This window comes from Ptychodera flava, chromosome 1 (genome assembly GCF_041260155.1).
Source record: "Ptychodera flava strain L36383 chromosome 1, AS_Pfla_20210202, whole genome shotgun sequence".
Classification (NCBI taxonomy): Eukaryota; Metazoa; Hemichordata; class Enteropneusta; family Ptychoderidae; genus Ptychodera; species Ptychodera flava.
The window spans coordinates 51,922,142-52,210,499 of NC_091928.1; the positions used below are offsets into that span (position 1 = coordinate 51,922,142).

A 288,358-nucleotide genomic window follows, 5' to 3' on the forward strand; every position below is an offset into this window, starting at 1 on the left:
TGAGCTAGCAATAAACCTAGTGTTCTGATTTTTTGTTGACAGATGTAACATGAGGAAAGAAAGTTTTGTTGCAAAAAAGACATGTAACGGTAATGACCTTTGCCCTCTCTGATTACATTTGCCTTCTTTTTCCCACTTAAGATTGCTTTGGCCCCGGCATTGCTGCTTGCAGCTATATTTAGGGGACAAAGCCCTATGGGGCTTGTCCCCTATTGTATTTACTCTGGATCACTTCTTCTTCTTCTTCTTCTTCTTCTTCTTTTTCCTCTTCTTCCGACAATTCTTTGCAAAGCTAGATCTCCAAAACCGTTGCGCGCAGCCTTTTCAAATTTGCAGGGCATATTAAGCATACTGAGTACTGGTGCACCTGACCCTTCATATTTTGATTGGATACATGACCTGGCTGTTATTAATTATTAAAAATTTTAATTTCACCTAATTTGCATAAAAATTGAAAAATCGAAAATCTGTTAAGAAACTTTTTAGACCATACTACCTAGATGCTACATACCAAATTTCAGGAATTTTCACCTTGCCGTTTATGAGAAGAAGATTTTTAAAGTATTATTTTTCTGATTTTTCAATAACCTTTGACCTCCCCTATACCTCTGCAGCTAAGCTATACCAATGGCTTATTCTGGCCTATGTGAGAGTCGTGGGGGGCCGGGGGCTAGTGACTACTGAACAATGACCTACAGGGGATCAAACTGCAAATCAATATTTTGAGGATGAACTTGACCTATGACCCTGGCATGCTTCTCTACCACATTGATTATGCACATATGTAATTCCAGCCTTCAAACTAGAGCTAGAGTTCTGATTTTTGGTACACAAGGACATGTATCAGTGTTATGGTTTTTTAACAAAATGTCACATGACCAGCTCATCCTATACCTCATTGATTATGCACATATCTAATTCTGGGCAAGCCAATAGAGCTGGAGGTCTGATTTTTGGTATATAGTGATAACCATTGAAAATAATTTTTTTCACAAAATGTCACATGACCTTGATGACCTTTGAACTCAAATATACATATCTGTCCATAACTCAGTAACCACAAGGGCTACACCATTCATATTTGGTATGATGGGACACCTTATGGTACCATAGGTCATGCCTCATTAAATATGCGCACATCTAATTTTGGGCAAGCCAACAGAGCTAGAGGTCTGATTTTTGGTATATAAGGATAACTATGGGATACAATTTTTTGACACAATGTCACGTGACCTAGATGACCTTTGACCTCAAATATACATATATGTCCATAACTCAGTAACCACAAGGGCTACACCCTTCATATTTGGTAAGATGGGACACCTTATGTACCATAGGTCTTGCCTTTTTAAATATGCACATGTCTAATTTTGGGCAAGCCAACAGAGCTGTAGGTTTGATTTCTGGTATAACTATGGGATACAACTTTTTTGACACAATGTCACGTGACCTAGATGACCTTTGTCCACAAATATACATATTTCTCTATAACACAGTAACCACAAGGGCTACACCCTTCATATTTGGTTGATGGGAGACCTTATGGTGCCATATCCTGTACCTTAATATTTATGCACATATCTAATTCTGGGCAAGCCAATGGAGCAAGAGGTCTGATTTTTGGTATATAAGGATAACTATGGGATACAATTTTTTTGACAAAAGTCACGTGACCTCGATGACCTTTGACCTCAAATACACATATCTGTCCATAACTCAGTAACCACAAGGGCTACACCATTCATATTTGGTAAGATGGGACACCTTATGGTACCATAGGTCATGCCTCATTAAATATGCGCACATCTAATTTTGGGCAAGCCAACAGAGCTAGAGGTCTGATTTTTGGTATATAAGGATAACTATGGGATACAATTTTTTTGACAAAATGTCACGTGACCCCCATGACCTTTGACCTCAAATATACATATCTGTCCATAACTCAGTAACCACGAGGGCTACACCATTCATATTTGGTAAGATGGGACACCTTATGTACCATAGGTCATGCCTTTTTAAATATGCACATGTCTAATTTTGGGCAAGCCAACAGAGCAAGAGGTCTGATTTTTGGTATAAAGGATAACCATGGGATACAATTTTTTTGACAAAATGTCACGTGACCTCGATGACCTTTGACCTCAATATACATATCTGTCCATAACTCAGTAACCAAGAGGGCTACTCCCTTCATATTTGGTATGATGGGACACATTATGATACCATAGGTCATGCCTCATTAAATATGCACATATCTAATTTTGGGCAAGCCAACAGAGCTGGAGGTCTGATTTTCGGTATATAAGGATAACTATGGGATACAATTTTTTTGACAAAAAGTCACGTGACCTCGATGACCTTTGACCTCAATTATACATATCTGTCCATAACTCAGTAACCACAAGGGCTACACCCTTCATATTTAGTATGATGGGAGACCTTATGGCACCATAGGTCATGCCTCATTAAATATGCACATATCTAATTTTGGGCAAGCCAACAGAGCTAGAGGTCTGATTTTCGGTATATAAGGATAACTATGGGATACATTTTTTTGACAAAATGTCACGTGACCTCGATGACCTTTGACCTCAAATACACATATCTGTCCATAACTCAGTAACCACAAGGGCTACACCCTTCATATTTGGTATGATGGGAGACCTTATGGTACCATAGGTCATGCCTCATTAAATATGCACATATCTAATTTTGGGCAAGCCAATAGAGCTAGAGGTCTGATTTTGGTATATAGGGATAACTATGAGATACAATTTTTTTGACAAAATGTCACGTGACCTCGATGACCTTTGACCTCAAATATGCATATCTGTCCATAACTCAGTAACCACGAGGGCTACACCATTCATATTTGGTAAGATGGGATACCTTATGGTACCATAGGTCATGCCTCATTAAATATGCACATATCTAATTCTGGGCAAGCCAATAGAGCTGGAGGTCTGATTTTTGGTATATAGTGATAACCATTGAAAACAATTTTTTTCACAAAATGTCACATGACCTTGATGACCTTTGAACTCAAATATACATATCTGTCCATAACTCAGTAACCACAAGGGCTACACCATTCATATTTGGTATGATGGGACACCTTATGGTACCATAGGTCATGCCTCATTAAATATGCGCACATCTAATTTTGGGCAAGCCAACAGAGCTAGAGGTCTGATTTTTGGTATATAAGGATAACTATGGGATACAATTTTTTTGACAAAATGTCATGTGAATCCCATGACCTTTGACCTCAAATATACATATCTATCCATAACTCAGTAACCACAGGTTTACACCCTTCATATTTGGTAAGATGGGACACCTTATGTACCATAGGTCATGCCTTTTTAAATATGCACATGTCTAATTTTGGGCAAGCCAACAGAGCAAGAGGTCTGATTTTGGTATAAAGGGATAACTATGGGATACAATTTTTTTGACAAAATGTCACGTGACCTCGATGACCTTTGACCTCAAATACACATATCTGTCCATAACTCAGTAAGCAAGAGGGCTACACCCTTCATATTTGGTATGATGGGACACACTTATGATACCATAGGTCATGCCTCATTAAATATGCACATATCTAATTTTGGGCAAGCCAACAGAGCTGGAGGTCTGATTTTCGGTATATAAGGATAACTATGGGATACAATTTTTTTGACAAAAAGTCACGTGACCTCGATGACCTTTGACCTCATTATACATATCTGTCAATAACTCAGTAACCACAAGGGCTACACCTTCCTATTTAGTATGATGGGATACCTTATGGCACCATAGGTCATGCCTCATTAAATATCACTGGGCAAAATGCTTGATAGACAACAATATATACACATATACTGATTCTGTACATGTGTCAAATACATTCAGTATACAGTACGTATGCTAATAAAATGCAAAACTACAGTGTACACTTAGTGTGCAAACATCTGCATTACGTATACTCATGATCTGCATAGAAATACGCTACGCATATCAACGTATTGGAATGTTCCATATACAAAGATATACGCTGCATATGCAATTAGTATTCTGTTCCATATACATCAATATACGTAAATATGCTAAGCGCATATCAAGCATTTTGTCTAGTGTATGCACATATCTAATTTTGGGCAAGCCAACAGAGCTAGAGGTCTGATTTTTGGTATATAAGGATAACTATGGGATACAATTTTTTGACAAAAATGTCACGTGACCTCGATGACCTTTGACCTCAAATACACATATCTGTCCATAACTCAGTAACCACAAGGGCTACACCCTTCATATTTGGTATGATGGGAGACCTTATGGTACCATAGGTCATGCCTCATTAAATATCACATATCTAATTTTGGGCAAGCCAATTGAGCAAGAGGTCTGATTTTTGGTATATAGGGATAACTATGGGATACAATTTTTTTTGACAAAATGTCACGTGACCTCGATGACCTTTGACCTCAAATATACATATCTGTCCATAACTCAGTAACCACGAGGGCTACACCATTCATATTTGGTAAGATGGGATACCTTATGGTACCATAGGTCATGCCTCATTAAATATGCACATATCTAATTTTGGGCAAGCCAACAGAGCAAGAGGTCTGATTTTTGGTATATAGGATAACTATGGGATACAATTTTTTTGTACAAAATGTCACGTGACCTCAATGACCTTTGACCTCAAATATGCATATCTGTTCATAACTCAGTAACCACGAGGGCTACACCATTCATATTTGGTAAGATGGGATACCTTATGGTACCATAGGTCATGCCTCATTAAATATGCACATATCTAATTTTGGTCAAGCCAACAGAGCTAGAGGTCTATTTATGGTATATAGGGATAACTATGGGATACAATTTTTTGACAAAATGTCACATGACCTCGATGACCTTTGACCTCAAATATACATATCTGTCCATAACTCAGTAACCACAAGGAGTACACCCTTCATATTCGGTAAGATGGGATACCTTATGGTACCATAGGTCATGCCTCATTAAATATGCACATATCTAATTTTGGCAAGCCAACAGAGCTAGAGGTCTGATTTTTTGGTATATAGGGATAACTACTAGATACAATTTTTTTGACAAAATGTCACATGACCTCGATGACCTTTGACCTCAAATATACATATCTGTCCATAACTCAGAAACAACGAGGGCTACACCTTCATATTTGGTATGATGGGAGACCTTATGGTACCATATAGGTCATGCCTCATTAAATATGCACATATCTAATTTTGGGCAACTCAACAGAGCTAGAGGTCTGATTTTTGGTATATAGGGATAACTATGGGATACAATTTTTTTGACAAAATGTCACATGACCTCGATGACCTTTGACCTCAAATATACATATCTGTCCATAACTCAGTAACCACAAGGGCTACACCCTTCATATTTGGTATGATGGGAGACCTTATGGTACCATATAGGTCATGCCATATTAAATATGCACATATCTAATTTTGGGCAAGCCAACAGAGCTAGAGGTCTGATTTTTGGTATATAGGAATAACTATTGGATACAATGTTTTTGACAAAATGTCACGTGACCTCGATGACCTTTTTTTCCATAAATATACATATTTGTCCATAACTCAGTAACCAAGAGTCCTATACCCTTCATATTTGGTACGATCTTAGACCTTATGATGCCACATGCAGTACCTCATAATTGTGCACATTTCTAATTTTGAGCTAGCAATAAACCTAGTGTTCTGATTTTTTGTTGGCAGATGTAACATAAGGAAAGAAAGTTTTGTTGCAAAAAAGACGTGTAACGGTAATGACCTTTGCCCTCTCTGGTTACATTTGCCTTCTTTTTCCCACTTAAGATTGCTTTGGCCCCGGCATTGCTGCTTGCAGCTATATTTAGGGGACAAAGCCCTATGGGGCTTGTCCCCTATTGTATTTACTCTGGATCACTTCTTCTTCTTCTTTAGGGGACAAAGCCCTATGGGGCTTGTCCCCTATTGTATTTACTCTGGATCACTTCTTCTTCTTCTTCTTCTTTTTCCTCTTCTTCCGACAATTCTTTGCAAAGCTAGATCTCCAAAACCGTTGCGCGCAGCCTTTTCAAATTTGCAGGGCATATTAAGCATACTGAGTACTGGTGCACCTGACCCTTCATATTTTGATTGGATACATGACCTGGCTGTTATTAATTATTAAAAATTTTAATTTCACCTAATTTGCATAAAAATTGAAAAATCGAAAATCTGTTAAGAAACTTTTTAGACCATACTACCTAGATGCTACATGCCAAATTTCAGGAATTTTCACCTTGCCGTTTATGAGAAGAAGATTTTTAAAGTATTATTTTTCTGATTTTTCAATAACCTTTGACCTCCCCTATACCTCTGCAGCTAAGCTATACAATGGCTTATTCTGGCCTATGTGAGAGTCGTGGGGGCCGGGGGCTAGTGACTACTGAACAATGACCTACCGGGATCAAACTGCAAATCAATATTTTGAGGATGAACTTGACCTATGACCCTGGCATGTTTCTCTACCACATTGATTATGCACATTTGTAATTCCAGCCTTCAAACTAGTGCTAGAGTTCTGATTTTGGTAAACAAGGACATGTATCAGTGTTACGGTTTTTAACAAAATGTCACATGACCAGCTCATCCTATACCTCATTGATTATGCACATATCTAATTCTGGGCAAGCCAATAGAGCTGGAGGTCTGATTTTTGGTATATAGTGATAACCATTGAAAACAATGTTTTTCACAAAATGTCATATGACCTTGATGACCCTTGACCCCAAATATACATATCTGTCCATAACTCAGTAACCACAAGGGCTACAGCCTTCATATTTGGTATGATGGGAGACCTTACGGTACCATAGGTCATGCCTCATTAAATATGCACATATCTAATTTTGGGCAAGCCAACAGAGCTTGAGGTCTGATTTTCGGTATATAAGGATAACTATGGGATAAAATTTTTCTGACAAAATGTCACGTGACCTCGATGACCTTTGACCTCAATTACACATTTCTTTCCATAACTCAGTAACCACAAGGCCTACCCTTCATATTGGTATGATGGGACACCTTATGGTACCATAGGTCATGCCTCATTAAATATGCACATATCTAATTTTGGGCAAGCCAACAGAGCAAGAGGTCTGATTTTTGGTATATAGGGATAACTATGGGATACAATTTTTTTGACAAAATGTCACGTGACCTCGATGACCTTTGACCTCATTTACACATTTCTGTCCATAACTCAGTAACCACAAGGGCTACACCCTTCATATTTGGTATGATGGGACACCTTATGGTACCATAGGTCATGCCTCATTAAATATGCACATATCTAATTTTGGGCAAGGCAACAGAGCAAGGGGTCTGATTTTTGGTATATAGGGATATTTATGGGATACAATTTTTTTGACAAAATATCACATGACCTCAATGTCCTTTGACCTCAAATATACATATCTGTCCATAACTCAGTAACCACACGGACTACACTCTTCATATTTGGTAAGATGGGATACCTTATGGTACCATAGGTCATGCCTCATTAAATATGCACATATCTAATTTTAGGTAAGCCAATAGAGCTAAAGGTCTGATTTTTGGTATATAGGAATAACTAAGGGATACAATTTTTTTGACAAAATGTCACGTGACCTCGATGACCTTTGACCTCAAATATACATATCTGTCCATAACTCAGTAACCACAAGGACTACACCATTCATATTTGGTATGATGGGAGACCTTATGGTACCATAGGTCATGCCTCATTAAATATGCACATATCTAATTTTGGGCAAGCCAAGAGCTAGATGTCTGATTTTTGGTATGTAGGGATAACTATGGGATACAATTTTTTGACAAAATGTCACATGACCTCGATGACCTTTGACCTCAAATATACATATCTGTCCATAACTTAGTAACCACAAGGACTACACCATTCATATTTGGTATGATGGGAGACCTTATGGTACCATAGGTCATGCCTCATTAAATATGCACATATCTAATTCTGGGCAAGCCAACAGAGCTTGAGGTCTGATTTTCGGTATATAGGGATAACTATGAGATACAATTTTTTGACAAAATGTCACATGACCTCGATGACCTTTGACCTCAAATATACATACCTGTCCATAACTCAGTAACCACAAGGACTACACCCTTCATATTTGGTAAGATGGGATACCTTATGGTAAGATATGCTGTACCTCATTAAATATGCACATATCTAATTTTGGGCAAGCCAACAGAGCTAGAGGTCTGATTTTTGGTATATAGGGATAACTATGGGATACAATTTTTTTCACAAATGTCACGTGACCTCGATGACCTTTGACCTCAGATATACATATCTGTCCATAACTCAGTCACAACAAGGACTACACCCTTCATATTTGGTAAGATGGGATACCTTATGGTAAGATATGCTGTACCTCATTAAATATGCACATATCTAATTTTGGGCAAGCCAACAGAGCTAGAGGTCTGATTTTTGGTATATAGGGATAACTATGGGTTACAATTTTTTTGACAAAATGTCACATGACCTCGATGACCTTTGACCTCAAATATACATATCTGTCCATAACTCAGTAACCACAAGGACTACACCCTTCATATTTGGTAAGATTGGATACCTTATGGTACCATAGGTCATGCCTCATTAAATATGCACATATCTAATTTTGGGCAAGCCAACAGAGCTAGAGGTCTGATTTTTGGTATATAGGGATAACTATGGGATACAATTTTTTTGACAAAATGTCACATGACCTCGATGACCTTTGACCTCAAATATACATATCTGTCCATAACTCAGTAACCACAAGGACTACACCCTTCATATTTGGTATGATGGGAGACCTTATGGTACCATAGGTCATGCCTCATTAAATATGCACATATCTAATTTTGGGCAAGCCAACAGAGCTAGAGGTCTGATTTTTGGTATATAGGGATAACTATGGGATACAATTTTTTTAACAAAATGTCACATACCCCGATGACCTTTGACCTCAAATATACATATCTGCCCATAACTCAGTCACACAAGGACTACACCCTTCATATTTGGTAAGATGGGATACCTTATGGTACCATAGGTCATGCCTCATTAAATATGCACATATCTAATTTTGGGCAAGCCAACAGAGCTAGAGGTCTGATTTTTGGTATATAGGGATAACTATGGGATACATTTTTTTGACAAAATGTCACATGACCTCGATGACCTTTGACCTCAAATATACATATCTGTCCATAACTCAGTAACCACAAGGACTACACCCTTCATATTTGGTATGATGGGAGACCTTATGGTACCATAGGTCATGCCTCATTAAATATGCACATATCTAATTTTGGGCAAGCCAACAGAGCTAGAGGTCTGATTTTTGGTATATAGGGATAACTATGGGATACAATTTTTTTGACAAAATGTCACATAACCCCGATGACCTTTGACCTCAAATATACATATCTGTCCATAACTCAGTCAAACAATTACTACACCCTTCATATTTGGTAAGATGGGAGACCTTATGGTACCATAGTCATGCCTCATTAAATATGCACATATCTAATTTTGGGCAAGCCAACAGAGCTAGAGGTCTGATTTTTGGTATATAGGGATAACTATGGGATACAATTTTTGACAAAATGTCACATGACCTCGATGACCTTTGACCTCAAATATACATATCTGTCCATAACTCAGTAACCACAAGGACTACACCCTTCATATTTGGTATGATGGGAGACCTTATGGTACCATAGGTCATGCCTCATTAAATATGCACATATCTAATTTTGGGCAAGCCAACAGAGCTAGAGGTCTGATTTTTGGTATATTGGGATAACTATGAGATACAATTTTTTTGACAAAATGTCACATGACCTCGATGACCTTTGACCTCAAATATACATACCTGTCCATAACTCAGTAACCACAAGGACTACATCCTTCATATTTGGTAAGATGGGATACCTTATGGTAAGATATGCTGTACCTCATTAAATATGCACATATCTAATTTTGGGCAAGCCAACAGAGCTAGAGGTCTGATTTTTGGTATATAGGGATAACTATGGGATACAATTTTTTTGACAAAATGTCACATGACCTCGATGACCTTTGACCTCAAATATACATATCTGTCCATAACTCAGTAACAACAAGGACTACACCCTTCATATTTGGTAAGATGGGATACCTTATGGTAAGATATGCTGTACCTCATTAAATATGCACATATCTAATTTTGGGCGAGCCAACAGAGCTAGAGGTCTGATTTTTGGTATATAGGGATAACTATGGGTCACATTTTTTTGACAAAATGTCACATGACCTCGATGACCTTTGATCTCAAATATACATATCTGTCCATAACTCAGTAACCACAAGGGCAACACCCTTCATATTTGGTATGATGGGAGACCTTATGGTACCATATAGGTGATGCCTCATTTAATATGCACATATCTAATTTTACGTAAGCCAATAGAGCTAAAGGTCTGATTTTTGGGGTATAGGGATAACTAAGGGATACAATTTTTTTGACACAAATGTCATGTGACCTCGATGACCCTTGACCTCAAATATAAATATGTGTCCATAACTCAGTAACCACAAGGGCTACACCATTCATATTTGGTATGATGGGAGACCTTATGGTACCATAGGTCATGCCTCATTAAATATGCACATATCTAATTTTGGGCAAGCCAACAGAGCTAGAGGTCGGATTTTTGGTATATAGGGATATTTATGGGATACAATTTTTTTGACAAAATGTCACATGACCTCGATGACCTTTGACCTCAAATATACATACCTGTCCATAACTCAGTAACCACAAGGACTACACCCTTCATATTTGGTATGATGGGAGACCTTATGGTACCATAGGTCATGCCTCATTTAATATGCACATATCTAATTTTGGGCAAGCCAACAGAGCTAGAGGTCTGATTTTTAGTATATAGGGATAACTATGGGATACAATTTTTTTGACAAAATATCACTTGACCTCGATGACCTTTGACCTCAAATATACATACCTGTCAATAACTCAGTAACCACACGGACTACATCCTACATATTTGGTGAGATGGGATATCTTATGGTAAGATATGCTGTACCTCATTAAATATGCACATATCTAATTTTGATGACCTTTTTTCCATAAATATACATATTTGTCCATAACTCAGTAACCAAGAGTCCTATACCCTTCATATTTGGTACGATCTTAGACCTTATGATGCCACATGCAGTACCTCATAATTGTGCACATTTCTAATTTTGAGCTAGCAATAAACCTAGTGTTCAGATTTTTTGTTGACAGATGTAACATAAGGAAAGAAAGTTTAGTTGGAAAAAAGACATGTAACGGTAATGACCTTTGCCCTCTCTGATTACATTTGCCTTCTTTTTCCCACTTAAGATTGCTTTGGCCCCGGCATTGCTGCTTGCAGCTATATTTCTTCTTCTTTTTCCTCTTCTTCCGACAATTCTTTGCAAAGCTAGATCTCCAAAACCGTTGCGCGCAGCCTTTTCAAATTTGCAGGGCATATTAAGCATACTGAGTACTGGTGCACCTGACCCTTCATATTTTGATTGGATACATGACCTAGCTGTTATTAATTATTAAAAATTTTAATTTCACCTAATTTGCATAAAAATTGAAAAATCGAAAATCTGTTAAGAAACTTTTTAGACCATACTACCTAGATGCTACATACCAAATTTCAGGAATTTTCACCTTGCCGTTTATGAGAAGAAGTTTTTAAAGTATTATTTTTCTGATTTTTCAATAACCTTTGACCTCCCCTATATCTCTGCAGCTAAGCTATACCAATGGCTTATTCTGGCCTATGTGAGAGTCGTAGGGGGCCGGGGGCTAGTGACTACTGAACAATGACCTACAGGGGATCAAACTGCAAATCAATATTTTGAGGATGAACTTGACCTATGACCCTGGCATGTTTCTCTACCACATTGATTATGCACATATGTAATTCCAGCCTTCAAACTAGAGCTAGAGTTCTGATTTTTGGTACACAAGGACACTTCCGTGTTGCGGTTTTTTAACAAAATGTCACATGACCAGCTCATCCTATACCTCATTGATTATGCACATATCTAATTCTGGGCAAGCCAATAGAGCTGGAGGTCTGATTTAACTCAGTAACCACAAGTTCTACACCATTCATATTTGGTATGATGGGAGACCTTATGGTACCATAGGTCATGCCTCATTAAATATGCACATATCTAATTTTGGGCAAGCCAACAGAGCTAGAGGTCTGATTTTTGGTATATAGGAATAACTATTGGATACAATTTTTTTGACAAAATGTCACGTGACCTCGATGACCTTTGACCTCAAATATACATACCTGTCCATAACTCAGTAACAACAAGGACTACACCCTTCATATTTGGTATGATGGGAGACCTTATGGTACCATAGGTCATGCCTAATTAAATATGCACATATCTAATTTTGGGCAAGCTAACAGAGCTGGAGGTCTGATTTTCAGTATATAAGGATAACTATGGGATACAATTTTTTTGACAAAAAGTCACGTGACCTCGATGACCTTTGACCTCAATTATACATATCTGTCCATAACTCAGTAACCACAAGGGCTACACCCTTCATATTTGGTATGATGGGAGACCTTATGGTACCATAGGTCATGCCTCATTAAATATGCACATATCTAATTTTGGGCAAGCCAACAGAGCTAGAGGTCTGATTTTTGGTATATAAGGATAACTATGGGATACAATTTTTTTGACAAAATGTCACGTGACCTCGATGACCTTTGACCTCAATTATACATATCTGTCCATAACTCAGTAACCACAAGTTCTACACCATTCATATTTAGTATGATGGGAGACCTTATGGTACCATAGGTCATGCCTAATTAAATATGCACATATCTAATTTTGGGCAAGCCAACAGAGCTAGAGGTCTGATTTTTGGTATATAGGGATACTAAGGGATACAATTTTTTTTGACAAAATGTCACGTGACCTCGATGACCTTTGACCTCAAATATGCATATCTGTCCATAACTCAGTAACCACAAGGGATACACCCTTCATATTTGGTATGATGGGAGACCTTATGGTACCATAGGTCATGCCTCATTAAATATGCACATATCTAATTTTGGGCAAGCCAACAGAGCTAGAGGTCTGATTTTTGGTATATAGGGATAACTATGGGATACAATTTTTTTGACAAAATGTCACGTGACCTCGATGACCTTTGACCTCAATTATACATATCTGTCCATAACTCAGTAACCACAAGTTCTACACCATTCATATTTTGTATGATGGGAGACCTTATGGTACCATAGGTCATGCCTCATTAAATATGCACATATCTAATTTTGGGCAAGCCAACAGAGCTAGAGGTCTGATTTTTGGTATATAGGGATAACTATTGGATACAATTTTTTTGACAAAATGTCACGTGACCTCGATGACCTTTGACCTCAAATATACATACCTGTCCATAACTCAGTAACAACAAGGACTACACCCTTCATATTTGGTAAGATGGGATACCTTATGGTAAGATATGCTGTACCTCATTAAATATGCACATATCTAATTTTTGGCAAGCCAATAGAGCTAGAGGTCTGATTTTTGGTATATAGGAATAACTAAGGGATACAATTTTTTTGACAAATGTCACGTGACCTCGATGACCTTTGATCTCAATTATACATATCTGTCCATAACTCAGTAACCACAAGGGCTACACCCTTCATATTTAGTATGATGGGAGACCTTATGGTACCATATGTCATGCCTCATTAAATATGCACATATCTAATTTTGGGCAAGCCAACAGAGCTAGAGGTCTGATTTTTGGTACATAGGGATAACTATGGGATACAAATTTTTTGACAAAATATCACGTGACCTCGATGACATTTTTCCCATAAATATACATATTTGTCCATAACTCAGTAACCAAGAGTCCTATACCCTTCATATTTGGTACGATCTTAGACCTAATGATGCCACATGCAATACCTCATAATTGTGCACATTTCTAATTTTGAGCTAGCAATAAACCTAGTGTTCTGATTTTTTGTTGAACAGAAGGAAAGAAGTTTTGTTGCAAAAAAGACATGTAACGGTAAGACCTTTGCTCTCTCTGAATACATTAGCCTTCTTTTTCCCACTTAAGATTGCTTTGCCCCGGCATTGCTGCTTGCAGCTATATTTATAAGTTTGGATTATGTTGACAACACGCGAACACACTATCCTACGATAATGTACGCATTACGTTCATCAAACTTTCATTAATATTTACATGCAACACCAACTGCTTCAGACACAGAAATGGGTCAAGAGTTCAAAGCAAAAGAAAAAGTAACAATTTTTTCGTAAATTTACATAAAAATAATAGCGCTGACTTTTTTTGGCGTAGTACACTAAAAATAGATTTGTCTCATTCACTGTCAGTCCGGTGTGCGCCAACTGTCGTAACATTCAGACAGAGGAGGTGGTGCAGTGGGGTTACAGGTTCTATTTTTGATGGATATTTTGGATGCAAAACGTGTAGTTTTGAAATAATCCAGACATGGATTACGGCGACTGTATGAACAGTTGTCATATGCGAGCAGAGTGTGTTGCCCGATTCAGCGAGAGCTGGACGCTGACACAGCGATTTTCGTCGCAGTCGCCAGGAATGATCGCATTGTTATTTTGAACTTCTTCAAGTTCTTTTCAAAAATGCTGGTTTAGGGGCCCGTTTTACCACCGCTATCAGTGCTAAAACAATATTTTGGCATCGCTCTCGTCCAATCAGAATGGCGCATGGTAGCATGATATAATATAATAGTTTATATACCAATTATACACATTTTGGAGGTTTCGGTGATAGTCTGACAGTGCATATTATTGATTCGACGCTATACAGTACAATTTGAAAAACATGATCTTCAAAATTGAAGTTGTTTTTTGGAAATGTTTTATTGGTTTTAAAGCATCATTTAATAATTGAATTCATGAGAAATAGTCTTAAAGGACCCAAGCATATTTCCATTTTTACATGAACAATGTTTTCCTAACAAAGAAGAAAAATATGCGTCAGATACGTTAAAAGTCGTAGATGATTGGCCATCTACAAACCAATATACATTAAATAAATGAATAAATTTGTTACAACAAGATCAAAAATCCAAGACGGGTTCACTTCAATCGTATTGAGATGTAGATAAAGCTGAAAATTGAGAAGGTGTGGTCACGAAACCCGACGGAATAGGTAATTTTCTAAAACAGAAAAGAACGATTGTGTTCATATAATCATTGTAAAATCCAGACATCGAGAAGGTGGCAGCATTACTTCATACAATCTATTCATAGGTACAAAATAGGTATATATTTAATATTGATCAAAACTGCCATATAAAGGCGCAGTAACATATAATTTAATTGTAACCATTTGTTAACGTATCTGATGATCCATATGTTTCCATTCGATGTCACTGTTCTTTTATCAGTCCATGAGTTTAACACGAATAAAACTAATTTGTAAACAATTTCAATGCCCTAGAACATTTATACCTTATGTGAAGCTCCATTCTACACGAAAAGGAAGAAGTCAGTTTTCTCTTAGTTCACATGTTGGACTCTCTAATGCATATGTCGGAATTACATTTTTTGAACTCCTAAAAACCGATTTTGAACGCAACTTGATTTCAACGTCAATTCAATGTCATGGAAGAAGCGGTGTCGAAATCGTTATTTTTTTCAGAAAATATGTACTTAACTTGTCTGATGCAAACTAATGTTCATAAACTGCTCTCTACACAAAATGATTTTACATCTACTCGGGTATATATCAACAGAGCCATCTGTCAGAGCCATTCTTAAGGGCAGGAAGTGTCAATACTGAAATTCGTAAGTTCAAAGAGCCGATGCGTAACACCTTACACTTTTCATAGTGAGGTTTTAAACTGGAGATAGAGGGAAAAATCGTTTCAAATATCTAGCAAAGCAGTAAAGGATATTAGAGTGGATTAGATTGGAATTTTATTATCATCAGCATATTGTGAGATTCTGCTTTCGATCAAACCAGTAGTTGAACCTTTTATAGTCTTACAATCTCTCACTCGAATTGACAACATATAAATAAAGCAGTAATGAACAACCTTGTTGAACACCACGAAAAAGATAAAACTTTTCAGAAATGTAACCATGACTCATACTGGGACTACAAATATTATTGTACATGACTTTAACCCAGACAACATAAGAAGGATCGAAATTAAAAACCTCCGAAATTTTTATAATCAAGTTCCATCTCTATTTATCAAACGCTTTCTCGAAATCAGCTATGAAAACCAAACCAGGTTTGTTTTCTTGCTTATAACATTCTATAATCTCCAAAAGTTTACGGATGTTGTCTGCAATAAAACAACAATGAACAAAAACTGTCTGGTCTTCATTAAAGGCACAATAGCTGCATCTTTTAGCATTATTTTTGTGATGTGATTTTGCTTCAAACAAAAACAAGTTAATGGGAATGTACTCATTGAGGGGTGTTTATACAAGTATAATCAACTGTCCACTGGGACTGCACGTGCAATTTTGAGCAAGATAAATAATAAACGTTTGCCCAGAGGAAAAATGGCGCCCTCATGCAAATAAAGCAAAACACTGTACGTCGTGCATATATACATTGAAATCTTCACAGGAACAACAGAGTAGTCCAATATAATGCATATACTGCTGAATATTTTCCACTGGGTCACCATTGGCTTTGTTTTGTTTGTGATATTACCAGTTTTTAAAAATGGCGGGAAATCAAATAACGGTTAAAATTTCAATTTACGTGTCAATTTTTTTAGTAGTATATCCTTTAAATTTTTAGAATTAAAAGAAAATAGAATATAGAAAGCCTTTTTTCAGGTCAACGAATTTCAAAAGTTACAGCTTCATGGACTTTAATGATATGTAAGACACACCTTTGACTCTAAGTGCAAGACACTTCGCTAACATATTATATTTATCCGTAACCATCCAAATCAAACGATACCGCATGGTTGAATACTGGTTATAGAGGGAGCTTTTATATGTATATTTTGTTGTGACTTTTAATTTCATTTTGTTGGTTTCACCTTTTTCAACCCTCATGAGATAAACGATGATACTCTAGCGGGGTACACCAGGATTTGAATGGTCTTTACTATTGCTGTATCAGTAAATTATACAAACACATGGTTCCAAGTTTTGGGGTGGATGCTTCAGTCAAATGTGTATGTAAGTAAGGGTTGGGGTAACCCAAATATATTATGGTTGGCCGCGGTACTCGAAATTTCAAAGTTTTTAGTGTAATTAATTCCTCCTACCCCAAGCCGTAAAAAGTGGTGACTCCTTTAGTGTGTGTGGAATAATACATGGCGAGACACCAGTGAATCGAAAGTGCTTTGATTTTGGTCGTGTGACCTGGGTCCCGGAAAAACGATATAATTTTTGTGTTTCATCCTAAAGGTGTTTTGAGAAAAGAGTGGGGTCCCTTCATCAGTTGCCTTACTGTTGTGTATTCCCTCCTTTTCGTTTGATGATAGTCCTCTTCCCTCTGAGGGGAGATATCAGATTCGTTATCGACAGAGTTAATCATTGTTGACTGAATCAATATTTTGGATGTGTGATGTCATTATTGACCTATCATCGACAAGATTTCCGGACGCTTTGAGTTCATTTCAAGCTTAAATAACGCCACGGTTCCATCTTTGGAACGTGGAGATTCCACAAGACCCGGGACGTGACCAATTAGCAAAATCACGTGGCAGAAAATTAGCAACGTTAGAGCAAGACACTGTATATGTATATACAGGTGTGATAGCTTTTGTGCAGATGTTATTAACATTGATTGTTGTTGTTGTTGTTGTTGTTGTTGTTGTTGTTTTTCATTAATTCAAAGCCTGTATCTTTCTGATGTAATTACGCGATTACGCGAGGTATAAATAGTGGTATCACACAGACGCACGCTCACACTCATGCAAGCATGAATACACTCAAACTAAGGTAAACTGTTCCAAGGCCATAGAACTATACCTAACCTAACTCATTCTTTTTGTACGTCTCATAAATATGAAAACAGTGTTTATCTCCGAGAAAATGCGACCATGCTATTTATTTGACCACTTTTTTGAAAATAAATTGTACCTAAGGAGCCAATCGGAATAGAAAGTATGATAGCACACCACTCAGAAAAATAAATGTATTATTTGACATCTTACGACGAACGCAATGATTCTCGTCCTAGGCTTGCTGTTTTATCTCCCCCTGGTGAGGTGGCTCCCGCAAACATGAAAGTTTGTAGTTTTCCCTCCCGGTGTTGCACTTCGATCTCAAGAGAAATGATCGAATGTCCGCCTTGCTATGGAATCTGTATTTAATCGCATTGATCTGGTAGTGAAACAACATCTTTGCCATTTCTTTATGTCTCTCTTTCTCTCTTTCCTTCCTTTTCCTTTCTTCAATTCGTTTTCTTTTTTCTTCCTTACTAACCAGACTAGCCATCGTGGCAAATAAGCTCGGTCCGATTCCACCTTCTGTAAGTTCATCGGTAAGCTCTCGTAATTTTTCGGCACGGATTTTCCGTGCGTGTTGCAGAATAGCCCTTCGTATTCGCCGCCTGCGAGCTCTGGAAATCAACTTCGGCTTCCCATCTTTCCCAACATCGGCATCACCTTCGCCAGTATCTTCTGATAAATTTGATGACGTGTCACTGTGATCTACTGACAGTCCCCTTTGTTGGCGTCGCGCCGACATAGCAACGGCCAGCATGGAAAAGACGTCAACTTTTTCCGTCTTGACTTCTTGATTTGAAGTCGTAGGCGAGGTTGAGCCTCCTTTCGAGAATATGTTCGCAACTTTACTCCTTATTCCTTTGAAAACCGTCTTTCTGTCCCCTTTTGCAGCATCCTTGCAAGCGCCTTCAACATCAACTCTCGCCGCTTCTCCAACTTCGGCGTCTTTGTCGCCATCCTCATTCTCGATATCAAGTTTCATCTTCCTGGTGTCCATTGAAATCAAATTCACAGATTCTGTTGCTATGAGAGACCGAAGAAATATTCCGAAGAAAGGCATGCATGGCGGCGATTTCATAGCCTCGTCCACGGCTTCATGGTAGCAGGCAAAATTGCGCTCGTCGCTCATCAAATGTGATAGCTCCAGGAATGTCCTGCAAGAATTGTTTGTCAGGAATTATGTTAGATTAGAAAACTCGATCGTCGATTGCGGGCGCTCTTTCTCAGAAAGAAGGCAATGCCAGAAAACTGCGCACTCAACCAATCAACGTTAATTCTGTGGTAATATGAACAAAAAACGAATAATGTATCCGCAAACCAGTATGCTATGATCAGTTCGTGTTCTCTCTTAATTTAGAGATGTATTATGCGCACTCGCAGTAACGTTTTGACCCGTTGACCCTTTGTTGCGCGTGCGTAGAGCAGGAAGTTGATCGTACCTAAATGTCAGAGGTCAGAGCTCGCTCCGATCGCGCGGATCGCGCTAAGTTTTCTGCCTGACTGTCTACACCGTGTGTACTCCTTCGGAAGCTTCTGCTGTATATGGTAAACTTGCCGAATCAGGTCCACATTTACAATAGATCAGCAATCAATGGTAAATATACCTCTTTACAGTGATCCCATGATAAATTTGTGGAACCAGCGCTTCATTCTTAACTTTCCTGGGAGCACTATGCAAGGCCTGCGTGGCAGGGCTGTGTGTGTTACCGGCGTTGAGGCCACACACAGTACTAGAGATTTCCCACAATACATCATGATTTGTACCAACGTAGATTACCCTGTGAAGTCTACCATGTCTCCGATGTGTAGACAAATTCCTGGACCACTTGGAGAAATTCTGAGAACGTACTTTTAAAAACACCTTTCTTCTCAATTCCCATTTTAAAGGATTAAGAAAATTGTGCTTGATTGAGAGAGGAGATAGGATTTTTGTAAATTTTCCACTGATTGTGTCCTCAGCCATACAGAATAAAGTGATGGAAAGTAGGGAGACTAGTTGCACCTGTTTTATGAAACAAAAGGATATTGATTTTTTCCAAATAGAAAAGACAAAAGAAATTTACATGCTAACTTTTTTCAGAGAATGACCCCTTCAGTTGGTCATAACTTGCTTCCCTAAACTGTGACATTTGTAGTACCTGCAGAATGTGACTTTTATGGTTATTTAATGGTTTCTTTGAAATTTATACTACAATATTTCAACGTACTTTTAATAAATATAATTAATCAATTATATTGAGACTTCACATTATTGCTTTTATACAGAACTGAAAAAGTTATAAGAAAACTAACGTCGTTGGTACAAATCGAGCAGCATTGTGGGTAATTTATTGTACTGTGCCACATAACGCCGGTACCCTGCGACGCAGAGCCCGCTGCCCGGACTTGTATTTCATGTTTGCATGCACGGCAGTTGTATTTCTTTTGGTGTTAAACTTCGCCATTGTACCGTCGACTGTTTGTCCCTCCCTGCCTGTCGTTGTTGATCATTTCGAATATATTGCCATGGGGCTGTGTATCGCTTATAATTATAAATATGATGCTGCATGGAGGTAGAAACTTCTTCCGCCATCGCCTACGGTGAACGTACGTTGATGCTCCGATGGACGACTGTACTCTAGTCTGTAGAGGTACGTCAAAGGTGATCGTTAAAAACCTAAGCTTCCGCAATGACCCTCGGGGGCTAGGCTTCCATAACTGGCGTAGGTTTCTAAAACTATATTTAATTTCCCTTCCCCTCAGTCATTTGCTACACGCCAACGACGCCAAAGGAGTCTCGCCATGAAGAGGTTGCAATTGAAGAGGAATTTTAGTGAGACGTACGACACCAGGATGATAAAATTTGCCTAAATAAATTTGCTTCATGTGCATTATAACGTTTGTCTAGTCAAGCTTATAGGCTGATTTTCAGGTTGTTTTGATTTTGCTCTTGTTTTGGGGAAAACTATTTCCTCCAAAAACCTAGTTTGAGGGTTTTCTTTCGGTTTTGTTCTTATTTTTTTATCATCATTATATTTTTTGCACGGTGCAATGAAAGCATTTGTTCTTAGGTTAATATAAAAGACACATGTCAGCAGCATATCACTCATAGTTAGTTACTCAACAGGACTGTCCATGCAGCTCTATAAAGTACTACAAAAACAAGACAGAGAAACATTTATTTACTGCAAGAGTATTTATTTGAAAATTATAATACTTATATTGTTATACATGTTCATGGTGTTGTGAAATATAATAAAGATACTGCAATATGACTTAGTAGTGTCTTTTTAGTGTCTTTTTTAATTCAGATCCTCAGTCATGAAAGCAATACAGAATTACTGGAATAACAATACTGACTAAATTCAAGGTATCTCTTGTAGAAATACCCAAACTGCAGACCTGTAAGATGCATCACCAAATTGACTAATCACAGGGCCAGATTACTTATCCATGTGACCCCATACATATGTCATCTCAAAAGCAAAAAACTTATTATAAATGCTGGGCAACCCTAACATCAAAATTCTTTGACTCTCTAGAACACAATTTGTTATTGTACTCTACAATATCTGATACATGCAACATTGATTTTAAAATGGGATCAAAATCTTAATATTTATAATGGTGTATTTCCCCTCTTATCACTTAACATCGAACTCAGTTTAAGTTTGAACCCATCTAAAGTGCGGTACGTACCCACTGACTTGATTCAATTCGTATACTGCCACTTGACGTAGCCGCCCTGCGTACAACCACGGACCGTGGTACAACGCTGTATGTTCCTGGCATTACACGGATGGTAGGCCGTATAGCGCCGGGAACACACACCATTGTGCGCTGGGCTACCACTTGACGCAGCTGAACACTGGGATGAAATTGTGGACAATTGAAGGCTGTATTTTTTTCACTAAAAGAATTCCTTCGCGGGCTGTTCTACAAGTCGCCATGCATAAGGGACGATTCAGAATTTACTTCCAGGGGGAGGGTGGAGGATTTTCTATTTTCTCGGTGATTTTTTTCCATGGCCCCCCCCTAGTAAATTATAGAAAAAATCTATGGCCCCCCCCCCTCATCTTTCCTGGTTTTTTTCCATGGCCCCCCCTAATATATACATGCATGCTTATACGGTACATTATAGACATATCTAGTCTAACAAGTTGCAGGAACTGTAGGGCCTAGTGGACATTAATCGATGATATAACAAATCATTTCAGGGTTATGTGACTATAAAAAGAATGATTTGCAGGGACTGCAAGTGGCACACTTTTGGAAAGGGTAGCAATAAACATATCTGGTTGTAAATTTCTGAAGAAAAGTTAATTACTGAATATGATACTTTTTTCGTTATGTCTCACTGATACATATGATGCACACAAAGACAAGCAAAGATGTCAGTTAGAAATGGTGAACAGAAAATCAGAGGAGCAGATAATTGGCAAAGTGATATATATCTTGAAGTTTAATGGTATATCTCATTTGCAGATATCCAGATATTTCTGGAAAGTGAGATGTACATGTACATGCACACGTTCAGCATACATTTTCATTTGATGATGCTGAATATTTGCAGACTCACGGTGAAAGTTTTAAACATTAGGAATTAAAATTGGTGAAAGCCAACTTGTTTTTAATTTTCTCTTTTTTTCTAATTTGGTTGTCATAAAACCAAGTTGCTGCCACTGAAAGCAACAATGCTGAGGAATATTTTAGAACATTTCTTGAACAAAACACCTTATCCAAAACATGAATTCACATATTATTCTGCTCATTCCATTCACAATCCAATGTTCATATTAAAATGCAGATAACCCTGTGTAAGTCAAAATTCACATTTTGTCAGCAGTATTTTTCAAAATTGACAGAGCATTCATATTTCAAATTTTTTTAACAAACTTTAATTTTGAATAGTCATGATATGCATGTTTTCAGATGACACGTAACAATACATGTTAATTTGTTTTTTTGCCTTTTCTGCCAGCCGCCACTGTGAAATCTTTGATCACACATATCAGAATGAATGGGACACAAAAGTATTAGCATCAATACACAATGTGTAAGCCTATCCACATTTCTCCTAGCCTCATACACACTGAGATCACTTCTTGGACTACAGCAAATTTCTTGTGTACACAATATTTCAACAATCCGACACCATAGCATTGGTGCAGTGCCACATGATCTTCTGGATGCACATACAGGATTATTGGAAAATCAACCCTTTTGTAAATTTTTCACCATATATTTTTGACAGTAATACATAATATTTTTATTTTCAACATTAAAACCTATTCGTTGAAAAGCACCTTGAAGATGAGACGGCCATAAATTTATTTTCAAAAAAGTTTATAGTAGATGTAAGCACTGTAAAAAGTTATGTAGAACATTTAAAAAATTTAGAAAGGGTAAAATTGATGAGAATGAAACATAGAAAAAAGGAGCAGAAAAGAAGAGTAGCAGTAGCAGTAGTTTACTCAAAGGATGAAGTGGGTGTATATTTGGGGTACAATTTTGGTATTAATGATAAAAATTAATTTAAGTCGAAAACTAGACAGTATTTTCTGAAATGTAATATTTCACTTGAAAGGATAGTATTCATGTAGAAAAAAACAACTATTTTACTTGGCATTATCCATCTTCATTTTAAAATTGTAGGGGTTTAAAGACTGACACTCTAATAATTGATTAAAATCATGATCAGCAAAATTAAAATGCCTCTTATTCAAAATGCCTCTTATTAAAAATGTAAGAGCTTTATTGCCAAACAAAACCAATTGATAGTTGTTGTGTTATATAGCATTTAAAAAACATAATGTGAAATTTCAGAAATTTGACCCAGCTTGAGTGGAGTTAAATTCGTTGGAAATTTTGAAATTGGGAGGCAAAAGAAGCCAAGAAATCAGGTGATTTGCATACATTTGCATAAATTAACACTTCTTTATCATGCAACTTTCAACTGCTTTACAAGCTACAAGGTAAACCCAACCTTAAAAACACATTTGCTGTAATTTTTAGCATTTGTTCAATGTTCATCTCTGTGTATCTGCATTTGTTTGTTATTCTAACACTACATAGAACACCCAATGCTGTATTTAGCAACATACCAGTGTGAACATAAATGACCATTGTTATTGTTGATAAATGAATTCTAGTCTGGACTTGATCTGAGATCTCTTTTCAACAAAAACAACCCTGACTGTTCACTGTATGGTTTGTATTGACACGCTAAATACTGGACATTTCATAACGCTTCAGGGAGGAGAACAAGATACTGCAGTAGATGCATAAAACAAACCACTGTGAATATTACCGAATTTGGCAGCTAAAGGAGTTTAACTAAACATGTTGAGTTTATGTGTCACCCAGGTAGCGTCTACGGTGCTCTTTTGTAGAGATCAGAAATTCTGGGCAAATATTGAATTGATGTTTTTTTTCCTTGGCCCCCCCCCCTAAAAGATTGTGGTATTTTTGTCTGCCCCCCCTAAATTTTCTTGGGAAAAATGGGTGGCCCCCCCTGAAAATCCTCCACCCCCCCCCCCGGAAGTAAATTCTGAATCGTCCCTAAGATCGTTTAATATATTCTTGGTATGTATACAAAGCTTAAAACGTCGGAATTTCCCGAAATAGAAGTAGGCCGCGATGCATGTAAGGAAATGTCGAGTGTCCCCCGATGTCCCCCATGGCGCAACGGCCATAAAATGCTGGCCTTTGTGTCCACAAATTGTTCATCGACAGTTTTGTTCACGTGGGATGAAAAAATCGGCCAAAAAAGACACTGTACGATGGATTTGAATATAGCTGAATGAAATCATGGATATTCTGACAGAAACAACATGGCGGAAACCCTGAGAGGACCGCTGAAAGTATTGCATAAAATCTACCGGAAATCCGAACTTTCCACCCTCGCTGGTAGCCATGACGTTAACTGAAAGTCCAAACTGTTTCTGCTTCCAAGCTTGACCCGAATATGTCTCTCCATCGCCTTTACACAAGAGCCGAAAGCACCCGGTGCGGGACGCGTGTCCTGAGAAAAATCCATTTTCGTGTTGAACGGGTCGCTTATGCAAATATGAATCTGCGCATGCGCAGTGCTCCAAAATACATCTCTAAATTAAGAGAGAACACGAACTGATGATATGAAATGGATTTTTGAAAATATCAATTGCCAAGCAGACATCCATCAAATATCAAGTATTCGAGAAAACTCAAAGGCGTCCCCTTCTGTGATGAAGGTTTGCGATGTTCGCTTCTTGATTTTGACAGTTTCTGACTACATCCTATCGTCCATGTGTAATTTTAATTGCTCATTGTGGTCAAGTATGGGAAAAATACGAATTTACACTTTTTAGGTTTCCGGGCATTTTCCTTTAGTCACAAAACTTCCAAACATACTGAAACACATTTCTCAAGGTATTTCTGAAATCACAAAAGATATAAGTAAGTGATTACAGTACTCACTGGTTCGGATATCATTGACGAGTGTACGGTGGTAACGATATATTTACAAGTTTAAGTTGCCTAAAAACATATTCAAAACAAGAAAATGCGTAGCCATTACTTACTTGTACTGCTGTTTATACATGTTTTTTAAATAATTCCATGTATCATGAAGTCGATAGATCGGTGTGACCTGAAGACCCGCCATCACTGACCTCAATGAATTAAAATTTTGTAAATGGTAACATTTTCCAGCGACCTACAGGAATGAAAAACATATTGGAAAAGCATACGGTGAGTGGTTATAGTTCTTCATTCACACATGTCAAGCAAAGCTCTCCGCTGGACGTTTATTTGCAAAATACTTCTAAATATGTCCTCTTTCAATTGGCCCCTTCTCTGCAAAATTGATATTTGGATTTCGCAAAGCAGTATTGCGCATGCATATTGAAATTACAAACACGTTTTAAATAATACGTACATCGATGAATTTGGCCAGAGTCTGAGTTCGCTTCACCAATGACTCGTGAGCTAGAATCTCCGTGGCAACAAGGTTAACAAGACGCTCAAAGAATTCGATGAGTTCCATTATGTTGGGGGCGCTATAGTGCTGTTGAAGCAGAAAATTAAAAGACGTTACTTTGGTTGAGATACATAAATTACTATTAGCACGTAGAATATTCCTCAAAACGGGGTATTTTAACTCGACAGTAATGAATAGACGCAACGTATAGACACAATTTAAACCTCCCATTCCTCGTTGCATCATACAAGGCGATATAACGTGTGCGCTTTTTTGACTTTTTGAAAGCTAGCAATCAAAAATTTCTGTTTATTTTAACAATCAGATTCCTTATATTATTAAATGATGTGGTAACTTCACTCAACTTCTCACATACGGGACCAAACGTTGTGTCACTGGAAAGTATCGACTATCAAGTTTTCTGTGCAAGTCACCATATATACAGTGGTCACACATGGCTGTCCTTTGTTGTCTGGGTAATTCCTTCCTCCGAGTCGAATGTCTGCTTCGAAAATTTAGATTTATTTGCTGCCGTAATGATTTTTAATGTGAACATAACCTCGGATACCAAACGTCGATATACTCCAACAAACTAGAGCTGATTTTTTGCAATCACAGAATTGTTTTCACTCTAAGGTACCAGGACAAATCTGTCTGGGTATAACGCTAATTTTGCATTGCTTGTTGGGTAACTTCTTTGATATGCTCGTATCTCGAAATGTGCGAGTTCCAGTAATGCCTAATCTCGCAAGCAAAAATGTGTAACTTTTCGCGATCCTTGAATTCATCCTATGATTTTAGACATTCTATTGTTACAAACCTTGTCTTTCTTGGTCCATTTACAGTCAATGAGCTCAGTATCGCGTACTCTGATTAACAGATCCCTGTCAATCAAAGTAAGTTCTTTGGCCAGGGAATCTGAATCGATTTCGTCTACATGCTTTATGATTGGTCCGTGCTCTTCAACCGCGTTCTCCTGTGCTGCACTCATACCGTTGTCATCGGGCGTAGAACGCTTCTTTTTATCCAGTTTTGTATTTTTAGATGGTTTTGACTTGTCTTTCTTCTTCCCTATGTTACGGAATGCTTTTGTGGCTTTTCCCTTGAAGAGTTTGCTCCCAAATCGCTTCTTTGACGTGGGCTTATTTTCTTTTAAAAGAATAAGAAATGATTAATTGGTTATATATCTTAAATATGCAAACTGAACAATATTTTTTACACATGTCAGTCAAAGAAGTTGTACATCCTTCTTGGGTTCCGATTAACATTTACGTAATATGCTGATTGTCCCTCACGGTGCGATACCATATTCTATCTTGTTGCCGAGGCTTCACATTTACAAGGCACTTAAATTGCCCGTTCGTCTATACAGATTAACAAATTAATTACCATCGTCCTTTTTCAAGGAAACTTTACCAGGAAGTTGAATTGTCACGTGACCAAACTCGTCCGTCGTCTGTATTGTGGGTAACCTAGGCAGGAAAGAGCAGTTAAACGATACATCATAGACTACCTTAGCTTATCAGAGATACTGTACTGGATCGGCGGTAACTTTATTTTTCGCACTTCTCACAGAAGATATTCAACGTACAGGAGGATCATTTTTACAGTATCAGATAATGGTAATTGGCAAAATCTTGTATCCGATCATGTAAGAAAACGTTTATAAATACATACTTGATTTTTCTTTCCATTATTCTCCTATACTTTCCTTTCTTCCTGACAGTGCTGAAACTAAGATCCACGTGCTGCTGTCTAGCTTGTTCTACCTCTTTCTCAAGAGCTACCTCTTCATTGGTCAACAACATCACGTGACCGTTGACGTAGTGGGGTGTCACACTGGGATCATCATTCTCCAGTTCGGCAGAGAGGAGGGAAGCCCGGTGCGTCATTTTTGCAAGATGTGGCACATCCTCGATAAACGTGGCCTCTCCCTCTAGAATGTCCGGTCGTGACGTGGTGTGTGTTATTTTCTCGCGATTTATGTTGAAAGGGTCGTTTTCAGCTAGGCTACACGAAGGAGAGACAAATTTAGTAATAAAAGTAACGTTATATGACTTTTTCTTAAGTGATGCTGAAGCAAATTAATGATAAAATGTTCAAGGAAGGTACCAATTAAAGTTCATGTCAATATTAAACGCACACATATGTACACCTTTGTGCCGTAATTCACACATAGGTTAAAGCCATTGGACAGAGTCGCTTCGAAGTAAACGCTACTGAACGCTATTCTTCAATTATGACACATTATTCTAGCGATAATTGGTGAAAACATGTACTTTCACGTGGCTTAAAATAAAGTATTACCAGCCGGAATAAAAATAGAAAATATGTCCTTTGGCAGAGGAACCAATATATGTTCTGAACCAAATCTAATGTAGGGCGCATCCGTTTTCTTGATTTCACGTTTGTCGGACTGTCGGTTCATTTCTCTGTCTGTCCCTGACGCGGTCTCTCCGCCTGTTTTTGCTATCGGGTCATTTTTCTGTCTGTCCCTGTTCCAGTTTTGCCACAGTTAAAAAGGTTAACTATCGCGTGATATCCGTCACATTCCTGATTGGTTGTTGTCTTAGGCTGTTTTGAGGTCAGCAAAGCTTTGCACTTACGTTTTAATTTGACTTTCTTCCGCCCTCTTAATTTCCTGCAAGGCCGTCAGGGACGCTGTGCGTCTCAGCACAAACGGACCGTGAATATGTGGTTCTGCATTCGCGACTCCGAAGAACTCTCCAACGCTCAGAACCAGACGGCGAAGACGTTGTGATTTTAAGGTTTCATCTTTTTCCTCTTCCCCACTGTCTTCAACCTCTGACACCTCGTCACTGCCTTCCGTTTGTCCGGAATCACTTGATTGGACAGAGGAATCGTCATTTTTGTCTTCATTCATCATAGCACTCCTGCTTCTGATGGACTTGCGCACTGACATTGAACTTCTACCAGCTTCATGCAGGATAGGAAGCCCGAGCGTGAAAACTTCACTCACCTCATCCTCAATGTCATCGTTATGCGTTTCAGACACCGTCATTGTGAAGTGCTTCATCCATTTGAATGCAGGTGATCGACCTCTCTCTTTCGGTTTGAATACATCCGCGCTTACATGCACGATGGAATGGTGACTGCCCTCATTAGTGTGGAGAATGTGGCCCGCTTTACCCGGATCTCCAAGGTAATCAACGTGAACTTCATGTATTCTAGCAACCCAGTGATGCCATTTCTCTTCCCTGTCAACATTGTCCGCGAACTCAAAAAACTGCGTTTCCCCGTTCATCATTCGCATTTTCAGTTCATGTTCTTTACTGTGCCTCACAGTTAGTTTGACCACGCTCAACGGATAAAGGTGCGCCAATTCCAAATCCTCAAGGTCGTAGTCGTCATCAGTCGGTAAGTCTTCCGGGTCAATGTCCTTGCTTTGGTCCATGTTGTCCTCTGCTATCAAAAGCAGTTTCGGAGTCAGGCCAAGAATAACGTACCGTAATGCATCTCCACTATCAAGAATCTGAATGAACTCTCCCTCGATGAGGATGACGTCATCAAAATTGTATTCCTCGCTCCATAGCAACCGCTGTAATCTAGCCATACTGAGACACAAACAAGGGTAAAGTAGATGAGAGGTTTAACGTTTTAATTGTTCAAGTCGAAATTTTCATTCAAAATTATATATTTTCATGCAAAGATGTGCCTGATAACATAATTTTCAGATATGCAAGAACCTCTCTCCCTCCCCTCCCCTCCCCCCCTCTCTCTCTCTCTCTCTCTCTCTCTCTCTCTCTCTCTCTCTCTCTCTCTCTCTCTCTCTCTCTCTCTCTCTCTCTCTCTCTCTCTCTCTCTCTCAGGCCATACATGTTTTATAAACTCGTGAAACACTGAGAAAGTGGCCGTTCTTTTAATTGATTTGTTGATTGATTTTGGTAAAGCAACACGAAGGATAAACTAAGCAACGACATTCACAAAAAAGATCATTAAATCTTGTTGAGAAGATAATGCAAATGAATTTTATCATTATTTATTTACTGCCAATGAGACCGAGATCACTGCAATACTCAAGGTGACTCATATGGCTAATATAGGCCTACAGAGACTAAAAAGCTGAAATCTTATAAATATTAATTTTGGTAGACATCCGCTTCATAAATTCTAACATTTCGAAAGCCCGTCTGACAGTGTTATTCTAATGTTAGAAGTGAGTACAATACCAAGATCATTTACACTATTCCTCCGAGCAAGAGAATTCCAATTGATAAAAAAGTCGAAGTGAATAAAAGTCCTTTTGTTGGTAAGATAATAACAGAACTCCAAGGTGATTGACATTAACTTCATGTATCCTTGTATATATAAAACAAAAGATACAAGAACTTCAAGTATCGTAGCAGCCAAATGATGCAATCATCGATCAAACTGCTTGATGTAGTCTTGAACAGTTGTAGCATGACTTTCAGAAAATTTTGAATACGAAGTACACGGTTCATCAAGCCCCCTTATGTACACACTAACATTTTGTAGCTTATATACATGTACATCGATTTGGAAAGTTTTAAGACTTACGTTTGTCGTTGATCCTATAAGTCTTTCGACAATCACAAATCAAGTGTTCGACGATTAAAACATTTCATCGTGTTTTTTTTTCTTTTTTGGTCCGTGCATATGGAACACTGAACAGCGTTGTGAAAGGAGATAGTTCGAAAAATGGAACGCGCTCACTGTACAGCGCCATCACGCTCCTAGGTTTGGCGAGGAGAACGTTCTATATTTTATTTTGGCGCTGGAACGCGCATCTCTCTACAAATCTTCTGCACATGGGTGATTACGCCACCATTCTGCAGAGTTCGTATACGCCGATCAATGCTTACCGAAGCAGTTAAATAGATAAAATTATGACATGGCACCATGGCATTTATGTAATTTCCAATAACACTCACCGTAAATTTTAGAAAAAAGGCCTTGATGTCATATACCTGCGATTGTTGCCGTTAGTCGTGAACTGAAGCTGCCGCGGAATGATATCCCAGCAAAGATATAGTTTCATAAATTAAATTACGTACGTATAAAACATATGAATTCGTCCACCAATTCTGACGTGACTTGTCTAGCTATACATGACGGTTATATTTTTACAACAGCTGCCTTTATGCAATTATCAACAACATAGAACTGGCGATTAATATATATTTTATCGGACGAACGCAATTCTCTCGTTTTGTGTTTTATTAACAAAAAACGGTTGATATCGTCTTTGAGTGAAATATGCCAGTCATTATTTATCGTGAATTTCTCATTCCCCATCAGGAAACCTCTGCGTTCTAGGCGTTTTGCGATAGAGGTATGCTTTCTAGGCAAATAAAAATTACATGCATTGTAATGACAGGAGGCAAATTCTGAAATTGCCATCATGTGATGTACAGATTTCTCAACGTATGATATCAGCATAAAAACAATTTTGTTATTGCACAACTTGAGGTCAATAGCCTGTTGTCATTTAGTGATGACGTTTCTGACGTCACATCCACTGAATCGCTTCGTGTCAACACTGCTGTCAGTGTACGCCGTGTCCGGCTATCATTCGTGTCTACAACACCGCAGGCTTAACGTCAGTTTCGCTCACAATTCGACTCCCGTGATTCCATCAGCAAAAGGGGCTGTTAATCTCGCACTATTCAGCTCTCCAAGGTAAGTGACCAATATGTTTACTTATAATATTCCTCGCTGATCTGCCTGTATGTCTTCCACGCAAAGCGAAAATGTTGTATTTGCGGGAGACAGTTTCTGTTGTAGTTGATATCACCAGTGATGGTCGCAAAAGTTTCAGAAAAATGATATGGGAAGGCTAAAAACGAATCTCCACAATTTCGCAGCTGCCTTGAAGTTTCGTCAAGTCTAATTTCTAACCTTCAGAATTGTGAGAGGAACACGGTTTACCGCTAAAAATCGCAGAAGAAATTAACACCAGTCAAAAAGTGTGTATTGATGATCGAACTTGACGATGATTCGAAAAAGTAGATTCGTTTCAGAACCACGACACAGTTGTTAGTCTTTAATACCAATAATTTTAATGCAACCACTCCCAAAAAATATGGTATCGGCTGCGTAAATTATACGGTCACTCTACCACATTCTTGCACTATTATAGATAAGTCGTGTTAAAAAATATAATAATTTATCATTCGAAAAAAAAAAACTTAAAAATATTATGTACCATTTTGCGTGAATCAGTGTAAACATGTACACTGTCTTTTCTATGTGCGCTCTAACTCTGTCTTGTCATATGTCTATAAATTAAAATGGAAAACGGTTATTTTTCTCCAGGCTGCGCTTTATATGTCGTATATCTTTCTCACAAATACGGTGAAGAAAATTTCATACAGCTCGCTACCATCTTTCAACGTTGACGAATTCTGTAAAAATTATTTTTAATTACGTCCCTAGATGGAAAGCGAAAGTGCGGCCTTGAACTCACGTTTGAAAGCAGTTCCAAAGTTCGCGCTTTCCGGGTTAAATGGCGACACGGAAGATTGATTACGCTAAAGCTACTGCCAATTAATTAGGTTCGGCGTTCATTCACCCAGATAAGCTGGTTGTTCTAATAGGTTTCAGTTATGGGTCGTCATGCACGTCAATGAAATGATTAAATTTGGATGGCATAATAGGTAAAAGTAGATTAGCAATGCGGACACAGATGAAACCATTGACACAAATCTCATCTTACGTAAATCCCCTCATTTTATGAGATATCTCCCTCCGTGCCGATTGTCAGAGTAGATTGTGTGTATTGAACTGGCGATGCTACAAAATTCCTTATACGTTATCTGCACAATAATTCTTTATTGTTCATTTTTAACATGTCTTTGTTCTTTGCAAGATGGGTAATACCATGATTTTCCTCAAGGATGTACCGAATCCAATGTTCAAGGCGGCCTTTTATTGAATCAAATATAATTGTCTATTATATCTTTACCATTGGTAATAATTTTTAATCAACGGGTAAGGTCAATACTTCATTAATCATTTAAATGTTTGCATCATTGTTAAGTTGACAATTGAAATTGATAGTGCTTCCCTAAATCACAGCATCACAGAAAGAACTCTTTAATAATTATAGAATACTGTAGCACTTAGAAGTTTTTGCGGGTTTTTTGGGGTTTTTTTATTTACTCTTAACTTAGGTGGTGAAAATATGAGAGAGAGAGAGAGAGAGAGAGAGAGAGAGAGAGAGAGAGAGAGAGAGAGAGAGAGAGAGAGAGAGAGAGAGAGAGAGAGAGAGAGGGGAGGCGGGGAGGGAAGGCGTCTGAAACTTTCATCCTGGGTGCAAATTGAGGAAACTACGATCACGATATAGATGCACATACATGAAATATTTATCTGGTGTCTGGGCGAAGCTTAACTCGATTGATATGCTAATCGTCGACAGACATAATCGATGTGAATTGGAGACTGGGAATTGCATGGCACGATGAATCTTACGCATATTTATATGGAATTGTAGCGTTGTGTACGTACGACTACTGTTAGCAAATACCTTGTCCGCTGACGATATTTCTACCAGTCCCTGCTGTGTATATCGACATAGCGTTGACTCATCAATAAGTATTACAATATCTATTCATTTTATGTTCCTCAGGGCTATACAGTGAAGCTTGATTGGCTATTAAGCTCTCGCGGCGTAATTTTAACAAAACAATACATTTTGTTTTTCTTTTCAATACAGTTAGTGTATCAAGGTCGAAGATGGTACTAATTTGCGAATAGCTCATACTAGACTTTTGATTTTATCAACAATATTGGACATAGACAGGCAATAAGTACGTGTTTTGGTGGATATGTACATGAAGTTAGCCACTCGTGGGACGAACAGACATAACAGAACGCACATGATAACTTATGTAAAATGAAATTCATTGTCTTCAAGCCAAGGCCTTGTGTTTTGCGCAGCTGTCAAAATGTTCGATGAACTAAACTAATTTATAACAAGCACATCAACATCACAATATCTTGAAAATTATTTCTCATATGCAGTCACAACATTTCAAAGGGACAGTAATTGAACTGAAAGATAATTTTGTATTGCCATGCCGACAGGTTTTCATTGAGTTGCCGAGAATTAGTACTTCCAATTCATTTATGTGGAGCCATCAGTTTGTCTCATCACAATATATTAAGTATATCTATTATACTGCCACCAGGCTGTTTTAATAATTGACATGTTGTAGCGGTTGTTAATAAATGTCCCCAAAAGATTGCCAATCAGTGTCACAACGTTTTACTCACAGTATGCATGCAGTTGTGCGTATATTTTTCCGATGAGGCCCAAGTAATTTTTTGCCTACGGCCTAGGTCTTTGGAGTTTTTCTAAAAAAATACTACAGGGTATTGAAATAGGACTTTATTGGGTAGCTTGAATGTCTGCCCACAGATATTTTTTACAAACTTTGTGGAATTTTTTAAAAGAGAACGTCACATAAAGGTTAGAAGATACTTTCTGCTTTGGAATGGACACTCGTTTTACATTAAAACAATCGAGTGAATATAAAATGTTTGTGTAAAATTTTCTGTGTGTCTTTTCGAACCGCTTATGCGATAACTTTACAACATTTTGAATGGACGCAAAGTAAAAATCGCTGACCGTGTGCAAAATCACGTGATTCTTGAATCGGCCTGTGCCCTTCAATAAGAAACAATCAAACAAACTTAGACATCTTGTATACCGGAATCACCTGGAGCATCATCATCACATAATACCTTCAGAGCCTTGTATGATAAATCTCTTAACAAGATAATTTGTATCTCGAAAATTGACGATTTCACATTTTGCTCATACACTTCTCACAGAAAGATTAAACCATCCCCTTCCCTGATTGATACGATACAAGTCAGTAATTCACCTTGAAATATTCCGATAACAAAAGAGTTTACTTGGCATTAAAGAATTAATAACATTCAAAACGGATGTCATTGTGTGTTTAATTTCAACCGGAAAATTAAATTTTCCATTTGAACAAAAGGGAAATAATATAGTGTCCTTCATTAAAGTTATAACAAGAGTCCATTCTTTTGAGCCGCAGGGACATTACGATTTTTGCTACGTAAAGCAGCTAGGGAACCGTTAATTAATCCAGTTTTAAAATGAGGTCACAAAATGCAAATTGGAGGTGACAAAAATGCGTTCTCATGAGGGAATGTCCTTCACGACTATTATTTAAAACTAACAAAAATAGCATCGTGACGATATAATTCGATCGATGCCACACTCAGGTTGTCAACTAAAGCGGCTGTTTTCCCTCTAAAGAAACGTTGACCTGAAAGTTGCAAGTATGTTAGTCTTTTCAAGTCACAAACACTCGCCTTCCAGTGTTTGCTTGTCATTTGTTATATAAAGGCTTTTGTGTTTGACTGCATTTCCAACGTAAAAGGAACTCAAATTATGCTGCATGTGCATAATTTCTCACATGCTGTCATTCCGAGTCTAAAAGGTTTGAATCTGGTGAAATCTAAATTGAGTTGAAGTGTGGATTATCAGCGGTGGAGCGATACATAACTCTTTCAGCGAAGATTAAAGCTGTATAGACTTCCTATCCCTGACAATCCACTAAATGCACAAGAGCGGTATCACTTGTAATCTGTTAATGTCAAATTATCTTACCAATGTTCTCACAGTTAAGCTGAATTCTATGCATTGAACGAAAATGCCTTTAATGCATTATATCAATGTCGGGGGTGACACCGTGCTTGATGCAAATTTGATAATTTTCACTTCACTTCAAATTTCCTGCAATGGAAAAAAAAACGGTCTTATGACAAAGAATGCGACCTGCAATCGAAAACATTCAGAGTTAAGTGCCCGAACGGATATCGATGACACGATTTGTTTCTATGATGATTTCAATACGCATGTGCACTTTTTCCACGGCGTTTTGTATATTTACTTGGCGGCACGATATGAAACTTATGCACGGATTTCCAATATTGTTAACAAAGACTGTTTAGCTGATTGACGTTCCCATGATGTTAAAAGAAGGAAAACGAATATGCGTTGGTTTTCAATAACGAAACAATAAAAGCATCTAAGGTTACTGCTATTGTCCCTTTAAAATCGGACTTCAATGACGACAAATATTAACAACACTTTAAAACCATTTCTGTTGTCAACACCCAGCATATAGGAAGAAACCGTACTACTAATAATGGCGACAGTCCTGTTTCCGGAGGCTGAAGGCATTCTCATTGGTCGAGATATCATCGGCGTTCTTCTGAGATTGCGCAGTAGATACGAGATTCCACCAACGGAGGACTTGGCTACTTTTCAGGAAGACAGGATGCTCTTACACTTCTCGGCCGAAGAAATCCACACTCACGTCAAAGCGCTGACTGGTCAAGACGCCAAAGATCTTCTCACACTGACGGGGCGATCCGAAGACATTGAAAATTTGCGTGCGCTAGCTCATCTATTGATTATCAAAGCGAACCAGGAATATTCTTCAAAGTATCCATGTGGAGCTGTAAGTCAAGAGTCAGAAGACAGTGATTAGATAGGTAAACACATTTCTCGTTAATATTTGGAAAGTATTTCTGCTCTTCGATAAAGTTATGATCGTTCGATCATCTGTAGTGTCTGTGCAAGTACTCCCTACATTATCATAAATAGAGTGAGCTATGTCATCCTATGTTTTGTTATTTTCATATGTTATTACCAAGCGACGAGTTCGTTAAGTTTTTGATAGCGAACCCTTCCAAATTACCGTCAGTTATGATCTTTTTCTAAAATAGCGCACTTGCTAGATTTTGCTTTTATCTCACTTTAATCATTGTGTTGAGAATCACGACATTTGCACGTCCTTTTTTGCCTCCGTTTAAGGGCTTCCGTATTTCTTTATCAGCATACGTTATGATATTTGCATTTTATTCATCTTTTATCGACCTGTCAACCATGATGCACCTCGTTCTCCCTACAAACAGTCCAGCAGACTATGACCTGTTTCTGTATTCATCCAGTATGTTTCACGCCGAGTATGTTTATTCCTTTCTGTCTTGAAGAAAACTTGTCTGTCATTCTACATGCCGTCATGCCGAACATATGCATACCTAATAAGGGGAAATGTCAATATCTTTAACATTTGCGCCAATTTTAAAAGAATGAATACGGAATTAGTTTTAACTGGGTCTAGTTATAACTGAGGTGCACCTATAGGGATCGATTAATGCTCCTCGGGAGAGATATTTGGACTTTCAAATTTTTCAATATAATTTCCTAACTACTGATTTATGGTGCCTATTTTAAGCTCTTGGACTACGTACAGGTTTCACTGTCTTAATTTTGTGAAAGTCGGACATTTAAAATGAAAGCATTCCTGACAGAAAACTGTTTGTAGCAAAAATGAATGTGTACTAATCAACAAGTAAAGCAATGTTTTGTAAACTTGTATTGCTTGTTTCTTTGCAATTTTATATTTTTATGGATTACAGCTGTGAAACGGTTAACAGTTAATTATGACAGAGTGCTCTTTATGATGTTAAAGATTCCAAAATACAACTAAATCACAATATACTTCAATCATGACAACCTTGTACCACAAAAGAGTAAGGTTCTTCACAAAAGGCCTATACATCTGTGTCTTTGTGGTATCAAATGAACGTTTCCATTTTGACGTTTCCTGGAATCATGAAATGGAACAAATGAAATGGCCAGTGGACCATTGGAACCTTGTTTGTAGATCTTGTACATAATTTGATACACGTCACATTATTTCCAGGGCTCGAAAGTGTTCGGATTGCTGTTCCGGGATACTTGTCTGATTTTGATTTGACTTGATTTGATTTAATTTGCTTTATTTAGCACAATAGACACAAACAACACTCACAAAAAGGCAAGGATAATTCGTAATAGGATAATACAGAAAAGTAAAAGATTCCATAGTGGTCCAAAAAGAGGCAATTAACTAAAACACACATAGGCGATAACATGATTAAGAGCCCCCACTCAATTATCAGATTTATCTAATATAAATGTTATTTCCTTGATGAAATATTCAATGGAAAACAAAAGAATGACAAACTGTTAATGGGCTGTTGACACATTCGCTAATGCGAGAACCAGGGATTTAGAAGGTAAAATTATTCATAGACATTTATTCGTTTGGTTTCTTTCTTTTTTATTGACAGATTTCAGGATGTGCCGACTATCGTGGACGAAAGATTGGAAGGAGAAATCGTGTTTGTATCGAGAGATAAAAACCAATTATGTGATGAAGTTTTGCAGGCATTTGAACCAAAAGCGTGACATTTTTATAAATCATGGTTCACAAGCTCATTTCACCGCTAACCGCAAAAGAGATTTACTACATAAATGCTTCACAAAATTGACTAAATTTTCATTGCACCGCCATTAACAATTTCATTCTGGGTCATAGCCAACTCTTCGTACGTGATTGACAGCATCACATTGAATACATTTTCACTGTTGTCCGCTTGGTTTGCGTTGGGTGCAATGTAGTATACGCAATAACTGTTGTCACAATGTCGCAACATGGTCTCCAGGTGATTTTTTCAGTAAGAAGTGATAAACCAAAAGATCAAGGCGAGTTCAAATTCATATTTCACAAGGGAAAAATTCAAATTATGTCTGCAGAAGAACACACGGTGGAGTACTGGATACAGTGTTTCCGTACTTAGCGGATTTGACTAAAGGTCTCCATCAAACTAATTTGCTAAGTAGAAAACATGTTTTGTTAGTGGGTTAAATTGCATAAGGTTTTGTTGACAGCGACATGGGAAAACAGAAGATGTGCAGTATTATTAATATTCTTGTTATTCATATTTCATATAGCATTTACTCCGAGGGAAACCGTATCGAGATAGAATTTCGGGATTATGTTTCATAATTGTATGTCGGTTATTAGCCGCGTTGAATTGTTTGCTTGCTTATTGTCACAATGTGTTATGTCATTGACAAGATTGTGTGTAACAATTCTTTTTTTCTTTAATGTTGTCAATTTTTTGACATTATTTGGCAATTTGAATCTTAGAGATGTGTTGTTTGCTTCAAATATATAAAATAGGTCGGGTCATCGACGAAGCTGTCATTGGATAATAACAGACGTATTTCATGGATTGATTGTATTGAATTTCAAGAGCTGATCGGGTTACCTTACACTCACAAAACAACTTTCTATAGAACCATGAAAAGATGTTTTCCGACCAATCAATTTACCATTCTATTTCCTTGAGCCTAAAATTTGACTTCTGTATATCACAGCCATCATAAGTAGTAACTCCTATTCCACACACAAACTGTTCTTAGTTGCTCATAAAATACAAATTTTCGATGAAGTAAAATGAAATCCGAAATTTCAGTACACTGTCCGTACTTAATGGTAGTATACTATATATGCACATGGAAAGTGAAGATTCAAATTTTTACTCACAAACTTTCCTCAATGAAACTTTCAACAATCCTTTTACCAATTCACGAATAAAATCAGGGGTCACAGTGCAAATGTCGGGAGTAGAGAAATAATTTACTGCCATCCCAGTGTTAACTACATGGAGAAAACTAAAATTTTCGACATTTTAAAAGCTAAGCCGATTATTTTTTCTTACGCTGAGAGCTTTAAAATGAACTCCACACTTGGTAAACCAGAAAAGTATAGAAAAAAAATTGAGACTCCGAACATCTGTCCCGAGGCCGCACTCTATCATGTCGATGTTTCAGTAGCAAGAATTGATACACGAATTAAGGTATTGACAGTACAATGTTTTAAGTTCAACAACAGTGTTGGTTCAGTCGATGTTTGTACAATTTCCAACTGTTTCCGTTGGCATGGCGCATTATTCGAAAAAAAGCGCGATTCCTAATTAGACGTGGTGAGCTCAACATAAATGAAAGGTTAAATACGTCAAATTAGTATTATTTAATCAAAACTCTATTCGTTCAGTAGGAGCAATATTTACGGCATATTTCTCTCTGTGGTCAAAGAATCCCAACTTTTTCTGGAGACAGGCGTAAAAAAATTGTTGCCAAACAGAGCTCGGGTGTTGTACGTATTGATATCCAGTGTGGAAACTAATTGCCCTATTATGCGTTACACGTGTTAGCCTAATATTGATATTGTATAACATATCACCGTTGAGTGACTGACGAACAAAACATGGTTGACAGATAGGCATAGTATCGCTGACGGTAATCTCGGTAAGATTTTACGTAAATATTGTTTTCCCGCGGTGAAGGACGACATATTGCTGATTGAAGATGTATGGCAGCGCTCTGGACGGGCAGAACGTGACTGCGGTCTAGTCTGAGTGCGTTCTCTTCAAAGTGACCGACAAGCGCGTCGAGGTATATTACTATGGACCAGAATTCAAAGAAAATACAGGTCTTTTATGTTAAAGAGACAAAACACCAAATGTCGACAAAGGAAAAGCGTGCATCTAATGTGAAGCGGCACCTTCAATTGAAAGACCCTTTAACGCGAACTTTGGAAAATTACACATCAGAAATTACCAACAACGGTTGTGACTTTTCATTTTTCTGCGCAGTGTGCTGAATATTAATCGTTATTAAGTTGGTGTGCGCATCGAAAGTGAAAGACTCAATTTTTTGCCCAAACTTTCCTGAATGAAACTTTCAACCAATCTCTTACCAAATCAACAATAAATATCAGGGCTCATCGTGCAAAGTTTAGAACTGGCGAAACAAATTATCCAACATTTTGCGATATTTGAAATTCAAAATGGCCACCATTCTTGTGCTAACTCTTTTGGGAAAAATTAAATGTTGGATTTTGAAAAATAAGACGGTAAGTGTTTTTCTTTCTCCAACAGCTTTAAAATGAGCCCACACAAGTGGTAAATCAGATTGTAGAAATTTGAGAGTCCGACTATCTGTCCCCGAGGCGCGTTCTACCTTAATACGATCAACGTATAATGTAAATGTAAATTTTAAAACCCAGCATACCCGCAGCAACTTTCTACATGTCTCATCTCAGTTCTACAGTCAACTAGAGCGTCACTACTAGTTGAAGACAGTGCAATGGGAGACAGACAGACAGACAGACAGACAGACAGACAGACAGACAGACAGACAGAGCGCTTCTCATACACTACGAAAAGCTTGCGTTTATAGTGGTTAAACACGGTCTCCCATAATTTGTACGGAAGATTTCTATACTTGTTCTCAAAATTACCTTTCAAAGGGTACTTATAGTACAAATACGAGGAGGTTAACGGGAAACAAAGGCAACCTTTGGGTCTCAGTCTGGTGCTAGTCCGAGGCGCGGATATGAGTTTACCTGGCTGAAACCCCAAAAGTGTTTACCGTGAACCTTCGGTTACTCGTACTGTAACGATTTATACTGCGAATTTTGCGAGTTATGGACGACATTTCCACAAAAAAAACTGATTTTCTCGATTAGGCTCGACGTATTACAGAATTTACGTAACTCTTTTGTAATGAATAATGCAGATTCACAAGCGAAACTGAAAATCAATACAGCTGTTCACATGGTATTCATTTATTCACGAATAAACTAATAAACAATTGCTGATTGGACCATAGACATGCTACTTAGTGCTTGATTGGTCGATTATAATTATTCACATTTGCAGGTGCAACTGAATCTCATGCAGTCGTAGCCTAATATTTCAGTGGAGGCAAAACGTAGACATTGATCATTCAATATTCAAAAAGTATCGATTTGAACCAAAAGGAAAAACTCTGAAACTACGTATCCAGATAAGCTATAGTCAAAAAAGAGAAAAGCAAAAATGAGGAATCAGAAACAATGGACGAAAGGCACGTTCTGCCTCAATGTTGCACACGAAAGACGAGGGAACGTTTCTTTGTGTGGCTGACACAATGCGGACGTGTAAAGGAATATCATATTCTGCTGCAACTGAATACGATATGATAATCCATCTCTCACGTGCGTGTCCGTTTTCTCTGAATGGGGTCGGCTATTTCTGATGAAAAGCTAGCCTTTCAATCGATTCTAGGGGATAAAATTAATCCCCGTGAGTATGCATTTATCGTTAAGAGCGGATGGTTCAGGAGTAGGGTGAACGAGTATTCGCGTTCACCCGCACACACTGTTCTTGTATTTTCAAAGCAAACAACGAGTGCTCTTGACTGCAGATTGATGTCGCCGGGAAGCGCTCTGTTACTGTTGACACAGTGAAGTAAAACAGTCCCCCGGCTATCTCGAGTGGTGGATTTATCGCTCTTCATCAAATGGAGAGGGACTGCATACTTCTGAATGTCATCTCTTTTGTTGATTTGTTCATGCCTAGCCACTTAAAAACAGACTGCACAGTCGCGTAAATCACGGTGACACAATTTCTCCCGAGATTTAAGAAACATGGACCGGGGGGATTTATTCCAGTGTTGTGGATTTGAAATTTGTCGCTTGAAATGGAAGTCAGCGATACCAAATGCGCTGTTCTCGATAAATCAACTGCCTTAAGATCTCACAAAAATTGATAGAATACCGTCCTACTTAAAATAAATAACAAGGCAATTTGTGACTGGGTACTTGATCGTTTTATATTTGCATTCAGTCTCAGGCTGTGATTTATAAGAGGCATATAGGATGTCGCAATAAGTATACCTGGAGGACATCATGTGAACTAGTAGTGTTTGTCACCGCCATTATTGCGCAGAAAATCATTGACTGTCGATATGAGAAACTGGGAATACCATTTATTTGGTGGACAATGTACAAAACTGTTCCTCTGCCGTCAGCGTCAACGTCCACGAAAATTTCGCTGTTATTTATTGTGTTTTAAGAAGGATAAATGAGGCCGCGATTTATTGGGACCAAAAATTTTGTAAAATGCGTCTACCAAAATCTGGCCGTATAACGGAATTAATGAGAGTCGTTTCTTTGGTCCGCTTTCATGAATCTTGTTTGACAAGTAAGACGTGCCATCAAAAGGAACAAACCATTGTTCTTCATAAAGTGATGTTTCCATGTGAATAATATCAGCGATTTAATTACAGTTTCAATCATGTCCCGCGAAGTTATGTCCCATCAATATTCAAGTTACGCAGGATATCGAGAAGTCTATAATAGTACAAAGCTGATCTATTTCGGCAAACACTGGATGTGACTCTCCATAAGCGACCGCAGGTTCACGATGGAAATTCAGTTTAAAGCTTTACACACATCAAATTGTTTAAAGGAACCTTCGATATTCATTTCCGTTGGTGAAACCATGTCATTTGACAGGGCATGAAAATAAAGCCTGCACTGGGATATCTGCAGGAGTAATGGTCGATTGGATTCATACACATTGAGTGCTTGGTACAAGTCATACAAATCTGTTGATAAAGTATTTGTGAATGCGATGTTGCAGAGTTGTCGGCAATGATTTTGTGAATGCAATGTAGTTGAACTGGATGTCGCGATATGGTGGAATTATTGCGAGATTCATACTAGTACGTGATTCCAGCTGAAACTTACCAACTGCGTTCACCTACACACCTGAGCAGATGCTATCAGTGCATTTGAATTCGCTATAGAAGACGATAGTATTGTAGCCATCCAAATCAAAGCGTTTCACATAGAAGGTGACACTGATGCGTGATAACTTGCTGAAATTGCTTTATTTTACAAAATCGCCGACTTGAACGAAGTCTAAGACGCCTTCGGTCCAAAGCAGATTTCTGCAGTTAGTAATTTCCTTTAGGCCGGACTACTGAAGACCTGGCCTAAAAAGTCGGACCAAGGCTTAAACAATATGGTCACTTAAGAAGTTTATGTAGATGTCAACTAAAGTAAATACAAAAACCGAACAAGAAAATGAATTGTTTTACAAGGACAAATAGTGATAAAATAGAGCAAACTACTTACGTCATATAAATTCTCTCACAGTGTGGGCGCTGTCTCATTTGCTACGAAGTTCACATAAGGGTTCATGCGTGGCGTCTCTGAAGATAGTACCTTGTTAGTTTGCTGAATACGAGTCATTTCAAAAAAGTATACATGTATTTATGTAATAAGGTACAACTTTCCGTGCCTCTTGACATTGGTCCAGTCTTTTGTCATCAACAGTCGAGCCAAGACAAGTGAAGGCAATGCCGCGTGGGCAACGTTGGGCTTCGAAGGTCTGAGTAAAGAATTTGGCGATCACCTAAATATTTAAAAAGCTGTAACTTTATAATATTTTACTCTACTCCTCAAAGCATGTTCAAATACCGACTGTCCAATGATTTCGTTCCTTCCTGTGTTTTTGCAAAATTGACAGTGTCAAAAGTAATAATTGCATTGAATAAAGACACGTTCCCTTTCACGTTTTGCTTCATCTACACGATTGCCTATAAATTTATATTGCCAGTGTTCGCATAGAACAGGCAATGTGTTAAGACTGTAACATCAATAAGGCAGTCTTCACGTTTTTGATATGGTAGACTACGGTTGTAATAACATACCCAGTGTTTTGATGATCAATACATGTTGTCTGCAATCCTCTTGGTGTTTAGAAACTTTTTCCGATTATACACGCTAGATCACTGAAGATGCATAATCGGCATAGTGTAAGTATGAAGAAGTATGACCAAGCACTCTAGATCCAGCGTGGTCGTATTGGCAGACCTAGCTGACTTTGCCAGATTTTCTGAAACCAAGTCTGTGTGTCCCTCGTCAGAACTTGACAAATGTCGTCATCACGTCGTCTGCTTCCATACTCAAATGTTTTCCCGTTATTGGACACCACTTTCCTTGAATTAACGCATTGCCTCGTCACTGACCTTTGCATTTCCCGAAATCTGTTCAGGTCATCGTAAAAAGATGGTCCATATTGTTCAATCTCAGAAAACAGCTTTCGTTTGAAATGGTCGTATAACATGGTGTCAGCTTTGTTCCATTTTCTGATTTCTTCGGCCACCTCGTTCGTGACTTTAGTTTTCTTGATTCGTTGATTCTTCTTGACATAGAGAATATCTAAATATGTCCAGCACATCTTCTTCTTCAATAGGATCAGGGATTCGTCGAAATATTCCAAAATCATCACTAAATCGAGCTCCGCGTCGAGTCTCTTTATTGTTGTCTTTATGAAATTGTCGTCTTCGTAAAAACGCCATGATAAACGCAAATGATAAAACTGATTGTTCCGTAGGTCCCTGCGGCGAACTTTTGACGCCTGCGCCATGAAAAAGTTCGGGTTTGTGAAAAAGAAGGCAAGCGGGTCACTCTTGCCTTTAAGAGGTTTTATCTCCTGGTCCATGTGAAAGAAGTCGAACGCTGACTCAAACTGAGAAACAGGGTCTCGCAACAAGATTACAAAGAACGTGTCGTTTTCCATCACGGAGTCCATCACTGGTCGGTCGTAGAGGGCGTGAATATTGCAGATGTTGTACTTGAATCGCCTTCGCTTCTCTCGATCACGTGGAGGCAGCAAAGTTTTCCCTGGATTTTCCTTGTCAATCGACAAAGTTCTGAGATGGCCGTTCCAGTCCTTTCGCCTGTTGATGACGAAAGAGAGGTCCCTCTGGTAGCCGTATCGGTACAAGATGGTCGCCAGCGTCGTCCCGCCAACTTTGTGAGTTTTGATGAAAACAATGTTCTGCCTTTCTGTGCAGTTCCCTCTTGTATCTCCGTTATCAAGAAACGAATATCCTCCGGGGCTGAAAATGTGATATTTGAATATTATATCGTAAATACCTTTTTGTTGTTTTTTACAACATTAAGTTAATAATCCAGCATAAATCTATTATTATTCGCAACGATGCAACATCAAGTTCACATGGACGAACTATATGTCCCATCAGTGTCCTCAAAGTGGAAGAATATATTTGCATATTTTTAGTAATATGTACATATATTGAACTTACTTAAACATTGCAAAACGTTTCCAAGGGGCCTCCAAGTCCCACGGCCATACAACCACAGCGAACACTACAAAAATACTCGGTAAAACGACCATGAACACCGCCCTCAACGCCTGAAATATCGTAACGAAGAAAGACGACAAATATTTAATTGAGGCAAATATATTTGAATGACCACGTCTGGCATTTGACTTTGTACCCAGTATTAGTATTTGGTGTTATCATCGAAGGTACAAATATGAGAGTCATTTATTAACGAATATTAGTGACTGTTTAGATGTAGCTATACGAGACATGTATAATTTGAACTGTGTACATGGTGCAGGGCTGCTATTTTTATTTGCATTTTAGAATCACGGAGTCGACTTTTCCTTTAAAAAATAATGTTTTCAGTCGATACCGTTACTTCCTGAAAAAGTAACAGAAACAAATATATTCCGCGTCTATAAACACAATTAGGCTATTCAACGTGAAAATGTAATCTGTCTCTTGACCAAGACGGGGTTAGATAAATTGAAATGGGACCAAAATGACAAAATTTGGGGAATAATAAGCACAACCATCTTTACCTTGACCATGACTGCGGTGACCTTGATCCTGGACCTTTACTGTCCAAGTGTCACATTAAACCAGCTTCCTCAATGTCCTTTGAAGTGTAGTTTTCCACGATGGAATTCGTCTCCCAGTCTCTGACTTCAAGCGAGACAATGAGAAGCGGTCAACAGGGATGACGAAGACACGGTGAAGGGGTACATGGAAACGATCATATTGACAAACACGCTACACGAACACCATAGTCGCAAGAGTGGTGTTTACAACAATTTCACATGTATATTGATTCTTACGCATCAACCTCATAAATCAATAAGGGTTACGTTGGTACATTACAGGTAAAAGAGACGACTGGCATCAATTTACGGCGAGCAGAATCAAAGGCATTTCCTCGGCAAGTTTCCTCCGATGAATCTATAGCATAGCGTGCATGCAGCAAGATAAGCATGCGCACTAGTATCCACTCACCGATGAACTCATGTTGACTGCACCCTTATGAGTACAGTTTGCAACGTCTTATAAATCATAAGATTCGGAGATAAAAGTGTGCTGATGTTGTGATGGATAAATATCTACTAGTGAGTAAACGTCATCGTAGAACAAGAAGGCAAGGCAGTGCTGTACAAATGACAATATTGCCACCCATGTGAAATCTTTAACTGTTGATCTGTTCAGAGAATACGTGAACTGGCTTAATTTATAAACGTGTGACCATGCTCACTCGACCTCATTGACTGCCATAACCTTTATGCATAGATTACTCGGATAATAGAACAGGCGCGTGTTCACGTTGTCCACTTTGCAAGCTTTGTAAAGTACATCGCACGGGTTTACAACAACGTGCGAGATGGAAACCGAGAAGGCACTGTCGAAAACCAGGACTGGACTCCTGGAACAGTCTCACATGTTGCAATAGCAAATAGAATTTTCGATGTAGTTTAGTTGTTGACAAGCTCGTTATTTCTTGCCGATTTGTGTAATATGACATTGTTTAGGGACCGTTCAGTTTTTACAGCGGGGGGGGCGGCAAAATCCAGGGGGTCATCGTAATTTTGGAATCCGCGAAGGGGGGTCATTGTTTTTTCACTGGTAGGAAAGGGGGGGTCACCACATTTTCAAAAACATAATACCAACAATAAAGTTCACTTTATGCCATGGCCATGACCGATCCTCTTTACCGGCGGGCCGCCTTCGGCGGCCCACTACAATAACTATACTTTATGTATTACCCATGACCCTCTTAATGGGCAGACGCCTTTGGCAGCCCACTCCAATTAGGTTTACTTCATGCAATGGCCATGATCGACCCTCTTTACCGGCGGGCCGCCTGTGGCGGCCTACTACAATAAATTGACTTTATGTAATACCCCATGACCATCTTAAAGGCCGGACGCCTTCAGCGGCCCTGTCCAGTAGAGTTTACTTTATGCAAATGACCATGATCGACTCTCTTTACCGGCGGGCCATCTTTGGTGTCCCTCTAGAATAAAGTTGACTTTACGTAATGGCCCATGACCCTCTTAACCGGAGGGCTGCCTTTGGCGAACCACTCCAATAAAGTTTACTTTATACAATGTCCATGGACATAAGTTGTCTATGGAAATGAAGTTAAAAATTGCCTTACAGTCGTCCTAATTATACAGACATTTCAATGGATGTGGCTGAGAAGTTTGTGCACTGGCATCTGTGCTACACGAATAAAGTACTGCGCCGCGTACCGGAGTTCAAATCCAAACCGTGCGGGTAAATTTGACATATGGGTTTTGGTTATTTTTCAGCGGGGGGGGGGGGGGTCATCAAATTTTTTCGTCTGACAAAGGGGGGGGTCATCTTTTTTTCACGAAAAATGCAGGGGGGTCTATATTTTTTGAACACCGGCGACAAGATTTTGAGGCCGTAAAAAACTGAAACGGTCCCTTAGTCTCTTTCTTTTTCAAGAGGGTAGAAAGGTTGAGGGAGAGACTAGGCTGATATCGGATTTGTTTTCCTTAAAAACTGAATATAGAACAGTGACTTTATATAATAACAGGACAGGCTCTTAACTGTGAGGAGGGAGGCCAAATCATGCGTTATAACGGTGCAATATCAAGGTCCCTGGTCTAAAACCTTCCTGTCATCCAACTCCGCCGCCCCCCCCCCTCTCTCTCTCTCTCTCTCTCTCTCTCTCTCTCTCTCTCTCTCTCTCTCTCTCTCTCTCTCTCTCTCTCTCTCTCTCTCTCTCTCTCGTAGCCATAAGTTCTGGATTTATATTCAACAATAAATGTTTAAAATTGTATTTATTCATCTTATACCAGCATATAACTCAAGTACAGAACTAAAACGCCGTAATTAGCACTTTGTTCTATCAACAACTTTGAAAAATTGTGAAAGACTGTCATCTTGGTAATAGCATGCTAATTGTGCATTTCACAGAGGCATTACAGTGGCGTCTATGCCAAGAGGAAGATTATTTTGGACAGTCTAACACCATAGATATGAACTTAAAATTTAAGTTATTCTATGTGTGTGACGACCATTATTTTCTTTGAGCATCCGATTATGTGAAACGACTAGAGACAAAACACTTGTAAATACACACGCACTTACGTGCATGTATCAATCCGTTCGTTCGTCAGTCCCACAGAGCAAAAAATTACCCACAATCCTGTTTGCTTTGTACCAACGACGTTAGTTTTCTTATAACTTTTTCAGTTCTGTATAAAAGCAATAATGTGAAGTCTCAGGATAATTGATTAATTATATTTATTAAAAGTACGTTGAAATATTGTACTATAAATTTCAAAGAAACTGTTAAATAACAATAAAAGTCACATTCTGCAAGTACTACATATGCCACAGTTTTGGGAAGCAAGTTATGACCAACTGAAGGAGTCATTCTCTGTGAAAAGTTAGGCTGTATATTTCTTTTGTCTTTTCTATTTGGAAAAAATCAATATCCTTTTGTTTCATAAAACAGGTGCAACTAGTCCCCCTACTTTCCATCACTTTATTCTGTGTGGCTGAGGACACAATCAGTGGAAAATTTACAAAAATGCTATCTCCTCTCTCAATCAGGCACAACTTTCTAAATCCTTTAAAATGGGAATTGAGAAGGAAAGGTGTCCTTAAAAGTAAGATTTCAGAATTTTTACAACTAGTCCAGAAAGTTGTCTACACATGGGAGACATGGTGGACTTCACAGGGGAATCTACGTTGGTACAAATCATGATGTGATATGGGAAATAGTCCATCCATCCATCAAGCCATCCTTCCTTACGCACGCGCACAAAGGCATACATACACACACACACACACACACACACACACACACACACACACACACACACACACACAACATACATACATACATGCATGCATGCATGCATGCATGCATACATACATACATACATACATACATACATACATACACACACACACACACACACACACACACACACACACACACACACACACACACACACACACATACATACATACATACATACATACATACATACATACATACATACATACATACATACATACATACATACATACATACATACATACATACATACATACATACATACATACATACATACATACATACATACATACATACATACATACATACATACATACATACATACATGTTTCAATGTTTCCAACACAGAATCACATAAATGTGTCTGATTGGACGAAGAAATCTCTTAGATGGTCAGCAACTTTATTTCACAGCTCCCTCTGAGTGAATTTCAGACGTAAGGGCTCGTTCGGTGTTACCAATGTCGTGAAGACTGGCTCCACGTCATTCAAACTTTCCAATCGAAACGTCTGTATGATCTGAAAAAAATGAGAGAAAGTAATGATGAAATCGAAATACAAAGAGTTAATGTATGGATGGATATATGGGTGGGTGGGTGGTAGTTGATGGGTAGATGGGTGGATGGATGGATGGGCTGATGGATGGATGGATTGATGGATGGATATCCCGCTATCCGATACATGTGTGTATGGATAAGATTTATGTATGCATAGTAAATATATACTTGCATAGTATTATATTATATAATTTTTGTTACATTATATTGATATACATAATATTACATATAATATTTGTTATAAACATTTATATATAGTTATATATGTAGTTATATAACAAATATACATATAACAAATATTACATATAATATTTGTTATAAACATATATATATATATATATATATATATATATATATGTATAGTTATATATAGGTATATAGGTATATATATATAGTTATATATAGGTTTTTTGTTAATTGAATTAAAAACAAGAGCGAGATGTCTTCATAAGGGTATATGATAAGAACCACAAGATCGAAAAAAGAGAACAAAGAAGAAATAGAGGAGAGAATGCAAAGTTTATTCTTCTAATATTATTATGTGTATCATTAACAGTTACTTACACGAATTAACAATAGATGCAGCTCAAGTTCTGCAAGCCGACGACCTGAGCACAAAGCAAACGCAATAAGTTGTCACACATACGGCAAAGGGAATGGTTTGAAGCTATGGATAGTATATTGATCCCAGTCTTCAAGTTCAACTACATATGTATTTTAATATTTCGAATTTGAATCCTGCTCTCAGACCACCCGCTTGGGTTGTTTCCCGAAGGGCGCAATGCTGAAAAGGATATTTTCGGTGCCCAACGACGGGAAGAAAATCCGTCCTAAGGAACAGCCGTTTGACATTACAATTCATGAATGGTCGTGCTGGCTGTCTGTCTGTCTATTTGTCTGTCTGTCTGTCTGTCTGTCTGTCTGTCTGTCAGTATGTCGGCCTGCTTTCTCTTCCACAGATCTTACCAAGACACATCCTCGGTCCAAATCCAAACGGCAGAGAAGCAAAGACATTTATGTCGCTTTTTCCTGTTCTCAACCATCGTTCCGGCTTGAACTTCAAAGGATCTTCAAATATTTTCGGATCACGACATATGATGAATGTTTGACAGCTAATTGGTTGCTAAAAACATAATAAATTCAGTTTTTTATTATTATGTAGTTACATAATCGGGCGGAAAAAGTCTTCAGTGTTTTTTTTCTTGCGTTATAAATTAAATCTATTGTCAATACAATTACACTATTGCATACATTCGTGGTGTTAATTTTAATCATTTTATAATTTGTACTTCGCTTTTTGTACCTGGATTAGGAAATTATACTGTCTATTTGCGTGTATAACCGGTAAAGTTCGGAATATATATGTGCTTTCCATATCAGTTCTTATCTCGTCAACCACTATAAGTCGAACTAGCTTTAAATATAACAGGAGATCACATACTATGTCCATTGATAACGAAATACTGCAATTTAAGATATAACGCGCCTCTGGCGAATACAATTCAGGGTTCATGCCAGATTTAACCATCGCACAACGACAACAGCAGCTTGAACAGTAATATGAGGCTGCGCAGCGATACATACACAGTAGTTCCTACCTTGGCAGGTATTCTGTATCCTCGAATAACGATATCGTGGTCCAGAATTCTTGTGAAACTGAGGCATGCTGGGTACAATCTGAAGAAATAAACCAAGTCAATTAAAATCCACAGCTTCTACAAAGTATGAAAAACGCCAAGATCGGGTCAGAGTCACATTTGCGCCAAGAGACATACCGCAAAATAAGAAACATTTGTTATGTTCAACACGAGGCACAGAAAAATTAGCTTTTCAGTATACAATTATTTGATCGTTTCGACCAAAAGAAAAGTGAATACAGTTTGGAAAATTTACGCGTCAGTTTTGAAAACACGAGAGTAGGTCTGATTGCCGGAAGTCTTCTGTTTCTTGGCCTTATCTCATGATACTAGTTTTCGATCGATCGATCAGTAGCCGAACTTTCGACGAATTTTTTTACTAGTTTTGCATTCAATGTCAACTACACTTTCTTGCTGTACTCCACAAGGCATATCGAGATGCACGGTATTCGGCTTGTCAGCTCAGTGTTTGTACTTGTGTAGACTGCACTGTCATTGTTAGAAAAGTAAAAGTCTTAGAATTGTTGTCCGGATTAGAACTCAAATGTACACAATAACAGTGTATTTTACGTAGTGTAGACGAGCTTGCTTGCACCTTTCCATAAACATTTCCGTCCAGGTAAAATTCTGCGAGACATTGAAGTATAACTAGAGGGTTAATCTAACCAGAGATGATTGAGGAAAACGTTTTGGATGCTGGAGGCAACAAATGGAACCTAAGAAATGGCATAACAATGTCAGCAACACATAGAAGTGTGTATAGATACATGTACGCAGGATAATTCATCAACGTTCCTGTTTATCAGCCCTGGTTATCAGCCTCTCAACGGACCAGTAATGCTAACTTATGATGATTTTGTCACTATTTTTTATTTATTCTTGTTCTCTCCCCACCCACCAAAAGCATGGCAAGATACACAGTATTCAGCTTGTCAGACGAGAATTCAAATATAAACAAGAACAATGCATTTTACACATATAGACGTTATGTTGACAAGCTAAATAGTGGGTGTTTGAACATTCTGCATGGAGTAGAATAAGAACTTGCAATTGGCATAAAAGTAAAAACAATGAAGACTCATCAAAAGTAAGCATTACTGGCCCGTTAATCTTCGCACGCCTTTTCATCAAAAATTTCCTTGCCACTACTTTAGAGTTAGCTTGCCTTAGTGTTTCCTTGACAACGCCCTTCAGATAAGGCATTTTTGCGATGTCATCCGCAGTTGGCACCTCTCGTCCCGACAGAACACTTTTGATTTCCTCATAGAACCGTTCTTGAACTTCTGGTTGTCGTGCTACTTCATACAGACTCCATTTCAATGCATTGGAGGTCTACATGTGCATTGTAACAAACAAACAAACTGACAAACAAGCACGTTAAGCAAATAACAAGCATAATATTAATTAATTTATGGAAATTGCATACTGGCCGAAAATTTTGAATCACGATTTCGTTCCCATATTGATATATATCAACTTAACACAGGTGAATTACGGGGCCACACAAAAATGCGTGCCTTTGTTTGCGCAACGTACCCTATCGGGTTGTCGTCTTACCGCTAAATCCATTGAGTGATCGCAATTTCAGGTTTGTTACTAAATATAGCTGCGCGCGTGCGACATCGGACACCGCTGCCTGAAATTAGGACAAATTTTGTTGTTTCTGCTTGTAGTCTGACCCGTAAATTCATGTGAATTAGTGTGACTTTAAGTATCAATTGTAACACGAGCAGATTTTATTTTCATCGTTGTTGCAGAAAATAAGAACAAATTTGTATTTTTGCATATTAATGTATGGAAAAAATGACGTCATTTGCGACCGGCGCTATTGGTTACTGAGAGTGTTGTAGTAGGTCTGGACGAGTCAAACTAAAAAAAAAACAGACCTAAACATTTTTATATTTTCGAATTTACAAATGTGATACGATTATTTTATATTCATAATGTAGTCAGTTGAATTTAAAAAGATAATTCCAGCTGACCTATTCCCTAACGACGTGTTGCAGAAATCATGTATTGTCCCGTTTTGGCAAAATTTGTAAATTATCATACCGTGTCAATGGCCGCAGATAGCATCTCCGTTATATTTGCATATATTTCTTCTGTACTTATCTTCCCCTGTGATACCAAGTACGTGATGAAATCTGCCTCTCCTTCCTCGAAATCTTCTTTCTCCAGCGTTTTGGTGACTTTCTCCATTTTTGCTTCGACCAGTTTCTTCGCTGAAAAGTGTTATTCAAACATACAAGTATGAGCCACACTATGCAGGCATTCAAAACAGAACATACTCTACGGTGGAGAAACGTACGCTGCGGTAGAGTTTCAATCGTTTTAATTTTTTCCCCAAATGTATGAATGATAGCATTTTCGAAAAATTAGATTGTCCCCAGAGTTCAGGAAATCGTGACCGTCTGTCTGTCACAAATTAAAGAAACAAGTTACACAATTATTTCCGAAAAAATATGTAGAACAAGTAATTATTTGATTCTTTTTCTATCATTTTTTGAATTATTAAAGTTGTAACTAGCTCCAATCTTCTTTTTTAAAGGGCTATGATGTAATTTACAAATTGCATCCGATGGTCTAACGGTCATTGCAAATCATTACGTGTACTGATCACCGAGAACCCAGAACGAAACGTCGAGTCCCGCATTTGACAGTGCACTAAAAGTAACTGTGATTTTACAATTGTATTCCCCACACTTTAAAAGAAAGCTTTATCCTGTGTTCACACAGATTATATGTCTGGCTGGTATACGTTAAAGAGGACGGTTTTAAGGTTGGATGTGCCTCGGGGTAAGTGATGCATTCAGACTCAAACTTTTTACAAATCTCTCCTGGTCTATCACTTGTAGGGGCCCATTTTAGAGCTCTTGGTGCAACAAAAATACCGTATCAGATTTTTCAAATTCGAAAGTTACATTTTTCCCAGAGAGTTTACACAGGGATGGCTGTCATTTTGAATTTCAAATATCGATAAATGCCAGATAATTTGTTTCTCTATAGTGCCAATATGTGTGATGGTACCTGATTTTTATTGTCAGTTTGGTAAGAGATTGGTTGAAAGATTCAGGAAAGTTTGAGTCTGTCACTTTCGAGGCGCATATGTCCTTAATTGGTTTATCCCTAAATTGATTTACTAGACAATCAATGATAGATAAAGTATGAATTTGAAAAATCGGATACGGTATTTTTGTTGCAACAAGCAGCGATGTGCGGACAATGGATCCATTAAATGCCGGTTCAAGTTCAACCATTAGATCTAACCTACCATGACTAAATATAAAGTCCCAGGCTTCAGTGTGTTTCCTCCAAGATTTGGTGTTCAACATTTTCTGCAACTTTGGCGGGACTATCACCAAGCTGACGAACTCCTTGAAGACAGTGTGGACGGAATTAATGAAGGTTTCTGCGTCCGGATGTAATTTGTCGTCAAGGAGACGAAGTCTTTGGTCGAAGAGAACGCTGCCCGCCCCTGTAAATGATGCACAGAGGATGAAAGAATTCATACTTAACATTCTTTTGTCATTTTTAATAATCTGCACTCAATTTTAATGTTGTTGTTCCTGTTTGCACACATCATGACAGCATCTACTGCTCCCTTCTAATCTTGTGCATTTCCATGTTTCTATGGATAAACTTACCGTCTAACGCGTACTTGAAGAGATCACTCTCAAGATCGTTCACAACGAGGTCGCTACCCTGACTGCTTTTCAGTTTCAGTCTCCTTATCATGTCGTCGACAACTTCGTTGATAGTGCCGGCATGCCCAGATATAACCTTGGGTCTGAGCATGCGCTGATTCAGGGCTGATCGATTACGGAGCCACTCTGGACCATGGCTGAAAATTTGAAAAAGTACGAGAGAGAGAGAGAGAGAGAGAGAGAGAGAGAGAGAGAGAGAGAGAGAGAGAGAGAGAGAGTCAAACAGTTTATTGGACACGAAAGGAACGTTTTATATTTTGAGGTAGAAGAATGGCGCCTGATGATGCCTCAAGCAAACATTTTTTCTGTTTTTGCATTGGCAAAATTTCAAGTTTGAATACCAGCCAAACACACAGATACATTGGTACCCAGATGTATGCATAGATAGATCCAGCCAGCCAGCCAACCACCCATTGATGCTTACATACACACACGCGCGCGCGCATGCATCCATCCATCCATCCATCCATCCATCCATCCATCCATCCATCCATCCATCCATCCATCCATCCATCCATCCATACATACATACATACATACATACATACATACATACATACATACATACATACATACATACATACATACATACATACATACATACATACATACATACATACATACATACATACATACATACATACATACATACATACATACATACATACATACATACATACATACATACATACATACATACATACATACATACATACATACATACATACATAGAATGTCTGATGGACGAGCATCAGCTGCACGCTATAGAAACCTATCTCTGTGTTACCAAACGAGAAGATGAGGGACCATTGGAAACGTTCAATGCATACATGTCTGTAGACTCACAGGTATACTGTCGAACACGAACTTTAACGTTAACCAAGACTTACAGCAGTAAAACACCCTTAGGGTACCCACGGTATTCCCTATAGGCTAGCCAAGGTACCAAGTCTGGGCGATATGGATGTTTCCCTTCGTGTCGGAGAAGAGTTTCAATGTCCTTTGGATCGAATACGCTGACGACTTTATACACTCCAAACCCGGATTTGTATATTGGTCCAAAAAGTGCCCTGTCCTCTTCGACTATCTCCCACGGTTTGCGGAGTGCTCCTTGCTTCAATTTTATAAACATCCTAATGAACTCTCGCAAGCCTTGGGGACGACCCGGTATAGCATCGAACGGTTTTATCGCTTCCTCTGTGTCTATCTCTGCGTTGTCCTTTGTCGTCCCTTCCACCTGCGGCGCGTTGGACAACCGTCGAAGCCCTTGTTGCCGGAGTATGGGCCGACGCAAAACCCTCACTGTCGACCACATGTTTATTACCAAGGAGAGAGTTTTAATCTTTAAAATACAAATAAAATGACGACTTCACGGAGAACAAAACATTCAATAAGATACAAAATAAATGAACGAAACTTCTGCATAAGAGCATAGACGTAGAACTTGATCGTACCATTGACTGTAAGTAAGAAATACCGTTAAATAGGATTTAACATAATTTATATTTCGTCTTGACGGTTTGGGCGTTTTCCAAGATTTCTTGAAATCGCAACGATTATCAGTAATTGCCAGCCCAGCATAGCACTGTCAAAGAAAAGCAATATTTCCCAATAAGTTCATACATTGTGTGTCACTAAGTATTGCACCCAGAGATAAGATTTGGCTCATCAGGTCAAGAGCAAGTATCGATGAATGAATGACATTTACATCACAAACATTTCATTAGGAATCGAAAGGAGAGACTTTGTCCATCCTGTGCACAGTAAAAGGGTATTTCAGGCGGATTGTAGGATTAGCTTTCAATCACGACATTATTTGCGTTTTCAGTTTCTTTCAAGTTCTCTGAACATTTATCTATTGAGGACATCATATTCCCTGTATTAGGCCTACTCTTCAATTTTAACCCCTCCCCGATTTTTCCTTTTTCAGAAAAGTAAAAGCCTTAGAAATCGGTTTTGTACATGTAGGTGTCCAGACCAAAAGAAGACACGATAAAATAGATCATGTCACAAGAGTGAGGACAAAAATCAAGAGCAAACACATCGGGCCTTAAAAAAGGAATGTTGTAGAACTGCATGAGTATTTCTCAGAAGGTTGGTTTGTATGACCTAGTTTTGCGTTATTTGCATATTGACCTCTAAGGGCCACTCTGAGGACACGTCAATGTTTAAGGTCATACAGGCAATTTAATTGCTTGGCATTATTGCGTACAAGGCAACAGAAATGAAAGTAGTTTACCTCTACTTCAAATGTATAGTAGTATTGCAGTATGTGACGTAGAGCATGGGTAAGTTCAGGTTTACGTTTACCAGGCTGAGCGCACTACTGTTGTCATGTTATTATGATAATTGGATATATGACGATTCACAGATCTGCAACAAGCAGGGCTTCCGACATTTGCACACAAGTCAGTATCTGACCCCAGTTTTTAGCGCACGAATGTCAGCCGATATTCACATTTGTGAGGAAATAAAAATAAAATATAGAATGCAAGAATAACTGCTAAACAGTTGAAAGAAATTGTCGACATAATGGAGATTGACTGCTCCTCATCGCGGCGTCGACGCGACGACGTCAAACGTTAACTAAACAGACCTGCTCTGAGATAGGTTTTGCTGTGTTGAATCTCAAATTTCATACGCACACTAGAACCATGACTTTTGGATTTTACCTACCTGTAAATTCAGGCGAACAAAGCGCTGCCAACAGCTGCCAATGACGGAACACAACAAAGCGTTTTAATTCATATCGTCAATTCCTGTCAAGGTGGTTGTGGGTCACAGCGATTTTAAGCAACTCGACAGGCGCCACCAACGACGGATATACTAAGCCACGGGGGTCAAGAAAGTCCAATGAAAGGATGATAAAGAATAAATGCTATTATATTAAAACCTAGTTTTGTGTACAAACCTTTGTTCCTTGTTCTCTTCTCTCGCCCCATTCACTGTCAGAGTGATTGTGGCCAACGTTGCGCTGCTCTATGTATTTGCATCCTCCATTGGTTGAGAGTTCGAACCCGATCGAAAATTCACCGTATTTATATAGGCTATAGGATCCAATTTCTGCCTTGATCTCAATACTGTGACCATCCTAGACCGTCATGGTCCACAGGGCGTCAAATATGACCTTTTTCGAGTTTCCATCACCTTGGCTGAAACAAGCAGTGGTAGCTCAAAACAGTAAAGTAGATTTTGTCTCAATGCCTGGTCACGATACCGTGTGATGTAAGGTTTTGAATCGTATTGGTCCAAGTTCATAAAAATACCGATACTGGGAGTTATCAACACAGCTGGTGAGCCTGCATTCATCACATTGCAGATTCTGGAAAGCATAAGGGAGCCGTCATTATTTACGGCCGGGGGGTTCGGAGGATTTTCATTGGAAACTCTGAAATTTCGAGTACCCCCTCTACCAACCGCAATGAATTTAAGTGACCCCCTCTCTAACACATAAATTTTGACGGACCCCTGCCCCTACTTAGAAAAGGTAAATATCAGTACATATATTTGTAGAATTTACAAAATACAGCAATGGTAATGACCTTTCAAGTCCCGGTGTACCCTGCTTTACTATAAATGGTTATCTCATGACGTTTTAAAAGGTGGAAACAACTAAATGAAATTCACATGCTAAGGTGACATGATGTGAGACAATTATAGTCACTTGTAAATATATGTTCATATCACATGGTACCATCACGTGACAAGTCCTTGATTTAGTTAACATGACTCATCCTCATTGTTCTCACAAGTCGAAGGTAATACGGGGTCGAGGGTCAGGCTAGATAATAAATGTGTTTACAGGGAAATGGCGCCGAAAATAGACTAGAAAGAACTCTTTGTTGTATTTTGTGCTCGCTTTGACCCATGAAAATGAGAAAAAGCGGTAATTCACGCCGTAGATTTGAAAATTATGGAAGAATTATCTCGGCCCGGGATATCATAGCCAGAGGGTATGGGAGGCAGGGATATAGAACATCACATTACAGACATTAGAAATAGAAATCACATTTAATTTTGGCATTTTCTTTGTCTTTAACTTGCCTTTCTTTCTGAACGACTGAACGGTTAAACTGACATACCCGGCTTTGAACTTTGTACAATTTTAGACTGTCGCAGATCCCAAAAGGGCCGAACATAACTGACTGTATAATTGGTCAATAAAGATCGAGACACTAAAATGGCGCAAGCAAACATTCATTTTGTGAAACGGATTGTGCATGATACGTCTATCAAATTCTCGCAGTGGAAGAGTAAGCTTACATGGATTACACGTTATATTAACATTCTAAAAATTAAAGAATCAACATCATTTGTTAGAAATACGATTGGAACTAATTTGGGATAATTGGATGGTGAAGTAATGTCGATTTAATCTACTAATGTAATCTCATCTGCTTTTCTTTTAAAATTACACACTTGTTTCTATGAGTAATTTGTAATATCGCAACATTCAGCTATAGGGCACCTAAAACTTTTGAGAAATTTGAAAAATATAAAGATCCAATTATCCCAAATTAGTCCCAATTGTGTTTATAAGTTGTTCTATCATCTATATATAAATAATATATTTCCTTATTCAGCCTGAAGACTATAGGTTGAAATACAGAGTACTAGTCTTGAAAATTCAAGCAAACACGAATAGCAGTCCATCTTTCAAAGAGCATTACCTAATCTATGTCTGGTACTCATATCCCTACTGATGTGTCCGAAAATGTACGACAGAGTGTAGACAAAGAGACATGCATCGTGTAGCGGAACAAGGCGCTCTCAAAACCTGCTCACTGCACCGAGTGGAGTTAATCTCGGCTTGCTAACCACACGGAGTGATAGCTGTATTACAGACTGAAGGAACGAGAGTTCATCATTTGTTTTTATTTTATTTTTATTGCATTTTATTTGACTAGGAACAACGAGCTTGCGCCCAATTACAGTTCCAGCAAAAAAAAAGAATAAGAAAATAGAGTACAAAACATACAACTAGGAAACAAATAAATAACAAACAAGTGAAATAAGAAGGAACAAAAGTTGCAAAGTTAAGACGAATAGATCTAATTAAACATACCAATTTACCATAGCTACAATAACAAATATCAAAAGTCTGATTCGGTAAAATTGTATTTAAAATGTATGTAAAAATTCCATAGGTTGTAGGAATGCAAACGAGTGCACATTATTCTTAGATACTGTGAGTTTGAAAAGCTGAACGGTGCATAAAGAATGGAAGGTGCATTAAAAGATATATTGTCTAAAATTTCAGGACAATTGTATTAAGCAAACATACACCTATAAAAGAAAGTCATATCTCAAAAATGTGTTCGCTCCTGTAAACGCGGAAGTTTGAAAAATGTACAAAGTGACTTGTAGTTATTTGATGAGTAAACTATGCCAACTCTGCCACACAAGTACTTTACAAAGGTAATGTTGGTGTGGAGAACAAACCTGACTGGCGTACTCAAGTTGGCTCCTTCACATTGTAAAACTTGCAAGAAGTACGTTTAATAAAATCCAATAATTTAAAAGCTTTGACAGTGATCGCATTTATGTGAGTGGAGAAATTGAGATTGTGAGTGATATACACCGAGATCTTTAACTGTATCTTTAACTTTGACCTTACGCTTTGCGCATGACTGCTTTTAGACTTAAGATTTATTCAACAGTTACTTTATTAGCTTTCAGGCCACTGGCCCATTGCTTGGAACATATGACAGAAAATATTACATATCTTGATTAGACTAATGTATTACAATATAAGGAAAAGGGGAAAAGAAAATAAATATTGGTCTTACACTTTCATAGCTTCTTTCCTTAGTTCAAATGCTTTATAAATAAGCTTCGCTAAATTACAAAGATTCTTGTTGCCAGCTAGCTTTCACTCTTTGTGTAAAAGTCAAAATAAAAGTACGCTCATTTCCAACACCTTGGTTGATCCATGCATGGCCAAAACCATATCTGTTCAATAATTGTCTGATATGCGTTACCCAGTTCGTTTTACCTCTCTCATCTTCTCTTAGTAACATCAAGTATGAATGTTTTGCAATTCGACTATCTGGCATGGTCAGAAGTTTTAGCCACCATTTTATACATCGAGTAAGTGTAAAAATAAAGACTGGCATACTCCCAAGCTCTGCAATCACAGCATCATGGGGAGTATTCCTTTTTACGCTCAAAAAACATTTGCAATAATTATAGTGAATTCTCTCTATACATACATGGGTATACATTTGATATCCATAAAGTTGAGGGGGGAGCTCTCCGAATTTTCTAGTGAAACGGTTAACAGTAAAAATGGCCTTTTTTGCTTGGTCTGCAAGTGTTTGTGTAGCTTTATACCAAACATTACAACTCGAAAATACAATTCCCAAATATTTATAGTAAGATACAACTTCAACTTACACTCCCTTGTAGAACTACTGTTCTATTTTCTTAAGTTTACCACCATTTCTGAAAACCATGATTTTTGTTTTGGAGGGATTCACAGTCATTTTACATTATATCGGCAAACAGACTGAGAACATTCAGAAGACTCTCCAAGCCTAGTACTGAGTCTGCAAATAGTGTAATGTCATCTGCATACAATAAAAGAAAAATATTTTTCAATTCTTGTGTTATCTGAATTCCCATATACCCTGCGTTTTCAACCATAGTCTGCAGTTCATTTATAAATATAGCAAATAAAAACGGACTTAGAATGCAATTCTGTCTTACTCCCATTTTACAATCAAAGTTGCCTATAAGATGACGGCCTACTCTAACACAAGACTTTACATCTTTGTACATGCTTTTAAGAATGGTAGCATCTTGCCCTGTACACCACTCTGCAAAAGTGACACGAATAAAAATGTATGGTTGATAGTATCAGACGCTTTAGCAAAATCGACAAAACACAATAGAATCTTCCCCTACGCCTGCTTAAGTATTTCTGTATAATAGAGTACAAGGCAAAAATGTTATGGATAGTGGAGAGCCCTTTCTTAAATCCAGTTTGACATTCAGATAGTTTTCCTTCAATCTCACCTTTGTGAGTCTTTCATTCAGGACAATGGCGAAAAGTTTATTAAAATTACTTAACAGCGGGACACATGGTGAACTAAATGTGATTATACAGCTCCAATGCAGCAGTACTATCTCCTTGGTCGTAAAAACAAATTAAAAGCGACACAAATTGCGACACCAACAGCCTTAAATACGAAAAAGACATAATTTGAAGTCTGATAGAAGAATATAGACCATTTACAACGCTGAAAAGGTGTAAACGTAAAGTTTGTTTATCTATATTCATGTGTATGTTCATAGACGTACCTTGAAGACACGTTGGTATCCTCCATACAAAGTAAACAACACAGTTTTACTGAAACAAATTTCGCATTGAGAAGTTTCTATTTGAGGGGGAAATCTTGACGCAATGGTTCATGGGATTTATTTACAGGGTAACCTGCTATACGCTTATATCCTTTTATGATCCTTAAAAATCCTTCTATTTCATATTATTATATTTTAATTTTTCACCTTGTGCTTACGAAGACCGGGCAGCGTGGTGAAAGGTCCAAGGTTGAAAATTGATCTGTTTTATCTGTTTTTTGATCTTCAGTGAGTCGGCAAAAGTCAGGGTTATCGGTCGTCCGTTGTTCAACCATCATCAACCTGGAATGTCGTTCGTACATGACTGTGATGTCCATAGTTATGAAGTATTGTGTCCCAACGTATTGCAGACTCCCTCTTGCGTTACTCTGCTAGTATACCATCGATTGGAACATATGACAACTGTATCAGTTGGTGGCGATGAAGTATATCGTCAATATAATTCTGTCTTTTCCATCATCAAACCAACTCAAACTACCAAATCTAATAGATTCTGCTAGCAGGTCGAGTAACGATGATAAATTTCCCACTCCCAGATACGAGAATAATCTTCAACTTCTTATTTGTGAAAACTGCCTAGGAACTGACTAACCATTTCTTGGCGACCATCTTTGCTAGCTGCTTATGTTTTATTCCACATTGAACGTTTACGTTTTGGTAGAGGTAGCATGGTAGTACACAACTCGACAGTGAAAGACTTAAATTTATACTCAAACTTTCCTCGATAAACTTTCAACCATCCTCTTATCAAATAATCAATAAAAATCTGGGGGTCACCGTGCGAAGTTTAGTAATAGAGAAAGAAATTACCTCAAATTTATCGATATTTGGAATTCAAAATGGCCACCATCCCTGTGTTAGCTTTATAGGTGAAAATAAAAATTTCGATTTTGAAAAACTAAGACGGTGAAACTTCCTCTTACAGCAAGAGCTTTCAAATGAGCACCCCCCCCCCCCAATACAATGGCCCACAGATGATAGACCAGGCAAGTATTGAAATTTGAGTACCCGAATATCTGTCCCAGACGGGCATTTTACTTCTATTGGCCGATACCTGAGCAACGTAGAACTTAAAATGGACCATATGAGTAACTTATATAAAGGCTGTCACGAGAATAAAGTAACGCTGACAATATTTCTGATAACAGACCCAACTGGACCCAGACGCTCCTAGTTCAACGATCTAACCTTCAGAATGTTATCTAGGGCATTGGCACCGTGACATAAGTAGGACTAAAAAAAAACTTTTATTGGAGTACATGTGATCTACTCCGATCTTTTGTAGGGCAATGTCGACAAGTACAGTGTATGACCTTTTTCGAGTCTGATCACCTCGGCTGGAACAAAGAGAAGTATAGTTGAAAACACTTTACTTATTTGAACGACAATGAGCAGCGGAGTATATAAATGTGACATTTTGGATCGTTAATTTGGATTTGCATTCGTCACAGCTCGTAAAAATAAACCCGATGCTGCGAATTATCAACACATCTGGTGACCCTGCATTGCAGAGAGCATAAAACCGCTTCACTCTAAAGGCAAAATACACCATAAAGTACATAAAAATTGGGTAAAAGTACAAATCTCTCCTATGAAATAGCATGTTGACGACATGGTCGTAAATTCCATATGATATGCAAATAAACAACCATCGGGTTCACCTGAGTGGGTTGTCAGGTAATATACAGCCTAGACTCTCTCACAGCCCCTCGCCTGCTTCACTTCAGACCAGGGATGTGAGAGAGCCTACATACAGCCCAACTGAACCAAAGAAAGTTAAGAACCAGTCCCTTCAGGTGCCGCCAACTAAGCTGTTCGTGCAAAAAGGTGTTCCTGCGCAGTTTTTCAGCGGGCGGGCAAATTTCAAAACTAATCAGCGGGCGGGGAGAAAAAAAATCGATATTTACTTTGGGCCGGGAGGAAATTTCATTATTTTCAGTGGGCGGGGAGAAAATTTTTGACAGTGGGTACCGGAAAATACGTAGAGGGGGGGAAAGCCTCGGTTGACAGAACTTGAGGGGAGATTAAGTGTCCAACTTAGAGGGGAGCGTACTGCTAGCTTCTCACAAGGTTTTGCATTGATCTAGGTTACCTAGTTGGCATGTAGTTGGCAATGGGGAATTTCAGTAGTGGGGAGCGCGGGCAGTGCAGTGGGGAGCTTGAATTCTTGTGGGGAGCGGGGAGTGGGCAGTGCACAGATACTAGAGGCTGTAGAGGGCAGTGGGCATCAAATTTCAGTGGGAGGGCATATTTTACGTACATGCCAATGGGATGGCAGTTACGAACAGCTCTACTTTCCCCTCCAAATCTTAGGTCAGGGTCAAAAAAAGTAAAATCGGCATATCAGCCTTCAAAACGTGCTTTGTAATGATTTTGCGAAATTGATGAAATTTACCAGTTGGCGGCATCTGTCCCTTCACCACAGTGCTATGCGTAATCGTAGAGTAAGGCACAACAGCAAAGGAAACAAGTGTCCTTGAAATCTTACACAATATATCTGTCAAAAAGATTAGCTTGCTTTCTTTTTCCGTTTCATACGTATCTCGTACACAGAGGCCGGCCATTCTAAGGGAGAACCATTTGATTTCGGGGGGGTCTGGAGGAATGGTCATGGCAGCAATTTTTTCCCGTCACTGTGGCAGCAATTTTTTTCCATTATCTGCCCCGCATCCTTTTTTTCATAGTGTGGAAGCAATGCAATTTTTTCGTGATTACTAGTTTTTTAACATGCGGTTCTTGAGTTAATTACATGTCACTTGTTATCAACTGCACATCTTAAAATAACGAGTAGTATTCTATGTAAGCACAGGACAGAAGACATTAAATTAGAGGACAGCGGTTGTATAATGAATTATTTCTTTAAATTACACAGTAAAAAACTGAAAAGAAAACTACCAGAGCATTGTGTGGAGGTGCAAGAGGCCGAGGGGAGAGTGCAAGATGTCTCCCCTCTCATGTCGAAAATTTTTAAAAATTGAAGTGTGCAATGGTGCAATCTGGTGCTGTTTGAAAGGCGTTTTCAATTTGTTTGCACTAGATAAGAGTATTTGAAAATGACATAGGACAACCAAGGTGAGAGCGCGAGAGGGGATTATCCCCTCCCGCGCAGAAATTTTTGAGAAATTGATGTGTACGGTGATGCAATCTGAGGTGTTTCAATTTGTTTTGCACTGAGTAAGACTGTTTGAAAATGACATTGGCCACTGATATTTTTATTATATTTTTTGCATGATAAGTGTTTGAGGAAAAATTGTCAACATTCCAACATTGAAGACATTGGACTTCCTCATGTATTTTGAAAATCACTGCCCCACCTAAGGCGGCGCACCTCCAGAGAATGAGAGAGTCAAGTTTCCCAAATTTTGTGACAGTTTTTTTATTTGGTCTGGTACAGTAATTTTATTCTAAAGACATTACTTGAGCAATTGTTTTCTTCTTCTTCTTCACCTGTCAACATTTTTTCCCAAAAAATTCTCTAGCCACACCAAAGAAATCAAATGGTTCTCCCCTAATACGAAAGAAAAACTGCAGCAATTCTTGCAGAAAGTCTTGTATTTTAGATCATTTTTCACGTACAACCCTGCAACTCATCAGTGTAGTATAGCGTATTGCCTCGCCGATGTCTGTGTACCACTTGATTTGTGTGACTTTTATATTCAAAACGTTTTAGCATTGAAACGTATACTAGTATATACAATAAAGTTATATCATAAATCGTTTATTGCCAACGATATGTGTAACGTAAACTTTCCGCAATGTTGACACTTTGTCTGACTCTGTTGCACAACAATACATTTCAGATCGTGTGCGAAGGTGTACATGATATATATATATATATATATATATATATATATATATATATATATATATATATATATATATATATATATACGTATACTTGAGATGTACAGATAGCTCCCAGTGTTGTTCGTAGCGTGGTTAGGTAATAACGGATGAATAAAATTGCACACGTCTACTGATCTGCTTGTATATTTTCTGTTTATTCTGTTGGTAATTTTGATACAACGTTTCGTCCTAAAAGTAGGACTTCATCAGGTTGAAGATGTCTACAAGGGAGAATACAGACAAATACAGAACAGTGTAAGGATAGTGTTGATCCTAATTAAATGCTAAACGGACTTTATAGGCGGGGTAAATTAGAAAGTTACAAAGGATATAGAATATGACAATTCTTACCGTTTATGTGTGGCGCAGATGGAAAGTGGCGATTCAAAATTGGCGGTAATGGTTATTTATAGTGCCTGTCCGAGGGCGCTGTGAGCAATTGTTATTTAAATTGCTTTTAGCTAAGAATGTTGAGGCCGTTTGGTGACAATGTATCCAGTTTTGAAATCCAGATGGATTCTATTTTCTTGCGAAGCGTGTCATCTTGTTTATTTATTTTGATAATCCCTATTATTGAAACGTCGTTAATGGTGTGTTGATTTTCGTTGAAATGAATCGCGACGGGAGTGTTAGCTTAACAATCTCAAGAGATCTGCAGAACGACTCATATCCTTTACATCACATAGTGGAACTTTACGCCTCTATAAACGTAAAAGTATGGTTCCAAAGGGACTACAAATCAAGCTGAAACCGAATCTGCCAAGAAGCTCGACAGTTTTCCACGAGAAATGGCATAATGAAATACACAGGACAACAATTACTCTACAAAATGTATTTATCAAGGAATGTAGGCGTCTAGCAGCCGAATACTACAAAAATGTCAACGACATCATCTCAACACTGAAAGAACAATGTCAACCGGATGCTTTGTCCACTATCTCCGATGAACTCAAACAATGGAAAACCGACATGGTACGAAGAATTACTGACACTAAACAACGAAACCTTCACCGAGATGGTATCAACAGCAAACTCTCCGATCATCGATTCCACCAGCATATTTATAAACGATTTGAAAGCCCGCCAACAACCGAGAATTAAAACAAGAACTCACAACTTCTGAACCCAGTACTGACAACACTCAATTGTACCCATCCACTGTTGTAAACTTATCAAGTGTTCCTCTCAGCCAAGCCGAGGTAAGTCTCCTGGAAAAAGGACTCACGTTCTGTCCCACCCCCACTAAAGCAAACAAAATCCAGCTAGATACAGATATGACTTCTTTCTATCGTCGTCTGCGCCTCACAGAATTTTTTCATACTGACGATGACGCTCAACTGACCAAGGATCTAAATCCGTTTCGCCAAAAAGTTATTTCACGCCACTTCCTAATAGTGACCCTATTTTGGAGACTTATATCCCTTTGTCAACGATGATATCAATAATCAACCCTATATTAATAAGTTCAGGGACAACCTAAATAAACTAGAGAGAGATGCATTGACAAATTTAAGACAAAGACCAGATTTAGTAATCAAACCAGCGGACAAAGGTTCATCCACTGTGGTCATGAATAAGACCGATTACATCGCAGAAGCTGACAAAATCCTGAACAACCCCAAACATTATCAACGACTTCGATCAGACCCCACTAACAAAATCAACAAAATCATAACAAACGCAATAGAAGAAGAATACAAAGAGGGGAATTTAACCAAAGAAACCAAAGATTATTTAATCTGCACCAACCCAACCCCTGGCAAATTTTACATTTTACCCAAAATACACAAACCTGGTATACCTTTCCGTCCGATAATCTCCACTATAAATCACCCTACTCAAAAGATTTCAGAGTTTGTAGATCACTTTCTTCAACCACTTGTTTCCGAGCTTCCATCCCACATCAAAGATACAACTCACTTTCTACAGAGACTCAAAAACTAGGGAAAGTTCCAAAGGGTAGTACCTTGGCCACATTTGATGTAACATCCCTCTACTCTAACATTCTATCGATGAAGGAATCAAAGCATGTGAAATTGCCCTGGAAAACCGCAAAGAAAAGAACCCGCCAACAAAAACCATAATCAAATTCCTCACACTCATTTTGCATAACAATAATTTCAGCTTCAATGGTCAACATTATTTACAAATATTCGGCACAGCGATGGGTCAAAAGATGGCCCCAAGTTATGCAAATATTTTCATGGGCCAACTGGAATCAAAAATCTTAGCACAAACACCTCACAAACCACTTGACTGGGCTAGATTTATTGATGATGTCAATTCCATCTGGTCATGTGACCGATCAATAATTACCGCGTTCTTTACATTTATCAACGACATTCACCCTACAATCAAATTCACTATGACCGTCTCTAACACTTCTGTCCCCTTTCTTGATGTTACACAGCACGTGGACCAAGATGGAAACATAGAAACAGACCTTTACAAAAAGCCGACCGACACCAATCAATATTTGCTATTTACCTCTTCTCACCCTAGGCATACAAAAACAGGCATTCCATACGGCCTGGCGTTGCGTATCTGCCGCATCTGCTCCAAAAATGACTGGCGGGATGTTCGTTTAAATGAACTGAAAGCATCACTCGTTCAACGTGGCTATCCAGAAAATCTCGTAGATGATCAAATACATCGCGCCAAACAAATATCCCGAGACGCCCTACTACAATATAAATCAAAACAAGACCAGTCACGTATACCATTAGTAACAACGTTTAACCAACACTACCCCAACATTAAACATCAAATTGTCATTTCCCACTTCGCCATCTTACACGATCAACTCGCTGCAAAACTGCCATTCCAAATCCACCAATAATCGCTCAAAGACGAAGTCATTATCTACGAGACCTCTTGGTCCATAGCGACATACAACAGTCAAAACTTCCAGCAGGTTTCTACAAATGCGGTTCAAACAGAGGTTGCAACATCTGCAAGTACTCCACTAATGCCACGCAATTTCAAAGTCACGTAACAAACTCCGTTTACACCATCAAACATAACATTACTTGCAAATCCAAAAACCTGGTTTATCTAATCACATGTAACAGATGCAATAAACAGTATGTTGGAGAAACTAAAACAGAATTTCGCCTCAGGTTCAATAACCATCTATCAACCATAAGACTCAAAGCTAACACTCCCGTCGCGATTCATTTCAACGAAAATCAACACACCATTAACGACGTTTCAATAATAGGGATTATCAAAATAAATAAACAAGATGACACGCTTCGCAAGAAAATAGAATCCATCTGGATTTCAAAACTGGATACATTGTCACCAAACGGCCTCAACATTCTTAGCTAAAGCAATTTAAATAACAATTGCTCACAGCGCCCTCGGACAGGCACTATAAATAACCATTACCGCCAATTTTGAATCGCCACTTCCATCTGCGCCACACATAAACGGTAAGAATTGTCATATTCTATATCCTTTGTAACTTTCTAATTTACTCCGCCTATAAAGTCCGTTTAGCATTTAATTAGGATCAACACTATCCTTACACTGGTTCTGTATTTGTCTGTATTCTCCCTTGTAGACATCTTCAACCTGATGAAGTCCTACTTTTAGGACGAAACGTTGTATCAAAATTACCAACAGAATAAACAGAAGAAAATATACAAGCAGATCAGTAGACGTGTGCAATTTTATTCATCCGTTATATATATATATATATATATATATATATATATATATATATATATATATATATATATATATATATATTATATATATATACATAAACATAACGACCATTGTGTATTTGGATTGATGTGTAGTCGCTTGCGGTAATGTCAATTACGTAGATTTTAGTTTTTTTCGATGACAGAGGGGCATCTTACTATACCAAACCACAAGCGAAACCCTTATGACAAATTACTTTGCACAGGTCGGTACGTAACAAATATAGTAATTTATTTAAAATTATCATTCTCTTCCACCTTAACCTTTGTCATGTGTACAGAGATAGCCTTATTAATAAGCTTAAAAAATCAAAAAAATCTCTGAAAATTAAATGCTGACGTGACATGATGTGATACAATTGCAGTCACTTGTAAACATATATTTATATCACCTGATACCATCACGTGACAAGTGCTTTATTTATTTACCATGACTCATCGTCCTCATTGTTCTCACAAGTCTAAGGAAATACGGGTGTCGAGGTTCAGGCTAAGTATAAAATGTGTTTACAGATATCATGACGTAGAAAAGAGGCTAGGACGGACACTCGTTGTATTTTTTATGCTCACATTGACCAATGAAAATGAGAAAAAGCGGTAATTCACACCAGTTTTGAGAACTGTAAGACACCACAATGGCGCAAGCAAACATTCATTCATTTTGTGAAACGAATTGTGCATACTAAGATCAAATTCCCGATTACAATTTATAAACCGTCAAAATTAAAGGGTCAACAGCTTTTGTTCTTATCTGTCTTGTTCTATTAAGTGCATTGCCTTTTTATTCAGTTTAAAGACTGAAGGTTGAAATATGGAGTACTTGTCTCGCAAATTCAAGCACAATTCATTGTGTACGGTAAGCAAACACGGATAACAGCCTCTCGTTCAAAGAGCACCGTCTAATCTATGCCTATTACCGGTAAGCCGGAAAATGTACGCCAGAGTGTCGACAAACAGACACCGTGTAGCGGAACAAGGCGCTCTCAACACCTGCTCACTGCACCTAGTGGAGTTAATCTCTCAGCCTGCTAATCACACTACAGAAGGAGCTAGAGTTTATCATTAGACCTAACACTTTGCAAACGAGTGTTTCTAAATTGAATATTTGTTGTTGAATATTGGTGACCTGCCATAATCATAAAGATATACAGATATGGTGAACTTTGTACAGACATAGTTCACGAATATGGTCAATAATGGCGGTTGCCAAGTACATAGTACCAAGGGTTGGCTTTTCTTCAGTATCATTTGTCCAGGTCCCTGGGAATGAATCTCAGACGGGTAGGTTCGCTTGGAGTAATCAGTGACGTCATAACCGGTTCCACTTCTTTCAAGTTTTCGAGTCGGAAATTTTTGATGATCTGGAAAGAGAAAAATAACCAATCCTGCTATTTTGTTCCTAAAATCTAATAATTAAATCCACCGTTGTTTCCAGAACATCGGGTGAAGACTGTAGCACTGCTATGACGTTTTGCGACGGGAAAATGGTTTTTTTTCAGTACTGTGAATTTTCCTCTTGCAATAAATTGTTAAGAATTGCATGTATTAACTCTGTTCCTCTGAAAATCAACCGAACGCTTAAAAAGTACATGCAAACTGGAATTTATAAATAATGCAAGATCATATACTTTGATAATGATACTTTGCCATTATCGTCAGATTTGCATACCTAAATAATTCATCCTGATACGTCATGTACAGATAAATCAATCAATAATCAATAAATAGAGGGTATTCGAGGAAAGAATATCAGGTTGAAGAAAATTGTTAATTTCTTCTGAGATCTCGCTAAACCCTTCACAAATGCAACATTTATCCATAAACATTCTGTTCTCCGTATGTCAGAAATGTGTCTGAAAATGTTACTGACAAAAGTACAGCAATTCAAAAACAGTTCATCTAGAAATTCAAGGGCATCGATTTTCACCCGGAAGAAGATTGTTGTAAATCTTCTTCTCTAATCCACTGATAAAACTTTACCGAAAATGAATTTGATATCTCGAGAAGACTGTCGTTTGATCTTGCGGAGCATCAAAGAACTGCATTGTTTATAGGATCTACGCTCTATCCCGCCTCTAAACCCAGTAGAACTTTAAGGAGAATGCGCTTCAGGGGACCGGACAAATATTCTGACTCTCAACATTGTGCAGTGCTTCTCTGAACTACGGCTGGCGGGCACTCCTATTGCGGCTCTTCAAATCAGGACAATTTTCACACTGTTTTGTGAAAATCGTACATTTAATTTTCCCGTATAGAGTTGACCCTTTTGAATTTAAAATATCGGTCAATGTTGGCCAATTTGTTTCCCTAGTACCAAAGTTTGCAAGATGACCCCTAATTTCAAGGTGAGCTTGTACACAGTTACAACTGAATGCTAGAAATACACCTTGGAAAGCGTCAAATCGAAATGCATTTTGCTTCTTGAATTAACTCACCCGTGCAACCAATAAATGCATTTCCAGTTCTGCAAGTCGACGGCCTAGAATAGAAATAGGAAAATAGCTGTCAGTAAACGTTTGTGCTTTGCGACCGTAACAGACACCTGTATTCGTGACATACATGATCAGTTTTAAGTTTCAACCTATGAAAATTGAAGGTCGTTCATTTGTAGACTGTTTGTAGGTTTATTGTTATTAAGCGACCAACATGCATATGGCGTCATTTATTGTACACTACGTCACAGATGTGATGTACTGGTATACTCTAACTAGATGGTAAGAATTGTAGTCGTGCATCCAAGTAAGCATGGCGTAGCGCAAATGAAAAAATATTATTTCGAATGTATATCTGTTAATAAAAATACACAGGATGGAGGTAGTTGACCTAACACTGACGAATGCACATCTAACAGGATGAAATACAATAACTTATTTCCACTCGACAAATGACGACTACTAAAACGTAATTCTAATATACCTGAAGATTACTAGCTGTATAACTTTTTGATTTTTTTGTTAATTATACCATTATCTTCTCTGAAAGCTTTAATTGCGATATACCTTGCACTCGGGTGTCAATACATGCAGCCTCTCTCACAGGCGTACGCCTTATCACGGATAAACTGTCTTTCAAATCCGTACTCGTAAAGACTATTGTCACGTTCCACGCGAGATCTCATGAAATTCCGATCTTAAACTTGCCAGTAGGTTACCAACCATTGACAAAGGTCACGGTTTTACATGAAAATTTTATTCAGAAAACAATGACTTTGGTAGATTTGAACTTGGTTGATGATGCGCCATCTGGCCTTTGTCAAGGGTCGATATGTTTCAACACCATAACCATGAAAGCTATCACACAAAAAAATCGTCCGCCGTGATAATACTCCATTCCCGTCAACAAGCATTCGATCTAATGTGTATTTTGCTATGACCATTCAATTAGCCACCATGTAACCATTATAACCACGCGAACAACATAAGGTTTGTGTTTGTCACGTGAGAATACCGGAGGGTTTTCAAATATTAAAAGTTGGAAAACGTAAAACAAGAGAATTTCATTTTACTCATAGAACTCTTACCGAGACACATCCTCGGCCCGAATCCGAAGGGCAACGCTGCGAAGGCGTGCACATCATTTTCTTGTCGTGACCAACGCTCCGGCATGAACTTCATGGGCTCGGTGAAGATACTTGGATCTCGACACATATGCATGACTTGAAGGTTAATGAGCTCCTTCAAAAACAACCAAAAATACGCCATCAAAACTTACTTAATCGGTAAATAACAAGATCGACCACACAATTTCCATTTTTAAGGGCAACAGGCTTAAGATTTGTTTGCCCGCATCTTTTTCAAGCTAAGATGACCTTTACAAGAAAAGCCGAATATTTATACGGAAATTCCAGGAAAATGTTCAAGGCTTTTTCTGACTTCAGATAGAATGCACCTTTGGGACTCGATATCTGGACTCTCAAATTTGTCCATACTTCTCTACTGGTAATCTTAGTTTTTCGAAAATTATAAATTATAGTTTGCCCATAGAGTTTGCAGAGGGATGGCGGCCATTTTGAATTTCAAATATCAGTAATTGTTGGGTAATTTGTTCTCTTACCACGCTTTGCACTGTGACCTCTGATTGTTATTTCCTGAGTAGACAAGATTATGGTCGGAAAAATTCTTCCATTGAGGAAAGTTTGAGCAAAAGTTTAACCTTCTCATTTTCTAGGTGCATGATATTAACTTACGTAAGGGAAAAATTCCACACTGAGACACACACTTTATAACAAACACAGGTATTCAATGTTTACTTTCAAGAATGTAATTATGATATCTGTCCTTCATATAGCTAAATGATGTCAGATTGATTAACCCTTTGAGTGCTGTAATTTTTTCCCACCAAATTTTTGGTGCAAATTTTACCAATTTTTATGAATTTTTCTCTAATTTTTTTATAATTTTGGACTAAATGGACAACACTTTCTATTAGCTACAGTTTTTTATCAAAATTTGGGCAAAAATCCTGAAACAAACTGACTGGGGTAGATTTTCTAAAGTTGACAAAAATGACTTTGGCGTTCAAAGGGTAAAGAAGTGTGTGACATCTAGCATGGCAGTGTCATGATTGATGTTGATGGTGGTGATGGTGGCGGCAGCGGTAGTGATTATGATGATGATGATGATGATGATGATGATGATGATGATGATGATGATAAACCATAATATGAAGAGAGTGTTGAGTTCATTCATACCTCAGCTGGTATATTGTAACCCCTAACGACGACATCATGGTCTAGGCGCCTACTGACTGAAATCGCTGGTGGGTAAATCCTGTATAAATTTAAAACAAATAAAAAATTAAGTAGCACTGTACATATTTCTTTTTCGAAGACATATTACAGATATTGCAAAGAACAAAACTCGATGTTCCGCTGTCCATTTTACCAAAATATTGGTCATTTTGGTACATAGAATCTGAGCAAAACGCTACCATCAAGAGATTCCTAACAAAACTACCATTAAATTCTTAAACATTGTGTAAATATCAAATGTCTAGTTTGTGCAAACACGGTGTGCGGATATTCAGTCAATGAGTTGACAGGAGTTGCTTTCCTATAATCTGGAACCTATTCTTTGTTTTCTTAATTTGCAAGCTCGCAGAAATTATTTTAATCTTGTACAAACTTGACATGAGCCTCGATTTCGTTTGAGCGGATATTGAATCAGAAGGACAGTAGCGACAAAGGGGCGGGACAATAGCTTGAACTTTTGATAACATTTTCATCATTTTTGTTATGTGAAACAGGAACACAGTTTTCTCCCCATAATATCCTGTATTCGAGCCAAAATAATTCATTCTTTAAAATGTTTCTATGTTATGTTGCGAATGAGTTCGACGCCAAAATAAAATATCTTTGTCAAGAAACTCTATACTTTGTTCCATAGGAACGGGAAAACTATGTTTTCACAGCCAGCCAGACAGACAGACAGAGACTGACAAACAGAAGGACAGACCTACCTACCTACCCCCCCTCTCTCTCTCTCTCTCTCTCTCTCTCTCTATCTATCTCTCTCTCTCTCCCCCTCCCACCCTCCCTCCCTGAGATATGCATTGTTTTCACAAGTTCTAAACTACGATTCGGTCGTAGACCCACAAAATGCATTTACCATACAAAACACAACAGCTGAGAGAATATCACATCAAAAGTTACAGCTAATGGTACGTAAATAAGACTACCATAACCTTAAAGTTTCTTTGATAGACGCCTTCAAGTATGGCATCTTGTTGATGTGTGTTGTGTTCGGCACCTCTCCCTCTGGTATCACTCTTTCTATTTCTTCGAAAAGTTTTTCTTGTACCTCAGGGTGTCTTGCCAATTCGTACAAGCACCACAGTGTTGAATTGGACGTCTGTAAGGGCAATGGGAGCCACATTTTGAGTTCTAGACATGATAGAAATTACTTTTGCGTATATAAATTGTCATGTGGGCCTACATACACACGTATATGTCATAAACAAACATTAATATGCATAAAAGGGTAACCTGTATAGGATTCATGTGCATACGAATTACATATATATATATATATATATATATATATATATATATATATATATATATATATATATATATATATATATATATATAATACAGTTTAATTCATGACAAGTACAAAGTAAAAATGTGTTACTTAAGCTTCATGCATCCTGCAATCTGAAGATATATATGCAACTTAAAAGTCCATACCGTATCAACAGCTGCAGCTAAAAGTTCAGTCATATTTGCATATATCTCCCCTGTGTCAATCTTTCCCTGTAACACCAGGTAAGTGATAAAATCGGCTTCTTCTTCAGTGACAGCGTCGCTCTCCAGCATCGCCTTGACCTTCTCAAGTTTTGCGTCGATCAACTTCTTGGCTGTTTGCAAACATTCAAAATAAGATTGCACGACGGAATATCTAAGCCTGAGATGCGATTTCGCAGAGAAATTTATACTCAATCTTTACCGTCACTATCACACAACAACTCACTGTCATTACCAGTTGGACGTCAATCAACGACATGGTCACAAGTGGTCAGACGGAGTGTGACAAAAGTCACGGATGAAGATCAATGGCCCTGAACCCTTTCGAACTAAAAAGACGTTCCCCAGGGGTGACTCTTGCAATGCATTCGTATCTCTATCGACTAACTAGGTTTATACTGATTAATGCTTGACGTCGTGTTTGGCCAATTAATCTATGCAATATTCTCACAAATCTGAACTCCGGTCAAGACAGTTGTAATACTCACCGTGACTGAAAATACAATCCCAAGCTTCAGTATGGTTCCTCCAGCTTTTAGTGTTAAACATTTTATGATATTTGATTGGGACTATTATAAGGTAGATGAATTCTTCGAAGATCACGTGAACGGATCGAATGAAAGCCTCTGCCTCGGGATGCAGATTGTCGTCCAGAAGACTAAGTCTGCTATCGAAGAGAACACTCCCAGCAGCTGAGGGGGAGGGGAGAGAGAGAGGCAGAGAGATACAGAGACAGAGACAGACACACAGAAAGTGCTTTTAACTATGTTTGTTCACGAAAAGACAACTATGAATGTTGTATGTACATTTTTTGATCTGCATATGTGTAAATGTAATACTTAAATAAATGCATGTACATTTATGTACATGTTTGTTTTTTCTGTGTAGACATAATGTTATGCCATTGCACGTTTGTATCTTTGACTGCAAGATAGATGCTTGATTTTGAGAGATGTTTTGAGTTTTGTCAAAGCCATCAATTTGATTTCGTCTTTCATAGACTTGAGAGACAACTTGTATTTGATTTAGCATTATCGTTTCAACTGATTGGTGTTGGAATAAGGAACGACTTTGTGTACGTTTGCTGACTCACCATCCATTGCATACTTGAAAAGATCATTTTCGATGTCACTGATGACGTAGTTGTTCGCCTCGTTTCCCTTCCGTCGGAATCTTGTCACCAGGTCAGTCACCACTTCATTGACGGTGTCTGTGTACGCCGAAACAGCCTTGGGTCTGAGCATGCGCTTACTCAGAGCTGAACGGTGACGGTGCCAATCGGCGCCATCACTGTAGTAAAAAATGAGAACGTGGGAGAGACATCCATCTAAAACCTTACTCACATGGGTTGTATTGACAAGCTGAGATCACGATTGGAACTATTTTGGGATAATTGGATCTTCATATTTTTCAAATTTCTCAAAAATCTTAGGTGCCCTATAGCTGAATGTCTCAATATTACAAATTACTCACAAAAACAAGTGTGTTATGTAAAAAGAAAAGCAGATTAGCTTACATTTGCAGATTTTAAAGACATTACTTCAGCATCCGATTATCCCAAATTAGTTCGTGTTTGAGGTGTTTTAAAACTGAATGTCATTTGTAGAGTAGAGCCGGACAAAATGAATCCTGGAACATACACCATACGTCACAGCTGGGAAACTTTTATGACCGTTTGAGAGAAATAAAACCGACATACCCGTCAAAGAAATTCGATTAACTATACTCCGCGCTATTCTGTAACAGAATTGTAAGAGTTTTACTGGGTGAAGAGGAGCTGAATCCAACATTACATGTAGTCGGATGAAGTCAGATAGCATTAAGTATTGTATTTGTCCGGGTCCATCAATCTTATCTGAGAATAGTTTATCTAGAAGTTGTGTTTTTTTCCACTTTGAGTATTAATCTTCATTGATAAGTTATCTGTTTACTTATTTGTGTATCCCAGGCTCTTGAATGCTTTGAGTTTAATGCGTGATAGCTGTTTCATCTTCTTTGATGTCAATTTCTTTTGTGATTCCCTTTCGCATGCAATAAAATTTCCATACGTTGGCAAACTGTAATCACTATGTGAATTAATCCAAGATAAGCAAGTTACCATCAGGAATTAATGAACGGTTTTAAAAAATACCGAGTCACATGTACGGATATGAACAGGTGGTCATGTTAATCCATGACTGTGGTCGAAGCACCTGTCCAGCTATTATCAAGGACATTCATGTGTAACATGGAGGCACGCTTAAAGGCCCGTGAGCTGTAACTTTTAACATTTTATTTACCCTAAAATAACCCTCAAATGTCTCGAATGTTGATTGAATTCTTGCAATTAAGCGATATACCCTTCAACTAACATACTAGGACAGTCACAAACGACACAGAACGCAAGGAAATTCTCGCGATATCGCCTCATTTTAAATGTACCGCCATTTCGCAAAAGCAGTCACGTGACAAAGAACACAGCAAATGCAACGTCACACGGAGGACGAGAGCGGGATCTTACTGTGTGATACTGCGCGATGTGGGAGCGTGACCCCATTCGCAACTCGACAACAATGGAGTCTACACACATGAGGTAATGTAACTTTGCTTATGTCTATTTTGTAAACAAACTCACGTGTTTTCTGCCCCCTCAAACCTAGTATTTAATGCTGATTGTTCTCCAGTTCGATGTTTCATTTGAACAAAGAGGGTGTTACAACAGTTGTAGGCATAAACGATGCGATTGAAATGACAAGGAACTAGAGCTTGTTTGTGAATTTGGCCCGGCCAGGCGGCCGCTGGTCGCAGTCCGGTAAAGCGTACGGGTAGCTGCCCATCGCGTACGCTGGAGTCTCGTTGTGGTTCGTTGTTTCGCACGGATTTCCAGAACTAGTAATTTGAATCTGGATTTACCCAGAATGGTTTTTAGTTAGCGATACGCCGTTCGGGTTTTGTAATTACGAACGTATTCGATTATATTTGGCTTGAGTGAGCCATGCGCATGATGCGTGAACCATGAGCGGCATTGACCAAATGCAGTCGAACACTGTCAATTTCCGAGTCATTTTGCAAACGGATTACTTACTTCACATAGATTCGGAATTATTGTGTGAATAACCTTGAGTTTAACAATGCCTTTCGTGTGTTTTTAGTAAGCTCTAATCGAACTGTTGAGACATACGGCCCCGATCCTACTTCTATGTTTGAGAGGACGAGTTTAGCAAGCTTCGTGATGATTACGGTAGCATTACAACCATGGAGGTAGAAAGAAAGGTACAAGGCGGCTGTGTGATGTGTAGTACAGCTGTAAACTTATGCCAACTCGTTTTAGAAATTTTCTTTTCAAAGCGATGAACTTTGAGCATGGAGAAAACGGCGTTGTTCGCACTTGTGACTATAACGTTGCTATGGTGATACAAAAACAAGGACAAACAGCTGTTTTATTGTGATTTGTATTTTCGCCATGGCTTTTGATTGAAGTACAATTTGCTGGGAAATTTGAAGGGTAAACAACACATTTTCAGTGGATTTCTCTAGGGTCTATGATACAACATAAATGACAAAGGTGGTCCTTTTATGCAGTGGCTTTGAAAATTTCAAATATATATGTTATGCATCAAAAGCATATTTCCTTCCAAATTTTTAGTCTGACTTTACACATCTTAATTTCCACAAAGAGTTAACCCACAGTTTACTTGCCATGTTATGGTCAAGAATTAAAGTAAAGTGTCGACTACTTACTTGGCTTTGTTTAGAAGAGAAGATGGTAACAAAGAAAAACACAACACTGATCAGTGACCGGCAGAGTGCAGTATATCTACATTTGAATCTCCTTTGTAATTTTTCTGATTCTTTCATTTTGCAGACATCACCGACCGATTCTACTGATAGTTCTGTAATAACTGAATCCCAAGCAAGAAGAGGGAGACAGGGGTAGAGGGAGAGGCACAGGGAGAGGGTGAGGACAGGGATGCAGAGGTTGGGGCAGAGGAAGAGGGGCTAGATGGGGAAGGCTTGTGACAAGAGCAGATGAGGCATTGCGAGATGTGCAGCAACGGAAAAATACTCTTCATGTAAGTAAAATTTTTGCTTTGTATACACACCGTGATAATGGGGCATACAGATTGACATCAGCATATAGCCATCGCAATAATATCATCTTCTTTTCAGGAGATGCTGCAGAAAATGACACCAGAACAGAAGCATGATCTTCTGTTGCAGGTGGTTGAGAGGGACATAAGTTTAATATTTGACTTTGCAGTCCTATCTGAACAGGCTGGAGGATCCCATCCTGGACCTTCACAAAGCAGTCAAGATTGATGTGTCCGTCAAAACTGTCGGCAGATGCCAACCCTTGCTGAGAGAAAATGTTGTGGGGAGGTGCCTGGGCTCAGTATCTCCAGATTGCTAGTCAGCATGTTTATGAACTGAATGCAAACAAGCAGACAGTTTGCCATGAAATTTTTCTAAGAAAATCATCATACAAGTTATTAGGGAATTCCTACTTTAACCATATTGTCCCTACCCATGATCATTTATGGGCTGAATTGTCAATTTAATGCAATAAATCCAATCAACTGCAAGTCATCCTTTGCGTTTAGATCAGATCTGGTAAACAGTCTTGATGCATATGTAATAATTGTTCTAAATGTGATGAATACCAACTGACTGAGATGGAAAGCCATGTGTGCTGGGCAAATTATTTATGTAATGACTTTTGGATACGTAATGCTCTTGAGTGTTGAGAATGCACTGGCATGGTCACAGAGGAATTCTAAAATGTAAGACGAGACTGTTACATGTGTACATAAAAATCCTCATTTTGGTATTTCAAAGGAAGAACACCTCTCAGAAGATCAGCATAGCTACTGTAACAGTGTTACTGTTCTTCCAAAAATATTTTTGAGACAAGCAAACTAGTACCAAACTCAGAACTTTGGGAAAGGAAGTAGAGATCAATGAGAATTTATCCAATAATGGCAAATATACTCAAAAGCAATACATATTGAAACAAATATCATATTTTTCATGATTTCAGAGTTATCTGCCTTGACGAAGGAGTCCTTGCAGTTGTTAGAGCCTATCGGATGGATATGATGGCCACCAATGACTTTGATGACTACCACAAGTGCAACAGGCATGCTGCATACCAGCAATTTATTTTGTGGGAGCATGGGAAACCTGGCGCAGGAAACTAGAGTGATACCAGGTTGCTGTGTTTGGGAAATAAGAGATAAATATCCTGATCAGTTTGGTCAATATACAGGGTTCATTCCAACACATTTTGCATAAAGGGAATTGCAGGCATCATTTTACAAATGATATAGCCACTAACTAATGACGTCAAAACTGCCATACACGATACACAGTGCCAAAACTTTCAGGACGTCTGTGTCTTGTGTACAGTGATTTGATGTAATCAGTTTGTGGCTATACCATTTGTAAAATGGTGCTGAATTGCATAATTGTGACAAAACGATAACAAGATATATAGCTCATTTAACCCAAACACAGCAGCTTGGTTACCTCCCATTTGGCACAGTACTTGATATTTCCTATACATGTTAATCATGATTTATACACTCAGAGACTCTTCAGTGAAATCTACAAAGTCTCCCCTGTGTACACAAATTCACAGACTGGTTTCTTTAATTCTGAAAATGTACTTTTAAGGACACCATTCTTCTAAATTGCCATTTTAAATGACTCAGAAAATTATGCTTGATTGAGAGAGGAGATAGTATTTTCATAAATTTCCACTGATTGTGTCCTCAGCCATACAGAATGTGATTGAAAGTGGGGAGACTAGTTGCACCTGTTTCATGATACAAAAGGATATTGTTTCCCCATCCACCAGAAAGACAAAAGAAATTTACATGCTGACTTTTCTATCTAAGAGAATGACCTCTTCAGTTTGTCATAAATTGCTCACCAAAAGTATGGCATTTGTCTGGAGGGTTTGCCTTATTGCTTTCAGGCAGAACTGAAAAAGTTACAAAAATTCTAATGTCGTGTGTAGAAATCAAACCAAATTGTGGGAATTTATTGTGTGGTGTATGTATATGTACCAGGGGGAAGTCTCATGAACTGACTGTTTTAATTTGTTGACCTCAACATATCATGTTTACCGTACCATCCATTGTACCGGTAACTGTTGTGTGTCAAGTAGTTGTGGAGTACAGTTGGCTTTGGCCAAACAACTGTATCACCCTTTCATGGTGATGTGTATTGGTGTGCCACATTTCTCATTTCATGTACAAATTTGAATATCTGCTTCCATCAAATTCATCAATGGCTATCTTCATGTCTACGGAGCAACTGATGTGAATTTTTCACGCAAAGTTTATATGTACACTTATTGTTGTACACGTTTATTTGCATACATGTCATGTATTTACAGAGACACTCGTCCAATAACCAGGATTTTGCCAGTCCTGGGGACAGACATTCCTCAATGTGACAAGACATTCAGTGCAATCATTGTCCTAATTTTTTTATTTATTTCCTGCCTGAGTTCCCAGTAAAGTACCCGAATTCAGCCTATAAATAGGGGTTAGACCTGAAAGGGATTTACCCTAATTGTACATGAATTTTTTTCTTATTTTGAATGTTTTATCTTGCATGCTTACTGTCTCATTTACTGTAAAAAAGGTGAAAGCTTTTTTTAAGATTGAAAACAGTGACGATGTGTTGAATAAAAGGTAACGTTTTAAAATGTATACAATTGTCATGCTTTTTAAGAAAGTTTACATCTCTACTAAAAGGGAAGATGGTAAATGTATCCATATAGAGTACTTTCTGTACATCACAACTTGGGCAGCTACAGCATACTGAAGACACCATTCGATTCACAACATTGCACGGTAGTTTGCGAAACCTGAAACTGAAAGGAATAAAATGTTAGCAGACTTGTGTGATGAAAATTGAAGAAAAAGGCTGAACAATCTAAACATCTGGCATTATCAGTTTTTTGCTTGTCACCATGACCGAATGGCTGAAGTAAGTCTACAATCATGAGGTTTGAGTGTCCATGGATAAACAGAAACACAGTAAGTGAGGCTACCCACAATTCTCCATGATCTGTACACACGGAGATCACTAACTGAACTGAAGCAAATTTCTTCTGTACAGAGAACAACTCAGTCCATATTTTAAAATTCTGGCAACATAGTTCTGATAATCATAATTTTCTGATTTCTCCCTGTGAATAATGAGAAGATCAACCCCTTTTCCGCGGAGGAGATAGCAATTTTGTAATTTTGTCGACATAGATTTTTGACAGTCATACACAATATATTCAAGGAAACTAAGGGAATAAGTTGCATCTGTGTTGGTAAAAGAAAGGATATTGATTTTTTTTTAATGTTCGTAACAAAGGAAATTTGCATGTCTGACAGGTGGTATGATGAGACCATCTTAGTTGCTGATAACTTTATCTTGACAAGCGTGCAATTTTTAGCACCTCCAAACATCGACTTCTCATTCAATTTATTCTTGAATTTTAAACATAATCAATAATTTTGGAACATAGTTTTAACAAATAATCCTGATCTTAAATTGCAAGTTAAAAATTGTTAAGAAACTGATAAAATTGAAAAAGCCTTTAGCAAAAAAATATCTGAGTGAACAAATCAAGGGGAATTGTGGGTAGCCTCACTTACTGTGAGAAAGTGGTTACTTTACAAATATGTTTACATTATATTTTGGCTCAAGACAGATACACTTGTAAAGCAAATGGAATTTTTTACTTTGCTTGAAAGGATCGATAGTTACACCTTAATTGAATCATGTTGAATACAAATCTTCAATCGTCACTTCCTACTACCATAGACCCTCTTTTTTAGTGTCTGTGCTACTACTAACAAGTATTTTCTGACTCATTAAGCAAAGATGTATCCATAGTTCGGACAATTTATACAGAAAGGTTACACAACAGGATAATTTATTTCCCATGACCAGATGAAACTGATGATGTGCACGAAATTTCTTGCTGTACTGGCTCAACACAGGTGCAGCCAATTAACAATGCACTTTTAAAGGGGTCATTACTATGACAAGATATATTGTGCATTACAAGTAATGTGACCTGACTAATTTTAAGTCATGAGAGTAATTAATTAGTTGTTCATAATTTGCCCTGTCACTGAAAATTTTTCGACTTGCTCTCCTGCACTCAAACTTCATTTTTACCCTCTCCCCACTTACTTTTGCCTGTTTCCCCTCCCACTGTCAATTTTTGAAGCTCCCCTGCCCTGTGGCGGAAAAACTTGCCTATTTCCCCTGCCCTGCAAAAAATTCCCCCCTAAATTTCGTCATTCCATTTCCCCTGCAGACATGGAGCTACCCTACCCTGTGATGAAAAACCTGTTGATTTTCCCCAGCCCTGTGAAAAAATTTCCCCTTAAAACATAATGGCTCAACTTCCCGTCCCCGTTTTAAAAGTAGCTCCCCCTCTCCTCGTTTTTCGCAAAGCCCTGTCCCCGGGACAACCAACCGATATCTGCCCTGCCCGACAATAAAAATAAAATTTGCTCCCCTGCCAGCTAAAAATATGTCCCCTACCCAAGCAAAATTAATAGTTCCCCTGCCCTCAAATATTGCTGTAGCTCCGTTAGCTGCACCTGTCACCACATGTTACGAGAGCCGATGTTTGCCAACTCGTAACATGCGCTTAGAACTGGCGGTATTAAAAACAGTAGCAATAGCAGTCGCTTGGTCCGGGGAGGACAGTGACTGTTTACTTCGATTCTTGTTGTAACTGGCAAACTGCGACAAGATGTGTGAAACGATTCAGTACGTAACTCACTGTGTTGTAAAAGCTTACCGTACGCGAGTATGAGATTTTGTTGGATTTCTATTCAAGCTATGGTGTTTCCTAGCATTTGGAGAGTCAAAAGTTGATCTTTCAAAGGCTAAAACGTGACCTTCTTTGAATATTAATACATGTATAGTGAATTTATCAAGGCATCGTTGCACAACCCATGGTGCGTCAAGCACGCACTATTCGACACGGTATATTGTGTACAGTCACTCGCTGTCCGGTCCTATACTTACCAATCAATTAACTCCTCCGCCAAACCGGGATTTGCAAGCCCTGTTTTTTTCCTCTAACTGAAGCCATCTCCCGATCTGGTTTTCGATGTCTAGTTTGCTAAGGCGTTTAGACGCATTACTGCGCTGTTGTCTCCATTCCTTGTCAGAATCCGATATGACCGGGCGTACGTTTCCCACTGTGAGACGCCATTTTCTTGTGAGGAATCTAATGCGCATGCGCAACACTCACACTTTATGTGTACTCTTGCGAACTCAAGCCATGGGCGCCGCCATAATCGGGTGCGGCACCGTTTTATTATTTGACTCGTTCAAAGTTACACGTGCGATTGAGTACATGGCCGATAACACGTCTTTGCACACCCTTCAGTAAGTTAATACACATGAACTAATTCTAATTTGAATGTAAAATCATGGAAATAATGCAAAAAGTTACAGCTCATGTGCCTTTAACACGATTGGAACTAATTTGGGATAATTGGATCTTCAAACTTTTCAAATAAAGTCTAAGTATGTGATAATACACTTACTAGTATACTTCATGCACTTATAACATTCTGACTACGTCCTAGCAGGAACTAGGTCAAGCATTGTCAAGTGTCCTATATATCGAGTGAACATCAGACAACGATCCCTTGGAATGTATAGCAACCTGAATATTCGCTCCTCCAATGATAAAACGTCATTTTTAAGAAACGCCTTACACTTGGCCCAAATCTCTGAATAAAAATAATTTGGCGAGTGCGATATAGTAGAGAAATCGTGACTGTTTTTCTGACCGCAAAGTGGTGGAGTTTAGTGGAGGCTGATTCCGGGAGAAACTGACAACTTGGCAGATCGCTTTCACTTCACGCATGCGTAGACAGCGTAATTCTGATCGTACTGCGATCATTTCCTCAAAATCTTTCACACCAGTTGAAATGACTTTATTTCACAAAATCACCGACATGAACAAAGTCTAGAGAGACAGTAGTGTCTAAGCCTAAAGCCTACAATAGAATATTCACGATTAACCTGGGGTCAACGACCTTTCTTGCTCCAAGGTCACCTTCAACAAGTTCGATGACTTTATCTAAAAAAGGATCCCGTCCTTCTGCCTCACGCTGTCGCCTGAAGCATAAACAGTCACCATAGAGGGACCCTCTACTTTTCATGTCTGAACAATGTGTTTCTATCGAATTACTAAATTTTGTAATGCAGTTTCAACAGCCGAACACTGTGATTAGACTGTCTAACGCTGTAATCAGATTTAAAAAATAAAATGGCACGGCAAGGCTGTGAAGTTCACCTTTTGTGTGTACTACCTCCATGCAGGAAGATTCCACAAGTCAGATAACTTCAAGTCTGTATTTTTCTCCTCCTAAACGAAGTTTGTGTTCAATACTACTTGGCCTATGCATCAACCGTTTACATGTATATTTCTTGTCAAATGGTTAGTTTGAGCTGCAATATGACATGCGGTTTGGAAGGACTGTGCATGAAGTTAAGAAGTGGTATGTCGGTGAAACTAGTTCGCAAAACATTATATGTTTCTGGCGACACTGTTCTGTATCTGGTCGTATGGGTGACGGTATTCTGAACATCGGGATGGACTGGGTAAGCTGTTTGGTGGATCGATTCTCTTCTCGATCTATCGGAGTGCAGATCGAGTACGCGATCGATAGATCGAGCTGAGAATATATTAACCAAGCAGTATTGGTATTAACATCTAAATATAACCACTTACAATAAAAGGACTCCTCTTGAGTGACCTCGGTGTTCTCTGTAAGCGACCCACGGTGTAAATTCTAAACGACGCGGGTACTTCCCTTCCTGGCGTAGAACTTTCTCCACGTCTCTCGGGTCAAAAAGGTTAACCGCTTTGAAAACCCCAAGTCCCGATTTGAAAATCGGTCCATACAGGTCCCGCCCAGCCGCTATACCCTGCCATGGCCTCCGAAATCCGTCTACCTTCCAATTATTATAGAAGCCCAGAATGAAGCCGAGAACACCCGAAGGTGGGCCCGGTATGGCGTCGAATGGTTTGATGTTGTCATGACTTTGAGCGGTGCCATCAGCATCACTTCGGTCGAGCTGAGCTTGAGCAAGACTTGAACTACGGGCACCATGTAATCTGTTCGTTGAGAGCACCGCCCGACGAATGATGTCTCCCGAAGACCGCATTATTTAATTCTATCGCACTGAAAGATAGTAAAACAAAATGTCAGATGTTTATTTCCTTAGTAAGAGTAGTTAATAACCGCACATCTGATTATGTCGTCTATAGTTATGGGTCGGAGTTACCAGACGATGCAAAAAAGATCGTCTCTAGTCACCGTGTGCGTCATTTCAGAAGACCTGTGCGTCATGGCTTTTTTGGTTACATACTCATCACTACAGCTATCCTTGATATCCCTGTTTGCATGTCCAAATATGCTAAACAGAAAACGAAAGTATTATGCAGCCAGTGATAAAAGACAATCACTGTTGCATCAATAGTGCCAAACCAGCATTGTTAGGAATAAAAAACAGAAAGGTAAATAAAACAAAAACAAAACAAAACAAAAAGATGGAAATTGCGTCGCCCTTTAGTTGAATGTCAAGGACCAGAAACAATCTTTCTTTTTTGCCAAAGAAAACTTTTAGTGCAAATACCAAAACTAATGAGAGGTTCATGACTGAACAGTTCTGTGAATTTTTTTCTGACGAAATAGCTGCACAATTATGTGAAATTGCTGGGGGAGGGGGCGTAGCCTGAACACTGCCAACCACTACACCACAGTGAGAAGCACAAAATCCACACACTCTTTTGATGATATTTTTAGGGCCTGTCAATCAAAGAAAGCTGATGCACTAGAAACGTAACTTATTACATGTATTTTCGGCGTCGACCCCCCTAGGCCTCCCCAATGCAAAATTGGTTTCAGGAAAAAATGTGTTGTTTATTATATATGGAGAACAACAACTTGTCTTTCAAGGACATTGTGCAAAGTCTACACATGGATATAAACAAAATTTACATTTACACTTTGTCAGCGTTCCAAGTAATCTCTATTCTTCTATCAGAGTTCAAATTACTTAGGTTGTCGTTATTTATGTCCCATTTTCCCTGGATGAACGTGAAGCTAGAACTGTGTTGGAGCTTTATAATCACATTTAGCAGAGTCCACACTTTTAAACACGCACACAAATACGTGTTCTGTGTCTGTATTTTCATAATTCCTTTTTTATTTTTTGTTACAGCAGAATCCTTATTGCAATTGTTACGTACGCAAAACGAATTGGGATCTTACTCCTCCCCCTAAACTTAGGAATTATGTCAGCTTTTATGATCGAAGGCTCCTTGTGGGATATATATGAAATTTCCAATAAAGACATGTATTTTCTATCTCTGTCCTCTATTTGTTTCTATCATCGGTCTCCACTCCCTATACTTGAACCCCGGCAAGAAAGGGCCCCGAATCGGGATTAACTAAGGTGTTACGAAGACTATGAGGCATTCGTGTCTTTTGCTTTCCTTTGAAATTGCAATCGTTATACAAATATGTTGCTAGATTTCCAAACGGGGTTACAAGCACCAAAAGCAACCTCTGGTCATGTGACCAAACACTGCTGTTAGTCCACAACATTGCCTTCTCGGCCACCGCCTTGACCTTATCAGTCCACATTTCGGTCAACATGTCATGTATCGGAAATGTCACAGATATCATGAAGATATCATCAAAATGGTTAGGTCCGGATTTCGAGCTTCTCGCTGTGGAGCTCATGGACAATTGCTTCCCTCTATTCATTGAATCAAAGTGACCGGCAGGGTCATTTCTAACTTTACTGTGGTCAATATCTCTTTGATACTATGTCAGCTGTTTGGGTTTGCTAATTGTCGCTCACACCACGGTCACTACAGGGGCCGTGTTCACACCATTGCCGTGTTTCAATGCGATCCCGCAACTCCACAGCACTACACCGACGCTTTCGTTCTGTTATTACTAATCCCTCTTAGAAGACACAACCACAGTCACCTGTGGGGTCGGTCTATTCCGCTCGGCGTCTATGCCCCCATAGACATGTGTACATAAGCTTATGCCTGAGAACTTACTTCTCTGGCATATGTAGGCCTACACACGTCTATGGGGGGCATAGACGCCGAGCGAATAGACCGACCACAGGTGACTGTGACACAATGACACCAAGATGCATGCTATGGATCGCAGCAAAGCTGATGATCATGCAGGTTTTTACCTCTATTGAATGACCACAGTCCCTCCACCTACTGTGGATTTTACAACCACGGGTAGTAAACCACGGGTATTGCAGACACTACTCGTATTCAAGTTCTGATCGTTTTCCTCCCTAATCCCCTTCATCGCACTGGTTTCCGTGTTTTACCATCTGGTATGAGCAACTATAAAGGCGATAAGGCCCCCCCTCCAATTGGTGATGGGTAGAGCAAATTAATACAGGGGATTGCGGGGGCAATTAACAGATATTGGACAGTGATTATACAGAGAGAGCGAGGGTAAGGTAATAGGCTAGGCACGCACGCGACACAGGTAGGGCTAGGAGACGCCCATACTTGTACACGGGCCCTAGAGGGACCGTGCTTGTATAATGAAAAAAGTTTAATTCCTGGCCGTGATTGATCATAATTCATGGACATATGGTGCCTGCATTGCTCCGTGATACAACGAAGAAGACACAAGCAAGCGTTCAAGTCCCTCACTTTAAAGGTTCCATGCTGTACTTGTTTCCGAGAAAATAAAAGGAGTTACCTGCTACAAACTCCTACTATACTCGTTGAGAAGAATTTAAAATTATCGTTATTTTTGAAAGAGAAACAAAACATCGGTAAAGGTTCTCACAACTATGTTTTTATGGCTGTCCAAAGTGTAAGTCTCGCAGATCTCGGACACTGTGGTCTAGATATAGCGGACACTCGAGAACAATGCAATGTAAACAATACATGTGTTCACCCAAACACAATAATGAGGTGCATTTCGTGGTTTGAAATATTAAAAAATAAACATGATGAAATCGAGACAAATTTTACTTTTATTTTTTGCCTAACTTATGTACTTTAAAAATCCAGTTCGGTTCAAAGTTAACTGTCATATTTAGTTAGTTACTGATTTAATGCGCAGCACAAGCAAGAGTGTCAAAATTGCCATAAAAATGTACGTTACAAAACACGTGTTGAGAAGTTATCTGTTATGGAAAGTTTAATGTTTTACATGCAAGAACAGTAACTATGAAAAAATCAGAGGAAGACATTGTAGTTTAACAAAATGTGATCAACTGGCATATTGTCTCAAGTATTTCACAGAGCCGGTTTTCAAGAGCTCCACTTCTATGGCGCCCGACCAACAATTTCAGTTCGATGTCAAAAGTATGTTACGATCGTTCAGTATAAATTAACAAATAGACAGCCCAGAACAATTTAGTTGGTCTCACACAACAGTCCACTGAATACTTAAACAAAACAGCAAAACGTTGAAGATGTTTATCGATTTGAGCTTTGAGTGTCAATGCAAATGTAGCAGCCATACACAGGTAACGAACATTTCAAGACGATGACCTTTTTCCGCCTGATGTGTAATCTTTATCCAATCGCAAGTTACACACTGAATGGGGTTGCTTTGTATATGTGCAAGTTTAGAAAAGTACAACGTTCTCCAAAAAACGTATTTCCCTAAGCCTGTTTTGGACATGTTTTTCATCCAAATGCAGACTCCATAGCTGGATAGATAATGATAAGATTAAATAATAGGGATGAAAAACCAGCCAATGCCGGTAACACAAACATGTAGTCATCAATACTTCATTATCTTGTTCTGTTAAGTTGTAGTTCATGGAACCATGATCTAACCCTAACTATATTACAAGTTAATGTTCGTCAAATTTTTAAAACAAAGGCAACAACTAACATTTTAAAACAGTAACGAATGTTTCATGGAAAGTAAATGTTTCTGCAAAGTTATACAGACAGTCAGTAAATGTGCTTGCCAGTAGTGCGTTTGTATAGTTCGGCGTGACACGCGAAAATATGGTTTTTAGAGGCATGAAAAGTCAACAAACCATAAGTATGAACAATGTTGAACAGTTATTATCTTAGCCGGTAACGAACATTTCAAGGCAACTGCGTGAACTTTTCGAGGATACACTCGCGATCCTCCGCGTCCAATTTCACCATTCTCTTTGATTTCCCGACTGGCAATGGTTCTTTCACTTTGCATATTATGTCTTTTCTATCACACCAGATGACGTCTTGTCTTGATGGCCACTGGAAAAGTTGTTTTTTTTCTTTTCCATGAAAGTTATTTCAACAGTGTTATCACTTCCGTCAACGGTTAACACTTTTCCGATGTACCAGTTTCCATCATAAATAGCTGCTACATAATGACCGACTGAAACATCGATTTCTAAACAGCAACTGGTCGATGGTTGGGTATCCTGTGTGCCAGCATCATTTTCACCTTCAACGGCAATACTATCAGCATCACCTGCACCACTGTACGCTGTATGCTTGTCAGATATTTCCGTGGTTTCATCTTTCCATTTTCCACACATTTCCCCCGAAACACAGATTTGGCAATAGCAGCTGACTTCACTGACTGCAACGACTGAATTGCCTTTTCCAACAACTGCATGCAACTTCATGGTTCCTCTCACTGCTTGCAACTTTTTTCCCTTGACCTGATCGGAAATTTCCTGACACTCTGCCGCTGAAACAAAGACAAACTTTACAGCTTTCAAGCTAGATTCTGTTGCCCACTTGAAGAAATCAGTTGCATCCTGAATGGCACATTTACCACTACGAACAGCTTCATCAGCCATGCGCTTGCAGGTGCCTCCTAGACCGTCGCATGGTCCTTTACCATGCCCTGCTTCGAAGTAATTCCAACGTGCTTTCATTCCAAATACAGTTTCATGGTTTGCAACAGTATTGAATATGACTTTGTTGCGATACTGACTGGTGGGACTGTCTGTCCAGTAGTGTACAACATCAATGTCTTTGACCAATGACTTAATGTCGGGCATGACCTTTCCCAGAATGGCAAGAACTGTTGGTGATGAATGGGACATTTCGTCGGATACTGCGATGAAACTCTGATGCTCAAGCTTGTTGTCTTGTCCTCTGAAATACACCACAATCGGGTGCAGTGTAACACCTACTTGGTTCCAGTATGCACTTTGGACCTCATCAACTGTCTTGCAGGAGTAATTTTCTGCAAAGTCCATATGGACAATGACGTCATGCTGCGGGAGTTGTTCCTTTAATCTTCTGATTTCAGCATACTGAGTTTTAACGCGTTCTACGTGATCCTTGAAATCACAGGTTTGCTTCTTAAACGCTTCAATGAAGTCACCTACTTTCATCTGCGAATCAACAATTCTTGTAACACTTTTGCTTTTCTCTTTCTCTTTGATGATGACTCTTTTCCACTGACTTACAACAATAGTTGACGGGAGTTGCTTCACTAAGTCATTGATGTCGTGTTCTTCTTTCAGAAATGTTTCCGGATTTGATGGTACAACCACCCCCTCCCGCCTTAGAGTTTTCATCTGAAGTGCCATGTTTTGATGTTTCGTGCAAAGACAGCTATGTCGGCTGATGAGCGATGTCAATAAGATATATCTTGGTCGCATACGGCGAAACGTTTCTATGGACATTTTGATGTCTGGGTTCTCAGCCTGAAACTTGGCAAACAAATTTGATATATAGTCTGTCAAGACCCGTGTTTGCATTTTCTCACCATTTTCCACTTTCTTCGCATCAGCTTTGCCGGGTTGTGATCTGCTGTTGTCATCCCTGGTAAGAAATTCTAACACAGTGGCTTTATTTTTCTCCATGATACGACATCGTCTACTTTTCGACCAGGTCATATTTTTGCTAGTTACGTTTGATAGTCGATTGCGACAAAATCCGGTAGACATGCTTAACGATTTTATACATCGGTATTTCTTTACGATTTTGCCGGCGACTGTCTGGTGTAAAACCCGAATCTTTGACTTTTGAGTACCCTTTTTAGCTTTGTTGACTTCAGCTAAAACTGCATTACCAAGAAGAAGTTGCTTCCTCACACTACTTGCTTGCTGTCTATTCAAACGTGCAGCGCGAATAAGTGACTCTGTTTTACTTCTGGGAGAGTTCGCGGTCATGGCAGTTTTCTTTTTCAGCCTTTCCAGGCGCTTTTTAACTGCTTCGTGGTTCCTCTGGAGTTGTGTATATTTACCCTCTAACTTTGAGATTTTTCTATATGCGCTTGCTAATGCCCTCTGTGTTCTTCGTTTAGGACCTAATCTGCGACCACTTAGTCTTGGAAATGGTAGTTTAACAACGAGCGGGGTGGTTTGCGAAGAACTGCCTTCCCCACGAGTTTCATACCCACTGCTTTCAACTGGTGAATCTGACTGTCTCTCTTCGGCTAACGCTTCAAGCATTTGTCTTTTTTTATCTCTGTGTTTTCTCAGGTGCATTCTATTTTGCTCGTTTCTTCGAATTCGTTGCACACGATTTAGCTGAGAAGATGGAATGTAGTTTCGTCTTCGTCTCTCGCGTTCTTTTGCCAAGTAGGCATCTCCCTCCTTTTCTTTCTTTCTTTCCCTGTAGGCCCGCTGTATTTCTGCCCTAGACTTTGGCATTCTATCTGCAATCAATTACGTTTTCGTTATGCTACACAAGATTACTTGGTATCCAATGGCAATGGTAAAATCACGTGGTAATTAAGTTTGTAATGTACGTGATTAATTTATGAAATGTCTGTTACCGTAATAGCATTTGTATTGCCAAGAGATGATATATATATTTCAACAAACTAGCATAAATCGGTGATATGATTTTACTTTAGTTACACAAATAGTTATATTTCATTGAGTAGAACGTTAGATACACACTAAGACGCTGTCTCAAATACAAGGGAACTTTTATCTCTAGTCACAGTAAGTTTTTGAATAGCAAGGAACTTCTACTATCGTGTTATTTGAGAGTGAATCGAGAAAATTAAATCATTGCGAATTTTACCATGTCTATTGAAGAATTTAACTTAAATCAATACGTAGAGTTTTAGTTCATTTTGAACAAAGAAGTAGCTTATGAAGACAAAGACAATTCTTCTGAAATGTACGTTACCTCCTGTAACGAACATTTCAGCAACAATAACAGCATCAATATATGCGAGGCGCGAGTTTTGAGTGATTCACATAAATGCGCTAGAATTATTGTTTCATCAGCATCTTAAAAACCAATTATCATTGCCAGGAAGTACTAATTGAACTGTCCTCAAATACAGTGTATGCATCATACCTTATTGACTGAGGAAACTCCCGTTTCTTACGTAGCCGAAATGGCAGCTGGCTCAGATCAAAGAGATTCTTTTGAAAATGGCAGGCGAAAGGAAACACGTGATGGTCCTAAAATGAGTTGGTTTATTGTTTTTTTGCTCCAATTTTGAAAATTGGTATCGTACATTTCATTAACGTACATTTTTTTCATATACATTTTCGACTGCCTCCTGAATATTGTGTAACGAATTTTAGTCCTGCTATGCAACATTGCAACAGTTTTACCCCCTTAGGTGTTTCAATGAGTTGTTATTAAATTTGTACTGTATTTATATAATATCCAAGTCGTAACGCACATTTCACACTAAAAATTACGCACCCAATCATTTACCTTCACGAGTTACTGGTTTCCACGGATAAAATAATAAAGACTTTTGACTATGTTCTGCACTGATTCCAATATAAACCACATATTCTGCAGACTTATTTACCAGGAACAGAAGAAATATTAATAGTATTTTATCGACGGAAATTATGTGTAACGTACATTTTGCTTGACCTAGGGACAGCCCATTTTTTGCTGATTGCAAACCCATATTGTGATATCATGTGCCATTAATCTAGGAAACTTTGAGTACAAGGACTGGTGATAGCAGATATATGACAGATTTGGCTTTATGAATGGTTTTATATACAATGCCACTGTAAAGTGTGTCACACTTTCCTCATCGGGACAGTAACGTACATGTCTTTCAAGGGGGTTATTCTGAATTTTAGACTAAGTTAATGAAATGCTAGAGAAATGAAACTTTTGTTTTCAGTAGACCAGGGTATGGCCTTCACTATGAACACATAAAATATTTCACTTCATGGGTCCTATTCAAGCAGGTTGCGCAGGACAGCATTTGCACCTCATTATTGTGTGTGGGTACTGTATACAGCTCTGTGTGGTATTTACTGCACGGGCTCCACATTATGTAATTCCTTCGAGTCCTTGTGACCACAGTGTGACTTCTAAGGAGGTAAGTAACAAAATGCCGCTAAAGTTTCAAACAAGATCTATCACAGTATGGACGGTGGATGTACGTACCTTTCACAAAATAGAACGACGCGACGTTGCGGTCGGTGTCAGTCCGCGACAGGTGCTATACGCGCAGCGCCGGCGGTGATAGCGTCCAGCAGTGTAGGTGGATATGCGTGTGATGGCCTTGTCGCTGACCGTTTGCTTCGCAAGCAGGACGACGCATAGGAATGAACCATTTTATTTCGGGTAGGAGTAGGATAACTTTCACGGAAGAGCCCTAGTGCTGTGCATTGTGCCGTGTATCTTGTACCGTTATGAGGAAGGATCCATTCAGGACCAAAATTCTTCCTTTCGTACGCTTACCTAAAACCATGCTCTGATCTTTCAGATGGTTGAGACATTAAGATAGCCTACTGAGCCTACCTCCATATGGGTGAGGGTGCGTGTAAGGCCTATGTTACATTAAAAAATAATCGCAATCATACCAACCTATAATCCGATAACACTAGGTTAGTTATGAACACAAAACAGCACAAAACAGACAGTAAATCACTGGCACACACAACAAAGTCAAATTCATAAAAGAAAGATATATGGACCTCTGGCCAAAAGACCAAGAAGTGATGTCAAGTGTTTCGATAATAGCAAACGCATTCTGCTCCACACGTGGCATCCGCCATATCAATATATGTAGTGGTCACCAACTAAGACCCAATGTCACTGATGCCATCGGTGATCATTTGTCGAACAGAGATATTGTATTTATCTACCAGCTTGCGATACCTGCCAAAAAAGCGTTTGAATGTAGAGACAAGTCTTGCTCTGGTGTAACCTTGATTTAACAGTTTGTAAGAGAGATGGCCATGTCTCTCTACAAAATCACCATATGAACTGCATGCTCTTGCATATCGAATAAGCTGGGAAATGTATACCCCATAAGCTGGTGAGAGTGGAATATTACTGATGAGGTGTGGAAAATTGATGATACTAAAGTTGAAATCATCTCTCTTGTCACATAGCCTAGTAGAAAGGTGACCATTAGAGTCAAATTCAAGTAAAATGTCCAGATATGAAGCAGAAGAGGCCGTTTCTGTAGTTTCTTTAATCTCCAATTCTGGAGGATAAATCATAGCGAGATAGTCACTGAATTCAGAGTTATTCATTGAAATAACATCGTCTATGTATCTAAATGTTAGGTTGAAAGTTCTAGCGACAGAGACCTTTTTCTGTTTGATTAGGTTCTGGATAAATTCTGCGTGCCTCGTGAGATTCACTGTTTCCCAAGGAGGATTTATTATTCAGTTACAAGATGCTTCGCTGAACCCTGCTGAATGATATAGTTCCCGATTATGTTGTGTGAGACCTTTCTGCGCTACCAAAATGATTTAGAAGCGTCAGATCTTAAATTGCTGAAGTGCCTTGACATGATGGGTTAAAAGATGAAATTCATCGCCAACATGCATAGATATTCTAAAATGCATAGACTTTCAGAGTTTTCTTTGTAAATTGTAAAGTTGGTTCACGGGTCATTTTTATCAGCAAGATATCTCATAAATGATTATCCCGTCTGAAATATAAAGCAAGTTGACAACAAATTTGCACATTCTCAGAACAGCAATTTAAGCGTAAACCGCTTTACGGATTTAATTAGCTTATTTTAATGTTTAATTAATGTCAGGGCGAAATGCACCCAAGGTCTTCGTCAGGAGGGCCAATCGGACATTGATCGGAGTTTGGACCGATCTTGCACGAACATCTATTAACTATCGGGACTAGACTTGGTCGGGAGGGACGATCGGACCTCATTGGGAGTTTAAGTGGGCCTCGCATGAAATACAGTGTTTACAATTTAATACATTTTGTCGTAAAAATGTCCGCACGAAATACACGTTATACACAGGGCCATGGTTGCAATATCTGGATTTCGACGTGAGTGCCGGGGGTGCTTTATAATAATAATTAACACCTCGTCGCGTCAAACTTGTTCCAAGCATCGCTCAGCGGCAATATACGCTTAGTTAGGACAATTTTGGCCTATTTAAAACTTTTACAAGTGCCCCTGAACCCAGCCTCGGTCTTACAATGTGATTTTCGCAGACCTTCCATGTAATCAATGTAAAACATGTAAACATGTAATAAATGTAAAGTTAAATGTAAAGAATGTGTTTCGTGCAAGCCCATCTAGACCCGGCCCCGATCTTGTATTTCGTGCAGACCTTTCATGTATAAAACATATTAAATGTATAATGTATTTCGTGTAAGCCCATCTAGATCTAGCTTAGACCTTAGAATGTATTTCGTGCAGAGCTTTGGTGTAACAAATGTATTAAATGTATTAAATATAAAATGTATTTCCTGATTTTTTCCAAGAATATTTTATTTTTAAATATACACTTTTCAGGGGTTCAGGGCAATCAACTGGCCAAAACATAAGGATTTTTCCGTGACAAAAAATAGAATAAAATAATCTGACGTGAGAATCAATGACCGTCCAATACCTGGCAGTCACGTGACACGAATTTCGTGTTTTGGTTCAAAGGTATGGACTCTCTACTAAATGTGATTATACGGCTCCGACGCAGTACTCTCTCCATGTTCATCGGTAAAAGATGGTGACACAAATTACGAGAACGTGTCTAAACACAACCACAAAAATAATTTGAACTCTGACAGAAGAATACAGACTACTTGGAATATTGAAAAATTGTCATTGTAAAGTTTAAGTTATCTATCTACATTCAATTGTAGATTTTGCACAAAATGTGCCTGCAAGACTGGTTGGTATTCTCCATACACAATAAACAACACTGTTTTCCTGAAATATTTCGCAATAAGGAGTTCCGTTTTGAGACGGGGGGGGGGGGGGGGGGAGTTTGACACCAAACTATAGAAATACGTTCTAGTGCGTGAGTTTTTATGATCGAAGACCCGTGTTATTCGATCAAAGTGCGCAGATTCATGCCAAATCACAGGGAACTCTGATTGATAAACAGTAAAAAGTAAATAAAAAAAAAAATAGAAAAAAATAGAATCAATGAAAATGAATTCGTAAACAAAAACAAGTAAACAAGCAAATAAACAAACGACAGACGGATATTTGTGAGATTAAATGGTCAAAAGAAAAACACAATAAACAAAAACAAACAAATGAACAATAACAGATAAGTAAACAAACAACAAACGACTAACGGATCAATTGTGAGACTTCCACAAAGCAGACTAGATTTACCTTGCTATGGCATGCATGAGGAGAATCTAGTCCGGTTTATTTCTTTGTTTGTTTACTTTTTTATGTTTACTTTATATTTGTGTTTATACTATTTTTTCCTTTTTGATTAGTTTTTCTATTCTTTTTAAAATGTTTCTATTGTTTTGCTTACTTGTTTACAGTTTTCTTTCTTTTTAAAATATTTCTATTGTTTTACTTACTTGTTTACTGTTATTCAGTCAGAGTTCCCTTTGACCACCGTCCCAACGGGGACGGTGCTTTGACGTAAGTCAATCTAGTTGTCCCGATGCTTTGGTCTACCGTTGAGGGCGCGGATCATGGTTTCTGACGTGTTTGCAAACATGTTGTCAGTTACGATTTCATAACAAAAGTGAAGTTTTCGAGGAGAAATAAGTACGGGAAACTCTTTTCACCGCTCACTGCACAGAAATACATGATACAACAGAAAACAACATTTACGGTCGAGTTCTTCATGATGTGAAATGATGAGTGAAAAATTGCGAAAAATGGCAAAGCAGCAGGCTATAAAAGTGTATAGTGAAGGTTGCAGTCCCGGTGCGGACTTTGAAAAATCTAGTAACATATTTACATAACGAGTGCAATTTCAAAGGAGAGCAAAAGACAGTCTTCTAAACACCATAGTTAAAGATCCATCAGCTGTAAATTTGGTCATTTTTCATTTTGTTTGTTTCTGTGTACCATCTGCAGTTTCTGGTGTGAATCCCTGAACCATGGAGAAATTTCCAATATATAGCTCATAAATATACATTATATGCGTATAATCTGCATCGTTATTGTTTAAATTTTGTATTCAGGTCCGAATAGAATACATTTATCAACAATAACAACGGCCATTTCACATAAGCAGGGTGTGTTGGCAAGCAAGACACCAGGCATTGGTCATGATGATCGGATTATAGTCAAATTCTGTAGTTGATACATTGAAACAGAGTAGTGAAAAATTGGTCAACAGTTACAGCTAATGTCCCTTTAATTTCGATCCCGGGCGTTTTCGAGCTGGGGTTTAACTCGGTGACGGTTTCGGTGACTGTAGGAGACATGAGAGACTGGCTCTACCTTGAAGTGTCTGTGTACCAGTGAGTCGTCGCTTGAGTTTTATAACTTGAATCATCGGAGTACCTGACATTTCCTCTCAATGTATTTTTAATAGTTCCTTCTTCATGATGATTTTGACTGCTTAATAATATAACGATACCGCGAGGGAAGTGTCACATCATATCAAAAGTGTGGTTATTTGTATTGACTATTTTCTTTGTAAATTACCTCAAGTTTACATCACCTCGCATATTTTAAATGTTGTAAACACGTTGAAAAAATTATGCTATAATTTGTTTAAACTAGGGTAATTTTTTTTCAAGTTTTTATGAAGTGATACATCTATTACATGACTCATCGTCTATACACTACACTCAAGGTTTCCATATAATTCAGACACTTGATGATTTTAAAGATATCTGCATTCGAGTTGGGAGTTTTCCTTACCAAACTTAAAGGATCAGTAGCTGTAATTTTGAACGTTTTTCCGCCATTTTTGTTAAACGTCAACCAGTGTTTTTTGTTCTACTCCCCAAAAGCATGTTGAGATACATAGTGTTGCTGCTGCTGTAATTCTGGTGCGCACAAGGATGGTACGCGTTTGGCACATGTAGACGTTGTGTTGATGAGCGATATTTCGACATGCTTGGGGAGTAGATCAAGAAACTGTTACTGACATTTAAAATATTAAAAATCAATAGTTACAGCTAATGGCATGTTAAAAGTTTTGACTTCAATTCCTGCGTATTCATGTTTCGATGGATCATGTTCCAGTTTGGATCACTTAGCTTTCAGTGTTACATCAGATGAAAATAGGCATTTTGGCTAGTTAACGATCCCGTGATGGTTTACTTTCCAAGCATGTTTTTTTGTCAACTGTTTCCGTCATATACCTACCTGCTGCAATCGAATGCATAAGCTTACTAAACCTGCAAACTACTGCACGTGCACGTAGGTCCATTGAAATACCACACTATTCACTTGGTCAGCTAACAAAGTTGCTGGCGGAAAAAAAATGTGCACAGGCAGGTTTCTTTTTTCGACGAATGAATCCTTTTCATCAGCGTACAGGGAAATTTCAGTTTTTAGTTTGCTCAGCGGGCAACGTGAAAAAAAGTCAAATGGACGAAGAGAAAAAGGTGTTCGGTCGTTTGTCTGGTTTGCCGATAGGGAATTCAATGTAACACGCGTGTTGGGCGAGAAGACAACCTTTACTCATGAACCTTCCAACCTTTCTCTCACCATAGAAACAAAAATCAATGGTCACCGCTTAAATTACACTACAAGAGCAAATTTACCGATTTGATCTTGTTCAAAATACCAAGGAATGGTATATTCAAGCCGGTGAGTAAATGTGATCTGTGACCACTAGCTTTGCACGATGAGTGTCCCTGTTTCGCGCCCTCAACATCATGTATTAGTAAATCTCTTTTTTAGCATCTCAAGTGTGGGTAACCTGAGGACAACCAAACTGAGACAACTTCGGAATATACACTCAGTGAATAAATTGAAGTATATACTTACGTGTACGCATGGACACAAAGAAATGTATTTTCCGAAATGAAAGAAAAGCTTGTAAAGTCCTCGCGTAGACATATAGAGTCTTGTCGAATTTCTGAATCTTTGAGCGTTTCTGCCCAGAGAGAAGTAACAATGAACTTCAAGTCTCTAAACTTTATGTGGTGTTTTGTTTCAGTCCACAGAAATGTTTTGAAGTGATCAACCTGTCGAGTATTTCAATCTCCAATTCCTGTTATTCTTATGGAATTTTCCGTATTTATCTGTGGTATGAATTACATGTACTTTTTACTCCGTCCTTTTTGTTTTGACATTGTTGTGTAGTTGGTCTATAAATCATAACTATGTATTTTCCAACTTCTCTTTTCTGTTTTCGAAGGCAGTTTGAAAAAAAAAGATTTCTGTGCGCTTTTCCCCTGAGTAAGTAAATGTTTTATTCGTTCTTTAAACTTTTCCAGTATATTTTCATCTAGAAGTTTAGATTGGGCTGTCAACTTAATGAAAGTTCAAAACTTGTGGCCAACAATACAATACATGCAAACACAGGCATTTAAAAATAGGAAACAAAATTATCAAGCTGTTTGACATACGATTTCCTCAAAAGATTTTAGGTTTCCCGTACACTCCAAGAGTTGCTGTTCCGCTGTCTGCCCCAAGGCTAGAACATTTAAAGTTGTTTAGCCCCCGCATCCGGGTACCAGGACCAGACCCGCAGACTCACAAAATGGCGGTCGCAGGGAACAGACCAACGTCAACTTCCGCGCGTTGAACTTTGGAGTTTGACATATTTTAATCGCCCGGTCATTTTTAAAATGGTTCTCTAAAATGGGGAGGGAACAAGACCTGTTAGAAGCCGCTCGGAAGGGGAACATAGCTGTCGTCGAGAAGATTTTAGCCCCCAAGAAAAGACCTGGGCTGCTCGAAAGGTAAGACGCTAGATGAAGGTTGGGGTTACGAATGTGTGGTAGCAATCCGTATGTATGGTCCATGGATCTTTAATTCAAGCTGAACTAAAAGTGAATGGGGGTACGGGTGTGGGTCGATATGGCGGGTTTCATCAAGGAAACGTTTATATTTGATCTGAGGAAAAGTATTTTACTCTTGTACTGCACTTTGTTAAATAGAGAACATACGAAGCGATTCTGTTGGTGTTTATAAACTTTCGCAAACTGATTCATCGAGCTCTGCCGTGCAATGCAATGCATGGCAAACCCTGATCGCTTCATAAATATTGATCGTGTCATTCGTGAAGTCTGCAAACTTTCATTGAATTCGTGAGCAATGGAGTGCAGCCTCAAGTCTAGCGTGAGTGAGTTGCTGCATATTTCGGTGACTGGTCTTTGTCGTATTGGTCAAACAGCTTGGAGACAACATTACGTGTGCAGTGTGAGATAGGCGTATTGTACGGTCCAGTCAGCTGGTAAACAAACCAGAACCCAGCGTAGCCAAGTCTGCGGAAATGACACCTCTTTCATGGTGCTGACCCGAGACGTGCTCGCTGTGTAGTCTAGAAAAGCTGAGAACTCACACTCTCTCTATCTGAGTGATTCTCTTATTTCTGCAAGCAAGCCCGTGTACATACATGGGCGTCACGAGCTAGGTAACTCGTTTTGACTGGGAAGTTTTTAGGGAGCAGTGGTCTGCTGCCGTTCGGCGTGGTGGGGTTTATTGTTGCCGGTTTGAAGTTCAGACTGACCCGTCAAAATACAGACAGTGTGAATCGCGGCATCGATTGGCATGTCGGTGACGATAAAATCCACAATAAGGGCTATTTGACAGAGGTCTCTTCACTGCGCTGCCGTTTACTTTTCGACTGTCAAGCGCATCCTGTGTGAAACCCTAACCGCATTCCTCTGTAATTGAGACCGACGGCCGCGTGAAATTGCCGAGAAGTTAGCGAGATCGTTTACTACCTGCGGTTTTTGAACATGAAAACATTGAAAAGCAAAGCAAAGTATTGAACCGCGTCTAAGGGTTAAAATAATATTTTTCTATGATCCGTACACGAGGAGTTGTCAGTTGAAAATGAAATGTACCATAGGGAGAGATAGGGAGAGACTGAAAAACACAAGAAACCACTGACTATGGTGAGAGGCGATGTCCAATGCCTTTTTCAAAGTGGTGTACAGCCATGTATTTTTATTCCTGATCATTGAAAGTCATGGAAGGTCGAAATATTGAATTAATAATTACTGTAAAATTTATGAATGAATATTGTAGTTTTGTTCAAGCTGTTGACTTAATTCACTGTTTTAGGAATTGCCTGAACTGATCCCTGGTTGTTTGGTCCTGCAAATTTTGTTGACATTTTTCGCAGCACACATAAACAAAATATGAACAAAACTTTGAATTGTGATTAACGATAGCAGTTTGTTCAGGGGGATACACTAAAATACATATTTTATGTTTGAAACAAGTTAATTAACATTGACCTTGGTCAGTGTAATATTGATATGAAGTAAAAAGTAGATGCAAAAAAAAAAGGATGAAAATGGAGGAATCAATAAATCTCTATCTCTCGAAACAAAAGTATATGCAAGTGATACCTTTCAGTCCAGATGTTATCGTTTTGTGAAGGTGTGAAATATGCTGGTGTCTGCACGAATTTTTTTTTCCCATTGCAACACAACACTATGTTCTTTATGCAGACTGCTTACTGATGGAAATTGTCACCTTCTCCTGAGCTGAAAGTTTTCACCGTTTGACTGTTTCTGAATTTTTCATTGCTGCTCAAAATTTCCTGCAAAAGAGAATTTTAAACCAGTGCCAGTTGTCTACAAAAACAGGAATTGTGTACAATATTATTTCAAATTTTTTTATGCATAATCATGTGGTTGTTATCAGGTTAGGACAACATGTGATAGACAAAGTTTAATGTAACCCTTTTCCTGCCAAGTCCATATTTCACCACCAGGTCAAGATGGTTAAAATTAATGAAACACAACCTATTCCATATGATGTATTTTAACATAATACTGTACATTTGAAGGCTGTTGAAAACATAATACTGTAAAGTTGATTTTTTTTGGACAAAGATGCTATAACATACCAAGCCAAGTGGGTGAAAATACGTCATGTTTTGGCTCAATACCGCTTTTTACTGACTTGGCTGATGGGGAAGTGATACAGTTATTACTGTCTGGCAGGAAAAGGGTTAATCTGTGCGGTCATTTAAAATATTATCATATTTTTTGTCAGCAAAATAAATTCAAATTAATATTGCTGGCAATATTGCGGACATCTTTTGTATAAGCCTGGCAGACCAGTGGTGCAAATGAAAAGATGGAACAAACTTTCTTACTTAAGGTTTACAGAAAAGTTGTAAAACAGTAGACTCTAGAGTATTACTCAAGGATCTATGGTAAAACTATTAGTTTGTAGATCTTTGTTGGAATGAGTAAATCCCATTCAAAGGACAGATGTATACTTTTCAAAAGATCTGACCCTTCAGGAAATTATCTATGACCTCCCAATTGCCATTTTCCTGCGGGTAGGTCAGACCCCATTATGATGGGACGTGTATACGAGGTCAGAGAGCCAATACTATAGTGAATGAACCAAAACATAGTGGGGACGATTGCTTTAAGAAATTCCGAGACTATTCTTGAGTCAAGGCAGGAAACAGGAAGACTATTGTGTTTTCAGGAAAGATGTTTGAATGTCTCTGCCAAATTAGGGTGGTACCATTTTTGCACTTTTATTTGGTATATTATGTAGCAGACGTAAAATCTGTAATTTTTAAAAGTTTGCTAAGAATATGAAAGATTTGAATTCAAGGATAATAGGCTATAACATGTGCAACCTAAGTATTCATGTGAAAAGAATAAGATTTTTAAACGTGATAAAAAATACATCAACTTGTTTAACACTTTACATACATATTTACTATAATCTGTTTTTACTCAGACCTGTGCAACACGAAGCACTTTATTTCAACCCCTAAATTGTTTCCAAGTCACAACTTTTGCCCATTCTCAGCTCATGGGATGAACTTCCATTCTGGTTCAGCCCAATTTTGAAAATTTAACATGTTCCACACCCGGGGTTCCATGTCCACAACTGAACCTGACTGAGCTGTGCTAGTTAATCATCCTAATGTCTAATTTTAGTGTAATTGTAATATGGTAGGCATTCAGAGTGTGATTACGTTTATTGTTGAAAGACCTAAGCTGAGATTTTACCAGTGTATTTGTGTGTTGTGTGTGTGTAAGTACGGCATTCTTTGCATGGAGGATTACCGGTACTCAACTCAAACCCAGACAGGATATATGAAAGTCTTTTTGTTTCCTGAAATCAAGTGTGTACTTTGCATACAATGCATCCACTTTTTCTGTTTCACATACATAACAGCTAAGCTGTACTATGAACCTGTAAAAGAAAAAATGTTGATACATGCGACAAAACAGAAATATTTACAGCAAATACAAAATCAATCCAACGTGGGTGTTCGAAAAGTGTCATTGTGTATGCATACTTGATAAAATTTTTGGAGAAGCAAGTTGTGTAAATTGTCTGTCAAAAACTACCGGTATACTAACGGTAATATATGTTAATCACATGAATTTGTATAAAACACTTTTAAAACCAGACACATTTATCAATATGGCACAGCATGACTCAGCAATGATGATTGGTTAAGTCAGGCTTGAGTCTTTTGATCTAGTCTCAGGGTTGAACTAATAGCAATATTAAAATGGTGTAAATTTGAATTGCCCTGTATTAGCTCCTTTTCAAGGGGGTAATCACTCATTATTGGTTGATCATGGAACCCTTTGACTGCTGTAATTTTTCCCGTCAACATTTTTGCACATTTTACCAATTTTAATGAATTTTTTGTACATTATTTGATAATTTTAGATCAGATGGACGTCACATTAGATTGGCTACAGTTTTTGTCCAAATTTTGGCAAAAATCACCGACTAAGCTATAGATTCCAAAAGTGACAAAAGATTACTTTTGCACTCCAAGCTTTTCTTTTTTTGTATCAAAACAAGATTAGTTTAAATACTGTCATTGTCAGTCTTGTTTGAATGCTAGTGCCATTATTTACATGTCTTTCGCAGTTACATACTTGTGTATATGTATACTAAGTTTTCTGGGTCACGGACTAGACTAGTTCTGATCGAACTATTTCCGTGACCTCACCAGATTTTTGATAAGTTACTCACTTGACATGTATATATTTTCATCTGGTGAAATAAATTCAATTCAATTCAATTCAATTTGTTCCTCAATGTTACATGTATATTTAGGCAGATAGATGAATAGATCTAAATCTACAGATTAAAAAAAGTTTTTGTGGCCTTCACTGTTGACTGTAGGCCTTCTGAAAATGGTTCAAAATAATCGATGCTGACAGGGAAGTAACTTTCTCAGCTCCAGACAATGACTATCCATTGCAATGAAAAGATTGGTATCCCGAGAGATTTCAAGGATCTCAATTAAAGCTGTTATGAGAGTTTTGAAGGCACCCCCACATTGTGGTGAGCCCAATTTAATGGAAGTGAGAGGTTTGTACATAGTGCATTAACCTTTGACCTTCCATGACCTCCATGAAAACAATGACATAATAGGGTGGTGTAAAAAGGGAATGTGACATTGAAATTCTCTCTGACAGGATGTGTGAGTCACAACTTAAATCTCACCTTGTTTTAAATCATCGACATTTATAAACTGTTCTGGAGTGTAATTTTTAAGTATCATTTTTGAAGGAACTTAACGGCTATAATTATTGTTGTGAAAGTTTTAGTGTTTGTTGTTTCACAAGTTTAAGCATCATTGATGAAAGTAATGTGGTCTATATTTAGTTATATAATTCAAAAGAAATACAAAACTTGTGAAACTCTTTTGGACTGAGTGCGTTAAATATATTTACGGATGTCTGTGGGAATTTGCTCAGGTTTCATGTTTTGAGAGAATGCCATTGCGAGAGAGACATTGTGAAACAGTAGTTAACATGTGACATTGACAATATAGTTGTATCCTCTCCATCCCACAGTAAGTGAGGCTACCCACAATTCCCCTTGATTTGTTCACTCAGACATTTTTTGCTAAAGGCTTTTTCAATTTTATCAGTTTCTTAACAATTTTTAACTTACAATTCAAGTTCAGGATTATTTGATAAGACTATGTTCGAAAATTATTGATTATGTTTAAAATTCAAGAGAAAATTGAGTGAGAAGTTGATGTTTGGAGGTGCTAAAAATTGCACACTTGTCAAGATAAAGTTATCAGCAACTAAGATGGTCTCATCATACCACCTGTCAGACATGCAAATTTCCTTTGTTACGAACAGTAAAAAAAATCAATACCCTTTCTTTCGCCAACACAGATGCAACTTATTCCCTTAGTTTCCTTGAAAATATTGTGTATGGCTGTCAAAAATTTATGTCGACAAAATTACAAAATTGCTATCTCCTCCGCGGAAAAAGGGTTGATCTTCTCATTATTCACAGTGAGAAATCAGAAAATTATGATGATCAGAACTATGTTGCCAGAATTTTGAAATATGGACCGAGTTGTTCTGTGTACAGAAGAAATTTGCTTCAGTTCAGTGAGTGATCTCCGTGTGTACAGATCATGGAGGATTGTGGGTAGCCTCACTTACTGTGCATCCCTGTTGGATAATATTTACAGCTGATACCCAGAAAACCATGGGAACTTTACCAAACAACTTGGCGGATAGTTTTTCAATAATTAAGTACGACGAACACATTTTAAAGTTATTTCTGGATTACTGACTGTGTTCTGATACTTAACTAGTATGTTTTTAATGGCATAGTTTGTTCTTTGAAATTTGTTTGATATTCTTGTTTGAAACCATGTACTGCAGGTAAGATAAGATGAGCGAACCCTCTTCTCAGCTATGGTATTGCCCAAACCTATTGTTGTCAATGGAGAGTTTGGACCTGTTCACAAGGAATTGGGTTGAACAGGTTAAAATTCAATGAAAAAGAACACTGAGTGATTTGAACAGTGTTGTAAATCAATCAGGTGTACTGTTTCAAAAAATATGGCGTTCTTGATGCTAGGCTGTCAAAAACTGGATTATTTGCCTGACAGTGTTTTGTGTAAACTTTGCCGTACAATGCTGCAGTTTGTTGATCACCCAGTGGGTGTATTGCTGCACTGTCCTCAATGCCCAGGAGATCAGTTCAAGGTTGTATTGATCTATAGAAATCTATAGAGTTGTATTGATTGTCGAGGTATTCCTGCTTTCAACAATGAATACAGGTAGCTGTATACATCACTACAGAGATAGCAGGCCTCATATCTACACAGTAGTCAGTAAACATACAAAGTTCACGGTTACTGTACTTTTTCAAAGATTCATGTATTCATTCAGATATATGTAGTTTCAGAACAGATCTCTAAAGCAATTTTTGTACACTGTATCTCATATGGACAAGAACGGTCATAGGTTATTTCTTTTCTACACATTCTGAGGATGTTTGTGTCATTTTGTATGTCATCAAATTCAAGGGTCAAAATATTACGTGCAGTATTGGGTTTGCCAAGGCTGTAGAAGACTGGGTCCATATGAAACGCTTTGTGTTGAATTATAAGAATCCCTGCCTGTATATTGTACAATGTATGCCCTATTCTGTGGTATGATCATTAAGACATTAGTGTTGTCAGTGTTAGCACATACAGCATAGGATCCGTACAGGTACATGTATTTTGATATATACTACATGTAAGTTACATCAGTGAAAACTATAGTAAAAGGGATGTAGCTGCAACTTTTGATAGTTGTTTTAATAGTACTTTTTTGTTTTGTAAAACAAGTATTGTATTTTTATTTGTCTCAATAAAGTGTGTTGAAATATCAAGTTACAGTTAAAGGACCTGTAACTATAACAAGTTTTGTTTGTTTTTAATGTTAACTACAGTTTCTTGTTCTACTCCCCAAAGCATGTTGATATACTCAGTATTCAGCTTGTCAACTCAGCCTGTACATGTGTAGACTGCATTGTTACATGTATTGTTGATAAGTGAATTGTGATCTGGACTAGATTTCAAATATAAACAATAACAGAGGATTTACACATGTAAGGAGTACATTTTACATTCTAGACTCAAAATGAGTTTTGGTTTAAAATTTGATGCATACTTACTGAATGTAAGTATTGACTACATGTACATGGTTCTAGCAAATGAATTACATATAAATTTGTAAAGAAGTACACTGTACATATACATGTACATGTATGTAGGTATTTACGGCAACATTAAATATAAAACCCATGATATTGCAATGTGATTCTACATATTTTCCACTGCAGTTGATATGATGCAGCAATGCCCATTAAAACTCAACTGTGATTACATGTACATGTAGATATATGTCAGTACCAATGAAATGGCCCTCAAATGAGCATCAGATAGATGGTAGTGACAAAAGTTTGTGTCAACATAATTTGTCATATTAGCCAGCTGTTCATTATGCGTGTAAGTGTAACTTTAAACACACATCTACACCTACATGCACATGTTTGGAGTATATCTTCATTGAATGGACATTTGAAAAGAGAAGTTTGTACAAAATTGAATGCAAATTTGTGTTTGGGGAATTTATTGAACTGCATGGTTCTTGCTAAGGAATGGAAATATTGAGGAAGTACTGTTACTTTAAACAGATACTATTTGCATCATTGAAAACAAGGAAAACTGATATATACTATAGATAAGTTGAAAAAGGATGTCGCCACGCAAATTTGTTACTGTCGAAATAGAGTACCTGAAATTTCCAGATATTTGAAATTCAAAATGGCTGCCATCCCTGTTCTGCGTGTAACTCTATGTGAAAAAATTAAGTTTTTCACTTTCCCAAAAATAAAATGGTGAAAACTTTATTTCAAGAGCTTCAAAATAAGTGCCCTTACAGGGCCGTCAAAATGCCCTGACATGAATCCTCATCATAAAGCCTTTATCCATTGAAGTCAGGTAACTCAACAGTGTAATGCTACATATGAAATTGCACCAAGGTATTAAATGTGAGTGAAAAAAGTTTGTGCCATCATCATCTATCACTTGACAACCAGCTGTTCCATAAGCTACATCTGTCCTTTGTCATGGCTTTATGATTTATGGCAGATTTGCTGTACAGTAATCCATTTTGAGCATATTGCATGTCACCAGTAATAAAACTATTTACTCTTCATTGATCCAGGATGGATTTTTAGAAATTGAACAAAAAAAAAGAGATGTACACCATGTGATACCATAGTGTTTTTAGCTCCCATAGCCATATGTATATATGGCAATGGAAGCTATTCTTATAGGCTAGGGAACTGTCTGTATGTCTGTATGTCTGTATGTCTGTACGTCTGTATGTCTGTATGTCTGTATGTCTGTCCGTCAACATCAAAAACTCCAAAACCGCTGTACATTTCATCTTGATATTTGGTGTGTACATGGATGATGGGCTGTAGATGGGATTTTGTTCAAATGAAGTTGTCATTGCCAAAATATGCAAATTAAGTGAAAAAATGTAAAAACAGTCAAAATTGAAAAAACTCAATAACCACTGAGCAGATTACATGAAAATTAGCATGTTTATCACATGAACTGGCCCGAATTTCCACCTGTGTGACGTAGAACAGGACGGATAAGAAATCCGAATTACCCCTGTTGTACGTCATCAACCGGAACTTTTTTCTGCATGAGTATACCATTCGTCTCACCGCGGCCGGCTCCGAGGGCCGGCTCAGAGCTTGCGAAGTATTTACCTGACCAGCTTAGCGTGATTTCCGTAAACAATATTTAGAAAAAATAAAGTGATACTTGTTTGTGATAAGCTGTATTCAGAATGGCCTGAAAGTTTGACATGCTTGGTTAAATATTAAGGTGTTGAACTGTACTAAAAATACTATATCCTATAAACCTGACGGGCTGCAGACGGTAACTGCTGACGACTAACGATGGGGCCGGAAAATAGCGGGAACATTAGGACAAATTTTTTGTCGTCTGCGCCTTTCTCAGTATTTTGCCAGTCGGTAAGGTGCGTCTAACGTTCGCTGCTACGAAAACTCGGCAGAAAAACGGCAAAATGACCAAGAACGTCCAGAAGATCTCGACGAAGAAATTCGCGAGCTATTCCGTCTAGCGGAGGAATTGGGAGCTACTGGAACAGATGATTTTTTTGGTATGGAGGAAAATACGCGGCCCGTTTCCTCTAACGTTCAGCCATCGCGATCGCGCTACGTCGAGTTCTCGGAGACCGACAAGCAAGAGCTGATCACCGAACAGAGGAAGAAAAATACGATGCAGTCCACAAATTGTGCCGTAAACCAGTTCAACAAGTGGATGCGTACTATGCGACCTTCAGAAACAAGACCGATATCCGAAATTCCACCAGATGTCCTTGACTGCTATCTCGGCAGCTTTTACGCTGGCGTCCGTCAAAAAGATGGTTCTGAGTACGAACCAGACTCGCTTACGACCTACCAGCGTGGGATAGATCGCTTCCTCGGTGAGAATGGTTACAAATTCTCGATCAGCCGCGATAAAGAATTTAGCAATTCGCAGGCAACTTTGAGAGCAAAACGTGCCCAATTGAAGACCCAGGGCAAAGGCAATAAACCAAATGCAGCCGAAGAGTTAACGGAACGCGAGGAGGAGCTCCTTTTTGAAAAAGGTGTGATCGGCACACACAACCCCGAAGCGCTACTATTTCTCGTTTGGCTAAACAACCAGAAACACTTCGGGTTCAGAGGCTGTCAAGAGAGCAGACAGATGCTGTGGGGAGACATCGCCTTGAAGCATACTGCTGACAACACCGAATTCTTAGAATTCAACGAGAGGGAAAATAAGACAAGATCTTCCGGGAAAGTGAACGAACAACCTAGGGCCTATCCACCGAAGGCTTTCGCTATTCCTGACGACCCCTCTCGCTGTCCCGTGTACGCGTATAAACAGTATGCGCTCCGTCGACCGCCAAGTCATCAAGCGAACGACGCGCCCTTCTATCTGGCGATAAATTACAAACCAGAAACATCTATTTGGTTCAAACGTCAACCGATGGGAGCGAACAAGTTAGATACCATCTTGAGTACGATCTGTAAGAAAGCCGGTATCGATGGTAAAAAACCAACCACAGCGTGAGACGAACAACCATCAGACGTCTGCATGACAGCGGAGTTCCCCCAACAAAACTCATGCAGCTCTCCGGTCACCGAAACGTGCAAAGCGTGAACCATTACGCGGTGAATTCGCTCGACGATCAGCAGCGGATGTCGGAGATTCTCTCGCGATCATCACGTTTAAAACCAACCTGCACTGCGTCAGAAATAACACCAAATGACAGACCGGAAGACGCCAACAACCCAGAACCGCGACCGGTTATTTCTGGGGCAACGTTAACATCGAACGTCAGCAGCAACGTCGTCTCCTCCGCGACCGCGTTTCAACATCCTGCGGCAACAGCGGCAGTCGGTGGAATATTTGGTACTGCAACTTATAATAATTGCACGATCAACGTTGCAGTAAATATCGGAGGAGCAACATCACCTCAGTCTCCGAAACGCAAACGTCGTCGTGTAGCAGTGATATACGACAGCAGTTAGGACAGCCAAAGTCAGTAAGCCGGTCGGCCATCTCTATGATCTAACCCAAACCATAAACGGCCCTTTTGAGGGCCACCACATTTTCCAAAAAGAGAACTACCGTTACTTTGTCATGATGTTCAATAATCAAATTACCTTTTAAAAACGTAAAGTTTTTATTGTTCTAACAATAATTTCTAGCGATAAGGTGCCGAATAAAAAAATATTCACGCGATAATCGTACAGACAAAAACAAACAGAGACGGTCGAAGCTGTCATCAAATTGCAAATCGACCGGCCCACCCCGGCAGTAAATGATTGACAGACGTTTCCTTTGCTCTGTATCAAAATGTAAGCCCACGTGACTAACACCGGCTCCCTGATTGGTAGCCTTCAAACCTGACTCACATTTATGAATGAAAGTAATCTGCATATCACCAGGAGTAACCGACCGTTCACAGCTAGCTATGCGCAAACTGGAAAGAAAGTAATCCGGCCCACAAAAATTCAAATCGATGGAATATCTCTGCTATCCTACGAAATAATTTTGTCACATTTAACTAACGTAGAGTTCGGAGACTGTTCATGTGATAAATATAATCCCATGAAATTTTTCTTTGTTTGACGTCATCGTACACTCGTGTTTTTCGCGGAGCCGCACAACTTCTCGCCTTCGGCTCGAAGTTGTACGGCTCCGCGAAAAACACTCGTGTACGATGACGTCAAACAAAGAAAAATTTCATGGGATTATATATAAAAGTACTTTGGGCTGACATGAAATGATTGTGCACATCTTGGGTCAGTATCTTGGACTTGCTATTTTTCATGAATTTTTTGTAATTTTCTCCCATTTTTGGTCAAAAAATCTCCTGCTCTGAAACCACAAGTCCGATTGATTTGAAACTTGGTATGGAAGTGCATAGGAGTGACCTTTCCCAAATTTGGGCAAATAGGGGTGAAATTTGCATATTTTTAGTTTACACGTCCATAGACTCCCATGTATAAGGCAGATCTCCATAGACTCCCATGTATAAGGCCACGAAAAATAAAAATTTAGTTTCTCATCGTATTCATATTGCAAAAAGGATGCAGTGACACAATTTTTAGTCCCCACAGATGAAGTCCAGTGAGCTTATAGATTGGGTAATGTCCGTCTGTTCGTCCATCCGTAAGTCCATCCGTTCACAGCATATATCTCGGATATTTTGACAAAATGTCATGTGACCTTGATGACCTTTGATCTCAAATATACATATTTGTCCATAACTCAGTAACCACAAGTGCTACAGCCTTCATGTATGGTATGATGGGACACCTTATGACGCAACATATTGTACCTCATTAATTATGCGCATATCTAATTTGGAGCGAGCCAATAGAGCTAGAGGTCTGATTTTTGGTATATAGGGATAACTTAGCAATACAATTTTTTTGACAAAATGTCACGTGACCTCGGTGACCTTTGACCTCAAATATACATATTTGTCCATAACTCAGTAACCACAAGTGCTACAGCCTTCATGTATGGTATGATGGGACACCTTATGACGCCACATATTGTACCTCATTAATTATGCGCATATCTAATTTTGAGCGAGCCAATAGAGCTAGAGGTCTGATTTTTGGTATATAGGGATAACTTAGCAATACAATTTTTTTGACAAAATGTCACGTGACCTGGATGACCTTTGACCTCAAATATACATATTTGTCCATAACTCAGTAACCACAAGTGCTACACCCTTCATGTATGGTATGATGGGACAGCTTATGACGCCACATATTGTACCTCATAATTATGCACATATCTAATTTTGAGCGAGCCAATAGAGCTAGAGGTCTGATTTTTGGTATGTAGGGATAACTTAGCAAAACAATTTTTTTGACAAAATGTCACGTGACCTCGGTGACCTTTGATCTCAAATATACATATTTGTCCATAACTCAGTAACCACAAGTGCTACACCCTTCATGTTTGGTATGATTGGACACCTTATGACGCAACATACTGTACCTTAATAATTATGCGCATATCTCATTCTGAACGAGCCAATAGAGCTGGATGTCTGATTTTTGGTATATAGGGATAACTATAGGAGAGAAATTATTTGACCAAATGTCATGTGACCTCGATGACCTTTTACCTAAAATATATGTTTATGTCAATAAATAAGTAACCACAAGTGCTATGTCCTTTGTATTTAGTAGGATGGGAGACCTTATGACAACACACGCTTTACCTCATTAATTATGTACACATCTAATTCTGGGCAAGCGAATAGAGCTAGAGATCTGATTTTTGGCATATAGGGATAAATTAGCAATATAATTTTTTTTTCAAAATGTCATGTGATGTCGATGACCTTTGACCTTGATTATACATATATATGCATATTTCAGTAACCACATGTTCTATACCCTCCAATTTTGATAGGATATTAGACCTTAAGATGTCACATCTTGTACCTCATTTATAATGCGCATATGTATTTCTTAGCTGGCCAATACTGCTAGAGGTCTGATCTTTTTTCCCGATTTAGAACCATAACTTAGACATGCCTCATGTGTTTCAAATTGGGAACAACGACATAGACCTATGTGCCCATAGATCTCAACATATACACTCCAGTGATACTTCTTAATGACCATATTTTCCTGCCCCATCAAGACTAATACTCCTATTACAAGTGGGGACTATGTCATTGTAAATGACTTGTTGAGTTAATGGTTGTATCACAGTATTCGATATATCTCATTCTGTATTTTTTCCATTTTATATTCTGAATAATTACATTAAACATATTGCACTGTCTCCAGTACATTTCATTTAAGTATTTCACTTCATGCACTTTATCCCTTCACACATGTTCAAATATCTGACCAGAGAACAAACACTAAATAGTCCAGGATGGGAGCTACAGTGTCATTGACGCTATTTTTATGATACATGCATTGATGGTGAACACTGTTTGGATATACTGGTCAGTTGAACAATACAGGAACACACAAGTCCACACATGTACCAGGTACAGTGCATGTACACTTTACAGGAAGTGTTTAGGGTATTAGCTGTATCGAAACTTACATTAACCATGGTTTTGTGGAGTGACCGTGCACTATTTGAGAAAATTTAAGTACTGTATCACCATGACATAGAATTTCTTTTGTCTCTGAGCGCTAACACAGAGAATGGCTGCTCTTCAGGATTTCACATTTTTGAATTGTAGATTATTTGCTTCTCTATTACTCTAATTAAAACTTTGCAGAAATCCCCATTCCCACCTCAATTTTCACTTTTGATTATGAAAAAGATAGAAAAATATTGCTTTAAAATAATAGCAAATGCATTATACATTGCTGTTTGTGCAGTAGTATTTTAGGAGAATAACCAACACCACTGGGAGACTTGTTTCCAACTTTACACATGTTACAATAAATGGTCATTTCTGAGTATTGCATGTTTGTCTGAGACCGCAACTAAATATTTTGGACTTCGTTCATACTCCTATGAAGGCCAAAATAGGTAGTTGAGATCTTGGACAAGTTGCTTGTGTGCCATCTTACAAAAAAACAAACGATCTCATCTATTGCCTGCCTATTATTGCAAATAACCTGCAAACTTTTACAACATACAATAGAGACTATGAATTGTCCACCACATGATTTTGGGCCAAAATTGGGCAGATCGTCCATGTAGCCGACACGAACACGAAGTGTCTGTTACCGGCTACCAAAAACTATGAAAAATAGTAACGAATGAGCTACAAAATCACTATCATTTTAAGTTGCAGGTAGAATAAGTCTGTGCCTTTGTAAAAAATATTATAAAAATAGTAGAAAGTGAAGAACCAGCTGAAAGTTAGTTGAGGAGACCTTGACCGCATATCATTTGCATCTCATTGTCGGCTACATGGACTCTGTGCCGTATAAATTTTGGATACTGTTTGATGTACATCTTACTCTGTTAATCCTACCAGATCAAAGGTCAATCTATATTAGGTACCAAGAGGAAGTTCAACACCTATTTAAAATCTGAAGTGTACTAACCTTTATCCTGGAAGTTAGATGTACTGTACATGTGGATCTGTAAATTATCTGAAAATATGGGAACAAAACAGGAATAATATTCCCAAAACCATTAACTATTGATTTGTGTCAATTGTTCTGACAGTAGATTTCAATTGTTTAAGATTTCAATTGTTTATCAAAGAGTTATAAATGTCTTTGTAGTCCAGCAACTCTGGTACCTGCAATCATAAAATTGACCCAAATAAAAGAATATTTATTACAATTATTATTATTTCCACATTGAGACTGGAACTGCTTTGTCTAACCTTTGTTAAAACATGTACATTGTATGTAGGTCATTTAAAATTTTTTCCACCCACTGTGACCCAGTTTGAATCCAGTTTGAACCCATGACTTAAACAATGGAATGATTTGAGGGGCATACTAAAATTTAGCAGGGACAAAGGATCAATAAGGTCCTTTTCATTGTACTTTGGTCATTTCAAATGCTCTCTCAGTTCCAAACTAATATGCAGAAATGAATACATGTACTTTTGGAAATGTCGCTTTTGGAATAACAAGTTTGGTATTTACACGTAGTAGCGCCAATCTTCTTATTGAAACTAAAAATCTTGTTTCAAATGATCTAAATGGCAGTAACAGAAGATGTAAAATAACAAAATCTGTCCAAATTTTTGTCATGAATGCAACCACAGTGCTATATTTAGTATTATATCATACCAGTATATTGATGGCACTAATACAACGATCTGATTGGTTGAGGCGTGAAAAGAACCATGGTATATTCGCAATATACCACGGGTGGCACACGCGTGAATTCTCGGCAAGTGCCAAAATCCTTTTTTGACGTTTCATCCCAGAATTTCAATATACATGTGTACTGTTATGATATACTGTATAGCGATAAATCACACCCAGGGACAGTATACCACGAGATTTTGACCAGTCCACTTTATATATGCACTCGCTATTGCTTGTGCATATATGTCGTGAACTGGTCAAAATCTCGTGGTGTATACCATCGCTGGGTGTGCTTTATCGCTTAAACAAATATATGATTGTGATCAGCACTATCATTAGAATGTATGTGGATTTTATGATGCAGTATCATCTGGAATCAGTGATTTGAAATACAAGTACATGTATGCTGATATGTGATAACACCTTCAAAGTCTCGGCACAGACTGATTTGCAATTGAGAGAAATACAAAAAACACCCATGGATATTACTCAATGTCAGAAAGAGGATGTGGAAATAGAGAAGATAATTTTATCTCTGATTATGTATACACATGTATCATTGTTTGAAGATAGTAAACTAAAAATAGATGATACCACAAACAGAACATCAACCCTGTAAAATTTATGAATGTTACAACAGAAATGCACCAGCACAGATTTCATATTTAAACCTTTCAATAAATATGCTAAATGTGAATTGTAAATATCACATGATATTTAATTTATTGACCATAGAAAAATGGTCAAACTCTTCTTAGCAATAATAACTACAGTACATTCAAGCCTGATTTGATGTGTGCATGTACATGTATACAGTGTACATACATTGTACATGTACATGTATACTATGTATATACATTGTACATGTACATATGTATACTATGTATATACATTGTACATGTATACTATGTATATACATTGTACATGTATACAGTGTATATACATTGTACTACATGTATGTAAAACATTTACATTTGAATAATGTACATGTATACCATGTATATACATTGTACTACATGTATGTAAAACATTTACATTTGAATAATGTACATGTATACCATGTAGATACATTGTATATGTATTTAAATGTTTAACATTACATTTGAATAATGTAGCATCAAAAGTTTTGAAAATGATTTTTTGATTGTGGTCAACTGTTTTGTCTTAGTACACACCGTGTTCAGATACGTTTGTAATTTCAATTTGCCTGATCTAAGATAATTAAATGATTTAATTTCCTGGACAATCATATTGCAATGATTACAGACTCATGGTAATTATTATACATGTAATTATTGAAATTGTATACATGTACCTAAAGCCTATTATTATTATTATTCAAATGCTGATTCAGTGGTACAAGATAATATGAATCCATATGTACAGTACATGTATATACAAAATGAAAAGCCATATTAACTTTATATTTTTTGCATTTTTTTTGATAAGATGGTTTGAAAAAAGTTGTGTAGAAATGCTTACTGAAGTGTGACCAAAGAACATTTTGCAATAATTAGCGACGAAAGCGCAAGTTAGATTTTAACAACTAAATAACTCTTGAGTTGCAACTCAAATACAGCAATTGCAAATCTGCGTAAATGCCTGAATTTAACCACCAAGTCCATCATCAAAGTTTTCAAGACAGTGACATCTTCAAAGACAACATTTCTTAGTGATGGAAATCCAAACCATCTCTCAAAAGATTGGATGGTATTGTTTGGTAAGGTAAAATGTAAAAAGATGAAACCTAATTTAATTGGCACCATTTTACAAGTGGTATAGCCAAAAACCGATGACATCAAATCACCATACACAATACACAGTGCCGTAATTACAAGGCATCTGTGTTTTGTGTATGGCGATTTGACGTCATCAGTTTGTGGCTATACCACTTGTAAAATGGTGCTGGTTAACTTATCATCTGTATGTATTCATGCGAATTTTTGTAATGTGAATTGAACATTTTATATTCTGTGAAATTAGTAAAGTTTTAAATTGGCAAGCTACCATTATCCAGCGCGTAAAGTATATTTCTGTTCAGTTGGCTTACAATCACACAATTTGTGATCATGTAGAAGTCTCATTCTCTAAAACCAAATATTCATGCTCCAGTGAGTGTGTGATGTTCAGTTGTTCAATTACAGTGATGAGTGGATTGTATGTGTCATATCTGTTCATTCAGTGATGGGGCGGGAAAATAACTCACCATCACGCTACTGTCATGTACACTTGTACACTATGCAGTACTTTGTACACGCAGTGCTGTACTTTGTATCAAAACTGTCATTAATTAATACAGGCATGAATCAGCAGCCACTGGTTTTGGTTTCATATTGCCCTGTGCAAACCACAGCTACGACAGTATATTGGTGATTTGTCACGGGCTGTACCAGGAAGAAATTTACCATGGTTCTATTTAGTGTCACAGCAGTCATACATGTATTGTATGAAGATACAGGAATGGTAAAAGGTTTCAGAAACTGTGAAATTATACAACACCCATTTTACCAAAACCTTTGCAAAATCACAGACCAGGAACAAGAGTAAACTTTTCAGGGCAAAACAAAACATACTGACCAGCTTGTGTTCATCTAGCCGTGGTGAAAAATTATCCTTTGGTGCTCATTTGTGTTCTGCTTTGTACAATCATGAACCGTTCAGAAACACAAGTCATATGGAATATCTTACTGGTATTACTATTAGGCGCTACAGTACTTTTCTGATAATTACGCCCGTATAATTACATGTATTGACAAGAGAAAAATATAACAGGTTCATTGACTTCTTTCAAAAGGGATAATAGCCGTAACTTTTGATAATTTCAAATGTATTTTTGAACCTTGGCTCTTTTGATTTCCTTTCTACAATACATGTATGTCGTAAATTTGCAATACAGTGGTGGTTGGGGGGGATGGTGGAGGGTGGTGTCCGGTGGTGTCCTATACAGTATATCTTCAGGCTCTCTGTAATTTTCTGGCTCATGTAATTCTCTTGAATTTTTGTATCAGTTATTTGGTTTCATTCCTGTCTGGTCAGTGATAATGATCCTTCAAAACAAGTCTGACTGCTGCTGTGAGTGGGGTCATTGACCTCTGCCAGAGCAGTTCCCAAGGTATACAAGTGTAGCAATAGTGAAATTGCTCATTTCCGTCATAAAACTAGATAATAATATCGGCTTTCTTTTCTTGAAGGCTTGTGACACTGGTTGAAATTTCTACTGTATTATAATTATCATATGTTGTGTAATAGTTATTTTTTAAATTCTTTCCTCGATTTCCTAGTTTGACAGGTCACATCCTGTAGTCAACACATCCAGTTCTGTTTCCTGTGATCATACTAGTCTCCAATAATCATAACTCTCACATGGGAATATGACTGTTTCCAGTTTGCAAGATGCCTTTGTGACATCAGTTTAATATTAATTGTTACAGTGTTTATAGCTATACACATACACGTCATAGTCACACCATGGTGGTGGAAATTTACCAATATTATAGTATAGCTCTCACTTTGTCTAGAATCTGACTTCGTCGTTTGGCCTTCATCCATACTCCAGGCGAGATCCTAGATACGCTCTCACTCTAAGGCAGTATCATGTTCTGAAACCTGGAATGGAACATTTGAATGGAATGAGTCTAAATTTAAATGTTTGATTTCTGAATGGCTCCAAATTGGACATTCCACAGTGGAATTTACTGATGAATTCCCAGTCCGGATTTCATACTTCAGCTAAGCCATCATTCTGAAGTGGTAGACCCTACTCAAGTTCTTATCCTTGTAGTTCTCCTTGTCTGAAGATTTTATCTACTTCATCTTTCACACCTATTGTACTGCAAGTTGCAACAATTATTGTTTATTCAACAAAGTTCCTAAAGTTTGCACATTGAAGACTCTGTCAGTAACTGTACATGTACAGACAAACAATCAAAAGTTGTGTCCTTGTGTTCGGTCAATTTGAGCGTCTGTTTTGAGTTTGTGTAGTCAAGCATTACACCGAGTAATTGACTGCAGCTCTGCCTAACCATGCCCTGAGAACTCAAATGACATAATTTTTCTGGCATTTTCTCGGCATTTTCTACACAGATGGTGCCCATGTATTGACTATGCGTTCACAAATATTTCACGTGTTGTAGCAGATCGTTTACACATCATGGTATCATGCTATCCAGACCTATATACAGTACTGTATATAAAACATTGGAGGAACTCCTAAAACACGATTCACAGACCAAGTGTAAACTTATTTGGCCAATCTCTGTAGTGTAGGTTGTACAGTATATGTGAGCCATTGCCTGCAGGTAGAATACCTTTGAACTGTCGGCTTTGTTTGTGTCTTTTAAACACATCCATTCATGTGTACATGAAATCATTGAGTATATGCAATCCTATTGTTGATATTAAAATTTATGATCTTGGGGAAAATTGGGGTCGGCGATGTGAATGCTGGAAACTCTTGCCTGGAGCAAATGCCTTCAACATATTGTACTAATAGTTTGTACATTATACTCTTACATTTGTAATGAATGCATACAAACTATGCAGAACTTTGTTTTATCAATTTCAATAATTCACCACATGTCACAGACTACACTAGTCTTACATCTGCCATTCATACAGTCATTGTTCAAGTGACATCCATTTCAGTCCAGTGTCTGCATGGTTTATATGTCCCATACAGGTCATTTATTTTTGAGTCTGAGTAGTTCATTGTAGATGGGCAAAGTATTTAACTTTGATAATTTTTAGCTCACATTTGGTATATGTATATACCAAAGAGCGCTTATATGGTTGTGCAATGAAAAAGATATTGATTATCTTCCAATGAATATGACGAAAGAAATTTGCATGTTTTTCTTTAACAGGACCAAGAATGACCACTTCAGTTTGTCATAACTTGCAGACTGCAACTTCTGTGGGTGTTGGATGATGATAATACTTAGATCAAATCATTAGAATAGCAACATTCAAGGGTCAAAAATCAAAGAGAATTGTGGGTAATTTATACCGCGTGTCCTGAAAGTGAAAAATTTGTTTGCTGTCAGTATCACATGGCGTCTGTGAAAGAAATAAAGGTCAGACATGTATTTGTATGGCTTCTTTCACAACTCTCATAGTTTGATTACAATAAAGTGATTTTAAAGCAAAGTGATTTTCACGACTCTTGCAACATATTTTATAGTGTCTTCTTTGAGATGGTTACTCTAGTTCACAGAAACATGCATGAACTAAAATATTAGTGGTGTATTAAATTAGAATTAAAAGTTATTACGTTTGCAATGAATAAAATGCATATTGTTACATTTGTGAGTCAGTATAGAATTCAGTTAATAGCATTTATATTTATTGATTGAAAATGGTGCAGTCACATCTGTCAAGACAAAATAAGGTTTTGTATCAAGGTGAAGGCAAAAATCCATCCATATGTTGCCTTCCTTCAAAATTTTGGATTGAAGATACATGTATATTGCAGGTATTGAGTATTTTGTAAATACATGTAGCTCATGGTACTTTCATAGCATATTTCAAGAAGGTCTTTTGATCAAAAGTAAGAATGGAGTGAATTGACGATTTGAAAAGAGCCTTCATATACAGCTAGCCAGTGTAAATAGACATAAGAATAGTGTACCATATGGATACTTGGCAAGGGTATGGTACTTTTATGATCACAGGATGGTGAGTTTGAAAGCCAATTAGCCATACAAGATGATATACCTTTAAGTAAAATACATGTATGTATTTACCACGCATTGCTTTTTGATATTTCTCTCAAATCCAGTTGTAATACGTACCTTAGCGTACAATAATTTAATTTTATAGTGTCTTTTTGAGATGGTTACTCTAGTTCACAGAAACATTTATTGTAATTTTAATTAATCCAGATCCCAAAGAGATAAGATTTCAATAAAGAATTACATTTTACATTACACTATATTACATTACGTTACGTTACGTTATGTTACCTTATGTTACGTTAGGTTACGTTATTAGGTTACATTACATTCATTACATTACGTTACATTACATTCATTACATTACGTTACATTACATTCATTACATTACGTTACATTACATTCATTACATTACATTACGTTACATTACATTACTTTGCATTGCATTACATTCTATGACATAGACCATGCTTTCAGTAACATGCACATTTACTATCCACATAAACACGCTATTGCAAGTTTCAATTATAATACCACTGCATACATGATCTAATGGGAAGGCTTTTTACCCTGCGGTGTAATCCTTTAGTTTACATTTTCTTGGCTGGATGGATCAGTGGATTTTCCGGTATTTAGCATGGCATGCCATGGAATTCAAATTCCAATACAGGAGTGTTGACACTGGAAATCCACTGTGCAATTCCTGGGGGCCAATGACTTCGTCTGAGACTGAGTAATGTACTTTATTATACACAGTCTATCAACAATAACAGTGATTACTTTTGTCAGTATGATTGTACGTATTTCTTGTCAGGTGTTGAGTTTTGATGATATTTTTTTATGAATTTTGTTCTGTAAAACAAATACTTCTTCTTGTTTGTCCCCTCAATCGGGTTGAATTACAAAAAATAGCCTTCAAAAGTAATATGAAATAGTGTCTTTTAGGATATATTAATTATCCAAACTAAAATTTATTTGTCAATAGTATTAATAATACTTGACACCACACATGTGTACATGCACATATACAATGGACAGGTTGTCTCGCCAAGTTGTACACATGGCAAGTTGACATGACATTTTCAGTAGTAAAGAAACTGCACCTTAGCAAACAGAACGAAAAGTACTGAAAAACTCATGAAAAGTTAAACTAAATGGGGCTGAAATATCATTGGCTTGTCATATCTACAAACTGAAAGTCTTTGTTCTTTGAAATGCAGTTTGATGGATTTTAATAAGACTTGTTCATTAAAACTCAGGGGCATTATCAGTGAATAATGTTCTATTAATATGGTACATATGTATCTATGATGTAACACAAGGACATCCAGTGGATATATAATTTATGAAGTCTGCCTTTTTGAATACAGTAATTATTGTGGTCTGTTTTCATTGCAATTTTACGGCATCATCAATTGTACAAAATACGTGTTGAAGGTTACATCATCACACCTAATGAAAATTGCAAAAATTAAGAAATTTGGGAAAATTGTCCATGGAGGAAATGAGGAACTGTAAATTACTAGGATTATTATTGCAAGTATTGATGTACAGAAATTTTGCAATTAAGATGACAGCTAGTTTGAAATATTGTATTTTATACTCCCATATCTTTTTGCTCAGCCACTATTGGCTTTATATACAAGAAAGCAGCATTACACAGTGTAGTGGGGGGGGGGGGGAGTCATTGATACCATAGAGTGGTACCTACTTGTCATTTGTACATGCAGCACAACTGTACAACTACATATTACAACTACATACAACTATACATACATACATACCTACATACATACATACATACATACATACATACATACATACCTACATACATATATACATACATACATACATACATACATACAGACAGACAGACAGACAGACAGACATACATACATACATACATACGTACATACATACATACCAGTCAGATATATGTACATACATTATATACATACATATAAACACACACACACACACACACACACACACACACACACACACATCTGGAATCAGTTGTTGGGGGATGGATCAAGTACACTGTACTCAGATAAAAATCTTGCAATACCGGTACTTACATGTAGCTGTTATCGACCATTGTAAAATTTGAAGGGAGATTTCGTTTTCTACATCACGCTTTTTGTGAAATGAAAAATTGAAAGCAAACTGGATAAACTCTACTTTACTTATACCGTACTATTAAGTTAAGTGTGCACTGTACTGTATCTGTAGGCCTAGTAACTCACATATCAACTTCCTTAATTTCAGATATGGCTTATCATAACAAGTGTTTTTTGATAATTTTAGATATGGCTTATCATATTTAGTGTTTCTTGATAATTTTTTCTTCTTTACATAAAATTTCCTGTTTCCTAGAAAATCTGATGTAAAACTTCCCTTGTGAACATTTGACCTACAGTAACCTTAACTCTGTCATATCTTAGAAACTGATTCAGTCACACTGGGCAGGCAAATTTCTATCCTTTCCAGTCCCATTTGGATTGTTATTAGGCTTGCATGGTATGCTATCAGGGACTGTAATTCCCTCAAGTGCTTTGACATGCAGACACACGCTGCGGGTCAGCTGGCCGAGGATATGACTTCTGACATTCCGGCCATATCTTTGCCATTTCTCGCATGTCAGGAAATGAACATATCTTCCCTGGTATTTATTTTGAGATGCAAACCGCAACACTATGTGGTCAGTAGTCAATGTGAGGTACATGTACATGTACATGCACAGTATGATGTACATGCACTGTGTAGCATTATAAAACTTCTTCTTTTGCTGTGAATTTCTGGCTGACAGATGTGATATCAAAAGAATGTGAGCTACATGTAGCTGTGGAAGCTTCAGTGGTTCTAGCGGATACAGACATTTATATTTAGAACGAAATTGGTTTTACGAGACACCTATAGCCATGTAATCTGTCTCTATGCTGATAACCCAAGCGCTAATTAAATTAATTCATAAGCTACTGGTGATTGCTTTAAAACACTTTCTGTATCCACAACTCTTTTGCTGTCATCCTAATGATGTCCATTGACGAGGAATATACAGTTGTTCAATGTATTATTTACACCACAGTTATGCACCAATAACACACTGTCAATTTTATTGTGAATTGTGAATCAATACACGCATCTTATACAGTAATTGCAGTATTCTGACAGCTTATGTGTGGAAGCTGGAACAGCCAGGTGGAACAGTTGTAAAATGGAAATTTTATCAACTTCATCCTAATTTCAGTGCCCTGCCTCATAATTTGCACATCTTCAGACTTCACTGCATACAGTATGTGGTTAGATTACATTGTAACTTGCCCACTCCTAATTCCCCGTAAAATGGTCCACAATCACCATTGATAATGATTGGTTTGGGCTGAACCATGATAGTGAAAGGGCGGTACATGTATTTTTATGCCATGGTACATGTATTTTCAAAGCCAGAGTTATTTGTTGGCATTCCACAGCATGTGTTGAAATCTGTATGTTTATGCTGTATCCTTGGACATGCCAACAAAACAGCTGCAGTTTAGTCCTCATTAAAATAACAAACTGGTACTCTGTGATATAAATACCAAACTTGTCATTATCAATGTGTTTTTACCTTACAACTGCAATGCTTCACAGATTAAAGCTTCACAAAAAGACCTTTTCTGTGTTGAAATGAACACTTTTACTTGAATGTGTGAAAATGTTTGAAGGCTTAGAGGCATGTTAAAGAACTTCTATTTGAAATATGACCCTGTTCTTCTTAATATCGTACATGTAGTAATTTTAATTTGCATATAAATGTAAGTGTAGTAATCCTCAGGCAAGTACAAGTACACAATTAGTTGCAGTTGTCTGGCAATCTGCATTGTAGTTCTGGCAATCATATGGCAGTGTTATGTGTTATGCATTCTTTGGTTGACCTGTCACTAGTAGGAGCTTTTATGCTGTCAAAAGTGAAATGAGTGAATGAATAAATGAATGAATGAATGAATGAGTCCAGTAAGTTTCTAAATAATACTAGATGAGAAAACAAACAAACAAAGAAGAAAGAAAGAAAGAAAGTGTCATCAAATTAACTTTGTTGTCCCCAAATTTAGACTGACTTACTTAGAATTTTACAGGTTTACCATGTGATTGGATTCTTCCTTGAAAACTATTTTATTCAACACTTACACTTTTACGGTCCTCTTGTTATATGTAGACAATTCTCTTTAGTGAAATGAAACAAAATATTACTATTCAACCTACACAATGATTATGCAAGCATCCTAGGAAAAGAAATGTTGGCAAAACCCAGTATACTGGTAGATGGACCCACAGTAAACTAAGATAAGAGACCATACCAGTTTAAATTGTCTGTATACAAAACTGGTCAGTGTGTGATTATTCAAGTACTAAATGCAGCTCATGTACTAGTAATATCCACCCACACAGTGTAGTATTGATGTAATAACCCACCCTGCTCTTCAAAATCATTGTAAGATTTACAAACACAAAATCTAAGAGCTGCTATTCACACTGTTTTTCTTTCCTTTTCTGTCTCCAGTTTAAGAAGACCCAATGTGAACTGTCAGGATAGTTCAGGCTACACTCCGCTGCACCATGCTGTGTTGCATGGACACAAGTAAGTGAAAAACTCACATCCACCTCCATTTACATGTACATCTACAGTAAACTTTCACTTTTAACAATTTTTCAATTTTTTTTTTGTTTCTAATACAGATTCTTAGTCTGCTGTTCACAGCATTTTGAAATGCCCAGTATTAGATTTGCATATGCAAATCAATTATAAAATGAACATGAATTTGCCTATCAACACTATTGACAACTGTGCAGAACACATAAATACACTCAGTGTTGACAAGTAAAGTACTGGGTATTTCAACATGCTATGGGGAAGTACATATAGACCAAAAAACTTACTGAAACATGCATCAAAATCTTGAAAACATTTGTCGAAAGTTAGATACTGGACCTTCAATCTTTCAACTGTGATTTTATTGATAGTTTCCTTATGTAGAATTGCGCTAGATGTTCATACCACGTGACATTCTGATTAGTAAAGTCCATAGTGGAGACTTCACAAGCTAAGCACTATATGTTAAAGTGCTGTTGTAGACATCTGTAATTGGTCCCTTATCAGCACACTACTTTCTGTGTCACCCATTGTCAGTTGAGGTCTGTGATAACAAACATGTTCTTGAGTAGTGGTGAAACATGAAAGGCCCAGGGTTCTCTGCAGGGTGATATTGAGGGATAGGCTATCGATCTAATTTTTTAACAATCAATTCATATGTTAACAACTACAGAAAAAAAAAGGATTAAATTTTCACAACAATATAATGTGTAAATTATGCATTTTTACGTAAATTTGTAACCCTCTGATTTCCTAGCTATTGAGGACACTTCAGCCCTGTTGTCAATCCCAGGGTCGAAGGTAATGCATAAAGCAATGTAAACATGTAGTGTTCTGTACTATGCGCTGAAAATTCTTTTAGAAGCCTATATGTGTATACAGTAGGCCAGTATAATGAGAACAACATGTGGTAGAGTATCATCACGGGCACTGGTGTTATGGTACACACAGATCTCAGACCATCACTGTGAGAGATTGAACTCACAGATGAACTGTGAAAACAGTACAATGTGATATCGGCATTGAACCGCAATGTGGTACCCAGTAGACACACCAAGCCATATGCCCACATCACTCAATCATCAATTCCAACCAGACAACCACTGCCACGGGGAATGAGATCAGAGTGGCTCAGGAAATGGGAAACGATAAATTACAATCAAATAATAAAAGTAGTAAAACGACAGGAGACCATCGCCTCTTGATTGATTGCTATCTTTCATGGGTCTTTAAAATCTGACACTACAAGCAGGTTGCTATGCCCTGTGCAATAATAGATTAGATTGAACAGTTAATTGGTACATGTACTTTAACCTGCTCACCCCTATTTCCCGGTAAATCGGTCCAAACTCACCATTAACGATAATGGGTCTTGGCTAATCCACGTTGGTGAAAAGTGTTAATAAATGTGTCCAGTTTTATTTTATTTTGTATTGAATTTATCACAGCTGGCTATTGATACAAGTAATGGATACAGAACCTGACACAGTAAACTTCAATCTGCCACTTTCCTTGTCAGTATTAGAACATAGTATACGAGTACTGTATCCGCTGAAAGCAAAGATAATAAATCTTGATATTTATTGGAAGCTTTGGGTATCCAGGGCTGATCCGGTGTACAACTGACGATTTTGAGTTTACAAGTTCTAACAAATTGTTTTAAACTCTGCTGTTCATATTTTTGGCTTTTTATGCAGTACACAATCGTAGCTTCTACATTGTTGCTTCATACAGTGTTATTTATTTAGTACAAATATTACATGTGTGAAGTCTTAGGAGAGTGTCCGTTGGCAGAACCAAATTTATTCTGGCAGAACACTACAAGTAGTTTCAGTTTGAGTGAGGTACTTTCTGCCTGCACTATCCACTGTTCCCATAGTTGCTATATGCATTACTGTGATAGTTGACTGGTACTTTTCCATAACTGAAAACTGCAGGAAGTCAATTTTCCTACCAGGAAATCAATTTTGAACGCGACAAATGTGGTAATTTATATGGCTTCTTACACTTAACTCTCGTATAAGAAGCTCAATATGGTTGAGTCATGGATAAATTGATGTAAATTTAAACTGCAGTCACAGCTACAAATTTCACACTGCAAATGTCCTCATTACGTTTATTATTTATTCACTTTTTTATGCCTGCAAATTATGAATTATCATTAACATAATAAAGCACTTCTTAATTATATCACTTATAGTGTAATTTAGAATTTAAAGGCATAAAAAAATAAAAAAATATGGTGTAGGAAAATGTCCTTTTTAAGAATGACTCCTTACGCCATACTATGCAATGTAATTTTGAACAACTTCGCTGCTTATAGACACCAAGATCTTTCTCTTCTATACTCATGTCATCTTCCAGTCTTTCTGCAACTACATGTATGCTTGGCCTGTGTATTGCTTTTGATATGGTAGGTGATTGACATTTTTTGTCGCGAAAAATCAGTCAAAAAACATGGTAGCAAAGGGCGGGATGAGAAGAACGTGATAAATGGGGTTGTCAGTGGACCATTAGACTGTGAATGGGGAACACGCTGCTTGCACCTTACGGCTAATTTATGATCTGATTGTTGGGAAAATTGATCTGGAAATATCGCCCGGCATAAGTGGTCTGCCAGAAACCATGGTGCCCATTAAGACATGGCACCCTGATGTGATTTCACAAGACTGAAAGCAGGAAGCCATAAAAATGTATAATGTGTGCTGTATTGGCTTGGTAGACATTACTTTGTGATGAACTAAGTGTAGCTCTATAGCATTTAGTAGTGTTTTGTAACATTTTACTAGGCGTTGAGACAGTTCACTCATGGACACATCAAACTTTCATAATATTGATGTCAGGATGCTTGGTGTCCCATTTAAAGAGAAAATGTGTTTGCTATCATAACCTGCAGGCTTGAAAGTTTTTCTGGTCTTTGTCTTTTAGTACTAGAAAATTCATGTTGATATAGTTTGGTTCCTGGCCTTTCATATCATTACTTTTCCCTTTGTTCAGAGAGGGCCATAGTCAGTGATTGTGCAGATAATGGGATATGATTTTAAATGCATTGATTTGCATAGAGATTTAATTTTATTGATGTTTTGTGCACTAGAATTTAAATCCCTTATTTTCTGCTGAATGAATTGAATGTATTGTTATTCAAAATTCCAGAAATATTTGATGTAGCAGATTTAGCACTCAGCCAAAAAAGCAAATTGGTGCTAAGTGGAAAAAAATGCTTTAACAGTATTCTAAGCATTTCATTGTTTTCTGCAGAAAAATTAAAGGGCAGTGACCTCTACCCTGATCATTCATGGAAAACAATACAGTAGAACATTGATATAACAATTGTCGACATGCAAATTACTCATTGTACCAACAGAGAAAAACACCAGCTTTATTGTTCACTGACTTGCCAGTGGCTGGGAAAAGCGGTAGCCATCTTTGACTGAATTTTGAAATTTTGAATTTGAAACACCAACAATGCTACTCAGTATTACTGCAGACAGTGTCACAATATTGTACTCATGTCAGCATCATTCAAATTTGTTGAGTTTAGGTAAGCGTAATTTGTTAGGTTTTGGTGTTCCTGGATTTTGCTGTAACAATGAAGACATTTTGGAGTTTGTAAAAATCTGTGATACAGGTATAATGCTTGTTTTGTTAAATTGGTATGAGGAGAACCCATTGATTCTATAAACAACATGTACACCTGAACGCCTCATACACCTGGTATGAATAGATTGGTAAACTGAAATGGAAGGTATTTACATTCAGTAAGCAGTATCATGTTTAACTGTTTTCGTGCAAGGGCTGTTACCCTGTCAAGCTCAGTGCAGTCAGTAAACACTGTTAATGAGCCTCAGTCTGCAAAGCCAAGCATTTATTAGAGGTAACATTCTTGTAAGACATACCAGGTTAGAGAGAAGTAGGTGTATATTACAGGACTTTAGCATATAAATTCACATTACTGAATATCTCAGACTTTGCTGGATAATAGCCATGGATACAGGGCTACCTGAAAACCATGGCGATTTCAAACCATTTTGGCAGGTTTTGGCATCAAAAGCTTTACTTGATAACATTAATTTAAAATTCAACAATTTGACCTCAATACAATGGTATTGCAGCCATCCAGCTATTTTGCAAGTCAATTGCCCTACCTGTTGTCAGACAAACAGACTTTAAGACTTTATATTTGAGAAAATGTGAAACTTGACCTGACTTAACCTGACCCGACCCCAATAAGGACATTTTGCCCCTTCCTTATCTTTAGATCTGATAAAAATCAAACGACCATTTGTGACCAAATTATTATGGCAAGGTATAGTGAAAAAAATAGCACTATTTTTATGTCATTTCCTGTGATTGACACTTAGCTATACTAGGTTACATGTATGTTCAACAAAAGAATGCGTAAAGTTTTGATCAAACATCAGACATCGATGATCAAATACAAACACATTTTCTTTCACAAATCACTCAAGCTCAAACATTTTTGTCTCAGAATTTTAAATTCACATTTACATTGTACCTTTTGTTTTATGATTTGTTTGGAAAAATAAGCCCACGCCAAATAATTTTATGTGGCAAAGGTTATGTGCACAGAAGTTTCCTCATAATGTGTCTATGTATGTAACCAACTTGTTTGTTTGCACAAATTTAGAAATTTTAACCAATTGCTTGTCAAATGTGTACAATTGAAAATGCGTGTACCCAGGCATTCACATTGCATGGATACATGACACATATTTCAAATAAAGGCTTGCACAGAACAAGACCTGAAACCAAAACCTGGCATGAGATCACAAGACATGAATATGAACAAAGAATGTGTGATATCATAAAACAATAGGTTGCTACTGTACAAAGTTATTTAAGTTTCACAGCTATTTCTGGAATTTTGTTGAGCTTCACCTGTGATAGCGAGGCTTACAAGTATATGCAATGGAAAATACACTGAAGAAGACGCAGAGATATGACTTAATATTCTGTTAAACTGGAAGTGACTGTACAGTTTAGGCAGTGGGACTTGAAAGAAAAAACTTGGCCACCTTCTAAAAAAATATTATGTCACCTTCTGAAAGGTAAAAATAGATGTCTTTATCCTGGCCTTTTACATACATGTAGCTCATTTGACTCAAATATGTTTTAGATCCCTGCTTTCAATATTGACCATTTCACTGCATTGCAAGTACTTGGTATGTGACGTTACATTTTCCAGTTATTTAGCATTTCATAGATATCATGGATATCAGCTAAAGTTTGATATTTTAAATCTTCAACAGATTGTTTGCATTTTTTAGGAATTGCGCAATGCATGATACTGGCATTTAATTTTGATATTTTCGCTGACAGGTTACATCCACTGAAATCCCAATGAAAATGTTCAGAAGTACATGTAGTTCTAGATTTGATTTTCTTTGACTGGCAAACCAATGAATTAAAATGCCAGGAATATGCCTAAAAGATCAAAATAGTGAAATTAAATTCCAGTATACTGTAAAAATTAATACCTTTGCAGTACAGTTCAATTCATATAAACTAATATTTTGTGAATGGGAAATGTAGTTTGGTAAAAGGTTAATGAGAAGTCAGTAGGTCACATGTCAGGACTGCTGATAAATTGTTTTTTAAGTCCTTACTTCATAGAATGAGTGGTTATTTTTATCTCTACAGAGGTGATTAGAAGATCTCTTTGAACGATTTTTGTCATGTCCAAAAATCTTATTAAAATTTTTGAATTCAGCTATATATAGCGTCAGTATGTTAAATGTAACTTCCTGATACAATGATGCAATACTGTGCAGTATGGTCATGACTGCATAGCATTGTATCGAAATATTGTGCATGGTTGGTTTTGAAAACATTCTGAGGGAGGTGTGACTTATGACAGATGTCGGAACAGACTTCAATGGTGAAAGGATTGTGATCAAAAGAGATTTTTGACAGTGTATGGAAAACAGGGAAGTGATGTATTGTCAGGTTACACAGCAAATCAGACATGTATGACAAGTGGGAGGGATTAGTGATTCAGAGAATGAAAAGACAGATTTGAATTGGTTTGTCAAACAGACTGTGTGTACACATCACTCCCAATATCTGATTGATTCCTCGATAAAAAGTGGATTTGAACACTGACTGTGATAGCAAGTTAAACAGACCCTAGTTTACACACGAATATCACTTATTGACTGTGTATTGATTGTTATTGATTGTCTGTCCAGTGTCCTGGTCATGGTGTGTTGGTCAATGCTATGCGGTCATTGAGAAAATAGCTTTTATTGTCCACATCACACAGCTGTTTTAAATGTCCTTTCAAACCAACAGATGTGAGGGTACGCTTGTGTTTTAAGCTCCAATATGTGGTTTTTTTGAATATCTTTGGTGGGTCAGCTGGTTTTATGATGTTTGTGACTGTATGTGTATAAATGTACATCCACAGTACAGCCTCCACTGTTCGAATGTACAAGCTGTAATCTAGCCAGAAAATTCATCTAGATGAAAACACATACAAAAACATACACACATACAAAGACGTGTGTGTACATGTACATGTATGTAACTATATATATATATATATATATATATATAATATATATATATATATATATATATATATATATATATATATATATAATATATATATATATATATATATGTATAAAACTAGAAAGTTCAGAGCAATTTATGGTAAAAATTGATGCGATGTACATGTAACTTGCTTACAAAATTACTTTATGTGCATGGCCTTGACTAGTTCCACAGAAATCCAGTCAAATTTTGTCAGTTTCTGTACATACTAATGCTGTATATTACAGTTGGAGACCCCATAATCATAATTTTTATGGTTTTCTCCATAAGGTTGAGACAAGCATACCACTTTCCAAGTTTTGTAATTCTTGTATCTTATTCAGTATTGTAGGTGCTGTTTGACAGAATAATGAAAAATGTCTGTCTGATATTTGTTTTTGTACACTGATCATAAAAGTATGACATATGAAATATGCGATGTGTAATGAAACCTGATATTTTGTTTCTTTATACCATTAATTTATTATAAAGACATCAGAAACTTTCATAAATATCATTGCATTTATCGTGGTGATTTATAGAACTAAATTTTGGCCTATCCTTGTTGATTCAACATTTGACTACACCTTTGTTTTGCTGAGTTCCTTATCATTGTCTCAAAGTTAGTTCTCAGTTCTTGGTGGAATTGAAGTTCCGTGTTGATTGTTGAAAAGTGATTATTGTTTGTTGATATTAAATGTATAAAACCATAAACCCCTGTTTTTCTCGAGGGCCTATGATAAAACTGAGTGTTTCATTTTGACAATAAAGGACTGAAAATCTCAGTTAGTACATACTGGAGGCCAACACCAAAGAGAATGCAACACAGAGATCAAAGCCACAACAAGTGATGTAGAAAGGGAAAAATGACTACAGACACATGTAGAACACAGTCAGTTGTCAGGATTTAGAATCAGTATACATGTTCATTGTCAGCAATGCATATAAGTATGAATGAAACAGAGTTTATATAATGGGTGCAACATGTTTGGTGTGACAGTTTTTGGTAGTACATATTTCAGTTAACTGTAAGTAAATTGTAAAATAGAGAAGTGTACACTGACAAAGTAATAAATCGTAATGCCTGGTTAACAATCAGTTTTATTCTTTTAAACTGTTATAAAACATGACAAACACAAATGAGAGGAAGGATTCTTTTTTGCTCATTTTTGATCCAGCAGCCATTTTTTTTTGTTCACTGAAAAACTCCTACAGAATAGTTTCTAATCATACACGTAACGTCACATTTATTAGGTCTTGTTTAACTGCATTTTTACAGTAAAATGCAAATGTACCACAAATGTGTAGGTTTAAACCATTGTTATTTGTCAGTGACTGGGCAGAAATTTCTTGTCACCTGTTAAATGGAGCACAAAAGAGTCAACAACAATTGTTCTTTGAACGTGTATGATGACAGCTTGTTCAGACAAAAGATTTTAGTCGCCGATGTCAATTTTGGTGAACAGCGCCCTCTACAGGTCAATCCAGGATCTCGTGTTTCATGTGTACTGTAGTACCTGGAGTGAACTTGTGTACTGTGTACTGTAGTACCTGGAGTGAACTGCAGTGAAGAGTTGGTTAGAAAATAATAATTGCTCGGTTTCATTGAAATTATATTTTTGCAGTATACTGGAGGTTATGAATTTGTTTGATTAGAAAGGAGATTTGCAATTTGTATGTCATAAAATATTGCATAGCAACCACTAACTCATTGTTGAACAACCAGTTTTATTGCTGTTAAAATCAACAGCTACTGATATCAGTGGAAATTAAAAAAAACTAATATATTTGAACAACTCTCTTGTGTTTGAACTTCAATTTCATCACTCTACCACATGTAATTGGAAAGTTTACCCAATAATATCTGCTCATGATATTCCAGACAAATGAGTTTGTTGTTGGCAGAATCTGTCAACATGAAAACAGTACAATTAGTTTTATGATGATAGTCATCAATCACTCTCCAGTGCCAACACAGTGATGTCAATATACTCTGTGTCATATTTTTTACATAATTTTAACCCATGCCCTTTCGTTAAATAATATGTAATCTGTTGATGAATGACACCCATTTTCGTGGTTAGTGTCTTTATAGGTGAATTCTGTGGGGACATGTTTCACTGTTTAAAGGCCAGTACAGCTGTAAATTTTGAGGGTTTTTTCATTATTTTTGGTTTCAACAGTTTCTTGCTTTACTCCCCAAAGCATGTTGAAACACCATCTTTTTAGCTTTTCAACACAGCATCTATCCATGTAGAGGGCTCTCTTACCATTTAAGTTTGAATTCTAGTCTGGACCAGAATTCACTTTTCAATGGTACAAAATAATACATTCTGCACATGTACAGATTGAGTTAAAACATTGAATGCATGCGTCTCATTTTGCTTTGGGGAGTAGAACCCTTAAATAACTGTAGTTGACATTGAAACTTAAAATAGAGACAAAAACAATCATCCAAAGTTACAGCTGCTTATCTGCAGCTAGTCTTTTCAGCATAAAAATGCTTAACACTGTTTCTGAATCCCACCAGTCCACTTTGCTCTGTGGATTGAATTATTACAGGGGAAAAAAATACAGACAGCTGATTGTCAACTACAGCTATACATAGAGGTACACGGTAGATTTACAGAAACTACAAAATTTATGTCAAGCCATGCTTATTGCCATATGCACATTCAATTGCAGCATTTGTGACCTGGTAACTGTCACAAGAGCCAATTAATTGCTAACATTTTGTCTAACTTTGGTCTGTCTTACAGAGACATAGTTGATTTTTTTGTAAGACATGATGCTAATCCTGGCATAGCTGACAACAAAGGTTTGTATCCACTTCACTTGGCTTCGTGGACCGGCAATGCTGAAATCGTTCAGATTCTATTGAGTACACAGAAAATAAAAGTCAATGAACAGGTGAGTATTGATATGTCATCTAATTTTGCTCCTTGGCAATTTAGATCTCTAAGCTACCATGCTCATATTACCGTAACCAATTTTGTAACTGACAAAATTGATAATTTGCATTTTCCAGTGATAACTACACAGCAGCACCAGACCAACTAAAACTGTCTTTACTTCTGTGAATTAGGGGAGTTGTCAAGAGTGACTCCCATATATCGTATTATTTTTTAAAGAGCAGTACAGTATAATCTTCTGCACAAAAAAAGAGACTGAGTTATTTAATCTTGGCAACACTCAGATATATGAATTTAGGATTATACTTTCTATCCGTTTGTCTTTGCTTTCCCAGGAAAGTAGTTGGTCCAAATCTTTTCAATATAATTTTGTTCTGGTCATAAAGTGCCTTCCTGAAATTGATGTAGAAATAGAAATGTAGAAAAAATGTACCCTGTCAATGTTTAATCTTCATTCCGCTTCTCAGTGTGAACCAGTTACATGTATTTGTTGAGTCTTTTTACTTTGCTGGTTAAAATCCAATCATAGCTGAGAAATCGATGTATGTAGTCTTATCACCTTTTTTCTATGTTGAACAGAATTCGGATGGTGACACTGCCTTACACTTTGCTGCCCAGTATGGCCACACAGAGGTTGTCAAGCTACTTCTCAAGGTATACTACTTCTAAACTAACTGAAAGCATTGATAACCTTGTCACGTGTTTCTGTCGTTATCAATATAACTTGTCTGTTCTGCTTCTAAACTGTACCATACATCCATTATTCAGATCATCAACGCATGGCTTATCATGTAGTTTCACTGTAAAAATGTAACTTTACTTTGTATCTTAAACAAGCTGTCATGATAAAAATGTTGCTTGGGAGCTTGACATAACAAATTCATGGCGCATTGAATGCACATAACAAATATGCTGACAAAAGTACCGAGACTGAGGATTCAGGGATTTTTATGGTAATCCCTGATCATTGCCTGTGATGGCAGTAAAGTTACCAGTTCTAAACCATTCATCGGTTCTTGATATCATGCAAATATTTACTGAAAGTAAGCAATATCAAACATCGGGTGATGATATTTTTATTTTGCACTTACAGAAACATGGAAGAGCAGCCAATAGGAATAAAAATTTACAGTCTCCGCTGGACTTGGGGGCCATGTACGGAAAACTTGAAACAGTGCAACTCTTACTGCAGCAGTACCCTGCCTTACTGGAGAACTCACCTCCAACACACACACCACTTCACCTGGCTGCAAGGAACGGGCACACACATGTCGTGAAGGCTTTGCTGGACGCTGGGGCAGATATCAACGGCAAGGTAAGGACCAGACTAGAAATTTATTTTTGAAAAACAGAAAAGTGTTGCATGTTGAATTCACATGTTTCTGTTCTTCATAACCAGCAACCAATAGTGTTGTATGAGAAGAGTGAAACATAATGTATATATTTAACACTGATCACCTTGGGGTTGATCTTAATAATGACTTGAAAACCACAGTCAGAAAAGTGGTTGAATGTGTGCACCTCAGATAAACAAAGGCAAGTTCATTCTGGTCGTTGGGGGCGCTACTCACCTTGCAAACTCAAATAGAATGCAAGGAATCTTAAATAACACTGTATTGGCAGACACAAGGGACAGCATATGTCTGTACTGATTCAGTTTTAATATTTATGACTGTTGTACATGCCCTGTACAATATTTGAAAAGTACCAAGATTAAAACAGGAATTGAGCCACTATCACCAGAGGACATATACAGGTTTGGAAGATTGTATGATCAGTACGGGTTATGTCCATATAGAGGATAGTAGGGAAGAGCCAATGGCGTACCGTATATGTAATGAAATTAAGGCAAGAACCAATCACGTACTGTATATGTAAAAGGGTCAAAGGTTACGTTGGTTCACTTCGTTCAGATCGCGATATGACCTGACAGATCCACCGATCGAGTAAGACTGTTGGCTACCCAGAAGTATCTTAGCTCCAGTCGATTGGCGACGTTCTACCGTGTTAAAAATTGTAAGATTTCTTCAGGAATAGTTTTCTGATTTTCTTAACCCTTGACCATATTCGACAAAGAGTTATTCGACGTTTTTCGTTCTCTTTTCCAGCTTTCGGTTAACTTCTCGGCGATTGATCCGGCGCGCGTTTTTCTGAGCGAAGGGTCAATCGTACCGGGCAACGCATGGTGATCGAAAAATCGTGCTCCATCGTGCTCCGATGACCGACTAAAACAGTTGACCCATCTTTGCAAAGCTTGAAAAATTCTCCATACTGCAGATGGCAAGGTTAAATTGAAATTTGACCAAAAATAGGCGATATTTGGTGACAAATAACTTACTGTAGATTTACAAGGGTCAAATGCTGATTTCTAGGAGCCGTACCCGGCCAGGAAATTCATCCAAATAAGTAATTTTCAATGTACTAACCACTTGTGTCGGTCACCATCTCGGCCGCACTGAACATTGTGCGTAACGTCTACATCTAGAAACTACCCAGTGCTAAAAATAAAGGGCGAAATCAGGCCGAAAAGTTCCAACTCGTTGCAATGTACGAGCTAAGGTTTGCAAGGTTAATTATTCATGACGTTGCCGGCGGCAGGTTCGCTGATTGGTCAATCGTAATATCCTCTCTATGGACATAACCCGGACTGATGATTCACAGTCAGTCTCCAGTGTCTTCCATGTTTGTGTGTCTTCCATGGGTGTGTACACAGTGTACAGTGCAAAGCAGTCATGCCATGCAGTGGACCAGAACGATATGTACATGCAACTGATTGAATACATTTCCTTTTTTTTATGAACAATATTTACAAACCTTGAGGTCTAAAACAGCATTGTTTTGTGACATGAGAACATTTCATACAAAGATGATATTAAAGGTAGTACAGCAGCTGCAACTTTTTATGATTATTTTTACAAGATGACAATCGTGCAACCGTAAAAGATTTTACTATATAGGAGTAACTATTTTTGTTTTAGATGTCGACCAAAGTTCATCATTCTACTATCCAAAGCATGTTGAAATACACAGTATTCAGCCAGTCAATAGGCTGCATTGTTTGTGCTGATGGGCAAATTTTAGTCTGGACTAAAATTCAAATGTAAACAATTGCACACAGACATGTACATGCTGTCTTGATAAGCTGAGTAATGGATGTGAACAAGAACTTACAATTGACATTGAAAACAAAAAATGGTATAAAAAGAATCATCACAAGTTACAGCTGCTGTTCGTTTAGCAATTCTGGCGTGGTACTTTTAAAACCAGTTAAATGCACCCTGTTGAAAGCTTTAATTTCTCTTGTCACAAAGTTGTAGAATTAATGGTTGAGCAATTAACAGAGTAGACTCACTGACTATCCGTCTTCATCAAGTGATGCCTTATCTACTTGCATCTCAAGTGATGGGTCATGACCTGAATTCTGCATGATTTCCTTACAGATCTACCTTTGCCAGTGTTTGGTTAAAAAAAGTGTCAATACAGATGAGCTGTTTGTTGTGTGGAGTCCATGAGGATAAAGTAACATAATTTAACACAGAAATTCAGAAGTTAAATCAATGACAAGCCAAAATAAAAATGAAGGAAATTTTCAAAACAATTCAAAATGTAGAAATATAGATTTTCCCATGTTACTTTAATAGTGATACACTTCAATCTAACATGTGTATATGGAATCTTGACTATCATTGCAGTCTGAGGAAAATTGTAAGTTGCCTAAGTATTTGATCTGAATGCATTATAGCTGAAATTATGGATGTAATAATGTATTAAAGGCAGCTAAATATATATTTTTTTAGAATGTTTTTGTTATGAAAATTAATTTAATTGAACTGAGATGTTCACTCATGTGAATGTCAAAACACCCATGACAGTACAAAAACATCATATATATGGTGTTGTTATTGGAAATTTTGGACAAGATCAGTGTATTAGCTCATGATTAGGATATAACCGAATGCTACATGTTAGTTTTTGTGCAGATGTACCAATCTCAGTGGCATATGTGTATGTATGTATGAGAGAGAGAGAGAGAGAGAGAGAGAGAGAGAGAGAGAGAGAATTGACATCATGGTTGGCCTAGCTATGAAGAAAGATGTTCCAACAAATAATTAATACACAAGGCACATACTCTGTGCTCATTTAAGGTGGTTGGAAAGGATATTTTTACACCAATTCTTTTCTCAGAGTTAATGTCAAGTTTCAAGTGTTAGAATCAAGATATTTAGTTCAAATTTTCAGGATAACTCCCTTAGTTAATATTTTCTGCAAAGTATATAAAAATTGTATATTTGCAGCCATGATTTTGAAATATGACACCAGTAAATATTAAAATTTAATTTTTCGTATTTTTTTTACATATTTGAATTTAATAATAATTGGATAGTATTAATATTACCAAATTAGTTATAAATATGTTGACACTATTTATTGTAAGATTTGTACAGCAGGATTTGTAAATAAAATTTGTGTTTATGATTTTACATGGGTTTATATATCAAAAAATTATTAAAAATTCTTTCAAATTTCAAAATGTGATTTTTCAAAAAGTACTTCGAATACAGGAAATTGTGCCGCACAAATCTTATCTGTAACCTTGTTAATAAGCTGTAAAAATTCCATGTCCATATCTCATTTCAAAGTTGGATTAAATTGGTATACAATTATGTAGGAAAACTGTTATTCTGTCAAAAATGTTGAAAGCAAGCCATATTTGCACCCCTCTTATGAAGTCATAGAGCAGTTTTTTTGGTCAATCTCACTTTTGACTCCTCTTTGACACTCAAAGAATCTAAAAATGCATTTACAATAGCAGTCACTCACTCTGAATGCCAGCACCGCCTTGTCAAACTTTCCTGAAAAACAGCAAATAATGACTTTCCCTTTTCAAACATTTTATTAAAAGCTAGGGGACCTCTACCATAGTTAATACACTAAGGACTCCCCAACTTCTTCTTATTTGGTCAGTTTTTCAGAAGTTTTAACAGGCTATAACTCTGCAATGCCTTTGTGCCCAAATGTCTAGTTTTTTTTATTCCACAGAGAATGTTGACTACTTTTATATTTTATTAGTTTTGTTGAAATTTATAACTGACGCTCTAGCCTTTCCAACCACCTTAATACGTTTATCACTGTCACCATCATTGGTGTTCAACTCTCAGAGAGAAAGATAGCACTGAAATGGTGACACATTGACTCCATCGTAAAAGTAATTACTCCATGTATACAAGAAAGTGTCCTATGCAGCATTTTGCCGTGTACAGAGCATGACTCTCACATCGTAAAATTTGATATTTGCCGACTTTTGATGACACCAGACATTGTATGAGAGATGTAGTTGTCATCAGTTTGGCAATGTCGATAATTAAACACAGAATTGTTCAAGTTTATAGGAATCACGTGGTTGGTTCTGAAATGATAATGTGTGTGCTGTTTATGTGGAGGTCAGATTCAGATCATTGTGAAAGTGTTGTGAAAAGATGAACCGTAATTCAGTCACTTGTAAATTGTTAAAAAATCCATAGCTGAACTGTGACTCTCTCAAGATATTAAATTTAAGAAAATTGACTGCAATTATTGAATATTGGTTTGGTAATCTGTGGCAGCAAATTGTCACTCACACAGTGCAAATACAATAGTGTTAGTGTTAGCTTGTTTCTGCACATAGAGTAACGATGTTAATCTAAAAACATTGCTCCTTACAAATCTCCTGGGTTGGAAGATGCATAACCATTTGCTGATTACACAAGTAAGAAATGTAAGTCAAGGTACTATTCAATTTAAATGTTAGGTTTTTTTTCTGTCTCTCTGTCCATGCTGCACTCTTTCTAATCTAAGAAAATTTCTACAATCTAAACCTGTTATATGTCAGTAGAATTATCACTGCGTATGATTTCTTCCACAAAACTTAGTTTTTTGGAAGATAGGTAAATGGTGTGCACACCTTGGTACCATGGCAATTCTGTTGTCCTCTTGATGTCATTGATATTCTAAGGGGAACCCTGGTAAAATGACTGGGAACCCCATTTTACTGGGTTACGTACTAACCTTTACAAAAGCACTGACTATGGTACAATCCCATTGTTTAATATAGGTTAGCTGGACCTCAGTACTGAGATATAGGGGTGTAAGGGGTGAACTGGACATTAATTCACCACCTGCCCCTCCCAACATTTAGTAACATAAGTTTGTCCATAGACCCTCTCTCTCTCTCTCTCTCTCTCTCTCTCTCGGTTCTATTGTTTGTTGTGCTGCACTACTCTTGATCCAAAGCACCGCCGTGAATACAAAAATTTAGGTTTTGCCAATCAGAATAGCTGTGGCTCTGTCAATCATGCCAGAAACTTAACGCCATGAATGAAGGGAAGTCAATCAATTATTCTTTTCACTTGAAAATGCATTTCATTTTGCTCTGTTCAAAGTGAAGTTGTAATCAACTCATTTACATATGAATGGATGTACATCTTCTCAACCTGATGTCATACATTTGATGAGACCGCTACGTGACATTGTGGAATTCTTTTTTCATTGCCTCGTTAACTGTTCAAATTTGTCATGAAATTCTCAACCATTCTTGTTCTGTCTTGATAGACTGTCTTTTGATAACATTCAGGAGATTTGAAGTGTCGTTGGTATCACATCTCATCAGTTGTTGTGTGTCTGCTTTGTGGAAGAGAAAGCTGTGTAAATTTTCCTGGACAGAATTTTTTTCTTGGCAACGCGTCAAACTGGTTTAAAGGCACACATAGCTCTGAAGGATACGCTTATCCAGGCACGGAATAAACATGATTGTGATAAGAGCTTCCAGGGCAGGGAATATCATCAAGGATCTGTGAGAAACACTGTTTGCTCTGTGTCTTAGAGTTGAGTGCCTTTTGAAAATATGACTCTACAGAAAACGCATCCAGTGTGAAAAGTTCATGTGTGTTGTGGTGATGCATAAATTAACTGTCAATGAGTAAGAGAAAAGCTATGTAGCGTGATATCTCAACCGCTGTGGGGAAGGGTAAATATGTAAGAATGTATTTAATGAGTGTACAATGTTCTCCATTGCTGTGGTGGTTTTTTTGTCGGTAGGAAACCAGATAGGTTTGTGATCTGCCGACTTTGTCTGGAATAATTGCTTTGATCGTAGATTATGTCATATTGTCAACAGAACTGTCATTATTCTAGTGCCGTCCTGAAAAGGTGACGTCAGAAAATCTCTGAGCAGGATGAGTTTTGTAGTGAACTTCTGTGTCAGGGCAGTGGGTCCCTTCACAAAGCATCTTGGTTGTGGCAATACTACCATTGTTGGTTCTTCATGTAGATTGAATTGATTGTGTAGAATTGAATTTGTATGGTTTGTAAGTGTGGTGTGTCTGTTTTGTAATCATACATACTGAAGGAACTGTAACTTTTGGTAATTATTTTTTCATCATCATTTTTCTAGAAACAAAACTACATACACATCTCCCCTTGCAGTGTGTTGAAAACAGAAAAGCATTCCAAGCAAACTGCATTGTGGGCAATATGTAATATTATATTATTGACAAATGAATTCTAGTCTGGATTTCAATTCAGATGTCGACAATATCATTTGAATAAAGGGCATTTGGCATTTGTTTGTTGTGGGAAAAAGTATGTTGTAAGAACAGAAAAGAATGGAAATACATCAATAGTTATAGCAAATGGAGCTGTATTAAAAGTTTGGTCCTAGTGAGACAGACAGGTGAAGTCTGCTTGTTTGATTGACATTATTTGCAACAATAGATTTTCAAAATCCAGTCGAGAATAATCATATCGCATTATTTGCTTTGAAACGTTTCACAAGGAAATCCACACTGATAATCTTCATCCAAAAAACTGGCATCGAAGAAATTACAAGCCCATTCAGTGTTGGTAACTATGGCAACAGAATGAAATGTGATAAAAATTGTGTGATAAAATTACACAGTAGAACTAAGAGCATAATGGGAGCTGTTGGTTACTTATTAATAACATAATATGGCTGCTTTATCAACACTAGTTCTTTTCTTTTTACGAGAATTTATTTCTAAAATTATTTGCGCATTTTAAAGCTCCATAAACTGTATCTTTTGGCTATTTTTTCAGAACTTTCGTTTTGTTGTTTCCCTACACTTTCTGCATTGAATCCCTAAACTGCAATTTAATGCCAAGTATTTAGCATATCAACACAACCTATATGAGTATAATCTACATTGTTATTGTTGAAAATTGTATTCAAGTCCGGACTAGAATTCATTTGTAAACACAATAAACAATGATCACTACACACATACAAGCTGTGTTGACAAAACGAATACTCGTAATTTCAGCATGACAAACGGATTAGGGTCAGACATGGTAGTTGATATACAGAAGTAGAATACTGAAAAACTTGGCACAAGTTACAGCTTATGTCCCTTTAATACTTACACGTTGTTTTTGATTCAGAAAAAACTACTTTGTATTTTTCTGTTGTATTGATTCTATCCTTAAGTTAATATTTTTTATAAATAGATTGAAAAAATTTGTGCAAAGATTGATGCTTCCTGTAGCCTTAGCTGAGCCAGTTTGAGTGTCTGAGATGAGAATTGAAACTTACATGTACTTCTCAGGAACTGACAGAGATTATACTGAAATGACCTCAGGAAATTCCCAGTGATGAAATCAATGTCAAAATATGGAGTCATATTTCAAAATCCATGAAATCGGAGTTCGTTATATATTATTTTAACCACATAACACCACTGTTTGTGCAGTCGATTTTTTCAAAAGGATAATCGAAATTGATAAGTTTTCCTATATTATTTTCTGATTTGCATTCTTTAAGTAGCTGAGGATAATTTTTTTTAAATCAGGTGACAGCTTCCTGGTTTTAATTACCTATACACGAGTGTTGTAACGTCAATCCTGCTAACCTGTACGCCTACCTTGTAAAGTCTTTCAACCGAAAAAAATTGGATTTCTAAATTTAATAAGTGCCCCGCTAATGAGAGTGGAAGTGGTGGACTCGAAAACAGACTTCTACTTTTCATCCGAAGGGGTGTCTGTCATGTGATACACCCCTTCAGAAAGAGTGGGACGATCCAATAATACACTGCCTTATGTTAGATAGTGATAACAATATTGCTGAACATTAAATGTCAGCAATTTTCATTCTTCAGTTGACCTTCCCTTTTCTGTTTGCTCTTCATTCTGCATTCAAAAGTTAATTAAATTTGTTGGCTTTGCACACCAGTGATATCCATCAATCTCTCCAGAGTGGGTCCACCCCTATGCAAAGTGGTTGAGTCCAAGTAATCGACCCAATGAAATACACCTCCCCATTGTTATAAGTACGAAATGTAACATCTCTGCTCTCAATGTAAGGACAGTGCTCCGATGGGAAATATGTCAGCAAGTCAGAATCTGCAATTTGAAAGCAATGACTAAGAGTGTAGATTGAACACGACCACATCTACTGTACAGCCCTGATCACCGCATACAGTTTGCCAGGATTGTCTGATTGAAGGGATCTCTGCAAAAGGCAGCTGGGTGTGGATCGGATTTTGTGATGACAGCTGACTCAAAGTGACAGGTAACTAGAACACCTGAGAATTTTTCTGTATTTTCCATCGTAAGGTGTGGAGGAGATTAGCTTTGCGTTGAGAAAGCCATGTGTGCTGCCAGGGTGTGTTCAATGTTTTATGGCATAATTCAATGCCCCAAGTAATACTGACACACTCTGAGAGCGTCCCATTTCTTTTACACTTTCACAGCCTAAGATTTGTCTAGGATCTCAACAAACTCTATATCATCATCAACTTCTTTCTGGTTCTCCGTCAGCTGAGTGAGATTTTTTCCCTCACAGGATACTTATCATTTCTGTCAATGAAACAGATTTCCTTTCTTGTAAACTTGTGACCGAGATTTGAATTAAAGTTTGCAAAAATGTTAGGTGGTAAATCAGGCTACAAAAAATTGGTATCAAAAGTGAATGCATGAACTTGCATCCAGGGTCTTTATTAAGTGGTTCAAGCAGAACGAATATTCATGGTATGTGTGTTTATAAATGTGTGTATATCATATTGCAAATACTTGGATTTCACCTAATGATCGTGTGAAAGTTTAAAACATTTACTTCAAACCATCTTAAAAACTATAGGGTCGTCAATGGCAACCAAAGTGGGTAAAATGTCAATTAAATCATTCATAGGCACAAATTATGCAAATTTAAGGTATACAATTTTTAACGAAGTTTAAAAAAGTTTAATAAGGTCTCCTGTGAAGTGCCTTTTGGCAGTGATACCTTATAGTGTTTTACTTCTGTTTTCAATTGTCATGAAATTTGTTTACTTTGAAAAAATGGATAGTGTTTCATTCAGTGCTGTCTGTTCTCCATTAGACCCCTGGACTTGTGTCAAAAACCATGCCTATCTTTTTGTCCCACCCTTCTTAATTTCCTGTTTCAGTCCATCTCAAAACTGTCCAAGAGATAGTTTGATATAGATCAATCAGTCGTGATGGATCATATGTTAACTACCATTGTATGTGATTTCTCTGAAGAAATTTGCAAGGTCTCTGCCAAGTTTTTATTTCCTAAATTGTCATAAACCATAGGCCTCTTGCTATATACCATTTGATTTGATTTTGTGCAGGTTTTTGGAGCTGAAAAAAGATATGGCTTGCAATAGTGGTTACCAAGACAATGTTTCAAAGTCAGGGTGCGGCTTCAATTAGAGGTGCAGCCTCAATTGGGAATTTTACGGTATCTTTTAAAATTTTAATATAATTTTGCAATTTATGTTGTGTGGCTGTTTTCATCAAGGGAAATGAGAAGCACTTTCACCAAAATACAACATGGTCTATCCACCCTGATTGTTGTATGTTTGTGGTTGGACCTATACAAAGACAAATGAGTGATGGGTTGTAGCTTATTATCTCCCATCCACACTTTTGAAGTACCGACACGCATCGTCCACAGTTTAAAGAGTTGGATCTCAGATAATGAAGATGCAGGTCTTAGTGCTGTGTGTGATAAGGTAGATAATACCAAACACACATACCGTAGAACTTTAATACTGATGAGCATATTTTCCAAGCATGGTGTAATTGTTCATTTTCATCGTAAAATGGGCTTTGAGATGTAGTTACCAAGTCAGAGTGTATCTGTTATCATGTAAAATTTGAAATAAACCCACATCTAGAACATTTTAATGAAAATTCCATAAAAGGGAAGTTAATAATGTGTCCCTCCCTAGGGAATGCTCTATGATAGTTGAATACAACAGAAATTAATAGTCTTATTTTGTAGTAAATTTCTTTTCATTTGGAAAGAAAAAAAACTTCATGAAATTGTAATTGTGTTTTAGTTTTTTCCATGTTAGCGAGTAAAATTTAATGGTGAGGAACAGGTTGTAGCAATGACAATACCGTTTAACTATAGTTTGGTAATGGTAACCTTTTCTTAGGAGACAGAAACTCTGAAGTGAGAGTAAAAATGCTTGCAGGCTTTCTTCCTTCATCCATTCATTCATCCGTTTCTGTATAATCTGATAAGACCATCATTTCAGAGTAGATGGCCTATCCCCCACATAGCAATTCTACATCCCTGTGTAAATTGCCTGTCATCACCAGCACTGTGTACACCGTACAGGCCTCTCTTTCTCTCTGTTTGTATATCATATAAAAATCAACACACATGTCTGTATTACAACCTCATATTGTAATCCATTGTCAAAAGCCTTAGTAGTGTCAACAGAGCAAAACCCATTAGTCTCAGCATTGGTGTCATGTGATCAGTTTCCACGGTAATCTGAGGTGTACCCAGTCATTTTACTGCCGGGTATCGAATTTCAATCCAGGGGCACACTGTGTTTGGTGGTAGGTAGTATTAGTGTACAGGTAGGACGTGACATCCCCAATATTCACATTGGCAGTTAGCAGTTTATCTGCGATGGAGACTGGATGCAGGAATAGGGAATTGGTTTCAGGTATCTGTACCTGTCTTTTGTCTGCTGTAGACTGCTGTTTCCTGTAGATTAGCAGCGTCCAGTATTGTGTGATCTCACTCTGTCATTGAAAACTCCAAGCATGATTACTATTCTCAGTACGTGTACATGGACATCTCAGTGAACTGTAATTTGTGATATTTCTGGATTCTCTGAGTCTACGTGAGATATTTCTTGAAAGTTTTCAGTCAGCCCCTGTCTTTTTCAAGTGATGCAAAGGATTTCTCTCTCGTACTGGAATCAATGGTTTGTCAATGATGACTTAGAGAAGGTTGATTGACGTACTGTTATGACAGAGGGAGATTCTTTTTAACAACTTCCTCACTGTCACTGATCATCAGCGTGAACTGTCATGAACCATTATCATTCATATTGTGTACAACAGCACAGAACTTGTGTACATTTGCCATGTGACTGTATTTTCACTCTCAGAACCTCCTCCTACCACTATTTATTGCAGTTGATGTTTACTGGTACACAGTTACTTGATGGTAAATTCCTGGCCAATCCTGAAGTCTGTCAATAATGGGTGTTTTATTCAAGGTTTAAGTCAGACGCTTGTCTGCATACTAGTGAAACCTGGAGTTATGTTCTTCTTTGCATGACTTTCACATCATAACAGTTGGGATTTGTGCTCAATTGGTGTGCGTGCAATTCAAGCATTCCAGGGAGAATTTATATTCATTATACACAAGTATGGCACACCAGACATGTATTAATTAGGAGCAATCCAGATCTGAATGTTATTATGACAGTTGTACCGGTAATTCTGAGAAAATTATGATTGGGCTACTCACATGGTACGTGTTCTGCATGCCACCTTGTGCTAATCTAAGTAACGAATGGATGAGATATGCACATATTGGATGGTCATCTGAGAGAGAGAGAGAGAGAGAGAGAGAGAGAGAGAGAGAGAGAGAGAGAGAGAGAGAGGGTGTGATAGAACAAATTGAACATAGGCTGACGTCCATATATATATAAAATAATATTCAAAAATTTGTGAGCTATTCTTAGAAATATACTGATCAATATATTCACTAGCATTTTGAGAATAGAGAGTAAACAAACCAATATTACCAAATACTGCACAAAGAAAAGAACAAAAGGGAATACATAAGAGTAATGTGATCCTGACAGTGCTTGAAGTAGGACAGGTTTCATGGCATAAATGACAGGAGAGCTCCCTTGAGTTTTAACTATCGCATGTATTTCAATTCCTGTCTGTACAAACTTCCATGTATAAATATATCAATGAAATGGTTTTGTCATGTCATAGAAGGCAATGATACAGCGATTGAAGAGATATTGATCCTCTTTGAAAGAAAAACTATCCGATATGTTTTCTTTTCACTTGCGCTATCCTTCAGATTTTCTTTGTTATCGCAGTGTAGTGGTGAAGATTTATCTGAGAAAATGTGTTCTTTATATCAGAAATTTATAAAAATTGAGATTTTAGAACTGAATAACCCTGATCTTTGTACTTCAAAAACCTTAGTCTATTATTTTTTTCAGTAGATATCTAGATTATCCTCTCTGTATTGAAAAGCGTTGGAGTAACAATTTCTGTACTAAAAATTGTTAAGATGATTGATATGTTATAACAATCACCCCTATAAAAAATTTGTACTTTCCTGCAAGTCTGTATTGAGCATGGAAGGCAGTGCATCCTGTGCAAGTACCAAGGAAGAGATAAAATTACTTGCAATAAAATTTGATGAGGCAGCGCAAAGATAATTGATCACTAAAAGGAGCATGATGATTACATTTGGTGGCAGTCGTAGCATCCTCCACTCCGCAGACAGCTGCAGTGTAACTTAAAGACCTCAATATCGGTGAGTGGAGTTTCCACTCGGTAAATTACATTACTAAAGCAGGAAAGTAGGTCATCCCTCATCCGACAGATGGTGGACGATTTACGCATTTGACTCATTCTACACAAGTTCGTTCAAGGTTTATTTCATCTAGATGTACACCACATGCTGTAGAGGCATGTGTGCAGTGACTCTGAATTTATGATAAGTGATATTTTGATGCGAAAACTTTTCAACATACATCTCTCATATGAAAAGTTCTTCATTTCTGATGATAGAGGTTCAGTCAGTAGACGGCATTGTAAGTCTGTCAGTGTTGAATGCAGTCCACATCACAAGAAGACTGTACCCTATCTCAGACAATATTGCAGATACTGCCACCTTGAACAGTATACCTTCTATTCTGTGAAATATCTATTAATACACCGTATATCTATTAAATTTGGGTATTTTCAGTGGTTAAATAAGAAACAGCAACAATATACATGGCACATGTGCACCACAATCACACACAGAAGTGTATGTTATTCCAATATGCCTAACAGTTAAAGATGTTCAGTGCACAATTGGGATTGCTTCACCTTGTCGTCCTGCCATCCAGGGTTCCATCCTGCCATCCAGGGTTCCATCCTGCCATCCAGGGTTCCATCCTGCCATTTTGAGGGTTGGCCACCCCCTCAGCTTTTCCAGCAATTTATTCATGAATACAGTTTCAAACCCAACAAAAAATATAGTTTCACAAGAATATGGAAATGTTAATAAAAATTGGCCGCCCTCAGTTTTTCAAAGCGATAGAGAACACTATTGCAATCCCTACAATATTTGCATGTTGTTTGATCCATACATTAAGGGGATCAAACCAAACATACCATAGTCCAAAGGCAGAGCAGACTTGACCAACATGTGTCTTTTAAATAAAGAAACTCTCACCCAAGAATGCTACAAAAATTCTTTTTGAAGATACAGTTCAGACACCTGCATTCAAATAATTGCTCTGCATCCCTCTCGTTTCCCTTTGTGAAAACATAATATAGGGTTATTCACAAAATACGGCCCTGTATGGACGAGGGCTCAGTGAGTGACGTATTGGACGAGCCGAAGGCGAGTCCAATACGTCACTCACTGAGCCCGAGTCCATACAGGGCCGTATTTTGTGTATAACCCTATTATTATACATCTCCCTCCATTAATCGTCCGTATAAACTAATTCTATGGTAAATTTTGAGGGATGCGGCACGCGCGATATGAGTAGAACGCGCGCGATCTATTGCTCCGTAGTACAAGTCCCTTGCATTGGCATGAAGCCAATTAATTTTCAGTGCAGTACAAGCAAACTTCGCTGTATGTTTTCGATTTAATTAGTTTTTTAAAATAAAAATCAATTGCATTTAGACTCAGTTTTGTTTTTAGCGTGTTTTAAAACGTTATACTACGAATACATTTTGGTGGAAGTTGTTATTATGCAGGGCTCGAAATTAACTTTTTTCCATGGTAGTCCCAATGGGCTACCATTTTCTAAAGTTGGTAGCCCAGTGACAAGGTCTGGTAGCCCATGCATGAGTGAAGCGTTTTTTTAGTCCCCACGGACACCGTCCGGGGGGACTTATAGGTTTGGTCATGTCCGTGCGTGTGTGCGTGCGTGCGTGCGTGCGTGCGTGCGTCCGTCCGTCCGTTCACGCAGATATCTCAGAGATGCCTGAAGCAATTTCATTCAAACTTGGTACAAGGATTACTTCATATGTCATACAGATGCACGTCGATTTGTTTTGTGATACGATCCAATATGGCTGCCAGGCGGCCATTTTATTAGGATTTTTTCATGTACAGAGCCATAATTCAGGCATGTTTCAACTGATTTTATTCAAAGTTGGTACAAGGACATTGACCAATGTCATAGATATGCACATCAATTTGTTTTGTGATACGATCCAATATGGCCGCCGTGCGGCCATTTTGTTACGATTTTTTCATGTACAGAGCCATAACTCAGGCATATCTCAACCGATTTTATTCAAAATTGGTACAAGGACATTGACCAATGTCATAGATGTGCACTCAATTTGTTTTGTGATATGATCCAATATGGCCGCCAGGTGGCCATTTTATTACGATTTTTCATGTACAGAGCCATTACTCAGGCTTGTTTCTACAGATTTTATTCAAAGTTGGTACAAGGACATTGACCAATGTCATAGCTATGCACATCAATTTGTTTTGTGATATGATCCAATATGGCCGCCGTGCGGCCATTTTGTTACGATTTTTTCATGTACAGAGCCATAACTCAGGCATATCTCAACCAATTTTATTCAAACTTGGTACAAGGACATCGATCAATGTCATACATATGCACATTGACTTGTTTTGTGATACGATCCAATATGGCTGCCGTGTGGCCAGTTTATTACGTTTTTTCATGTCCAGAACCATAACTCAGACATGTATCAAGCAAATTTATTCAAAGTTGGTACAAGGAGATTGACCAATGTCATACATATGCATGTTAATTTGTTTTGTGTCAATACGATCCAATATGGCTGCTCTGCGGCCATTTTGTTATGATTTTTCATGTACAAAGCCATAACTCAGGCATATTTCAACCGATTTTAATCAAAGTTGGTACAAGGACATTGACCTGTGTCATACATATGCACATTGATTTGTTTTGTGATTCGATCCAATATGGCCACCATGTGGCCATTTTATTACGATTTTTTCATGTCCTGAACTACAACTCAGACATGTATCAAGCGAATTTATTCAAAACTATTTTTATCACAGACCTAATGAAGAGGACTCTATCCTCTCTGAGGACCTGTAATCAAAGCACCCATTAACAAGTGGGGACTGTGTCATCAACGATGACTTGTTTGTAAAGGATATTTTTATTTATATCTTGACAATGAAAGATTTATTTTGCATGATTCTATCTATAAGTGAATTTTCCAGTCATGTGACATCAATACCTGCATTTCATAGCCTTGGAGAACGGTATAGCATGTGTAGTGGACAACGGTGACGCCTCAAAGTTGACGACCTATTCACATATACGCAGTACTTATACGTAAGTTTTAATGTTCGCCAAGACAACGATTTTTCATTCAGCACGTGTAAACATAACATGGCTAAAATAGATTTACTATTAATTTCAGGATGACAACTTGGTACAGTCATGTTCTTAATACTTTCGTGGCAATTTCGGCCATATTTCTCCATCATGATCTCGTTCACTTCGGAAACCGTAATTTGTGGATAGCTCGACAGCTTTTTCTTTGCAGTTTGAATAATTTTTGTGTTTTAATTGTGAGTGATACATTATGATTAAATAACTATGAAAATGAATTTCCGTTGGCCATCATTTCCCGAGCCTGTCATCCAAGTAAATCAGTTCAGATAATGATATTTTAGTTTGGTTGACTGTATGAGCGTCGGTCATCTCACAGCGATCAACCTCAAGTTGCCCACCAAGTACTGTCGTGTCCCAGGCTTTGGTAGTCCGTGTGGGCTACCATTTCATGGGTTTTGGTAGCCCCAGGGAAAAGTTGGTAGTCTGTGGACGCGGGACTACCGCTAATTTCGAGCCCTGTTATGTCTAGTATAACTCACCGTAAAATAGTTTGTTTACATCTGATAATCGTTAGGTCAAAGGTCAAACAGGCGCGTCGCGCGTCTCCCGTATTCGGGACTCCGCGTACTATACAAAATACGGAAAGTTATTGGACGGTCAGACTCCCATAGGTTACGGCAATAGGTGTATAATAATAATTATTATTTGACACACATAGTAAATTATACCAAAGAAGCTGGAATGCCTTACCAAATATTGCAGAGGCCAAGGGGAATTTCCAGCCAAGACTAGACTATATAAAGTGTTGTTCATTTCATGGTCACATACATAATGCATGATGTATTGGTAATATGGCTGTTCTCTAAGTGTTTAAACTGAAGGTATTGCTTCAGGGATTATAAAAAGGTCTTCTTTCACATCCAAATTGATCCCCCTCAGGCGACATTTTATTTAATATCCAGGGATACAGTCCAAATAGTATTCTAAATTTTGTCTAAGTAGTGCATGTAGACGTATTTAATTGGAAGAATGGACACGTGCATTGGTTAATGTACTTTAATACCGAACATTTCTACTATACAGGAAAAATTGTATTATTATCTTGGTATATTTATAAATAATAAGTGTGCATTACGTAGGCCTGGCATTATCCGTTCTCCAAGAGATGCACTTTGTTGTGTGTTCTGTCATCACCCAGGAGGTAAATGTAAAATTTATGACAGTCAGTGATGTAAAAGACAGTCTTTTCCTTCTATTTTCAATTTTCTTTATTTGATGTGCGTAAAATTCACTCCTCAAAATAGGCACATTTATATAAAATGAGGAAAATGCTTATTAAATAAATAGTGGATGGTAAAGTTAGAATTTTGAACAATTTGGAAATATTTGATAAATGGCGTTTCTTTTAAAATGAACCAAAATATCATATTTTCTGATGATATGTATATGGTTGACACTAAACCCATCCCTGCATTCTCTTCGTAGTTTTCAATGGCATTATTGGTGTGCCAAAGATAAATTCAAAGAATCTGAATTAAGACAGAGCTGTTATACATACAATACAACAGAGTTTCCTTCAAGTCACACTAGAGTCATGAAATTATTCATGGCCATCTTACCGTGACAAGTTCATTGACATACACGTAATACACATAAGGCTCACCAAGGTTAGAATATTTTTCTCAATATACAGAGTTGCACAGAAATCGGAATAGACGAAATTATGGACCAGGTATGTGGCATATATAAAAGGTGACACAGTCAAAGTAATAGATAGGCAGAGCCATTGTTCTTCAAGAAGCAAGTTTCCATGGTAATCAGTAAAGAAAAAAAATATATCTTGCATAATTTACTGTAATTTATTTGCACTATACTGGAAAGTACATTTCAAGAGTAATGTAAATTTCATCAGTAATGTAGATTGAGTCATATTTACCCCAATAGGCAGTCTTCATATCAAAAAGTTTGCAATTAAAGCAGTGACTAAAATCCAAGATTGATTGCCTTTGTTTTAATTTGATGTAGTCAGTGTTTGATCGCACAGTATTTATCTGTTGTTGAAGTGTTTGGCGCAGTGATAGATGAGTCAATTTCCTGCTATTATTGTATTGTTCATGGTAAATCCACTTGCATTTGTGTACACACCGTGGTCTCACTGTCATTCCCAGTTCATTCCCAGTTATTGATCAGTTGCCTGGAGCTAAGCTCTGGAAAACTATAATCCAATATTAGCATAACTAGATAGCCACGATAAAGAGATGCATTACCAGGCACGGTGCTTCCAGTGAGTCTAACACACGCTGAGTCATTATAATTTGTGAGCTAGAGACAAAGTTGTTGTAAAATATTTTGTGCAGAGATTAGTATTACAGATGTATTTGTTTTAACCTTGGTCAATGAACCTAGGTACTTTAGTTCAAAAGGGCCAGTAACTGTTATGTTTGATGATTTTTCTGATATTTTTGTTCGTAATTTCAACTACAGTTTCTTGTTCTACTGCCCAAAGCATGTTGAGATACACAGTATTCAGCTTGTCAACTCAGCCTGTACATGTGTAGACTGCATTGTTATTGTTGACAAGTGAATTCCGGTCCGGACTAGAATTCAAATGTAAACAATAAAGTGCATTTTACATGTATAGATACTGTATTCAGCTAAATAGCAGGTGTTTCAACATGCTTAGGATTAGAACAACAACTGCAATTGACCAAAAAACAAAAATAGTGAAAAAATCATCAAAAGTTACAATACTGGCCTTTAAATAAGGCATTCAATATTCCCCAGTATCAAAACACTGGATGAGAGATGTCATCCTTTGTGGAACTGGTATCAACGGAAAAATGTAATTGTCATATGCAATAGGATGAAACCAAATATCAATTTTCACATCAGTTTCATAGGAGAACAACATCTTTTAAAGGTTTTTTCCATCACACAAAAATTTGACTCAACATCACTGATCAATCATGTGCAAAGTTTTAAGTGGCCTTAATGTCAGGCTTTCATTCAATTTCCCAATCCTGCCTCTGGCAGTAAGGAAGTAAAACTAGCATACACAAGCAGTGAATACAGGTGAAATGCCAAATTGCTGTAATCTATACGGATATAGCCGTACAGGGATACAGTTTCACTTGCAATGAATATCGATCCCACTATGTTCTTGTTTTAGTTTCCACATGCAATTTCATCAGACATATCCGCTGACAAATTTCAGTTGTTGTAACCAGTCACCCTTCAATGCAGCATGACTGTTTGATCATAAAAACAGTGCAATTTTCTCCAGGGACTTTCCTTATCTATCCATACTAAAATGTAGCAATCCTTTAAAAACAAGAGTATAGCTAGACATTGTTGAAGGTATCAGAACGACTTGGATTTTAATATTTCATTGATTATTCTATGCTACTATTGTGCTTTTATATGGCCTACCAGTACGTGTGTGTTTTGATTCAATATTGGTGCCAAGCAGATACAGTTAATACAATTGTACGACTGCAATTCAACCGTCAATATTCAACCTATGAACTGAATAATTAATTAGTGAATGCCTGTGTTGTTGGGTACAGTGTACTTTTTGTCTGGATTTTTCATTAGCCAGTGTCATTTCACCATTTTCTCTGTTATCACCAATATTGACATGTGCACAGGATGATGTGAGATATACGTGCATCTTTCTCTAATATACCATGTAATCTTATTTTGCTGATACGGTACATAAATTTTTATTATTTTAATGTCATAAATTTTGGGTCATATTGGGTCAATCTGCATATAGTCTGCGGTGTATATTTAAGGATGAAGATAACCAACATGAGTTGTCTCTCTTTCCTACCTTTCTCCGCATAAATCTGCCTCTGTCTGTCTGTCTGTCTGTCTGTCTGTCTCACGATCTCTTTTACTCTCCCCACCCCCATTTCAACTAGTTTTGTCTATTCCATTCAGAATCTACGATGTGTGCAGCATGAGCATTATGCAGCATCATACCCCCAGGCATTACAACTAAGATGGTTATTTTACCAACGCCTTGCCTTGCAGCATTCTTTAATAGTCAAATTAGCCTGGATAAAAAACTTATGACAGGGAGGCTTGGGAACAGAAAATTTGAATCCAAATGAAGTTAATAAGTTTCTAGAATGAAACCAAGATTGCAATGCTTTTCACGATGTGATTAAACTTTTTAAAAGAACTAAAGAAAAATTAATGATGCTATTAACTGACAAATTTCAGCTTCTAAAGTGTTCTACTCACAAGCTACCGGTAGTACCATGAAAGCATGTTATGATGTAAAATCTGTAATTGTGTATGTACTTGCGTGACCAGCTATTTCAAAATTAAAAGTTGATATTAATTCCTCAGTGTGGTCTACTGATATTAATATGTCTGGTTTTAAGGAGTTTTCCTCAACCATTGTCTACAGCAACAGCATGATATCTGTTAATAATTGATAGTTGTTCGTGTACTTGTAGCCATGGTTACCTGTTTCACAATTTGAGATGGGCACAATTAATGCCAATTGGATAAAGACAAATTGTACTGCCAGCTTCTATAAGTGTTTGAATTTCAATGGGACTTTCTGTACTGGATGCACATTGTGTTGATCCTAAGACTGTATGATATGAATGTATGTGTTTTGTATGCTTTCAAGGAGTGCATGGAAGATGGGACTTGAATTATATAGTCTTGCCTTTTCTTAAATTGGCCAGAGGTGATACCAGCTTGATTTGTGCTTAAATCAACTTACTTTCTGAATGTTTTGTACAGCATGTGTGAATCTAGGCGAATGTTCATAACAGCTGACATATTTGTGTTGAAGGTAAAAATCAGTCGCACATGTCTGGTGAAGCAATGTACCACTGTTATGTGTTCTTCACCAACACTTGCCAATTGAGTTCTTTGCCTGTCCCAGCATTTGCCTATAAGACTACCATTGCAGAGCCCATCACATGTAGGATGAATGTAGTCACGCACTTTGAGGCATATTTCTCATTGAGATTAACCAAAACACAAATGTTTCCAGGAATTCATAATTCAACTTACAAAAAAAAAAGACTGTCAGGGTGTGAATTTGTTAAGCACACATGTAGAACAAGAGTTTTATACTAAGTGTCAAAAAGTGCTCCTTTTAATGATTTCAATTTGAAAGAGCTCACCAGTACACGTGCCTAGGTACATATATGTAATGATTATACAATTAAAGTAAAAGTGTGAGCCTTATCAGTTACAATAATTCATCAGAGAAAAAGGTCAGACCATATTGTGTGTCTAACACCTCTTAATGGTAAAATACATTTCTATGTGGAACAGAGCAGATTGGAAATTGAAAGGCAGCCCGGTAGAAGCGGAGACTCATACTAAATTGCAAAGTACATTGACACAAATTTTCTTTGTAACAGCGCTGAATAACTCGGCTTCCCAATTCATTGTGTGCAGACGTCTTAACAAGAAACTAATTTGCCTAGGTTATGGTGTTCCATTTACAGCATGCTCATTACTCACAACTGACAGGGAAGTTGCGGTCTTTTTATTTCTTTCATATTTGACGAGGTCTATGTAAATTGAAGATGGTGGTAATGAGTATAGGTTGGTTCAATTTAACCTCAATCCATTTCACGATGTAATTGCAAGACTAACAAGATGATTCTCTTGATCACCTTGTTCTCCTCCTCATGAATTCGTTGATTGTCACTGGTTTGCTCTTTCTTCTGCATTTGATGGTCGAAGTGTGAAGGGTATTCATTTATGCAAATGTTATTGATGAATATTCATCAGGCATGCAAATTTGATGATAATGACTTATCCAATTGAAAATATTGATGTATCTTAGACATTGCTCTGTGTGTTCTTCCTCGTTTGCCTGTACATCAGTCCAACTGTTTTTCAAGAAATTACAGAATTGAACCAAAATTTGGCAATGAAACAGTTTAAAATGCAATACTTTTAGCCTCCATCTGCTTATATTACACTTTATTGTTGCAAATCTGTAATGCTAATAGTCATCGTTGTCGTTATGTCCTTTCTAAAATATCTTAAAGGGCCTATGACATCATTTCCAAAGTTCTATTTTTTCCCGTCAAAAACTCAGCTAGGGGACCTGTCTATGGATTGCATAATGTGTCAATTCCGAAAGATGTGCGCGAATGGTGAAATTGACTCCTTTTTCATGCCTGGTAATCAAGGAGCCACTTCGCACCGGAGCCAGGCAGTGGTATTTGCATATTGACCAACAGGTAAAATTGACGTCATTTGTTCCTCGCTATCGACATGAAAGTGTACTTATTGGTCCTTGCATAAATTTGACCACAAACAAAGTCAGTATAAACAGTGCTCACAGACGCCCAATAAACACTGGCAAGGAATCCACACCGATTTCTCACCTCTCCGTTTAAATTCACAAAGTCCAGATACTTTAGAGAGTACATGACATAACTAGGTCTATTGAACAGAGTGTCTGCTGTAATCACTGACAGAAACCAAACTGTCCATTATGTACGCTAGTTATAACTTGAAAAACACCACTCTATCACCCATCAGGATCGTTGCCGTGGATACAAGTCATGATGGAAATAAGTGGCTATCTAAGCAACCGTCTGCAATATCACAGAGTATCAAGTGTTACCACTCGGCTGATTCCCATTTGTGTTTGATTTATATCCTGATATGGATATTACTTAATGGCGAATCGTGACTAAATGCAACACAAAATATGCTCCAAAATTTGCGTTTTCCGTGTGAAATGAGCAGAGAATTTACTTCAATATTTGTTTCCGTGTGCATACACACCCCTTATTCTTATGCACACGTAGCGGGATTATTCTTCCAATTTTCCAGAAATAGCTTTAGAAAGAACTGTGGTTAGACCACAGCACTGATGTAGAATTATCGACAAAAACACCATTTTCAGTATTGAGTGCACAGGTTGACCATACATTTCTATCAGTTTTGATACTCAAATATTGCCTCATAAATAATGCGTGTGTCAGCTGCAGGCAAAACTATTACGTTAAATTGGCTTTGTCGATTTTTCGTGAGCCGCATTGATGTGAAATTTTAGTCAGGGGAATTTTAAGCTTGACAGAGCAAAGGAAATGCTCAATTTGTCATTTTTTGAAAGAAAAAGGGCATTTAGTGTCGCTGTATTACTGCTGTGTGGTACAGCTTTGATGAGTTTAGATTTTGTCATTGGTGTTGATGTCACAAAATAACTTGCAGACATACTTTTGAATGTGACAGACAAGGGCAGTGTTAAGGAGTAGGGCCAAGAAAAGTGTTTTGGGGTAACTCAACCCATGCTATAAATTGAATCCCAGCCCCCAAGACCCTAGAATATACAGTACATTTTAATTGCTTTGAGTTTTATTTAAAAAGTAATAAAATTTCACACTTTTATGCTTTGCTTAATTTAATATTGTACAGAGAAGGATGATGGCTCTAGTTGCCATGGTTTCATCATCTCTTACTATTAAATACTAACTTATTTGCTTCTGCGTATTTTATGAAACAGAAAAAAGTCTGACTTATCAGCAAAACTAGACACTTTGTATATCTGAAGTATCAGATGTATCCGACTGAATAAGCACCGGCTGTAGATAATGATCAGTTTTCCATGTTGAAACGTCCATATATGCATGTCATTCCATAGAAATTGTTAGAGTTTCTTGTAACATGAAACATCCAGGAAGTGAGTTTGGATAAAGATTAATGCAAAACAATGCAGCCATTTCTGGTATCAACAGGGACAGGTAGACACTTTTGAAATGCTCTGGGCCATTATACTACCGGTATATACACCAAAAATATTTCTAAGCCAGGATTTCTCTTGTTCAAATTTTGTGAATCGTGATATAGATATATGTAAATTCAAGCAGACTAAGATCTATCCGCTGTTTGGTTTACTTTAACATCGGGCAACAAATGATAGATAGATAGTAAACTAGAGTACAATCTGTCAAGTTGCACTGACCAAGGGAAAACAGAATGTGATTCAGACTCATGTTCTGATCCTTTCTTGTCCATCCCCGTTCTCTGTAAACTAGTCCAAAATAACCATTGATACCAATGAGATTTTACCCAACAATGTTGTGATAGAGTTAAGTTAGGAATCTACATCTTGATTCCGATTCAATTAGCAAGACTTTACCTCCTTTCTTTGTATAGAGGTCCAGCTTCTCAATAGAAAACAATCTGGATGGGTGAAACTATTGTGGTGACAGGGTAGATGCATTAATATTGAAAATATCATTGAACAAGTTTAAACTTGGCAAAGCATGCTTTTCTCTGTTATTCCGTTGTAATCATACAAACTATTAGTGTTGAGGTGTGCAACATTATGATTTCATACACAAGTGAGTTCAGCTCATAAAAATAACAATTCTACCACATCAACAGTATGCTGGCTCTGTGATACAATAAAATACAGCATACCATTGATTGCGTAACATGAAACTTTTCTGCCTCAGACAAAAATGAGGGTCCTTTGTCTGACAGAACATTTACGATACCATTAATTCACATGATGATGTGTTTTGGACTACAACAGATGAAATTTAAATTATCTGAGAGATTTCGTTCTACTTTGAGATATCATGTAGCACATTGAAATGAAAAATTATATCACAAAGGTCATGACACCGGGGTAATCTGGAAATTGTCATAAAAAAAATTATGAAATGGCAATTTGGTGAAGCTTTAATGTAGGTATTGAATCAGGAAACTGGATATATGCCAAGCAGATTTTTGAACTGTCAATCAAATCCATCAAATATGAATTTCTTTTTTCCCGGAAATGAATAAATCCTGTTTCAGCATTAGTCTCTGTGATGCCATCAGCTGTGTGTATGTACAAGATATCCTACAGATGAAAACAAAGTAACCGTACAGAGTTAATGGTGACCCTCAGCCAAGTTATTAAGATCATTATCTTAATGACTGTCAAATTGTGAGAGGAGAATGGTAGCTGACAAGTGAAATATCCATCAGTAAGCTAAGGGTTCTTCTCAATATGGCTCGCCCAGCAATATGTGAAAGTTCATTCAACGCGTTCCATTTCTTGAAATTTGGACTGAGAAGTCAAGCAAGTTGCAAGGAAAAGACTGGTGTTTGTACTTTTCAGTGGACTTGAATTGTTGAACCAAATAACTAACTTTTTGGAAGATAACATTGACAATGGGAAGTGGGGTTGTGCACGGAATGAGGTGTCCTGTAAAGTGTGTTGATAAATTTCAAACTGGTGAAATTATTTTGATCGCATATGCTACTTTTAGTAAAATTAACTTTACCTTATATATTTCTGATCACTGCATAAAGTTATCAAAATCTAAAGATATTATCACAACATTTGAATAGAAAATGATATGGGATCAAAACTACCTTTTGTTACTTTTGTTATTTTGATAGTTCAGCACCTGCTCAGATTCCAAATAAATGTTGACAAGTACCTTCTGTCATCACAAAGGTTGAATTACCTGTAGAGTGATTTTACCAATAGATTAATTATTACATTATTCCTTAACATATAGCTCAGCTGTTTGGTCAATGTTTGCTAGTTTTCATACATGCATGTAGTTCAAGGTGTTGAAAACATCAGCCAGTGCAATATGTGGTTGAAGAATTTTTTCCTGCCTTTTTTTGATTGATCACAAATTTAAAGGGAAGATGACAATGAGAAGACAATGAAATTATTTTATTAATAAACAATACAAAGTTATGCAACTATTGATATTACAAACTTTCATGAAAAAAATCGCTGCATATAACTGTTAAGGGCTTACTTTATGTAGCGTATTCAAGAGGTAGCCTTATTTGAATAACAAAGACATGGCCCCAATGCACATAGTCAAATCCTGTGTGTGTCAATACAACAGGGAAAAATTATGGCGTCATAAAAAGATTTCATCCGTGATGTGAGGTGGAGAGGAGATCTGTTGTGATTGAGGGGACTTGACATGCTAATGAGGTGTGATGGAGTGTGGAACCAACTGTGTGGTAATTGTCAAAGGTACCATTGCAAGCCTTGTATTATCTTGGTATTAGCCAACATGCCCAGTGCTGAAGTCGTGTAAACCTGATTTATATACCAACTTGAGGAGGGTGAACATGTGCAGCTGACACCAAATTTTGCCCCTAGGTTGGGATTTGGCAGACTTGTATTCACCATTTTTTACATGAATGAGTGATGTATTGCAGGGTGACAGTCAGAGTATACTATTTGTCAAGTTTCCGTTAATTTGAAAATATGAAAGAGATATTCTACCCAACTGCTGTGTTCATCCGTGTTTTCTGTTATTTTATGACTTTCTTGCATGATTTTGAATGGCATAGCTGTCATTCCCGGATATCTCCGGTTTGGCAATATCCACTTTTACCCTTCATTTTCTATTTCTAAAGAGCTCCGCTGTTCAAGCATATAGGTTGATACCAGAGCTAGTATCAAGGGAGGGGTGGGCTTGGGGAGTTTGATGTTCACATCGTTTATAATTGAAAACTCACATATTTTGTAAACATTAAAGCCCCACTAGCTGTAACTCTTGAATTTGTTGACCTCAAAATATCTTCCTATTCTGTCCTGGTTTTTCTGTTAATTCTACCCTCTGAAAGGATATGCGCTTATACTGCATTAGGAAACCATTCCTTTGTGAAACATTTGACAGGTGAATAAAAATTTTATATTCCTGCCTTGTTAAAATTGGTAATATCACAAAGGAAACAGAACATTCAATGTCACAGTTGAAAACATTCACCCCTATGCATTACATTGGACTACTCTGTGCAGTTTATGTGAAGATTTAAGTGGAGATACGCACAGTATCCACGGTTTTTGCTTTTCTGCATGGGGCTGCGATTTAATGTTTGCATGGGCAAACATTTAATCGCAGTGTATTCTTTATCTTGTTCAAAATTACATAAACAGTCCCAGCAGGTAGTCAATAATAAGTGTATACACACATAAATTTGTACATTATTCTCACCAACTTATTTTAGCTTGAAAGTAAAATCATGAAAATAATGCTAAAAAAAACAGCTAGTTGGGTTTTAAGGGAACAGGAATTGACAGTCATTTAATTCCTGAAAGTATATGAAAAAGAAACTGGTGACAAATCAGAATCTGTGGGCTGTAAATGCCAGGGTTTATCTCTCAGACTGATTTGGAGACAAATCTGCTCAGTGGATGTGATAACTGTTTTGTACTCTTATCAAACTCTATCAAATCATTTTATACAAAGTGTAGAAAGTACCAACCTAGTGTTCATTCACTCGGATTGCATTCCGATGGATGTCACGGTTTTCTGACAATATCACCAACCAATCAATCACGTCAAATACCAACATTGACATCAGCCGACCCATGCACCCCAGTTGACTACGTGTTTCATTCCCTTAGGATTTTATCATCATAGTAAAATGCTCACAGCTTTGCATTTTAAGGAGGAGAACTCTCAAGCTTATGAAAGATGGCGTAAAAGATGCGTAAAAGATGCATATAGTGTAAGAGATGTACGCTATGCCACCCCTCCAGGGACCTGTCAGGATATCCCATGGGGAGGGAGATAATTGACAATGCCTCTATCATGGGGTTGTGAGTTTATTTCAGGTCAAGTGAGTAGCTATAAAATCTTTTGTTTTGAATATCGCATTCTCTTCATTTCAAACTTGCCTTTGCAGAAACTTTAATTATTTCAGTAAGTACTTTCTATGAATCCAAATTTTTTTTGATCAAATGTCTTCATGTAACATTTAATTTTAGTAACTGATGATCTGATATACTAAAAAAGAGTCATTTGTTTTAGCCATATCATTTTGAAATTACCAATACTTACATCTTCATTTATTCAATATTGAGCAAAATATATGAATTATTGATCACTGAATAAAACTCAATAATGCTCATTTAATTAGTTTTCTTTGAAAATTCACAGTGGACATGTATCAGCTTAAGATGTGTTCAGTTATGTTAAAAACTGTAGCCATAAAAATTGACCTCATATTATTTCATTTTCCTTTCAATTATCTCTTCCTATTGCAATTGTGGAATTCTGGTGTCCCTGGAATGTATTAGAAAACCACTAGACTTGGTTTGGATCTTGGCTACTCTGTACATCTTGGTGATGAGCGTATCAGAGAATCGCACTCTCTCTCTTTGAGTCATGTGTCTATCAGAGTTGTGAAAGTGCCCTTGCTTTACTGGCTGACATCATTAAGTGCATCAGTCTAGTCAATTAGCCAAGTTATATCATCTTTCAATGGTGGAATAATTCACTACTCTATCCTAGGACAAGGTATGATAAAATGAGCTAATGTACAGTACTGCTCACTCTATGATAGTCAGATGAACAATGATTATCCACATTTTTCAAAGTCTAATTTCAATTTTGGAGAAAAAATTACAAAAAATATGCACTTCACATGTAATTGCAATTTTGGTGAAACTTTTCTATTTTCTGCATTATCATTTCTAAAAGTTCAAGTATTTTATAATTTTCACTGATAGCACTGAGTATTCATATTGTTGTGGTTTTGTTTAAAATGTATGCATCATCAACTTCTGATCGGCACATCTGTTTGAAACTAGAAGCCGGTCATGAACATTTCCATAACACACAAGGGAGGTTAGCCTTACATTTGCAAACTCCTGGGTTTTAACATCAGCAGAGGGATCAAGTGTTAGTCATTCTACTGATCTGCCATTGTTGGAATATGGAGTTTTCATTGCTCTGAACCAGCCAACCATGGCCATTCTATCTTTGTTACGACACACACTGGTTTTTCATTTTATATTCAGTGGGTAATGAAAACTAGACGAGATAGAAAATATTAAATTGGAAAATTTGACTTTATGGTTTCATGCTGTGGTGATTTTTATGATCTGAACCAATCAGATAGCTGCATGTATGACTGGTTGTATAGTGTGAGTGAAAATACCATTGAGTGTTTTTATTCATTGTTAATAGTTTCATTAGTATAAACATTCTAAATGGCCAAATGGTGTCTCTCACTTCTAAGTGACAGTCTGGTCCTGGTTGTTCTCAGCTTCCTGTGTTGATAACAGACTTTTTTGTCCATCTCTGCTTCATAACTTGTTCTTCCGTTGTTGCTCTGAGCATAAAAGTCAGATATCTTTAAGAGGTTTGGCAGGACATTTCACTGCACCCTGTCGTGTTCAAAAGGGTTGACAGACCTCTACTCAGGAAGACAGGCAGGGGAAGGAAAGAAATATTTATTTTGTAACCTGCAGAGCAAATCAAGTAAAAGTCATTAATAAAATTGTTTATAGCTTGGCAGCAATCATGACTGCACCATTTTATGGGGACAAACTTTTATGTTCAACGTTCTTCTTTGCCAGTGTCTCATTTTCAGTCCTCCTCAATTTGCCCTATTTATGTCTGCTTAGATATTTGATGCATTGAGAAGCCATCATGGTAGTTGGTAATTCCCTTTACCAGCATGTGTGAATGCCAATCCTTCTGGTCTTAAATGAATCTATTCTAAAACAAAGAAGTTCCAAGAATTTATGCAAATAAGATATCACTGAACTATGCAGGACTATACTGAAAAGGTGATTTCACCAATTCTCACCTCTGCAACAGTTCGTAATTCTTTCAAGTTGATCATTAAGTAGTGTCAAGCCAGGCCAAGCTAAGCCACATGTACTGCCAGTAAACATCTTACTCAATAGACCGTACCAACATTTTTATTATTCTACACCCATTCCAGCTTGTAGGTGGTAATACATATAATTCCAGTACAATGTAAACTTTCTGCATTTTATACTTCAAAAAAACGTTCAATATAATTGAAGTTACAATTGTAATGATAAATTTATTATTTATTGCTTTCATCACTTTGAAATTCCTCAAAGTGCAAATTTATCAACAAAAAAGGGTCTGTATTTGAATGACTGATAATTGTGTTCAACAGGAGGCCAAAACTAGTCATGCTATTACCATTAATTATTTAGATTTATGCATCAGTGCATGACATCATAGTAACGCTATAAGTATGGATGATCGCATTTCAGTTCAACTTTGCACATCCAGGCATATTGAGCAAGCCGGACCTTGTGTGTAACCACGGTTACAAAGTGGAAGTGTGCCTGGGCATAAGAGAGCAGTATCTCTCTGCCAATTACTATTCTCAGTGCAAATTTTTTCCACACAAAGACGTAATGTAATCAGCTGCACTGGATTCTATGACCCACTCTGTCAGCTTTTATTGTTGAATGTTGAAGCATTCCATGCCAGGGATACTTGATGTATCAATGGGAATTTGTTCAGATTACTAGGATAACATTATTGATGGCTTTGATGAGTGTAGGTCCCCAGCTCCATTGAGAGCTTTGCCGCTGTAATACCTTGATGGAGAAACACTGAATGCCTGTGTTGTGTCTGAATGAATGAATCCATCGGGTGACGTCTGAAATAATGATGTCAGTTTCACCACTTCCAAACAAATCAGAGGATTACACCTTTGTTGTATGGATTTATGGAATTAACTTACAATCCCAGTAATGATGTAAGACTTGCAAAATTTACAAACTTTTTCAATCTGGAGTAGATTAGTATTTCTCTGGTATTTTCTTAAACTACAGTAAGAATTGGACTTAATGTTTGTTTTCACAACACTATAAAAAGCCTTAAGATCACCTACACGCTTATCACACCTTATCATATAACATACAAAAATTGATGATCAATTCCTAGTTAGAGCTGTCCAGCTCAGAAACAAACAACAATTGAACAGTTCAAATTTCTTCAATCTTTTGTGAGATTCTTTGCGTGGTAAAGAAGGTTTTTAAAATTCTGATCAGGTGGGCTTTAGCATTTTAAAGTCCAGTTGATCCAGCCTACGTTTATTGTTCAGTGATTGCTAACTGGGTGAGTCTCTTTAAGGATTAGTGTAAGGGTTAAAGGTAGTACTGTAATGCTAATCCTAAAATTATACAAAATAAAATTAAATTTGACAACTATCCTGCTTGGTCTACTATAAATGTCTGTCCCTGGCTTTGTGGTATCCATGCACTGTATGTGTTGTTGAATATTTTTTTGAATAGGATTTGTACCTACTATATATTGTATGCAACCATGAGACAGATAATGCCACCTTTGTACCTACGTACACGAAACCCTTATGTACAAAAATATGGAAAAATTGATGAAGTTTATCACTTTTGAAAAAAGACATGTACTAATGAAGATAAGTGCATGTAAAAATGTGCCCACTGTAATGGTATGTCTCAGAATATTGTCCTGATAATGAATTTATAACACTCCCTGGTTCATGGTATTAATTCAAAGTTTACAATGTCAAGTTCAAGTACCCTTCTACATCAACCAATATTTCAAATGTACCATTTTATATTTCCATATGTGTGTATATAAAGTATTTGAGTTGAAGTTACTTCACAAAGGCTGAAGCAAGCACTAGCTGTTTATTGAGAAATTTTAAGTCTTATTAGTGTACTGATTGGTTGTAAAACTGATGTTTGTCTCATATTTTGATGTTTTGACATACAAGTTTAAAACTGTCTTACGTCAGAGAGAGAGAGAGAGAGAGAGAGAGAGAGAGAGAGAGACAGAGACAAGACGAGAGAGAGAGAGAGAGAGAGAGAGAGAGAGAGAGAGAGAGAGAGAGAGAGAGATCATGTTCAATGGATATAGAAATAGATGAGAGTATAACAATGGAGAAAGAGCTGCAATATCACAGGTAAAATTGAAAGACTGTGGCAGGAGAAAGGCAATAAAATTCAACTTGTAACAAGCAGAGATTGATTGCTTTAAACACAACATTGGATGAGGTTTATAAAAGAGATACACAATGAAAGTCATGCAATTTTCCAGTCTAAAAGACACAGACAGATGGATTGACAGACAGCCAGACAGACAGTCTGACACCTTAAGCCACATGATTGCCGTGCCCATCCGATTGCGTATTATTAATGTTGCCAATGGTTTGTATTAAGTCTAATATCCTAGACAGCTGACTGTCTATTCCTGTATATCTGTCTGACCTACATTATTCAGAATGGAAATTGTATGAGATTATTGGTGCTGCCTTACAGCCTGATTCACTTTACCCTGTATTGACTATTGATCACCGGATAATTAGTACATTACATCGAGGGTCAATAACTGAAATTAATACCATGGCAGGTGTACCTTGACATCCAGTATGTTCAGTCGTGTGAAATTAATTTCTCTATATTTTGTGTTCTGCCGCAGCAATACAAGGAAAGATTACCTCAGACTAAGCATAGAAATGCTATTAAGCTGGTTTTGTCCAGGCTTTGAAAATGTCAGATCAGATGAACATAGTTTGAACGTATTATGTCTACTGAAAATTCTCACATTCAACATCCCTTCAACTAGACAATAGGCTGTCAATTAGTTTGTGTTGCAATTCTTGTGTATCTGACAATAATCTGAAATTAGCTTTCCCTTCACAGATCCATTACTGATACTGCTACGTCACGTAATTAGGCCAAAAAAAATAATAGGTTTGTTTCTGGTCATTGACATGTGGCAAAAATGATGCGGCGACGCGATTTTTTTTTTCAATTTTTTTTATATTTTTGGTGGAATTTGATACGTTTTCCCCTTTTTTTCCATCGGGGTAAATGAAAAACAGGAAAAAAAAAGAGTTGACGCGCACAATTTGAAGTGATGCGCGCGCTGACCAGAAACAAATCAATTTTTTTTTGGCCTTACAGCCTGGCATTAGTGTATTTCATCAGTGTGCATTTTCCGTAAAATATTTCTTTACCATAATATTATTTTTCTTTTTCATGATCACAATGTATAATAGCTTTCTAAAAGTATAAACTTGTAATAAATAGATGTTACATTTAACACAATTTATTAATGTTGCTATGTTATCATACAACAAAAAGATTTGCAATATTATTAAACTACAACAAAAATATCAACTGCAGAAATATTTGTCAGATAAAATAGAGGGTTGCATGAAATTGTAAAAATTGAATACAAAAAGTTTGAAAGTTGGTCCTTCACTTCAGAGAGGTTGACAATATGGTCATTGGGCAACGGCTAGGTCTTAAAGACAGGAACTGTAAAATCACCCGGAGTGTTTAACTGGATATCCGAGTAGCTGGAAGGTCTGTGTATAAGCTTAAAGAAGCTTTGCTGACACACTTGACACGTAGACATGTGTCAGCGTTCACATGTCAACACTATTACTAGTAACAAATTGGTAGCTTCTCAAGGATGTGTCAGATTATGTGTTCAGGTGTTCAATTTACAGCCTTCAACTGGATGGAGGAAGTCTCTCAGTGTGAATTGCCGTCAATAGCCAAAGATATGTATGACATACAAAGATATGTATGACCGTCAATAGCCAAAGATATGTATGGCTGTCAATAACCAAAGATATGTATGACAATGCAAAACCCTTTACAGATACATATATATATATATATATATATATATATATATATATATATATATATATATTATCTTGAATAAAAAGACAGAATTTTCTTAGTGTATTTACATGTTTTTATGTCTCTATATCAAAATAATGTGCACATATTATACACACTCTCAGACTCATACATTTCTCCAAATCGTAGCGGCTTTGTAGAGAGAGTTCTTTCAACAGATGTTGAATGTTCAATAAATTCTTCATTGATTGCCCTGAATGTAGTGTTGATGCAGATGGTGTAATGGTTCTTTTACAATACTCAGCAGTAAGCTGTGGTATGACTTGAGTGTTAGCTGATGTCACTCTCATCAAAGCCTTGCCTGTCAATCATTTGACTGTGGATCAATTGATGCGTACATCTTGAAGTAGGTAAGCTCCATGTACTCCTTCAAGTGGTTTTTGTCCAGTGGCTGACTATCACTTGAGTGTCTTTTGACTATGCTGTGGTTTGAGTTGGTGCGTATCACCTGCTGTTGACAGTGGGTGCTGTCGCGACGAGAAAGTGGATTTCCAATTATCTGTAAGATATCATTGAAATCAGTTCATTGTTCAAGCCATGGAACTCTAATTTACATTGACTGGATAATCTCTTACACCAAAGCAAGCTTTTTCATTACCAATGCAGTGTCAGTTGATGAGAATTAATCAAGATAGGAATGAAATAAAGTGGAGCATTGTCTAATTTATCCTCCATCTCTGATGAACTAATTTCCTGTTGCCATTGACAATGGCGGCAGATCTGGAGACGCTTTTAACTCCCCTCGGGAGAAGTCTGTCCGATTACGCAGCAAGGGGTGCTCAAATGGAACCTTTAATGAAGGTCAAAAGAGGACATAATATTTGAGTGTAATTTTGACAGGGAAATTAACAGATGCAGCTAGGTAAAGCTGCAAATTACCGCGGTGGATTGACTTTAGAGAATATTCACTTTGATTTGATTATGTAGAAGGGGCAAACTTTTTATTTCGTGTCAAGTCAGGTCAGTTTCAATCTGCAAAAAAACTCTCCTTGCCTGTCAGGCTGAATTGGACCAAACCATTTACAGACAGGGATGACAGACTACAGTCAATGGTGTATTTGAAGATGTACACGCAATTAAGGTTTTGTTTTTCAGAAATGCTCAGTCTTTTACTTCTCTCTCCATATAATGCATTAGTTTTATGCATCCACAAAGAATATACAGAACGGTTGATAAAATATTCATTTGTCTCTAAAATACGTACAATATTGTAACTTCAAGGTTTCCAAGTTACAGTTGGATGTAGATGGGTAGTTTTTCTCATGAAAGAACCACACAGTCATGCAGTTCAAGACAGTCAATCTCTTGACAGACTTCATCAGCATACAAGATTATAAAATGAAACCAATTTTGATTTCCAATTTAAAATCTTTCATCTATGATACGAGGTGGATATGTAGTAATTGCTTGCCCTTTAGTATTTTTAAATCACTAATTCTAGTGTGATCATGGTACACAGCATGACAATCTTAAAATTATGTGGAAAGCTTACAAAGCTTGATGTTTCTAAGATGTATTTCATTTGTGTTTTGCCGTTTGAATTTAGTATTGTTTTGCTGGAATAAAGTAAAGTGGTTGATAGTATGTGGTCGTATAATTTCCAAGAATATGATTTAAATCTTAGAAATTATGGTGTACCATGTGTGAATGTGTGAAAAAGGTAGTCGATATATGGCAAAGATGGTTTAAGTAAAATTTCAGTGCTTTCTTCAAAGTTGAAAATTTCTACTGTGAAGCAGCCACTGTGATGAAGTCTACAATATAAGAAGATCTATGTCTGGTATAATTCATTGATTTTCTATCAAGATTCAATTAGAAATTTTAGACCAGAATGACATAATATTCCAAGCAAATTGATTGAAATAATTGATTTTTTTTCAGACAATTGTAATTAGCACCTCAGCCGTTAATAGAAAACTAACACGTCTCAATTCCGGTGATTTCATTGTGTCTAATGAGATTAAGTAACTTCAGACTGTCTGAGGGAGCTAATAAGAAATCAATATTCTCAGCACCTTAGACTGCAAAATGATTCAGTATGGCTTTTACTGTAGTAAAATTACTTTTTAAAGGGATATTATTTTTCCATTTTTCGTACTATTTGAGGTTATATCATGTCTTGATGTGTTTGATGTGCTCAATGAAACATTACCTTCAGCCTTTAATACTGACAAAACAGATGAACAAAAAGATAACACAATTTCTGATATATGTATAATATAGATATGCAGATGAACAAATATATGTACAGATCTCTCAGATATACGGTACATATGCAAATAAGCTAATGATTGCTCCAGCAAAGAAACAACTATTTGCATACAGGGAAGATACACTTTCATCAAATCATACATTTACACAAATTGAGTGCATTAACACTTTAAACCCTTTCACCCCAATATTTCCATATATAGGTCAAACCAACCGAGTTAAAACAATAGGGATATACCAATTCATCGCAGTGAAAGGGTATAAAAAGAGTTCCACTATTTCTTGACATGCACAAAACACAGTGACAGTGTCCCTCTGAGTCTGATTGCATATACAGCTTACAACAGAGTTTACGTACCCAACCATACATTTGATATGTTGAGAGGAAATCTCTAAAGAATGAAATGATCTCAGCAAATTTATATCCTGCCATTCACCATGATGCTTATTGCGTATCCAAGTGTGTGTTGAAAACAATTGAGTTCATCAACATTGAGTGAGAAAACAATTTAAAACTTTTTGAGAAACTTCCGGCATAAATCTCTCACAGCCTTCTAATAATAAATGTGATTGACATTGAACATACATTTTGTTATTGATAGATGATATTACATGGAAACCACATTTCAAAACAGGCTTTAGTACTTCCGCATAATTGTAAATTTTGTGGTCGGTGAATTAGTCCTGACTTGCTGAGATCCAAATCCTACCAATTACTAGGTTAGCATATGATAGACTGTCTATGAGTTCATGAAAACTTCCGCTGAATTTTTCGAAACAAATTCAATACATTTTGTGAACTGTCTGATGACTAGTTCTCGGCAGTTGTCAATTCCTGTTTACTTTAGTGAGTTAGATGATATGAAGACAGTGACAACAGTCTAAAGTCAGGTCATGGAACTATGAAAGGGTCAAAGGTTAAATGATTCCAGTTTTCATAGCAAACCCAGCAAAAGAATATGCCAGCTCTGAAATGCACAGGAGTGTGCGCCGTTCATTGAGGCACTGTTTTCAAAAGAAAATGTTACATCGTTGAAGTGGTTAGTCTAATAGGTTTGCTGTGGTCATTGTATCAAATAACAGAAATCGATACTTATTGCTGACATATCAAGTTGACCCCTCGTAGCGCCCGATTTTAAGGTCGCCAAGGTCACCCTACCACCGGCATCTCTTTCTGTCTGACCCTGAGGGAAGTGAGTTGATTGAACCATCTCTCTGTAGGATATGTGTTTTCAAAACATTCCAAGCGCTTAAATTTCCGCTGTGTTACCGACATAAATGAGAAACGCAAATATCTGAAACTTCACACAGGCATGAATTGAAGTGAGCAATGTAAATTCTCAGTGAAGAATCAATCTTTGATGTGATAGAGACTCAGAATGATAGATTTTACTGTTCCATTGAGAAAAGAAATGCACATACTCTATTCAGACAAAGTAGGCATTCAGATTATTCTTTAAATAATTTTTATTTAGAACAAGCTGCTTATAAGTGCTATTCAATGTACACAGTTTTCTGTCAAGCTGACTATTATGTTATTCATCTCAGCCAGTAGTAATGGTGTGAAAGTACTTCAGAAAGGGCCTTAACATTCTTTCATTTGTTTGTAAAAGAATAGTAATTTCCTATGATATAAAGTTAAGGAAAACGGAAATGACATAAATTGTAATTTAACAGTAAAATTACTTTGTTTGTTTTCATGATGTAATATTATGATTAGTGTGTTGAAAAACAAGAAAGATGACTCGTTGTGCTGGTTATTTCATTTCCTTGTTATTTGTCAAGACTATAATGCATGTTATAAAATATGAATTACTGCTTGGTTAGAGTAAATTGCTCTGTAATTAGTGTGTCTGCTCAAGTTACATACTGATATGGGAATAGGTGATTGGAATTGACAGGAAATGATGTAATTGACAGGAAGTGATGTAATTCTATAGTAGGGTGTGGGCAGTAGGGGCAAGTGGCAAGACGTGGGCATCATGAATTCCAGGAAAACTTTGGAACTGAAGATCATTTCCTCAATATAGAATAGTATCAACACTGTGTACTACATCATGTTTTGGTGGACAATTGGTAGATTAAGCAACTATATAATATTGCTAATTTTTATAATAATTATTACATTCAAAAAAATCTCAACAGTGGTGCTGCAGACTTTCCATTACAACAAGACATTGTAATGTAGTTATTAACTTGTCAGGTTTTAGATTCATGTACATCATAAACATGCCTCATGTTTCCCTCATTGTGCTATTGCTGTACCTCCCTACATGAGCATGGAATGTGCCAGTTGACAGCATCATTGCATGAAGTTAATCATTGAACTCACGAATATAACAGCTGGGTATACTCCTCCGTTAACCATCCAACTGTGTTTTCACTGTGTCTGCCTACTCAAGGAAAATACTCTTTGAACGTGTTGTATGACAGTTGCAGTTCAAACTCCTTTACTAGAGAGAATCCATCTACTGTGTGTTTGACTTGTGTTTTTCTGTCGTTGCTGTATTCATTGGACCGTGAGTATAGTACAGTTTTTGAAAGAATTCAACTATGATTCGTGGCCATTTGAGTACTTGTACTCAGAGATGTGGTGTCTGTTTGTGTCTGGTTTTGTTATACTTGAAAGTTTAAAAATTAATAAGTAGTCTGTCTTTCAGGAAGATATCAAATCTACCAATTACAAAAATTAACAATGATGCCAAAGTTACCGTAGTCACCCAAAGATATAGAATCTGTTTTTCTATGGTTTTGTTGTGCTTGGAAGATTAAAAATTAATTAGCTGTCTGTCTCTCAAAGTGGTATCGCATTTTCCGATTACAGTTTTCAACTCAGCGTACCATGACGTGTGTAACATTCCATGTCCCTCAATGAGTCAACTCAGCTAGCAAAGTTTTATCACTTAGTACCATCACAGTTTTCTTGTCGTTAAACTGTTGTGCTCAATCATCTACTCTTGCGTGTGATACAGAGACAAAAAATGTCAAATGTTACCACGGAGATGATATTTTCATGATCAATTTCATTTCGTAATGGGATTCTGTAAAATGTTTCCACGGAGACAGTAGTTGTGCCACAATTTGATAATGTCGTCATGGAAACATATCACCTTTAACAACCAGATGTCTATCTTCATCTCATACATATAGATTTCTTGAACATCTCATTGACAAATATAAATGTTATGTATATATGACAGGCCATACAGAGGAGCATTAGTAGAATATTTTCAGCGAGAAATTCTTATCAACATTGTCATCAATTCCATTTATGTTTGTTGTGATTTGCCCTTGGACTTTAAAGTCAAAAGTATTGGCTTTTCACTTTGTGTTGTTTGCTAGTCATATGACATCTAGTGAAAGGAATTTTAGAAATCACAGCAAGTTTTATGTCAATGATTAGCCATAAAACAATCTGCATGGTTGATGATAGTGATACTTTAGGCAGTTTATGAATTTGACTGTGCAGGCCAATTGAATGTAGTTGTTAATGTTGACTGAGTTCTTGGTTTAATTTGCCCATCAAGACTTTCAGAAAGTTATGGTTAAATTGCAGACCATTGGTAATTTGCATGATGCACCTCATTTACATAGACCATTGCTTTGAAAGTGTGAAATGTTCATGTAGCTTATTCACAATAAAGTAGTGGTTTGATCATTCCAGTGTCAGGCTTCAATATGGACCGGGTTCTCCATAAGAGGATTTTTAGGGGTGCACCACCCCTCTGCCAGTCTATTCTCATGTTAATGATTATACAAAAGAATACGTTTTTAAAACAAAACAAACATTATGCAAAGTGTGAATTGTTATGTAAATTACCCACCTCTGTTTTTCCAAGCTGTGCAAAAGCCGTCCGTACATACATTACAAAATTCCTTACAGCCTACCGTAGCACCAATATATTTGTTGTGAACTATACTTATGACAAAACCACAGCACTTAGGCAATTGAAATATTTTGGGAATAATTTGATAAATACTGATACAAAATTATACTTTCTCAATCATTTCTGCAAGCCTTTAGAAAGTCGTGATATGATTCACACTGCAATAGATTGTTGGAAAATGAGTATTTACCATAAAGGTGAAATGAGTGAGCAAACTGGTTAGTGTGAAATATTCCTTCAATAAACTGTACTAAATATGGACAGGAATTGTTTTACACCAGAAACCTATGAATAGACTAGATTGTTGTGCTTATTTTATGCAGGTCAAGTAAAGTTTGCTTGACCCTGACATTACCAGGTGACCTTGGAGAGGTTAAGTGTCCATTTGAAATTGTAATTGGCTGATTCAAAACTTGCCACTGATCTTATTCCAAGTGATGATATCAGAGGTTGTATCTAAAATGCACCACTGTGGACGTATAACTGTGTGGTATTGGATACTTTGACAGGCATGTTGTTTTAAATGATAGAAAATCAAATATATACACAGTAAAAATCTTCATGCTGCAGCTGCACCTTCATAAAGAGTGTGGTGATTTAAAGTTGGTAGTGTTGCAGTATGGACTGTTTGAGTTGTATATCATCAAATGTGAAAGGTTATGCTCCGCTCAGCAAGGGAGCATTCTTAATAGTGGCAAGACTGACAGCTTCTTGGCAAGTGAAGAAACGGCTCATTCTTCCCAGCGGCTAACAGTTTGCTCTCTGACTTTCCCACTCGTCATAGTACCACACTGGTATCGTAATTACCCCGACCAATGCATTGGGCAATTTTTACATGTCGCCACCACTAGCATGAATTATTACACTACCTCCTACAGTGGAGCCAGTGGTGAAAAAATTCTTCAGGGTGGTTTTTTGTCTGGCATATTAAGTAGTTATCCATCAATTGTGTCTGTCATTTTGGTAAGACAGGCTAGCCTAATTAATGGTTAAACAGGAATCATTGCTCATGTATAATTTTGAAAATGTCGCTGGTGAGATAATGAGAAGCTTTTAACAAGGATGGATGTATCAGGATGTAGCTTGGGTTTTAAAAACAGGATTTTTTCATTGATGGTGATTTTCCGTAGTAGCCCCATGTGCGCGTCTGAGTGTATACTTGTTGAATTTTTGATGCGGAATGATCGTTAGTTAGACATTACTGAATTGAGTTCCCTTGGCCCCCACTGCTGAAGCAATGAGCTCTGTGCCACTGTGTTCACTTCTAATGTGGTGACCTCGCTTTCACATGCCATACAAGCCTTGTTGCAGTACCCTGCATCATTTACCCAGGGTTCAGTGATATTGCATTGCATCTATCCACCATTCCTGTAGTGTGGATGTTTGCGCAATGTATCAAATATTGTTCTGGCCAGTGTTTACTCTACTGATGATATTTATCTCACATTGATGTGGATGTCCGTTATGAAACCAGACTGCACAGGACATGCACACTCAATGACAGTTACACATACACAAAGTAAACATTCCCATGTACAGCCACATGACAGACCACATCACACTGGTTATGATACTGGTATAGCTGTTGTATTTTCACAAAGTATTCTGACATGTAGATTGGATAGATGTCTATTCATGCAATGCAGCTTGTGATGATGAACCGCAAAGTTTATCGCATGTTCAAAGGATACATGAAAATCCTTAAAAACAATTGGATCAATCATCATGAATGAGAATTACTTAAAAATTGCTGACCACTCAGTATTCTGAAGACTGATCTTTGCAGTGAATAAATTTTGTTTTCATTTGGATGATTATGTGGTCTTCATATCACTTTTTATTAAATTTTAAAAACTTGTTTTAGAAGAACATTTTCCGAGGTACATTTCCTTTTCGTCACTTACACTGTTGCAATTCTAGCATGTTGAAGACATATCAGATTTTGAACAGAAAGTCAATGTCATTTCATGGAAACACAACCTTAAAATGATACTGTAACAGTTCATTTACGCTATCTGCTACTTCACATGTCAACAAAGTCTTGAACTTTGTCCTTCTTTGCAGAGCTCCTGTGGAACTGCCCTTCACGAGGCGGCATTGTACGGCAAGCTAGAAGTTGTACGCTTGCTGATGGAACATGGTGTAGACACGACATGCCGCAACGAGGACAAGAAGACAGCACTTGAAATTGTGGAAGAAAACTTATCACCAAAGTCGCAGGAAATATCTGCTATGATCAAAGGTGAGGTTGGTCATTGTTAGTTAACACATTATGTTCAATTATTATCCCTTTTAGACAAGGTATTTTGACATGTTTGTGTAGGTTTTTACATGATTGATTTGTATCATGTAGGGTGTGACTTTACAAGGAAGTGGGTGTGATATCGAGTTGTAATATGCAAATATGTCATTGGATTTGATAAATAAGAATTAGCAATGTCAGTTGAGATTGATAATTGATAGATGGTGCAGCTGGATGAGTGCTGGACAGGATGTAGTGACATTTAATGGTACTGTTTGTCATGGGGGACAGATGCTGATCGTTGAACATCAGAAAAACTTATGGAATGTGCAGTTTAGTCGGAATAGCATATAAATGGCAATGAAGCAAATGACATGAGAAATACCAGAAAATGGATTGTGTATTTTGGATTTTTGATGACAAGTGGACAGGAGGGAATACGTTGCAGAATTTTAATGGAAAAATGATAAATATGATACAGGAACAAGCTAAGTCTTGAGTCATTTTCCATAGATACCTGTACTTTTAAAAAATGGATATTTTCAAAGGATGTAGAAACACAGAGGATGATATTGAGAGTTTAGAGAAGCAGTCAACCTTTGTAGCCGTGCCAATGCAGGAGTTTTTTACTCATGAAGAACCTGTCATGAACCATTAGATGGAGAAAAAAAATAATTAAACCAGTGTGAAAAATGAATCAAGTAAGGCTTTCTCTTCCAATTGCAATTCAGAGACAGAGAGAGAATTAGTGAGTAAATCTGCTCAATCTGATTTGTGAAGCCATTCAGGTCAGAAAGTAATTTGGAAATATTTCCTTTCACAGGAATTAATTTTCTGCACCATCTGAGTGGGTGTTGATGTGTGATAAATTTTATCAACTTCCATCTGTAGATAGAACATCTACCCGTTAGAGTACAGGTAACTCATAAAAGTAGTGATGACAGCTTGTCCTGCATTTTCCAGTGTCACAAAAAGTTTTTATTAGTTTCTTGAAATTGAACTTAAAATGCACTTTGAGTTACAAAGCTTCAAACTAGTGATATTTTGAATTAAATGTTCTCCTTATGTCTTGAACAATAGTTACATAGCGTAGTAAATATAGCCATATATTCACCATTTAGTCCAACCAAATTTGGTTGCCTCAACATACATTTGTATTTTAATATTTTAACGTGGGTAGTGTAATTGTCATGTCTGGTGATGATATATTTTTGTCAAAATTTCTGCAATATATAAAATTTCTCCCCTCAGGAAACAAGCGAAGTCTTGAGCCACTTCCCAGAAATGCCTTTTAATTAATTTCATTCAAACATGTTACAATAACAATTTCATTCTAATCTAAATCAGTTTCCATTTGTGATAGGATCCAATATGGCTACCAAGTGGCAATGTCCACACTGCTTACATTCAAAGAGCATAGCACAATGACACAGGTATAACTTCACGTCAGTTTGTATCATGATATTTGACAGCCCTAAACCCATATTTTTTCCAAGTTTGTTTCAAAGCTGTTATTTTCAATAATTGTTGGAAATTGTATCATCAATGATGTCTTACACATACTTTGTTATCTCAGCTGAAAACCACATCTCATCTTTGCTCTATTCATCAACACTGATTCCCTTGCCAGTTAGCAACAAATGCTTGTCTGCCACCAAGGACATTCCACAGACAGTCTTGGAAGTAGGGAATCCACAATGATCCCCAAGGCTGTATAAATTGGTCACGTCGGAATAGTATGAGTAAACTTGCCATACTTTTATTATCCAATTCCAGACATTGAGGCAGCACCCAGGGGGTCAGACATCAATTTTAAAAAAACACGCACCTGGGTATGTGTCCATTGCTATGGAAACCAATCTTTGCTGATGTTCCTACCTCATACATCAGCTTGAAATTTTCTCCACTGAGCACATTAATGCATATGCAAATTTTTTATACTCTTACAATTGACTGAGGTGGTCCTTGCAAATCTCTTGGGGAATTTTTGTCAGTATAAAGTAATTTCAATGTTTGGCCCATACAGGTTGGCAATATATCTTTACCTGACTCAGACTACCGGTACTCTTTGAATAGGTGAAACTCCAGAAGGAATCGTACTTCAAGCAAAAACAGAAGTCTGGTCCTTGGTATGCCATTGGCTCTGTATAAATCAATGTCGGGCAATTTTTAAATTTCATAGTTGCTTTAATGTGGCCTGCAAAGAGAAATTTCAGACCATACTAAATTGATTGTCAATCAGTAGTAAAATAAGCAAGGAATCCCATTGGTATCGTTAGAATGTTTCATTGCATCAGTCTATGAATTAACATAAAGGGTAAAGGTACATAGGATACTGTATGCAATTATAAATAAATTTAATCAGACTCTGTGATAAATTTCCTTGGATAAATATGATACAACGCCTCGACATAACACCATATTAGCTGGTTATTGACAGCTTCCTTTGCTGTGAAGTGCTTATTAATCGTGTTCTATTGTGGCAAGAAATCAGTTTACTTTTAGATGGATCTGATGAATTATCAAATCAAGTGAATTCACTAGGCTGTTTGGTACCGCAGGCGTGACAATCTTTCTTCCTTATAAAAACTCACTGCTGCTCTATTTATCAGAGCCGTGGAGGAGAATATAGCTTACAGCCAAGCTCATTGTTCATTCAGATCAAGGTAAACCTGCAAATTGTAAAGAGTAGCTGTGAGGTGCAGCTGACAACTGAACCATCATTCATAACACTTCTGTTTGTTGGATGGCAGTTTTTACTCATTACTTTATACAAAATCACCTGTAATATATAAATATTGTGATAGCAGTACAACTGATTCTCAACTTTCTTCTTGTACGTTAATGATTTTGTTGTTGAAACTACAGTAGTCACTTGTCATTCACATTGTGTTAATATTCGACATCTTTCAAACTGTATGATCCTGTTTTGCTTTTCTAATGATATAATTATGTGAATATGGGGACCAAGTCTCTTTGAGATCTGTTACAACTTGCTTGCATACTGATATACTGTTACTAGTATACTTGTATACTTAGAATTCTGTCTTGTTTTTGCTCTGTATAGAATTGTTGATGGTATTGAGAGTCCCAGAATTCCTTGTCATGGGCAATTTGTGAGCTTTCTGTGTTTCTATTGGTCCAAATTAACATTGCAAGTCTGATGAATTTCAATAAGGAGTTCATACCTTGTTACCCATGCATTCTCATAGAGTGTTTTCACTGTTTAGTGACTCAGTGTACAATATTGATGGCAGCGTGTTGTCAGGTTGAATTGTCTCCTTAGGGCCCATGGCAACCAAGATGTGATACTCATTTATGTTGTTCAAACAGAAAATTGTGCCTTCAGGGTGAGAACTTCAAACAAATTACAAACCAACTGGAATGTCTCCTAAATATGGTGACGCTTTGATCTGTGTAGAGGGAAATGAGGTTTTAATCACTATGCTTTCCTGTAACTCACATTGCTTTCCAATGATTAGTGTGACTTTGACCAATGTATGAAGGAATCTGTGGTGTTCACTCACATACTGTGGTTAAAGCCAGCAGTTCAATAATCTGATGAGTGACATTTTACAAAGGAGTGGGCAAATGATGTGGTTGCTACCATAATTGGCTCAGTATCAACTGATCAAACGTATTTTCAATATTCAAAAATCATAGGCATTTTATTCTCAGAAGCCTGAAAAGGTCTGTTTACATCATAGCGGTATACTTTGTGAATAAATAAGTCTTTAATGTATACTTTGAGTTGTTCATAATGGATACTTGTCAAACGTCACACTGTAAGAAATTCCAAAGTCATGGAGCCACAGACAAGAACTCCCATCCTCCATATGTTTTCAGTCTGCGTTGAGATGCCCACAATGTTTTCAAGTAGGAGCGCCATACAATACCATGTTTGTAGGTCTTAAGTAGATCTTGAATGTAGCCTGGAGCTTGGCCATTGAGAGCTCTGTAAGTTAGTAGTAAGATTTCTTAGTCAAGTCGGTGTGAGACCTGGTAGCCAATTGATATGTTGAAGTACTTGATGCAGATGATTCTAGATGCAGTATTTTGAGAACAATGAAGAAGATAATACTAGAACCAGGGAGTCAGTATCATTATGGCTACAATGTATTTTTAGTTGACTGGTTGCATTTTATGTATGTCTACAGCGCAGTCTTCTTCAAGGCATGGGATTAAGTGATTTTACCTTTTCCAAAGAAGAGCTTAATGATCATACCCCACAGTGAAAATGATTTTACAACTTTTCTGAGTTTGTATTTTTTGTTAGTGTTTTTCTGTATTTAGATACATTGTGCCAAATATCAAAATCAGACCAAACCAAATAGCAAAATGGATGTGTGCCTAAATGCATGTATGCCCTAATTGTATCTATAAATGCACAAAAAGTTACTGAATAGGGCCAAATTGCACCCTGCTGTTGTCTTTACAGCTGATTCCAGCCACAGCTGTCAACATTTGGATGATGGCCGATTGTGCGTACAGGAATTCGGACATGTTCACTTGTTCATGTGGCTTCACATCTGTTTTTGACAAAGAGATTGAATGTTTCCACTGCATAGAAATGTCACCGCTATTACTGTCAGTATTCAGGTTGACATGGCATCTGGCAAGATGTGATTAAAAGCTTTCAGTGACGCACAGTTTGTTCTTGACGTCCTACTTTCACATTTGCAAGCCAACAAGGTATCATTGACTGTGGCTATTTTAAGTCGCGCTCCAAAATGACATTAGACTCACAGATTACCATGGTGGCAAGGGAAAAAGACAAGATTGGAGCGTGGTACAGAAAGCTAATAAGTAGGTTTAGTTAGATATGAAAATACAGAGTCTTACTGATGTTAGGAAGTCAGACTATGCAGAATTCCTCTCATGTAAATTTGATTTTGATTCAGTAAATGTTTGTTATTGTTCCATTAAATGGGAGAATATTTCTCTTACAGGTAATAGTGTGGCCAAAATTAAATAATTATACCTTGCACTGCCTGTAAATCTTGTTTATAAAAGAAAGCATTCTCAGTTGTTTCTTTGAGGGCGCTGTCCATAGTTGAAGTACCACAAGGAAATTTGCGTAGTTGTAACAGTAACAGGCAATATTGTTTTCTTGACATTTAAATATTGAACAGTCGATTGTACAGCCTTTTGAATAATATTTTCCTGTGTCCAAAAAATTTGCTTGCTGTTGAAAACTGGTCAGTTGGTCTTTGTACAATAATATATTTAATAAAAACATTTCAAGGCCCAGTAATTCTAACTTTTTGATGATTTTTTCACTATTTGTTTTAATATCAACCGTAACTCAAGACTTTGTCTTTGTATTTTCAATTGGCATACAAAATAAAAATAATGAAATAATCATCTAAAGTTAGCATTACTGGCCCAGTAATTGTATCATAAAAGTGTCAACAGTGTTTTTGTCACTTCCACAAATAATGTGCAGTTCATAAGATCCAGTGGCAAAATATTGAATTCTTAGCCAAGTATGTAGACAAGAAAAGGAAACAACATTGTTTTAGGTTCCTGTGGTTGTCTATAAATTTTCTTTTCTTTATTGTAAGGTATCAAAAGGCCATCGCCGATATCAGTACCAAAACCTGGCCAAGAGGGAGACAGACGGAGCCAACTTGTGCAGACGCCTTACGACAATTTATCAAGCCCGGATTATCAGTCAATAAGCGGTTCCAGTTCTAGTGCTGAGAGTTCCGTTGAAAACAGTCCGACGGGATCGCACGGATATCTGAACCTTCCTCCCATGAAAACACCACCACAAAAACCAGCCAGACATAGCGGAGACAGGCACTCAATGGCGAACGTTTCTCCTCCCAAATCTGGCGCCGAAAGAATCCGGACTGGCTCGCTTCCAGCATCAGCTGGCCAGCAAACAAAACATTCCGCCAAGGGCAAAAATCAACTTCCGTCCAATGGAAGTCAGCAGAAGGAAGTTGATCTCATAACTTTTGATGCAGAGGACCCTGCATACGATGAGATCCCTTCACAAGAGGATGATGAACAATCAATGGAACCTAAACAGGATACAAATGGCAGCTCTGAGACAAGGAAACAAACACATGAAAATGTCCAAACCACAGAGTTGCGTACAAGTACATCAGGTGGTTATTCAACGTCAAAAGCCAAAAAGGAGTTTTCCTTTGAAAACAGTGACATCAAGGAAGTGAAAGAAAGACCAGAATCAGGTATGGCAGTGTGAACAGGGTGTTATTCCATATACCGGTATTATATCACTATGCCCTGCCCGTCGCATTTTGATTGGTCGAACTGAACCACGTGACTGACCACAAATACACAGTAATGGTTTGTTTGCATGCCCGTGAATATGAATAATAAGATTAACAACTCAAAGTATCCTAACTTTACACCTCAAACGTAAATCATAATCAATCATATAATAAAATGGAGCACTTGTAGGTCAAGTTGAGATACTTTTTTCTGAAAACATCACAGGATTTGCCAATTTTTTACAGCGCGCGTGACAGTGCGTCGCATATTGCTCAGTTCTTGGGCCCAGTTGTTGTTCGCTCCTGAAATTTTCGGAAATTTTGACGTTTTTCTTGGGTTCTCTGATAATATAATGGAAATAACAGACTCGGCTCTGACCATTAACATTTATTTGTGGGCGGCGGGCTCAAGGAAAGCCAAATTAACGGGCTCGGCAAGCCTCGCCCGTTAATTTTTGGCTTTCCTCATGCCCTTGCCCACAAATAAACATTAATGGTCAGCGCATCGCCTGTTATTTTTATATTCTCCCCACTATAGTGATATTCTGATATTATGGAACCAAAGGCAGGATTGAAATCCGCCATATAGGTTAAAGGTACACTGTCACCTGTTCCAATTTTTCCACAGTTACCATGGAAAGAGAAAATCTAACCAATCACAGATTTTAAGCGGGTGGCCACTTTTTAAAAACAGCACCCTCACATGGGTATTTTGAATGCAAGGAACGCCTGTGTGACCATATATGGGCATATTTAGATTACAGGTGACTGTATACCTTTAATATCGGGATTGTTTAGGTTCTTTTGTAGATTTACAGTATCCTGCATGGCCTGTTCTGATGGCAGATGCAAGTGACCAGAAGCATGTGTACCGTGTAGTCAGCATAGCCAAGTCATTATTTAAGATATTATCCATTTCATTATTAGGAATCAAGAATCTTGTCTGTATCAGATGTTCTGGGTTTTATTCAAGATAGCGTCCCTGCCATAGAAAAAATATTTGTAGCCGCACCAGCCGCTAACTGACTACACATGTGCAGGTTCAATATATACCATTAGTGTTCTCCCCAGGATCAAGCCAAAGCATAGCGGCTAATTTGCATAATCATTTGCATATTCATTAATTTGTATTTGCATAGGATATAAGCATGCACATGCACCCACGCATTCATGTACACTCACAACAAAATGCAATGGTAACACACAAGTGTGCAATTTGAACATCATGGAAACTCTTTATTACACTTAAATAAATCATCACAATATTGTGATTACAATTACAATTGAAACAGAAGATTCAAACAGTAACAGCACGTTCAGATGGAAAGCAAGAAATGGTTTGTCTGTTTGGAGTTTCATTAATACATTTATTGCAAATAAAATTGTCAAAAATTGCCAACGAAGAGGAAAATTCATGTTTCATCTTTACATCATTAAATGTAATTGAGTTTTATATCGTTTTTGAACGACAAACACCGCGAATAATTTTTCATCACGGGGATCGATTTCAACCAGCCCAGCCCAGCCCCCCCCCCCCCCCTTGCGTAACTACCACTGCCACTGACATCGTCGTTTGATTCTTGATTTTAAAATCCCACCAAGATGATCACAAGACATGAACTAAGTACGACTAGAATCACTCGAAAATCAGGTATAAAATCTTTCAGAGAACGTGTCAGAGTGGAACCGCACATGACGCCACGATCAATGTCAACAGGTAAAAACATGGCGGCCAATATGGCCGCCGCCATATTGGAATGCAATATGTGAACTCGATCGCAATCGTGATCATACTTGGTCAAAAAAACGATCATCGTTGTAAAGTCACAATCAACCTCACCAGTCAACTGCTTCTCTTGTTTCTTTTGCGGCCCATTTCATTGATCAAAGCATTGGAGTGTGTGATCAAAGGCCCTGCTAGTGCTACACCGCCTAACTCTATGAATACTTATCCTCGATGTACCGGTATACCGACTAAAGGTCTTTGTTGGTCGTACTAATAGTCGTTGTAGAATGAAAACTTGTGAACAACCCAGCCGATTCTTCTATTGTTTTAACGTTCCTCTCAACACTTACAGACAACTTATCGGACGCATACCATACTTCACACCTTCCACTCTTTCACCAGGTTGAAAGTTGCAGTGAGCGCTAATGTGTAGACAATGCATGCAACAGCTGGTAGCTATGCAGAGCGCTAGCGCGTGAACTAAAGGATGGCGGGAATATTTTAAAGCGTAGCAAGGGAGAATCAAAGTGTAGCGGGGAGAGGCAAAAGCGTAGCGGGACCGCTACGCTAAAATGGCCTGGGGAGAAACACTGACCATTCGAGGTAACGGGAAAGTGTACCGAGCTCAATTCACGGGCACCACCTCTTCTTGAGTGATTATAAAGAAACAAATACGAAACATGCAAAGTATGACTTTTTCACTCGCCATCAATAAAACATCACTGACATTACCCAGTAAATATTATTTTTCACCTTGTCATTGATACAAAGTATCATTACCATCACTATTAAAAAATAGAAAAAGAGATAAATCTGTCCTTGTATGAACAAGGACTCATGCTAAGAATGCTGGGATGGAACTCACATTTAGAAAAGCGCCCTCTGTGTCAATAACTAGATGCAAATTGCCAGTTTTCAGACAGAAAGGCATAGTGGGTCTCTTATTGAACACAGTGGATTGTTATCATGATAAATGCTAAATGTTATGTACAAAAAATGCCATCTATGTCTAACTTTTTGATAAATTAAACAGAAAATCTTTACCTGCCCTGGTCTGACAAAGCGAACTCTGCACATCACCTGCCCAACATCAGTGAGTGACCAAGTAAATTTGGTGTTTGAATTTATTGTTTACGCAATGCATGGTGGTCTTACTAATGTATAAAACAAGTAACAATTGTTTTATTCTTTCTTATACAAATCATGAATCAATTGTATTATTGACCATGTAAGCGTCGAACTGTGCAATCTTCAGAGAGAAATAAAATTTCTAATCTTAAAAAACTTAGCGTGACACCAAGGGCTGAGCCCTATATAATTGCTTTGTATTAGCAGAAAAACAAGATGAACACATTGGTAAGTTATTAGTCCATACACGATTATGTCAATAAATAAGTAACCACAAGTGCTATGTCCTTTATATTTAGTAGGATGGGAGACCTTATGACAACACATGCTTTACCTCGTTAATTATGCCCATATATAATTGTGGGCAAGCCAATAGAGCTAGAGGTCTGAATTTTGGCATATATGGATTATTAGCAATACAATGTTTTTTTTCAAAATGTCACGTGACCTTGATGACCTTAGACCTTGAATATGCATATATATGCATAACTCAGTAATCACAAGTTCTTTACGCTTCAATTTTGATAGGATAATAGACCTTAAGATGTCACATCTTGTACCTCATTTATTATGCACATATGTATTTCTTGGCTGGCCAATACAGCTAGAGGTTTGATCTTTTTTCCCGATTTAGAACCATAACTTAGACATGCCTCTTGTTTCAAATTTGGAACAATGACATAGACCTATGTGTCCATAGATCTGAACATATACACTTTAGTGATACTTCTTAATGACCTCATTTCCCTGCCCCCTCAAGACTAATACTCCTATTACAAGTGGGGACTATGTCATTGTCAATGACTTGTTGTCTGTTATTAATGTCAACTGTTTTCATATTCTGTTCCTATCCAAAGTGTCCACCCCTCCCCCACCCTTGCCTGACAGAAACTACTATGACGAAGAGGTGGCAGGTACATATGAAATCCTTCGCAAAGTTGACAGTGACCAAGAGAAATCTGAAGAAACCCCGCCTGTCCACAGCTCAGAAGAGCAGCCAGTAAATGCCAATAATGGATCATCAGCCACGGATGGGGATGACAGACCCAACTCTTTGACGGTGAATGGAATTACATTTGCTTTTATGTAACATTTTTAAAATGACATACTTTCATATCATCAACACTGTCTCAGCCAGTTCATTGTTAAAAGTTTGTTAGTGTAGGATTTGTGTTCACAAACTTTATACTAAGTCTTTGTAAATCGTATGGCAGGATAGAAATATAGGACTTGGAATAAAGGCACACTCCATGTTTGCTTGTTTGAAAAGGATACTCTGTGTGTTTGTTATTCCTTTCAGTCGTACAGAAAATCCCTAGCTCTATTTTGTGGGGAGCAGCCCTACCTTCTTGACAGGACACTTGCAATCTAGAATTGAGAGAGAGAGACAGAGAGAGACAGAGAGATGTCAAAGCGTTACCTCAAACTTGAAATGGTATGAAATTTGTAAGTCATACCCTGTTCATAAGTTTAACAGTCATGCCTGTATAAAATGCCTTTCAGATAACAACTCCAGTCTTTATAGATCCAACCAGGACATCGGATGGAGAGGGAATCTATGAATTGCTGAGCGATGCAACATCAGGTGGTCCTCCCAGCATCACCTCCCCAACATCCAGCGAAGCATCAAGTGTAGCCATGGAAACTATCGAGAAGACAAGATCTTTCCCCCTTAAACCAGTTCCAAAGAAACCCACAGACCTCCCTCTAAACAATGGAACCTCCAAAAAGCCAGAACAAATAAACAACAATGTTGATAAAGGTGCTCCCCACCCTCCCCCTCCTGTACCTCCCCACAAAAACTTGGTAAGTGTGTTGTCTTTCATCACACAGTCATTGTAGTTATTACACACATCATGTAGTTGCCGTAGTCTAGAATAGTATCACTCTCTGTATTCTATCTTTTCTCTCTGCTCATACAAGCAATGTTTATGTAGTGTGGTGTGGTTTCGGTGTGGTGTGCCATAGCATGGTGCCGTGTATTGCATGGCTTTAGTGGTGATTTTTGCACGTAATGTGGACTCTTTGGTTTTACTGCAGCACAGCTTTTTTGTGTGACGGAATAAGTATTTCGCATTTTGTCATTTTGTGGCTGTTTACTAGTTTGTGATTGATTCATAAAGTTTGTGTACAGGTACGTTGTGATACTGGTGTTTTGGTGTGCTAATACAATTGTTCATTGAGATATTGAATTGGGTAGAGCTACCGTAGGAAGTATTAGCTAGCTTTTAACTTTCATTATATAGAATGAGTTGTCATTGTAAATGATTAATTATCTCATCAGTAGGCTATAAAGTTAATCATTTTATTAGCTCCGCTGTCAGTGACGCGGAGCTTATCAATAGGTTGATTTTCCGTCGTTGTCCGTCGTCATCGTCCGTCGTCGTCGTCCGTCAACAATTGCCTTCTCCTCTGAAACTGCAAGTCCAATTGCTTTGAAATTTTATATGCAGTTCACTAAGGTTGTTCAAATCGTGGTGAAATTTGCATATTTGCATATTTGGGGCATTTTTTGGTGTTTTTGGTAAAAAAATCTTCTTCTCTGAAACCGCCTGTCCGATTTCTTTGAAATTTGATATGCAGTTTACTTAGGGTGACCTCATTTAGATTTGTTCAAATCTTGGTGAAATTTGCATATTTGTATTTTTAAGGCAATTTTTGTCATTTTTGGTAAAAAAATCTTTAAAAATCTTCTTCTTCAAAACTACCAGTCAGATAGCTTTGATATTTGGTACATATGTCCTTAGGGATGATCTATTTCAGATTTGTTCAAATTGTGCAGAAATATGCAAATTTGCATTTTTAAGGCAATTTTTGCCATTTTTGGTCAAAAAATGTATTTCTCAAAAGGTGCTGGTCTGATAGTTTTGAAATTTGGTATACAGGTTTCTACAGATGAGCTAAGTAATATATATTGAAATTATGTTGAAATCTGTAATTTTGTATTTTTGGGGCAATTTTTGCCATTTCCAAAACTACTCATTTGATAGCTTTGAAATTTGGTATACAGGTTCCTACAGATGAACTAAATGATATTTTTTGAAATTATGATGAAATCTGCAATTTTGCACTTTTGGGGCAATTTTTTTCGTTTTTGGTCAAAAATGTGTATTTCCAAAACTACTCATCTGATAGCTTTGCAATTTGGTATACAAGTTCCTACGGATCACTTTAATGATATTTATTGAAGTTATGATGAAATCTGCCAATTTTGTAATTTTGGGGCAATTTTTGCCATTTTTGGTCAAAAAATGTGTATTTCCAAAACTACTCATCTGATAGCTTTGAAATTTGGTATACAGGTTTCTATAGATTAACTAAATGATATTTATTGAAATGATGATGAAATCTGCAATTTTTATTTTTGGGGACAATTGTTGCCATTTTTGGTCAGAAAATTTTATTCTCAAAAAACTACTCATCAGATAGCTTTGGTTGACATGTTCTTAGGGATGATCCGATGTGATATATTCAAAGTATGATGAAATCTTCAATTGTGTATTTTTGCAGCTATTTTAGCCACTTTTTTCTGGCCATTGCATTGAGCTATCAAAGATTTCCACCTTCTTCATCAACATGTGTCAAAAATAGTTATTCTCTACATAAACACAGCGGAGCTATATCGGCCGCTAGGTCGCTTGTCTCTAAATTATTGTTAGTTTTTTAGAGTATGTTTATTAGGTCTTTCACTGTCTTCAAATATTGAAAAATTGGACAACAAGATTAACCCATTGAGCACCAAAGGTCACCTTTAGAAAATACGCTCCAGTCAATTTTTTTTCAGATTTTTGTCAAATAACAAACAGTAGCCAATGAATTGTGAAGTCAGTTTGGCCCAAAATTATCAAAAAATTACAGAAAAATTCATAAAAATTCGTAAAAATGTTTCACCAAAATTTTGCTGGGAACAATTACAGCACTCAAAGGGTTAAGTTTACCCTTTCACCACCATGGTTTGGCTTAAACCCATTATTATAAATGATGATTGTGGACCTGTTCACAGGCAATGGGGTGGGTGGGGTGGGTGGGGGGTGAACAGGTTTATGAACTGATATGATGATAGAACAAGATAACAGATGGGTATCTTGGAGTAATTTTGAAGTCTATACATTGTTCAACTAACAAATTTTTTGATGTGGGAATATAAGAATGATTGTAGTGTACAACACGATTGTTTGGCTGAATGAAATAAAATATGTCGGTTGATAAATGGGATAAATTGACAAGTTTGGTGAAGGCATAACTGATGTTACCACAACCTGAGATGAAGACTGTTGAGAGGGCTTGATTGATTGATAGATTGCCATTAATGATCAATCAATCAATCGGCTGGTGGATTGGCCAACTGACCGATGGACTAATCATTCTTGTAGGTGGTCAGTGGATACGTAGAAATGACTCCGGTCTTAACCCCAACCAGTCCGACCGAATACGACCAGCCACCGACACCTGACCACCCACCACCATCGGCAAATACCGCATCGTTAGAAATCCACTGTAAATTCCATTCTGAGGTGAGAGAAGGACAAAATATCAAATCACTGAGATTTTTAACAAGATTCACAGATTTTCACCCTGCTGAAGAACATGATTGCATGTATCTTCAGCCTTTTCAAGATCCTGGTTAGGTTCAATCCTGTGAAGTGAAACCAGTATACCTCAATCAGCACTGTGTTGTTTCATTGTGTATGGGGTTTGGGTCAGAATGGTTTTAAAAAGACTGCAAATGCATACACAACTTCACCACTTGAGTTGTGTCGCTGCTCTTTTGGAATCAGTCATTGAATGTACATATCTGTAAGAGACTTGGCTGTTGATGTATTGTTTGTCTAGCTGATTGAAGTGACACTGCACTAACATAAATCTTGCCATTCCTACTCTCATGCAGAGATACTATAGATGCATTGTTCTCATCATTTCTACTAATACTTCAGCTGCATTTTATCTTCAGTGTTCTACTAACGCTTTCTTTAACATTTTAATTTTCTCAAAATGTATAGCTACTTCTCTGCAAGTGTATAAGTATGTACAAAGTTTGTCATGCAAAGTTTATTGACGTTTGTTTTTCCATATTTACCCTTGGAATTGACTGTTGTGTTTGAAGTGTGTCGTTTTGTCATCTTTGATATATTTTACTCCTGCTAGTACTAAAACCATTGAGTTTGATGCTCTGGGCATTGTTGCACGTGTCTTGTGAATTAACAAAAACAACAGCACATTACTAGAAAGGCTCTAGGGGGCGCTCATAAGTGACAATCAACCATTGTCAATGTTATACATGCATTGTGTGCCATGGTATAAATGTATAGGTAGGACTTTCTATTATCATCATTGCATCTTTTATGAACTTTTGGTGACTTTGCTAGTTTCATTTGTTGAAGATACAAATAGAATGTTGTTTTCATACTGTATAAAAACTAACATGTCTACAAGAATTTCACATTTTGGAATGAAATACCAAGCTCTTTGTTCATATTCTGCTTTAAGGACATTTTAGTTCAATATACTATCACCCAATACAAAGCCCTCAATGCTTGAAAAATAACTAAGTTTCTTTGTTTGTGAGCAGAACACTATCTCCTATGTATACCTCATTTAAAATATTTTTATTTTCCCATTTATTCATAGCTTTTTGAGACAGGCAGTAACTCTCAGAGAAGTTCTGGAATAACTGACATCACTGAATCATCAGGATGTTGCTCCTCAACAGAGTCAGAATCAGATGAGCCAGATGATGTCGTCGTGACGACTGAGACTACCATCTTGACACCGGCCACAGATCAGAGCAACTCTGATCCCCAGAATACCAGTGCACATCTCTCAACGATCTCAGAGGGGACCGAGGATCGTGACGACTCCAAGCGCTCTGCAATTGAACAGAGGGATTTGTCGATGGCTGTCAATTCAGACAAATCCAGTGATACGATATCTATCTCTACAGACAGTAGCAGTGAGGCAGAGATCCTTAGACCTGAAGGGCTGGACCCATTTGCAGGTAAGACAACAGACTATCATAGCATTTGGGAAATGTTGTGAATAATTTTGCAGCTTCAAATATCAATGGTCCTTTCCTCATCACTGATATCCCTAACTGCTTCCTGAAAAGCTGGAAGTAAATTTTTTGGCCGTAATTTGTCAGGGATATTATCAAAAAATTTCCTTGTTCCTGTATATGGATGAGGTGAACTTGAACTCCGTATTTAATGGTACTTGAGAGATTGTGATGGACAACTTAGAGAAAAGTGATATTACTTGGTATTTGACGTGAGTGAAAATATAAAAGCAAATTTTTAATAGATTTTACAACTATATAGGACTTGTAAAGTGAATTTGATTTGTACACAAATACAACAATAATCTTATCAAATTGACAAAACAATTTTGCATTGTTTCTGTGTACTGTACACACCTGAAAACATCTCCAACACACAACATTGGTCTAGGAGAGACAGTCATGATGGAAATACATCTTTTCATCAGAAATTTGCAAGTCTGGCAATTTCAAGATTGCAAATGCCTTAACTCACTAATTTACTGAAAGAGATATATTAAGGTTACAGCCCCTGCCTGTACAATATATTCATCAATTTTGTATCCAACTCACAGAGGAAAGCTTCTCACCTGCGTAATTTATCAGAGAAAACTAAGGTTGTGTGATTTTATCACTATTCCCTGAAGTCCCAATGCAAAGCTAGATATCTGCAGGGTATTTTATGTAGAAAGGCTGTATACAGTGCCCAGAGAATTGAAGGTTATACAGTCATTAACGACTGAAATAAATTTCAGCCAGAGAATGAAAAAATAAAAAGTATATAAAATGTATTTGAAAATTACATCACAGAGTGTCTGCCACTGAACTGCAATGAAAGGTCAGTTCTCAACCGTCCAAGGAGAACTTCTTGATGTCTTTTGGGAGAGTAACCTTCAAAAGATGATGTATTGCTTCTTCACAAGACGGTTTCTCACCCTGCAGAAGGATTTAGGCATGAATTTTCAAAATGAGTTTATTTGAGTCCCAGGGGGTAGTAACAAGGAAGGCAAAGGATTAGTCTCAGTAACAGATCTAATGCATGTGGAAATGTTATGGAAACATTTCTTGGCAGTTGACTGCTTGTATTTATACATGATATGATCTATGCATAGATTTCATTGCACAAGTCAAACAAACCAAGAGGCAACAAAGGCATTTATCACTGTTTATGCATAGTCCATTCCAGTGCAGGACGTACAAAATTTTGAAAATAGGTGGCAAATGTTTTCCTTTAGGCGGCCAATGAAGGGGAGAGTATACCAATAGTGTAGTACCCTTCATTAGTAGCAAAATCTTTTTTCCTTTGGAAATAATTGTGAAAAGTAGGCAAAGTAGGCCAAACAGCCAGTAAATTTATTTTAAATTGGTGCTCTCCTAAAAACAGTAAAAATGAATAGTTTATTGAAATGTAGCTGCTTTGATATGAATTCACTTGCTGTCTGGTATGTTTTGAATAAATGAATAATTTTCATATTATCTTTTAAAAGATAATATTTTATTTATCAAGAGAAACCTGTCTGTGATAGTAGATGTATAAAAATCATATCAATACACACAAGTTTTATGCTGCTTCATTGTGAAGGCTGCCCTCTATGTTCAAACTACACAAAACTGTACTACCCTGTTGCCTGTTATAATGAGCTTAAGATGTAATGAATCATGCGGTATCAGGGGAGTCATAAAAAACATGTTCTTGATAAGACTTCAGTGAACAACTTTATAAATTGAAAATTGAAAATTTATCTCTGTTGTGGAATCAACATGACAGAGATTTACAGATACGGCAGACCGCTGATTGCACCTGATAAACCACACCATAATAAAATATGAACTTCCAAAAGGAAAATTGATTCATTCACTATAAAACACATACAGGCATGAAATTACATTTGCATACAGAATAAAGTACTTTGCTGAACTGGCTGTTTATACAAAGGATTCAAACAGAGTGGCCCTGGATAAGATCAGCTCCTGGCTGGAGAGAACAAAATGTGAACAGTGATCAAAATTGTGAGAAAATGCAGTAAAATGTTTGCAAATAAATGAACAAAGGTCATGAATTAGAAGATTGTGTATTTTATTTGAAAGTAAAATTATTCCTGGGATGTTGAAAGTTTTACCAGATGACATGTGAGCATGTAATGATAACGAAATTTTTAATAAAAAATATTGTATTAACTGTAATATACATTTGCTTGTCTCTTTAGCGTGAAACTTCATGTTATTGAAGTTGGCCTCTTCAGTTTGAAACCTCAGTGTTGATTGAATGTGTTTTGTAAAACATGTATGTCACACTTACACTGTCCAACCTTGCATACATAAATACACAAAAATTATGATGTGAATATAAGAACTACACATATTTTGTCTTGTCTGGATGCAAGTTGAGAAGAATGGCAGTTATATGGTCTCTGTGTATCCATAGTAGTGCAGAACACAACGAAAGATCTAATTTGTGTGGCCATGACACAGTATCTTTTTCTCTGTGAGCAATGTAGTGCTTGTAACAAAAAACTTAAATGGCATGGCCATGATGTGTACAAAAAGTACCCAATCAGTCATGTAACACAAGATATATTCTGTGTGGCCATGTCTTGTTAGCGCTGTATGTGTGCGTCCAGAGTGCATTAAACGCTGTGTTAGTAATCTTACTAACAGTTTACCCACTTCTTGTCTCCGTTCCTTTTCACATTGCTGCCCCAAATTGGCTCTCTGTGTGTGTCTACACACATATACACACACACCAGGATTCCTTGATAGGGTATTGGAAGGTAATTGTACTGTTTTGCTAACAAAATAACAGGTTTTTTTGCAAAGCATGTCTTTAAATTTGGTGTTTTACTGGTATTGTGTATGTGTGATATTGTCTATCAAATATCTTTCATTTGGTGGTACAGTGTACTTTCATCCAACTATATCGTCACTTTCTTTCATTCTGTCTACCTTTACTGTGTCTTTTTTCAGTGTTATTGCTGAATGATCACGTAGAAAATTTTCTTCTTTTCACATTTTCATTCATGCATAATCTTTATATTTGTTGAAGTTTCATTCATCAAGGTTGTGGATACGTTTCATTATACATGTACCACTCACTGCTCAGACTGATGTTGCTCGTCTTATCAAGATCAGCGTTACTCATTCATTCATGACAAAATAGAGGATAACAAACCACGTACCATATATTTTGTGTTGTTCATAATGATCAAGGTTTTTGGGGTGGCAACTACTGATAAGGTACTTTCATGTGTTGGGTTAATGACAGCAGTTATTATGTGTGTATTTCATTTCAAATCATACATTTTGTTTGACTTCCTGATGTATGAAATGTTTTCATAAAAATTACAACGCAGGTAATTTGCAGTTAGTGTTGACGGACTATGCACATTTGCTGCATAAAATATCTACCTATACTTGTAAATCTATGTTCATTCTTGGCGACTCCAACATCAAGTTCATTCTCATCATGTCTTATATTTTGTAATATTTGACTTTGTTAGATACATGTGTGTACTCTCTGCTGACAATGTTAATCATACATACCCCATATCTCAAGGTCAGGTCATTGTACTCCATATTATAATTGCAATTAATGAAAGTATTCACACCGTTAGAAATAAGAAATTCTTTCCTTCCATGAGCAGATCAATTTAATTGCACGGGAGGAAACAAAAATAATTTGAAATTTGATCAGTATTTTTGATGAGCTACTGATGGAAATGATATATCTCAATGTGTCAACCAAATGTTAGTGCTCCCATACTTGATATAATTCAAACTGTAAGTTAGTGTAAAAGATTCCGATATATGAACATTGAAACCATGTTTGCATATCATACACATGGATAAATCAGGGTTTCTGATGTCATTCGGAGTGTTTCTTTGCGTGTTCTTCTGTGTATAATGTTTCGGTTGTTGGCGTTTATAGTTACATACTGGTTCACTTGAACCCAGCAAATCTCCCAATGATTGAAACTTAGTAAAAATATTTGTGTGCAGTAACGTGTGTGTTATTTCAGTGTAAGCAAAACGAGACACTACCGTGTTCATTTCAACTGAAAAAGGAGTCTTTAAACTTTGTAAAAATGTATGCGGCCTGCCGTGTATGTCATCTCAGCTTTAAGGAACCATACGATAAATATGGCAGCCTTTGTAAATTCTTATTTTATATGAATTTATTTGCATCTAACATGCAGCTGTATACTGCATTGATGTTCACTTCACCTTCTTAACTGCTATGAAACTTTCATCTTGCTTTGTGTCTGTTCATACCTCTTGGAGTTTAAATATTGCTTCAAATGTTACTAAGATGGGTAGTTTTGTGTTTGATAAAAAATGTTTCTTATTATTGATGTTATATCAGTACTTCTAATATGGTGAGTTAAAAATACATTTTATCAGCTTTAGTAAGATAAAAAACTAAATAATGCCAATGAAATCGGTAGTATATGCGAAATTTAGAAAATTCACTGATAAAGGCCGCTGTGAATAAATACAAATCAGTGAAAATTGTTGGCTGTATTCTGGTTCTAGAGAGATAATGAGACAGTTACAGAAAGAACACGGTATCATTACACAGACTTCCAAACTGCATAGCTGGATGAGCCATAGCTCAGAACCATGACAAAATCAGCTTTGCAGAAAATTGTTAAAATAGGAGTCTAATAGGTCTGTGATCAGCTATTGCCCCAGGGTCTGCGATTGCCCCAAAGTCTATGCTCCCATATACAAATGCACGGTATTTTCAATCTTACGATATCCCTTAGGCAGCTCTCTTTCTGCAGAAAAAAGATTATTTACATTTTACCTGTGATACTGAGAGTACAGATAGATTCAAGGTGTAGTCTGGTATTGTGTGTGTCTTCAGTGTTTTGTCATGGTGTTTTGCAAGGTTTTAAGGGAAGAAAATTAATGATGGTTTTATATTTTACAAAAATTAAGACAGTTCCTGAGTATGATTCATACAGCAGTACGAATGTAAAATTCAAGATTGAAATGATATTGTTGGTGCAGTTAATTGCACAGTAACATATCATTCATGTTATCTTGAAAGTATTTGTAAGACTTCTGTCTGTTCATCATTGAAGTTGAATGGTTGTGAAAATAGCACTTTATTATTGATGTTGAGTTTTGGAAAGATAAACTGAAAATATGAACAACAACATGTTCAATTCCTTTGAAAAAAGAGACTCTGCCCGATAAATGATATTAAAAGCCAAAAATTATCCTTTCAATTTGAATTTTTCGGTTAAGCACAATCAAATTGCCCCTTCAGAAAGCCATGTTATCTTCTAAAATCTTTTGTAATGTTCATAACTATCAGCAGACTAAGTCAAATAATACAACTTAAATTAAATCAAAATTAAATTGATCTTTCCAAATGAAATTTTGGTTAGTACAATCACAGCTTGCCCTTCAGAAATCTTGTAAATCTTCAAAAATGTGTTCTGTTCACAGCTATCACAAGACTAAGTAAAAAACACAGCACGGAATGTCAAATCAAAAGTACTGGACAGGTGATGTTTGTCAAAATATCATTCTGAGTAAAGTGAAAATGAAAATGTACACCAAGGTAGTTTGTGAAACAAAATTAAATTTTCTAAAAACTCCCTCAAGTGACTCTACTCCCCTGATGTGTGCTAGTCATAAATCTGGTCGTCATGAAAATACAAGACAACTTTGTATTCATTTTGTGAGTACTTCTCCAGGTACCATCGTTTCTGGAACGAAATTAATCTCTTTCATTGGGTATGGTACAGCTATATTAAAAATTCATAAAAGTTGATATGATGTTATTTAATAGCGAAGACTAGAGTTGTTACAGGATAAACTCATCTTTGGATTCATATGACATTTGGGAATTAACCAATGAAAGGAAAGGAAAAACTGAAAAGGAAAACTCATGCATAACAAATTAAACATTTATTAGGTAATTTTCACAAATTGCTACTCAATCAAATGGGTTAAAAAATACTACAGAGTTTATTCAAATACTAGAATAGACTTTCTGAAACATCTAATTCAGAATTTATTTTTTTCATATTTGTCTACATATGTTACCCCCTTGCAATATTTTTTACAATTTTGGAATATTTTATTTATTTTACCAATATCTGAAATTGCTGCTGATGTCGTGTTGATGAAGCTAGTCATCAATAATAGAATTACAAATGGAAATTCAATATGGACTTTGATTCTCAAATTTCATCATTTCATCTCACATTTCACTCGCTATCTTTCTGTCGATTGAAATCCTGTTGTTTTTTGAGTGATTATTTATTAATTGTATGAATAATTTGTAAATCCATGCGGCTATCAATCAGGGATGGGCATTGGAAATATAAAAAGTAAGGCAAAAAATGAAAAGGGGATGGGGAAAGAAAAAAATATGAGAAATCAACAACCTTACTGCAGGGCTTCTTCAAGTATTTCAAGTTTGTCGCATACATCCCCATTTTGAATTTGCTAAATGTGAACTTTTAGTTTGTTTTTTATTTTGTTTGTGTATACAAAAATGTATTAACACACATACAGGTATTTTACTACAAAATAATCCACTTCTCATCTTCGGTTCAGTCTGAGATGAAACCGAAAGATAATAACATTTTGAAGTGAACACTTTAATCAATTACAATGAAAAAACAACTTTCAACTATTGATAGAATTTTTAGGTGAAACATTGCCACAGATGAACTTCAGGGATAAGATTTTAAAGTCAAAATTAATTCTACTGTAGAATCCATGTATTACTAGTATCAAATCAGGTGCCTGTAGTTGCCCTTTAAAATGAAGAAAGCAACCATTTCTAATCAGAAAGGTGACCATAATTGACCTTGGCTTTCAATGTCAGAATTTCTATGCATAGATAATGAGGTCAATTTTCATATTCCTCATTGGAACTCTGTTATATTAGTCCTAGGTTATGGCTCAGAAGTTTTCATTATCAGGATTTCCAAACAGAATTTCCTGCCTTTTTAATGGTTTTGAATGATTCAGAATTTATCAATAGCTCATGGCATAAATTTACAAAGTAAAATAAGAAAGCTTTTGACAACTATTTAAGAGTCTGGGATAAGTTCATAAGCATGGATGACACAAAAGGCCAGGTAAATTCCTTGATGAAAATCAAATACCTTACTCTGCAAATACCATATTCTTCATCTTCTAGAAATTAATATTTTCAGTGGTACTTGCATCCATAAATACAGAAGCCATTTCTGTGTTAATAGTGTACATCCAAAGTGTGCATTCACCAGAAATTGTAACGCTTGTTATATTTCTTCATTGCAAACACTTTCACTTTTGAATGCACTTTTCTACAAACTGTAACTATACACACCAATGTTTCAGTTTACATAGCCCACACCACTGCATCTCAGAACAGTTACAGAAAAGTGTAGCAATAATTGAACATTTCATCATTGCAATGGTAGCTCATTCTATCCTTAGTATCTGTAGTTTTGTAGTTATATGATAGATGCTGTGCAGTCAAAATAGCACTACATTCTTACACGACAGGAAATTCTGGCATATTCAATCTTTTTCCGTAATTTTTCAAACCCTTCAACCTTATTTTCCTTGTATGGATCAATAACTTCATTAAAAAAAAATGGATGAAACTAAAGCTACCGTTACGATGTGAAATGGCAATCACGAGTATGTCTGATGTAAGTTAACTGCTGATAAATCATGAAATGGTTTTACGATAGACTTTTTTTTTGCCCGGAACAAATATGGAAATTGTTCAGCTGTAGGGAAATTTTAAGATTTGCATTCATGCGGAATTAATCTCAACAAGGAAATGTTTAACTTGAAAGGGGTTACCGACAGATCATTTTCACCTTTCGCCTGCAGAAGTGAGTGTTTTCGACTTATCAGTTCAGCTGTGTATTTTCTACTCGGTCATTGTAGCGCTGTGAATAATCTCTGTACTGGCTCAGACACAGCGGTAACATGACACCAAGGAGAGTGAATGACACAGGTAACCTGCCGAGATATTCCGCCGACACGTGTAATTAGCCGGCAAATTTCCCTCATCTGGTTAGAGAAATCTAATAAAAGTTCCAATAAGCGAATTTGCCGTTTCATTTTGAGGCTAAGAAAGTGAAATCTTTTTGATATGCAAATTAGAACAGTATTCAAATGCCTGTGACTGAATAGTCGTAGCAAATTTGTTTCAATTTGTAAATCAGACTGAGCAGAGGGAGATGTAATGAAGTAAGGCATTTACATTCAAGGTAAAAAATTGAAGGATTTTCACATCTTAGTATGGCTTCAGTCAGATCTTTTTTACCTCTAGGATTTATAGAGGACTATTCAACACTATAGATTCATGAAAAATGTGATAAATCTTTCTTTTTCACTGAAGCAATTTCTAACAAAAAAATTGTGCCCAAATTTGGCCGGAGTTTGACATTTTTTAAGCCTAAAAACATTTGCAGCTATTGCAGTCATCAAAAATACCTCAACTTTGATTTGAGTGAAACAAAATAACCAGTTATAATCTGACTTGTTATGTTGGTGAGTTGTTATATTTTACAGCATGTGCTTTTTGGGTAACAAAAGCAACAATGATATAAAACATATCAATGAATCTATAGAGTTGAAATGCATTGAAACCAAATTGCCATAGGAAAACTCCATAATACGTATGGCCTTGTATCCGCAAAGAGATCTGTTCAGTTAGTGAAAACTCGGCGCTATTTGCATTTCATTTCAGTGAAAGAGGTTTTTAGACCTGGCAGAGTGTGAAATTGTCACAGAGGCAGAGCCTGTGTGGTTACTCATCCAAGCCATCTACATCAACACAATTCACCTGAGTAAACACTGTGCATGTGCATATCTTCTATCTCACCGCCCAACACATGAATAGTTACCACCTTCTTTTCCTCTCAGAGGTAACTTTAGTAACTTCCTATAGAAATCTTCCGACCTTCCCTTCTTTGAAATATTAATGATTCATTTTCGCTTGAGTGGAAGATGCTGTAATAGTGCACACAGCTGCAAGGCAGTGGTGGGGAAAGGAGAATTAATTTTGCTTTATCGCTTCTTCCATTCTTTATTTCCTGTCCACATAAAATGTTTAAAGCAATCAAATTTTGTTGGTTCATTATTCTCAAAATCTGATCAATGGAGTAGATTAAATATTTATGTTAGTCATCAGAAGGCAGATGAGTTGTTAAAAGAGGCTTAGGGAATATGGACAGGAACTTGTGTATGCTGTACATCTACCGGTACCTCAAAGTGATGTATTTTATTTTTACATCATGGGAAATAATTGCATTGAAATGGATGTAGAAAAACTTCACAACATGTTATTTCCATAAGTTTTATTATAAAACTCAATGGAAGCAAAACAAGGGCTAATATAAGTGTATCTTTTTCCATACCCTTTGCTGAACATTGACATTCAAGTTTGATACTTGTTTTACCTACCAACAGATTCGAGGCCGTCAGGCTAATCATATGTCAGGAATTATGACCAGGGTCTTGATAGTATAGAGCAGTGATGAGCGAAAACCTCGAAAACCATCGGTAATGTTGAGCTTCTGATGCATGGAGTTTCTTATAAACTTGTCTTGTCAGAATTATACCCAGCAATCTCCTGTCATTGGTCTGATAGAACATTACTTCTCCAATCGAAACCAGTTACACATGCATGGTATGTGTATATTAGGCTTATCTGTAACAGAATCTTGCTCAACAGAAATTCATATCACTAACGGACAGCATTCATGGCCTAATTTTTCTCTCTGATATGTTCAATAGTTTAGATTATGTTCTAACAATCGATTTACTGTCCTGACTAAATTTACGTTGTTTAATCGGGATGGCATGACATCATTATAGTCAATCCCAATGGTAGTCCAGGGATCAAAGCTAACTAAAAAGGATTATTTCTTACAAACAGGTCAAAAACCAGGTTATTTAAAATGTATGAAATCTTGCACCAGGAGATTCTCAAATTACTGCCTCACTAAAAGGGATATGAAATATCATGACGAATGAAGATAAGTGGACACACATTTGGTTGTGAATTTAAACGGGAAATTATAGGACTGTTGGCGCACAACAGGCAGATTACTGATGACACAGCAATTTGCATACACTGGGCGGGAGTTTTCGAATTCTCATGGCATCACTTTGACCATATGATTAATTTGAATAATCATGATGGGCACTTTCGTAACATATGCAAAAGAGGTGTCAAATGGTCGTACAGGGAACACATTTTGAAACATATACGTTCTGCGAGAGAAAAAACGGAACATTTTTTCAATTTATTTTGACTCGTGTAGTTGCTATGTATCCACAGACATCATGTGCAAGATTCAATGACAATGAACGCTTGAAACATGGCAAAATTATGGGATTCTGGGACCAAAGACGGCACGTCTGATCAGTAGCGTGGCTTTTTTACATTTGCATGGATAATCCGGCTTTTATAGGGGAAGTCCCTGTTGAAGGGTATTTTCTTAGGGGGCTATGAATAATAGTGATAGTACAAGTGGACTCCCTAGATTACTAACAATTCAAACAGAATTTCTTTTTGTCCACTAATCTTCAGTCTTGCCGAAATATCAAGATGGAAGGGTTTGAATTTGTTAATTGTGCTTGGTTTTGCACATGAACAAATTCAACAACTGTTCAACTTCAAATGTTTTTAAACATTACAACACAATATGACAGGTTCACTTGAAAAGATGATTTCTGTACCTGTACACTCGCGAAAAGTACAAAAAGCAATTAATCAAATCTACGTGTTCAGTGCTGTTGAAATATATTATTATTAAGTTGTGTACAAAATGAGAGCACAGCTGAATTGAGGTGAACTGAATAAAAAAGTACTCAAACCAGTTTATCAAATCCATTGAACTTTGCAATCAATTTGTACAGTCATTTTTAGGTGTAAAATATAGATTATATTCTATGTATAGATAACATCATATACCCGTATATTCAAATAACCTTTAATTCACTGATATTTCTGTGTGTAATGTTACTCATGATGGATTTTGACATGTGACTGGAGAAAGGTAATTTATGAAGGAACAGTTTGTGCTGTGATATTCCAAATGCAAGTGTGGTAAATTGCAAGTAATTATTTTTTCATGCCTTGAGTACAAAAATCCTAAATTGATTTGAAAAATTTAAATGTTGATGGCTTTGAGGTTGTCAACACTTGCATAATGCAGCCTGTAATGAAATGAAACCTGTTTTGCATACTGCTACTAGATGAGGGCACAGTCAAGATTAAGAGATCGCAGCCAATTTTCAGGTCATTGACATCTATGAGTCCATTAATGGAAGTCATGGTGTACCTCAAATCGATAGCGGTACATTATCAAAGGAAAACCTTGACCCTTGAGTTAATGCAAGTCAAGATCATTAATATTGTATTGTCTAGACTCCACTTAATGTTATACAATTAACTGCATAATCAGCTAACTTCTATCTCATAGTTGAGGTCATTCACCTTTCTGATTGATATTTACTGTCTGATAAGTGTATGTAATAAATTAACCCTTTTAAAGCTGTCATTTTTTCCCACCAAAATTTTAGTGCAACATTTTACCAATTTTTATGAATTTTTCTGCAATTCTTTTGATAATTTTGGACCAAATGGACATCACATATCATTGGCTCAAGTTTTTTATCAAAATTTTGCCAGAAATCTGAAAAAAACTTTACTAGCATGTATTTCATAAAGGCAACAAAAATTGACTTTGGCACTCAAAGAGTTCAGGACATGTTTTTGAAGTGTCATTTAGACTTCGGTGAAATGATCAGCATTGGTATATTTGACTTTCAAATGTTGAACCCATAAAGATTAATTTACTTGATCATTAAGTGTGTTCTCTTCATGTAAATATGTAAAAATGCTGTAAGAACACAGTTTCCAGATATAGTCTCATGTTGCTTAGCTTTATATGAAAGATTTGACCTCGGCTTTGCAATGTATCTGATGTTAAATTCAAAGTATAAATTTAAGGAAGTGAGTAAGTGAAGTAAGTGATAATGCTCATTGCATTGACTGATATTTGTTCAAAGTCCTAGAGGTAATTACAACGATGTAGACATTCTAAGAAAATGCAAAGGGTCCAAACTGTTGAGGCATGAAATGTGAACTTTTGAAAAGCAGATCAGTCTATTGATTTAGTGTTGCAATCAGAGAAGTGTTGTAATAGAAAGAGCGATAAACCAGTACCTCAGGGTTGATGTCATTCCTTTTAAAAATATTCCTGATCGTATACTGCTTTGTGTAGTCTTCTTTCTAAAAAATGAGGTTTGAGCATCTCCCATGAGTTTAATCTTGTCCAAAGAAGTGCCTTTCCATGGAAGTAATTTCCACTATTGATAACGTTATCACTGCAGGCAAAAGACGAGGATCTACTTATCAAGTAAGGTAGAAATTACCTGTCAATGCCAGCTGTGTACCCTGATGGAGAAATTTGATCCTATTGATTCCTTGATGCTGATAGAATACAACTGAAAACTATCAACAGGAAACAGTTTGGTGTCCTTTCTTTCCAACCTCAAGGATGAATGCAGTTAACCCTTTCAGCGCCAAAGTCAACTTTTGTTGCCTTTATAAAATATGTACAAGACAATTTTTTTTTGCTAAAATTTTGATATAGAACGGTAGCCAATTAAATGTGATGTCCATTTGGTCCAGAATTATCAAAAATTATGGAAAAATTCACAAAAATTGGTAAAATATTGCAATAAAATTTTGGTGGGAAAAATTACAACACTCAAAGGTTTAATTTTTATCCAACTTAGCATAACATTTATCAGAACATGGTTTCTTTATAGCAATATTTCACACTTTGATACAACAATGTAGCAATATTCCAGACTTTTCTATAACAATGTAGCAATATTACATTCTTTATTACAACAATGTACAAATATTCCACACTTTGCTACAACAATATTACAATAATGCAACATTTTAACATTTAGTCCCTGATTATCAAGACAGATAAAAAGCCAACTCCAGAGTTTAAATAGCTCAGAAACTGTTGCTATTTGTTGAGTTTTGCTTATACTACTGATCAAAACCACAAAATAATGTACAGCAAACGATGGAATATGAAAGTCATGAACATTCTCCTTGTATTCTGCTGGTTCTCTTTCTGTTCTCTTTCCAGTGTCTCGGGTAAAATTGTAATCATATAAACTCAAAAAATATGCTAGTTTACATATATTGAATATAGTACTGTGGCTGCTTAAGATTGAGTCATTCTCGAAACCTCAGGAAAATTGTCTAAACAGGGAGACCATATGTGGATGACTCTGTCAAAACATTATTAAACCAAGTAAATTCAATGCAAGTGTTTCACTGTATTATTGTGATGTAAGCACGTTTTGTGTGATCATAAGCAAATCTGAATGGAATTGATGTCAAATTGGCAGAACAGGTTTTGTGCCTAAATGAAATTTTGTCAGGAACTTGTCAAAACATTATCTTGAATGACTCAACAGACTATCTCCAGGCAGTCTTATCGTTCCTGAATAGAAATACAACATGTGGACATTTTTAGTAATATTGCTGCTTTGTGCTCGCACATGTGCAAATCTTCAAATGTGAAATCCCTAGTCTACTCAGGTTTGGTTGTATTTTCCAGTCGGAAGAAAGGTATGGAAAATGTTGACCTGGTCACTTGTTTTACAATGGGGTCAAATCTCGTTGATTGTCATGGTGTTGTTTGACCCACATACCGATGACAGTACTACCATTAGAATGTACACAGGTAGGGTCAAACTCTAAACGTCTATTGGCACAGTACAGGGTCTGTTTCATGTTCCACCATAATATTATATCCGTTCTATATTGATGTAAAGCTATACTAACTCAATTACAGTACTTCTATTGATTGGGAAAAAATGTAACATTTAGCAGTTTTGTATTCCACCATAAACCAAATTAGCTCATAAATTTGATGAGAACTACTGACAAGTGTTGTGAGTTCAAGATCTGCTAGGAGTTGGCTACAATGACCTGACTGTACTGGCTCACACTGCTGAGGCTTATTGTTATAATAGGGCAGACATTACCCATTAAGTGCATTTATTTTCTAATAGGCAGCAGAAACTAGTATCATTGCTGTCTTTATCTTTTTCATCCATTCATTGTAACAGGAGTGAACATTCGTCCACTTTTGCAGCTAATTTCAAAATGCCAAAACATTATTACTGACTTCTCAAATGAAACGAAAAATCAACAAAGATAATTTTCCAAGAAACAGACTTTTTTCCATCAACCCTTCCCTTCCCAATTCCTTGTGTGCATGTCCTTTCATCAGTTGAATAATGGGATCACATCAACACTCAGTAAAATTGATGTAAAGGGGAAAGACTGCAGGCAGAGTCAGTATAGCATAAACCAGTACATGTACCTACCTCCTTGAAAAAAATCCATCTAATATTTCTCAAATGATATAAAGATGAAATTTAATAATTTATCATCATATCTGTAGTATTGCTAGCAGCATTTAGGCTGAGAGCATACTTCCTGAAAGAAACTAAGAGATTTGGAGTTCAAAAATAGAAAATATCACAGGAACCATAAGATTGCTGAAAATGTTAAGGGTTAAAACATGTCTCCAATCAATAATGCATGGTGGCTGTTGAATTCTGGGATATATGCCAAAGTTGCTTCAGATGAGTATCAACTCTGATGCTTCCTTTTGATGTTGTCACTTAGATTGCTTATTTGCATATCAAAACAGCATTCACAATACAATTGTAAGATTGACTCAAATGGTATCATGCCAAATTTCAATATCACCGAATTTTTGCCAAAATATTGTTTTTTACAGCGGCAAAGTTGTTTTTTATGGAAAAAATGCTTGCAAAATTGCTTTGTCAATCTTTCTATGGATATATACACCCATATTTTGCTCAGTGAATTGACCACATCCTGTTGAACAAACTGTTCTGAAATATTAATTTTGTTCCAGTATCACATGGCCAGCATAATCCTTTCGTATACTTTCTCTACAAAAGATACAAAAAGAAATTGGATGTAACAAGATATCTCCCTTTCAGGCATAACGTCACCAGCTTTTATCAGTTGCATTGACACCCAATCCGCAGAATATTTTAAAGTACAATGAAACATACTTTACATGTATCTGCATGTCATTCTGAACATGTCAATTGAATTGACTAACAGACATCTGTTCACCGTGTGTCTAGCATTTTCATCAATGTAGCAATACTGAGATACTAAGAATATGCTTATTAAATTTTCTGAAAATTTCCATCTAGTGACCTTTGTGCTAGTTATAAATCTGGTCCTAATGAAAGTACAAGACAACTTTGTATTCATCTTGTCCAGGTACTGTTACTGGGCATGAAATTAATCTCTTTCATTGACTGTTGTATAGCTGCATTAAAAATTCATAAAAGTTGATATGATGTTATTTAATATCAACTACTAGGGGGAAAAAAAATTAAAACGCTCACGGCTAGGCAGATAATCTTCAATGGAAACTATTAGTATTTCTGTATGATGAATTATTCAGTCATGGTTTGTCTGGTATGGAAGGATTGAATACAAGTTGGTTCATGGATAAACAGCTTAATTCTCACAAAAAGTTGGGTTAGACATTGTCTTTTCATAACCACAAAGGATTAAGAAAGGTCAGGGACACCTGTTGAAATGAGTTCCTTTAGTGATTTCTTGTGAAATGTCTGATTATTAGTCCTGGATTTAGTCTTAGGGTTTAAACTCAGATTAAAGTCTTACACACAGAATCTGATGTAAATTTTGTTTCAGATGTTGCTCCACTGGACACATCGAACAGTTCATACTTGATAAACTGCAATATTGCCAATTTCCCATTTCATTTCATTTCATTTCATTTCATTTCAAATTCAAGGACATGCATGCATCTAATGATCTGTACAACAAGCAATTTTTCCACCAGAAAATCCCGTGGCAGCCAAAGAGTCCTTGAACTTTTGTGTTCCTAAACTTTGTTTTATTCTAGGTTTTGTTTTGCAGAGACTATTGTCATAATCTTCAACAGAAATGTGCAAAATGTTCTAACAGTCATGGTAAAAAGACTTTGTCAGCCAGTTTTCATCATGTTTCATATTTTTTGAAAAATGACCATTGAGAAGTCTTTGAAAAAATGCAATGGAAAACATTGCTTTTTTAGTCCCCACGGACACCGTCCGGGGGACTTATAGGTTTGGTCATGTCCGTGCGTGTGTGCGTCCGTGCGTGCGTACGTGCGTGTGTGCGTCCGTCCGTTCACGCAGATATCTCAGAGATGCAAGAAGCGATTCATTCAAACTTGGTACAAGGATTACTTCATATGTCATACAGATGCACATCAATTTGTTTTGTGATACGATCCAATATGGCCGCCAGGCGGCCATTTTATTACGATTTTTTCATGTACAGAGCCATAACTCAGACATGTTTCAACCAATTTTATTCAAAGTTGGTACAAGGACATTGACCAATGTCATAGATATGCACGTCATTTTGTTTTGTGATACGATCCAATATGGCCGCCAGGCGGCCATTTTATTACGATTTTTTCATGTACAGAGCCATAACTCAGACATGTGTCAACCGATTTTATTCAAAGTTGGTACAAGGACATTGACCAATGTCATAGATATGCACATCAATTGTTTTGCGATACGATCCAATATGGCCGCCAGGCGGCCATTTTATTACGATTTTTTCATGTACAGAGCCATAACTCAGACATGTTGCAACCGATTTTATCAAGCATTGGTACAAGGACATTGACCAATGTCATAGATATGCATGTTGATTTGTTTTGTGATACGATCCAATATGGTCGCCAGGCGGCCATTTTATTACAATATTTTCATATACAGTGCCATTACTCAGACATGTTTTAACCGATTTTATTCAAAGTTGGTACAAGGACATTGACCAATGTCATAGATATGCATGTCAATTTGTTTTGTGATACGATCCAATATGGCTGCTTAGTGGCCATTTTGTTACGATTTTTTCATATGCAGAGGCATAACTCAGGCATATCTTAACCGATTTATTCAAAGTTGGTACAAGGACATTGACCTATGTCTTACATATGTACGTCGATTTGTTATGTGATACGATCCAATATGGCCGCTAGATAGGCAGCCATTGTATTACGATGTTTTCATGTACAGAGCAATAACTCAGACATGTTTCAACGGATTTTATTCAAAGTTGGTACAAGGAGATTAACTAATGTCATACATATGCATGTCAATGTGTTATGTGATACGATCCAATATGGCTGCCTTGCAGCCATTTTGTTACGATTTTTTCATGTCAAGGGCCATAATACTCTAAGGCATATCTTAACCGATTTTATTCAAAGTTGGTACAAGGACATTAACCTATGTCATACATATGTATGTCAATTTGTTTCTTGATATGATCCAATATGGCTGCATGGCAGCCATTTTGTTACAATTTTTTCGTGTCCTTAGCCAAAACTTGGGCATGTCTCAACTAATTTTATTCACAGATTTTATTCAAACTTAGTACAAGGACATTGACCTATGTCATACATATGCACATTGATTTGTTTTATGATACAATCCAATATGGCCGCCGTGTGGCCATTTTTTTCCGATTTTTTCATGTCCGGAACCATAACTCAGACATGTATCAAGCAAATTTATTCAAAGTTGGTACAAGGACATTGACTTATTTATACATATGTATGTCGATTGGTTTCACGAGATGGTCCTATGTGGCCACATGGTAGCAATTTTGTTATGGTTGTTTCATGTCGAGAGCCATAACTCTGGCAATTAAGTCTCAACTGATCTTATTCAAAGTTGGTACATGTACATTGACTTACGTCATACATATACATGTTGATTTTTTAAACAGTAAAATCAAATATCGCTGCATGGCGGTGATTTTGTTACAATTTTCAGATGTACAGAGCTATAATTCAGACATATTTCCACCAGTATCATTCAAAGTTGGTACAAGGACATTGACCTATTCATACATATGCTCGTCAATTTGTTTCACGTCATGTAGCAGCAACATGTCAATTATTGAATTTTCGTAAGTAGGCTTATATGTCAAGAAATACGTACTGCATCAAATTCATGAAACTTTATACTGATGTTAAGGTCACATTGCTTTAACATTGAACATTGAACATCAGTGTCATTTTAATTAATTTGTAATTGCATAAGTAATGAACTTTCCTAATTAGGATGATATAGCCACAAATTAATACAGCGTCAAATGTGATGAAACTTGATACAGATGTTGATCTCATAGTGTTGTAAATACTGCATCAAACTTTATGAAATATGGTACCAGTGATAATCTGTCAAGTGATAGAATTGTATGCAAAAATGTTTGCAACATCCTGTTGATTAATTCCTAGTTGACTCATTTTATGAACTTTAGGATGGTGGCCTACATTGGTTTTATGTTTTCATCACCATGGAACTCATTCTTGGCCATTGAGCGCCATCTGTATCAAAGTATTTTTATCACAGACCTAATTAATGAAGAGGACTCTATCCTCTCTGAGGACATGTAATCAAAGTACCCATTATTAACAAGTGGGGACTGTGTCATCAACGATGACTTGTTTAATATTATATTCTGCAAATATCATAAAGTGCAAATGTCATAGCAAAAGTATCATAAAATATCATAAAGATACAAGTGTTACCAATACACAATATAGGCTTACATAGCTTTTGTTGTATTGGGTTTTAATTTACCAATTGAATCAGTTTTCTGAAGATTTAGGTGGCTAAATTCTACTCTTAGTGAGAAACAAAAGATTTAAAATAAAAGGAACACATTAATTCAATACTTATTTGTGCACAAACTTTCTGTCAACGAAACGTAAAAAGTTTCAGTTCGGTTGTGAAGGTAATATTTCAAATTGCACACGGAGAAGGAAGGGCATGTAATATTACTTAAACAAATTGCCGTCTGCATTGATGTATGAGAATTGTACTTCATGCCAAGGAAATGGGAACATTCTGATATGTAAATAGGAACCCCATACATCACATTCTGTACTGTGGCTATTCTGAAATATCAAAAGGGAATCTATTAGAATAACAGGCTGGAAAGCCTTGGCTGACCAGTTTCAAAGAAACACACAGCATACATATTATCGAATTAGAATAGAAATTATTCAAAATCACCCAATATGGTTTACTTTCATTTCATTGTTAAAATACGTGTAGTATTAACCTCCATACCGGTACATTTTGTTCCGGATATGAAAGGAGACTGGTTAAGGAATATCTTTGCCTTATTACAAATAAACCAAAGTCAGACTGTCAGCATTAGTGTATACAAAGTGTTCAAAATATATTGTAACATTCATTATAACTCTTGAAAGAGCATTTCTTTCCTATGCACAATGTAGCTTTGCCGTCTCTCAATGCGTTGAATGTCCTGTGGAAATATTCAAATCCAATCCAATACGGAAAATGCAAATCAGGGTGTGTGAGCCGTAGGCTGACAGCCCCATCGTTTATGCACTGTCAAGGTTGTCACTGTGTGCTTGAAGTGATGGCGATACAGCGGCTAATCTAAATACACTGTGTATACTTTTAGACGTACTTTCAAGTTTGCCTGTAGTTGATTTTAGTATATGACTAAAGGATAGTATATTCACCCAGTTGTAATGCTTAGGATTATACCTTTGTAATATGTGGTTTTCGCTATCAGAATCTTTTCATCAAATCCATAAAAACATCTCTTTTACCAATGGTGTTTTCAGCTCAAGTATACATACTGTCATACAACACCCCCCCCCCCCCACCCCTGTACATTGGTACTCAATAGCCTTTCATGAAACAGTTATATTGTATCATATTCTCTGCAGGTTAACACTTGCATAACCTATTATCTCTCTTGTACCCTGAAAAACTGGTCATCAAAGTACATTGTAGTACATAAAAATGATATCTTTTCACCAAGATAAAATCTCAATAAAGAGAAAATGACATGTCATTGTATGAACACACAGCTAAGTGAAACTAAACATTCAAATTAGAAATATTACTCTAGTTCATTGTAGATTTCATTCAATGTATTTATTAATGGTGATTGAGAGATAGGGCCTTGCTTCCTTATCAATAAGATTTCATCACAGCGTCACTTAAAGTGAAACACTGAGCTGAGTCACCCTGCAGTGAAAGGTTGAATGCTCAATTTCTCCTTCTTGCATTGGTAGCCAGTAGGTACTTGGCTGTTTTAACACTGTCTGGCTTGGCTAACACATAATCTGAATAAAGACAGCCATCAAGAATATCTCCCTTTACTCAGGTCTTCACTCCATTATTTTCCATTTTTCCATGACAGCACAGTATTGTGTGCAGAATTCATATGACATTTTGTCTTTTTCATTGTACTAAAGTAATGAAAGTGTTGCCGACTGATTTATCTGAAGGATATGCTACTGAAAATTTGCATAATGCCTTTTGCAGTTTTCAAGAGTAGCCTTGGAACCCTGAAATCATGCATAGATTTTGTATCTTCAACATTATGTACCGGTAGATCGTAGTAGTACCTGTATTACATATGGCTGGTACATGAATGTGTAGTTCTCATGTTCCATCAGGTTCTTTGTATATTTGATATTGACAGATACACGTATTGACAACCGTCAAACAACTGACTAACTTGTATTGACAGCACACCTGGATGAATGTAAAAAATTTTCTGTAAAAATCACAATTTTCATTTTTCCAAAGTACATTTGACAGGAAGAAAAGCATCCTGCATTTGTGGCTGTCAAAAGATCTGTGAAAAGAAGTTTTTGTCAGCATTTTGGCGTCTCAAAATCTTCATTAAACGTGACAGAATAGCAAAAAGGAACAGAGTTATGGTGTTTCTGAAAAGAAGCAAGATTTCCTTCTGAATGAGTGAGTGCTTCAGGTCAAAAATGTATTTTGATGAATTGAAATGTAATTTTCATTACGTGAGGCATGAGTCATAAATGTGAGATAACGCAACAAAGCCCCGTGGTGTTGCTCAAGTTTGTATAGGTTTAGTCTCAAGGAGATAAAGATGTTTATTACATGTGACGACAGTCAGGCAGCGACAACACATCAATCACTCTGACCTGAGTCCTGACGTTGAATTTTTTACATCATTACAGCTGCATTCAAATTGTTCCGTCAGCTCATAAATAATCACTAAGGTCTATATTTAGCTTCTATAAATTGCATTTATTAAAGTCAAGCTCTTTGAAATGTGACAAAAATCTGAAAAAATGGAATTAATTATTGACGTAAAATCTACCGTACATTAATGAGTGTTAGGGGTTGCTAAACGTAACATTTGCTGGTGGGGCTGTAGTTTGATAATTCAGTTATGTCACGTAGATATACTTGTATTAACAAATGTTTTTCCATCGCTCTGGCTTAAAGTGCTTTGAAGTCTATCTTTTTGAAGAAGTGAAGTTAAATTGGTGCATTTGTCAATCACTGAAAGTCCAGATCTGTCGACAGATAAGTTGACATACAAGCGTTTGTTAAAGTGCTACTCCACTTTTATAAGTGTTTTCAGCTAACATTGCTGAGAGGGTTTTCTTGAAGAAAAACCTGGTAGCTTCTATTCAACTTGGCCACAGCACTAACTAACAGCATTAGAGAATTTTGTATAATAGTGTTCTCATTATTATAATGGCACAAGACATCCACTCTTGCTCAATAATGTGACTGTATGTTTTCAACAGAGACTTCATAGTGGCCCACCTATAGCCAGCTTTCTTCAAGTACCCTGACTTAGACTTTAAGGAAACTGTATAGTTCACGCCTCCAAAGTGAAAGACTTCAACTTTTGCTCAAACTTGCCTTAAGGAATCTTTTAACCATTGTCTTTCAAAATCATGAATAAAAATCGGGGGTCACTGTACAAATTTTTGTACTAGAGAAAATGCTATACTGTTGTGTTGTTTATGGACGCCATTACTATCAAGTGAAACTCTCACTTTGCCTTAGGACCCGGACTTAATTATGGGATGTATGCAGTTTAAGGCTAATTCCTATAATGTTACAGTTCCATTGTTAACATGGAAAAAATATATTAATATGTCAAATTTCCGACAAAACTTTCAGATATTATCCTCACAGCAAGGGCAAAATTTGCACTGTGTATCGCCAATTTTATGATAGAGACTGTTGGTAGCAGTAAACCATAAAAGACAGTAGTTTACAGACGAAATTCATCAGAATTGCTGTCAGCAAAAAAAGCTAATGCTGCACACAGAATTCTACACGTAGTAAATAACACAAACACTGTGAGTGTGATAGCTGGCACCATCATGGATGTCAGATTACATATAATGACTCAGCTTTTATCAAATGCAAATTCTTCCAAATATAGATTTATCGATGGTTGTAATTTTCAGTTTTGACATCTCATCTAAGTGGTCTTCTTTCACAGTTAATGCTATTTGATGTGATTTAGTCTTCAGAAGATGAAAAGTCCATTATAATATAACAGTCAACTTCCATGCAATGACATAGCAATCAGGGTATCTGTCTGATTTAACATGCATAAGGTGAGGAGTTTGGAATACTGTGACACATTTCTGATTGAGTACAGGGCTTGTCATCAGAAAATGTGTGCCTGAAAAACTACATTTGAAATCCACTTTGAAGTTCTGGTGTCATTGCTTGTAAAATTGATACAGAATTGAGTATCTGTGACTGATATGAATCCCAGTGGTAGCATCACAAACTGACATGACTTGTGTGCTTTCAAATATCAAGAGTATATTTTTCCACCTTTGCCAACATTTTGTCTCCAGCTCCTACACCTAATCTCCATAAGTATGGATTTATGCTGTGTGGGAAAGGGGAACATATTTTGTGTTCAAACTTCTGCAGAAATTATGTCAAAATGCCAAGGTAATTCCCATTGCCCATACAGTTTGTATGCAATGCCCAATGTTATCTCTGACAAGTGACTTTTAGTTCAGACTAAGGTAAAATTCATCGGTTAACTTTTATTGTACATTGTTGGCAAGTTTGTTAATGAACTTGCAAGTCAACGTACTAAAGAAAAGAAAAATAAATTGTAAAAACTGATTACAATACAGTCTATCAAAAGTCACAGAAGTTGTTCCTTTAAAGAAATTCCATTTCACGGAAACCAGACATGCAATCTTTGAAAACACACATTCACAGAGACCACAATCAGGAATTGACAGAGTTTTGCCTTAACCGCAAACACTTCTCAGTTCCGTGATTTGATGATTTGAAATATTGAAGGGCAGTCTGTAAGATTACCAAGGCTGTAGCTTGTATTGGGTAAACATACAGCAGTGATAATTCAATGTGTCAACAACTTAGAACCTCTTACAGTAATATGTAAACTCCACCTGTTGATGAAGTTGGATCTTGGCTTTGTCTGTGCAGGGAAGACGGATGAATCAGCCTTGAAAGAGTAGAATGTTGTGATGTATCCGTACCAAGAAAACTCTAATCAGTAACTGTTAAAGAACAGCATCTTTTATTGTGAAAACTGGAAACTGAATAAATGAAACTTGTCAGTTTCTAAAGCCAGGTTTTGAGTGCCATATTTAAATTGCATTATTTTGTTAAATGGAATCAAGATGACAGGAGTTAGGTATTGATCACGACTTGTCATTGATAGACTGCTTCCCAATTAAATTGTGATGCATACTATTGTATGCGTGATTTCCACATTGTGAACAGTATACAGAATTAATCACCTTGTCCTGACAACTATTTACCATGTCAATGTACATCTCTGGGATACTTGTGTGACTTGCTTGTGATATGTAACATCCATTTCTTGTCAGGTTACCATTGTGTTGTTATATTTTCACTTGTAACGTATATGGTGAGAATGATCATTTTAGTTTGACATTTCTATAAAGTCTACAATCTGTCAAAATCATCACTTAGCAGATATAAGTACTAATCTCAGATTAACTGTTTGACACAGAAAATGCGAACCAAGGTACACTGTTGCACTTTTCATGAGAGTTAATAAATGTTACATGAAGTCAATTTCCAACATCACCAAGCATGAACTTAAACAAATTAAACAAAGAACAGAAAATTCTAAAAACATTACAACAATGCCATTTGACTTCCCTTGAATAATGTCAAACTGTACATTTTCATGTTCAGGGAAATACAAGTAAATATCAAACAGCCTGATTTCTAAGATACCATGGTACTTTGACATACTCTACCTCTGTGTTCAGTCTCTGGTACTTTGCTTTTAAAATCCAACAATAAAGTATTGACTGACTGAGTCAATATGAATGAATGGAAAGACCAAGTAGTGAATAAATTACCCTTTACAGTGAGTTCAGCTTTGAAGGCAAGGTTGTACTCAGGTCACTGTTTGTAAGGTGTCGTGCGATAGGTCATCTTGGTTTTATCTTATACAAAGCATTGTCTCATTGGCTAAAAAGATGGTATCTGTTGTAAGGAACTATGGGATTGGCTTCCAAGGTCCTCACATGACAGTCTCAGACATACCTGTTTGATATAAAGTAAGAAACCTTGCAAGTGTCGGTATAGGTGTCTGGATTCTACCATAGAAGTTGAAAGTCTTGCTGTTGTCGCTATGTCTGCCGATGGTTTCAAGGAGCAACCCAAAATGTTGTCAATAGACTCTGCCATTCAGGTAAAGCTCTTTATGATTTTTAACCTGTTCATCCCAGATTGCCTATAAACAGATCCACAATTGCCAGTGATAGAATGGGTTCATGACAAATCATTGTGATGAAAAGGTCAGATTCTGTGCAGAAAGCTTATTCAAGCAGAAATCTTTACTTGTTAAAATGCTCATCTTGCAGATTATGTTCTATCAAATATAGGAGTGCAGCTTTAGAATTTGGAAGGAGGTTCTCTGTCAGTCTTGATGAAAATAAATCTTTTGAGTGAAAACGGTAAAAATATCTCATCCTCATCAATTTTCTAAAGAAATTAGTTGCTGGATTAGAAAGTAAGAACTACAATGTAGGTAGAATTTTTGATGTAAAGGTATTCATGCTCTGCCTTTGTGAGAAAACTTTGTTACAGCCTTGAAATGCTTACAGATCCATTGTACTCATGGTGTGAAATCAAAATACTGTCAAAAATTGTGGTTTGTGTTGAATTCTTAATCCAGTCATTGCAACTCATCGGGGATGTCATGTTAGTTCATTGAGATAATTTGTGGTTCATTTTACAAATGGTACATCTATCCATCATATGACCACTTTCAGATCCAAAACTTTGATGTCCACACCATTATTGAGTCATGTTCATTTGCCGTACATAAACAGCAAGTTTATTTTACACCGACAACTCACAAACTCGAATAATCAATTTTTAAATCAAAGTCCTTTCTTGTCAACTTCTAATGTACCAAATTGAATGTTTGAGTACATCCTCAAAAAACTTGACATGGATGGCAACTTCAAGGTTAATGCTATCAAAACACAGACAGGAAAACAGTGATGTGACAAGGACTTCATCAGTCTGTGCCCCTCAACTTGTCCAGAAATGATGCATGTGTGACACCTGTTAGTGGGAATAAACAGTCACTTAGGGGGCTCTTATCAGGATTAATTTCGAAGCTGTAATGGAGTGCAAAGGAGTTGGAAAGTTTGGTACGAAGGTAACAGATACCATTTTTATCATTTTGAAAAATTGTCACGACCAAGGTGACACGTAGGAGGTAATCAGTACCCATGAAATCTCAGAGGAAAAAATTTTGGAGTGTAAGTTTGTTTAGCAGAAACATTCATGAATACATGTGATAGTACAGGTATATGTATGAGTTGACCCCATGAATGGACTTAATTTACAACCAGTATTTAATGCTATGTTAACTACAGGAAGTACATGTAACAGTTTCCAGAAATTACTGTAGTCTGACCTGTACACTCTTATATGACTCATGGGGTTTTTCTCAGAAAAGCTATTGGTTTCGCTGTAAATTGACCAAGTTCACTGTCAGTAAACATTTGGATTCAGTAATGTTAGGTAACAGGCTGGCTGCGTATTTCACATATATGCTAATGCACATACCTTTTGCCTGTCTTGTTTATTGCAAATACACTGGAGCCTCAGGCTTGGCATTCGGCAGGCATATACCGGCTCTCTCAAAGTTTATGCTTAGAAACATAGGAGTGTTTACTGACTGGAATATAGTTTTCAAAGTGCGACACAAAGATGTGTTGCCTTTCTGTGTACAAGAAAGAGAATATGTCGAGTATTTATACAGTGACCGAGCACAATCAACATATTTAATCTTATGAGCTTGTCTTATATAAAGCACATTGTTTGTTGATCTGCATTGAAAGTCACTTTGCACGCTGGATAACCAACTGTCAGAGTATTGTAACACTCTCTCAAAGTAGAGATAAAAATAGCAATGTAGTTAGAGTGAGAATAATAGAGAGTGTGAGCTGGACTTTGGATCTGTAAAGTTATAGTGTACTGTGTGTATAGAGTTCAAAACAACATAGTAACATCCTTGTAGCGTCTATAGACAGTAGTGTCATGATCAGTGTATCTGTTTTAGTGTCTCTTTCAGTTATATTTTAATTTCTGACCTACTTTTATAAAGTTAACAATTAAATGGATAGCCATTAAAAATAGAAGTCTAATGTTTATTCAAACATTTATGAGGATTTGAAGTAATTTGTAAAATGTGCAGAATGGGCAGCAGGATAAAAAACACCAATGAAGCATGTTACGCCCCTTTCAATTATTAAGTTACATCGTTAATTGCCTGGCAGGACAGCAAAAAAGCTAATTAAGAACCTTATCACTAATTTATCTTACATTATCTGTAGTGTAAATTGTTATAATAATAAACACAAATTGTTTGTACAAGTTGTCTACTTTGATGACTGAGTTTAGGATCAAGGTTTTGTAGGTCAGATTCAAGTTGAAGGTTATTTCAATGTCACAGGTTAGTCAGATAAATTACTGTCAAGAAGGGTCAAGTCTGTTGGAACCAGTAGATTGTCTTTTTGTCCATAAGAAGTAATAAACATTTTGAGATGTCAGAAATGTGTATGGTACATTCAGATAATACTAAGTTGTGGGTCATGGTTCAAAGTTCACGTGAAGGTCATGCATCACATTTTGAATGGGAACTTGAAATGAAGTTTCCAAAAAGTAATACAATGACAACAGAGATATGTGATGGTCAGTGGTACTACAGTTTGAAATGCATCAGTCAAAAGCATTAATTTTGTATTCATCCAGAAAAAAAAGAGAACTAAGTGATGTAAATGAAAATGCACTTGATACATCTCTATTGTGCCAGTATGATGGTCAGCATAGGGCAGATCGCCCATGTATAGCCGACACGAACACGAACTGTCTGATACCGGCTATCAAATACTATGAAAAATAGTAAAGAGTGAGCTACAAAATCACTATAAGTTTTAAATTGCAGGTAGAATAATTCTGTGACTTTGTATAAAATACTATAAAAATAGTAGAAAGTGAGCAACCAGCTGAAAGTTAGTCGAGGAGACCTTAAACTTGTACACTACACATATCATTAGCATCTCATTGTCGGCTTCATGGACTGTGTGCCAGCAGAGCTATGTCTGTTCAGTGGTTTCTGTGGTTTTGTGGAATGTAATTATAATGGTTTTGTGGAATGTCCCGTACTTTGCCACTTCACAAAAGTGTAATTGACTCATGCTGTCCTAATGTTTGGTGACATCAGCATGATACAAGTTGCAGACAAATGTTCATGATGTCATGTGTTAATCCTTTCATCCCCACTTCCCTGTATAGAGGTCCTTCTTTGCCATAGGAAACAATGGGTTGGGCCAAACCATTGTGGTAAAAGGGTGAAAGCTGTTATCCCAATAATTGAATTTGAGATTTTCACAAATGAAAAATGGTGAAAATTTCAATCACTTATTCCAGCAGGTTCAAAGTTAATACACACAAGCAGTTTACTGCTAAAGTAATGTAAAAACTTTTGGAGTTTGAATATCTGTTGGCAAGGCATGTATGTACCACAAAGCACACTGACTGATAAATTCTGAAAATGATATTAAAATGACCATCAGAATCCTTTAAGATGATTGAACCGCTGAGATGTGAGTGTCACTACAGGAATCGATAAGTCATCGCATGACAATAAAATTTTTACATGACAATAATAGACATTGTTGTAGTGACTGTTGTCAGGTAGAGTTCATGACCTCTTTCCAGGGTCACACACACGGTGTGTCATTTATTAGGTTATTGCGCACACTGCAAAACCAAATTGGTATTGCAATGGGTGACACAGACACCATGGAGAATTGTGATAATACCGCTAGTTCTGAAGATGAAGGTGAGGTTTTTTGAAAACATTGCCAGATTAGTGACACGGGAAAACAGATCTTAGAAAGTAAGACGGCAGTTTTACTTATAGATTCAAGCAGATTTCAATTGTTCATGGTATATTTATACTGAACAAGGAAGTACAATGTGTATTGTGTGCAGGGGGTGTGTCTAATGTGTGTTTGTGTTCTGATCTTGGCATGACTGTGATCACAGCTTTTGTAACGTTTTTTATAGGTATATTAAAATGTATAATTTCAAATGACACAACTGTAATATAGTTGATGTGTTGTTGACTGAGAATTGGTCCACTGTATTCAACAAGTCATTACAGATTTGTACAAAAGAAAGATACATGCATACAACAGCTAAATATTTATATTTAGATCTCATTTGCTATTTTGCAATTGAGAACTGATATATGTTTACATTTTTTTCAAACTAGATAGATTTAAGTATTGCTGCCTATATAAATCAGTAGAATGTGCACTGTTAACAATAGTTGCTGATATCTGTATTGTTTCATATGACTAACTATCAGACAAGGCCATGTGTAAAGTATAGAAAGACAGAGAGTGTATCGTCACTTCCGAATGGTTTGACTGGACTCAGTTATATTCTGTGATTTGCATTATCTATTATCTTAATGAAAACATGTTGATCTACTTATTTCCTATAAATAGATGTTTTTTTCAGCAAATCAAGTTTCAGAGTTAAACACTAGTTTGTTTTAAACCATGCTTTTAAGGTGGTATGTGCGTCAAAATTGAAAATCTCAGACTTTATCCCAAATTTATCTGTAGGCAACTTTCAACCATGACCTTTAGAAATTCAGGAGTTGCCCTACAAAATTTAGCAGAAGAGAAACAAAATACCCAATATTGACCTTACACTTGACATTCAAAATGGCCGCCATACTTGTATTAATTCTAGGCGGACAAATTAAATGTTTGATTTTCACAAAATTAAGCTGGTTAAAAATTTATTTACTTCATGGACTTCAAATGAGTCCCAATAAGTGGTAGACCAAAGCAATATTGTAAATCTTTGAAAGTCGGAATATATGTCCTTGAGACGCTTGTTACCTGAATAAATTTTACATGTCAGCCCTGTCTAGAGTCTTCCTGCATAAAGTAAAACTGCACTTTGTTTTCTTAGTCCTTGCACTAGTCCATGGAGTCAGCCTCAATACATAGTGTGATAAACAGATTTAGCCTGGAGCAATAGATGTTAATGTTTTGCAGTCTCCATTGTATGTAGAAGCGGATACGTTTTATATGACCTACAACTGCCTTATCGCACATTGTCAAGTAAGAACAAAGTTCCTGGTTGGCTAATCAACTGTAAAAGTAGTGAAGTATCTACTTATTATCCAGTTAGCAGAGACCTTTCAAGGTGATTTTCAAATCAAATCATTATTGACACTTTTTCAACCAGCTTGGTATATTTCCTGTCTAACTTGGTATGCTGTAAACTTTGTTTCTGTATTTTATTATTGTAGGTTTAGTGTATGGATCAAGCTACAATAGGACTCCGCCGCCTGCGAACTTTGACCTTTCACCTGTGGACTCCCCTTTGAAAGCTCTTAGTCCCATTGAGCTGAGCAAAGTGTCCCAGTCAACAGAATCTCTAGAGTCGCCAGATTTTGACAAAATCCTGAACGAGGCTGACAAATCGAGGGGTGACATGGCTACAGAAGGTGGGGGAGGGGGTCGTCGACCGAGAGAGGAGTCAATATTTTTGGACGAATCCAAAGAATGGCAGCAGGTAAGATGGCTGACGGTTGCCTTTCTGTTCAGTTTTGGTAAATGTTTGACAACCTTGCTTTTGTTAAACTTTGTACTGTCACAATCTCTAATCGTGACAGAGCGAAGGAACTCTGAGAGTATGGTATTTCAGTTCTTATTTTCAAAGTACTCCACAACCACCTGTTGCTCTTTTATGGTATTTAGCACTTAAAGACAATAATTAAGAGCTTTTACCTAAAATCTGCAAAAAAAAATCCCGCCTCACTTAGCATTTTTTTTGAAAACATAATAAAATGATTCATAAGAATTGTCACCATTCATAAGATAAATCTTGACTTTTGAACGTGACAAGCACAATATTTACTAGCATTAGAAATTCTAATTCAAGTTTGGGGCAATGACTATTTAATGTTCCATTCTTTTTGAAACTTAGACAAGTTAATTTTCAGATACAATGCTTCCAGAAGTTTTTTTAAATGCAGGTTGTATCTAAATGACTGACAACTTTCATGGCCGATGTAAGATTAGGTCATGGCAGGGATAAATATTTTTTAAAAAAGAAATATTTTGTAAAATGTATGAAAATATCCATGAGGTTGTTTTTGATTACCACATGGTCATTGTGTGTTACCAAGCAATTTTCAAGTGGACATTTTCAGTTTTGAATCATTCCTTCAAGGTCACACATTTCCAAATGAAACCCAGTAACCAGTGATTTGATATTCATATGACTAGACTCAGTAGCAATGTAGTAAAGGATAGAAGAAGCCATATTATATGTTACTGAGTCTATGAATTACTTTGTGATACCCTGCCAACAATACTACTGTAATATCTGACATTTTACAGCTTTTCATCTGTAAAATATATAATTCCAAGTGTTTGACAGATTAACAGCATACACATATTTATTGGCCATAATATTGGACATCGTACATTAGCATTGGATTGTCTCAGTTCACATCACATTGTACTGAACTTTGAAAATCCTGTTTGATGTTGTGCAAGCAATTTGATCACCATCATTCTATCGTTTGTCAGTTGTCACCGACACACCTCTAGGTGCCAGACTGTTTTAACAGTTTCCCATAGTCGTGTGTTTTATCACTGTGAATGTGTATCATCTGTGAGTGGCTGGCCATTCAACCTTGGGAAGGTGATTTATGAAAAACCAAAGATGTATGATTGAAAAAAAAAATTTAAAATTGAAAATGGCAAATTACATCAGTCAGACAAGGTGTACGGTACTCACACTGACCATATTTCTAAAGTACGGATCATATAATAAAAGCTAAAAAAATTGTGGGTTCTCTCTTCTGACTACCTCACCGGCCTAGATTTGATGGTCTATCCTGTACAAGGAAGTGCAGCTGGCATGATGCCTTATCCGTAACATTTCAGATAATAGGCTAGAGTAGCTAAATTTTTTGTTTTGTATTCACTCAAAATTTTGAAAGGTAGGCGGACGAGGGTTCAAAAATGCAAACAGAAAATTTTACACCTTTTAAATTATATATTTACTCAGTCATTTCAATTCAAGAATCAAAGAAGAGATTTTTCTTTCATCTCCATAATTTACACTACTGTGTAACATGCTTCAAGATTTAACCTTTTTATGTACGTTTTACAAAATTTGTTAGCAAAGATTTGTCTGCAGAAAAGCTACTCAGTAAAGTCTTCTTCAAAGACGCTCTGTTTTTTCACAAAGTACACTGTATTTGTTTATGAAATTCAAAAAAAAACTATGTGACACTGTGTGGGTATCCAAACCAAAGAATTTAATTAATTTGGCCCTATTTTGTTGCAAGTTCCTTCCTTCGTTGTCTGGAGAGACAATTTAAATTGCAATATTATAAATACATGTGCAGTGTGTAAATGTTTAATCTTCTACTTCTCATAATGGTCAAAGGACAGGTGAAGTTTGTGTCAATTCTGTCACGGATTTGTTGAGTGCTTGATGTATAGTTTTTGTTGTGGAGAACATCTGAACTCATTACACTATTTGACATTTCAAAATTTACAAAAAATATTGATGATACTCTCTACACAAGTACAGAGATTTATAGACTAAATTTGCTCTGGTTTAGCATTGGCCCTTTTCTGTGAATGGTGCCATGTGGAAAAGTTATCAGGATACGTACTTCAGTACACTGATGAGGGAAATGTCTTTTTTCATTGGATTGGCCATTTGATAGCATGGTTGATTTGAAAATTATGCGGGGGAAAAAAGAGTGGGAACATGAAAAAATACTTGGCTCCGTCTTCATTGTGGTGGAATCAGTATCTGTCTGAGGGTGCCTTTAATGACAAATAAATACAAAGATACCCCTTAAGATAGTTTGAATTGTACAACAGCTCAGCATGGACCCAGTGAAACTCAGTCTCACTAAGAGTCACTTGAAGACTTCACATACATACTAATTTGATGACAAGATATGTACATAACTATTAAATATCATTTTAATTGAGGAAATATTGATCATATATTGTCACCTCATTACAGAGTTGTTTTTTGTGCGAAATGTAAGCCTGCAACAGGTGTGGTTTTGTAGAGATGCATCTAATCAAAATGACAATCCTGTATGTCTGATCTGTTAACAGGTGTCAGACATTTTATCATCAATTGGTGCAGCCATGGTCAGAGAGTCAGTCTACAGTAGAGAGTTAGAAGATCAGTTTGCTAAGATGATGTCAGGTAGGAGACAAAGATCATCAATTTTATTGTTCGCTTTTCAGAGAGGAAATATTTCTCATGGCTTACAATGCATTGCTTGACATCTTTCTTTGAACTATCTGTGCATATCAATTTTAGAGTGTCTTTTTGTCACAAGTATGGCATCCTCTATACAAAAATGAATGAATAAACTACAATGAGAATTCTTTCACTAAAATAAAATATGTTTCGAGAAAATGAAATTCCGGCCTTATTTGTTATTTTTAGCCAGTACAATGGCCAAATATGAAATGAGTAGATCATCATGTGTACAAAGTGATCTAGTACAACTTACAGTACTTTACTGAGTGAATAAGTTTTTAATGTGAGCAAACAAGATATTCCAAATATTTAAATCTCCTGTAATTTACATGTCAATAATGCCAGAGATAAAATTCCTGTGTAAGTGTATCATGTTTTTTACATCCGTTTGAATTTTTGACATAATGTATTCCGTTCTGTGTGTCTGTATCCATGCAGCGTCAGCAAAGCCTGAGAATGTGGCCCAGTGGTTGGAGAAGCTAGGCTTGCCACAGTATCAACACACATTCCTTACTCATGGATATGATGATCTCAATTTCCTGGTGAGTGGAAATGTTTTCCTATAATTCACAACTATGTTTCTATCAATGTAATGAATATTCACCATAGATAATGAGCTATTACCATAAGATTTGCATATTTTAAATAATACACCTTGCTAATAAACACTATGCTTCAAGTACAAGATGTGACAGTGAGGTCATAAAGGGTCAAGTTCATGATAAAAATGTTGACATATGTATCTGAGGCATGGCTGTAAAGGACATGTCAAGTATTGTTGTACGCAGAGAACCAACCAGAGTTTGTACACTAGAATTGCTCATATTGGGCCATTTTTTATGGGTCTCTCAAATTACGTCACTATATGCATAAATGTTTTGTGTAATTTGTAAATTTGTTTTTCTTACATGCCTCAGATGAATTTAGGATATCATTCCCAAAATCTTGCCATTGTGGTAGATGTGTCTTAGTATAATTCTTGACCTTGACTGAAATTTCCATTTTACCATAGAATGGCAAGGTACTGGAAGAGCAAGATTTGATTGATATTGGAGTCCAAGAAAAGAATCATCGTCAACTTATCTTAGAATCTGCCAAACTATTGCCAGCTTTTAAACCATATGGTGAGTGGAAAATACCTTAATTGATTCTTTTTAAACTTTGTTTGATATAATATTGGCAGTGCTCATTGAAGTGTTACTAGCATATGACGTATGGTTTACTATATGTGTTTATACTGAAAAATTGTTTCAAATTTCCTTTGCAGGCTAGCGTTGTGTGAGATACATAGATCCTTAGTATTTATCTAAAATGGCAATTATATCAAAATAGCAAACCTATGCATTCGTTGTGACTTTTATGAAATCCAAAAGCAATTTTCCAAAAATCGTAAAAAAATTCAAAAGATCGTTCTCTAACACATTCATAGGAACCAATAGATTTTGTAACCTAATATAACAGGAAGTAAATTCCCAAAGAAATCCTACCTACGTACAATGCAAAATCAATAATGTGTGTAAATACGGATGTTTGAAGTAGGCAAGATAATTTACTGCTTTGCTTCCCACTGCCGTTGCAGATGATGATAGCCTGCCCTCTAGTGTCAGTGAATGGTTAAAGAGCATCAATCTTTTAGACTATGCCACCAGGTTTGAAAAAATGGGCTTTAACACCATGCAACGAGTGAAGAAAATCTGGGAAGTTGAACTCACAAATGTAAGTGTGACATCAGTTTGGAAATCTTCCAGGGAAGACAGAGAAGAGAGACAGATGCTGTGCACTTAACTAATCACTGCTACAGCACAGATGTTGATAAGAAATTATGATAGATGTATTTTATGTGTCACGTGAACAATTACTATCACACTGTATCAGTTACAGTTTCAGTCACACATTTTCATTTCTTGTCATTTTCCAGATAATAAAATAAAATGAATAATCAGTTCTGTGACAAGCCAGTCAATTTTGTATTGATGTTATTATGTCAAACATTGCTAAGTTTGAGTGAGAAATTTTCATTAGCTTCTTTGTGTACAAAGGTCATATGTAGAGACAATACTGTTGCAACAGATGTTTCGCAATTTTTATGGCCCACTCCATCATTGATAGACCGTTGAATGCGATGAAGATAACCGAAATATGAAACAATTTACTTAAGAAGTCAAAGATGTTCACTGCTTTGTTTCAATCTTGGTAGTTTGACCTTGTGCACATCTGTTGTATTTTGATATGGACTGTCCCATTGTTGTCACAGGGAGTATAGGGTCACACACCGTTACTCTACCCTACGGTGGTTCACACCACTACAAATATATGGGAATGCAGCCCAAACTTGATCTGCCACTGTTAGATGTTTAGACACCAATTTGTTTATCAATACTTTTCAGTTTTTAAGGTATCGCCTTTTTCTGAGTGTAGCAGTACAGAGATATAAGGATTAAATATTCCTTTATAAGGCCTAGTGAATTCATTGCCACCATGTGATCACCATTTATCAGAACCATGCTATTATCACCATCAAATCATTACCTCTGCCATTTATACGTTTGCTGTTTCTAGATCATTTTGTTTTTCAACACAATATCATGCCACAACACATTACCCCTGTGACTACAATGGTTTGATCCAAGCCCATTGAGATCAATGGTGATTGTGGACCTGCTCACAGGGATTCAGGGGTGAACAGGTCAAGTTTATAGTCAAACATCAGACAAGTCAAGTGCCTATTCACTAATTTTGGCCTGCTGTTCCTCTTTTTAAATTTTATCAACCAATGAAGAGGTGATGCTGCTTCAACTCTTCCCCTTCTGTGCCCACTCATCAATGAGACACTATAGCAACGATTTCAATGATTTGGAGCACCATGACCCAGATATCATGAAACACTGCTATAGGTTTTCACAGTGTTCATTGCAATCAAATGGATTTACATCATACCATGTTTTCCTCAAGAGATTGCTACTGATCTACACATGTCTGTGATTTCTTTTCACAGGTTTTAGATATAAGTACATCGGGTCACCGCAAACGAATCCTTGCATCGTTGGGTGACCGGTCACTGCCCAGGAAGCCAGCTGCAAGACCACTGTCATTTACTCTCTCAAAAGATTTTACATTGGTAAGTATTGAATAATTTAAAGGGGCAGTCCTCAATCCCTGGATATGACATTAGTGGTTGTTGACATTGACTGTTTATGTGATTTTAGTCGTTTGTTCTCCTTTGAAATTTGTATGCAGTTATTAGATTTGCTCAGAGATAAAGCTGATAAGAAACCTGCCCTTTAATCATCAGTACTTTCCATGTAGTTTCAAAGACTTCCATAAACTTTCCAAAAGCTTCATTACTTGATAAGTATGTTTTACATGCAGTGGCATATACAATGTAGCTATTGATTCACAATGTATAACCAACATTTCTAGAAGATAAGTAAAAACAAAACAAATGTGTACTAATTGATTGTTGACTGTATACGATTGAAGTGCAAAACAAATGTGAGAGTTTCACAGTAGGAAATGTAGTTTAGATGCTGTCACAAAACTTTGCAAAACAAGCAACCAAAATTGTTTCATAAATTTGCATGAAGGCACTGTAGGCAGTAGTTATGGTACCAGTCTTAATATCAGAGGATGGTGAGTTTGAGACCCAGTAAGTCCAGAGTAATGGACTCACTGTCCGAGGATGGTGAGTTCGAGACTCTAGCACCGTGTTGTGCCTTTGAGCGAGACACTTTAGTCCTCAGTGCTCCATTGGGTAGTGTGTTGCGGGTACCTCATCCTGTATTTGGGCAATTCCTGTTAGTTGATGGATTGAATAAAAAAATATTGATAATATTTGCCAAATCAAAAAATGAGAAACAATTCTTTCACATGTGGTAACAGATGAACAATAACAAAAGAATAACCCAGTTCCCTTTCTGCCAAATTATAGTCCTGTAATATTACTGCAATGCCAACCACTGTAGAGATTAAATATGGCACCCATAACTTTTTGTAAAACTGTTTCCATTGTCAGGACTGGGATCTGAGTCCCCTTGAAGAAAATGGTGCTAGCAACGACAGTGAAGACAAAAGCTCACAGGGCTCCTCATCGCTGGAAAACATCAACCTTTTTAAGGACTATTCCAAACTCAAACCTTCGCAAGACTCAGTGTCGTCATCCAGATCTTACCATTCACAGCATTCTTATGAGAATGTCACATTACCTACATCTCCCAAGGGTCCTGAAGTGCCTTTAAGAAGTTCCAGAATACACAAACCCGTACCCTATGAAAATGTACCACTGGATCCCATGGCAGGCAAACCTTTCTCATTAGATCCGGTATGTTAATGGTTACGACTCTCTGCAAATAAACCTTTTTCCTGCCAGACAGTGTCACTTCTCCATCTGCCAAGTCAGTGAAAAGCAAGACTGATCCAGAACCATATGTATTAATTTGTTCACACTTGGTCTATTACAGCAGTTTCAGTCTGTAAAAATCATGTTTACAGTATCTCTGTTTTCAGGGACCTTCAAATCTTCAGGTCTTTGTTAAAATGCACCATATTGGACATGTTGTGCTTTACTAGTTTTAACCAACTTGAGATGATGGTGAAATATGAACTTGGCAGGTTAAGGGTTAAGGTTTGGTGAACTTCGAAACGTACAAACTTCAACATTTGCTCAAATGTTCTAAAGGAAACATTTACCAACTCCATTTCAAAATAAAGAATAAAAATCATGGGTTACTGTGCAAAATCTGGTACTTAGAGAAACAAATCACAAAATATTTGGCAACATTTAAAATTCAAAATGGCTGCCATTCCTGTGTTAACTCTATGGAGAAAAATAAGTCATTCAATTTTCACAAAAATAAACTGGTGACAAGTTTACTTATTGTACAGGCTTAGAAATGAACTGCCACAAGTGGTAGACCAAAAGATATTGTAAAGGTTTTACAGGCTGAATAACAGTTCCAGAGACAGACTCTACCTTACATGTAAACTTATCTAGGTAGCTTTCAATTGGTGTTCCTCATTGTCCGTGTAAACTTATAGATATTGTCAGTCTAGCCTTTAAGATGATGAGCTCTCTAGTGTATCACTCAGGTACTGTTGGGATACACCCCTAACTAGGTAACAATTAGATGAGCCCCATAAGTTGATAATTATTTGAGTGAATGGTTTAGCTATCTGATTGGTGCATTTTCTTTACAATGGCAGATTTTGCTTCACGTAAAGGTATTTTTCCTATAGCACAGGTCACAGGATTTTGCTGATAGCTGTCAGAATTTGACTGTTGTTTCAATCCACATATGATTTTTCTCATAGTTCACACCAGTTCACGGTATATGTCAGTCGTAAAATTGATCCCACCCCCAAATTTTTAACGCGGACATGTTGTTTGTACTGACAGGGTAATTGGTCAGAAGATGGAGTGCCAATACGATCACCTAAGATGGCAAACTCTCAGGAGGAACTACCGATGAATGTCTGGAAACATTCATCCGACTCTCTGATCAATTCATCATGTGACTACCAAGCATCGGTGAGGACACTGATAGATTTATTTCAATTTTATACATTACTAATAATATAAGGCGAATATTAACCCTTGTGAGTACAAAAACTTTGTTGAATGCTAAGGATAAGGTGATTTGTATGCTTATCTTGTTGCAAATGTTTTAACCACTGCAAAGAAAGATTGATATTTACAAAATCTGTCAACTTTGTTTTATGTCGCCTGTTTTTTCACATATTCCATCAGTGATATCACTGTCTTTACTATCTATCCTATTAGCCCCCCCAATCAACTTCTTCTAATAGAAATCATTATTCACGCTGTAGCAACTGAATGAAAAGTCTTGTAGTTAGACTCTATCACAGCCTCTCGTTCGCTACACAGCTCTATCCTCAACCATGTGGTGATGCGCCCTCAATGGTCTTTCTAGCAAGCAAAGCTCACTAAGCCAGCCAGGCTATTGCATAGTGGAACTTCGCCAGCTCACTGAGCTTTGCTTCGCTAAGCTCAACTGCTGAGGGCGGTATTATGGTCTGAGGCATAGCCGGCAAGGTGCTGTGAGAGAGTCTAGGAGTTAGTGTAACAAATTGAATTTTTGTATCACAGCCATCTAGTAGACCTTTCAATGGCATTGGTCTTTACTGCTTCTTTTATTGTACCTGATACATCAGGTATTTCCACAGTATTTTTGTCTTTCACATCTTGATATTGAAATTGTTGTCCATATTTGGTTTCAGTATCTTGGATCACAGTTGATCAGAGAACTCAAAGGAACCGAATCGACGAGGGAAGCCTGTGCCAAACTCAGAAAATCCACCAAAAATATGCAAAAAATACCTCTGATTGTGCTCTCCATGAACTATAAAGGTGTCAAATTCATTGACGCCCAGACAAAAGTGAGTCGATATTTTAATCTTTAGTGATAAATTTTACAGGGTATATTTGTCTTGCAGTGCAATAGTTCTTGTTTTTTTGCTAGACATATTTAGGTCATCCATAATTGAATTCTATCGCTATGAGCATTCTGTAAGTAAAAATGAAATGAGATGACATTCTAATTCCATAAAAATATCTGGAACTATACATCAGCTCAAACTCATCTGAATCTTTGCTGTAACATCACTCTGTTTATGACCTTTTCTCATTTTCTTTGCTTCCAGAATATTATCACAGATCACTCCATCAGGAATATTTCCTGCGCTGCACAAGATCCAGCTGAACTCAGAACATTTGCCTACATCACAAGGGACAACAAAGTTGACAAACACTACTGCCATGTCTTTAGTGTCACCAACAATGTAAGTGTATACTGCCACCTATGGCAGATGATGTGAATTCTCTTGTTTATATCATTTCAGTTTTGTATCCATCTTTTTGCGCAGGAGATATATTTCTCTCTGATGTGAAGGTTTTTACACTTCATGAAGTACAGTAACATGGTAACAAATTGTAAAAACAGCATGTTTGTAAGTGTATTTATCGTACATTTTACACTGAAGCCAGTGAAGACAAAATTCCTTTTGTATTGGCTTGTGGGAATATGAAAGTAAAGAGCGGTGTTATTATGTATCCCCTCTAAGTGAGTGTATCATATTGACAATTGTGAAGTATATCACAGCCCCTAGTATTCTCTGAAACTTGAACGAGAGAAGCTTTTCTTACACATTTCTCTTTTTATGTGATTTCCTTGGCCAGGACCTCGCTGCTGAAATCATTCTAACACTGGGTCAAGCTTTTGAGGTAGCCTACCAAATGCTAGTTAAAGAACAATCTGGAGACGTTAATCCACTCTACAAACCAGCGGACGTTAACCCATTGTACCAGCCACAGGAATCATAATATTTGAACTCGTATATAATTTTGTACATTGTAATGTAAATAGGACAACCTTTGTGACCAGTAACCGGGGTCACATGACATCTATATGACTTGTGCTACTTGCTTGCCACTCTGGACTTAGCTGAGTAGAACTGTGCTGATGGAATATCGTGGTCAAGATGGAATCCATTGGAGGAAAGAAATATAAAACATACTGATATACATTACACCAGTGTAAGAAATGTATGACTTGCTAATTTTGTGATCTCTCTGGCCACCGTTGTGCCAGCAACCAGGTGGATAGGTGTGTAATATTCAAATTAGATGTATATAAGATCAGTTGATTATGTGGAGGAATACAATGGGCACAGAAGAATAATTTGTACAGGAAAACTACTGGAGACGACAACAAAAAATACATCATCGGACAACATATAGCATTATCATCTTAGGCACGCAGATATGACAAGAACAGATTCATGATAATCATGTCATACCATTGTGCATTTGTGCACCTGGTGAAATCTGAAGATAACCACCAATTGAAAACCTTGTTATACACATTAACTAGAAAGTCAGAATGAACATTTGTCACCTTTGTGACTGCCACACCTGAGTTGTCTCATCTTTTGTCTTTCTTAAACATGATGAGGTGAACTTGTGTGTTGCATCTCTTAATGAACCAATGAGTAGTGGTCTTATGTGCAAAAACAGCCAATTGGCAATGATTTTACCAAGTAGCCAATGAGCTTTTGTCTTACTTACATAATAACTAACGGGCAAGCTCATTAGAAATGATGCGAGTGTCAAAAACACAGTATTACTAATGCATAAATACTGTTTTACACACGTCTACAAAGTGCCAAAGTTTACTCTTAATGTCAACGATTTCAATGAAAGACGAAATTATGTATTTGATTATCATGTAGATGAGAATAGACAATACAAAATATGACTTCTTATGGTGATAGATGGCAAATTTGATAATTGTACATATTATACAGAACAGGCAGTGTCATAGGAATATTAGTTATGAATTTCACATTGTTGGTTTATAATGGTTGTGTTTTCAGGACAGCTTTGAATATGGTAATCAGCAAACATTGGCATCTTAATCTTATTTTTTCAAGGTTTTGTTTCCAACGTTGACATGGAAACAACACAGTTTTAGCATTTTCATCAGCAAATGTTTTCGAAACCTGGATTTTTTAAACTAAGATAACCTGCAATTAATGTTTGTAATCATTTGCTTCGAAGAAAAAGAATGTGCATGAGTAAATATATGCAATTTTTAATGGTGGTAAGTACTCCTGTCAGACAGGAAGATTTCCTGCTCAATGCATCACAGGAAAATTGTAAAAATCTGCCTCAATGACAAACCTAATAACCCTTGTCATTTGATCATTAATGTTCCAAAATTACATTATTTTTCACCAGGCACAATTAAGTATTTACATTTAAGCCAACAGGAGTCAGTACCTGTTTCCATGGTATGCAGTTTCTGTTGAACAAGTTATCTGTGCTTGATAGTTTTCCATAGAATCATGATCCTTCAACCTTACTTCAGGTAACTCCTGAAAACTTATTTGTAGCTAATCCAAAACTTGTGAAAAGAAATCATGTTTGTACCAGAACTATGCCAGCTTTTGTACAGGTGAAGTTTCAACTCTTTAGTTTCCTCAGAAGGCTTTCACACCTACATCATGTATATGGGTCCACCCAGCCTATTTATGATAATAAGGGTGTACCAAAATTCTGCTGATGCGGTGGTGAACGGGTCACCAATTAATGCAGAGCATTGCATGATATTTATAGAGACAGAAATAGAAAGTGCAATCTGAAAAGGTTAGCCTTGAAGATTATTGGATTGCAACGAAAAACGATGATTGAAAATTACTTGGTTGAAATTTCCATTTTCAAATCGCAGAAAAATAGTTTGAGTGAGCATGTTGATAGCTGATATTAGGAAACGATGATTGCATCATTCATTGTAAATATTCAGGCAAAAAGAAATCAGCTTTTGTAATATCCAGATCAAATTGATCAGAACTGAAAAGGAAGACGCATATTGGTGAAAAATTTGCCTTAGAATTTAGAGAGTACATGATTATCTTTGCCAAAACTTTTTCATGATATTTCAAGGAACATTTCTTGTCAAATGTGTGAATATGTGTCTTTTCCTTTCATTGTGTATTGTCTCAGTAATCTATCGGTCATCAAACTGATGATAAAACTCTTAGAATAAATTCCATGCAAATTCACATTGGTCACATGACCGGCAGAGTTGATCACATGATAGTCACATGGTATACTTACCATAAACATATGGCAGGCTCTAAACATTTCAAGGTCTCTTTTCAATTCTAAAAATTCCTCTTTCACTTTTATATGTCTTGATTTTCGAAGAAACAAAACAGACTTACAGACTCAGAATATAGGCAGATTGTTTTTGAATAAAAATAATTCTAACTTAATGGAGAACAGTGAGATTTTTATGTTTTTATACAGAACTTAAAAAACTGCTGCTGGTCAAAATGTCTGCAAAATGTACTTTGTAAGAACTACTGAAATTATTACCCAGTCCCTACGTACACATGATAAGCCTTGTAATAGAGCACTTGAAAAAATATTTTTGTTTGAGATAAAAATAATTATTGTATGAAAAAATATTTCTGATTAAGATAAAAATAATTATTTGTATTTAAATGGTGCATTAAAAGCACTGCAAATGCTCCCTTGTAAAAACATGATTGTTGCTATGTATGGCTTACATGCAAAGATTCAGTATTTTATTAGTTTGTTATCCTTCCATTCCTGTTTGTTCAATCTGTGCTGCACAACACCATTGGAATACATGAAAATGGAGTGTGCAGGGGTTTACAGAAAATTGATCTTTGTGTATGCGTATACTTTCCTACAAATGAGCCAACACCAATTTTAGAATTAAAAGGAAGAGTTAATGTTTCATATCTCCAATAGCTGTATCTTTTTGCATTTTGCTTACTGAGTCTGAAGAAATATCATCCAATCTTAGAGGAGATGTTTTGAATTCCTGTCTTCGGTCCATATTGTCCTTTAAAGGTCATTACTTCAGTCCTGAGAGTTGGATTTGGTTGATTAAATTCTGATGATGTAAGTATCTGTGTGGCAGCCATATTTTAGTTGCAATGCCAAATTATTAAAATACTTGTTAAAATCTAAGTCATGCATTCATCATCAATGTTTAGGAAACATTTGTGGCCACGCTTCGTCAAATATTCTTGCGTGTTGCATTTTATTTCAAATCATCTTTATTTGAAAAAAGAAATGCAAAATGATACAGCTAATGGTGCTCTAATTTAATTTTCATACTTTGCACTCAGGCATTGTTAAACATGTGCAACAGACTTTATTTTGGATGTCCATGTTTCTCACGAAACATTCTGAGATGATATGCCATTCTAGAAAAATGCTGTAAACTGTGAATAAACGTTACCTCAGTCTTAGCATCTGCTCTTTCAAAAACGATGATACGTGAAGTATAATGTGGCTGGACCAGTAACTGTGTCACTGAAAGTAAATTTTTAGTCAGTTCATGTAAAATTTGCTCTGCCTTCATGATTTTGTACAGTTTATTTTCTGAGAAATTGTTTTAAGATGGAATTTTGGACATGTACAGCAGGGGGAGTGTAGTCAACATTTTCACTGGTTCTTGTTTTCAATAAATCAAGTTAAAAAGTGCAGACTTTATTAAAACAGGTCTTGATTTTGTTATTCATTATAAACTATGGCAAAAGCAGAAATTTAATTATTTTTGCTTCTCATCCTCACTCATGTCAATACACATCACAACATAAACCTTTTACTTTAATGTGTACTTAAAAATAATTGTCTTACACACAGCTGAAAATGTTTATATCTGTAGATTGACAAAATGCGCTCCTTACAATCTGAATAGGTTATGGTATTGTGGTCGTCTTGCCGCATGCTGCCTTTTGTTTTCATTCAACTCGAAAGTGAAAGACTGAAGCTTTTGCTCAAACTTTTCAACATTCTCTTTCAAAATCAAGATTATAAATTAGGGGTCACCGTACAAATTTTGCAAATTTCCCCGAGGCACGATCTACCTTAAGGTAGTTTGCACCTCAAAAGTGAAAAACTTTTAACTTTTTCTTAAACTTTCCTTAAGGAATCTTTCAACTATTCTCTTTCAAAATCAAGAGTAAAAAATCAGGGGTCACCGTGCAAATTTTGGTACTAGAGAAACAACTAACACAAGATTTACTGATATTGAAAATACCCGCCATCCCTATGTTAACTTCATGGAGAAAAATAAAAGTTTTGAATTTCGAAAAACTAACTGACAAGTTTTCTTAAACCGAGAGCTTTAAAATGAACCACCATAAGTGGTATATCAGAAAAGAATTGTAAAAGTTTGAGAGTCCGAATATCTGTCCCCGAGGCACGATTTACCTTAAATCATATGATCTCAAAAATGAAAAGAAGATTGAAACAATCAGATCACCACAGCCTGTTTTGCACCAAACCTTGGATGGAAGCACAAACCTATTTTAGCCTTACAAGTGTCCATAGACTCAAGGTTCATTTTGTCAGTAATGACATCACAAGTGTATTCAATGTTACAGATGATGTCGGTCTTTGCAATTATACAGAAACCATCCCTGTTATATTAACACCTTCATGTTGTATTGACTATAGTAAGAGAAGGAAAGTCTGTCCCTGATAATTCTATGATAGTATCTGTTATACAGCAAGCCTTTTAAGAGGATAACTAGGTGTCAAATTAGACGCCAATTCATATATATCATTCTGTATTGCTTTCTAATATGAACAAAGGCACACAGCATAACAGTGAACTAATTAAGATCCATTAGCTGTAACTTTGGTCATTTTTTATTAGCTCACATTTGGTATACCAATGTTTTTGTTTGTTTGTGTGTATCATCTGCAGTTTCTGGTTTGAATCCCTGAACCATGGAGAATTTTATCCGATAATATCCGATAAAACTCCATGTCGGGCAACCACCACTTCCCCACTTGTCTAATATTAGACTCTAACTTAGTGGTTAGTGTCTAATATTAGACGAATGACGTATGGCCGATGTCCGACATGCGGTTTTATCGGATATTATCGGATAAAATCGATAATATCGTCTACCATCTAAGTTAGTGCGAGTCTAATATTAGACAAGTGGGGAAGTGGCCAATGCCTGACATGCTGTTTTATCGGATAATATAGGATAAAATGATAATATCGTCTAACTTCAGAAGGATTGGTAAATGGACGATTCCCGACACTCTGTTTTGAGGGTTATTGTAATCGTTAAAGTTGAAGACATAGAAGTGAATGTAGTCAACTTGATACTGATATCAGGCTCACACTATTTCTCTCACATCCACATAAACAAATTCACCAAAAAAACATAGAAGACCTTGTTTTATGCTAAATAAAAGTTACTTTAATACTTACATTAATGCAAACTTATCTATATTATCCGATAATTTAAAACTGCATGTCGGGCATCAGCCCCTTCCCCACTTGTCTAATATTAGACTCTAACTTAGACTTTAGACGATATTATCGATTTTATCGGATATTATCCGATAAAACAGCACATCGGGCATCAGCCCCTTCCCCACTCGTCTAATATTAGACTCCAACTTAGATGTTAGACGATATTGAGTTATTCTATTTCTAATGAAATTGTTGTCATGTCAGTTTTAAGATAGGGATTTCAAAGTGTCACTGAATATTTTGAATAAGCAGTGAATGTATTCAACACTTTCTATGCATAACCAGAACTGTTGTACATAAATGGATATCAATCATTAATATCAAAGAGAGAGAAGCAGTAAATCAAAAACTTTGATGGGTGTTTAGACTTGCCAGCCATTCAATTACATCTCCTGAGAAGCCATAGAGAGCTATTTTTATAAGTTGTAGGTAAATCTGATGTACCCATGCAGTCCAGTGTCTGAGAGGATCTTTTCTTTTAAGATTGAAACCATGAAAGCACAGCTAATAAAGACAAAAACTGCCTTTTGTTAACTATTATTTTAGTCATGAAAAACTTATGTTATAATGATATATTCTGGTCTATCATCGATATAAAGAGTAGACGGTACACCCCATCTCCAAACTTCATTCATTGCAGTTAAAGCCTATTGTTCAGTATATACATGGAGGTAGGAAGAGCCCTCCATGGTATATATATATATATATATATATATATATATATATATATATATATATATATATATATATATATATATATATATATATATATATATATATATATATATATATATATATATATATATATATATATATATATAGTCTTTCATCCAGTTGATCGTGACAAAGTCGGGGTTTTGTGGGTTCGATCGTTAGCGGCATTACAATATAGGGTGGCGGTACCTTGCCAACTCTGCCCCAAATTTCCAGGGCCCCGGATTTGATTCTATCCAGTCACGTAGAAGAAATAAAATCCTTCTATCCATGAAAATTATAATTGTTAGGGATGTATTTACTTGGAGGAAAGCTACAATTATATTCAACGTCAAATATTTCACCACTGAAGGGTTTAATGAAGTCAAAGACTGACACGCCATTTTCTATATCAACCTCCCCACTTGTCTCTCGTTATCTTGGTCTCTAAGTATGCTAAACCATTTTCTTTCTGTTTATGAACCCCTTCGGCTAGAAAATAATCTGGGTTTCGAAATCTCAGATGTTTAGCCAATACTCGCAGTCCATTATTTAATACGTGTTTTGGATGAGGTATCAACGACGAGGGCGCTTCAGAACAATCCAAGCAACGTGCATATTAACTACCCTTGAGAGGTGTTCAAGATAGGCGGAAGTCGGGTCCAGGTGTATTGCCTTCTCCCAGTCTGGAATGTCAGGGGTGTATACCTACGGGACAAAACATTTCACTAATTTTGATCTTTATCCAATATCAAATTCTAGGGTTTGATTTAATACTTGTCTTAATTATTCTTAAACTGTACAGACAAACGATATTAGACAGGCTTGAACCTACATGGGGTGAAAACCTCGCCTGGTTAACAGGAAGAAATGTAATTAGAATACAGGGCCCTTCCCCAGGCACGCCTTTCCCGGATACATTCTGCAAAATCCCTGTCTCTTAAGCTAAATCAAACATTGTTCATCTATCCAGCGTTCACGCTCATACAATAAACCGGAGGCTACTCATGCTTAGAAATCACTTAATCAGTGGTACATAGACCATATATGCCATCTTATGCATATCCGTTAGCCAATCACTACTCAGTAGATTATCTGTCTTTCTATTTGTCTGTCTCATCATCAGTGACTGATTTTTCAGCGCCTGCGCCGTTATGACTATACAGTGAGTGCGTATTACAGTTGGCTACATCGATTTACAAGTCTGCCGTTTCTCCGGCTAATGTGCTCTTGTCATCCGTTGCATTGGCGGGAACAGCCTTCGCAGGTGAAATTTTTTTCTCTGTGGCTGTAGATTCTGTGGCGTTGTCTTCATACTGTGCGTTATTAGTGAAATAAACACTAATCTTGGTCATTGTATTACCAGTAGCAGTGGCACCTAAACTGGCCTTGTCAGTCAACCCGAGGGTTATGCTTATCGTTTGGGCTACACCTCCAGCCGTGTAGGTGACAGTATTGGCATTGGTAATTGATGTAGAGACAACTTCTATTTCTGTTAATAAGATATATATGACAAAATATTAGTTTTGCATAATATAGTACTTCACCACCTCATTATTTGTACTACATCACAGTGTAGACTACAGTTTAAATTCTAGAGCACAGATGAAAGTCAGAAGATGTGTACGCTGGTTGGTTCTGGAATAATTTTCAGCATTTTGGATTTGCAAATTTCATGTATCGTTATAACAGCTATTGAAATGTTTCTCTTGCACTGCTTGTTTTGCCGTTCGTTTACATCTGAAACAACACAAAAATCAAAATATACAAAATCCGACGAACGTGACATTTACCCTGGGCGTTGGAATAGCGAATGTCAACAGCAAATAAGATTGTCAGCAGGAATATCACAAACACTCTGAAAACAATAAGAGTGTACACACGGATCAAAACATGATCGTAGCTTTGCAGTTTCAATAACGAAAAATTTCATCGGGCCACTTTCTTTAGCAGCAGCTAAAACAAGAAACATCTGTATATCTGTCAGGACGATAATTATGAACACTTTGTACTCTTTCATACAACACTGAGAATATTTCAAAAGAAGATTTGATTGTGTGATGAATTCAATGAAAGCGTGTGTAATTCGATCACTTACTTGGAATCCTTCATGGTGTTGAGTTTGCTCCGTAGAATTGCTGAGAGAAAAGAGAATGGAGCGACGACTTAGCAAGCATCAGCTTTTAAACGCTTTTTTTCTAAAGCATCAACAGCTCGGGACACGACCCTGTTGAATGTCTCAAGTTTAAATGGCTGGAAGTTATGTCACGTGTGTGGCTTTGGTTTTGTATTCGCATACGCTCCCCCTTATTGGTTTAAGTTGGCATGAGGGCGTATACCCGACGCTGTGCAGTGGAAAACAGATCCCTCCCCCGGTGAGCATATTATTGGTCCCTTCTTGTCTTGTGACAGCATCTTAAATTGACAATTATTACGTGTCAATATATCTACTCTGCATGTCTGTCTCTCCAATTCACGTTTAATATTGACATCCTTTCAAAGATAAGGAACACTCAAAGTGTTCACTTACTCTGCTCAATTGGTTGTGCTGAGTTTCAAGTGAAGGACACAAATGTCGAATCCTGCGGAGTGTTCTTTGTTCTAGAATCTTCATTTGCGATAAAGTTTTTCATTTCTTTCGTCGTGGCATTACAAAACTTAATTATTGAAGTTTCTTTTTCCATAACATTTATGCAGCTTATATACCTCTTATGGGAGGCGACTTTAATTTTTGTTTCTATATTCTTCGGTAGAAGCTTAGAGAACCCGTCGCCAGATTGCAACAAAGAGAATAACCATACAGGCTAAAAGACCCAGGCCTAGACTGGACCCTAGTCGCTTGGCTTGTCTTGCCAGAGCAGTTACTGTCCACTCAAGGAAGGCGTTCACCTCACGATCTAAGCACCAGCCTACCACATAGCTTGCCAGTCTGCTTAAGTTTATTCCTTCAGTTTATTCTGTGTTGATATTCATATACCCACAGACTTGGAGCAAGTCTAGCCAAAGCCATAAGCTCATACCTCGATTTCGTAAACTTACGAATATATTCGAAGACATTTGCTGCTAAAATTTTCGCATTTGCATCATTCCGAACATTTTGTCTGAGGCGCCTAGCAAGTAAAAATTCTACCAGTCAGTTTATTTCAAAATTACTTCTTCATTGATTAATGCGGTGTCCTTTGGGCTTTCAAACATCATGTCACAAAATTAAAATTTACAGTAGAAACTCTAACTTTCCTAGAGGTAAGCGAGCTAAATGTGATGCCTGATTTGATTGACGTCATCAAGGAGAACGAACATACAGAGACTTGCTCTTCTGGCTTGTCGACGGGATGCACTCTTGAGGGCGCTTGATTCTGGCAGGCCTCTGTACTTAGGTATTGGCCATGGAATCAGGCCATTTGTTCAAAATTTTTTCTACGGATTTGCATTACTTTGTAAGGAACTAAAATAAATAATGTAGTATGTAATATGCGACATTCGGAAAGCGCTAGGCACACCCAACGGTAGACAGATCTGCACCGACAGACATCAATATATTCCCCAGTTTTCCTTTGATTTTTCTGGCCCAGTGAAATATCTCGCGGTTCGATAGTATAGAGAGAAATTGATGTCTTCGCGTTACGTTAATTTGACACGTGAAGCTGCCCCTTTGGCTGATCCATCACTGATGAATGAATGGAGTGGAACGAAATTCATTTATTAGAATGAGAGTATAGAGAAGACGTGAATGTTGAACAATTGACGACCAGCGAAACAATATCGAGTCCGCTGGGGGCGCTCGTTGAGTAGGAGCAAGTGAAAGGACAAAGCGAGCATGTAGCCGAACTCAATTCTATTTACCATGCAATCATTTTTGGGATTCGTTTCTGTTCAAAATTAAGTTTGTTCACGTGATGTAGAAGACATATGCATTATCGAATATGTTATTAAACGTAGCCTAGGAACAACTTTTGGATAAATAATAATTGTGGAAATTCAAAAATGTGACAAAAATATCGTTTTTTCATTCATCTCAAATAATTCAAGCACTTGAAGTGTCAACTGCTCGAACTCCGTTTGCGCAAAATTGAACAAGGACAAATGTTGTAAACCACTTTTGCTGTTTCATCCATTTATTTTTGAACAAATGTGCATGTTAAGAAATCTGCCAACACTGTCTTAGCAAAATTTTCTTTTAAATTGTCAAATCATGCTCTGTGGATAATCATGTTTTAACAAACAATAAAATATAAACTTTAACTTTTAAGATTACCTTCATCAGAAATTTACCACTACTAGGTAAACATCAGATAGAACAGTATGTAACTCTGAACAAGGAACAGGAACTTGAAACTTTAGAACTAGGAAAGTATAAACTTCCAAACTGCTGTTTTTCTTGTCTATTGGTGAAGTCTGAATAAAGTCCTTATTTACCACCAGACAGTTGTCTTGTCCTTTGTGTTTGTATAAGACTGGTGGGTGTAAATAACACATTTTTACAATTTGACATTTGGTATGTCACCATTTGTTCTATGGTGGATTATTTTGGGAGAGGCCGACTGCACTGCAGATCAACAACTTTCACCATTGTTTGACTATCAGCAAAAACGCTATTCCATGCCACCATTTATATATTAAATCATCTCTGATGAAAGGGATTTGCTGTTAATATTTTGAGAAGACAAGAAGAGGAGTTTGGTGGAGCCATTGTGTCTACTTTCACTCAACCAGGGAGTCTTTTCATCACCCAAGAGTCCTATGTTTGTTGTGTGCTGCCGTGATAGAGTGATCTATACATAGGGGTCGTAGTAATGTCTGTCCCCAGGGGTAGGGGCAGGGTAGGGGTGTCTTTGTCTCAGCATAGCTAGGTTTATTCTTGCTATGGTTTATTTTATTTTATTTTAATATGTTTGACTATGATATGTATTGCCAATAAAGATTTATACCACCAACCTTTGCTGTCTTGGTCTCGCTCAATTAAGCTTTTGTGATCTTATGTTAGCACTAGTTTTGTAACGATTTCTGTTTCTCCGTCGCTGTGTCATATTCCTTTGACAATCTTACGTGAAGTTTTGTCACTGTGCTGCGTCTGTTTTTGGATTTGACAAAGTCAACAACAAACGCGCCAGTAAGGTTTTGTTATACCTTGCTGGTGCGTTCGTTGTTGACTTTGTCAAAGTTAATCCAGTGATAATCTGGTGACAGCGTCCACAGATTAGTAATTTACCTTTGCTTGTTTTTGTGCATTAAGGCAATCAAATGCATCAGATAATAGACGCAACACAGTGACAAGTTGCCTAAGACCAAGACACCAAAGGTTGGCAGTATAAATCTTTATTGGCAATACATATCATAGTCAAATGAATTAAAATAAAATATACCTTGGCAAGAAGAAACCTGTGCCGAGACCAAGACACCCTATCCTCGCCCCTACCCCTGAGGACGGACATTTCTACGACCCCTAAATCTATACAAGCCCCAGCACTAGTAAGGGAGGACCAAACAACCCTCCACAAGGGGGAGAGTAGATATACAAGCCCAAGCATAGGGGAGGGTGGACTATAAAAGCCCCAGCACAGCTAGATTATTGCCCCACCACAGGGTGGACTATACAAGCCCCAGCATCGGGGTCAACTATATAAGGCCCGCACAGAGTGATCTATTTAAGCCCATCTATTTTCACTGAACCAGGGGGTCTTTTAGAGGTCATGTACATTGCAGACTTTCAAAACCTGAAGGGATTCATCTTGAAATTTTAATGACCTGGAACTAACTTAATAATACTATACTATAGTGTCTTTTCCACAGTCTGAGTCCGCGATGAATTGTGTATCACATTGATATCAACCAGAAGCTGAAGAAGTCAGAATGTATCACACTCACTGTCCGCTGGTGTTCTTTTTTAACTCCATAGTATTTGTAACCTTTTTATGTACTCTTAGGGACTGGTCAGTTTGTTTGGCCTGGAGGTGTGGGGAGGGGGGATATTTCTTGCTGACGTCAAAAAGTGGCTGACCCTCCCCATCCCAACTTTAGAAAACAAAGTGACGCCCTATTCAAAATTAAATTTTGAAAACAGGGTGAACTCCCCCCTTAACGCAACAAAGGTAAAACAAACGGTGGAATATAAATTATATATATATATATATATATATATATATATATATATATATATATATATATATATATATATATTAAAAATATATATAATAAAAATATATATATAAAATATTATATATATATATATATATATATATATATATATATATATATATATATATAATAAACATTGAGTTACTCTATCTTTTAACGAAATTGTTGTCATGTCAGTTTGGAGATAGGGATTTCAAAGTGTCACTGAATATTTAGAATAAGATAAGCAGTGAATGTATTCAACACTTTCTATGCATAATCAGAAAGTTGTACATTAATGGATGTCAATCATTAATATCAAAGAGAGAAAAGCAGTAAATCAAAAACTTTGATTGGTGTTTAGACTTGTCAGTCAATTGCCAATTACATCTCTTAAGAAGCCATAGAGAGCTATTTTTATACGTTTTAGCCAAATCTGATGTACCCAGTCCAGTGTCTGAGAGGATCTTTTCTTTTAAGATTGAAACCATGAAAGCACAGATAATGATGACAAAAACTGCCTTTTGTTAACTATTATTTTAGTCATGAAAAACTTATGTTATAATGATATATTCTGGCATTTGTTTTCTGTAGAGTCTGAGAAAAAGTAAATAAAGGTCTTTCATTCTCAGCAACTGGTTTCTGTACAATTGAATAAATAGCCTTTATTGGTTTTTGTGGATTTTGTTCAAATTTAACAAGGTATAGGGTAGACAGGTACATGTGCAAACTTTCCACCAATATGGATAGTCTAGAACGCACTGGATGTCATTTGGGAAAGTGTTTTGTCTCCTGTTGGCCACCTTCAAGTTCTAGACGAGTCATATTTCAGAATATCAGTTTTTTAAGAAAATAGAAACTTATACTATCAAACTGCAATGATTTCATTAAGTTTTGAAAGAACCATTAAAAAGATCTCAAGCTGAAAAACCATAAGTGGAACATGTTTAACTTCTGCGGTGGATGTTTTATTTCTGTTGCTGTAGACCATTCAACTCTTTTAAATATAATTAAACACGATTGGAACTAATTTGGGATAATTGGATGGTGAAGTAATGTCGATTTAATCTACAAATGTTATCTCATCTGCTTTTCTTTTGATATTACACACTTGTTTTTATGAATAATTTGCGATATTGCAACATTCAGCTATATTGCACCTAACACTTTTGAGAAATGTGCAAAATATGAAAATCCAATTGTCCCAAATTAGTTCCAATCGTGTTCATTAACATCCTTGGTTCAAAGATGGAGAAAAGGGCGGTTTCAGTAACACTCAGATGTTTGGAGTATATACGGATTTTACATGTAGAGGTAAAATGTAGAGTTGAACAAATATACATCACCATTATGAAAGATCTTTGACTAGGCTTCACTCTGTTGTTCTGGTTTCAAATACATTGTTACAGTGATCTACACTCTGAGATGATCCTACATGGCATAATAAGGCGCTTTAAATAAAATTCTTTGTTTGCCGTCCGCGTGTTGATAGCTTTTCAGAGAAAATTAGGAAAGCATACACAATGTTAACACTATTACAAATAAATGTATTATTTTTCCAACAGAAACCAAATGAATAATGAGTTTATGTTAATACACAGGTGTTTTTTGTCTGTGTTTGTTTTTTTAGCCTGGCTGTCCAGTAGGTTTTTCAAAAATTCAAGGACGGCAAACAAAGAATTTTCTTTCAATGGCCTAATTGCAATTGTCACAAAGACGTCTTCTGTGCCGCGAAAGATCATAGCAAGGCCAATAGCGGATATAAAAAGTGTTCGCGGATTACAAAGGTCAACTCTCAAAATGTTGGAGTTTCTACCACGCAGGTATGAAATTTAAGCTGAAGTATCTTCAAGAGGAACTGTTGATGGCGCTGTAACCTTCCTTTGCGTCATTTATTCCTCTCCCGGGTTCCTTTGCCACTCGGGTGGTGCCTGTATCACACTTGAACTCTCGCTGGAGATATCGATGTCAAATCTTCTTTTAGCAGCTCTTGCAACTGTTCTAGCTATATCGTCCCGCCGCTTCTCTTTGAAGACTTGATACAGTGATCGATAGCTTTTTAGGGTGATTTCTCCTTCCTTAGCTGCCCACATTCCAACAAGTTTTTCACCTGGGGAGTAGTGTTCCGGATCCAGTCTCTGCTTTTCTTGCATGACATTGATATCTCTCTGTGTAATGCCGAGGTAACGGGCAAAAAATAGCCAGTCGTCGCCAGTGTCCGGTCTATGAACGAATAAATCTTGCGAAATTTCATGAAGTTCGTCGTGATCGAATGGAACATCTTGAACATCTTTCTCTACATGCTGCGGCGGAATGCTAAATTTGTCGACCTAAAAGATTACCAGAAATAGATAGAGAAGTTCAGGTATTCTGGTTTTATATAATGTCTTCCCTGTCCCCTTCCCATGATATCGGATGGTTAACGTTGGCCTATTTTGATGAACTTGGCTGATAGTAACTCCCATGACTAAAATGCGTTTCTATGCCGATTCCCCTGACGATCCCCAAAGAAGTAACTTTCTATAGAAATAGAAAGTGATCACCGCACCTTTAATCAACCTTGAAGTCACCCTTATTGTCTTGAATTGAGTGATGTATTGTTTAACAGATGCTAAAGTCATAAGAAGTGAACGGAGGTTGACGTTGACTCCGGTTTCAAGTTGAAAGATCATCTCATCCTAGATGTTTCCTGCCCTTTGATATTCTCCGACTTATCTGTATTTAATCAAAGGTGTATGCTGAGTCATTCACTATTTTGTAGATTTGAAAAATATTAAGTTGTACACTTTCTAGACAAAAGTAGAGTTGTCTTTTGGAGAGCTGAGAGTTGAGTTTTATCTGTTGCTGTTTTGTGATGAAGATCTGGAGTGGTGTTTACCATCGATAACTTGATGTGTCAGCATCAGTTACTGAAAGCATTACAATATAGCGGATCGGCAAGCTTACTTCAACTGGTACTCATAGACGGTAAAGGAGAAAAGCGTAACATTTGTAAAGCAATTTTGATATCGGAGGTGAAAGGTTACAGCCTAAAGAGGCAGAACCTCGCAAAATGACCAACAACCCACTACAATCCTTGCCTTCTCCATAAAACATCGACAATTGAATGGGTACGCAGCTGTAAGTCACATATACGTTACATTTGCTGTGTAAATAGCCAACTTGCAGTTACACCTTTCCCTGTGGCAACTCCTCCATGCATTCAGTCATCGAGGAAAATGACAACCATACCATCCGATATTGCATAGTTCTCAGCAAGTGAGAAGGGCTGTGTTTTTAATATTAGATTTATTTAACAGGAAATTACTAGTTGATAAAAATTAAGATGAACAAACTTTAAACTATAACTTCTCACATCCGCTAACGTGAGAAATAGGGATTGAGAAAGGCGCCTTAAAAACTGCACTACTCAGTCCTTATCGCTTTTTTCTCGCATGAAATCTTGCTGACGTAGACTATAATGCTGTTTTGTCTCTTGTTCATAGATATTCATCAGCTTGGAAGATTAAATGTAGTATGAAGTTTCTATGACACAAGCAGTCAATATTTTTCAGCGTATTGAGCTTTCGATCTGTCATGGACGACGATCTTCATCAGAATGACAAGAAGAAAGTAATAATCTATAGCTGACCACTAGATGGCGGTGTGATCAACTGATTGTAAATATGGGGTATATCAAGACACCTATCTCTGTTTATTTGTGGATTGTGACGTCTAATGTTAATGGCTTCTCGGATCTTCCTTGGCAAGTCAAACTGTGCTGAATCAATGATAGTAATGGAATTCCAATCGATATTGTGATGGAATTACTGTCCATGTTGGGATATGGCTGATGAAATTGTCTTGTATCTAACGAATTTCCGGTGTTCGTCAATTCTTGTTTTAAGATGTCTACTAGTCTCACCGATGTAAATTTGGCCACAGTCCTTACACGTGGTATATTGTACCACATCGCTGTGCCGGGGCTCTTGTTGTGTTTTGTCTCTTATTTACCCTTTAAATATTTGAAAACTTTGTTTTGAAACAGAACGCACCTTCGCTAACAAACCAAAGCGAGAAATTAAAAGAGTTTCTACTTACATTGCCTATCGTCTGAAGATTTTGTGATATAGCTATTTGGTGCTGATCCATGTCATTCGAACCGAGTTGCCGGAGAGACAGATCACACGAGAATTTTGAAGCAAGCTTTTCGGAGTTCTTGTTCTCTAAGCGAAACTCTCGATGCTGGATTTTGTTTTCAGTCCAGGCTACGTTGTAGTGAAAGATTTGTTTCTGTAAGATAAAATTCTTTGACAATCACCAAACGATTTAAACGTGAGTAGAAAGCGAAAGATATACTTCGACGGTAGTGGCGATTCATGCCTAGACCTACTTGCCTCCCTTGAATGATAGCAATTTTGTACGAACGGTAACAGAAGTATTATTAACTTCAAAACTTTAAGGTACAATGCACCTAGAGGATAGATATTCCGACTCACTAATTTTGACAATATTTTTCTGGCACTGGGAGTGAGAAAAAAATTCACGGTCTAATTTTTTAAAATCAGAAGTTGCATTTTCCTCCATTGTAAATACTCGGTATTTTGGTGCCAAACTTTGCACGATGACCACTTAATTTTATTCTTGGTCGGCAAGCGAGTAACCGAAATTTTACTTGTGGAAAGTTTGAGCAAAATATTAGGTCTTTCACTTGCGAGGCGCGTCAAGAGGGGAATTCAAATAGTGGGCTTCCCTCAACCCCCCACCCCCCCCAGTAAGAATACATCGAAGACAAGCCAGTCATATAATCCTAACGCTAATGAGGTTTCTATAAGTGCAAGATGCGAGGTATAATGATATTCAAATATGCAGATTACATTAATAAGCATTGTTTCGGTATTAAAATTCTATGCTAATGACCCTTAATCAATGTGGAATATTTGCAAAATAGAGATTAAAATGATGTTATTTGGTGGCACTTGGGGAGTTTTTTTTTCAGATTTTTTTTGGTATAAAAATATCAAAGGAACAGAAATGAGACAGTATTCCAAAACTTATATTCCAGTTCACTGATTTCAATGAAGATTACATTTTTTGGAAACGAAAAAATAGCGACAGACATACATTTATTCACATTTATTATTTATTATTATTTTCCTGCAATAAAAGATGGGTTTGTTGTCAAGGCATTCCACTGGTTTTAAACTTTATAGAATCAGAATTAGCTTGCTTTACACATTTTCCCCTCTCGGTAACCTATACAATGTAGAATATGGAAAGCAGATGTTTCTCATGAATGATCAGGCAAGTATATCAATCTTTAACCAGGAAATACTGAAAAATTTACTCAGTACTAGCCTCTAACATAAGGGTTGCCACGTCGAATAACTGATCATTCTCGTCTGAAGATCACAATAACGTGAAACACACAGTGTAATGAGATTTTAATGAGATTTTAGTTACTTCTTGAAACCAGCGGGTATGAACATACGTATCTCCACCATACATATTCCTGTTCTTTACTATTATTGTTGTATTAATTAATAACTTCACTAAATGCTTCAGTACATATCAACAAAATTGAGTAGCCCCCCCTTCTTGTTTTCCACTTTTGAGCAACCCCCCTTGTAGCCTTCGATTTTTTGTGACCCCTTCAGATTCCTCCGACCCCCAGGCCATAAATAATGACAGCTCCCTAAAGTTAGCAAACAAAGTGACCGCCTCTTGTCGACTTATAGTATTAGGCTAAAAATCTTTCATTTATTTTGCACAGAGGAGCATTTTAGTGAACTACATATCCTATTGAATTCAGAGCATTAGGCTTCCGAAACCTCAGATACAGTGCAAGATGCGAGGTATAATGATATTCAAATATGCAGATTACATTAATAAGCATTGTTTCGGTATTAAAATTCTATGCTAATGACCCTTAATCAATGTGGAATATTCATGTACCTCGGATCTTGCATTGTATATTGCAAAAGCTCCAAGGGCAGGAGGGGAACACCCCTCCTGACCCCCCTAATTGCGCGGTCGTGAGTGGTGCTTTTGCACTACATCTTCGCCCTCTTGTAAATAAATCCTACGGAGAACATTGCATGTCATCAGAGCACTGGATACAGACCTGTACATCAGCCCCTGTCACAGCAATGGAACCTCTTTCTGACACAGACCTGTACCACAGGGTTTAATCAGGGTCTGTACAGGGCCTGTCGCAGTAGCAATCCATTTTACTGTATGGTATTTAACTTTCCCAATTTTTTTATTTTTTTTATTTTTTTTTGGGGGGGGGGGTTACTCAAACACGTCATGGTTGGCAGGGGGGTACTCGAAATTTTTGAGTTTCTAAAGCAATTCCTCCGACCCCCCAGGCTGTAAATAATGACAACTCCCTTACATCTCATGTTATAGCAGATAATGCTGGCAAAAGACGTTAACGAGAGTAAATCGTCTTTTAAACCATGTAATCAATTAAAGTTTAGAAACGCTGACAATATAGTCGTCCCCTGAGAAAATTGTATGGCCGAATTAATTGAAAGACTAATTTTCAAGACTGACCTCTTTATTCACACACATCCAATTAGTATCAGGGAGTGAAATTTGCACCTGCACATCTCCTAGTCCCTCCTTCAATACAAAGGTATGGTTGAGGGCGCACCTCTTACTCTGTATGCCAGTGCGCCCTTGAAGGTCTCGTTCCTCTTCGTTGACCAACTGAAAACAAAACATTTCATGGAACTACGTCAGGGTATGAATCATTCTTTTTCTGATTAATTTCATGTTTTTTTAATTCAATCCGTCATGCAACGGGCGGAAGATCACTTTCAAGTTGAAGGTACCCACTAACCATTTAATACCCGATGCAGCAATGAGGAGCAAAGTGTTCTCCTCAGAGCACAGTCGCTTGTTGTTCGACAAACGATGGCCGCTTTGCTACTTTTCTGATGCATACCACACAGCGACCGTCGTGTATCGAACCACAAGTGACTGTGGCTCAAAGGCACAGCACCGTGCTCGAGTCTCGAACTCACCATCCGCCAACAGTGAGTTATAGAGGCTGGATTTAACGTCATTACTCAGTACCTCATTTCTTCTACGTTTTTGAAAGAAAACATGAAAATGCAGCAGTAAAAATTGTGTTAAAATGTTAAAGAAATGTTGAAAGGCGTCAATTACCTCAAGCGAATCCTTCGTATCACTCACGAAGTGAACGCGTAATGTTACAAATTGGCCATTATACGACAAGAAGGTGACTACTTTCATGGTCTTCTCTCTCATGAATCTGACCGTCCTGGAATTTTTCTCGAAAACGATAGTATACAACGCGGGTATCTCTACTATAAGATATGCAATTCCTCTTTTTGTCATAGCTAAATAGCCATTGTCTTTTTCAACCGGCTCAAAACCATGGTTTTACCCACCGCTTCTCTTTCGGTAGACTCTTGGATCATATCCATCACTGCGGAAGGATACGGGAATGGTCAAAACGATTGGCGACACGACAGCTTTGTCCCTGTAAGCCAATCTTATAGGATTCGAAGCGATTACTTGATTGTCTGACGATGATATGACGCTGTGAGAGGGGTCACGTGACAACAAGACCCTTATTGCCGCCTTTTCTGATTTGGATTGTACTGCACCAGACTCAACATGCAAGCCGATGTTGCTGACGTCGGACTTAACCTGGCCACCAGCTTTCCCCAGTATGGCGTCTATCACCAGCATTTCGTCGTCAGCCTCCTCCATATCCACTGCCGAAGAATAAAAGATCAGGTGTTTTAATGCGAGCAGGCAAATTCACGAATTACATTTAATCTCAGAAAAAACGCCCTTCCACGTGAGAACTGGCAAACTTGAAGAACACTTGCCCCACGTTTAAATAGAGTACATGTATCCCTACCAAGGATATGTTTGCCTTTAATGATCACGAAAGGCATTCTCAGACAAACATTCAATATCATTATCAGAGAGAAGATGGGACTGGTGCACTTCGGGTGAAGAATGGGTTTGGTGCATCTTCAGAATGTGTGGGGAATATAGGAAGTGTATATAATTGAGGTATTGCCCATAATATAAACTACAGTATCTTTCTATCTTACGTGTTTTAAAGACACTATCCGGCCAACATTCGACAGAGAAAGTCGTCTCTCAGACGCCGTCTTCTCAAAGTCTTGTGACTGGTGTCTCATTTTATAAAAGCTGCTGAGCAGTTTTTGTGTGTACTATCGCAAAATATTTAGATTATGTATTTTACTTATTTATCAAGAAGTATATAAACCCCCATAAAAGGTATAAGCTTACATAGGATTGGATGACCAAAACAGGTGCAAATCATCTATACAGCGTCAGTCCCCCACAACTCTCTACACAACAAGCATTAGGAAAAATGAAATTCCTGGCCAATGTCAATTTTTCTTAATGCAAGCGTTGACTTAATGGTCTGTAATGCCCTGGGTAAATTATTCCATGAAGTGGCTATGCGATTAAAAATAAGTGGCGGTAAGGGAAAGCGTGAAAGTAATTTAATCTCAATCTCAATATCTTTACGCTACATTAAACTATTATTTGAAAGGAGTTTAGGTAGACATGGTTTTGTTACCTGTTTTCAAAGTCTTCGGCTTACTTCTACTGTCTCTTCGCAAATGAGATTTTGCTATGACTGTGATCATGTAATCTGTCTTCGCTTTTAAGCCCTCAAGACGATACTGAGTGTCTGTGACGGACTCCGAGAAAGAGGAAACACCATTTGCTGTGTACTCTATCACATAGGTTTGGTCCTCTTCATGGTAGCCAGGGGACCAGTGTACTGTCGCCGTATCGAAGTCCACGTCTTTGAAGTGTACATCTGCCAAAACCGGTTGAAAGAAAATTAAATGCTTCATATTCTTGCGATATAAGTACACGAATACAGGGTATAAGCAGAGCATTCAATTGCCGTAGCGAAAAAAAAAAACAAACCAAAAAAACCCGGATCACAGGTCGACCGTTAGGGGCGAGTCAGAATGAAGGCAATCAAATTTTTATCATGTCAAGACCGAGCTTTGTGAGGAAAGTGAGCAATGCTTTCTTCAAGACGTTCAAATTTTGCGCGGTTGCCGGCCACGTGATCTTTCGGTCTACCATTTCCGATCATCCGACATGGCATACCTACTCAAACCAGCATTTTATTGTAATTGTAATGCTGTTAATAGTTATTTACCTTTAGGGGATGTGTCTTTTGTCTCATACTGAAGCAAGCTGTGAGTCTTCAAAATTAGTACGTCCCTATCTCTCCCTACCCCGGCTACCTTTGCCATCCATCCCGGCATCCAATCACGAGCGAGCTTAAGGAGACCCACTTTGCACAAGTGCAGCATTTTCAAGTGCATCCACAGGACAGGTTTTCCACCTGTCATTGCCAGTAAACATCTGTAGTCATCGTCAGCCCTCTCAATTTTGTATTCCACCTCGGGTTTTATGTCTTCGTTGCAGTCTCCATCTATACGCCCTTCTGTATAGCATTTCAACAGTTTGTTGACCCGTGCCATGCAGTCATTGAAGTCACGCAGTGCGGCTGCTGTTGCGTGGTCGTATCTCGGAGCAAAGGAAAACGCTAGTCTGTTTGAATCGATGGTCCTTTTAGCATCATCAAGTGAGCTGATCATGGCTTTCGAAATATCCATTTTGTTGTGTATCTCAGTACATTGTTTGAGTCTCTGTAAGTGATGGTCAACGCGACTCGGCAAATCTCTTTCATGGAATGCATTCGTCAGCTGACTGTGGTTAACTATGTAGGAACCAGAGTGTTCGACATTGTCAAGTTCGAATTTCAGAGAAGCAAGGTAGTATTCAGGGTCGGTTAAATTCCCAATCAGCGTATCCTGGATTTTCTGCAAGTAATTCCTGTATGACCTCAGTGTCTTCAGGACGTACAGGAAAGCACTATAGTCATGATATCCAGATTTGGCGTATCTTTGGCGGGGGTTGTTAGATAACGTCTGCACAAAAAGAAAAAAAAAAGGCATCGACACCGATGAACTAGTGGCTGAAAATTTGCCTGCATTCGAGACACGAATATCGATAAAATACCTTATAAATTTGTAAACTATTTAACTCTTACGCAGAGCTTGTTTATTGTGCTGACTTTCATTGGAAGAAATGCTTTTTATCCGCCGCCAAGTGTATGTTCGTGTCATTGAATATCTAGATCAAGGTCAATTATTGATAATGCCAATGAGCTGTGAGAATACAATAACCAACTAAAAGCAATATAAAATACTGGTGCTGGCCTCTGCCAACAGAATGTGGATGCCATATTTTCCTAAATCTGACCACCGATTCCAGATTGAAATTTTCCTTTCGTTTCCAAGCATTCTTAAAATATCGTTTTTGCTGACCCTGTAAACCGCAGCTGATACTGTTGGTAATCGTTTTTCACAACTTTCGTATGATATCACTTGCAAGTTCTTGATCTCCTTATCGAAGCAAGTTAAAACACCAACGAGTAACTAGTTGTCAAACAGCGTCTATAACGTAAAACTCTCTGTTCCTGATTACATTTGAATTCTAGTCCATACTGGGATTCAGTTGTCGTCAATATCATGCGCATGCTCAGTATATACGTGTAAAGACAGTTGACAAGCTGTATACTGTTAACCGCAACTTGCCTTTGGAAGTAGAACGTTCAAATAAAAACAGCGAGCAAAAATTTCAAAAGTGTCAGCTATTTGCTCTTCAATGCAAATTAATCTAAAGTCATACAAACAGCCGCATTACAAACACTATATACGGAATAACTGTACGTATACGTTGTGCTCAGGCCAGAGTAAAAAATCTTGTTCATCGGATTATTTGCACCAAGGTTCAGGAGCGGCGAGCAAAATTTTTTAGATTTTTTAGGCTTGACAAAATGGAGAAATTTCAGCCAATCTTGACCCAGTTTGTGTCGTGTTTTGCAAAATTCAGACGTCGCAACAACGTGTTGACAGAGCTGAGTGCAGACACGTCGGAAGTCTCATTCAGAATCCCACATGCCCAGCGAAAACCCGACGAAGTGTAGGGCGCCGCCAGCGGCCGTACTAAAGTATTTGCAATGCAGAAGTATGAATTCGCCGAAATAAAAAAAATTCCAAATCGGGCAAAGTAGAAGTGGCGATTCCGATGAACAATTTATTTTTTTCTTTCTAGTCTTAATTAACGATATTTACTACTTAACTTTCACTTACGCAAATCATTCTAGAACGGCCTCTACACAGCAGAGTAATCATTGACGGCCATTGCCGACCACAATCGTGGAGCCACACTTCATTAATACTTGGTGAGCCCATACATGTCGAGTGTCATCGACTGAACTGTCATACAAACAAACAGTGGTCCCCATCAATGCTCTTATTTGTAGTTTTGTCGGGTCAGTGGTTGTGGACGGTTACCGGTTTGCTTGGTGGCAAGCAGTGAGAGCGTAACAATGCCTCGGATTGTATATCAGTATTTGCTTGCCATTGTTAGCTGTATGGGAGTAAAACACCTGGCTAACGTTTAAAGTATGTGTTTTAAGTCACGCCATGATTTTAAGGAATTTTAGATAGAGATGAAATCTGCGTAGGTTTGCCTACAATTAGGGCATCAGATACTGCGCGTCAAAGTTGTAACCGTTTCCAGCAACCTTAATGAAATCTACCTGGAAAGTATAACAGAACATCAGATTTCTATTCATCAGAACATCGCCCAGTGTATTTTCTCATTAAATCACTTCGATATGGCCCTGAAATCTATTTTATTTTTTATATTAATATCAGATAAATGGCTTTATTCATAGAAGCAAAACACTGAACATTATTCTCATATTCATTTTATTATTTTTACCGACTTTGAATGACGCCTGAATGTTATGTTTCGTCGTTTGCGAGACAAAGCCTCAAATACCGTTTCTATGTGTACAGTAAAGACAGTTGGTTTTTGTATTCCCTGTTTCATCCACTGTTATGGGTTACTTTCTGATATAAGTCGTCTATTTTGAGAAGTAACGTGATTAATCGTCGATGCTCATAACCATTTGTGTAACTTGTCTTTGTAATCTTCGGAAAGACATTAATTATCGTGTATCTGATTGTGGGGTTGTAGAGCGTCGGAAGAATGCCAAGGCAATCAATTATGCCAAGACAGAAGCCTACGATCCGCTAAGGCGCCAGTCAATGTCAACCCCAACCCCCCCCCCCCACCTCGGGGTTTAGTGGGGGATTTGGAAATTAGTCCTGTGAAATCTGCCAATGCCCCACCCCTGGGGCAAGACAATCTGGAAAATCCCCACGTAAACCAAGTAAATCCCCCACATATGGGCGTGGGAATTTGTAAATTCCTACACACAACCACTCTTTGGAATTTCCATGTCCGTAACAACCTGCATCAATATAAAAAGTTTATGTTAAACTTTAGAACAATTTTTATCATTTAAAATAGGGTTTTGTGACATTTATGCTGTTCACAAATGTCTATCACAATCAACACAAATAGATCCAGGAAAATAACATACTTTTCGCATTTGTTTTTCAGCCACTTATACTGTGACCAGATAAAAGTGTTGAGGTGTCACTGTCACGTAATTCACCTATTTTGGAGCAAGAATTTACAATATTTTTCAGTCTAGTTTGCGTGTATGTTGTATTAGGCATAAACATATTTCAGGCTAGAACAAATGATTTAATTAGATCAAAACACCAGATGTATCACACAAGACACGTCGCCTCAATAAACTAATTAAAGCTGATGAACAAGATACATGATGTTCCATCTCACAAGTGCAGCTTTTTTGTCTTCTCGCTCTCATGTTACAAGCACAATGACACATTCTACGTCAGTCATGCACTGATGTAAAACAAGTAGAGGAATGAAAATTCACAATGGTCCGTGTTTATTCATCACAAAACATGGCAGAAAGATACTGTGTAAAACTCAACAGAACAGATGATCAGAATGATCACACTGATGAAACAGAACTGTTTCCCTAGCTATATGGGTCATCATGAATAAATTTGATAAAACATTTAGCGGACATAAAAGGAATCCCGTCGTGACCGAACATGTTTTCCGAATACACAAGCAATTTAAAGGGACAAAGTCGGCCATTTTTCATGAATTTTGTTTGATGTGAGATACTACTTATATTGTTTGACATGTCGAAAGATACCGAATGAATGGCTGACCATGCTTATATTCGACCCCGGTTTTAGACATGATACATGCAAACCATCACGGAAAATGAATTCATGGTCATGACCATTAATTCGTTTTTGCGATTGTTTTATTTAATTTGTATAAAACCGGGGTCGAATATATGTATGGTCACTCATTCACTCAGTATCTTTCAACATGTCAAACAAAATAAGTAGTATCTCGCATCAAACAAAATTCACAAAAAATGGCTGACTTTGTCCCTTTAAGTTTTATCAAAATAGAGTTGACCCGAAGGTCTTTATAGTGCTGGATCATGTCGATGACGCATCATGAACGTCCGAAATGTCACGCTCACGTGGAAAAATGTGGGAAATTTTGCGTATGGTATGTTCAATTTTCCAAAAAATAAGAATACACGGCGGATGAAAATCATTTATTTGGTTATCGATATTTCAGCCATCAATCACAAATATACTGTCATACACACCTCTGAATATTGCTGCATCGCGTTCATCAATAGCCTGTCGAAAAGCTGCTTACCGGCCCACATGGCCTTGACAGCCACCTTCCGCCATGCTACCGCTCTGAACAACAACATACCATAACCAGGGCCTGAAAATTTCTGTTTTTCCCACTGGTCCCAGGACCAGTGACCTTTTTTTTCACTGGTCCAAAGGTAAAATCCACCGGTCCTCAAAAATTTGCATAACAATACAAGAATGATTCATTTCTCATACTCATGTTTATATATGCATTTCTATCAGATTTGCTTGGGATTTACATACAGCATAAACTGCAATCTTGTAATCTTGTAATACAGACACACTGCATAAACATTTACTTGGTAGTTTGCTCAAGTTCTTGTACACACACTTGACATTTTTTTTTACTATTGCTATAAAGTTCACTTCATTTTTATAATTGCCAAGCGGTTGATTCTTTTCCATTCAAATTGTAAAAAATAGGTTGAAAACACCAAATACCTGAGAGGAACTTCTTTTTCTTTGATAGCAATAGCAAATTGCCATAACGCTGTTTTGACAAGCTAGGCGGTTCTTGTTAAGGTCATCTACAATCGAGCTAGGGGGTCTTGACTATAGAAGAATTCAGCATGGTGACCTTCTAAATTCAGAAGCTTGCTTGCTACGGACGATCGGAAAGTTTTAATGAGACTCCTTCCAGAGAATTTTACTGCAAAATGCTACTTTGATAGACAGAGATATAATATTTTCACACAATTTGTGGGTTGCTGATATTTTTAGCTGAGGCTATGGTCTGGTTTTTACCACATTAAATTTTACATGTAAAATGAGTACGTGGCCCCGTCATTTGATTTTTGCAGTGCAGTGGCTAGTGGAAGCACATCGCCTGGCTCATATCATGAATCGCAAACTGTAATAGAGTAACTGATTTTCCTTAAGAGTTTACGTTGTGATGAAAGAAATAGACTAAATTTTAAATGTTTGATTGACTTAAAGACGCAATAATTATTGTAATTTTGTAGGTAGAAGACGTACTCTCTCAATGGGCTCTTGTTCGTCTCTGCTACCTCCATGGTTTCAGTAACTTCGGTACTTTGGGGGGGACGTAGTTTCTAATTTTCGTCAAAAGACACTAGAACACAATCTGGAAAAAACTGGAAATTCCCTTGCAAAATAAATTGGCTCCCGTTTGCACTGGTCTGCAGACTTTTTAGAGGTAATTTGTACCGGTTCGGGATAAAAAATTACTGGTCCGGGACCTCGGATCAGGGTTATTTTCAGGCCCTGCATACGTGCGCATGCGTAGTCATTTACGAACATTTTCTGGGCCTGTCCGTCAAAGGAATAGGGGGATCAAACAAGGCAATTGCCCCACCCCCTTGGGCACAGTTTCATGACACACACGGTCTAATCCCCACATTTTTCCCGTATCGCTCGAGGTGGGGGGGGGGGGGGGTTTACATTGACTGGCGCATAAGGCGGAACTTCTCTTTTCATGTGTCTTGGATATATCTGTGAGCCTTTCACCTTTGTTTCCACGCATCACTCTGATGGTGGCAAAGAGAAAGATCGAAAACAGAGATATACCATTCAGAAGAGTAATGTCCTTTCTATCATTGCGACGAAAATTAATTTCAAATTCAATGCAATGCAGAAATTCTGATTTATTTTTCATCTTTATTTGTCCTAGGACGAGAAAGTGAGACGATGTAATTCTGACGATATACAAAGTGCGTGATTTTTTCCGTATCTGTTGGAGTTTGTCTACAGAAGGGAATTACACCTTTTTAGCCTACTACTCTTTAGATATTGTCATGCGTGGGTCACGTGCTCTGATATAAGGAAAAATAAACAAAGCAATATAACAGGACAGGGAGTTTCATTGATACTGAGGACCGACGAACTACTGACAAGCTTGGTTCGCCAAAAAGCATTGTCGGAAAATATGAATGTGGGTCTTTGGCGCCAATCCAATATGTTGCCTTTCCTGTAACCTCAAAACGTCCATACTAGAGCATTTTCACGATGGTCAGTCATCCAGCGTCTTAATGAAGGGAAAATTAAACCATTATCTTCATTGCGTATGATATTACATCTGCTTAGTGTGACGGTTATGATCTGTGATTGAATAATGTTCAGCCATTAACTCAGCATAAGAAGAAATATAATTGGTTGGCATCAAAAAAATAATCGCTCTTTCACGGGCCTGTCAAGTTCAACATCATCACTTGTCGTCAGTTCAAGCATCTTTCAATGTTACGACAGGCTATTAAAGTTAGCTGAGCTACTCTCTTTCTCTGTGGATATATCACATACTGGGGATAATGGCCGGCGTACGGCTACTCGGAAATAGTTCTACTTTGATAATGACGCTCCTCAGCGCTTTTTGATTGGGCAGATTGCGTTAAATCATGTGTTTTACTAAAATAAAACTACAAAATAGTTTTCAGTCTGAGCACAAATAACCAAAACAATGTCAGAAAATAGCGATAAGGATAGGATATATTGTTAGTGGTACGGCAACAATAACGTCGGAAAGTCAAGCTCTAGTTTTCGTTATGACAAACGAGAGATATGATTTCATGAAATCAAATTTGCTGACATTATTTCATTTTCAGGTCTTACCTGTGACGTCATCTTTGTAAACAACGTTCTTTGACCGAATACGCGTCCTGCTGGTATAGACAGACCAAAACTTTTACTTGGCTTTGAGGAATTTGGTGAGGGAACGATCACACTGCACAGTGTCTGCGGTTCACAGGAAAGGTGTGTGTTTAACAGAAGACATTGTTCCTTATAGTGCTGGTAATATATAAAGTGGCAGTAGCTCTGTCTGCAAGAATGTCCAACATGTTTACTTAAAGACTCTGTGAAACTGGCGTTCAAAAGAAGAAATTCATTGGACGCCCCTTGACCGGGGCAGAAGGTTGTATACACAATGTGTGGATTGATTTGTGATGTGTTTCTCACCATGACTGAATGGTATGTTGGAATAGTGAAGCAACGGCGTCCTAGTAATGAACTAAACAACAATTATCTATACTCCGTCACTTTGCAAACCGGGGAAATGTGAATAAGATCGCATGTCATGAGGATATGTCACCTTATTATACATCTACCATCGGGAACGATAGTATCTTATGTGCGCTAAAGTCGTTGAAGTTCCGTAACGTTGACCAAAGATGATATATTCAAAGTAAGTTGTTTTGGTGTGTGCTTTCACACAAACAAATAAACCAGCAGCCCCACTTTAAGTCCTATTCGATCATAGTCATTTTAAATTATCTTTACTACTACCTTGAACATGATCAATGATCATTTGTCATCATGCAAATGTTATGCAAAATCGAAGTACATATCACAAGTTTGTCAACTTTGGATCAGTAACTTTTGAAACTTTAGGAAGTTGGCTGTTTTTTCATAACACATGTAAAGAGATATCGCGTTTTATCTCTCTTGATTTTGTCAATGGATTAGAATGACGGCAAAATAGAAGCCTTTTTTCGATCAAGGTACCTCCAGTCCGTGTTGACCGTATTTTCCACTGGCTTCAACATTATTAGATTGATTTCTGAATCAGTCCGTAGTTTTAGCTTTCTCTTCGACACTATCAAATGAATCCGTATATTAAAATAACATGCATTAGTCAACCAATTCATATCTGTACCGAAGTGGATATATTAAGTAATACTCCTCCCGTAGAGAGACCTGGTGTAAAATAATACATGTAGTGTCGTGTTCTTGATCTAGTATTCATCTGCTTTCGCTAGAAATGTTTTTAATCTGACCATTATTCCGTCCAGTCCTGCGGCATACTAGACTGAAAGATCCGTCGCTCGAGGGCGCTCCCTGCACTCCCTCCTCTGGGGAAGCGTAAAGAGCGCCCTCGAGCTACGGATCTTTCATCAACTTGTCAAGTCTATACATAGAAATACTCCCAATTTGGAAAGTGTGTTAAATATGCAGATTACTTATTAGCTGACGTGAAAATGCTGAACAACGTTCATTACTGTTATATTATAGTATCCTCAGTGTACTCAGCAAGTTTAGCCAACTTTGGTCTAGGTGATATAAACATATTTTTTGGAAAGTTCGTTAAACATGCAAAATGTTATTTGACTAATGTAAAAATGTAAAATCACTTTTATGCTGTTATATGATTACATAGTCTATGTACGTCGCAAGTTTCATCAACTGTGGTCGAGTCTATCGAGATATATATCCCTAATAGATTGAATCTTGATCGAATGGATCACGGTACAAATAAAGACACGAGCACCAACGCCTACAGAAATGCGTATATTTCCATATGCGTTTGTACACGTACCATGACCACGTGATTTCCTTGGGCCGTACTTAGTGTGTATAACACGTAGAGTCATTACGAAAGTTCGCGTCATAACATCTTCATACAAATGTAAGCCTACAAGATTTGATTTATATTTGATAAGCCGTTCTTGAGTAGTCGCACTAACAGGCATACAGAGAGACAGACAGACAGACAGACAGAGAGACAGACAGACAGGCAGAGAGACAGACAGACAGGCAGAGAGACAGATATTGATACGACATTGACTCATATGTTCACACACGCAGTTAACCAGATATGAATTAAAATGCGCTTTCGCCACAAGTGTGCAACTTTATTGAAATAGTTGTGAGCAACATCACGAACAATATTCATCATAGATTAATTCTAAAATCATTAAAGTATATACTAATATGTAATTAGCTGACATAAAAATTCTAAATTTCTTTGAGTGCTGCAATATATCAACAGTTTACATAGCAAGAGTAATTGCCTTTGGTCAAGCCCTTCAAGCTTCTATGTAATAAACAACTAATAACAAGTTTATCGATAATTTTAAAACTTTCAATAATGCCATATCATAATATCGTCAATATACATAGGAAGTTTTGTCAACTTTGATCCCGTCAACTCAGATATTAATTACAACATTGAAGCTCACATAGACACAGTTATCCCCAGTGCGTGACGTCACACCATTGGTACATGACTACGATGAATCCATATTCCATACGAGACCCGAAATAGGCTACTTTCAACGATATTCGGAACTGATTTTCAAATTCCCTAAAAGGAAAAGTGTGAGGGTATTAAAATACACCGTGTAAACTACAACCGCGGTCGATACTACAAATTTTATTAAGGGGCGCTGCAACCCCAGAGGGACGAACAGAATCGGGTCTGTCTTTGAAACCCATACCAGACGGCCTTTTCAAGGCCAGCAAATTCTCCAACAAGAAACTACCGTAACACAAATGCAAATACAAATCTACACAATACAGTGTCACCAACACAGAAACAGGAAAGACAACAAAATTGCCAGAAAAATACGGTACAAGAGGAGACACCCATATTATCTCAAACACAATGAAACTCCGTACAAATGCCGAACATAGCATAAACATAAATAACAACACGAATCTTACTGTTTTCCAAGGATTCCAAAGTATTGATCAAGCAAAATGTCAATAAAGTTCGTGATAGGATCCAGTATTGCAAATTTTTGATATATCTTTAATTATTTTGTTTTCATATCGGGAAATATATCATGAATAAGCGTGGACCTTAAATTTCTACATTTCAGACCACACCGCCATACACAATAGCCGTGGATGTAGCCTGTGGTACAGGACAGGGTACACGTCTCCTTGCTGATCACTTTCCTGAAGTCATTGGTACAGACATCAGTTCTACACAAATTGTAGAAGCAAAAGCTATAGAAACGTTGCCGAATGTGACCTATCAGTAAGTCATTGTCGACCAATTTTGTCCAGCAATTGAAAAGTGTATCATTGATAACGCAAGATTTGCATGACGTGGCGTGTATAACCTGCATTTCAATTTGAATTCACGGCACACTAGTAAGATTGAGTTTGATAACTGCTTTCTGATTAATGCAGGTTTAAACACACTTGCTATACTTCTTATTGAAAATCCCACAATTTGGCAAGGATAATATAAATAGTCCCAGAGTCGTTACATCAGTAAAGCTTTCCTCCAACAGATAACTGCCACGGTTAAGCCGTAATTTGCTGAAATGGTCTGTAGACTGTTGGCATAATGTTAATAATAATAATCATGGTGAGACGTAAAAATTTTGTTAGTCAATGCAGCATACAAAACTACAGATTCAATAGTCTCCCGTAAACATTCCATTGCCTTGACGGAACTGCCAACAGTCATACTAGTGCAACGTACTATTTATCGAGTCTTTGATAAACGACCATTTGTCTGGATATAAAAGATGATTTTTTTAATCAATTATGTAATAAATTAGTCATTGCCGCCCATATTACCGTATAATATGAACTTTTCATAGTGATGTGTTTTTCTGTCAGTTGTTCTTTTGACGAGCTTAATACATCAAATACTACGAAGTTAGATATATCATTCCAATCAGTAAAAAGACACCACTGTGACAGTTTTCAAAAAAAGTGTTAAAACGAAACGAAGTGCATGGAAAAGAGGATATCAAGTAAATAGCGGAGTTTTGCGGCTGATCATAAAATGAATTATTGCAGGGTTGGGGCCGGAGAATCCTTGCCTCTTGAAGCAAACAGTGTAGACCTGGTGACGATTGGTTCTGCAATACACTGGTTGGACGATTTGACAACAGTTTACTCTGAAGTTGACCGTGTGTTAAAACGGCATCATTTTACAAGTGGTATAGCCACAAACTGATGACGTCAAAATCGCCGTACACAAAACACAGACGCCCCGTTATTGCGGCACTCACTAACTAATAAAGTAAAAATAATATAAATTTGCACGTTCTTCAAATTACTGTCACAATTTCCGACTGCTTAGTTTTTGTATCGGGTGAAGTACAGTGGGGACCAGGAATTGGGGTTAGCTGACCAAATTGTCGGAACGGAACGGAGCGAGCGAAGAGCGGAGCCGAGCAATTGGTCAGCGATTCCGACAATTTGGTCAGCTAACCCCAATTTTTGGCTCCACTGTCTTCACCCGACACAAAATCAAGCAAATGAAGACCATCACAGACTTTTTAGGGTTAGAGTTAGTTAGTTCATGTGATCGCAGCAATAATTCCGTCTCATTTCGGGTACAATATGTCCCCTCTCACGTTTTATTCATCAAATTTGTTGTCATCTACAAACTAACCCCGACGGCGATGGCCATATTGACCCCTTTTCAATATAGCCGTTGCCAACGACGGCACACAGTTACATAACAGAATTCAGAGTTCATTCAAATGCAAATAATAATCAATATGACGGTCAAAAAATCTTTGTATGTTTTCATTTGCATTACTTCTTCTAAAGACTGAAAATCACACCTGTACATTAGTTCAAACTCTGTTATTGATTGGTTTAAATTGGTCCACAATTTTTTTCCCTTTATCTTTGCGATCATGCCTCCCAATAGATTTTTAGCCAGGATGTATTATGGAAATTTATGAATACACGGATGTAAAAAAAACAACTCTATAATGAATTCAAGTTCCGGAAGTCCAAATACAGCTTGAGTCGACACAGTGACAGACATTTGGTGATTGGAGTCATTGGTCGCGATATTTGTGCTTGCTTTGTAATTTCTGTTGACCGGCGAACGTAATTTATTTATTTATTTATTCGTTCTGACATCCAACAGGCATAGCCCAATAACTGGATGCAAACAGAGAAAAATTAAAACATGAAAAAGACAAATTACAACATGCAGAAACTAATTTTAAAAAAAAGGCACTAAACAAGTAACAACAGAGACTGACAAACATCAAAAACTCTCGGTAGTAAAATGACTATCAGCAAGAGATAATAAAACAGATGACACTTGTGTTTTAAAAGCACTAAGACTGGTAAACAAATCAATATCAAAACGATAGACACTATTTAAAAGTGACATTGCCCGAGACGAAAAACAATATTTAGACAGGTTAACGCGGTGATTTGGAATCCGGAAAAGGTCAGAAGACCTGAGACGCCTTGGGGGCACAAAGAAAGTGAAGGAGCTATTAATATCTGGACAATCGGTAATGAAATTGACACACTTGTGAATAAAACAAGATCTAAAACTTGACGACGAATAAAAAGAGGCGAAAGTTTAAAATAAGAACATAATGTAAAATAATTATCAACATTGTACTCCACACCCTCCTTAAAACAGAGAAATTTAATAAATTTCTTCTGAACTCGTTCAATTTTGTCAATGTACGACTTCTGGTGTGGAGACCACACTACTGAACAATACTCAAGGATACTCCTAACAAGTGCAATGTAAATACTTTTGATGGCAGTGGTATTAGTAAAGTCGCAGCAAGTCCGTTTAATAAAACCGACCAATTGATGTGCTCTTTTGATTGTGCAATTGATGTGATGTACAAAGCTTAGATTTTTGGAGAAATAAACACCAAGATCCTTGATGACATCAACACGTGTGATTGATTGCTTATAAAGCTTATAATTGGAATGAACTGGAATACGCTTGTTGGAGAATGAAATAACAAATTTTTTAAGATTTAGTTTAACTTTCCATGCTTTGCACCAATTACCAACAAGAGAGATATCTGATTGCAATAGTCTGCAATCCGATTCAGTTTTGATGATCCGAGAAAATTTCGAATCATCGGCATACAGAAACATGGTCGAATGATGGATAGACATGGGCAGGTCATTGATATATAAAATAAATAAAAGCGGACCCAGTAGTGAGCCTTGAGGAACACCAGAGGGAACACACATCTCCGCAGACTCGTGCCCACCGATAACAACCCTTTGTCTCCTACCCTCTAGGTACGAATAAAACCAAGAGAGTAGGTTCCATGTATGCCGTAATAATTTAATTTGTGAACCAAAAGCTTATGATTAACTGAATCGAAAGCTTTTGAAAAATCGGTGTAAATGGTATCTACTTGAAGACCAGTGGAAACAGCCTCAGTAATAAACTTGTTGTATGACAGAAGATTAGTGGCTGTTGATCTGCGCGGAAGAAACCCATGCTGAGAATCGTGAATTGTACTTTTAACGTGATTGTAAATATACTTATGAACTAAACCCTCAAAAATCTTGCTAAAAAGTGGCAAAAGAGATATAGGTCTATAGTTTGTGACATCGTTTCTAGCACCAGACTTAAAAATCGGAACAACATTCGCGATTTTAAAGGCAGACGGAAAATAGCCAGCACTGAGAGACTTATTAAAAATAATGCAGAGCGGGACACTTAACTCATCTGTGCACTGTAATAAAATTGTGGGCGGAATTTTGTCTGGGCCGCATGCCTTACTACAATCGACCGTCTTCAGAGCCCTAGAAACTTCGTCAACTGTAAAGTGCAAATTACTAAAAGTGTCATTTTTGAAAACCTGACAGGATGGGACATCGGTAAGATCAGAATCTGCACAATATGTGCTCAAAAAATAACAACGGAACATTTCCGTGATATCATCGATGGTCGAACATTGAGAATCGTTGTAGCATAAAGTTGAGGGGAAAGAAGAACATTTACGTTTGCATTTAACAAATGACCAAAAGCGTTTAGAATTATCGATAATCGACACCTGAATGTTGTTGATAAACTCAGCATAAGTAGCACGCTGTAGATCTTTGAATTGGGCACGTAAACGAGAAAAGGTCAGGTAGTCAGAATGCTTGCCTGTACGTTTAAACGGGAATGAGCTTTACTTTTCTCGCGCAGCAAGAGAATCATATCAGTCGTGTACCATTGTGGGTATTTACGTGAACGAATTCTGGAGATAGGAACGCTGTCTTTGATTGCTGCGTACAGAAAATCATAGAAGATCTGCACGCAGTCTTCTACCTCGAATGAATTTAAGATATTCCAGGGAATCAATTGCAGCTGCTTTCTAAGATGATCAAAATCAGCCTTTCTATAATTAAAGACAAATTTATCAGCAGACTTTACACCTTTGTCAACTTTACATGAGAGATGGCATTCTAGCGGCAGATGATCTGATTGCACAGCCGCCTCACACACGCTGACTGACACGCCTGTGTCATTAGCGCAAATCAGGTCAAGAATATTGGAATTTCTAGTACAATGATAATTTAATTGGAAAAGATTGTGCTCAGAAAGGGTTTCAATAAATTTATCTGATTTAATCGAATTCACAAGTGACCGGTTCAGCAACATTTCCGTCGTGTTGACGCCAAATGATATCTGGGAGATTAAAGTCTCCACAGAGATAAATAAATCATGCTGTTTAGCAACGCTGATGACACGAGAGATTGACATCTCCAGTTTGTCAAGCAAATCTGACGTTGCATCAGGTGGAATATAAACAACACCAACAAAAACACTGTAACGACGGAAAGGTAGCATTAACCACAGAATTTCTAACTCATCAGTTTCCAAATCAGGTTTGTGGATACTAGGCAAACATTTGTTAACAGCTAACAGCACGCCACCGCCCCGAGATTTAGAAGTGACATGTGCATGTCTGTCTCTATCTTTGCGGTAAATGATGTAATTATCATGTAAAATTTCTGAGTCATTAACACCACTATGTAACCAAGTTTCGGTGATGGCAATTAAGTCAAAAGCGCCATCACTGAAAAACATGTTGAACGAATCAAGCTTGTTACAAATACTCCGAGTATTCTGATAATACAATCTGACAAATCATGAGAGATAACACCTTCACCAGTTCTGTTTTCAGCCACTTGCGTATTTGTTAGTAGCGAATCGTCTGTGTTACCTTGTATTGAATGCAGATCAGAACCAGGATCGCTGTAGAAAGAGTCTGATGGGATAGGTAACGAACACTTTGTGCAGTTCCAATCTTCCTGAAATGCATCCCATAGCCTTGAGTAATCCGAATCGGTGATTCTTTCGCACCTCGTATGAAACCAGTACTCACATGTAGCACATTTCAACCCGTACTGATTTTTACGCACTGGTTTATTGCAAGCACCGCAAGGAAATTTAGGTGGTCCAGGGTTAACATGGATGTCTCCAGACAGAAGCAGATTCGAAAATTCCACGTGTATTGGTGTGATCTTGCTTTGCAAAATGATATTATATGTTGCGATGTGGTTACTATAGTAAACAATTCTGGACTTGGAAAATTTGGCTGCACGAGGCCAGGTGTAGGTAATGGGACTTCCAGCAGCTGTTTTCACATCTCCAATGCATAAAATTAGACTGGAGAACAATAACAAGATTATATAATGCCGACAGCCCATGATGATGCTGGTGTTCATGATGATGCTGATGAACAAAATACTGAAGTAAACGAGTGTCGAGTACAGCGTTAAATCAAAAGTTACCGTACCAGAAATAAAATGTTAGACGGCTAGAAAGCCAAAGGCTTTTTAGACGTAGGGGAATAAACCAAAACAGTTATGATACGGAAACGATGACCAAGGCCTACGTGCCCGTTGTGAGTTGAGGTGACAACTTTACTGCCGTAACCATACACCGGGTCGTCCTCCGAAATGTTGGTACTGTAGAAACAGGAATTGCAGAGAAAGCAGTCTTCACAAAATAAACACTGGAAGATGGTCGAATTTTGCGTAATATCTTTAGAGCAAATGTCACACAGAATAGTAGTCATAATGTTTCACTGTGGTTGTTAGAATCCAAAACGGTATGTTGGCCGGTATGCAGATGACGTTAGAACAATGGCTACGAGTGACACGAACCGCGTGGTCGAAGAAGAACTTCAAACTGCTGATAACCAGGAAGACTCACCAGTGCAATAAGAAATTCCCCTCTGGGATTGTAAAAGAATACTTCAAATCACAGAAGAGCACAAGGGTGTCGGTAAAATATGTTCGTAGGCGGTAAAACCCGAGTATCTCCAGGAGCCTCTTCAGGAACGCACCGGCACCGGTACCTGCTTACTATGTATCAGATATGATGCCAATACTTTATCGAATTGTATCGAATTGTTCCTCCGGGTTACAGTATTATTCTGAGAGGTGACAGGGGCCTTATTCTTCGTTGTCCAAGTCTCCTCAGTTCTCTCATTTCACCGCTAATCATTGTCTTCATTTTGTGGATCCTAAAACCTTCGCTCACACCAACACCTTTGAAGGCATGTGGATGCATGTCATGCGAACTTGGATTGGCTTCACATTTTCAGACTTATTTCTAACTTATCTTTGTGAGTTCATGTGGCGGAGGCGTTTCGATGATAAAGCTGAGGCGTGGATTTTACTTGTGTTTCAATTCTCTGTCCTTCAAGTTTACAGTCCCCTTCATTGATTCATTGCAACTCTGCACATAACATCATATTATGCCAAATGTTTTGAGACGGTCTAAAAACTAATATCACGCCTTAGTTTACAACTCAGGAGGCCACTGCCGCTGATGTGTGACACTGGGAATGCACAAACCAGTCGTGCTAGTGACAGTGTATGGACCTTAAATTATTATATTTGCAGCGAATTTCGTTCGCTTCTGTGCTTAATTCACTTCGTCGATGGGTGAAATTTTTATGTTATTTTCGTGGCATATCCAACGAATTGTTGTTCACGTTTTCATCTACAATAGCAATGAAATATTGCATTTCATACATGTTGAGTGATGAACCACTTTTATATAAAAGTGTATCCTGTCAAAAACGAAACACACACCTTTCGTATTGTAAAAAGGCAGCAAATGACAAATTCAAAAATAAATGTCAAACACAAAGTTTTCAACATATAAAACATCCTAAACAAGTGACAATTTTATACTTTAACTGTGCAAATACAACAAATAATATGAAAAATATTCAAACAATAACAAATCTGCACATACAACAAACACGACAATGCAGAGAAAAAATAAAGACAGGCAATAAAGCAATCAATGCAGAGGCATAAATTCAATAAAAGAAGGAAAATACGTAAAAGACTTTCAAATCATTACAAGTGAACATTAGAAATTAATCAGTTCCTGCTTAGCATTATCATCCTAAGTTTATATGAAACATTGCATCCCTTTCTGGCAACTTGTTCTCGTGGAGTACAGGTTATAGGTAGTGCTTCACATGCTGGAGGTGCTGGGTTCGACTCCCTGCAGTTGTAATAGTTGTTGAGTAAAAAAAACGTAACTAAAAACTAACTCTTCTCTCCCTTATCATTAATCAACCGTTGCTTCCACCTAGGTATCAGGCTGGCTGAAGAAGACATGGATAGAGTAATAGGATACTACAAAATGAGGGAAAGGAGTGCAGATAGTAGAAAATTGGGACCCTTCTTTTTCAATCATTTCCTCCTAAGTTTCCAAGACCCCATTCCTAACTCTTACCCCCAAAATAATTTATCGCCCCTTTTAGAACGTAACCTTTGACCTCATTTCCATAAGTACGCACATCTTTGACGTCATCAGTTTGTGGCTATACCACTTGTAAAATGGTGCCGACGGAACAACTAACACATGTCTTCAGAAAAGTATGTAGTATTATTTTCGACAATTCTATAGCAAGGACATAGTTTGTAACGCATTCAGATTTGGTCATCAGACTTTTTATGTCATAACCATCCCTTCACTCCAACTTGCAAATTACATTTGATCGTGCCGGCAGCTGTAGACGATGAAAATGTTCTGCCACAGTCTTAAGTTTCTCACATCTAAACGTATATTTTCCACATAGTAAAAAGTAACACAAACAGGATTTTTATGATCTTTATTTTTCAAATGTTGATCAGCATATTTAATTTAAAATAGTGACGTGATTGTACACATGTTCAACGCGTATAATATTTCAACGTGACAATCCAGGCTGCAATAAAATGCCGTGAATATTTTTTAAATTTTCTCATTTATCCCCGGTATAAATAGGTTACTGTACAATTTCTCGTACTTTTACAATTCTAAACCTCGTATTAGCTGGCATGTTATAAACCGCCTTCTTCTTCGTGCGCTTTATAACATGCAAACTGAAGCCGTGAAGTTGAGGATTGTAAACCCACTCGAACCCGTACAATTACATATGCATACAGCACATGCCAAGATCGCTACATTCTGGCGACATTATATAGTTTTCTTTGTTAATTGAAGTTCTGCTGTTTAAGGAATTTTCATGAGATTATTTCTAGGGAGGAAGAAAAAATTGATAGGTAGTGAAATTTTGAACATATAGTGTGGAACATCGAATGTCCTTTCAAATATCCCTTGTCTCATTAGAAATATTATGTAATTGGCTACAATTTTAATCGCATTATCACGCTAGTGAACATTAATCATTTAAAAGTCTCTCAGTGTATAGTATATGTTGGCGTGTATATCAAGAATGTCAAAAATCATATGTGTTATATAGATTGTCTTTGGTAGTGGCAAGAACTCTTATTGGTATAGCTAGCTAGTGCAATTAGAAAGACTAATTTCAGTAATTTTAATAAAAATAGAATATTCGTAAAAAGACCGAACGAGATCTGATTATTCTTGCTTTACACACTTGACCATGCATTTGACATCTTGAGGTCATTTACCAGATTCATGGCAATAATATCGCTTAATTGTATTTTGACATGAACTTTACAGTTAGTCCCAAGTAACATATACAATATGTACATCCAACAAAATATATTATTCTGGAAATGTTGTTTGGCATACTGCCAGCATGGATTTTCTCATTTGTGGGAACAAAAATTCATTGTTCACAAATAAAATACATTGGTGTACACATTTCAAAATTCAGACTATTATGGAGTATTGAATTTTCTTTTGATCCACAGGTTTGACGGCATGAAAATCACTGATGACGTCACAGTTGCTGAACTGATTGGCTTCGTAAAAAGCCTTTCATTATTCGAGAAATACACACACAGTCAGTCTAGTGAGGGAGAAAAGTTTCTGCAGGAGATTCAAGAAAGGTACGTAACTATGTTGTATCTCCCTTCATCTTCCCTGTTCAGTGGCTATAGTACGCCCTCAGGAACATGTTTTAGAATATTCAAATTACTGTTTGATTACGACATGGCTTTATGCATAAGTTGACTTAAAGATTCTTCTTGATGTCACGGTGATGGCAGATCACCTTTCACTGTTTACTAATAATCTCGGCAATGGTGCAATTTAGATAAAGGAAAACGTGAAACATAAGATGCTGTGTTACGGCGAAAAATTCTCTGTTCACTATTTGGAGTTAAGAGATTACACATTCCAATTGATATCAGCGTAGAGTGTGTTGACCCATAACACGTTTTCAAGACTGCGTTCATTGATACAATCAGTGTTTACCTTTCTATTACACAACGCGATGCATAGAAAGACACTATGTGGCCTAACAGCCATTAGTGTGGGAAACGCCTCCTTGAAAGTTACAAGTCAAGGAGATCAGAGCACATTTTTCCTCGCCAGAATTGCTTGTAAAGACGTTTTTGCGGAACAGATTTCAGCCTGTTCAGTGCTACATTTGTCTATGAGCCCACAGAATATCCGGTAAGCTTCTATCTTATTGTATATTGAGTTAACAGCTGAATGAGTTTTCCAAGGAACTCTTTTGGCCTTGTGCATACAAGGGCGTCGCCCCTGCAAGGCAGATCTATACGAACAATGACCAAGGACAAAGAACACTCATGCGGACATTGATTGAGTTGATTCATGTTTGATGTAAGACTTATTAGTTTAGTTGCTTTAGTGATTGTATTTTCATGCAACTTTGATTTAGTTATAACTGTTGCAAAGCAGTTAAATTGTTCATGCTCTGTAAGTCATGGTCGTTTATGCAAATGAGATCTTGTAAACAAAGGTAAGCGTTCAGTCACCGTTAGAGGGCGCTTAATGAGGCAGGTCCTATGACTTGACCCACTGATTTGACCTTTGATCCCTGGGTCATTACAGAGTGTGAATTTTAGCTTAGTTCTTATTTTTTCTGTATTTTTCTGATTTATTTCAGTTAATCGTTCCAATACGTTTCATTACGTTATCTGGAAGACTTGCTTATATTCGAATAAACCACGTGATGACTAGATCGGATATTTGCTTTGTCTTATTTATGGAGGAACGCATTACGGAATATCATTCATAGATGACAATTGCACAGTAGTCGCAGACAAATTATTTTGAGTCTTAAAGGATTTGTTTGCGCGCTACATTTCTCATTAACGGATATTTCCATCGGACTTGTGATATTCACCTAAGTCAAGTCATGGCAAGTGAACTGCAACAACCAAGGCGTAGTAGCCGTATCAAGAAACAAACAGAAGAAGGTATGGCATTCGCATTGGATACTAAGGAAGCACAGTTACAGAAACTGGCACGGAAGATGACAAGAAGAAGGGAGAAGATCTCAAAAATGTTAAATGAAGAACAAGGGAGGTCTGCAATCGAGAAGCAGTACACAAAAATGATGGCAAACTTTCAAGAGTTTGTCATTGCCAAAGACCAATTTAAGTCATTGGTAGGAGGCATAGACGATTATCAAGAATTTAGTAGATGGATGGATGGAGTATACTCATCCCTGCAAGGTTTCCTTCATAGAGTCGACAACTGGCACAATAGAAGCGAGACCAGGTCACACGCCTCAGTCCAAGATGACAACCAGAGTGTACTTTGGAAGAGCGCTTCCCAAGTCGGAAGCATAGTCAGTCGCATGTCTTCACGCTCAAGTGTTATCACTGCTAAACGAATGGAAGAAGACAAAAAGAAAGCAGAGCTTATGGCAAAGGTAGCGATACTGAAGGAAAAGCAAGCATTAAGAAGAGCACAGCAAGATCTACGAACCAAAAGGCAAGCCATAGAAGAGGCGGAGAAAGATCTACAATCAAAGGAAGAACAGCTGGCCATAAACACAGAGATAGCTATGTCTGAAGCACAAAAAAGAGTCCTTTCAAGGTACGAATTGGATGGAACTGGAAATCGACCACTGCCGCATGGTATTAAAACTGAACCGCCAGATGACTACCCCGTATTCCAAGAAAGAATAGCAACTGGTGGGCATTCCAGCGACAGAGGCAAAAATCGTACGACTGATACTCCCAAAGAAAGGTTCTACTTGGGGGACAGTGTACTAAGCTTTGGCCGAAGACGAAATAAAGCTACTCATGACAGAATAATGGCTAAAGAAAAGAATGAAAGAGATCACCGTCCAGAAGAAAGTGAGAGTGACAGCGGGTCTGACATTTCAGAAGACGCAGTCAGCATAGCTGCTTCCAGAAATTCCAACAGAAGTAGCAGCAGTAACATGAGTAAGACAACACGTGACGCTGCACAGTGGGCAATGATTAGAGCAATAAAGAAGATGTCCACAGTGATAAAGAAGTTTGATGGCAACATCATGGAGTACAGATCATTCATAGACAAGTTTGAAACCAAACTCGTACCAACTGCCGAGGATGACAAAGACAAACTCACTCTGCTGAGACAGTTCACAAAAGGCACAGCGCATGAAATAGTTCAAGGGTATGCAGGTATAGACACAAGTGAAGCATATAAAGGTGCCAAGGAGGAGCTGGAAGAGCGTTATGGTGATCCAAACAAGATAGCCAACGCCTACCTGAGAAAGATTTTAGACTGTCCTCCAATCAAGCCAGACAATGTTACCTCGTTAGACAAGTTCGCCATCTTCCTGAATCGATGTAAGACAGCGACCCCGATGTGTTGATGGACTAGAAGTACTAGAGCATTCAGAAAATATGAAGCGGATTGTCAAGAAGCTTCCTTACTTTATGCAAGATTCTTGGAGTAAGCGCATGGCAAAGATACGACAAGCCAAAAAGAAAGTAAGATTTGAAGACCTTTTCGACCTGGTGAAGTCTGAGGCTACTAGATTGTCATGCCCGGACTACAGCAGACAGGCCATGGCTAGTCTCGACAACCCGGTGAAAAAGAAGAAAACCACAGAGAAAGTGGAACTATCTTTCGCCACCAGTGTCACCAGTACCAGTAAGAAGACGAACCAAGGGAGCAAGAAGAGCAGCACTTCGAACTCCAAACCACACAAAGCTCGACAGAAGCCATGCCTGCACTGCCAAGATAGCAATCACTCTTTCGACAGTTGCGAACGATTGATTGCAGCCAGTCAAGAAGACACTGTTAACTTCCTGAGAAACCAAGGTGTATGTTTTAGCTGTCTGAAACCTGGTCATCGGAGTAAGCAATGCCAGCAGAAAGCTAAATGCTCCAAATGCCAAGGAAAACACCCAACCGTGCTACATCAGGATCGTCGACCAACATCTGATAAGGATGATGATGATTCCAAGACGCCAATACAGACAGAGAGCACCACAGTAAACTGCCTCACCACAGAGGTAGAAGAAATACAGCCCTGTATGGGGACCGGTGCTCAAGATGACGATGACAGCAACAGGAGCAAGAACCGCAAGATCCTGCTGACTGTTATCCCAGTCAAGGCGAAGCTGAAGGGCTCAAAAAGAATGGTACAGACCTATGCCTAGTCCCAGGCAGCGCTGCATCATTCTGCACAGAAACGTTACTAAGACAGCTTGGAGCCCCGGGTAGAAAGACAAGGTTGACGGTAGACACCTGCACCATAGGCAGAGGCACCCTCACCTGCGAGACGGTCACAGGCATAGAAGTGTACGACCTAGACTGCTCAGAGCCACCAGTAGAGCTGGAAACAGTGTACACTAAACCAACAATAGGCGTCTCTGAAGACTTCATTCCCCGCCAAGCGCCAAGAAGACATCATGAGATGGCCACATCTGAAGAACATAAAACTTCCAAGAATAGATGCCGAAATAGGACTGATGTTAGGCACTGGAGAAATAGAAGCGTTCACCCCTCTGGAGACAATACGCGGTCCACGTAAAACGCCTCATGCATGCAGAACGCAAATAGGATGGATCCCCTGGCATGTATCCAGATATTGCGAAACGGGACAACAGATCCATCCTCCAAGCTTCAGAACAGAAATTATTGCTGTAGAAGACATGGAGGAAATGAATAAACTAGACAGGTTGGTGCGGCATTCCATTGACCTTGACTTTCCTGAGCGCATGATAGACGACAAAAGGGAGCACTCCCAAGAAGACAAGAAGTTCATACAGAAAGTGAACGAAACCATTGAGCTAGTAGACGGACACTACAAAATGGGACTTCCATTCAAAACCGAGAGAGTTCGACTACCCGACAACCAGCAGTATGCCTTACAACACTTCAAAGGCCTTGAACGAAAGCTCAGAAACAACCCAAAGTTTCATGCCGATTACCAGAAGTTCATGGCAGACATACTTGAGAAGGAATATGCAGTACAAGTCCCCAGCAGTACAAGTAGACCGAGACGACGGAAGAGTATGGTATATACCTCACCATGGAGTATATCACCCAAAGAAACCAGAGAAGATCCGTGTTGTCTTTGACTGTTCAGCGAAGTTCCAAGGGGTGTCGTTGAACAACCTACTATTACAAGGGCCGGATCTGACGAATAATCTACTAGGAGTGTTACTACGATTTCGACAGGAACCAATCGCTTTAATGGCAGATATAGAGGCTATGTTTCACCAAGTAAAAGTTAAAGAGAAGGACAGCGACTGTCTACGCTTTTATTGGTGGCCAGATGGAAACATAGAAAGCCCTCCAAGAGTCTATAAGATGATGGTTCACTTGTTCGGTGCAGTATCATCCCCGAGCTGCGCAAACACAGCACTACATAAGATGGCTGACGACAACAGCCACCTATTCGACAATGAAGTTGTGGATACAATAAAGAGAGACTTCTATGTAGATGACTGCCTCAAGTCGGTAGAAGACGCTAAGAAGGCAATCAAGTTGACACAAGATCTGACTGCTGCTTGCAAAAGGGGCGGTTTCCATCTAACGAAGTGGGTGAGCAACAGCCGTGAAGTATTAGAAGCCATACCAAAAGAGGAAAGAGCTAAAGAAATCAAAGATTTGAAGCTGGAATACGACTGCCTACCAGTAGAACGTGCCCTAGGTACTTCATGGTCGGTCGAGTCAGACACAATAGGATTCCAGATCAACATCGAAAACCGGCCTGCAACAAGAAGAGGCATTCTATCAATTATCAGCTCAGTATACGATCCCATTGGACTTGCAGCCCCATTCATCCTACCTGCAAGAATACTACTTCAAGACTTGTGTCGTAGAGGTATTGGTTGGGATGCAAAGATCAAAGACAACGACCGGAAGAAATGGCAAAGGTGGCTATCAGATCTTCCAAAACTAGAAAATGTATCAGCTCAGAGGTGCTACAAACCAGCAGACTTTGGCGAAGTCAAGGTATGTGAGATACATCATTTCTCTGATGCCAGTGAGTACGGATATGGTGTTGCATCATACATCAGACTCATAAGCGAAGATGGAAGAATTCACTGCGCCTTCCTTATGGGGAAAGCAAGGGTTGCACCAGTGAAGAAAATAACAATCCCACACCTGGAGCTAACAGCAGCTACAGTTGCCGTGAGAATGAACAGAATGTTAGAGAAGGAGCTCGACATTAAGAACGACAAGGTATACTTTTGGACAGACAGCACATCAGTGATCAAGTACTGTGCCAATGAAACCTCCCAGTTCCACACCTTCGTAGCCAACCGAATCAATATTATACGTGAAGGATCAGATCGTAAACAGTGGAAGTACGTCGATACCAAATCCAACCCAGCTGACGACGCATCAAGGGGACTGACTGTAGACAAGTTCCTGCAAAACAAAAGATGGCTGCAAGGACCAGATTTCCTGTGGAAACCAGAAGATGAATGGCCAACACAAGAAGGCATTTCCAGAGCGCTAAGTAACAAAGACCTAGAAGTTAAGCGGGAAGTATCCGTGTACAGCACCGTATTAGTAAAGCAAGCGTTTTCAGTAGAGAAGATCCTGCTACGCTATTCCAGTCTGACAAAGCTGAAGAAGATAGTTGGATGGTTCCTGCTAGCGAAGAAAAATCTTCAAGATCGTTGCCGCAAGGAACGCGACAAAGGCACCAATGAAGATGTTACTGAGAAGAGTTGTGAAAAACCAATTCCACCTCGTACACTAGAGAAATTGCAAGAGGCGGAAGATGCAATCATGCAATACGTGCAACGAAAGCATTTCCCAGATGAAATGGCACTCCTACAGAAAAAGGAACAAGTCAGGAGATACAGCCCGTTATATAAGCTAGATCCAATCTTGGATGAGGGAATAATACGAGTTGGCGGACGTCTGGAACGTGCCTCAGTATATGGTTTAAACCAGCTTAACAGCTTAGGCCTAACATGAAGTTAAGTGTACTCTCACAGGTACTCAGTTATTAAATCTTTCCAAATGTAAAAGCATAATTCAAAAAGAAAATAATTTTGCGCATTATGACTTCAGACTAAAGATGCTGATCGAAATTGCTCAACAAATGAGTTTATCAATGATCATTATGCTGCAGATTTATATTTCCAGGTTGTATCTCCTTATCAATTTCCCTTCCGATATTCTGAACAGCCTTTGCGAGGTCACAGGAGGCATGTGTAATGTAGTCTCACGATTCTCGACAAGGAGATCAAAGTTCGACCTATCGTGAGTACATCTATGAATATATAAATCTACTTTATTAATTTACTTCAAATATCAGGTAGTCACCAGTCATAAATCTGCTGCATAGCGTTCATTACTTCTGAAATTATCATCCCTCTCTTTTTTAAATAATTTATCCATTGTATACCATGGACTTTATCACTTTTTCTTAATATTACTGATAAAGCATGTGTAGTGCAGGACTTTCACCTTTGTGGTTGAAAATAGCCTAGCATTTATCTCATTTTACAAACCAATACCCTGTAGACATATTTCGCATTCTTAGGCAAATATGAGTTTAGATAATAGTCTGGATCGTAATGTTTTCAGTTACTCAGGTTGACATACCTAGATGTCCGTTGTAAGCTCAACTTTATGTCTTATATACAGAGTGGCAAACTTGATGGTGTAGGTGTAGAATCTCCCTTTCCTACATTCTCTCAAAATTATATACTTTTTCTAAACTTACATGACTGAAAAGTTATCATAATTACACAATGTTCATTTCATGGAAATTTCAGGCAGTCTTTGAATGTTTCTTTACATAAAACAAGATCAAACCATGGGATATCCATATTTCGATTCTTTTAATTCAAATTTTAATCGTAATCTGTTAGGGTGTTGTTCTATAGCTCTAGATCTTGAACCTACCGTCAGTCGCCTTGGCTACGTGAGGGACTGGCTATTCGAGATACGTCGTTTACAAGAGAGAGCGTTACACATGTATGCGAAATATATGAACGTGCAACTCCATTGAAAGAAGGAGTTCAACAAACCAGCTGCTTATCTCACAATAAGACAAAGACGCTTAGAACCGAGCCAAGTTGCATTTACTCTTAGCATTTACCACATTACAAAATATTGGTGGTATTATGGCATACCAACGTGGTGGAATACAGCGATGATGTCCGACACGCTTGTAGAATCGCTCCTTCGAAATCTCTGTTTTCATCGTCTCCTTAAGATTCGCAACAGCTCTGAGTCCTTATCATGAAAACAGATGTGTCCGTTTCAAAATGAATAAAAGAAACATACTCTTATGCCTGCAAAGCTTAAGTACACATGGTGATTTTTCTCCTGATGACTTTGTATACAAAATAAGACGTATGCTACTCTGCTTGCATATAAAAGTGTCAGGCGTTTATTCTTTGAATTTGCTGCATAAATAAAAATACTTAAGGAAAAAGCCTAGTAATGGAAATTATACAATTTAAACAAACTAAACTAAATAAAATACGACCAGTATGATTCAGTAACTCACGAAAAAGTAACATGCTAAGTTTAATCAATACAATTCCAATTTTTTATCTTATCTGTTTCAGAGTAACAGCTATTCTGGATGTGAATACCTCACCTGAACACGCCATTCTAAGGAGGGAATTACCATTATTTTTCAGTATGGCAAGAAAGTCAAATACAAATACCATTCATACATAATTAAATGCACTCAACCTAAAGACATTTATGGTGTAGAAATTCCACAACTCCTGAGGTACTGTAGAGCTTATGATTCGTGTGAAGACTTTTAAGTGAGACACAGCTTTCTAGTCATAAAGCTAGTGAGACAGGGAGTTTCACAAACTTGCAGTAGATTGCCAAGATCATACATAAGAAGTTCTACGGTAGATATGGAGATCGTATATCAAAATTGAACATAAATGATAACTAAATCTTGCCTAGTGTTCTTTCAACATGTCTTGATATGAACTTTGAGCAATAATTACACTTGGAATTCATACATGTTAACCCTTTGAGTGCTAAAGTAAATCTCTGTTGCCTTTATGAAATAAACCTACGTCAATTTCTGTCAGATTTTTGCCAGCATTTTTTTGAAAAACTGTAGCCAATGAAATGTGATCCTTTTTTGGTCCAAAATTATTGAAAAATTACAGAAAAAATTATAATATCGGTAAAATGTTGCACTAAAATTTTGATTGCAAGTTGATTATTGACAATAGCGCTGTTCACGGTTACAGGTTTGTTACTAAATATAGCTGTACGTGCGCGACATCGGACACGCAGCTTGAAATGCAGACAAATTTTATCAATGTTGCATGCGTGACTGTTTTTGCAGCTTGTACTCTGAGTCGTGAATATGTTTTTTAGTATTCACTGTTACACGAGCAGTCACCCACTGAGATGTATTTTCGTCGTTCTTGCATGGTAATTTTCAAAAGCGTAATCTAAAAATGCGGACAAATATTTATTTTTGCATATTAATGAGAGAACAGTGACGTGAACTGGGAACAGCCCTATTGGACATAAAGGTTGATGCTCATGGTACTCTTGCATACAAGAAAACTTAAATTAGTGTATCTTGCATCGCTGTGTCTTCAGAAAATACTAGTGCTCAAATGATCTGCTTTGGAATACATTTTTTTTTCTTACAAGCCAGAAGCATATCTGAAATATGAATTTAGGTATATTTATGGCATTTATGGGATGCTATAATTCATCAAGTTTATTTGTAAGCAACTTTTTCCAAATAGTTGAATCTGTCGTGTACTCAAAACATTTGACTCCAATCAGAAAATGTACAAGTACATCTGAACTTGTGCTCATTACAGTACAGTCACCGAACTGTACCTTCACATTCATCTATTTCACGCTCCATTCACCATCCTCACAGCATTATCACACAATTGGTTTAGTATCACTCATTGTATTTAGTAAACTAGGGTATAAACCAATCCATATATTTTTGTTCAGTCAGCTTGAAGGTTACTTTTTTCGAGGTAGATAAAGCATGTTGTATGCAACTATGAATAAGCTAACAATCTATATTGGACTGTACAAATGTAAATATATAAATTTCAAGGAACTATGAATGAAATTTAGTTTTTTACTATGAACAGTCTCCAAAAACATTATTCAAACGCGTGGAGACATTGTAGGTTTAGTACACTGTACATAATACGGGTCTATTCACGTACAGAACTAGAAATTCCAATCAAACTGTTGACATTGCTTATTACACATAAATGTGAAATTTATGATGAAAACATTCTTTACGTTGGTGAAAGTATTAGATTCAGATTGAAATTGAAGTTTGAGTTTTGTTTATTCTTTCGCTAGAGCATTGAGCACTGAGAAAGGAACCGTATGAAGTAACACGAAAAAGGACATTCACAAATTATCTTAGTTTTCTTCTGCTGTGTACAACTGGAGTCTTATCATATTCCGGTAACATTCATCTGCAAATTGACAGTAGAAGTGCTTCTATCGTCCATGATTTGCTTGTACAATTAAAACAAGCGACCTAAGAGGCAACATAGCTCCGCTGTGTTTATGTAGAGAATAACTATTTTTAACACATGTTAATGAAAAATGTGGAAATCTTTGATAGCTCATTTCAGTGGCCAGAAAAAAGTGGCTAAAATAGCTGCAAATATACACAATTTAAGATATAATCATAATTGGAATATATCACATTGGATCATCCCTAAGAACATGTCAACCAAAGCTATCTGACGAGTAATTTTTTGAGGATAAACTTTTCTGACCAAAAATGGCAAAAAATGCCCCCGAAAATAAACATTGCAGATTTCACTATAATGTCAATATATCATATATTAAAATAATCCCTTGGAACCTGTATACCAAATGTCAAAGCTATCGACTTGCAGTTTTTGAGAAACAAATCTTTGCAGTTTTTGAGAAACAAATCTTTGGACCAAAAATGGCAAAATTGGCCCGAAAAATACAGAATTACGGATTTCATCGTAAATTCACATAATACGTAGTTCATCTATAGAAACCTGTGTACCAAATTTTAAAGCTATCAGACCAGTATTTTTTGAGAAACACATTTTTTGACCAAAAATGGCAAAATTGCCTTAAAATGCAAATTTGAATATTTCTGCACAATTTGAACAAATCTGAAGTAGATCATCCGTAGGGAAATAGCAAGCTAACGGACTGGTAGCTTTGAAGAAGAAGATTTCTAAAGATTTTTTACCAAAAATGACAAAAATTGCCTTAAAATACAAATATACAAATTTCACTACAGTTTGAACAAATCTAAGTGAAGTCACCCTATATAAACTGCATATCAAATTTCAAAGCAATCGGACAAGCGCTTTCAGAGAAGAAGATTGTTTTACCTAAAACAGCAAAAATGCCCCCAAAATAGAAATAAGCAAATTTCACCACGATTTGAACAAACTTAAGTAAGGTCACCCAAAGTGAACTGCATATAAAATTTCAAAGCAATCGGACTAGCGGTTTCAGAGGAGAAGGCAATTGTTGACAGACAACAGACGACGACGACGACGACAGAAAATCAACCTATTTGATAAGCTCTGCTGACAGCGGAGCTAACTAGTAAAATGGTACCTTGAAGCTCATACTCAAAGTACAAGTCTTCTCAATAAAAGTAGAAAATGGTGAATAAACCCAATTTTCCCGTTATCACTGTACACTAATATGTTGAAATTCACTGTCATTCAGTCAAAACTGAGCATTGAAAGACACTTTGATATAGTTTGATCATAAAAATTGATGTAAAAGTTGAATATCTTACATGAATACTGAAAGAAGCCTGTTTTTATTATTAAGGCTGTTGTATTACTAGAACCTGCATCATCACATCAGACATAATTGAAATTTACAAAACTGTGTTCACCGAAACATTAAAATGCCTTTCGATTTTTTTACAAATTATGTAGATGTTCAGTCTATCTGAAGTTTTCATGAAATTTCAATGATTATTTCCTGTTGAAGCAAAACGATAACAACTTAATATTAAAAAACATCAAAATGGTCAACACAATACTTCGTGCCTTTCACAAGAAGAAAATCTCTTTCTTGTCTGTGCATATGATTCCACTGACACTAGTATGCCAACAATTACAATTGACTGCATTTTGTCTCAGAATCGTATGTTTGACAGTGTCAACCCTTCCTGATGTTTCATGTATTAAAAATGCACCTATAGATCAGAAATAGCAGAATAAACATATAGCTGTTAAGGAAGGCAGTCAAGGAGATGCTCAACAATTATTTTTTTCTGCAATGATGGTAGATTATTGGGCAAATATTTTAACACACCTATTGCCATTATCAACCACTATGACTTTACCAAATGGTTCGTCATCAGTAACACAGATACCAAGGGGTCCTTTCAATCCATCATCAACACTATCAATGCG

General features: G+C 37.3%; 7 protein-coding genes and 3 long non-coding RNA genes across 15 annotated transcripts; 4 read left to right on the forward strand and 6 right to left on the reverse strand.

Annotated features, from left to right (window-relative positions):
- Positions 1–18,342: 18,342 nt before the first annotated feature.
- On the reverse strand, positions 18,343–29,626 carry LOC139145646 (uncharacterized). Its single transcript, XM_070716927.1, has 7 exons — positions 28,659–29,626; positions 27,730–28,062; positions 27,442–27,524; positions 26,873–27,201; positions 26,011–26,139; positions 25,655–25,788; positions 18,343–19,267 (listed from the first exon to the last, which is right to left on the reverse strand). The coding sequence occupies exons 1-7, from the start codon at positions 29,624–29,626 to the stop codon at positions 18,343–18,345; spliced, it is 2,901 nt and encodes a 966-aa protein (XP_070573028.1).
- Positions 29,627–31,542: 1,916 nt separating this feature from the next.
- Positions 31,543–39,144, forward strand: LOC139140585 (uncharacterized). The gene is made up of 3 exons (XR_011554026.1): positions 31,543–31,713; positions 36,194–36,570; positions 38,197–39,144. It is a non-coding gene; the product is annotated as an uncharacterized lncRNA (long non-coding RNA).
- Positions 39,145–43,615: 4,471 nt separating this feature from the next.
- LOC139140592 (galactose-3-O-sulfotransferase 2-like) lies at positions 43,616–46,850 on the reverse strand. The gene is made up of 3 exons (XM_070709939.1): positions 46,426–46,850; positions 45,860–45,969; positions 43,616–45,652 (listed from the first exon to the last, which is right to left on the reverse strand). Exons 1-3 carry the CDS (start codon positions 46,432–46,434, stop codon positions 44,593–44,595), a joined length of 1,179 nt encoding a protein of 392 aa, XP_070566040.1. The 5' UTR covers positions 46,435–46,850; the 3' UTR covers positions 43,616–44,592.
- Positions 46,851–48,665: 1,815 nt separating this feature from the next.
- LOC139140602 (cholesterol side-chain cleavage enzyme, mitochondrial-like) lies at positions 48,666–58,422 on the reverse strand. Its single transcript, XM_070709951.1, has 10 exons — positions 58,286–58,422; positions 56,500–56,951; positions 55,550–55,746; positions 55,177–55,380; positions 53,958–54,127; positions 53,071–53,237; positions 51,867–51,945; positions 51,235–51,391; positions 50,833–50,876; positions 48,666–50,230 (listed from the first exon to the last, which is right to left on the reverse strand). Exons 2-10 carry the CDS (start codon positions 56,922–56,924, stop codon positions 50,120–50,122), a joined length of 1,554 nt encoding a protein of 517 aa, XP_070566052.1. The 5' UTR covers positions 56,925–56,951; positions 58,286–58,422; the 3' UTR covers positions 48,666–50,119.
- A 12,316-nt stretch (positions 58,423–70,738) lies between these two features.
- Positions 70,739–96,286, reverse strand: LOC139140609 (1,25-dihydroxyvitamin D(3) 24-hydroxylase, mitochondrial-like). 2 transcript variants are annotated; one of them, XM_070709964.1, is made up of 11 exons: positions 96,150–96,286; positions 87,528–87,981; positions 77,865–78,061; positions 77,260–77,463; positions 76,715–76,884; positions 76,210–76,376; positions 75,218–75,296; positions 74,048–74,201; positions 72,963–73,006; positions 71,149–71,888; positions 70,739–71,062 (listed from the first exon to the last, which is right to left on the reverse strand). In XM_070709964.1, exons 2-10 carry the CDS (start codon positions 87,962–87,964, stop codon positions 71,772–71,774), a joined length of 1,569 nt encoding a protein of 522 aa, XP_070566065.1. In that variant the 5' UTR covers positions 87,965–87,981; positions 96,150–96,286; the 3' UTR covers positions 70,739–71,062; positions 71,149–71,771. The 2 variants fall into 2 exon arrangements, with proteins under 2 accessions (XP_070566065.1, XP_070566074.1); XM_070709973.1 differs by having other exon boundaries at positions 70,739–71,017; positions 71,098–71,888.
- LOC139140621 (uncharacterized) lies at positions 79,011–83,474 on the forward strand. Its single transcript, XR_011554028.1, has 3 exons — positions 79,011–79,343; positions 80,616–80,823; positions 81,789–83,474. It is a non-coding gene; the product is annotated as an uncharacterized lncRNA (long non-coding RNA).
- LOC139140628 (uncharacterized) lies at positions 83,441–85,919 on the reverse strand. The gene is made up of 2 exons (XR_011554033.1): positions 85,805–85,919; positions 83,441–83,633 (listed from the first exon to the last, which is right to left on the reverse strand). It is a non-coding gene; the product is annotated as an uncharacterized lncRNA (long non-coding RNA).
- A 6,305-nt stretch (positions 96,287–102,591) lies between the features above and the next one.
- On the forward strand, positions 102,592–239,611 carry LOC139140636 (ankyrin repeat and SAM domain-containing protein 1A-like). Of its 5 annotated transcripts, XM_070709997.1 has the most exons (23): positions 102,602–102,812; positions 128,416–128,493; positions 137,820–137,970; positions 138,552–138,626; positions 139,066–139,287; positions 180,434–180,611; positions 186,176–186,811; positions 190,565–190,767; positions 191,211–191,513; positions 194,081–194,221; positions 195,336–195,702; positions 198,486–198,509; positions 225,560–225,825; positions 228,408–228,501; positions 229,000–229,103; positions 229,574–229,685; positions 230,141–230,277; positions 231,557–231,679; positions 232,574–232,879; positions 233,954–234,085; positions 234,796–234,954; positions 235,219–235,356; positions 235,754–239,611. In XM_070709997.1, the coding sequence occupies exons 1-23, from the start codon at positions 102,712–102,714 to the stop codon at positions 235,895–235,897; spliced, it is 4,194 nt and encodes a 1,397-aa protein (XP_070566098.1). In that variant the 5' UTR covers positions 102,602–102,711; the 3' UTR covers positions 235,898–239,611. The 5 variants fall into 5 exon arrangements, with proteins under 5 accessions (XP_070566117.1, XP_070566098.1, XP_070566110.1 ...); XM_070710009.1 differs by lacking the exon at positions 198,486–198,509; XM_070710016.1 differs by lacking the exons at positions 194,081–194,221; positions 198,486–198,509 and having other exon boundaries at positions 102,592–102,812.
- An 8,949-nt stretch (positions 239,612–248,560) lies between these two features.
- On the reverse strand, positions 248,561–264,606 carry LOC139140663 (uncharacterized). Its single transcript, XM_070710042.1, has 7 exons — positions 264,434–264,606; positions 257,377–258,154; positions 256,777–257,022; positions 255,354–255,928; positions 254,736–254,891; positions 252,279–252,470; positions 248,561–250,528 (listed from the first exon to the last, which is right to left on the reverse strand). The coding sequence occupies exons 1-4, from the start codon at positions 264,443–264,445 to the stop codon at positions 255,591–255,593; spliced, it is 1,374 nt and encodes a 457-aa protein (XP_070566143.1). The 5' UTR covers positions 264,446–264,606; the 3' UTR covers positions 248,561–250,528; positions 252,279–252,470; positions 254,736–254,891; positions 255,354–255,590.
- A 16,241-nt stretch (positions 264,607–280,847) lies between these two features.
- On the forward strand, positions 280,848–284,995 carry LOC139140682 (uncharacterized). The gene is made up of 2 exons (XM_070710064.1): positions 280,848–283,211; positions 284,531–284,995. Exon 1 carries the CDS (start codon positions 280,848–280,850, stop codon positions 282,921–282,923), a length of 2,076 nt encoding a protein of 691 aa, XP_070566165.1. The 3' UTR covers positions 282,924–283,211; positions 284,531–284,995.
- Positions 284,996–288,358: the final 3,363 nt, after the last annotated feature.

Coding starts and splice junctions, on each gene's coding strand:
- LOC139140636 (XM_070709997.1), top strand. CDS start 102,712: ATGGGGAGGGAACAAGACCTGTTAGAAGCCGCTCGGAAGGGGAACATA. Junction 190,768..191,210: donor ACAGACCCAACTCTTTGACG/GTGAATGGAATT, acceptor AATGCCTTTCAG/ATAACAACTCCAGTCTTTAT. Junction 225,826..228,407: donor AATCCAAAGAATGGCAGCAG/GTAAGATGGCTG, acceptor ATCTGTTAACAG/GTGTCAGACATTTTATCATC.
- LOC139140682 (XM_070710064.1), top strand. CDS start 280,848: ATGCCTTACAACACTTCAAAGGCCTTGAACGAAAGCTCAGAAACAACC.
- LOC139140609 (XM_070709964.1), bottom strand. CDS start 87,964: ATGCGGTCTTCGGGAGACATCATTCGTCGGGCGGTGCTCTCAACGAAC. Junction 75,297..76,209: donor TCTATCAAAGAAACTTTAAG/GTTATGGTAGTC, acceptor AAATTTATACAG/GATTTACCCACCAGCGATTT. Junction 73,007..74,047: donor CGGGCCGAGGATGTGTCTCG/GTAAGAGTTCTA, acceptor TTTCTATTCTAG/GCCGTCGACTTGCAGAACTG.
- LOC139145646 (XM_070716927.1), bottom strand. CDS start 29,626: ATGGCTAGATTACAGCGGTTGCTATGGAGCGAGGAATACAATTTTGAT. Junction 27,525..27,729: donor ATAATGGAAAGAAAAATCAA/GTATGTATTTAT, acceptor TTTCCTGCCTAG/GTTACCCACAATACAGACGA. Junction 27,202..27,441: donor TTCCTTGAAAAAGGACGATG/GTAATTAATTTG, acceptor TTCTTTTAAAAG/AAAATAAGCCCACGTCAAAG.
- LOC139140602 (XM_070709951.1), bottom strand. CDS start 56,924: ATGTGGTCGACAGTGAGGGTTTTGCGTCGGCCCATACTCCGGCAACAA. Junction 51,946..53,070: donor GTTGTCAAGGAAACACTAAG/GCAAGCTAACTC, acceptor TTATTTCTTCAG/ATTGTACCCAGCATGCCTCA. Junction 50,231..50,832: donor TGCATCTATTGTTAATTCGT/GTAAGTAACTGT, acceptor CATTTTTTTCAG/ATCATACAGACGTTTCGATT.
- LOC139140663 (XM_070710042.1), bottom strand. Junction 257,023..257,376: donor AAAAGACACATCCCCTAAAG/GTAAATAACTAT, acceptor CGGTTTTGGCAG/ATGTACACTTCAAAGACGTG. Junction 255,929..256,776: donor GCCGAAGACTTTGAAAACAG/GTAACAAAACCA, acceptor ATTCTTCGGCAG/TGGATATGGAGGAGGCTGAC.
- LOC139140592 (XM_070709939.1), bottom strand. Junction 45,653..45,859: donor AAACGTTTTGCAATGTTTAA/GTAAGTTCAATA, acceptor TCACATTTTCAG/CCCCGGAGGATATTCGTTTC.